The sequence below is a fragment of the Neovison vison genome, chromosome 6, assembly GCF_020171115.1.
Source record: "Neovison vison isolate M4711 chromosome 6, ASM_NN_V1, whole genome shotgun sequence".
Lineage (NCBI taxonomy): Eukaryota > Metazoa > Chordata > Mammalia > Carnivora > Mustelidae > Neogale > Neogale vison.
The window spans coordinates 64,316,471-64,604,828 of NC_058096.1; the positions used below are offsets into that span (position 1 = coordinate 64,316,471).

Here is a 288,358-nt window from a genome sequence, read left to right on the forward strand (position 1 = left end):
GTGAGCTTAATAAGTATTTACTTATTTTTATTATTTTTTTAAAGATTTTATTTATTTATTTGACAGAGAGAGAGAGATCACAAGCAGTCAGAGAATCAGGCAGAGAGAGAGGGGGAAGCAGGCTAGCTGCCAAGCAGAGAGCCTTATGCAGGGCTCGATCCCAGGACTCTGGGATCAGGACCTGAGCCGAAGGCAGAGGCTTAACCCACTGAGCCACGCAGGCGCCCACTTATTTTTATTTTAGATTGGATTGCTAATGTCCCCTTCTACCACCGAACCAGAATAAAGTCTAGTTTTAGCATACTCAGTGTTAAAAGATATGGGTGATAAAGACTTGGAGATGGAAGAAATCAAGGATCACTCTTGCAAGAGTTTCTGAAAAGGAAAACAAAAATGGAAGAAAAAAGTGGGAGAGGAACAGATGGGTCGGCAGAGTTTTGCTTTCTATGCGACACTGTGCACTTATTATTCGCATGAGGACTAATTTATAAACCCAGATAGTGTTTATAAACTCCACCATCCTGATGGAAATGAAAGCATTAATACAACCAGAGGATTCTTTACTTTCCAGGTTTTAATTAAAATCACAGGCGTTAAGAAGCAAAAGTGCCTTCGTGGAATACAACTCTAATGAAGTATTTCCTAGCCTAGCACAGAGCTCTGTGTGCAGTCTCAGCTTTCTGGTGCCAGGCATTGAGAATCCCACTCCCATGTAACCAGGAGGGCTCTCTTTGAAAATTAGAAAAGCAAATTTTACCACTTTCCTCCCCCCAAATAAATATAGTTGCCAAGTTAGAGTCAAGGGGGAAAAAAAAATAGCCAGTCATAAAGTCAAAAAGTCATAACACACACACACACACACACACACACACACAGCCCTAAGACATGATATCTTAATCAACTAGCTAGAGTGCTAGAGGCAAATGTATTTGTTCCATGTGCTGAGTAGAAAATCTAACAGAGAGAGGGAAAAGGTGACAGGTTGAGAAGTGGGAAGTGTGGGATATGGCTAAGGAGACCTAATAGGGAGAGAGGAAAAAAGAAAAAAGAATAATTTAGAGCAACAGAACAGCCGCATGGAAGGACTGAACATTTGTTTTGCTAAAAATGATGGGAAAAAAAATACATTAAGTCCTAGCAAGTGACTTGAACTGAGATGCCCACTATGTTCCTGTAACTTAGCTCACACACGCTTCTTCTCTTCCCCTCTCCAGGGTATCACCTAGTTCACGCACAGCCACATTAGAGCTGTGGTGAAAGAAACTCGCATCCCTGAAAGTGAGGCTGCAAAATACAAAAAAAAAAAAAAAAAAACAAAAACACAATGACAACAATCAGTTGGCAATGTAAACAGTCACAGAGATTTCCAGCTGTTCTGGTCAGTGATGATGACAGCACAAGCCATGACAGTATATGCCATTTATGAAGGACCAGCATTTTGCTAGGCAATGTGCTTGGTGTTTTACAAGGATCATTTCTAATTCATACAACAAATCAGGAAGGTAGGTGTTATTAAGCCCTTAATAGTATATAAATTACTCAAAATTATATAACTTTTGGCTGACAGAGCTGTGCTTAACAGGAGGGCTTTAAAAGAACAGGTTGAAAAAACAAAACAGAAGCAAACAACACAAATAGCATTCTGGTTATCCCTGAAGACTGAAACACACATGCGTGCGCACGCACACAAACACACACATGAGATGGGTGCAAGGAGGAACTAACAATTACTGAATGTTGGCTTTTCTCCAGAAAAATACTGGGTGTCTCTTTTTCTTTTATTTCAATCAATTCTCACAATGTCTTATAAAATATGATTTTATCATCCTTGTCTGGTACATGTGGGAAACTGAAGCTCTCAATTGTTATGAAGTTTTGACTAAACTCACCAGGAAACAGCAGATGCTGTATTTGATCCTAAGCTGGTCTGCCTCTTGGAAAGCACTGACCAAAAGAAATGTTATGCAGGCCAACTATGTAATTTAAAACTTTCGGGCGCCTGGGTGGCTCAGTGGGTTAAGCCGCTGCCTTCGGCTCAGGTCATGATCTCAGGGTCCTGGGATCGAGTCCCGCATCGGGCTCTCTGCTCAGCAGGGAGCCTGCTTCCCTCTCTCTCTCTGCCTGCCTCTCCGTCTACTTGTGATTTCTCTCTGTCAAATAAATAAGTAAAATCTTTAAAAAAAAAAAAAAAACTTTCTAGTGACCACATTTTGAAAGAGTGAGAAGAAAGAGGTTCTATATACACACACAGCCATAACTACCTTGGTCAATTATTGCCTTCTCTGGGTCCTGGGCTGGCCCGGATTTAATTTCTCTAGGTCTCTAGTTATGATACTGCAGGAAAACTCCATGATGGCCCCAAGTCAGTAGACACAGTGGAGTGAAGAGTCAATGGGCCTGTGGCTGCTGCACTTTCTCTGCATGCACACACAACCCCAAGCCTGGCATGGTTTCAGGCAGAACAACTCTATCCAGGGGGACAGACTACTAGCCTAACACTGGGAAGGCATCTCTCTGCCAGCTTATTGTAATGTAGTTTTAACCCTCTAGTGAGAGAATAAAGTTCCTATGAGAAACCAGACTAGAAGAATTTCTATATAGGAATATATATTATATATAATACATATATAATTATATATATAATATATATATTTGTTTGTATATATTTGTACATATATTATATATATATATAATATATAATTATATTTATGTGTATTATATATAATACATATATACATACACATGTATATACATACATATATAATACATATATACATATCCATATTATATATGTACATATATATAATACATATGTAATATAGATAATACACATACATATACATTTAAATTATAGTGCAAGGATTGCAAGTTAGTGCCAAAAATATGCACAGGGATGGCTATTATCATGATGCACTTATTAACACAAGCATTTTTCAAACACTGTGTATTACTAGATGTGTCTTTTTAAAAAAAATACCACAAAAAAGGTATTTTTTTAAATACCATAAATACAAAAAGAAAGGTGCTTTTTAAACACCACCATGGGTCTTTTTAGAATACAAACATTGGTCCCTGATTTATTTGTAAATTTAAAATGTCATACATTGGGTTTTCTCAAACTAAGGTCAATCCTCTAAGGAATATATAGGCAAAGGATGGATTTATCCCAATCACTTGAATGGACTGTACACAAACAGAATATAGAGTAACTAATTACTTGCCCATTAATCCAGGAAGGTTGTCGAAAGGACTGAAATAGCCAGGCATCAAACCCTGGGTAAACACGGTTTCAGATAAATGGCCAGAACAGAAGTTGTATTCAAACGTACCCAAAAGTCAGTTCCACACTGGGCACTGTCCAGAGGAAGAGATAGTCCTTGTCTTAGAGCGTTTTCCATTTGAAAATAGACACACTGTAACACTATATGTTAACTACACTGGAATAAAAATTCTAAAGTTTAAAAATTAAAAACTAGATATGTTGACTATAAAATCATTAAAACGTACAAACTAATAAATAGAATTTTCTTTTCATCCTCATGTTCTTTGCGTATCTGTTCCCAAATATTCCAAGCAATCCCATTCTAAATATATCTAAAGATCATGAAATTAGTGAACTACTCTTTTTTATTGCCCAACCAGCATATGTTTGAGTCTAATTAACTACAAATAATAGAACTGAATTCTTAACCAAGTAGGTATTTTCTTAACCAAGTCAGATCCATTTATATTATGCATGTGTTCTATGCTTCTTTAAAAATCACTTTTCTCTTTTGATGTTGACTAAAAGAAGCTATTATATGTTTTTTAAAAATTTTAGTGATTATAAATGTTTTTTAAGTGAAGAAACTGGCATTTGTGTAACCTCTACTGTATGTCAGATGCTCTGTTAAGTACACAACAAATATTCATCATATCACTTAAATTTTCAAAACATCCTGTTAAGACAGATATCACTATTCCCATTTTATAGCTAAGAAAACTGAGAATTAGAGATATTAACCAACTGATCCAAGAATACCCAACTGGTAAGTGGTCAAGCCAGGATATAAATCTCAGAGTTTTCAGACTTCCATATCTAGAATGTTCTTACGTTAAGAAAAAAAGCAATCTTGAATCAAGCCTTGAATAAGCTGTGAGTGCCCTATCAGGGTAACACCATTTGGGTCAAGATTATATAAAGGGTGACTGTGAAATGATTAGAATGAATTTCCTACACAATTTTTAATAAAATTCCTTCCCTTCCCCCCCCCCCAAAAGAATTTCCATACAGTGAGCATTAACAGCATTATTAGAATAATGACTGGGAAATCTATAAGAGTCATTTCTATGTGTATGTTCTAGTTTACTTGTTTAAGCCTTCATCTCATTATCTTATAGTCCTATCTTCTAATTACCTGAGCTGTGGAGAGGCTGAGAGTTAAACTTAGTTTCTGAATCCGAAGACACTGAATCTAGAAGATACTGGCCCTTGAGAGTCTTCCAAAGGGATGACTAAAGCATTGACATAGTAGGTACACACTACTTGATGAGCTAAAGGGGATGCCGGACAATAAAGACATTGCTGTGTAACATCAGTGGGACAGCTAAGATAGGAAGGAGCCATTTGCTATCTCTTCAGTCCATGTCCAGAGGTCACTTTCCATATGTGTAAGAATACATGTAAGATAAAATAATAATATCCAATTTATAAACACTTTAATGATCAAGTGAAAATATGTAGAAATCCTACTAGTCGTTGTCTACCATACAACGTGAGTGAGTACTGCAAGGCTCACTACTGGAAAAATTCTCCAGGAACACAGATAAAGGCAAAATACACAAACAGCATGCCCAGCCGAGAACTATTATCAGTCTACAAGATTAGGGTATTTATGGTCTCTCATTTCAAGAAAAGTAGAAATGGAACCAAGGACGAGGGTGAAGACAGGACAGCATCTTTATAGACTGGTTCCATCGTTTTAAGTTTACATGATATATTTGCACCATTTTAAGTGTTACAAAGTGATAGGAAGACCCTTCATAGAAGATATAGCCAAAATCAAATGAAAGCATACATCCTCTCTCTCTCATCCATTTCAAAAGTTAAACCAATGGGATTTGGTAACCACTCACACATATGTGCCTGAATGCGAGGCTATTAAACCCCTTGGAGAATAAACAATGTCGACCAAACACTTTGCTACAGAAGCTTTAGTTTTATACAAAGATGCTTCTCTCCTAATAGGTATGCCTCTCCAGAAGTGCTTTCCCAGAAAAATTTCCAAGCCTCAGCAGCGAAGGTGGGAGGAAGGGACTGGACAGAAGACATATTAAGAGTGAGACCCAGAACAGATGACAGATATAAATGGCTTTGGGAACACACTTTCTTCATCTTTCCATTTCACACTCGGATGGCTTCAACATTTTTATGGACCCTCCAAAGCCCTACCCTACCTCCTGTAAATGTTTTATGTAATGTCGGCCTATCAGTTGTGTTGGCACCATGAACATGATGGGCATGCTGTCAAGAGTCGCCCTGAGGAGGGACTGGCAAGGCCACAGCCTGAGAGCCTGGATAGGAATTATGTACACACACTTTCCTAAGGTAAGCTGGAATAGATACATCAGACAGTAAGACACCGACTCACACATTTTGTTCATGGGCTGCATACACCATTGCTGCTGAAAGGAGTACAGACAAGGGACTGCCTGTCACGGTTACAGATTCTCTGGTGGGCGGGACGGAGGAGGGTATGACAGAACCACCTATCAGCCATAGTGGAGATGATTGATGAGCCAGAAAAACCGGGCAGCGAAGCCCAGCCTCTCTCCTGAATCCATTTGTTATTTCCGATCTCTCTATCTCTGTCTCTCCCTCTCTCACACAGCAGCTAATCAGCAGTGATAGATGAGGGCAGATATTCACTCCTTCCGTTAGGCACCCAATTGCATTTTCTCTCGTTTGTCACCAGGTCCATCATCCATTTCTCACGAGTCCTTTATTCAAATAAGAAAAGAGTAGAATCTTCTCCTAAAATGGACTGTTGATGCAAGAGTCCTGAAGTGTTGAGAAAAAAATGCAGGAAGGGAAGGAAAGATCAAAGGGTTTCATTGTTTTACTCATAAAGGGGCTGAGAGAAAGCATTTCCAGGAGAAGTGCACTGAGTAATTAGGGTTGAATGTTGAAAAGGAAGTTCAAATAAAAATGCAGCAAAATTAGAGGGCTGGGAGTAGCGTGATTTGGCAAGAGTCTAGCCCTCAGCCCTGTGCCCCCATTTGAATTGGATGTAGTCTTTCCAACTGATTCATTAAGGCAGGCAATGCACCAGCATGGCTTGTGTTTACCAGACCTTGTCATTTGTACGGCCGCCCTGATGATACACTGAAATAGCAATGGACCACTTTTTGGGTCATATCTCAGTTTTATTTACCATCTTGAGTAAGTATGAGCCAGTGAGTAAAGCTGAAAAATTGAGACAATGGCTGGGTCCATGTAAATATGGTGGGGCCAGAACATTCAGTGCTCCACATTGGCCAGGATTCATCTTCAGAACCAAGCCACATGGTGGATACTCAAAACATTGGACCCAGCAACTGCATGTGAGGCCAAAATAACCTCACAAGAAACAGCCAGACTGGGTATTTTGGTCCTAATAAATTTCACTGTGCACATGGGATCATTTTTAATCAGGACAGTGATAACATCAAAGATCACCATGCGAAGGACAACCATTATAAAGACAGACTTGGAAGACAGCATATATATGGGTCCGTTCTTCCCCCAACTAACACTTCTGAATGGATGTAAACAATTTGGTGGCCACCTCTCCTAAAAAGGACTCTAGTATCGACCTGCAAGCCTTCGAAACAGTAGCTCCTGATAACTAAAATCTATGATACCTTTGCATGATTACCATTTTCATTGACATGAGGACCAGGTGTTGCTGTTGGGAGATAGCCTTCTTACATTAAGAGCAAGTGTTCTCTCATTTACATATAAGCCTTATGGTCACAAATGTGTTGTTTAATTAAACATGGAAAAAAGATCTAGCCATCCTAACTGAGAACACCTCCTAAAGATAATCTCACAAAAGCCATACAGAGATGTTTCTGCTGCATACAGAGGTATTGATATTATTACTAGATTATCAAGATGATCCAATTTTTAGATATTTATATTAGAAAAAATTTAAATCAAGGAAAATGTTATCTGTATGTTTTTGCCTTGCACCAAATTAAAATGTACATTTCCTTTTTTCCAGAGGTTTTATACATTGGCATACAGTTTATAGTTCTATAATCTTAGTATACACCTATTACAAATAGGAAACCTGAGTCTAGATAAGACAGAGTTGCTAAGAGTAGGTGGGAGGTGTCCCATCACACCTAGTACCACTCTGAAACTTAAGTTGATTATCATAGTATATAAGATGCTTAAACTGGTTCCTCTAATAACTGTAATACTTCTCACTTCATCTGTCAATGTGGCAGCATTAATACTGCTTTAAGAATAGAATTTTAAAAAATACACTGATCTTATTAAGAAAGTAATACTGGAAAAAATCAATTCAGTGTCATAAATTAGAAAAATGAATGAAGCCCTTTAGGGACTTAAATCATCACTGCCTGGACCATCCCTTAGCCTCAGGTCAACATCATCTTCTTTACCGTGTTATGAAATAGGAGCTGCAAATAGTAGCTGACAATAGATCTGACTATGCATTTGAAATAACTAGATGACACTCTCTTTGGTACAGTTATTTAAATTGCTTCGGCAGCCATATTTTCAGCCCAAATTATTTTGTAGCAATCAACCTTTATAAATAAAAAAAAACCAACCATGGAGCCAACAATTTGATTACCACATTTTTCTCTCATCCATGTTCACCAGCAACCTGGAACTCTTATATAAATTGACTCTTTAGATTGAGAATTCTATTTTTTCCCCACATTCAAGCCATAAATATACAAAATAATTTAACATCTGGCTCTAGATAATCAAATAATTTTCCAATTTTTTTAATCCCATGGATTATTACACAACCCTAAATGTTACTCCTATTATATAAAACATATTTTGAGAATTATTCCTTTGATGAAAATAATTCTCAGGAATTGCTGCCACACAGTGATTTTCTTTCTCTGTTCTATCAGAGTGGCCCTCTCTCCTGAGAAAAGCAGACAACCTACCCAAGCGGCATTGACCTATGAAGCCACCATCCTTCAGTTGTTGTACCCCGAAGGCACAAATGTTTGGATAAGTATCGACATTTCACCCTTCATCAATGCTAAAATTTAGCACTGAGTTCCTACAATAAAGGCTTATGTCTTCGGCCTTTTTCTTATTAATCCTATTACGCTTGTCTTTATGAGCTCTCCTAGTTCCTTTCACTCCCTCCAGGGCTTAGCTGCAAATGAGATTTCACATCTCAGTGTAAAATAACCCGAACATTTTTCTATAAAATTAAATAAAAGTCCTCCATCCTGGAACTACATGCCTAGAATCCAATTTCTGGAACCAATGTCTTTCCCAATGCCTCATTGTCTTCTTGCCATCAGACTTTTCTCGGCTCTGAGGAGCATTTGTTTTGCTTTTGCATTCGGAGGAAAAACAAGTGCTGGGAACTCTCTGAAAGATCTGGCCCTTTCAAGGAGTCTCAGGAACCAGAAGCTTCTCATCCTGATGCAATGAGGTCCAAACACACTAACCAACCAAACATCAGACATCTCAGGCACCCCTCAAAGCATTCCATCCAGCACACCCAGGTGTGACTGCTGGTAAATATAATTGTTCATTTTCTTTTTCTAATCCCAGGTAGAATTAAATTCTTATAGAGTAATTTTTTTTAAAAGTTAACAAAAGAAAATTATTCAAATATTTCGCATCATCTTCAAAGATCTTGTTTAAATTTAGATCACAGGTGCAATGTTAATAAAATGCTACTTTACGAAGTTTTCCTTATGTATAAATTGGCAATGTATAGCAATGAATTATGCACACGAAAAATATCAAGTAAATCACAGCATGGTAAAGAGTATGTTAGACTGTCATCCTAGCTACTTTCTGAATCAAAGACAGACTCCATATTTTTAGATTTTAGAAATCACTTTGGAGACCGTCTTTCATCCACTCTAAGACTAATATGTTTAATGACATAAATAGGAGCATCTATACAAAGACACAAACAAATGCCTTCAGCAGGTAACATCAGGTAGGAAGCAGGCAAGTGAAAGGTAGCAGGGGATTCAGGACCGAGTAAACGGAGCCATATCTTTACCTCTAACCTAAATATATATGCTCAAACAGAATTACATAAAATTCAAGGCAAACATCTTGTGACTGCTGGCCACCTGTTAGAAAACCTTGGGAGAAATGTAGCCTAAAGCTCCTTTTGACATTCCAGGATTCCACTATAACTTGCACCATTCTTCAGGAATTGAGAAATAACTGCTGAATAGTGACTGGGTGATATAAATTTTAGACATCCCTGAAGTGTTTCAATGCAATTAAAATAATCCCAAGAATATTGGCAGGTTCTTTTTCCTTGGAAAGTTAACCTAAAATTATAAAGGTTTCTGGTGGGATAAAAAGACAATACTTACTGAAAAGAATCTTCTTCTATAGAAAAACAAATTCCATTGGCACAAGTACTATCATTAACTAGGGGAAGTATTCTAGCTATGAAAATTTCATGTGAAGGAAGCTGAAAGTGTGTTTGCATACAAGTATAAAAGAGAGATTGACTGGGTGCATGTATGGAAAGCTCAGAAAGAGTCATTGGAAATGTGAATTTATCTGCTACTGATATCATTTTCTCTATCATTCTTCAAGAAAATACAGCACATTCAGAATCCATTATGGAGAAGAGATTCTAACTGTTTTGTAACTGACTATATTAAACAGCAAATCCACAATATTACATAGTAAATGTATTTTGATGACACAACTTCCAGAGATTATTTTACTTTTTGCTTATGTAAAATTATAAAGCACAGCCCAGGCCAATAGTTGAGTCAAGTTCAATCAATACTGATCATTATCAAAACATCATAGCTAAGGTATTTCTAGGCTTTATTGATGGGATGGCATAATTATATTACTTTGTGGAATTTCAAAAGCTTTGGTAAAAATATTTCATTGTTCTTTTCTTCTGGTATTTCTGATGGAATGAACAAACCTGTAAGATTGCTGATGAATTTACCAATAATCAGCGATTACTGTACCAGCCTACCATGATTCTGTGTCCCCTTCCACAGAAGATGCTCTTAATTATACTGATTTCCCCTCTATACAAAGGAGTTCTTCTAGAAAAGTCACTTGTGCTCTTAAGCCTACAACCTATGTGTCAAGCAGATGTCAACGTAAATTTACATCTCGGAAGCGATACCTTATACTGCTGCTGGGTCAATCCTTTCTATATGCCAATCCTCTGAAGGAATTTTCAGGAGTTCTGATCAAGTGGCATTACATCTAACTGCTGTGCCCAACCTTTTTGTAACTCTTCTATCAGCTGACCTTATCCCACCTACCTTTAAACAAGTCAGGCTCTTCATCTCACCTTCTGTGGCACACACCACATTTCTAGCCCAAAGCTTTTCTTCATATTGTTCCTTTCTTACCTTTCTTATCTTTTCTTATCTTTTATTTCTTATCTTTTCACTGAAGTAATACATCAGCCATGCTCTAGTCCAAGCTCAAATTCAAACTCTTCCAAAATGGCTTAGCTGAAAACCCCAACCTTATCTGATCTCCTCTGAATTTCTAAAGAACACAGATCTTCATAAGATCTCTATACCAAACTTGCTTTAAATTATATTCCATCTCTTTGAATATTTCCATCTTTTCTCCCCAGGTATATTGTTTCTCTCTCTCTCTCTTTTGAGATTTATTTATTTATTTGTCAAAGAGAAAGCACAAGCAGGTTGAGTGGCAGGCAGAGGGAGAAGCAGGCTCCCCACTGAGCAAGGAGCCTGTTAAGGAATTGATCCCAAGATTCCCAGATCACAACCTGAGCCTAACTGCTTAACTGACTAAGCCACCCGGCGTCCCTCCTCAGGTCTGTTGTGATCTCTGCTGCAGAATGGGCTCACACTGTATAATTCCTCCAAATAGCTCACTTCATCTAATACATTTACATCTCTAATTCTATAGTGGGTTTTCAGTATGGACAGAATGGGGGAGGAATGGGTATTCAACATGAAATTATGAATACTCTAGGGAACTAATTTTGCCAAACAATTAGAAGAGAATGTATCTGTTTTTGATAATATCCCCTGAAAACTGAACTGTTCCATGTATTAATGGAACAGGAATTGCTTGGAATGGGTTTGCTTGGAATGGGGTAAGAGTTCAATAGGTGGCATTCTGAGTCATCTTTGGATCTACTGATCACTGGGACCCCTCCTAACTAGAGACGGTCATCTGCTTAGAATGGATGATATAAGCAGTTGGAATCAGAGAGATACAAATATGAGGCAGCAACCAACACCTCAGACAGACTTCGCCCTAAAATAAAAGAAATCCCCTTTCTTAGACTGTAAAACATCTGAAAAATAAAAATAGATACATGAGACAAAGGCCCTTTCCTGACTAAATTAGAAGAACTGGTCCCCTCACATTCCTCAAAGTGAACTGTCACTAAGGTATAGAAACTAACATGACTCCTTTTTCTTTCATAAATATATACAGTTCTGAACAGGGTACTAATGTTTATTTTTTAATACAATATATAGTCATCAAATTTAGCAAGGAACACAAGTACCAGGGGCGCCTGTATGGCTCAGAGGGTTAAGCCTCTTCCTTCAGCTCAGGTCATGGTCTCAGGGTCCTGGGATCAAGCCCCCTCATTCAGCTCTCTCTGCTCAGCAGGGAGCCTGCTTCCCCCTCTCTCTCTGCCTGCTTCTCTGCCTACTTGTGATCTCTGTCTGTCAAATAAATAAATAAAATCTTAAAAAAAAGAAGAAGAAAAACAAGTATCAAAATCAACACATCTTAGAATTTGCAAATAAAAATTCATATATATATATATATATATATATATATATATATATATATATATATTCCTGAACTTCCATCTTGCTTGCCTGGGTGGCTCAGTGGGTTAAGCCGCTGCCTTCGGCTCAGGTCACGATCCCAGGGTCCTGAGGTCGAGTCCCGCATCGGGGGTCCTTGCTCAGCAGGGAGCCTGCTTCTCTCACTGCCTCTGCCTGCCTCTCTGCCTGCTTGTGTGTACTCTCTCTGTCTCTGGCAAATAAATAAAAAATCTTTAAAAAAAAAAAAAGAAAAGAAAAGAAAAAGAAAAAGAACAACACCTTTCTAGATTATGTGACCTCTTGGGTATGTATTCATGGTAATGAGGCCTGAAGCCTCCTCCTTTCAATGGGATGGCTGTTTGCTGCTGAATAAAGATTTTGTCAACTTAATTACCATTTGAAGATGCACTGATACTAAAATGGAGAGGATAAGGTGATATTGGTTAAATCTCCCTGAGCAGGTTTTTTAAAACTTACTACTGCTAACACACAACTGTCTTGAACAGAAGCCAGACCCAGTTTAACTAATTTTACATTTGGGTATTAATAATGCATGATAAGCCATGTCTGATGTGACAAATTGCAATAACTATTAAGCCATTTGCCCATCCAATATATCTGATTAATCATGACATACCATGTGACAAAGACAAACCTCTCAATTTTTTAAAAGAAAGCTAAGTGAATTGAAAAATAGACTAAATTCAATATTTCTCATTGGTATTAATGAACTTGATTCCAGCTTCACGTATTGCCTGGGTAGGGAGAGCAGAACAAATCCCATTCCTTCCTCCTTTCAGTTCTCCTTTGTGCCCAGCTAGCTCCTGATTGAAAAGCAATGCTATCTCACAATCGTGTTTGTGTTGAAGGCACTTTTCTCCATGAATGCAGGGAGCTGAAAAGATTGAGCCTAAAAGGTCCCAGAGGAAAAGCAAGTGTAACCTGTCAATGTTTTCACACTTAAGGCTATTTCCTATGTTGGGTCTCACTAGCAGAACTCCACAGGAACAAATGGAGAACAAATCCTCATTCAAAAGGAGTGTCTGAAATGGTACCCAAGGTTTTCAAAAGTAAAGTGTCCAAATGTTCATGCTGTAGCAAGAGTAAATAGGCCTGACACAATCCCAGAAGTCTGACCTTTTCTTACACTCTGCTGCCACTGCACTAGAATTTGCCACTGAAATATCTACACAGACCAGCACTTGAACACACATGCCCACTTCTGTTCCCAAGTGTCTTCCTGAGCCTTATGTCTATACATATATTTAAAAAAAACAAAACAAAACACAACAAAACAAACAAACAAAAAGAACTGGGGCACCTGGGTGACTCAGCCAGTTAAGTGTCTGCCTTTGGCCTAAGTCATGATCCCAGGGTCCTAGGACTGAGCCCTGCATCAGGCTCCCACCCGGCAGGGAGTCTGCTTCTCCCTGTGCCTCTGTTCCTCCCTCCCATGCTCTGCTTCTCTCCTTCTCTCTCTCTGCATGCTCTCTCAAATGCTGAGGATTTTTAAAAAAGGTATATGCTACTTTCTTGTCTACTTAATATATCTAGGAGAGCTTAGCTCTTGGGACAGTGAAATTGCAATCAAAATGCACTCAGCAGGCTTCCCTGATTGTATATGAAATAGGTGGGAGAATATAAAATTTCCATGGGGCAAGTTTTGGAAACCCAAACATAATTTTTTTTTAAATACCCACTCTGTATAATTTTGGACAAGTTTCTGATCCTCTTTGAGACTCATTTTTCACGTATACAAAATAAAGATATTAAGAGTAGCACATATGTCATCAAGATTAGGAAGGGTTGTCACAAAGTAAAGGTTCATAAATATTTCCCATTACTAATACTATTGCAGTGAATAGACCCAAAGATGACCCCAGTGATCCCGGGCTACTGGTCTTCACAACTTTGTGTAACCCTCTTCCCCTGAGTTTGGGCAGGACCTTCTAACTTACAGAATATGGCAAAAGTAATAATATGTGACTCCTGAGATTCAGTTACATTATAAAGCAAAGGTGAAGAGAAAGGACACCTCTGTAATTATAATATATAAGACTCCATTTAGGAGACTGATGCTAGAGGTCCTTCTTCTGGGCTTGATGAAGAAAATGGTCATACTGGGAAAGCCCACATGGCCAGGAACTCCAGGCAGCCTCCTGGACCTGAAAGTACCTCCAGTCAAGAGTTAGCCAAAAGGCAGGGCGGCCCTCCATCATATAGTTGTAAGGAAATGAGTTTAGGTTAACATAAACCTAAACAAGCTTTCCCAAGTGAGCTTCTGCAAGAGCAGTCTACATGGTGTCATGATTTATATAGCCTGCTGAAATCCAAAGCAGGGGACCCATGCTCAATCTGGTGACCCACAGAACTTTGAGATGATAAATAGGTGTGGTCTTACATGGCTACATCTGTGGTAATTTATTATACATCACAATATAACTAATATAATTGTGTATAGCCAAATGGTAGGTAACATAATGAACATGCTTCTTCAATGAACACAATATAGCTTAAAATTTCTGAGACATCGGGGACACCTGGGTGGCTCAGTTGGTTAAGCGGCTGCCTTCGGCTCAGGTTATGATCCCAGCGTCCTGGGATTGAGTCCCACATCGGGCTCCTTGCTCATCGGGAGCCTGCTTCTCTGTCTGCTCTGCTTGCCAGTCTGTCTGCCTGTGCTCACTCTGACAAATAAATAAAACCTTGAAAAGAAAAAGATTTCTGAGACATCAAAATAGAGTTGAGGAATTTTAAATCTTAAACATTTCACAGAACTTCCAGGTACAATAGATGGACCGTAGAGGGGATTATGTCTAACTTCTCTCTCCCTATCATTTTGCAGGAGAAACCGCCAGACTCAAAACCGGCTTAATAACTGGCTCAAGGTCATGTAACCAGCTAACTGAGGAGCTGTAACTTGAACTCAAGTCTTTCAATCTGCCCATTTTGGTGACACTTTGTTGAATCTGAATTCATAGCATTTAACTCAAACAAAGAGCAAATACCAGTGTTGACTAGATCTCAGATGATCACGTGACCATCTGACATCGGATGATCATAATCACCCAACTGCACCTGCAAGTCACTTGCTATCTTTCTAATACAGCTTGTTTTCAAGGTAATACTGGGTTGATGTGGTACCTGTCAAGCCCTACTATACAAGAAACACAGCAAATCTGGCAAATGCAGAACAACCAAGGTCCTGTCAGAGTATAAAAGCATTGAGATAAAAGAGCGTAAGTTTCAGTTAATCCATGAAAATGTCACCATCCACTTGGGACCTTTGTCTGAAGGTTAAGTGTCACAAACTAAGTGTCAGATGGTGCCAGCAGCCAGAATGGTTGAATCAACCCTGGTGATAAGTAGGGTAACAGATGCTATAATCACATTGTCTGTATGCCCAAGCCAGAAGATGTGACCATATTAAAACCCAAATGTAACTCCAAATAGCATATTTTGTTCCAGGTTTTATAGTGCTTGGTTAACCAGATATTCCCTATTACAATTAAAAATGTCCAATACCCTTCCATTTTCCCTTGATTGAAATCCTCCCAGACAAATAAGTTCTGGAGATGCGATATATAGAAATGTGCCTGTAGTTAGTATTATTGAACTGTATACCAGATATTTGCTAACAAAGTACAACTTAAGTGTTCTCATCACACACACAAAAAAGTAACTATATGAGGTGATGCATGTGTAAATTAGCTTGATTGTGGTGAGTATTTTACTATGTATAGCTATATCAAAACATCAAGTAGCATTCCTTAAATTATATAATTTTTAATTGTCAATTACATCTTAATAAAGCTGGGGGGGAATGTCCAAGAGACAGAATATCCAGGCATTACATGCAAATTTTTATATACAACATATTTTAAAACATATTTGAATATATAGCTTGACAATGGGGCATAATTTTCTAAAACAGGATTATCCCAGGGTGCTTGGGTGGCTCAGTAGGTTAAGCCTCTGCCTTTAGCTCAGGTCATGATCTCTGGGTCCTGGGATCAAGTCCTGCGTCAGGCTCTCTGCTCAGCAGGGAGCCTGCTTCCCCCTCTCTCTCTGCCTGCCTCTCTGCCTACTTGTGATCTCTCTCTGTCAAATAAATAAATAAAATCTTTTAAAAAGGCTTATCCTGGACAACAGTATTATATATCTGATTTTTTCCTTCCCTTCCATTTATTCTCTGTAATAATTTGATCCCAATTATTTTAATATCTGGATAACTTCGAATTATTTAACCACCCTGATTTTACGCTTCTTCATGTATACCTTGCCTGCTAGAAGATGTTTGGTATAAACAGAAGCATATATATTTAAAATGTCTAGCATAGTTTTATTGCATAAATTATCACCATTGTCTTTTTTTCTCATTTACCCATGGGAAGCAGCTTTCTATTTCTCTCAGGTCTTTGGGAACTTTGAAGAAGACAATGACTGACTGTAATACCAAGGTTAACAAGGTATCTTAACCTTTTTTAGGTTGCTTATTTATAGAGAAGCATTTGTTATGGGTGTAAAGCCTCAAGTTCAATACAGCCATGTCTTAAGGTTTACATGGTAGCTATATGAACAGCACCAAGTCAAGTATGGACCCCCAATGTCCGTTTTGTCCAACCATGGCCAAGGGCAAAGATTCATTACATACATTGAGACAGCCAACCTTTTAGCAAATGAAGGGGAAAATTGAACTTAAGTCAGAAAGTGAAAACAAATCCTCCTGTCCAGTAAATTTCTTTAATCAACAAAGTGGTTTTTCAAGACTCAATGTCACAAAGCTTGCTTAGTTTTTTAGACTGGGCATACAACAAGGTCACAGCAAGTTCTTATTTCAGAAAATCTGAAAAAAACTCTCAGGAAAGAACACAGAGAAAATTACACTGGCACAAGAAGTTACCAAGCTGACACAGACACGTTTAGAAATGTTTAATGTACTCTCATTTATCTTTAGATCAAGTTGAGAGCAGAAACACAACCAACACAAAAAAAAACATTATTAGTAGACCTGTCACCTATTAAGGACTTCATATACTATAATTCTCCAGCTTTCTCCCATGGTCCAAATATATGAATATTTTAAAAAACAATAGGGTAAAAGAACATGCAATTTATTCAGTGATGTATCACAGCTTATTCCGCTAGTAGAGGTAAATAAATGTCAGTAAGCCCAGCATGAAACAAGGGTGGGGCTGGGATCACAAAGTGGATATGTCACGTTCAAATCCTTTATGAAAAATACTGGTCATACACAAACTTAAACCTAAGAAATAAAAGTTTCTATTCACACATATTTTTCTTTTTTATACTATTTTTCTTTATACCTTTCCTGATATTCTTAGTTTTTCTACACCGTGTCTATACAATCCTCAGATATCTGAAAGAAGATTACCAAACCATTTAAGCATCTGAATGTTCTACCGACTCAATTTTAGACATGTGAATATTCTGAAATATCTCAATATTAGGAAACATCGAGCTACTTCATGACTTCTAGAGGAAACAGTCATATACTGAATTTTAAGCACCAGTATCATTTACTTAAAGGAATGCTTCTACCTGTACATTTACTTTTGAGATTTTATTTTTCCCTTAGGCACTGAGTGGTCAATTCTGACTTAGAATTTACAATTATTTTTTTGTTTTCATTTTTATAGATTAAAAACTGTCTTCACCAATACACTGATTCTTTTAATTATTTTGGCACTTTTGTTCATTTGTTTGTTTTCTTGCTCTATCTTTTCCTATCTATTCTCTGTTTCCTGTCTTATTCTCTACCTTTATTCACTGAGTATACTATACTGTTCAGTCTCTTTCTCATCTGTATAAACTCCCAGAGAGCATATTTTTCTTTCTGTCATCATTACTGGGAAAGTGGGAAGGAGAAAAAGGCAAAAGAGCTTGTATTTCTCTGCAATCAGTATTGCTGAGCATCCAGGGAGAGGTTTCTCTCTATTCTTCCCAGGAAGAAGGGTGGGGTGGGTGGGTGTGGGATGGGCAACATTTTCACCCATCTACTGAAACTCCAGTATTTCTTATTTCTCTTAAGTGTGGTTGTTAAGAGCTGCCTGAGATGGAAGAGAAGCTTACCTAGCTCATGGAGCAAAAGTGAAGGGTTTGCATCACTTATGTGGCATTTTAATAAACTGGGTGTTTGTTTATAGGCTATATAAACAGGCATAAATCTATATTTTATAATCAATTAAGTAATTAAACACAATTCATGTGTAAATGACCATTTTATATGGAGTGCGATTTCCGTATACTTAATTTTTCGGTGTTTGCCTTCCTCACATTGAACTTTTCCAAATGGATGTTTCAAAATCTCCAGATTTTGAAGCATAAATCAGAAATCTGTTCTTTTAGCCCAATGCTTCAGGAACACTCTGTGACTGTCAGATTTCTCTGTTAGCAGCTTTAGTTACCATAGATTCTCTAGCCATTCATTTTTTTTTAAGATTTTATTTATTTATTTTGACAGACAGAGATTACAAGTAGGTAGAGAGGCAGGCAGAAAGAGAAGGGGAAGCAGGCTCCCCGCTGAGCAGAGAGCCCGATGCAGGGCTCAATCCCAGGAGCCTAGGACCACAACCTAAGCTGAAGGCAGAGGCTTTAACCCACTGAGCCACAAGATGCCCCTCTTTTTTTTTTCATGATCCCCCATAGAGAAATGTACAATAGATCCTCTGTTCTTTTTTCTGCTCTATCAATGATTTAATTGACCTACAAAATGTTAAAAGTTTAATTCTGAGTCAGGTGCTCAGTACGTGTCTTAGGGAGAGGGGAGTTCACTTGCAATGCACGATGGCTGAGTCTACACATGTAAAATGAAATGGAGGAATGAGACAGCATCTGGACATACTAAGCCAAAAACATATGTCTGACGTATCTTGAGGACTGAGCCCAAACTCTCTAAAATGTTACTTTTAGTAGGACTAAAATGCAACCATATGGATTTTCTATTTCACTTTGCATGAATAGAGGAAACCTTTGCTAATGATTTGAATTTATCTAGTATTTTCTTTCTTCACAGACCCAAGGGATTTAACAGTCATTGTTTCTTCTCCTCAGGTATCTCTTTTTTATTTCACTTTTCTTTCATCACTCATACATTTCAAAATAACCGTAAAATTAATCTTTCATTAATTTAATTGCAACACTAGAATTAAAAGAGTAAAATTCCATAGTAGTCACAGAAGTCATGAGAAGGTCCTTGGTATAATCAGAACCAGTCCTGCAGGGTATACTCGTGACTAAATGTAAGAAAGCCTGTATCTCCTTTTTGGCCTTTTACTTGATGACATTTCTTAAGCCCTATCTACTAGTGCATGCAGGTGTCACACACACACACACACACACACACACACACACACACACACACACCCATATCTGGTATTTAAGGTACAGGATTTCTGAAAATTTTTTCTCAATTAAAACAAAGTTCACTGTAAGGTTTTGACAAATGAATACACAAGAAGCAGAATCAGACAGACCTATAAATACAAAGAGCTGATAGTTGCCAGAGGGAAGAGGAGTGAAGGGATGGGCAAAATGGGTGAAAGAGAGTGGGAGATACAGGCTTCCAGTTATGAAATGAGTAAGTCATTTGGGATGAAAGCTACAGCAGAGGGAATACAGCCGATTTTCTTGCAATCGTGCTTCATGGTGACAGATGGTAGCTACACTTGTGAGCGCAGCATAATGTTAGAGAAGTTGAATCACTATGTTGTACACCTGAAACTAATGTAACACTGCATGTCAACTGTACTAAAAAACTGCTACAAAAAAATAAAAGGCTTTGATGAATCCACTTATACTTAGGGGAACTGCGGATGAGCTTAACTCACTCTACTAGGAGAAACTCCCAGGCATCTCTAAATCTAGTTTTGAAAATATTTTTTGGGTGAATGGTAGATAAGGCATTTTTTTTCAGGTGTTTAAAGTAATACCATTTATCTTTTTCCATCCTAGAGCCCTCTTTTTATCCCAGAGTCGAATTTGTATGAAACAAGGTAAAAGTCTTTATGATGTACTTTTTAAAAAGAGATTATGATGACACAATCTCTAAAAAGTAATCAGACACCCTGGTTGACACCTGTAAGTATTAATTCTTAATTATTAAGAGTAACTCATTGCACTCTATACAGTGTCTTCTATTGGACAATAAATTAAAGGTCAATCTATGAATAAGAGAAAAGTTTATAGTGGCTATATGTGGGTTCAGCAGATGCCTTCTCTCTACCCTCTTGTGCTCTCTTGCATAGCAATGAGTTTTTTTGAGAACTTGTCTCCTCTCTCCCATAACACCTCTTATAACCACAGAATCCCCTTCTCATTGTCTTCCTAGGTTCTTCTGTTCTCTCATCTCATGCTAGATATTCACACCTTTCAGTTCCTCCTCTATTCCCCAGCAGACAGGGCAAAACAGAAGACAGAGACAGAAGTTTACAGAGAGGACTTAGAACTATGAAACTCTCAAGTAAATGAAAACAGGGATGATGCCTGGGTGGCTCAATCAGTTAAGCATCTGCCTTTGGCTCTGGTCTCAATCCCAGGGTTCTGGGATCGAGTCCCCCATCAGGCTCCTTCCTCTGCAGGGAACCTACTTCTCCCTCTGCCTGCCACCCTGAACTCCTGCTTGTGCACTCTCATGCTCTCGGACCAATAAATAAAATCTTTTTAAAAAATAAAGTAAATGAGAAGAGCCATTCTGTTCCTCCTCTATCTTGTTTGGTACCTCATACACTATCCCCCCCCCCCCCATACAAGTCTGCTTTCAAAGAGGTATTCAGTGTATTCAATACCATCAGTTATTCATATTACTATCTTGTTAAGTATCAGATACCATATATATTTTATATGTATAAAATTTTCTGGATAAATGATACTGGTTATTACTCTCTAAGGAGAGTAATACCTTGTTCAGTATTTCTATGTTGACTAAATCATGTTGAAAGAGTAAGAGAGACCTTTAATTTTGAGTTCATTCCATTGCTACCATTTTAATGTAATCCAGGGAAAGTAAGAAGTATTTCAAGGTTGAGGCCAAAGGTAGGGGAGAAGCATTCTTTATCTTTGTTATAGAGTCACAATGGGGAAAAGACAAAGTTAGCAAACCAAATAGCTTTATGCCCAAATATTCCATCTGCTTACTTTGTCCTGAAACTCTTATGAGGGTGGAAAAGAGAATCCCAGCCTAACGACTGTTACATCTCAAGAAACAACACATGCTGCCATCCCCATATTTTCTTCTCTCCACCCAGCACCCGATATCAGACCCCTGGCATTTTCTTGTAGCTCATAAATTGTACCCAAGTCTTATTCCTTTTCCACATCTTTCCTGGGCACCTGAATGGCCTCCATGGACTCTCTCCCTAACTACAGCTTTCTGTATGAACACTATGTGAGAAGAGGTGTCCTCTAAATTTTATTCACAAACCATATATTTTTAAGATTTTATTGATTTGAGAGAGACAGAGAGGAAGCATGCACACACGTCAGGGGAAAGGCAGACGGAGAGGGAGAAACCCTGCCAAGTGCAGAACCCAAGGTGGAGCTCCATCCCAGGACCCTGAGATTATGACCTGAGCCCAAGGCAGATGCTTAACTCAATGAGCCAACCAGGGTGCCCCTACAAACCATATTTTAAATGTAATTATCAACGGTTGGACAAAAAAAAGCCAAGTCTCCATCCCACCCCCAAAATACTAACTTTTGGGGGGACTGAGGGAATAATGCAGGTTTCAGGACAAAAAGGGGGAAACATACAGGGAATAATAGATGAGGACATTGGAAGATATCATTCCCTCAGACAGCTGGAGGATAACTGCACAGATTTGGGGGGAAAGTATGGTGAAGCAGACATTCTTTTCATTCTTTCTTTCATTTACTAATTTCTGAGGATCTCTTATGTGCTCAGCATTTTTCTGAACGATGGAGACTCATCGCTGACTCTGAATGGCAAAGACCTTGTTTCCTTTGGAAGAGTCAGACAACAAAATAATGTCAGATGGTGATAAATTCTATGAAGACAATAAGCCAGGATGATACGATAAAAAGCACTGAGGTCATTTTGATTAGTTGGTTAGAGAAGTCTTCTTTGGAAAGGTGGTATTTGAGTTGAAACTAAAATGACAAAAACGTATCAGTCATAAGATCTAGGAAAGGTTTTAGGATAGAGAAAAAAAAACCCTGCAGAAAACAAAGAAGATACAGACAAGATAAAGTCCAAGCACACAGATACTTCATAGAATTGCCCATCCTTGGCAACTAGACAGAATAAGCCAAGTAAAGGTCCCTCAGTAGTTTCTGTATACTAAGATGGACAAAACTGGTTGCACAAACTACATTACCAATTCCAGGAAAAACAAAAACCAAATAAAACAAGTTAAATTATTCTGACTGCCCTTAAAAATGGACTTAACGACTTCAACAGATCAGGACAAGATAAAGACATGGACCAGTTTCGAGGTTATGGTTAACTACAGTAAACGTTAAATACCTGAGTAGCAACAAGAGGCACCATTTCAACTACTCTGCAACAAGAGAGTGTCCATCTCCTTGTCTAGAACCCCAGTTATGACCATCCTTAGGACAACCCCTGGGTTTGCCATCTCCCTTCCTTCTCCTTACCTTTTGCTCCCAGAATTTTTCTGGCCTTTCCATTCTCTGGCACTCTGCTCTATAATTTCGTTCCAGCCCTACTCTTGCCCCTCCCCAACTTGTTTGTCATAAAGGTTTATTACTTCCATGTTTAGAAACTTTTGAATACATCTGTTTTATAGTAGTTTTCTTTTCAAAAGATTGTTTTTATCCATATCAGCAAAATAGAATACTTAAGGGCTGTCAGGAGGCTTTGGAAACAGTCTTGTTATACAGCAGCAGATGTTAAAATGACATTTGCAAAAATGGAATTCTACCTGTGTAGAATTTATTATGCATTCTTTATTCATATAATATTATCTTATTTTTTCATTGTTATATATGTTCTTTTACTGGATGGGCATATTCAAATGTAGCCAACTACATATTACCAAAAGATTTCTTTAATCCATTCAGTACTTTCAAGTTAGACTACTTCATAAAAAGCAATATACTTCTAATTGCTTGCTACCAACATAGCATCATGTATTAGCTCACAGGGATGAAAAGAATGTACTTTTTGTCCTACTTTATGTGGCTGCTTATATGTGGAGATAGTCTTCTTCTCCACTCATTTCAAGACCCAAGGATGAATAAATACTCCCATCTTTCATGACAGAGATAGATTACATTCACATGCCATAAAAATCAATACTTCCTATCAAGGAAATAACAGGCAAAGTTGAGAACTCCCATATCCTGACTCATTACACTGGAAAAGGGAATGTTCTTCGATGCTTATGGAAAGAAGTCATTTGGGCTCTGGAATTTCCTCAGCCTCCCCAGTTTATCAGACAATGTCACATCTGGTAGTTAATTAGAGTCAAATTATTTAAATAGTAAGATATCACTGTTGCTTCTCTGCTTCAGATTCATATTTGTATAAAAGTGATTCTGTGAACAGGCTTGGGAACTTAAATATGGAATATTATTCCAATGGGGAAATGTATTCCAAATTTCAAACCGCCTTCCAAATTAATTTGTGCTGTGAACTGGATTTGCAAATTATAGGCTTACAAGTATAGAATGTGCCTTAGTTCCTATCATTTCAGATGTGTTTTCCTAGCCTTGATTTGTGGAATAACCACCCCCATACTATGGTTAGCCCATTATTAATCCAGTTAGTCCAGATTTTTCTATGCGTATTCAAATGAGTTGTTTGGTACCATTGACCCTTTCTATTTTTAGTCATGTTGAAATTATAAGTTCCTCATTATTTATGGTTTTCAAAGTTCTCATGAGTGACATTTTTCAGTGCTCTATTCTACATAATGGTGTGTCTGCATGGCTCTAAGCTTGATTTTGGCCAAATGTGTTTCTCTCTTTTCCTTCTCTGCCTCTCTCCCACTTACATCCAGATGAGAGGAGAGTTCATGTTTTTTGTGGGTGTGACTCCCTTTCCTCAGTGATCAAATAATGAGCTTTTAGACTAGTTTTGAATGACAGTTTTTCTGCTCATCATGACCTGGGACGAGAGTCAAGAGATGAGAGCACTGCTTTCATTTGCCCTGCCTTTCTATATTTTTTGCCTGGCATTTCCAGCTACCCTGTGTTTAATTCCATGCTCCAAATTCCCACTGTCCTAGCATCCCATCATTTGAACAATGTGCTCCCCTCCTTGTACCCTTATTAAGCTTCAAAGAACTCCCCATTTCTTATATCTACAAGAAAACAGAGCTGTTTGGTTATATAAACTTTCATTTAGAAGACACTGTTTTGTCAAACACAACACAGAATACAGAAGCATATTTTTAAAATTTTATCCAAAAATACATCTCCCCCACAGTTTAGACACAGTTTACTCTGAAAATAAACTGTGGTCCTCCTCCTTCTTAAACCATTTTTGCTATAACGAGGTATTGATAGCCTAATGTTCTTGGATTTTTCCATTTCCCTGAACACCATTCAGGGACATGACTGATCTTTTACTCTGTGATATACTCTTATGTTCTTTCTTTCTATTAATTTCCCTAGTTTAATCTCTCCTAGTTCTTCAAATATCTTATTTTTCCTTCTACTCACTACCGTCATATCCTCTATTTCATAACTCTTTTTTAATGCTTAAAATCCCAAACAAAGCATGTTTATACTTGGCTCTCCCTATATTATTCAGTTAACTATTCCAATCTTTTTCTCCTCCTCACTTTCTGAGAGACAGCAGCATAAACTTTACACACTTATTAAGGGGTCAGTGGGCCCCTATTCTATGTTCTGCATTGTATGAGGTTCTGTAGGAAATAAACAACACAAGACAATGAAGCTCCTGTCCTGACAAAAACTACAACATAATTTAACATAATTAGAGGATAACACAATGCAGTACATAAAGACTAACAAAATTATTGTCCATTCTTAACAGAACTACACTGAAATCGAACTGACCTGTTGTTAGCAAATGGTTAAATGCTCCAAGCTCAAAACACCATTTAGAGTCAACTCATGTCTTTACAAGCTTGGCTAATTTCACTCTGTTTGATTCTCCATGGTTGCCCAAACAATTGCACTGCTGAGACTGGAAAATGACCCAGGTGACTGAATGAAATACTTTTTGCATTCCTGGATAGGATTTAACCACTTAGGATGAGAGGAGTGAAATGTAGTGAGCACGGTTTCAAGCAAAGCTAAGGACACTTTGGAAAATGAAGAACACTTCTCAAGGTACCATGAAGACAGGAAAGCCACTGGCCAACAGCAATGCTTGTGTCCAGTTGTCACATCTTCTCCTCTCTCTTTCTGGCAGAGCACAGAAGGGAGTGGTTTTATGCTCTCTTCCCTTCCCTGTCCTTTAAAGCTCCCCCTGGAACTGGCAATGGGGCAGTCCAGCAGGTGCTCTATACTCGAGGGTAGGTCAAGTTCAGGGTCTCTGTTTTAAATTTTGATAATAGTTTTCTTCTTCACACAAACATGTTTTCAATGATGATGCATCCTGTGGACCATTTTATCCCCAGTGCCATGTGAGAGTGAGCCAAGTGCATTGCTACAAGAGTCCCAAAGCTTTGCTGTCATGCAGATGAAGAAGCACCTGATGGGAACTGGGGATGCATTGTGGAAGTCGCTACGATGTTAGAGAGAGAGCAAAATCTTATTGTCAAAGAGCATAACAAATAGCATGGAGGACAAGGGGTGTTAAAGAGGAGAATGGAGTTGGGAGAAATTGGAAGGGGAGGTGAACCATGAGAGACTATGGACTCCGAAAAACAATCTGAGGGGTTTGAAGTGGCGGGGGGGGGTGGGAGGTTGGGGTACCGGGTAGTGGGTATTATGGAGGGCACGGATTGCATGGAGCACTGGGTGTGGTGAAAAAATAATGAATACTGTTTTTCTGAAAATAAATTAATTAATTTATAAAAAAAGAAGAAGAAGAAGAAGAACCTTTGTCTTCTTGGCCATTATTCAAAAAAATTAAAACACTGAAAATAGCACCTAAGGAAAGCATATCCATGCCACAGATAGAAAAATTTAAGCTACCATTTTTACTCAAATCTTGGTAACATGGCAGCCTTTTCTTATACATATTTAAGGGTATAAGTAGAACATTGACTCACCATAAATTCAAGTCTGTCTCAGTCTAAAAATTTCTGTATTTATTAAAGCTCAACAGGGAAGTGAGACTTTGAGATGATCCCTGTACATTTCTATTCTGTTAGCTAATTATTCTCAAAATGCATTAGGCTTCGTAATCTTCAGAATGGTTTAAATATTTCCTAACTACATCCAACCTCTCTGCTACTACCCTTCTTCAAGTTTAGCCTGTTCTACAATCTAAAATTATAAACTGAAGGCCTGATATGTCTAACTAATCACTGATCAGAACTATAATCTCTTATCTTAGCAAGAGTCCTTAAAACTAGATTAGGGGTGGCATATAAATTTGAGTTAGCATGCCAGTATGTGATGAGCACCCAAAGAGTTGAGAAAAATTCAGAGACCAAGTCTCAAGTATGGAGGATGTGAGTACTAGTGGTACTTCACAGCCAAGGGAATTATAGCAGACTTCCACTGAGCCTCCTCAAAATAAGATTACCAGCTTCATTTAAACAAATAAAACAAGAAAGTTGATCAAATAGTTACTTGTAATTATGAATATGAAAAATAAACCTCAATACTATTTTTTTCACTTAGAAATACTGGCATTTTAAAAAGACTTGGCAAATATCTGGGTAAGAGTAGATCTTGGAGAGGAGTTAGAAGCTGAGTAGACACATTTATCAGATCGTTATATTCTTTGCATAAACTAAGGAATGTAAAAGTCTTAGTGCAAGAATAGGGATTCAAAATTCAGCTTACTAAAAGATAAATATGATAGAGAATGCAGAAGCAAATATCAAAAAACTTTTGTCAAATATCTGAAGTGCTAAATATGAATTTGTGATTTAAATATATTAAAAATTTATTTATGAATATATTACATATAATAAATATAAATATACATATTTTTCCCAGTTCTGTTCATTGGAAGTTTCTGGAAGCAATGACTTCTAGGTAGTAGTCAGTATACCTAACATCCAAATCTTGGCTTCTAAAGATCATTCCTCAATAAATGAAAATTAGGGCTCCTAATGAATAAATAAAGAAATGACTAGTTCCTGGTCTGGGTTAGAAATAATGCAAAGCAAGCCCAGAATCTTGTACTAGAAAGCAAGGGAATTCTTAGAGACCAATGGGGGCAAGTAAAAAGGACACAGGGTTGTTTGAAGAGGCTCTCACTATCCAAATCTCAAACAATTTGGGCATCAAAAAGAATGATGGCCATAATGGAGTATATGGCATAGAATAAAAACTTCATGTCCATTTTGATACTGAAGAGAGAATATAAAATATATGCAAATGGTATAATTAGAGGTGATGTTTACACCAATTTTGTACTTTAAAATTGATACTTGAATGAAAGGAATTAAGCATTTATTCTTCCTTTATAGGAAGAACCAGAGTCTGTTCCTATCATGTTGAAAGAAAAACAGTATTATAGAAGCATGCCAGAAAATAAATGTAGAAGGAATGATTACACTAGAAAATCACCATTCATTGAATGTGAATGAAATGGTTGATTCAAAAAGCCAGGATAATCAACGAGTATGAAGACAACTAGGTCAAAGTTTGATAATGCCAAAGTATCACCCCAGAGTTTGCTTGCTTATATCAAGGGAGAGATCCGGTAGTCACTATTTCAACCAAATTTAGTATCATTCAAAGTGAGATAACCTGACATTAGGCACCTCTTACTTGGATGTAAAAAGAAGTACTCAGCATCATTTATGAAGTACCTTTGCCAAAAATTTCACCTGAATTTGACTAAGCTTTGAGATTGAAAATCCAGTTTACAGGAAATATTGAGGAGAAAGCGACAAGTAAAAACCACAACAAAACAAAACACTACTAGAGAATAGACAAATGAAGAATGTGGTATATATTGCAATAGAAATGATCTAATTTCTTTTAAGAATGATGTCAAGAACAAAACAAACCAAAAAAAAAAAAAAAAAAAGTTGGGAGACTTTCCTACATTAAAAGCCAAAAAACAAATATGATACAGAAAGTTGCTTAGATATTAGTTGTAGAAAGAAATAAAAATATTGACAAGATTTCTAAATTTCAGTGCTGAGGTATACAGGTGATTAGTACTCAATTCTATCAACTATTTTGTATTTTGGAAAAAATTAAAAATAAATTTTTTTAAAAAATCAACATAATATTAATTTCTTAAGAAGGATATAAAAACCTCAAGAAAAAAAGAAGAAAAATGTTTGGGATCAGAGGCCTTTCATTTTTAACCCCCCCCCCCGCCCTTGTGCACAAGGTGTATTTTTCAGCAGAAGACACATGCACATGGCAGGCACTAGGCTTCTTTAGCCATTCCCTATTCCTTGATGACGACTACTTCTATCTATATACCAGTAATAAAATATTAGGGGCTCTGATTCCTGCCTCATTAAATAGAGCATATTCTCACTCTATTCTGACCTGTGCTGGGGCCAGTTTAAGGAGCAATCCGTCATGAGATCATTAATACAGTACGGCTAGCTAAGAAGGTGAAGATATTCATCTAAAATTAATTTCCTGACCTTTTCCACAAAGACCCAGAAAGAAATATTTTAGCGTTCATAACTGGGGGAACAGCTCCACTTACACACTGTGTAACCCGAATGTGGAAATTACAGAAACAAAGCCACGAAGTAGGGATGCACGGTGAAGTCAGGGCTTCTGGAATCTTCTCCCTAAGGGAATATCTCAGGTACCCGGGAAAGACCGGTTTGGAGGGAAGTAAATGTTATTCACCAACAGCTAACATATGGCTTTAGACATTTCCATGAGGCTAGAGAAAGGACGGGTGGAAATAAAGACTAATCAAACACGTTGAGTCTACAAAACATTTCAGAAGACAGAAGACACTGTGAGGCCAATGTCAAATGATTCAACCTTAATTCAGCACAGCAAGTGGCATCTAATAAATGAGACAATGCCTACTTTCATCATGGTTAAAGACAAAGATGAATACAAAGCCAAACATTTAGCAAATGCCAGTAAACTCTGAGTCAGAAAGGCAAATCCTCAGATTCATGAGTAACCTTTACTGGGAACTCAGCAATGCCATTTTGAAGGTGAAATAGATATAAGAAATCCTCTGATCCTCAGAAAAACGCATTTAAAAATGAAAACCAATACTTATCTGCCCTCCCCTCTCATCTCATAATCTCAAAGTGGTAGAGAGCTCTGGGAGTATATTTAGGGGCCAGTGAAGATTCACAGTAATTTCTTTTTTTATTTCTCTCATTGTTTCTAAACCTTAACCTTTCCAGTGATTGCGAGTACGGAATGAGATTCTCACTTAACAACATCTATGACACAGAACCAGCAAAGCACACTTTGGGAAAGGACGAGAAGTCACACAAGTGGGGATATGAATAATCTAAAATGTTTTCTAAAGGATGGCATGGCCTTATCAGCACTCTGCGCTTCTGCAGATCAAATTTAAAACAAAATACAGACTTCCAGATATTGGCTGGTCACCAGGCAAAATATAATCTAAAAAAAGTGAATGTATGTGACTATGACCTGGTGTACAGTAAATGCTCTATAAGTGTTAAATTCATTCAAATTTAACCCAGATTGAAGAAGGGTGCAGGCTAATAGGTCTCTGTTATATTTGGAGATAGAGAAACAAGGGTTGGGTTGCAATGAGGTAATATTCTCCACCATTAGTACCCCAATACCTCTCTCATCACTTTATTGTGAACAATAACAGGTACAGTCAATATAAGTCTTTTAGTTCATATGAATTATGTCTACTAATCCTTACAATAAACAGGTATTGTGTTCTCCATTGTAATTATGAGAAGACTGAGGCTTAGAAAAGACAGAGTCAGCAATTGGCCTAAGGTTAGACAAGTTTGAAGTGGTAGAAGTAGGATGTATTTTATTTATTTATTTATTTATTTATTTATTTATTTTTAGAGAGTAAGAAGGTGAGAGAGAATCTTAAGCAGGCTCCATGCCCAGTGTGGAGTACACTGTAGGGTTCGATCTCACCACCCTGAGATCACGACCTAAGCCAAAACCAAGAGTTGGATGCTTAACTGATGAGGCACCCAGGTGCCCCTAAAGCAGGATTTAGATCCATATGTCTGTAAATTCAAATTTAAAATTTCCCATTTACTAATAAATAAATAAATAAATAAAATTTCCCCAGAGTTCTCTTGTAGTTTCTTAAAGTCCCACCATGATAAAACCCCACGGGACAATATCATCCACTGGAATCAGCTTCTCGTACCAGCTGCCAATGTCCTGGTGAGAGAAGCGATGTGAAGGGCAGTATTGCTCCTTAGTTGAGAAGAATCTTGCAGCTTCATAAGGATAGAAAGATCAGGAAAGTTTTTGCAAATGGAGGCCATTGAGGTTTGAAGATAAATTACTAAGTGAGGGAGACCGCAGTGGTGATGAGGACGGCAGTGCAGGAAATGACTGATGGGAAGAACACACTGTATCCTGAAGAGAATGCTTCACTGCTGCTCAATTCCATGCTGAACCCTGATCAGACTCATGGATCGACAATCAGATCTCTGCTATTGTCACTAACGTGTATCTTTTTATATTGTACAAGTTGGCCACACTCATTTAAAATTTCAGAAAATGCAGCATTTGGAAAAATATGAAAAAACATATATATTCTCTGCCAAAATATGACAACTGTTAACATTTTTGTCTATTTCCTTCCAGGATTTTTTTTCCCCTATGCCTATGATTTGGGACTTTTAAAAAACAGTTGAAATGATAAAATATGCATACACTTAAATCTTGTTTTATGATACATGATAAGAATTTCCCATTTTATTTCTTTATAAGATTTGTCTAAAATCACAGCCAAGTTTTACCCCCCCCAAAAGGAACTTGGTTCTTTTTTACTCATTCTCTGTTGTTTCTCCCCTCATCAACCCCTCATCAACCTCGCCTCCCAAGGCAGTAGTTACAAGACTGGAAATTGCTGAAGAGAAAAAGATTTCCTACATCACAAGGGCTCTGGGAGCTGGGCCATGATTGTATAGGCCTTGACTCTCTTATTCAAGATACCATGTTTGGCTGACCACCTATTTTTCTTTATTTTCCTCTTCTAAAGGCTAAAGAAGGGAGTGAGCCAAAAGGAAGAAAAACATAAATGAAAATTCCTAAGGTCATATCCAGACATACTGCATTTAGCTCCTTCTAGGAAGGGGGTATATTATCCATTCTACAAAAACATGGGATATCCAGGCCATGAACCCTGGAATGTGAATGGTAGGTCAAAATGTTATAACCCCATCATTATTCAATCTTTGGAATAAGAGAGGATTATAAATCCATTTTTATATTAGTACTATATTGCAAAAGTCACCTCCAATAATCTATTTGCCAATTCAATCTGTGCTTCTCATCACAGGTGTATACTGAATAAACAAATAGGTACAATATAACAACAGGGTCTGTGTTTCTTCTGCACAATGAAAAAAGGCAATTTCAATGCTGAGAAAGAGGTTAATTTCTTAGGTTAAACAATAGATTTATCTTAAAATTTAGTATAGGTCTTGCAACATTAACATCGTCAATACGCTTTGTTGTCATTGCTGTTGTTTACCTTTAATTTTATTTTGCTTTTGTTTTTTGGTGGCGACAAAATCCATTCACAATAAATATTTAAGTTTCACTTGTGTCTCTTTAGGATATATGGGAAAGACCTTTTGCCATTTGAATTACGTAACAAGTTGAGAGAAGAAACATTGCCAGATTTTTCTACCAATTAAGATTTGAAGGTTCATTCTCATAAACATAAATGTGGAACAACATATCACTATAACTAGATGCATTATATGAACATGCAGATTTACAGAATAGATGGTTTAGAAATGCTACTCATTTTGTCAAAGTCTATGTTTTTCAAGACAGAATATTTCTTTAAATATCATTCTTCATTGTGAAGTATAAATATATGGAATGTACAGTATGAATTTCAAGAATACGTCTACAATAAAAAGCACCATCAAACCTGCTATAGCCTGGATAGATTTCTGAAATTTTGTCCATATGACCTCAAGACCATACTGTAAACAACCCTAATTTTATCTCTACATTCAAGAATATGCCTATAAATTCCATGATATGACATTAGTGCCCAACACATGGTCCACAGAAAGCAACTTTATGTAAGAATCCCAGGATCTCATGGTCATCAGTTCCCAGGTATATATATTCCCAGAATATATTTGGAGCACCCTTTAGCCCAGAATAGTTGTATGCCAACATCTACTGGCAGCATATTTCCTTGACCCATTAATATCTACAAGAAATCAATAATCTCCGGTCCAATCACCAACACAATAGATGTCAGCTCCTATGTGTTTGAGAGTGGTGGTATGTGATGGTCAAGAGAAAGGAGGGACACATCAGAATCAGTCAAAAACAATTCAAAAAATCTTCCAAGCCCTGCTCCTCTGCTTTGATAGGCAGGTAAAGTAAAAGGGGTCATGAATACACATTGCATTTATATTGTTAAAAGCTTCAGAGACAATTACAATAAATTTTCTACAGTAAGTACCACCAGCTTAACCATATAATAAAATAGCTCTGAATAAGTCTTTAGTATTTAAGATAGAGCTCTCATATTACCAAGTGAGACTTACTAGTTTTAAAACTTTGATCATGTACCTTTTTTTATTAATTTTTTTTTTCATTTTCTTTCATTTCGTTTCAGTGTTTCAGCATGCATCTTTTTTTTTTTTTTTTTTTTTTAAAGAGAAGTGAATTGGGGGAAATCGGAGGGGGAGAAAAACCATGAGAGACCGTAGACTCTGAGAAATAAACTGAGGGTTTTGGAGAGGGGGGTGAGTGAGCCTAATGGTGGGTATTAAGGAGGGCATGTATTGCACGGAGTACTGGGTGTGATGCATAAACAATGAATTTTGGAAACACAGAAAAAAAATTAAATAATTTTTTTTAAAAAGATAGGGTCCATATATACAATGGAATATTACTCAGCCGTCAGAAATGATGAATACCCAACTTTTGCATCAACATGGTTGGGACTGGAGGAGATTATGCTGAGTGAAATAACTCAAGCAGAGAGAGTCAATTATCATATGGTTTCATTTATTTGTGGAACATAAGGAATAGCATGAAGGACATTAACAGAAGGAAGAAAAAAATGAAGGGGAGGAAATCAGAGTGGGAGAAGAACCATGAGAGACTCTGGACTTTGGAAAACAAACTGAGGGTTTTGAGAGGGGAGAGGGTGGGAGGATGGGTGAGCCTGGTGATGAGTATTAAGGACACATAGTGCATGGAGCGAGCACTGGGTGTTATATGCAAACAATGAATCACGGGACACTACATCAAAAACCAATGAAGTACTATATGGTGACTAACAGAACATAATTTAAAAAAAGGAAAAAATGAAAAGATCTAATTAGCTTTATTAAGTGATTCATGAATTGGGCAGCACCCCATCTAGCAAGTAGAGGGGATATCCCCTTGGTCATATATCTTAATTGCTCTAGGTCTTAGTTTCTCATCTGTAAAATAAGTGCCTTTCACTTTTAAGTAAATTCCATGATTAAACATATGTACATACAAACTGATGCTTAGTACATACTCTGCATACCATGAATAGTTTTTATTTTTACCAAAATTTTATTATGTACTAAAAAAAGAAAAGGGCTAAGAATCTTTTGAAAATCTCTCATCTCTCAAATATAAATCTTTAGTTCAAATCTCTCTAAGCAGCTCAAGACCGAAAATTTTCCCAGCTACACAAATGGCCTTAGATGTCTCACTGGCTCCAAAAATTGAACTTAATCCCTGTCTACTCTTAACAGTACTTGCTCTTCCCATTTCTTGAAGGGCCCCACTTCGCTATACTTATCCAAGCAAGAAACCTGAGAACCTTCCAAATGTTCCCTTCTCCCTCTCCATATTAAAATACTTAATATGCCCCCAAGTTCTCCCGATTCTGGATCCTAAAAATCTCTTGAATATATGAACCCCACTTCTTATACTATCATAGTGTTAAGTCATCACTCTTCTCACTTGAATTTCAGTCCTGTCCCTCTGACTGAGATTTTACATAGCCGTAAGACCCCACTGACCAGTATTTGTAAGGGGCCAGCGGAAAGAGTAGGGGTTGACTACAAGGGGTGGCATGAGGACATTTGGGGAGATACTAGAACTGATCTATACCTTGATCATGAGTGTAGTTAACAAGACTGAAAGCCCTTGTCAAACTGTGTTAACAAAAAGTGACTCTGAGGGGCAGCTGGATGGCTCAGTTGCTTAAGAACCTGCCTTCAGCACGGGTCATGATCTCAGGGTCCTAGGATAGAGCCTGGCATCAGACTTCATGGGAGAATCTGCTTCTCCTCTCCCTCCGCACCACATGCCTCCATCCCCGCAGTACTCTCTCTCTCTCAAATAAATAAATAATATATTTTTCTCTAAAAAGTGAATTTTACATTGGTAAAGTTTAAAAAGCAGAAAAGCATACACATGCATACCCCCACAAAATTCTCTTCCCTTACTTCCCAAAGCTTGTATAAGAAGAAGCAACATCTGAGTCTAGCCAAGAGGGCCCCTCATCATTAGGCTCCCATCTACTTCTCCAGATTTGTCTCACACCTGTCCCTGGTCCTCTCTGCACACCAGCCTCACTGGTCTTTGCTCAATGTACTACTCTCAGCCTCGAGGCTTCATGCCTGTTTCCTTCAGCCTTTGATTAGTGAACTACTACAAACCCTTTAGATCTCAGTTCAAAGATCACACTCTCAAGGACGTCATGCAAAGAAATTTCAAAGAACACACACATACAAAATCCTTTATACAGAATATATATCAATATGCAACGTGTTGGAACTTTTTTGCACCACCTTCCCATAATTTTTTTTTAATTCCTGTGGCATTCTGTATTAATCTTCATAGCATTTAATACAACAGATCCATTGTGTGACTTTTTTTCATAGCCTATCTTCAACACTAAATTGCAAGCTTCACGAGGACAGGGGCCATAGTTATTGCTCTATCATTATGTTCTCTCGGTTTCTAGCACAGAAATCAACAAAACACATAATGTATAATGGAAAGAATGGTGAGTAATATTTCCAAAAAAGCAGTGCAGAGCCAATACAATTCAGTGTCTTCTCTCACTGTCTCTCAGTTCCTCGATTCAAATCCTATGCTTGGTGATTGAAGGCCTCCAAATATCTGCTTTGTCTTTCCCTCTTGTTGTTGGGTGAAAAATGACCCTATAACAGATATCCAAGGGATAGCCTGATCTCTGGAAACCACAAATGCCACCTTACAAGGGGCGGTGTGAAAAAAGGGTCTTTGCAGACAGCACTTCCTGGTTCTGGCTCTTACAAGATCCAGACTATTATTTTTTTTAATGAAATTTATTTATTTTCAGCATAACAGTACTCATTATTTTTTCACCACACCCAGTGCTCCATGCAATCCGTGCCCTCTATAATACCCACCACCTGGTACCCCAAACTCCCACCCCCCCGCCACTTCAAACCCCTCAGATTGTTTTCCAGAGTCCATAGTCTCTCATGATTCACCTCCCCTTCCAATTTCCCCCAACTCCCTTCTCCTCTCTAACGCCCCTTGTCCTCCATGCTATTTGTTATGCTCCACAAATAAGTGAAACCATATGATCATTGACTCTCTCTGATTGACTTATTTCACTCAGCATAATCTCTTCCAGTCCTGTCCATGTTGCTACAAAAGTTGGGTATTCATCCTTTCTGATGGAGGCACAATACTCCATAGTGTATATGGACCACATCTTCCTTATCCATTCATCCGTTGAAGGGCATCTTGGTTCTTTCCATAATTTGGCGACCGTGGCCATTGCTGCTATAAACATTGGGGTACAGATGGCCCTTCTTTTCACTACATCTGTATCTTTGGGGTAAATAACCAGGAGTGTAATTGCAGGGTCATAGGGAAGTTCTATTTTTAATTTCTTGAGAAATCTCCACACTGTTCTCCAAAGAGGCTGCACCAACCTGCATTCCCACCAACAGTGTAAGAGCGTTGCCCTTTCTCCACATCCTCTCCAACAGACTATTATTACCTCTGCTAGTGCTGCTCTCCCTTTCTCCTTTTCCCTTTCGAGGCTGCAGTTCCTATCTGTTCCCACAGAGTGCGCTCGGTATAAAAGAAAAGTACATGGTTTCTAAAGTCCAGACAGATCTGAGTTTTTATTCTGACTCACTTAGAAATTCTATGATCTTGGGGAATTAATGAGTCTTTCTAAATATCAGACTTCTCAGCTTTAAAATGAGGGCAAGAATGCTTACATTGCTCTGTTACAACAAATATGGCTTCCGGTATTCTATGAAGAGTAATTCACCAAAATGCTTGATATGTAATAAATGCCCAATAATTTATATCTTTCCCCTCACTTCCTATTAGCTGATGAAATTAATCTTACTTAAAAGATTTACTAAACCTTTACTGAGAAATGGTTTTGACAATACTACCTAAATTAGCATGCCCCTGATTCTTCATTTCCCTGGCACCTCTCATCCCTTAGCCCATTATATTTTCTTTGCTCTTATCTAATCTAATCTATATAATATGTGTGTGTTTTGTGTGTGTGTGTGTGTGTGTGTGTGTTTATAATACACCCCTACCCTTAATTAAATTTATGTTCCATGAGGGCTAGGGTGTTTTGGCCATTTTCATTTCTGTATCCTGAGAGCCTAGAAGAGTACCAAATACATATACGTTGGTCAATAAATGTCTTTGAATGAGTAGATGAATTTTTCTCAACTAGTTGTGCATAGTTCCACTTTACTTTCCTCTGGAGACCCAACTTAATAATCTGAGAGTCTCTAACTGAAAGCTCCCATTGTGCTATTACAGAACTAAGTCCAGAAATGAAAAATGGAAACACAAATTTTATTTTATAAGGTAAATGAAATCAATGGCTTTATACAGGGTAATTAAAAGGTCATGACTATGTCCCCACTATAAATAACTGTAACTATAGACCTTAAAAACAGTTCAGCATCTATAAGCATACTTACATACAAATCACATTACAGTAATCTTTAATAAATCTCTAGATGTCAGCTCATATAAGTCACCATTATTTCCAACCTATGATCATCAAAATAGAATGTACTACTTCATCTTGCCTTTTTCAACAACAGGCTCTGTGTACTTTGAAATTCTTGCATTTGTCCTCTAGGCAGTCAAAAAAATTTTAATACATATTACAATATTGCTACAAACGGATAAAATTTTATTTTATGCCTTAATCATTTCAATCCTTTTGGAATCTCCTACAGATTTTCTTAACAACTATTATCCCCTTAACTTGTAAATATGTCACACAGGGCATTTTGCAGGCAGTAGCTAAATCTTTAGGAACCAAGGTATTTTAAGTTAATAGACATGTAATTTTCCTTAGCCAAATTCTAGAAATTTAAGTTATAGTACATTTATTTTTTCCAAACAAATTCTGACACCATTTTCTCTTTATTATTGTGATTTGTTCTCAGATGCTTTCTTCTCCTTTATGCATGGAAAATACTAGCGAAATACCCTGCTGATTTTGGAAAATAGTTTATCTTATACGCATTTTAGTTTTCTTAAATCCACCTTCAAATGAGGGGAAATGGGAGAAAAAAGGTTTGGAATGGTTTTGTTCAACTCTTAAATTGTCTCATGCATAACGCAAAGGAAGTAAGTTAAGAGAAGGATAGAGATAGGCAGGAGTCAAAGAAGTAGCTCTGAGAGGCAAGGAAGCAGGATCTTGCAGTGTAAATATGGAATCTGTAGCCACAACGAACTATGGTTTTTATCCTGTGTGTGCCTCTTACTAGTCATGTACCTGTAGGCATTTGGCCCTCTGAAGATGAGATTTCTCACCCCAAAGCCTGAATGCTTCAGAGGGAGGCTCTCAGCAATGCTGGCTCTACTCTTCCCAGCCCTTCTTCAGTCACTCTCCTACTTCAGCGCTCTTCCTTCGACCCCCACCACAGGAATCCTACCTAACTTAAAAGGTACATGTTGAGTTTTCCTCCATGATCTTAGTCATCAATCCCCCTGACCCACCACCTCTGGCAGTCTTTGCTTAGCCATCAAGATCTCTCCATTGCTCTCCTTGGGGATCTAGTTCACCAGTCTTCACCACTTTAATTCTCAAGGTATGTCTGATCTCCAACCTCTTCCACACCCTTCCTGTTTCTTGCCCATTTCTTACTGTTTCCTCCGGTAGGAGTTCAACTCATCTGCCGTCTCACAGAAGGCAGACATCTTAGAATTACATTTAGGTCTCATCTTGGAATAAATATTTCCACTCAGCAAATATTTAGTGGACCCTATTATTTACAAATCACTGATCCATGCAGTTGAAACATAAAGATGACAAAACTGATCAAGACCCTGCCCTTAAGAAACTTTACTTACATTTTAATGGTGAAAGATCAACCAAAACCCAACTATTAACATATTGCTGAGTAGTGATGAAGAAAAGAAGCTGCACAAGAGGATGAAGAATGTGAGGGTGGTAATGGTTTAGATCAGTTTGGCTATGAAAGCTTCTCTGGGAGAAGTGGATGATGGGGAGAAGCCCAATGAAAATGGCTGGCAGAAGAGTATTCCAGGACAGGACAGGCAATAGCCACCTCCATCGAGCACACTCTCCATTCCAGAATCCACTGCTTTCTCACTCACCCACACAACTTGTCAATTTTTAGTCAATGCTACAGTTGCCTTTCTCTGTATCTGGGCTTCTGAGTTCTGCTTGAGAAAAATCACAAAGATGAACTGATTGGCCCTACCAAAATTACCATGGGTGTCTGGAAACCCTGACAAAGCCTGGTACAGGCTATGAACTCAATATATTTTTTTTTTGTTGAATGAATGACTTCATAGAGTCCTATGCCTGAACACACTTTTTCCAAAACAACTATTATAAATCTTTTCATAAACTCAAACTAACAGCTTTCACTAAAGATTTAGATGCCCAAGATTTTCTCTGAACTCTAGATTTTCTATTATATAAATTACTTATCTTTATAAACATTAAAGAAGAAAAAAGAAACTTTAAGAGGCAGTTTTCCAAAAACAGGAAGTATTATTAAAAATTATTTAAGTTCAATTTTGAATAAAATCCCCTGAGGTTCCTATAAAATCTCTGCTGAATAAGTTCACAATTCTGAGAGTCCCATTTTTAGTATAATCTTCTCTTGGCTTACTTGGTAATTCAGCACTCTGAAATAGGAGGGTGTGAAGATTAAGCAAAAAAAAAAAAAAAAAAAGTACTACATGAGCAAAGTCTTTAACTTTGGATTTTGAAAAGTCTGATAAAACTTGTTCTTTGTTACAAGTTAAGTTTGGGGAAAAGTATTCTTTTTACGGTTATGAAGTCTGGGCCTACTGAACAGTTCAGGATCATCAACTGCCTGATTGATCCAAAATGCCTCTGAACTGAAGCAGACACTGACAATTCCCTGGGCAAAATGCTTGGTGAGTATTTAGAAAACTGATAGGATAAATGTAAACCATATTCCTACAGAATTTCCTCATGAAGTTCTCAAAGGCAAAATGGGATGCTAAGAAAAATAATTTAAGAGTCCCTTCTTTTCTTCTTCATCAGTTTTACAGAGTCCTGCAATGGGAAATTCACACTCATACTGAATCATGGATCAATTTCACATAGCAGAATGAACCCTCCCCCACTGATAGGATATATGCTTGGAATCGTTTTCCTAGTAACACATTAGAAGGAACAAGAGGCATTCCAGCATGTGGCACCATGCTCACAGCTGAAATAAAGACTTCAGTCCAAATGTTTCGGAATAAAGCTGAGGAAAGTGGAGAAGATATCCTTGACTTCTTCCACATCCTCACATCCACCACAGGCATCAAAACATCCCTACTTTGAATCTGGTTAATTATGGATAAAAGCATGCATTTTCAGGATGGTCAAATAAAATTCAGAGATATGTCTATGGCCCTTAAATAGAGCTTTGTTAGTTCATTCATTTATTCAATAGTGGTTTTTTTCTGTCTCTTTCCTTTTTTTCTGTTTCTTCTACACCAGAAATTGTCCTAAGTATTGCTGATATGGAGCTGGAAACAATTTTACCTCTACCCTTAAGGATCTCATGATCTAAAGGGAAAACAGACTTATGAAAAATGAAAATACTATGATGTTAAATTCCATTTTATATATTTTAACATGGTGTTGAAAGAGCACAGAGGAGAAACTAACTTACTTAGAAGCCACATAATAGTTTTGCTGGGAATTAATATTTGATTCAGATCCAGAAGCTTTGGCCGAGATATGCAGATGAAGAGGTGAGCTTAGTTGGGCAAAATATTAGATTATGCCTGTCCTACTGGTCTAATCCATATAACCTGGACTTCTGTTTTGGCATTCTATGAAACTGAAGATATGGCTGGAGTCCAGCTGACCTATAAGACTCTCTCTCACCCTTAGACATGCCCTACTCTCCCATCAGTTCAATAACTAGATTTCTCCTTGGACATATTTGATCCCCTTGAAAACAATCACACTGTGAAGCTGTCACCATTGTGACTCCAAGTGTTACTACCATATCTGCAATGTTGTTTCCATACCCCACCAACAAGATTGGCCTTCCCAGACATACAAAGAGATGCTGACTCAAAGGCATATACACTGGCTAAAACCTGGCTTGAGTTCATCATCCCCTTTTTTGTATTCTCAATATACTACACTGAATATTCACCCTAATCCTCACCTTGGGAAACATTCCTATATTCCATACAGGTCCCTCCCCTGCCCCACATAGTCTCAGATCCTTCATTCACGTATACTAACTGCACTTGTGAGATCCAGCATCTCTGGTACTATGATGTAAAATATAATGTCATGCAAACATATCAACCTTATCATGTTCAACAAACTGTATTTATAATGGGACTCCATTTCGGATATTGAGGTGGGTCACAGGCTTGAAAACAACAAAAGCTCATGTAGATTAGGCCCTAAAATTGCACACATAATAGGAATAAAAAACTGATCCTCAAGCCCTTATCTTCTAAGTCCCAATTCAGCTGTCTTGCTCTACCACATGATATACATGAGGAGGAGAGGTCTGGCTCATCTCTCTAAGGAAGTAGAGTGGATTTCATCTAGCTGAGGTTATAACCTTAAATTCAAAGAAAATAAAATCTTAACAATAGGAAAGCAACATAATAACCAAGGTCTAAATTAAAAGCAAAGGTAGAAAGCAGAGGCCAGATGAGTAGAATAAACAAGACTAGGACTTAAACATCAAAAGCCCAGCATATTCAAAAGGAATATCGCATCAAGGAATGTCTTAAGTACCCTGGACGATCACCTAACAGTCCCAACTTAGGGTCTCAAATACTAAGCCATACTTAGCCATCCATCCAAAAGCAATAGCTTTAAAACCAAATATGGCTGGGATGAAACAAATAGATATTTTACATACAAGTCTTGACTAAAGATGGCCAAGAAGTCAAGATACATAGTTATTAGAATTTTTAGACAGACCATGAAAGATCATTTTGAATTTTTATTTCAAATTGAGTAAGCAGAGAGAATAGTATATGTTATTTAGGAAACAACAGGGACAAAGATACTTTGTTTTGGAACGGTAAAATAATATGGAGTATAAAGTGTCTTTACAGGTATCTATCCCAATTTGGGCTAAAATCTCCTACCTCAGAAGTAATTATTAGCGTATTTGTGAATTATGCCTCTTGTCAACTAAAAATATCTGTTTTTTTAAAATGAGGTGCTTTTAGTTTATTACAGTCATTACTGGCTATCAAAAAGGAGATAATGCACTTGAGTATCCTGAAGTATATAAATTGTACATTTATTACTTAGCAGGGGTCCACCCTCAATCAATATTTTCTCAGAATGACATTTCTCAGGAAGGAAGAAGATCTTAGTTAAGCTAACAAATTATTATCCTTCATAGGAGAACTTCAGACAGGACCCTAATTAATGAATTGGCTAATAGCAGTTCCTTGTTTACCAGTCATGGCATACACACACTCACAAACAGTGGGAAGCAGGCATGCACGGAGCAGACGGGGAAAGTGGGTGTGAAGAAAAAGGAGCACAGCATAAAAGATGAAACAAGACAAAGGAGAATAGTTATATCAAAGTTATAGCAAGAAAACAACCTAAGAGGCTCTATGTTATACAATTGGACTCTGCCTGCACTGCATAAAAAGAGAGAGACTCAAACAGAAGAAAATCTTATTGTAATCACAAATGCCATTTATGGCTGCTTTGATTCATTTCATGGTCTTAAGAACAATTATTTGGCTTTCATTGCTAAAGGTTCTCCTTAAAACAAAAGACTTTAAGAGTAAAGAATTCATTTATTTCCTAGTAGCACTATACATTCATTTGGAGTGTGCTTTGTTCTATTAGGTGTAATTTCAAATTACTTCTAATCCACTGTAATGCCATTTTGCAATTGATAATGTTAGTTTCAATTCATTTTTTGCTGCTTTGCCAAATAAATACAGAAAAGTTATTTCTCGGTCATATACAACAATGGTGTCATTTGGGAAAAATAATTAAATGATACCATAGTTGTTATTTAATTATACTGGCTCTGCTGGGTTTGTTAAGATTAAGTTACCATTCTTCTTCACAATTTATTTTGTATTTCTGTCATTAATTCCATCAGTTCATTTTAGCTTCTTTCATAGATATTTCTCAATGTTTTGTCCTTTCCTTTTTCTCAGACTCTATAAAGAAAGCATGTGTCCACAACAGCTATCCAGTTTTTGAGGCGTATGGGCTGAAAAAAAGAGATGTATACAATCTGACTCAGACATTTTCATTTAACATCTGATACTAATATTAATAATGATAAATTCTAGAATGGCACCTGTTGTTTACCAAATTTAGAAAGAGCAAAAATAATCTCTTTGTAGATTGGCCAGGTCTCTCAGATATGACCCTTGACTGCATTAAATTACAAGATACCCACTGAACTGGATAGGAAGGTCCTCCCCACACCTTACAAAGGCCAGGACCCAGAAGTCACAATCTCAGACACCAATATCAAACCTCACTCTCCATCCAGCCCCAGTCAAGTATATTCCTAAAGGAATTTTGTGTTTTCTTACGAAGATTGGAAATTAAGAGAGGTCTCTATAATTCTCCAAATCTCTGGGAAATTATATTATGCAACATTAGGCAATTACATGCATTCATTGTGCCTGGCTTGGAACCATCTAATTAACTCAGATAATCCCATAAATCCATGGGTATATACTTTTTATTCTGTATTTTCTGTAATTCACATTTGCCAAGAATGGCTCAGTTAGAGTGGGGTCACCTTAGCCACCAATTCCAGGTGGCAGTGAAAAGTAGACATGAATTGAAGGGTGCCTGGGTGGCGCAGTGGGTTAAGAATCCAACTCTGAGTTTTGGCTCAGGTCGTGATCTCAGGGTCTTGAGACCAAGTCCTTGAAAAAGCTCCATGCTCAGTTGGCTTGAGATTCTCTCTCTTTCTCTCTCTGCCCCTCCCACCTGTGCATGTGTGCTCTCAAAAAAAATTCTTTAAAAGAGAAGTAGACATTAATTGAATGCCTTCTGTACACCTAGCACTAAGTACTTTAGAAGCACATATTACCAAATACACACAGTAATAATATAATCAAATCACTAAAAACATGATTTATCAGATGACTTTATAGAACCATTTTTTTGTGCCAATGGCCCTATATTATTTCAAGATGATCTTAAACAAGAAGGAACAAAATTGTTGTAGGTAGAATCTTATAAGAAATTCTGAAAAGTTAACATGTGTGCACGCACGTGTTGAGGGTGAGGCGGAAGAAAAAAGAAGGTAGTTATCTTTTTGCCTCACCACACTTATAAAACAATTTCTGTTTCTTTCTGGCACCAACATCAAGAGAAAGCCCTACGACAGGAATACTGGTGATGTGTGATATCATCAGTGTAACAATTATTTGGCTGAAATAGTTGCTTCATGTTTTCTGGTGCTTCTCTGAGACCAGCCAAAAAAGTACAGTGCTCTGAAATACACAGAAAGCTGCCTGGAAATGATTCATCTTCTTCATTTCTGCTTAAATGAAATTCATTATCAAATTTTGTAAATGATTCTAATGCAAGGGTATTAGTTTCAACTAGGCTGCTTCAATCCTATTTCAAGCTTCTATGGACCTAAACTATAAGAGATCTGCTATCACGGTTCTTTTTAATTCAGATGAGCTCTCTAGCAGGTTATTGCCAAACATTACTCTAGTTCACTCACTAGAGCTCTTCTTTTATCTTTATAGAACTTTGAAGTTCTTTTTTGGAAATAAAAGTTTATCTTCCTATGAAATTCAGAAAGATTTTCATAGGTGTGAAACAAAGAGCTTGAGATTTTAGCCATTTATTTTAGAGTATCTAAACTTTCTATTCATAAAGCTAACCCTGAGTTTTGAGTAGGAACAGGAATATGGTTCTACAATGAATGGAATAAACACTGAATGGTGGCTAGATAATGGAATGAAAAAATGAAGAAGTTTTAATAGTTAACTGTTAGCATTTTTTCCCCATTGGTTTGCTCAGTTCCTTTCAAGAGCGGTCCACTCACACCATTTATTTCAAATGTATGAAGACTTGATTTATGTTACAGAGTAGTATTTCCTAAATAGTATTCTCCAAAGACTATATACTGGAAAATGGTAATAGGTATGTGAAAAAAATTAAATATCTGGGAAACTGTGCTGCATGTGTTCCTCCATCCTCTTTAACATCAAAGCCTCAGAGAATTTCTGTAATAAAGAAATCTGTTTAATTTTGTTTAACACAGCATTTCTCAAAAATGTCTTACTGTAGAAACCTATTACTATTTCCTAGTACACAGTTATCCATGGAACACTATTTAGGAAAGAATGCTAGAGGGGATTTCTTCCGATTTTCTATACCAAGCTTTCCAAACATCTTCTCTTCAGCCAATTGTTTTAAAACTGTTTTAAGAAAATCATTTTAAGAAAAACTTTGACTCCAGTACTGTTACCTTCTTGTATCTGGGACCTCAGTAGGAACTGTCAAATGATCTCACAGAGCAAAAAATGACACATGAAGTAGTAAAATATTAAGTGGTGAGGCTGGCGATGGTAATGATCCTCACCAGGCTATTTTTATTCCCTGATTTATAGATTGACCCAATGCATTGATTCAAGATTTTCTGTGGCAGGAAGTGTGCTGGGAGATTATTTTATATTAAGTTTATGTATGAACACTGCCAACACAACAGCCATTGCCTGAGATCCTGGCTTGGCTAACTATGCCCCACAGGACAAACTTAGTTGATTGCCTGACTTTGTATACAACGTTTTATTGAAAAACAGCAACAGCACCTGGTTTACCTATTGCCTATGACTGCTTCTGCACTCCAGTGGCAGAGATGGCCAGGTGCAACAGTCTCACTTGTCTACAAAGCGTAGAATATTTACTATCCTGGCCTTTTACAAAAAACATTTACTCCTGTCCTAGATCATCTTCATGTCGTATAACACAATGAACTTTTGAAGAATGCTTCACTCTCCTTATTTTATAAATTATGAAGTTATATTTCAGAATAACAAGGCTCATTTGCCTTGTGCTACTCAGGTAATAAGTAGTGAATCTGGAATTCAACTCCAGCTGGTTGACAAAGAATTACATGAGGTTTTGTTTATTTGTTTGTTTGTTAGTTTGTATACCAGGTATCCTCATGGTACTAAGCACATTTATTTCTTTGGAGAGTTCTCTGCTCAAATGAGCAAAGTAAATTCTATTTTCGAAATCACTTGGGTTTCTATCATTGTGGATCTTAGCACATTCAAAACAATACATTCATACCCACTTTTGAGTACCTGCTGTTCCATCACAGGTAGTGTTCTAGATAAATAGCATCCCTGTCTCATCCCTAATAGCTCTCCCTCCCTGGACTCTTCCTCATGCCATTAACATTTTGAGAACATTGTTCTGTTACACAAAGACAAAATATTCCTATTTTTGACATATGGCTCAATTTTTCATACTTGCTAAAGATCTGAAAAACTGTTTCCCTTTGATGGCTCTCAATTTAACTTAGCTTTTGATTTATTTATTTGATTAAATATCTTGATCTTTAGAGTATTGTTTTTGTTGATTCATCTAAAAAGGGATATTTCACTATTTCATCTCTATAGATCTGGTTCATTTTCATTTAGTTTTGTTTCTATTTTTCAGTATTGGAGGTAGAAAAACAAGTCTTTGTTTTGAAACACTGGGTATATGTTTTGGTCTCTGGAGAACATAAAAGATTTAGCCATTTCTAGAATGAAAGAAAGATGAGAGTCAGTACCAAGAGGTTCAGAGAAACTTCCCAGTTCCAATCAATTCACTTTCACAAGAATCTATTGAACATCTAAGTGCTTTGGAGCTATATATGGAGCACAAGGCAGTACCTGCCCAAAGGAGCCAATACTCTCCTATGGGGGAGACTTGCTATACCCTGAGGAAGTAAACAAAGTCAGTGAAAGTGACTTCTGCATAAATGCTATGGAGAAACACTGGACTATAAACCTATTTATTTTAAATCCTATTTCAGATGGTCTTTCACTTTAATGTGATAGCAATAGCCAATATAAATTAGTGCAAAAATCTACCACCACATTAGTGCCAAGCATCAATGTTCCTGACTCTGATTTCAACACGACCTGATGTCCTACCCACTAGGACCATGAGTCTTCATTCAGTCCTTTTTTTTTTTTTAACTTTTTATTTCCATTTCAATTAGTTAACATACTATTAACTATGATATTAGTTTCAGGTACACAATACAGTTCCATTCATGACAAGTGCACTGCTTAACCAATCCCCCATCTCTCCTTTGGCAACTATCAGTTTGCTCTCTATAGTGAAGAGTTTGTTACCTGGTTTGTCTCTCTCTGTTTTTTCTCTTTGTTGATTTGTTTTCTTTGTTGTATTTGGGAAAATGTCTATTCATGTGTTCTGCCCATTTTTTAATTGATTATTCATTTTTTGGGTGTTGAATTTTGTGAGTTCTTATACATTTTGGATACTAACACTTTATCAGATACGTCATTTACAAATATCCTCTTCCATTCCTTAGGTTGCCTTTTAGTTTTGTTATTTCCCTCACTGTCCAGAAGGGTTTTATTTTGATGAAGTACCAATAGTTAATTTTTGCTTTTGTGTCTCTAGTCTCAGGAGACAGATCTACAATGAAGTTGCTACAGTTGATGTCAAAGAGGTTACTGACTATGTTCTTCTCTAAGATTTTGACAAGTTTCCTGTCTCACATTTAGGCCTTTAATCCACTTTGAATTTATTTTTATGTATGATGTAAGAAAATGGTCCAGTTTCATTTTTTTTTTGCATGTTGCTGTCCAGTTTTCCCAACATCATTTATTGACTAGACAGTCTTTCCTACCGGATATTCTTTCCTGCTTTATTGCAGATTAATTAACCATACAGTTCTGTGCCATTTCTGAGTTTTCTACTCTGTTCTATTGATCAATGTGTCTATTTTTGCACCAATGCCATACTGCCTTGATCATGACAGCCTTGTAATATAACTTGAAGTCTAGAATTGTGATGTCTCCAGCTTTGCTTTTCTTTTTCAAAGATGCTCTGGCTATTCAGAATTTTTTGTGGTTCCATATAAATTTTAGGATTGTTTGTTCTAGCTCTGTGAAAAATGCTGATGGTATTTTGATAGGTATTGTAGTAAATATGTATATTGTTTTGGGTAGTACAAATATTTTAAAAATAATCATTTTTTGAATCCATGAGCACTGAATGTTTTTCCATTTCTTTGTGTCATCTTTAATTTCTTTCATCAGTGTTTTGTAGTTTGCAGAGTATGGGTCTTCGACCTCTTTGGCTAGGTGTATTCTTATGTATCTTAATGGTTTCGGTGCAGTTTTAAATGGATTTGATCCCTTAATTTCTCTTTCTGCTTCATTATTTGTGTATGAGATGCAACTGATTTCTGTGCATTGACTTTGTACCCTATGACTTTATTGAATTGATGTGTCAGTTCTAGCAGTTTTTTGGCAGAGTCTTTCAGTTTTTACACAGAGAATATTAGGTCATCTGCAAATAGTGGAAGTATGACTTCTTTGCCGAGTGGTAAAGAAGTCAAACTTTTTTTTTTGGGGGGGGGGCAACAAACTTTTCTGTTTGTTGTACAAATGCTAGGAGTTCTAACACTATGTTAAATAACAGTGATGAAAGTGGATATCCCCATCTTCTTCCTGACTGTATAAGAAAACCTTCAGTTTTTCCCCATCGAGGACGATATTAGTTGTGACTTCGTCATAAGTGGCCTTTATTGTGTTGAGGTGTGTTTCCTCTAAACCTACTTTGTTGAGGGGTTTTTATCATGAATGATGTTGTACTTTGTCAAATGTATTTTTCTGCATCTATTGAAAGAATTATATGGCCCTTATGCTTTCTTTTGTTAATATGGTGTATAACATTGATTCATTTGTGAATACTGAACCACACTCACAAGCCAAGAATACATCCTACTTGATCATGGTAATGATTCTTTTAATGTATGGTTGGATTCTGTTTGTTAGTATTTTATTGAGAATTTTTCCATCCATGTTCACCAGAGATATAGATCTGTAGTTCTCTTTTTTAGTAGGTCTTTATCTTATTTCGGTAGCAGAGTAATGCTGGCCTCATAGAATGATTTTAGAAGTTTTCCATCAATTTCTATTTTTTAGAATAGTTTCAGAAGAACAGGTATTAACACTTCTATAAATGTTTGGTGGAAAATAAATTTTAAAAGTTAAGAAATGGTATAATTTGGTAGAATTTGCCTGTGATGCCATCTGGGCCTGGACTTCTGTTTTGGGAGTTTTTTAATTATTGACTTAATTTCTTTGCTGGTTATCAATCATTTCAAGTTATCTATTTCTTCCTCTTTCTACTTTGGTCATTTGCAGGCTTCTAGGAATTTTCCCATTTCTTCCAGATTGTCCAAATTGTTGGCATATAGTTTTTCATAGTATCATAACTGTGTTTCTCTGGTGTTAGTTTTTATTTATCCTTGTTCATTTGTGATTTTATTTATTTGGGTCATTTCCCTTTTTCATTCCTTTTTATTATTATTATTTGTTTTTTTGTTAAGTCTGGCTAGGGGTTTATCAATTTTATTAATGCTTTCAAAGAACCAGCTCTTGATTTCTTCTATGGTTTTGTTTTCTTTTGTTTTAGCTTCTATATCATTTATCTCTGCCCTTATCATTATTATTACTTTCCTTCTTCTGGCTTTAGGCTTCATTTGTTGTCCTTTTTCTAGCTCCTTTAGGTGTAAAGTAAGGTGATGATTTTCTTGCTTCTTGAGGTAGGCCTGTATTGCTGTGTACTTCCCTCGTAGGGCTGTTTTTGCTGCCTCCCAAAGGTTTTGGATCATTGTGTTTTCATTTTCATTTGTTTCCAGGTTTTTTATTTCTTCTTTGATTTCCTGGTTGACCCAGAAATACATGGGTCCATGTATCCCCCATGTATTAGTAGTCTTTACACATTTTTCTAATGGTTGACATCTAGTTTCACAGCATTATGTTCAGAAAAGATACATGGTATGACTTCAATCTGTTTGTATTTGTTGAGGCATTTGTGACCTATTATTTGATTCATTCTGGAAAATGTTCCATGTGCACTTGAAAAGCATGGATATTTTGTTGTTTTAGGTTGGGATGTCCTGAATATATCTGCTACGTTCATCCTGTTCAGTGTGTCATTCAAAGCCATTGTTTCCTTGTTTATTTTCTGTGTATTTGATGTTCCCATTGATATAACTAGGGAATTAAAGTCCCCTACTATTATTGTGTTATTATCAATTAGTTCCTTTATGTTATTAACTGCTTTATGTATATGAGTGCTTCCATGTTCGGTGCATAAATATTTACAACAAAAAAATACACACAGCACACACACTGGAGACACTCCCTAAAGGATCAGGCCCTGGGAACTATGTGGCCTGTTCTTCATAAGACCATGACTTTTAGGAGAAGGAGACATAACTGGCTTTTCTAAAAACATAGAAGAAGGCAGAGACTTAGACAAAATGCCAAGACAGAGGAATTTATCCCAAATGAGAAAAGACAAGGCCACAGCCAAAGATCTAAGTGAAACAGATGTAAGTAATATGACTGATTGAGAATTTAAAGCAACAATCATAAGGATACTCACTGGGCTTGAGAAATGAAATCATCAGTGAGACCCTTCCCACAGAGAAAAGTGTTAAAAATGAATCCATCAGAGCTGAAGAAGAAAGTAAACAAGATTGGAAACAAGCCTGATGCAAGAGCAACAGAGAAGAAGCAGCAGAGAAATGATTTACAGACCTAGAAAACAAAATAATGAAAAATAATGAAACTGAAAAAAAGAAAGAAAGAATTATGCAACAGAAGAACAGACTTAGGGAACTCGGTGACTCCATCAAATTTAATATCATCCATAATATTACAGCAGTCTCAGAAGAGAGACAAAAGTGGGAGAAAATTTATTTCAAGAAATAATACCAGAAAATATCCCTAATCTGGGGAAGGAAACAGACATCCAGGACTAGGTGGCACAGAGGACTCCCATTAAAATCAATATAAGCAGACCAATAGCAATAACAAGTTTGTAAAATATAGTGATGAAGAAAAAATAATGAAGTAGCAAGACAAATGAAGTCCTTAACTTAGAAGGGAAAACCTGTGAGGTTAAGTAAAGATTTCTCAACAGAAACTTGGAAAACTAGAAGAGAGTGGCACCATATTTTTGTAGTGCTGAATGGGAGAAGTCTGCAGCCAAGATACTATATCCAGCAAGCTTATCATTCAGAATAGAAGGAGACATAAAGAATTTATCAGGGAAAGAAAAACTAAAGGAATTCATGATGATTAACCTAGCCCTGTTAAAAATATTAAAAGGGACTCTTTGAGTGCAGAGAAGAGACCAGAAGTTACAAAGAAATTATCAGAGAAACTGTCCAGAAAGAACAAAACAATATTACTCTGAATGTAAATGGACTAAATTTTCCAATCAAAAGACACAGGGTGTCAGAATAGATAAAAAACAAGACCCACCCATGTACTGACTACAAGAGACTCATTTTTTATTTAAAGACACCTGCTATTGAAAGTGAGGGGGCAGAGTGGTGCCTGGATGGTTCAGTTAGTTAAACAACTGCCTTCGATTTAGAGTCCTGGGATCAAGCCTCATGTCAGGCTCTGTGCTCAGTGTGGAGTCTGCTGGAAATTATCCACCTCTGCTCTATCCCTGTTGTCTCTCCTTCAAATAAATAAAATCTTGGAAGGAATGAAGGAAGGAAGAAAGGAAGGGAGGAAGGAAAATAAGGAAAAGAAAGTAAGTGTGTGGAGAAATATTTATCACACAAATGGATGTCAAAAGCAAGCTGAAGTAAGAATACTTATATAAGACAAACTAGGATGATCAAACAATTTGGATACATCAAATTGAAAGAATGATATGGCTCTTTAAACAAAGACTGTAAATGAGACAAAGAAGGACATTATATAATCATAAAGGGGACAATCCAACAAGAAGTAGATCATTCATTTCTTTTAAGTCATTCATTTCTTTTAAGTCAATATTTATTCAACAAGCCATTCTATGCCAGTACTTATTACAGGCAAATTCATAACCATTTTTTATGAGTGTAGAATAATATGGACATACAGAAAATACAGAATTTTATACCTGGAAGAAACACTCAATATCAATCATTCACTCATTCAACATATCTGCAATAACTGCTATGTGTTAGGCAATGCACTTCATTCCATGGAACACATAAATAAGATTATTTGTTTCTCTGTTCTTGAGGAATTTACTGCCTAGTAAGAGACAGAAGAGTATTACAAAATAAACAAACAAACAAACAAAAAAACCAAATAAAGTGAAAAAGAAAATCTCAACAGTTGACCCTAGTTACTTTGAGGAAGAGAGCTATTTTTCAAAATGTGCCTTGGTAGGTCACTTTGTGTAGAGGATAAGCCTCAAATCATAGGTACCTTACGAGCCTTCATAATGAAGTTAAACATTAAGCTGCCTTTGAAAAGTAAAATAAGGGAAGCAAGAGGCTTCTTCAGAAGGCAGTAGAATGGCACTTGCTAAATTGTGGAGGAAGGGGTGGATTAGGGGGATTAGTTGGGAACCTTTAGTTGTAGGAAAGCCAACAGAATATTTAAGCATAGGAGTGTCCAACATGCAATCTTAAATTGAGACTGTGTGTTGAGGAAATCAGAATGTCCCTTGTGACCTACCACATGTTCAGTGGGTTATGTTATTGATCAGTTCATTTTTATTTTGATGGATTAACTGATTGATCTTGTGGAAAATGAGAAGGGTCCAAGTTTCACATGTGATTACATGTTGTTTAGAAAAGAGAGCCTTGAAGATTTCAGAGGCGTAAGTGACCAAGGAATATAAGCTACCTAGACATTCATAGATATGTTGGGACATGGGGAAGAGCTTCAGTTTCCTACAAAGCTATAGAACAAAGTTTTCAAGACAGGATGTACCTTATTTGTTTGCTGGGTAATATAAAAACTAAAATTCAACTTAGAAAGCAAGGCCTCCGCCCTCCCCATAAACATACACCTCATTTGGAGATTTCTATTAACATTCTACATACATTATGAAAAATGATGTGTTATTTCCACCTGGAGAATTACGGAAGGCTAAACATGGAAAAGTAGAAGGAATATGGAGATTATCTCAAGAAGAACAATAGAGAGCATTATGCAAAGCAAAAGTGTACATTAAAAAGCAATTCAGTCTTGTTGGATCAGGAAATGCTCAAAAAGATGTTGGAAAAATAGGACTATCAAGAAATGATTATGACTTAATCATGAAGTTCTTCAGATTCTAGACTATGGATCTTGAACTTTATTCTATTGACAAGAGGAGAATGTATCACCACCTATTGGAAAATATGCACTATCAGAGCTGTACATAAAAATTCATTTAACAGGGGTACCTGGGTGGCTTAGTCATTTGGAAGTCTGCTTTTGGCTGAGGTCATGATCCCAGAGTTCTGGGATCAAGACACGCATCAGGGCTCCATGCTCAGTGGGGAGCCTGCTTCTCAATCTGCCCCTCACCCCGCTCATGCTTGCTCACTCACGCTCACTCCCTCTCTCTTAAACAAATAAATAAAATCTTTAAAAAAATCATTTAACAGTTGTGATGCGTAACAGACATTGGCTAGAGGATGGGAAAAATACATGAGATAAAATAGTCAGAATGATGTTAGTTGTATCTGAAATGGGAGATCATACTGGATATGAGACATAATAAAGCAGTAGACATCTCTTAACGTTTTGAGGTACACATCTGAATAACCTGTTTTAATGAGGAGCATCCCCCATTATGTGACTATTATTAGAATTAGGACCACCTCCCATTTTAGAAATTTATCTTCCCTGTCCCTCATTCAGAGCAAGGACAAAGGACTTGGTTCAACTCATATATTGTTTTCTCTAAGATAGGAGATCTTGATCTTATAATACAATGACAAATGATAAAAGACCTGAGCTGGTGGCAGCAGCACCTAGCACCAGTGGTTTAACAATACTTCCTAAAAGGGTCATGTTTCCTTTGTGCCTCCCACATTCTCATCTTGGATTCCCCTCAATCCCCTTCAATTGAGTTCTTATCATTATCACTGGACTGGGAGCAATTATCAAGCTCCCCAGGGGTCACACCTTGTCAAAGACACTAAAAGAGGGAAAGATAAGCATTTGATAACCCTGGGTGCTCCCTAATTCTTAAATCACTTTCTTCCTAAATTTCCATATTTCCTCCAATGCCATGAGAGTCTCATTCTCTCATTTATTTATTTAATCTCATTTATTTCAATGATTCCTCTTATAATATAGCTCTTTAAATATAAGAATACTTTCAGGATTAAGTCCTCTGGCCTCTTTTCAATTTCAGCCCCCAGCTTAGATGACCTTATTTACTTTATGGCTTTAAAATACCACACAATATACTTCTAAAGCTCAAAATTCTATTTTTCGTCCTTTCCTTTTCCCTAAAATCTAGGTATTTCTATGGATTACTTAATTATTTCAAATTCAGAATACCCAAACTAGAATTATTGATTTTCACTCTTCTGTCCGTTCGCCCACCACCACCCCATATTGAGTGTCAATGCAGTCTAATGGAAGCTCTAGGAAAGCAAAGACCTTCTTAGACTAGTTTATTACTGTTACCTAATGCCTAGAATATGGACTAGCACAGAGAAGGTACAAAATAAATATTTGATAAATGATTTATCTGGAGATATCACAAAGGCAGTTAGGAGTCCCCCCCACATTTAATTTATTGAAGATATTGAGGCCAACTTAAATGAAGTGAATTTACCAGGATCATGGCTCCACCACAGCAGCAGACGTAGCCTACCCACTCTGAACTTATCTAATTGTTTCCATTGCTATCATTGCCCCTTGTCCCTATACTTCAAGCAACTCAAAAGTTCTTTGAGATTCAATGGTCTAGTCTATTCTTGCAATGACTATCCTATTCCTCACTTGTCTCTGAGTTTGCTCAACATATAATAGAGGGACAAAAATGAGATTTTAGGGAAACAAAAAGGCTTTCTTTTTTTTTCCCCCAATTTATTTATTTTCAGAAAAACAGTATTCATTATTTTTTTCACCACACCCAGTGCTCCATGCAAGCCGTGCCCTCTATAATACTCACGACTTGGTACCCCAACCTCCCACACCCCCACCACTTCAAACCCCTCAGATTGTTTTTCAGAGTCCATAGTCTCTCATGGTTCACCTCCCCTTCCAATTTACCCAAAAGCACATACCCTCCCCAATGTCCATAACCCTACCCCCTTCTCCCAACGCCCCTCCCCCCAGCAACCCACAGTTTGTTTCATGAGATTAAGAGTCACTTATGGTTTGTCTCCCTCCCTATCCCATCTTGTTTCATGGATTCTTCTCCTACCCACTTAAGCCCCCATGTTGCATCACCACTTCCTCATATCAGGGAGATCATATGATAGTTGTCTTTCTCCGCTTGACTTATTTCGCTAAGCAGGATACACTCTAGTTCCATCCATGTTGTCGCAAATGGCAAGATTTCATTTCTTTTGATGGCTGCATAGTATTCCATTGTGTATATATACCACCGCTTCTTTATCCATTCATCTGTTGATGGACATCTAGGTTCTTTCCATAGTTTGGCTATTGTGGACATTGCTGCTATAAACATTCGGGTGCACGTGCCCCTTTGGATCACTACGTTTGTATCTTTAGGGTAAATACCCAGTAGTGCAATTGCTGGGTCATAGGGCAGTTCTATTTTCAACATTTTGAGGAACCTCCATGCTGTTTTCCAGAGTGGTTGCACCAGCTTGCATTCCCACCAACAGTGTAGGAGGGTTCCCCTTTCTCCGCAGCCTCGCCAGCATCTGTCATTTCCTGACTTGTTGATTTTAGCCATTCTGACTGGTGTGAGGTGATATCTCATTGTGGTTCTGATTTGAATTTCCCTGATGCTGAGTGATATGGAGCACTTTTTCATGTGTCTGTTGGCCATCTGGATGTCTTCTTTGCAGAAATGTCTGTTCATTGGATTATTTGTTCTTTGGGTGTTGAGTTTGTTAAATTCTTTATAGATTTTGGACACTAGTCCTTTATCTGATATGTCGTTTGCAAATATCTTCTCCCATTCTGTCAGTTGTCTTTTGATTTTGTTAACTGTTTCCTTTGCTGTGCAAAAGCTTTTGATCTTCATGAAATCCCAATAGTTCATTTTTGCCTTTGCTTCCCTTGCCTTTGGCGATGTTGCTGAGGCTGAGGTTGAAGAGGTTGCTGCCTGTGTTCTCTTCAAGGATTTTGATGGATTCCTTTCTCACATTGAGGTCCTTAATCCATTTTGAGTCTATTTTTGTGTGTGGTGTAAGGAAATGGTCCAATTTCATTTTCTGCACGTGGCTGTCCAATTTTCCCAACACCATTTATTGAAGAGGCTGTCTTTTTTCCATTGGACATTCTTTCCTGCTTTGTCAAAGATTAGTTGACCATAGAGTTGAGGGTCTATTTCTGGGCTCTCTATTCTGTTCCATTGATTTGTGTGTCTGTTTTTGTGCCAGTACCATGCTGTCTTGATGATGACAGCTTTGTAACAGAGCTTGAAGTCCGGAATTGTGATGCCACCAACTTTGGCTTTCTTTTTCAATATCCCTTTGGCTATTCGAGGTCTTTTCTGGTCCCATATAAATTTTAGAATTATTTGTTCCATTTCTTTGAAAAAGATGGATGGTACTTTGATAGGAATTGCAATAAATGTGTAGATTGCTTTAGGTAGCATAGACATTTTCACAATATTTATTCTTCCAATCCAGGAGCATGGAACATTTTTCCATTTCTTTGTGTCTTCCTCAATTTCTTTCATGAGTACTTATAGTTTTCTGAGTATAGATTCTTAGCCTCTTTGGTTAGGTTATTCCTAGGTATCTTATAGTTTGGGGTGCAATTGTAAATGGGATTGACTCCTTAATTTCTCTTTCTTCTGTCTTGTTGTTGGTGTTGAGAAATGCAACTGATTTCTGTGCATTGATCTTATATCCTGACACTTTACTGAATTCCTGTACAAGTTCTAGCAGTTTTGGAGTGGAGTCTTTTGGGTTTTCCACATATAGTATCATATCATCTGCGAAGAGTGATAATTTGACTTCTTCTTTGCCGATTTGGATGCCTTTAATTTCCTTTTGTTGTCTGATTGCCGAGGCTAGGACTTCTAGTACTATGTTGAATAGCAGTGGTGATAATGGACATCCCTGCCGTGTTCCTGACCTTAATGGAAAAGCTTTCAGTTTTTCTCCATTGAGAATGATATTTGCAGTGGGTTTTTCATAGATGGCTTTGATGATATTGAGGTCTGTGCCCTCTATCCCTACACTTTGAAGAGTTTTGATCAGGAAGGGATGCTGTACTTTGTCAAATGCTTTTTCAGCATCTATTGAGAGTATCATATGGTTCTTGTTCTTTCCTTTATGATGTGTTGTACCACATTGACTGATTTGCGGATGTTGAACCAACCTTGCAGCCCTAGGATAAATCCCACTTGGTCGTAGTGAATAATCCTTTTAATGTACTGTTGAATCCTATTGGCTAGTATTTTGGTGAGAATTTTCGTATCTGTGTTCATCAAGGATATTGATCTATAGCTCTCTTTTTTGATGGGATCCTTGTCTGGTTTTGGGATCAAGGTGATGCTGGCCTCATAAAATGAGTTTGGAAGTTTTCCTTCCATTTCTATTTTTTGGAACAGTTTCAGGAGTATAGGAATTAGTTCTGCTTTAAATGTTTGGTAGAATTCCCCCGGGAAGCCATCTGGCCCTGGGCTTTTGTTTGTTTGGAGATTTTTAATGACTGTTTCAATCTCCTTACTGGTTATGGGTCTGTTTAGGCTTTCTATTTCTTCCTGGTTCAATTTTGGTAGTTTATATGTTTCTAGGAATGCATCCATTTCTTCCAGATTGTCAAATTTGTTGGCGTAGAGTTGCTCATAGTATATTCTTATAATAGTTTGTATTTCTTTGGTGTTAGTTGTGATCTCTCCTCTTTCATTCATGATTTATTTGGGTCCTTTCTCTTTTCTTTTTGATAAGTCTGGCCAGGGGTTTATCAATTTTATTAATTCTTTCAAAGAACCAGCTCCTAGTTTCGTTGATTTGTTCTATTGTTTTTGGGTTTCTATTTCATTGATTTCTGCTCTGATCTTTATGATTTCTCTTCTCCTGCTGGGCTTAGAGTTTCTTTCTTGTTCTTTCTCCAGCTCCTTTAGGTGTAGGGTTAGGTTGGGTACCTGACACCTTTCTTGTTTCTTGAGAAAAGCTTGTACAGCTATATATTTTCCTCTCAGGACTGCCTTTGTTGTGTCCCACAGATTTTGAACCGTTGTATTTTTATTATCATTTGTTTCCATGATTTTTTTCAATTCTTCTTTAATTTCCCAGTTGATCCATTCATTCTTTAGAAGGATGCTGTTTAGTCTCCATGTATTTGGGTTCTTTCCAAATTTCCTCTTGTGGTTGAGTTCTAGCTTCAGAGCATTGTGGTCTGAAAATATGCAGGGAATGATCCCAATCTTTTGATACCGGTTGAGTCCTGATTTAGGACCGAGGATGTGATCTATTCTGGAGAATGTTCCATGTGCACTAGAGAAGAATGTGTATTCTGTTGCTTTGGGATGAAATGTTCTGAATGTATCTGTGATGTCCATCTCATCCAGTGTATCATTTAAGGCCTTAATTTCCCTGTTGATCTTTTGCTTGGATGATCTGTCCATTTCAGTGAGGGGAGTGTTAAAGTCCCCTACTATTATTGTATTATTGTTGATGTGTTTCTTTGATTTTATTATTAATTGGTTTATATAGTTGGCTGCTCCCACGTTGGGGGCATAGATATTTAAAATTGTTAGATCTTCTTGTTGAACAGACCCTTTGAGTATGATATAGTGTCCTTCCTCATCTCTTATTATAGTCTTTGGCTTAAAATCTAATTGATCTGATATAAGGATTGCCACTCCTGCTTTTTTCTCATGTCCATTAGCATGGTAAATTCTTTTCCAACCCCTCACTTTAAATCTGGAGGTGTCTTCGGGCTTAAAATGAGTTTCTTGGAGGCAACATATAGATGGGTTTTGTTTTTTAATCCATTTTGATACCCTATGTCTTTTGATTGGGGCATTTAGCCCATTAACATTCAGGGTAACTATTGAGAGATATGATTTTAGTGCCATTGTATTGCCTGTAAGGTGACTGTTACTGTATATTGTCTCTGTTCCTTTCTGATCTACCACTTGTAGACTCTCTCTTTGCTTAGAGGACCCCTTTCAGTATTTCCTGTAGAGCTGGTTTGGTGTTTGCAAATTCTTTCAGTTTTTGTTTGTCCTGGAAGCTTTTAATCTCTCCTTCTATTTTCAATGATAGCCTAGTTGGATATAGTATTCTTGACTGCATGTTTTTCTCATTTAGTGCTCTGAAAATATCATGCCAGCTCTTTCTGGCCTGACAGGTCTCTGTGGATAAGTCAGCTGCCAATCTAATACTTTTACCATTGTATGTTATAGACTTCTTTTCCCGGACTGCTTTCAGGATTTTCTCTTTGTCACTAAGGCTTGTAAATTTTACTATTAGGTGAAGGGTGTGGGCCTATTCTTATTGATTTTGAGGGGCGTTCTCTGAACCTCCTGAATTTTGATGCTCATTCCCTTTGCCATATTGGGGAAATTCTCTCCAATAATTCTCTCCAGTATACTTTCTGTTCCCCTCTCTCTTTCTTCTTCTTCTGGAATCCCAATTATTCTAATGTTGTTTCGTCTTATGGTGTCACTTATTTCTCGAATTCTCCCCTCATGGTCCAGTAGGTGTTTGTCCCTCTTTTGCTCAGCTTCTTTATTCTCTGTCATTTGGTCTTCTATATCGCTATTTCTTTCTTCTGCCTCATTTATCCTAGCAGTGAGAGCCTCCATTTTTGATTGAACCTCATTAATAGCTTTTTTGATTTCAACTTGGTTAGATTTTAGTTCTTTTTTTCTCCAGAAAGGGCTTTTATATCTCTGGAGAGGGTTTCTCTAATATCTTCCATGCCTTTTTCAAGCCCGGCTAGAACCTTGAGAATTGTCATTTTGAACTCTAGATCTGACATATTACCAATGTCTGTATTGATTAGGTCCCTAGCCTTCGGTACTGCCTCTTATTCTTTTTTTTTGTTGTGAATTTTTCCGCCTTGTCATTTTGTCCAGCTAAGAGTATATGAAGGAGCAAGTAAAATACTAAAGGGTGGCAACAATCCCAGGAAAATATGCTTTAACCAAATCAGAAGAGATCCCAAATCGTGAGGGGGGATTTCTCCCCCCTCACGATTAGGTGAGGGATCTCCTTTGATTGGGATCTCCTCTGATTGGGATCTCCCAATCTCTTCTGATTGGGATCTCTTTTGATTTGGGGATAAAAAGAGGTTCAAAAAGAAAGAAAGAAGAAAAAGAAAAAAAAAGAATTAAAAAAAGAGATTGAATTAAAAATTCAATCAAGAATTAAAAAAAGAATTAAAAAAAGAGATTGAAGAGATTGGGATATCTTCTGATTTGGGGATAAAAAGAGGTTCAAAAATAAAGAAAGAAAAGAAAGAAAAAAAGAATTAAAAAAAGAAAATGAATAAATTATAAAAAAGAATATATATATATATTAAACTAGTTAAAAAACGTTAAAAAAGAAAAGGGTAAAAGTTAAAAAAATTTTTAGCAGAAGAGAAAAAAATGAAAAAGAAAAAAATTAAATTAACTGCAAGACTAAAAAATCACAGGGAGAAAGCCATGAGTTCCGTGGTTTGTTTTCTCCTCCTCTGGAATTCTGCTGCTCTCCTTGGTATTGAAACTGCACTCCTTGGTAGGTGAACTTGGTCTTGCCTGGATTTCTTGTTGATCTTCTGGGGGAGGGGCCTGTTGTAGTGATTCTCAAGTGTCTTTGCCCCAGGCGGAATTGCACCGCCTTTACCAGGGGCTGGGCTGAGTGATCCGCTGGGCTTTGCTTTCAGGAGCTGTTGTTCCCTGAGCGCTTTCCGTAGAGTTCCGGAGGACGGGAATACAAATGGCGGCCTCCTGGTCTCCGGCCCAGAGGAGCCGAGAGCCCGGGGCCCTACTCCCCAGTGCGCCCTCAGCGAACAGCTCCTAGTAACTCGCGTCTCCTAACCTCCGGCCGCGCTCTGAGCTCACCAAGCCTGCGACCGGTTCAAGGCAACACCGAGCTGTGAGCTTTCTGTCAGCTCTGTCTCCACCGCCGGCTTTCCCGTTCCAATATCCGCAAGCTCTGCAACACTCAGACACCCCCAATCCTTCTGTAACCCTGCGAGACCTGAGGCCACGCCTACCCCATGCAGGCTTTGCCCCGGTTTAGCCTCTGGAGCGATTGTCCCTCAGCGGAACAGACTTTTAAAAGTCCTGATTTTGTGCTCCATTGCTCCGCCGCTTGCCGGGAGCCGGCCCTTCCCCCCGGGGTCTATCTTCCCGTCGCTTTGGATTCACTTCTCTGCCAGTCCTACCTTTCAGAAAGTGGCTGTTTTTCTGTTTCTAGAATTGCTGTTCTTCTCTTCGATCTGCCGATGGATTTGCAGGTGTTTGCAATCTTTAGATAAGCTCTCTAGCTGATCTCCTGCTAGCTGAAGTAGTCTCAGCCTGCTACTTCTCCGCCATCTTGACTCCTCCACAAAAAGGCTTTCTAACTGTACTAAACAACTAGAGTGTTTTCCTGACTGACTAGTACCTAAATTCTCCTTTTCTCAAGGATATGCCTTGATGCACACATTTTAGTCAAGACTGGACTCTTCCTCATGCTGCAAAATCTAAAAAGGTTGAAGTATGCCCCTCTTCTTTTCTGGTAGCCACGTCACTCCACCAACCAGAGGCCCTTTCCTAGGGCTTTGAATCTAAAGGTAGTGGCACAAAGACACAGGACTCTTGGAGAAAAGAACTCAAATACTATCTGTGGACAGGGGAAGATGTGCATGCTTTCTAGTGAAGAGTTATCAGTGGCAGCATTCTAAGCAGACTTCTTGGGGCATGACAGCTAAGGCCTGCTACTGCAGTCTCCCTTCATTCCTAGCTGGGGCTGGGTGTCTGCTGATTCTGCTTCAATTAGCCAAAGGTGGGTTTTCTGTTTTTTGTAACCTAAAGCACTCAATGTTTCATCAATGACTTCCAAACCAGTCTTCAGGGTCATCCACTGACTCACCAGCACTGATGCCCTCTCTACACCTGAACCTATCTTGTCATTGTTATCTCAGAACCAGTTTGATGATTGATGTCCTAATCCAAGAATTAGATTCAAACTGAAAGACTAACAACTTGAAAAGTAACTCTTCTATCCATCTTATCTTGTTCCCCCATTAAAACTGCAAGGTAGGGGCACCTGGATGGCTCAGTTGGTTAACTAACTGCCTTTGGCTCAGGTCATGATCCTGGAGTCCCAGGATGGAGTCTTGCATCGGGCTCCCAGCTCCATGGGGAGTCTGCTTCTCCCTCTGACCCTCCCCACCTCATGTTCTCTCTTTCTCTCATTTTCTCTCTCCCAAATAAATAAATAAAATCTTTTTTCACAGTTTTGTTTTTTTGTTTTTTGTTTGTTTGTTTGCTTGTATGTTTGTTTTTCACAGAGAATGTTATGGAGTTCACAGATTAACACTGAAGCACATTCATTAGAAAGAGTCATCACCTGGCTTATACAATTAATACCATACGTGGAACACTGCACTGTTCTTAACTGTTTATATTATTCTTGCTATTAATTTTTGAGGTCCCTGAGGGTAGGATATCTTACTTTTTATCCATAACACCCCAACACTCCCATACTTCAGACATTCAATAAATTCATGTTCAAGGGAAAAGTAACTCAATCCTTTAAATTGCTTTACATAGATATTAGACAGGTGCCTCATTATCCCACCTATGCATATTTAATCACCCAGTACTTCAAAGATCTCACCTGTGATGAGGGTGTACAAATCTCTTATTTACTAGGGAGTTATAAGCACTGCTTCTAATAACAACTACTAAAAGGCACTCTACAAATGTCAAGGGGAACAACTGTGTTGATGAAATAATAACAATTTATGTAATTTAGGTAAATACACATTCACTTGTCTCCCTGGGCATTTCAAGGAAGAGAAAAATAGACAAGGAGGAATTCCAGAATAATCCCATTCCCCCAACAAAGCAAAAACATCATCATCAGTGAAGATAAGCACCATTTCCACTCTCTTTTTCAATAGTATTTCCTTCCACTTCTTCTCCAAATCTTGAGAAATCCACTTAATCCCCTATGCAAATTCTGAGACAAATGAGGTGAACAAGAGTAATGCCTTCACTTCCCTGGGACCTGAGGGTAACTCTAAACCAAAGAAAGACTTGCTACCCCATAACTCCTATTACTGGGCTTATGAAGACCATATACTGTATAAAACTGGATCTCCCAATTTTACATTTTGAGAAACTTTCAAAGTCAAAGAGTGTTTCCTCCACATTCAAAATCTCAGAGTTGGTCCAAGGCACTATGGAAACACACCATCCAGAATGATCATGTCTGCCCCTGATGCAGAACAATGGATTTCCAGAATGACTGGCCTAATGAAACATGATACCAAATCCTTTGAATCAAATACAGCATATGCAAAGGTTACTACTTTGCCTCCACTTTCTCTAGTCCGTGGGGACTTGCCTGACATGTCTGCACCACCCACAGGCTACCAATTTTCTAATCTCAAGAGAACAGCCAGGAAATGGAAAGGGCTCCTAGAATGTACCTGCTCTCTGTGCCTACTAAAACACACCTGGCAGTACTAATTTTAGGTTCTCATCAGCTGTGACAGCAAGCTGCAGCATCAGTTAATTCATAATCAGTGAAAGGTAAGTGTCTTTATAGACTGTATGTTGTGAAGTCAAGAAGAATCTTGTATAGCTTTTAACTTAAGTGTCATCATGGGCTGGGGGGTGGCTTTGACTGAGGTAGTGTTAGGTAGGTATACAATTGTTCTATAAGAAAAAGAAGTATCTAAGCAGGTCCTGGAGGAAATAAAATATTGCCCTAGTATGTATCTGGGGACTTCTGTTATAGACATATAGGAGATCCATGATACTTCCTATTATAAAATTATAGAATCCAAATATATCTAAAAGAAGAAACCTGAATATATTTAAATTGTGAATATAATTTCCACAATTGTTGAAAAACAAATGGAAAAATTATTGAGTACTTTCACTTGTATAAATGTAGGAGAATTACTTGGCCCCCTGAGCTTTAATTGGCTCATCTTCTAAAATGAACATGGAAAATAACTACCTTATAGGATTCCTTTGCTTGGTACATAGTAGGCATGCAAAAATGCTGTGTCTCTGTCTCCACTGCCAAGTCTAATAAAGTGTTAATTTAAAGCTAACACCTTCAGGGGCACCTGGGTGGCTCAGTGGGTTAAAGCCTCTGCCTTCAGCTCAGGTCATGGTCCCAGGGTCCTGGGATCAAGCCCCGCTTCAGGCTCTCTGCTCAGTGGTGAGCCTGATTCCTCCTCTCTCTCTGCCTGCCTGTCTGCCTGCTTATGATCTCTGTCTGTCAAATAAATAAAATCTTTAAAAAACAAAAAAAAACTAACACCTTCACTTCACAACCCGTGACTTTCGGTAGTGTATTTGACTTTTATAAATTCACAAACATTTCATATAATTTACATTTCAACAACTGGGTCTGAGGTGCAGTGAATGTTCTCAATAGTGAACACTGCAATCAAGGCAAGACACCTTACTTAAGCTAACAAATGATTACTCTTTACTGAAGACATATAATTCATCAATTTGTTCCTTACAGAATCAGAGAGGCACAAACTAAAGCAACTGAGGGTGTAAGGATTCAGGAAGCTCTCCTGAGATGCTTCCCCAATACCCAGCAGTTACTCAAAGGGAGACACATTCCCTATCTAATTCTCTAGCTCAATAATAATAAATGGATTTGGGAGTCCATGGAACTGCCTCAAACCTATCCAGATTTCCTGTTAACTGTTTAAGGCATCATATGAGTGGGTCTTTCATGCTAATTATCTCAGTCATTGTTTCACCAGAATTCTTGAATATGTCAGAACTTCTGTTCTTAAAAACAGGAAAATAAGAATGTGCATATTAACACATTCCTCACTGTCTCTACCAGTAAGAAAGCCAAAAAGAGTCCTTCAATGGTAGGAAGATCATGAGACTCATGTGAAAGAAATTTTTAGGTAGGTTGACCAGGGAAATCAGAGATGAGCCAAGATTTCTAGAGTAATTTATGGTAGCTGAGACTGGGAATCTCCTTCATCTCTCCTCAAATTCATTATTAGCTTTTCTCTATCCTTTTTTTTTTTTCTCAATTTATTTATTTTCAGAAAAACATAATTCATTATTTTTTCACCACACCCAGTGCTCCATGCAAGCCGTGCCCTCTATAATACCCACCACCTGGTACCCCAACCTCCCACCCCCCCACCACTTCAAACCCCTCACATTGTTTTTCAGAGTCCATAGTCTCTCATGGTTCACCTCCCCTTCCAATTTACCCAAATTCCCTACTCCTCTCTAACGCCCCTTGTCCTCCATGCTATTTGTTATGCTCCACAAATAAGTGAAACCATATGATAATTGACTCTCTCTGCTTGACTTACTTCACTCAGCATAATCTCTTCCAGTCCCGTCCATGTTGCTACAAAAGTTGGGTATTCATCCTTTCTTTTTTTTTTTCTTTCTTTTTTTTTTTTTTTTTTGGTATTCATCCTTTCTGATGGAGGCATAATACTCCATAGTGTATATGGACCACATCTTCCTTATCCATTCATCTGCTGAAGGGCATCTTGGTTCTTTCCATAGTTTGGTGACTGTGGCCATTGCTGCTATAAACATTGGGGTACAGATGGCCCTTCTTTTCACGACATCTGTGTCTTTGGGGTAAATACCCAGGAGTGCAATTGCAGGGTCATAGGGAAGCTCTATTTTTAATTTCTTGAGGAATCTCCACACTGTTCTCCAAAGAGGCTGCACCAACTTGCATTCCCACCAACAGTGTAAGAGGGTTCCCCTTTCTCCACATCCTCTCCAACACATGTTGTTTCCTGTTTTGTTGATTTTGGCCATTCTAACTGGTGTAAGGTGATATCTCAATGTGGTTTTAATTTGAATCTCCCTGAGGGCTAATGATGATGAGCATTTTTTCATGTGTCTGATAGCCATTTGTATGTCTTGATTGGAGAAGTGTCTGTTCATATCTTCTGCCCATTTTTTGATGTGTTTGCCTGTTTCGTGTGGGCTGAGTTTGAGGAGTTCATTATAGATCCTGGATATCAACCTTTTCTCTTTTCTCTATCCTTAAGCTTTTACGTATAGTCATGCAAAGTCAGAAGCTGGGAAGTAAAGAATTCCAAAGCACTTTAGAGGAGACATGATATACAGGGAAATGTTACCATGGGCACAATACTGAATATCAGTAAAGTACCATTATTCTTCCTCTGAGTTACTTATATCACACAGACAAAATAGCAGTATAAAATATGTATCTTTAATCATTTTGTCCTTATTTTCCAGTAAAGAAATGTGGCAGAAACTGTTCATTCATGTTCTCCAACCCCCTCTCCCATGTCACCTCAACTTCAGAGAATAGAAAACCTAAACAATCATTTTTTGTACCTGGGGGTGACATGCACGAGAAGCAGAACTAAACAATGAATGGTATGAGCAGTGAAATACAAACAGAAGTCTGCTGAGGACTTCTGAGAAGGCTTTTGCTTTTCTTAATAAAAAGCACAGTTGTGTGGCATCACTTCCTCTTCCCTATTTCTTCCTATCTTCTTCTTCTTCTTCTTTTTTTTTTAATGATTCCAGTTATTTATTTGACAGAGAGAGACAGAGATTCAGAGAGCATAAACAGGCAGAGTGGCAGGGAGAGGGAATAGCAGGATCCCCACTGAGCAGAGAGCCCCATGTGGGGCTCGATCCCGGGACCCTGCGATCATGACCTGAGCTGAAGGCAGACACCAAATGACAGAGCCACCTAGGTGACCCTATTTCTTTCTATCTTGAATTTGAACATCATGCTTTGAGCTGAGGCATCCATCTTGGGACCAAGAGAACTGCAGAAACACTGACTCTGATATTATCAAGCTGCTAATGAAAAATAGATACCAACAACTAATCTTAATATGTAAGAGAAACAAGCTTCTATTTATGACTTTTAACACAGATTTTTGTTATTATTGCAAATATGTTACTACACATACACAGTAAATTTGAGTGACTTCTCCCTTGGTTTTTTTATGAGGACTTTAATTCATGTTCACTAAGAGCGTTGACCCTTGTCATCTATACTATCTAGAGCTACACAAGATCACTTGCTATCTTTCACTGGACGTTCTTCTGAAGGCCATAGAAATTATCAGCAAGGAAAGAGTTCCGTAGAGCATAGGAAATTACAAAATAGAGGCAATCTGCTTCAATGTAAGTATCAATGACAAAAAGTAGGGAAAAAAGAAGGAAATTCCAAGACAAAGAAGAAATAGGTTAAGCAAAAGAAAAGAGACAGGATGACAAACATGCAGGAAAAAGCCAAAATGAAAAGCTAATCAGCAAAAACAGAATGAAAGGAGGCACCAACCCAAACTCTTCATTTCCAACCTGGAGGTACTGCAAAAAAAGGCTGGTTAAGGCACTTGTCATTGACTCATTTCTGGGCGATTGCTCTCATCTTACTACTGATTCCTAATGGGCCTGCTCCCACCTCATGTCCTCATTCCTCACTTCCCTTCCACAGTTTCCTCCTGCCTGAGGCCATTCACAGTTTTAGCCTGCTTGTACTGACTGATAAGCCCTCAGGATGTCAATAGGAAGCAGCAATGATAAATAAATGTGACAAGAAAACTACCAATTGCAACAAAGAAAACGAGGTGATGTCTCCCTCACCAAGAGGATGCAGTAAAGGCCATGGATTTGACACAGGTCAAATCCTGCTATTGGGCAGGCAGTGTGTGGAACTGCTCACCTGACCTAAGCTGTGAGGAAACAGGATCTTGACACTGGGCCGGGACTACTAGACAGCTATGATATTCCTAGCCTGCCTCAAAAAAGTAGAACAGAGAATTAACTACCCAGTAAAACAAAAGTACACTCAAATCTGCAGCATTGCATACCTCTCAACAAAAATTGCCAAGAGGCATGGTAGAAAACTCAACCTCTGTATTGAAATTAATTATAACGATTGTGTTTATGTACTCAACATAAAAGGGTTTTCAGCTTTTCTAATTCATAGACTCTCCTTCATTTAAATCTGGTGATAAAAATGATAAAGAGTAAACTATAAAAAATAAAAGCCTTAGATTAATTTTGTAATGAAGCTTTATTTTAGACCAAAAAAAAAGACATCGAAAAAGACACTATTCTATGTTTGAAAGTACTACCCACAAACAGAAAATTAAAAATGCATAGAAACCAGAAGGAAAGCAAATGGGTAACAAAGGACAGAGATGTTTTTGTGTAATGTTTTTGTTTTAAAGAGTGTTAGGCACCACGTTCATTCTATTCTGACTCCTTTTTGCTCTCCTTCCAAAGCTCAAAAACAATTGAGGGAGACACAAAGTGAATTCCCATGACTTTTATTGTCTCTGTTCCACAAATTAACACTGTCATCATAAGAATAATATTTAGAAACCTAATTAATATTTTGTCTTTTGGTAGCAGAACAGGAATATAAGGCATAGATTACTAAGTCCTCATTCTTTGATGTGTGAAGCACAAGTTGTACAGTCTGAAACCGTAATATCAGCATATGCTCTCTCAACATCCCATGGGAACTGGAATGTAACATGGTTAAAAGGAACCTCAGTAGAAATTGTGTAGAAAAGGAAATGAGCAGAATTAATTTATAGTTTTATATAGCTCAGGAGCATACTGTATAGAAAGGGGAAATACACAACAGGTTTTATCTTTTTTGTTGTTGTTTTTTCTAAAGAAGATACTAAGCCCTAATACAATGGTAAGAGAAGAAAAGCATGTCTTTGCTCTAGTTAATAGTGAGAACATGGAGTGTAAAAAAGAATAGATTTGAAAACTAGGTTAATTGGGTTTTAGTCCAGGCTATATTAGTACTTTACTACCCAGGCTAGAGGTCATTAACCTAAAGTTCTATGCAAAAAATATCTATATATTTTTCCTATATACATTTTCTAGGGTAGAAGGCTACAGCTACAATCAAATTCTTAGGAATCTGTGAGCCAGGAAGTGTAAGAACTATTACACAAATTAATCTCTCTCTGCCTTGGTTTTCTCATCTTTATAAAGACAATACCAACATCTATCTACCCTTAATCACCCAAAGGATTTAAAGAGCATACAGAGGAGTAAAACTATTTTAAGTAGTTAATAAGTTATTTAAACATGATAATAAAGATGTTTTATATCTTTCATATATATTAGGAAATTTTAATATCATCATGCGATTTCATATAAATTCATCAAACAGCATAGCTCAAAGCTTTGGCTTCTCCTCAAGCCTATGTGAGATAAAAATAAAATCCATATCATTGAAGAAGAAATATATTCTTACGAGAACTTAGCTTGGTATGCTAACACGTCATTATTAAAGGTTAATAACAGCATTGCCTACTCAGCACAGAACAATTTAAAGGACCCTCTTATTTGATGTAATATATGTATCAACACACATTGTTTACACATAAGGTGACAAATGTAAGCCAAGAAATAAGGTCTTTTTAATGATGTTACCATGTAAAGCAATGCAGCGGATTAGTCTACCCAGAAGTTGTGGTCAAAGGTGATTCTCAGAGTCCTTCAGGCACCACTGTGCCTATTCACACATTCCAAAATCTGATGAGCAAGCCTGTGCTTTTACTTGCTGTGATTTACTAACAATTGATAAGAGAAACATTGATAAAAACTCCTCATTAATAGATTTTGTTTTCCTTTCTTTCTGAGACAAACTCCTAGAAATTTGCTGTAAACATCTCATTAATAGGAATAGAGGAAAGAAAGATAATTAGTTTGTGTCATCCATCAAGAGTTCAACTTCTATACCCCAGTCAATGCTCTCAACACTCTTTCAGTATTTAAATTACAGGAAATCAGAAGGAACTCACTGTTTGTGAAACCTCATAAGTATCAGTTGTAAATTAACGTACTTGGAACCAGCCAACTCTGAGAACATGCCATGGGCAGCAGTAAATTCTGTGCAAATCCTGTGGTAATTGACTGAAAAGATACCATCTCTTCAGAATTTCTAATTATGAAATTCTATGAAAACAGTGACACAAAATAGGAAACCATTTTGGAATTGAGTAAGCTTTATATCTAATATGAAAGTGATACACAGAGCACCTAATTCATTGTATGGCTGATCACAAAATGTTTTAAGTGTCATGATCATTAAACACAATGTTTTTACAGGTACTCCTCTACTACAGTTATAGGTCTGTACGGCAGTCCAGGACGTCAAAGACAAAAGGCAACAGATATAAGAGTGCAGATGTATGACAAAAAGCTCACGTGAGTAACATGCCTTGGCTGCATACCAGATATCTGGGTTAGCATAGAAAAATAAAATTATATATTGCAAGGATTTGTTTTGTAGCATTCTACAGGCAAATATGTGTGTGGTGTTTTTGTTTTTTTTGCTTTGTTTCTTGTTTCTTTTTATTTCTTTTAATTAAAGGGTGAAATACTGAAACCCAACATAAAGCATTAAAAAAAAAAATTAAGCCAATCTCACCAGATGATGGAATCATTGGGGTGAACTGTGTTCCTGAAATTAACAAGGTTAAGTGGCTATCCCTTTCATGTTGGATCTATTTAGCATGGGGTGAGTAAAATCTCCTGAAAGAAAACTAGAAAACTTGGAAATTTTATCACCCTTTCAAATCAGAGCCAAGTTTCTCCAAGAAGCTACAAAGCCTTCATTTCTAATAAAGTATTTTATAACATAACTCATAACAGCAGGCTGAAGATATGCAATGGCTGGGTGCCTAGGCATTAGCTTTCCAAGGTGACTCTTAAAGTATGGATAGTACTGAGCTATAACTATCAGAGACTGATTCACGACCTCTTTAAGGTAAAAATACACCTGAGGGTGAGTATTAGGTATGGACTATTTGAAGGGACATACAATGTCTGGGGTCTATCTGATGGGGTCATTGCCTTTGCTCAATAGTTTTGCTAATTTCCCCCATAGTTTTTGCTTAACGGGATTAAGATCACATTCTATCCTAGATATACAGTCAAAAATAATATATATATATCTATTTCTTCTCTCTCTCTCTATATATATATATATGTATATATATACACACATACATATATTTCTTCATGGGATATCAAGATATGATGACAAGCTAGTTCACAACATGGCTCTGTGGTTCCAAACACGCCTTCTAGGAAAGAAAGAGCTCAAAACAGAAGTTTCTCATTCACAAAACTGGACAAGTACTTGAATTGGGATTTCAAGAATAAGGCTTCACATTTAAGAGAGATTTGAAGAAAACTCAAGTTATGAATTGAACATCCATGATGTTATACTATCATAAAGATTATACCTGAGAAAACTGTAGCTTTCAAAGGCCAAAACAAACTTAATTCCAGTAGGACTACTTAGACTCCATGTTCTTAAGCATAAACATGTCACCTACTAATATTCAATAATCTCTTTAGTTACAAGCTCCTAGAAAACATGTAATTTCATTTCATATGAAATGGCTGAAAACAGTATTAAAAACTAAACACAGAAATCACTAGTTGAATTAGATATAATCAAATATTAAAATGAAGAACAAACAACCCCTGCTCCAGGTCTGTTGGGAATGAATTCAATGAATTTAGCACTTGTTTGGATTTCCAATAAAAAATAATAGACCTACGACTCAGAGTCAGGATGACAGAGGAGTAGCAGACTGAGAGGACATCAGGTCCCAGGAGTTCAGGTAGATAATTATCAAACCATTCCAAACACCCACAAATACAACAGGAGATCAAAGAGAAGAGCAGCAATTCTAGGAACTGAAAATCAACCACTTTCTGAAAGGCAGGACGAGTGGATTAGTGAATCCAAATGACAGGAAGATAGACTCTAGGGGAGAGGTCGGTTTCTGGCAAGTGGTGGAGCAGAGGAGCACAAAATTCGAACTTTTAAAAGTCTGTTCCACTGAGGGACATTTGCTCCAGAGGCTGAACCGGGGGGCTAGAGGGAGGAGCCCTTGCGGGGACAGTGTGGTCTCAGGTCCTGCAGGGTTACAGAAGGATTGGGGGTGTCTGAGTGTAGCAGAGCTTACAGGTATGGAGGAGCTGGCTACAAAGATAGAGCTGAGCAGTCAACTCTCAACTTGGGGTTATCTTAAACTGTGATCTACAGCACAGTCAGACCACTGCTCCTTGAGCAGGGATCTCATAAGTGGCAGATCTAGGGAGACCCACCTTCATCCACCCAAAAAGCAGAGCAGCAGGAATCTGCAGAGTTTGGAGACTCCAAACAGGGCTGTATGCCACAGACAGAAACACTTGGTAACAGGCTGGGTGAGCTCCAAGGGAGGCTGGAGGCCAGGGAGATGGGAGTGATTGAGCGCTTTTCTCCGTAGGCACACTGAGGAGTGGTACCCCAAGCTCTCAGCTGCTTCAGGCCGGAAATGGGGAGGCCACATTTTCATTCCTGTCCTCCAGAGCTCTAGAGAAAGCATTAAAGGAACAAAAGCTCCTCAAGAGTGAACTCAAGCAGATTACTTTGCCCAGCCCCTAGCAAGTGTGGAGCAGCTCCAACTTAGGCAAAGACATTTGAGAATCATAGGCGACAGGCCCCTCCTGCAGATGATAAGCAAGAATATCCAGTCAACACCAAGTTAACTGATCAAAGAGAACAGCAGAATTACAGAGCAAAGCATGGAATTCATGGCTGTCTCCCCGTGACTCTGTAGTCTTCAAAGTTAATTAAACTTTTTAATTTTATTTTTTCTTATTCTAATTTTTTTAACTTTTCCTCTTTCCTCTTTAAACATTTTTTAACTAGTTCATCTTAACACTTTTCTAAAAGAGAAATCTTTTTAAACCTTCATTATTATAGTCATATTTTATCCTTCGTTGAATCTAACTTTATTTTTTGTATACATGCAGGGTTTTTACTTCTAAAAAATTTTGGGATACACTTTCTTCTAATAGGTCAAAATATACCCTAAATCTAGTACACAGCTTTGTTCTAGTCTCCAGCCTGAGAAAATTCTTTTCATTTTCTTTTTCTTTCTTTTCCCAACCAACTTATCTTACAATTCCTTTCTATTAATTCCTTCTTACTTTTCATCTTTACACTCATATTACATCCTTTCATCATGTTTATTTTTGTATACGTGTTTATTTGTGTTTATGTGTGTGCGTGTGTGTGTGTGTGTGTGTATATATATATATATATATATATATATGTTTTTCTATCTTTAAAATTTTGGAAGGTAGTTTCTTCTAACAGATGAAAATACACCCAAAATGAAGTGTGTTGTTCCTTTCTATTCACCACTCTAATATATATATATATATATATATATATATATATATATATACACATTTTTTTTTTTTTAAACTTCTACTTACCCCCATTCCTCCCACCCCGATTTAGGGTCTCTTCTGATTTGGTTAACACACATTTTTCTGCAGGTTTTGCCACCCATTTTGTATTTTATACTCTCGTTCATGTATTCTTATCTGGATAAAATGATAAGGCAGAAAAACTCACCACAAAAATAAAAGAACAAGAGGCAGTACCAAAGGCTAGGGACCTAATCAATACAATCATTAGTAATATGTCAGATCTAGAGTTCAGAATAACGATTCTAAAGGTGCTAGCTGGGCTCGATAAAGGCATGGAATATATTAGAGAAACCCCATTTGGAGAAAAAAAAATCCCTTTCTGGAGGAAAAAAAGAACTAAAATCTAACCAACTTGAAATAAAAAAACCTATTAATGAGTTGCAAGAAAAAAATGGAGGCTCTTACTGCTAGGACAAAGAAGGCAGAAGAGAGAATTAGAGATATATAAGACCAAATGATGGAGAATAAAGAAGCTGAGCAAAAGAGAGACAAACAACTACCGGACCGTGAGGAGAGAATTTGAGAGATAGGTGATACCATAAGATGAAACAATATTAGAATAATTGGGATTCCAGAAGAATAAGAAAGAGAGAGAGAGGGCAGAAGGTATAATGGAGTGAATTACTATAGAGAATTTCCCTAATATGGCAAAGGGAATAAGCATCAGGAGGCACAGAGAATCCCCCTCAAATATTGATAAAAATAGGTCCACACCCATCATCTAATAGCAAAACTTAGAAGTCTTAGTTAAAAAGAGAAAATCCTGAAATCAGCCCAGAACTAGCAGGCTATAACATACAATAGTGAAAATATTAGATTGGCAGCAAACTTATCTACAGAGACCTGGCAGATCAGAAGGAACTGGCATGATATATTCAAAGCACTAAATGATAAAAACATGCAGCCAAGAATACTATATCCAGCTAGGCTGTCATTGAAAATAGAAGGAGAGATAAAAAGATTCCAGGACAAACAAAAACTAAAAGAATTTGCAAACACCACATCAGCCTGACAGGAAATACTGAAAGGGGTCCTCCAAGCAAAGAGAGAATCTAAAAGTAGTAGATCAGAAAGGAACAAAGACAAGATACAGTAACAGTTACCTTGCAGGCAATACAATGGCACCAAATTCATACCTTTCAAATCTTACCTTGAATGTAAATTAAATTGGGCTAAATGCCCAATCAAAAGACACAGGATATCAAAATGATAAAAAAAAAAAACCAAACACCAATATTCTGTCTACAATAAACTCATTTTAGACCTAAAGACACCTCCAGATTTAAAGAGAGGAGGTAGAAAACAATATACCATGCTAATGAACATAAAAAAAAAAGCTGGAGTGGCAATCTTCATATCAGATAAATTATATTTTAAGCCAAATACTATAATAAGAGATGAGAAAGGACACTATATCATAACCAAAGGGTTTTCCAACATGAAGATCTAACAATTTTAAATATCTATGCCCCTAACATGGGAGCAGCCAAATATATAAACCAATTAAAAACAAAATCAAAGAAACACATCAACAATAATACGGTAATAGTAGGGACTTTCACACCACCCTCACCAAACTGGACAGATCATCCAAGCAAAAGATTGACAAGGAAATAAAGGCCTTAAATGACACACTGGAACACATGGACATTACAGATACATTCAGATGTATTCAGAACATTCCATCTGAAAGCAACAGAATACACATTCTTCTCTAGTGCACATGGAACATTCTCCAGAATACATCACATCCTGGGTCACAAATCAGGTCTCAGATACCAAAAGATTCCCGCATTTTCAGACCACAATGTTCTGAAGCTAGAACTCAATCACAGGATTAAAGTTGGAAAGAACTCAAATACATGGAGGCTAAAGAGCATCCTACTAAAGAATGAATGAGTCAACCAGAAAATAAAAGAAGAATTGAAAAAATTCATGGAAACAAATGACGATGAAAACACCACTGTTCAAAATTTGTGGCACACAGCAAAGGCAGTCCTGAGAGGAAAATATATAGTGATACAAGTCTTTCTCAAGAAACAAGAAAGGTCTCATATACACAACCTAACCCAAAACCTAAAGGAGGTGGAGAAAGAACAGCAAAAAAAAGCCTAAACCCAGAAGGAGAAAACAAATAATAAAGATCAGAGCAGAAATTAATGAAAGAGAATTATGATTATATGAATGAGAAATTAATTAAAGGGAAACCAAAAGAATAGTAGAACAATCAACAAAACTAGGAGCTGGATCTTCAAAAGAATTAATAGGATTGATAAACCTCTGGCCAGACTTATCCAAAAGAAAAGAGAAAGGACTCGAATAGATAAAATCATGAACAAAAGAGGACAGACCACAACCAACACTAAAGAAATACAACCAATTATAAGAACATGTTATGAGAAACGATATGCCACCAAATTTGACAATCTAGAAGAAATGGATGCATTCCAAGAGACATATAAAGTACCAAAACTGAACCAGGAAGAAACAGAAAACCTGAACAGACCCATAACCAGTAGAGAGATTGAAGCAATCATCAAAAATCTCCCAAAAAACAAGAACTTAGGGCCAGATAGCTTCCCAGGGGAATTCTACAAAACATTTTAAAGAAGAATTAATACCTAGTCTCCTGAAATTGTTCCAAAAATAGAAATGGAAAACTTCCAAACTCATTTGATGAGACCAGCATTACCTTGATGCCAAAACCCGACAAAGACCTCATCAAAAAAGAAAATTACAGACCAATATCCTTGAGATATTGGATTTTTCTCAAGGTATTTCTTGATATTTCTCAAGGATATTTCTCAATATTGGTATTTTGGTGAGAATTTTCGCATCTATGTTCTTGATGAACATAGATGTGAAAATTCTCACCAAAATACTAGCCAATAGCATCCAACAGTACTTTAAGAGGATTATTCACCATGACCAAGTGGGATTTATTCCTAGGCAGCAAGGTGAGTTCCACATCAACAAATCAATGAATGTAATATAATACATTAATTAAAAAAAAGAACTATATTATACTCTCAATATATGCTGAAAAAGCATTTGAAAAAGTACAGCATCCTTTCTTGATCAAGTCGCTTCAAAGTGTAAGAATAGAGGGTACATACCACAATATCATCAAAGTCATCTATGAAAAACTTACTGCGAATATCATTCTCAATGGGAAAAAACTGACAGCTTTTCCTCTAACATCAGGAACACGGCAGGGATGTCCGTTATCACCACTGCTATTCAACATAGTACTAGAAGTCCTAGCCTCAGCAATGAGAAAACAATAAGAAATTAAAGGCATCCAAATCAGCAAAGAAGAAGTCAAACTATCACTCTTTGAGGATTATATGAAACTTTATGTGAAAAACCCAAAAGACTCCACTCCATATCTGCTAGAACACGTACAGGAATTCAGTAAAGTGTCAGGAAATAAAATCAATGCACAGAAATCAGTTGCATTTCTATACATCAACAACAAGACAGAAGAAAGAGAAGTTAAGGAGTTCACCTCTTTATAATTGCACCCAAAACCATAAGATACTGAGGTATAAACCTAGCCAAAGAGGCAAAGAATCTGTACTCAGAAAAGTACTCATGAAAGAAATTGAGGAAGACAAAAAGAAATGGAAAAACATTCCATGCTCATGGATTGGAAGTACAAATATTGTAAAAATATTGTAAAAATGTCTACACTACCTAAAGCAATCCACATATTTAATTCAATCCCTATCAAAATACCATCAATTTTTTCAAAGAAATGAAACAAATAATCCTAAAATTTTTATGGAACCAGAAAAATAACCAGAGGAATGTTCAGAAAGAAATCCAAAGTTGGTGGCATCACAATCCACCACAATCCACAATCCACAAGCTCTATGACAAAGCTGTCATCATCAAGACAGTACGGTACTGGCCCAAAAACAGACACATAGATCAATGGAACAGAATAGAAAGCCCAGAAATGGACCCTCAACAATATGATCAACTAATCTTTGACAAAGCAGGAAAGGATGGCTAATGAAAAAAAGACAGTCTCTTCAAAAAATGGTGTTGGGAAAATTGGACAGCCACATGCAGAAAAATGAAACTGGACCATTTCCTTACACCACACACAAAAATAGACTCCAGATAGATGAAAGACCTCAATGTGAGATAGGAATCCATCAAAATCCTTGAGGAGAACACAGGCAGCAACCTCTTCGACCTCAGACATAGGAACTTCTTCCTAGAAAAATCGCCAAAGGCAAAGGAAGCACGGTCAAAAATGAACTACTGGGACTTCATCGAGATCAAAAACTTTTGCACAGCAAAGGAAACAGTCCACAAAACCAAAAGACAACTGACAGAATGGGAGAAGATATTTGCAAATGACATATCAGATAAAGGGCTAGTATCCAAAATCTATAAAGAACTTATCAAACTTACCCAAAGAACAAATAATCCAATCAGGAAATGGCCAGAGGACATGAACAGATATTTCTTCAAAGAAGACGCCCAGATGGCCAAAAGATACATGAAAAAGTGCTCAACATCACTTGGCATCACGAAATACAAATCAAAACCACAATGAGATACCACCTCACACCAGTCAGAATGGCTAAAATTAACAAGTCAGGAAATGACAGATGCTGGCAAGGACATGAAGAAAGTGGAACGCTCCTCCACTGTTGGTGGGAATGCAAGCTGGTGAAGCCACTCTGGAAGGCAGAGCATGGAGGAAGCATGGAGGTTCCCCAAAAATTTGAAAATAGAGATACCGTACAGCCCAGCAAACGCACTACTGAGTATTTACCTTAAAAATACAAATGTAGTGATCCGAAGGGGCACGTGTACCTGAATGTTTATAGCAGCAATGTCCACAATAGCTGAACTATCAAAGAACCTAGATATCCATCAACTGGTGAATGGATAAAAGAGAAGTGGTGCATATATATCTCTACACAATGGAATACTATGCAGCCATCAAAAGAAATGATATCTTGGCATTTGCAATGGTGTGGATGGAAATAGAGAGTATTATGCTGAGCAAAATAAGTCAAATCAGAGAAAGACAATTATCATATATCTCCCTGATGTGAGGAATTTGAGAGGCAATGTGGGGGTGGGGGGGGTAGGGATGGAATAAATTAAACAACATGGGATCAGGAAGGAGACAAACCATATGAGACTCTTAATCTCACAAAACAAACTGAGGCTTGCCGGGGGAGGGGGCAGGGAGGTAAGGAGAGGGTGGTTGGGTTATGGACATTGGGTAGGGTATGTGCTGTGATGAGTGATATGAAGTGTGTGAGCCTGACAATTCACAAACCTGTACCCCTGAGGCTAATAATACATTATGTATTAAAAAATAAATAAGTAATAAAATAAAAAAAACAGACCTAAATTATTAGTAACACCTAAAATTTAAGAAAAACCATTTTTCCTTCAGGGTCTGGAATAAGATGAAGAAAAAGAGATGGAAGCCTACTCTTCTTCTGCATTAAAATCAATCTTCCTGTGGCACCAGGGAGGCTTAGTGGGTTAAACATCCATCTCTTTATCTCAGCTCAGGTCTTGATCTCAGGATTGGAGTTCTATCCCAGCAGTGGGCTCCCCACGGGCATGGAGCCTACTTAAAAACAAAACTTAGATGTCCTTCAACAGACGAATGGATAAAGATATGGTCCATATATACAATGGAATATTACTCAGCCATCAGAAAGGATGTATACTCAACTTTTGCATCAACATGGATGGGACTGGAGGAGATTATGCTGAGTGAAATAAGTCAAACAGAGAGAGTCAATTATCATGTGGTTTCACTTACTTGTGGAACATAAGGAATAACATGGAGGACATTAGGAGAAGGAAAGGAAAAGTGAAGGGGGGAAATTGGAGACGAACCATGAGACACTATGGACTCTGAAAACAAACTGAGGGTTTTAGAGGGGAGGGGCAGTGAGGGAATGGGTGAGCCTGGTGGTGGGTATTAAGGAGGGCACTACTGCATGGAGCATTGGGTGTTGTAAATAAACAATGAATCCTGGAACACTATATCAAAAACTAATGATATATTTTATAGTGATTAACATAACACAATAAAAAAAAAAGACAGCAGTCTTCCTACCTGAAAGAATAAAGAGAAAAAAGAACAACACTTACTTTATTAATCCTTTACTTCCTACTTCCTGGTTCAGAAATCCAAGTTCTCTTACAAACAGAAAACAGGGCAACCTACCCTCTCTATGGCACAAATTCATTCTTTAATTTTTTAAAGCAATTATAGTACTGATTAAAATTATGACTTTAATTAGGTTTACCAATTTTTTTCTAATTTCAAAAAATTTTAGAAAATTTAGGAAGAACAAAACTTTTTAATTTTTATTTTCTCTTTTTATATATTCCTTTTTTAAGAGCAAGAAAATAGGCAGAGACCATAAAATTAAATCACTGAAGAAAAATTAGGTAACTGTGTTTTTAAAAGTTTAAGTCTACTAAATATCAAATAAATGAAAATTAAAATCACAGTAAGTTTATCATATTGACAAACATTAAAAAATAATGCTTAGCATTAGGGTGAGTTCAGATAAAATTATTATATTCACTTGATGTGAAGCTGAAAACCATTCATATTATTAGAAACAGTACTTTTGGGGTGCCTAGGTGGCTCAGTCATTAAGTGTTTGCCTTTGACTCAGGTCATGATCCCAGGGTCCTCAGATAGACCTGCATCAGGCTCTCTGCTCAGCAGGGAAGCCTGCTTCTCCCTCTATTTCTCTCTGCTTGTGTTCCCTCTCTTGCTGTGACTCTCTCTGTCAAATAAATAAACAAAATCTTTAAAAAAAAAAAAAAAGAAAGAAAGAAACAGTATTTTTACACTTAAGTTTCCATCCCAAGGACAGAATCAAAGATACAAATATTTGCATAAAAGTGTACCACATGATTCTTAAAATAGGGAAAATTAAGGATTAAACTGTCAAATAACAAATACCCAGGAGTGCAATTGCAGGGTCATAGGGAAGCTCTATTTTTAATTTCTTGAGGAATCTCCACACTGTTCTCCAAAGTGGCTGCACCAACTTGCATTCCCACCAACAGTGTAAGAGGGTTCCCCTTTCTCCACATCCCCTCCAACACATGTTGTTTCTTGTCTTTCTAATTTTGGCCATTCTAACTGGTATAAGGTGATCTCAATGTGGTTTTAATTATGTACATCTTTTTTAATAATTCTTTATAGCTCCCTCTGATTTCCATGTACTAAAAAATTTTTAAAACAACTTTACTCCAACATTTAGTCAGAGTTGGAAAGAAATTTCAAGACAATGGAAACACTTCATCGAAGGTGGGCAGGCGGGGCTGTGCCTTACGAAAAGAAGGAGAATGTGCTTGCAGCAAAGGATATATGTGCTGAGGGAAGGGTTGCAAATGTGACTGGACAGCTAATGCCTGGAAAATACGAATGAGCCCTGGATATTCTCGAATCGAGTAGCAATGATGAATGCCAAATTCTCCTTGGATTAATATATAGCAGTGTAGCAGATGGACGGGGTGGAGTGAAGGAGCAAGGTAGAGAAAAGAGTTATTAATTCAATCTACTAAATGCTTCTGGGAATGAAATGACAATCAGAAACTTTCTGAGTTCCTCTTCTTGACAAAAGACATCATCAGAGAATCCACATATATTCCCCAAAGGAGAGCTCTGGAGAGATTTAATCAAGAGCCAGTCAAGATGGCACAACCAAGAGAGGGTGTCATCCACAAGAGAAATTTAGCAGACTCTTCCTCTAATTTACATTCTTTGGTATTCTGAGAATCAGAGTCCTTCATTCTGCAATGTTGCTCTGATTGTCTCGGATCCTGCCTGTTTGCCTCCTAACAGGACTGACATACTTCCAGTTCAGTTTTTCTTCCTCCATCTAGACTTGGACCATCTACAAAACCTCATCTAAATTAGTTTTCAAATTTCAGACGGACCTGATTTGAAGCCTGGTTCCCTCTTTACTAATTGTATGACCTCAGGAATACTGTGTAGTCCTGGTTTCTTTATCAGTAAAATGGGAATAATTCTACCATTGCTGACAGACAGTTTATGAGCATTAAACTAGAATGAGTTGCAAAACAGATTCAATATTAGGAACCTAATTTTTTTTTGAAGATTTTACTTATTTGACAGAGATCACAAGTAGGCAGAGAGGCAGGCAGAGAGAGAGAGAGAGAGAGAGAGAGAGAAGAAGCAGGCTCCCTGCTGAGCAGAGAGCCTGATGCAGGGCTCGATCCCAGGACCCTGGGATCATTACCTGAGTCAAAGGCAGAGGCTATAACCCACTGAGCCATCCAGATGCCCCGAAACAATTTTTTTATTTTTTTAAGGTTTATTTCTCTTAGAGAGGGGGGGAGGGGCAGCTGGTGAGAGGGAGGGAGAATCCCAGATTCCCCACTGAGCAGGGAGCCTAACAAGGGCTTGAACCTAGGATGCTGAGATCATAACCCCAGCCAAAATCAAGAGTTAGATGCCTCACCCACTGAGCCACTCAGGTGCCCCTAGAAAACCAAATTCTTTTTTTTTTTTTAAAGATTTTATTTATTTACTTGACAGGCAGAGATCCCAAGTAGGCAGAGAGGTAGGCAGATAGAGAGAGAGGGAGAAGCAGGCTTCCGCTGAGCAGAGAGCCCGATGAGGGACTTGATCCCAGGACCCTGAGATCATGACCTGAGCCGAAGGCAGAGGCTTTAACCCACTGAGCCACCCAGGCACCCCTAGAAAACCAATTCTTATAATTTTATGTACTGATTAAAAATAACTTTTAGAAAACTTTACATTTGAATGTGTATAATGTATACTTTGTTCTTCTTAAAAATAAGACTTCATGGCCACCAGGTAAGGTGTCTTCCTTGCTTTTCTTTCTTTGCTTGTTTATTTTGTTATCAATAGGACTGAGTAAACTTGGATCTATCCACCTTGTCTGGCTCCCTCCCTTTTGTGATGGCTAACTTCCATTTTACTTGCTGGATCAGATCAAGAAATCTGTGGCCACAGAACAGAGTGAATCAAATGATAAATGAAGAAATAAAATGCGTGCTTCAGCCTCAGTGGCACTATGTATTAATTGAGTTCAACCGACCACAGTGAAACAAATGAGGGGAAATGTTCTAACTGCCAGGGACAGTTTAAATGTGATGAAGCCTAGAAGTGTGCTTCAGGAAAGCATAGTGTATTTTACCATATTTATTTTTCATGAGTTTTCTCTTGCCTGGCTTTGTAAAACACTCATCCCAATAAATGATTTACATGGCAGAAAAGATGCAAGAAATTGATCTAAGCTTACCTTCAAACATTACGAAGGCCCCCAAGCTTAATCAGGTTCCAGAGAGGACTCTGAGATGGCTGACATTTACAAATAGAAGCGGAGAAAACATGGTGGAAAAACATCACAAAGACTAAACTATCTTTCATTTCATTTTAACATTGCCCATTCTGAATGCTCCTTCTTTGAAGGAAGGCCATTCACTTTACATTTATTTTTAGTTAATGAAGGTAACCTTTTAAACTCCATTAGCAGCTTCTTTCTCTGTGTAAGTGTAGAGATGCCTGTGGGATTTTGGAGACAGACAACTTCTCTCTAGGAAGTGTGTTTTTAAGAATGACCCAGGGCTCTGCTTCCACAAAAGCAAGACTCAGAATACTCCAGAAAGCCAACATTGAACTCCCCAAGTGCAAAAGGCTTATGTTTAGAAAACTGTCTAATCTTTGAGAAATCAAAGTAGACCAGAATCGGATAGTCCCTGACTTTCTGCTCCCTTTACCACCAGGTAGTCCCATCCCAAGAGGGCTCTGTGTTATCTGGGAGAAAGAAGAGTCTATACTCAAAGTAGCTAAATACACTTTAACTAAAGATTCTCTAGCTGTGAAGAGAGAGGGGTAAGCAGGGTCTTAGAATTTGCAATTGGGAGAGAACTGAACTCCTAAGCATAGGGCACAAAACTGGATGTGTTAAAATTGAGTCACACAGTGTAATAGGATCCATGGGTTGGGAAGTCAGATATGGATTTAAATTATAGCTTGTCTGCTTACTTACTAAATAAATTTATATTTGACATCCATTTGGTGTTCTGGCTTTAGTCCTATGCAGAAATTTCTGGGCGTTAGGGAAGGAGAAGTTAAGATAAGGATAATAGAGTGATTAAGCTTAAAAAAAAAAAATCACCCTTAATATTTTCACAAGTTACCTCAAAGACCTTCTATCTAATTCCCAAACTCATGGCTATTATATTATTCTACCCATAAAATGTAAAGTGACCCTTAGTGAGAATTTCAGAGTCCATGGACATAAATGGATTCATGGTGAAGTGGGGTCCCTGGGTGACAGGTAGTAACTGGCCTTCATACACCTAGCTCCAGCATGTGCTTCAAATCCTAAACTTGACAATATTATAAATTATTCCTTGAAATGGGCCTCTGGGTTGTTCACAAATCTTTAAACATGGACCGTTAAGTCCTCCAATTCTAAATATCTACCATACTTCTGAAGGAATGTGCAATATTATAAATCAGTTTTCTTTATATCTCTATCTAGAATTTATCCCTGAATTGCAATCTATTGGGACTCAGGCAACAAAGACTTAATGTCCTTTTGGGACAATAATTTGGGAGAAGGGATAAATAACTCCTCAGGGAGGGATAAACCACTCAGCATTCATTGTGCTGACAGACATTTGGTAGTTTCCATATGTGATTCTAAAGCATTAATTTAGATTATATCAGCAAATGTGGTAATCCTAATAGACATGTTGACCTGTAATGTCATCATTAACGTATGTTTCCTCTGTATCCGTCATGAGTGCAAAATCATAGAGAAGAAATTAGTCTTCAAAAAGTCACCTGATCCATTCATTTACTTGAGAGTTCAAGGCAGAAAAAGAAAAAAACCTGCACTTTCCAAATATGGACCACATTAATTAAAAAAAAATCATTATGTAATTTTATGCAACTGTGGACAAATTTACCCAACAGTTAACTAAATCTAAAGTCCAGTTTCTTTCCAGTTTCATGAAGTGATTTAGCTCTGCTAGTAGGGACGGATATATAGTATTAGTCAAACAACATAGAAAATCCATCCTCCTTCACATCTGTGTCTACCAACACAGCTAGTTAGGTGTGAATTTACTTTAACTCACTGAAATAGATTCTGTGGTGGTCAATGAAATAAGTGAATCATTCTTTTCTTTCCTTCATACCTACATCTTGAAAACAAACAAAATACTTTTATTTCTTTGAAAAGGCCAGCTCTTGGGGGCACCTGGGTGACTCAGTGGGTTAAAGCCTCTGCCTTCAGCTCAGATCCCAGGGTCCTGGGATCGAGCCCCCCATCAGGCTCCCTGCTCAGCAGGGAGCCTGCTTCCCCCCACCTCTCTCCGCCTGCTTCTGATCTCTGTCTGTCAAATAAATAAATAAAATCTTAAAAAAAAAAAGAAAAGAAAAGAAAGAAAAAAGACCAGCTCTTGAGTAGCCAAGTATTTCCTTGCCAAAGTATTCAAACTCTGTTGGCCCTTTTCTTTAGTCTACATGCAATAACTTAGCTGCTAGTAACCAAAAAGGCTCCTCTTTGCAGGGACATATAAATCCAGTACTAGACCAATGCGGTAATAGTAAGCACCATTTGCCAGATTCGTTGAAGGGTAGTGGTGATAACACCATTGGGTGAGCCTGCACTACTTGCAAGGGAGTTATGGCCATGAGAACTGTGAAGCCCGTTTAGATAATGACCTTGAGTCTGTTGTATTCTGCAAGCTAGAGCTTCTAGAAAAATAAGGAACTATTCATTTTGCCATACCATCAACAGGATCCTTGCGAACCTGCATTACCAACAACAGACAATAATAGTCCTTTGGCACAGAAATAGCTAGAATTTAGGCAGAGCAACAGTCCCAATGGATTGGACCTCTTAAAAAGTAAACACTCTCCCCTTGTTTCACTTCGTGCTTCTACTCCCATGCTTCTTTATTTCTATGCCCCTACATGTGACCCTCATTTTCCTGTAGAACCACAGCTTTTGTCCCTTTTACTCCCCTGCATTTTTTTCCCTAAAAAGTCCATGATTTCTCATTTTAGTCTCCCCCCCAATCTATATCTCATTCTCTTCCTCTTTGTATTTTAAAGTAATATCTTGATTTTTTTTCAATTTATGCCTATTTCCAGGCTCATGCATAATGTGTCATAGAATTCAAAGTATTTTATCATACTCTAATGAAGCTGATGCTTAAAATAATACTATGTCATCGGTAGCAAGAGATGCCATTTTTTAAGTTTAGATGAAGACATAGGTTCAAACAGATTAAGTCTGTCCAAGTTTTCCCCATGTGTAATGCTGTGATCAAGAATTAGAACACCAGTCCCCTTAGGTTTCTACCTTATCACAGCTGTCTATCTCCATCCCTGACTGTGATGGCTGTGCATCAAATCTCTTCAAATATAAGAAAATGCACACAATATAGGAAACAGACTATATCTTCAAGACAGTTTGCCCTGTTAACAACAGAGCGACAAGGCAACTATCGACTAATCCTTTGAGCCTTGGAACCTGTGGGCTGTTGCTGCAAAATACATCTTAATTAACCACAGAATCAAGAGATCAATGTGAGCCATTAGAAGCACAGGGCTTCACCAAGTGGGAAAGCAGGTAAAGCCACCGCGGTCACCCAAAAATGCAGATGTGCACCAATATACTTAGACAGCCTGGGGATCATGCCTGTAACAAGCTGAACAGGCACACTGCAACAACAGGAGGCCATGAAGAGAGTTTCTGTTTCTGCTTATAAGGGCCTGACGAAAACACTAATGTCTGTATGCTCTTTGGCACAAATGTATGTGCTATGATAATAAACCGAGATTAAGTCAACAATTACCTGTTTGATCTTTTAAACTCGTTTCCCACACTGAAGTTACTCTTCAATTTTAAGGTTTACCTGATATCTAAGGTTCTCTATAATTTCACCTGATATAAAATTATCTACATAATCTAGTTGTTTCACATATAAAAACTAAATTCACATGCTAATGATTCGTTTCAATATTTCTGATTTATTTTGCAAAAGTAGGTTTGATTAGTGGACCTTCAAAATCACACCCCAAAATCAAGTTGTTAATTTCCTCATTTTCTATGCTTGAGAAGTTGACAAGAAATTCATCAACAAAGCAAAATCTAATGTCCAGATCAGTCCAAAATGAAGTAAAGTGCTATAATCTATTTCACTCAAAAATATGATCATGCTCTTCTAAGTACTGGGCTGTTTTATCTCCTACATGAATCACAACCCATCCTATAAGTGTACTAATCATTCTAGAATGTTCTAAATTTAAAAAAAAAAAAAAAAGAAAGAAAAAATGTTCTAAACTGCATCTGTGCCGATTATTACATTTCATGAAAGTATGTCAACTTAGAAAATCTTTCCCATTAGAATAAATAAATACAGACGAATTTCTTTCTGGCCATAAACATGAAGGAGAATGTCAACATGAGATGCTAAAGCCTAGCTTTAGTTCAACTAAAGCACTATCATCTTATGCACCTTCTAGCTTTTCCAGAAATTTCTAGTGGATTGAAAGACAATTGCACAAAGAAATTTCCCTAAGCATTAAACTGATGTACACATAGATACTTAGTTTAAAAATGTGGAACCCCCTGGAATTAATCAAGCCCTATAAAGAAAATTTTAAAATAATTTTAACACATTTTAGGAAAATGAGGAGGTACAGGGTAATTAGTCATAATGACTTGAGAGTGTGGACTCTTTCTAGAAAAAGCATTGCAAAAGAAAAAATAAACAGGAACAGATAAGAAGCAGAGAAGGTCTTCATTTATTGATTATCTATTCTCTTTTATCACATGGTGGATTTAGTTGTTGACTTATTGATTAGTCACTACATTGCCTTTCAACGCTTACACAAAACTCCTTCATCTATAAAATCAGGTTACAAATCTTCCAAGAATTAATTTATATCTAAATTTGTTTCTAAAAATGTTTGAAGCTAAACTATATTATTTATTACAACACAAAAACAAATATTCAGAAGTAGCTCTTAAGACAAATAAAATAACCCCCATAATAATGGCTACTTTTTATTGATTATTATTATTACTTCCATTTTACAGAAGAGGAAACAGCCTCAGAAATGTTGATTTGCTTTTGATTACACAGCTTTAAGTGACAGAACTGCATTTGAACCCAGACAACCCTGTTCCAACTGCTTTCACCACCAAACAATATGGTTTCTCTTCTACCTAGTTTTTTAAACTGCAGAAGTTAAGGATCAAAAATAACACTATTGCCTCCATTAATTTATCATCTCCAATTTCAGTGGCACCCCTAGAACACTTTGCCATCCTGGTGTGGTCACCCACTTCCATTCTCTATAAGACTATTCTAAACTACCTATTTTCATTGGTCCTTTACCTCGCCTGCCCTAAATCACATATCACAAGAACTTATACTTTTCAGAGAAAATTAATTCTCTCCAGTATGAACCGTCTCAGCTTTCCCCTCATAACTCCTATAACCTACTTCATATTTCTGTAGTAACTCACCTGAGAAGAAAAGGAAAATTTTATCCAAACTTAGAGTAAACATTCTACCTGAATTCTTGCTATCAAAATACTCCTTTCTCCTCTGGGACCATGCTCTTTAAATGACCCTTTCTACTTTCTAAATATTTAGTCTTCCTTTCCCTACATTCTAGAATCTTCCTATCACATACATGACCCTTCCCCCAATTCCTCTGACACAGCCCCTCTTTCTCCTTCTGTCTTAGTCAAATCCCTGAAAGTATAATTACTACTGTCTCTACTTCTTTATTTTCATATTCCATGACATTAAGATTTTTGCTCCTCTCCAGACTCACTGATAAAGGTCATAATTACCTCATTATAACAAATCCAATATATTTTTTTAATCTTTATGTGTACTATGTGAAATTTACCATTTTTAATTTTAGAGCTACCATTTTCTTCTGATTACCATCCTCACTCTCTGATCTCTCTTTCTCAGCGATATATCATTTCCCTCCAACAAACTTTTGAATGAAAATATTCCTAAATTTTTATGTTTTGGCTTCTGTTATTTTTTTTCTACACTGAACTCTCTTGTGTTCCAGACCCATATATCTGACTTGACTCCTTACTATACAATGAACCACTTCCTAACACTTAAACTCAATATGCCTTATGGTACAGCCAGCCTCTAAGAGGATCCTAACGATCCATACCTCCTTGTGTTCGTACCCTTTTGCTGTCCTCTCCTACATTCAACTGTGCTGACCTAAATAACCACTGTAATACTGGAAAAATGATATGTGTGATTTATAAGGCTTCATCATAAATGAAGCCATCATTATGGCTTCTTCCTCAATTCTCTTGGATCCCTTACTCTGGAAGAAGCCAACGACCATGTCATGAGCATGCTCAAGCAGATCAATGAAGAAACCAACATGACAAGAAACTAGTCTCCTGCCAACAGCTACGTGAATGAATCATCTTAGAAAATGCTCAAGCCTTCAGATACCTGCAACACTATGCAACATCTTGATGGTAAACTCATTAAAGGTCCTGAGCCATAACCACTCATCTGAGCTGTGCCCAAATTCCTTACTCAAAGAAAATGTGAGACAATATATGCTTATTATTTTAAGCTCCTAAACTTGAGGATAACTTGTTATGTAGCCATGTAAAATCTACCTCAACACTTCTGCTGTCCCTTATGTATTCCCTTTCTCAGTTATTGGTAATACTCTCCACTGAGTTACCTAAACCACGTAGCCGATGGTGTCACCAACTCATCCCCTTGTACTCCCCCCCACACACCCTATCTCCAGTCAAGACCCAGTTCTCTCTCTCCATTTTAAAACTCTTGAATCCATTCCTCTATCAGTAACCCTGCCTAGTTCCTGCCTTCCACATTTCTCCCCTGGATTATATCATGAGACTATTTCTATAACATCTCTAATTTATCCTTCATCTTCCTTAAGTTTGATCTTTAAATACAAACATCAGATCATATTCTTCAAAATCAGAGCCTTTAATTGTGGCTCATTTAGTTTCAGGCTACTTGTTTGTAGACTTACCTCTTACCACTGCCTACTAAACCTGATATTCCATAACCCAAAACGTTTCAGGCATTTAAAATTTTTTCTGCTATAATGACCTCCCTTTTCCTAGTTTTGAAGGCAAACTTGACTTTGACAAATAGAAAAATCACACCTTTAAAAATATTTCTGTATGTAACTGACAACTTCTTCCTTAAAGCGCTGTGTTCTCCATACAATTCCATCAAGACACGTAAAAATGTTTTGACAAACATTTGTTAGCTATCTGCCTTTCACTATACTAAAAACTCAAAAAAGATGAAGATAGGTCATCTTTATGTCTCCAGGATTTGGGTAAGGGCTTGGTATGCAAAGGATCCTCAATAATTGCTTGAATAAACAAATGATTCTGACCAGTTCATTTCATTTCAGATTAGATGATTAGCATTCTGACAGATATAAAAAAATATGATAAATAAAAAGAAACATCTTCTCACCAGGTATAGGAAGTTTCAGTATAACAACAATAAAAAAAATTTTCTTTCAGGCTAATGTACATAAGAATATGTAGCATAAATCCACATATTTCCATCTAATTTACTACATGCAGAAAATATCCAATGGGGCACCTGGGTGGCTCAGTCGGTTGAGTGAATGACTCTTGATTTAAACTCAGGTCATGATCTCAGGGTTATGAGAAAGAGACCCAAGTTGGGGTCCTCACTCAGCATGGAATCTGCCTAAGAGTCTTTCCCTCTCCCTTTGCGTGTGCTTTCTTTCTTTCTCTCTCTCTCTCACTCCTTCTCAAAAAAAGAAAAAAAAAATCCACAAATGCTGGTTCTCCCTGTGTTCATATCATGAAGACAGGCTGGAAGAAGAAAACATGCTAAATATTTCTCAGGTTTGTCTTTTTTTTGGGGGGGCATTTTGTTTGCTTGTTTGTTTTATACTCAAAAGAGAGAATAGGGAGTATGGAAAAAAAACAGGGTAGACTTGATTCTTTATAATTATAATTCTAATATAGTCCCATATATTTATGCTTGATCATTCACATTCTTTTAAGAAACAGATTACTGCCCGCTAGAGCAGTATTAAATAACTGACCCCTAGAAGTTCCGTCATGTTTTAACATCATCTCTAACACTGATTCTATCTTAGGCCTCATATAAATTTAAAACTAAAACTGTACCTTGTAAGATTTTAAGAGTAATGTGAATCAAATCAATCAAAAACAGTGCAAATATTTGTATTATTTGTGAAAATGCCTTTTTTAAGACAGAACTTGTTATAAATTCTCATATATTAAATGTAAAAATGTTGCAATTGTTACTAAAATATATTGTTCAAAAGGGGACTAGAGATGGTACTCAACACTTTCTAAAAATAGTAACAAGTGCTTGAAGAGCACTACATTGGCCAAAAAGAAGAGACCTGTATAGCTCCTAACTGAGAAAGATTTTGATAATTAGCAGATAATGCAAAATGAAAGAAAGGGGTAACCCAAGTTATGAAGAATTGATAAAGGGGTGGGGGGTTTGTAAAACCACAAGGCTTAGTTAAGGAAAAAAAAAGTGGGGGGGCAGAAAACCAGAATTAGATTATGAGGTAGGAGGGACAAATGTGGCTGAAGAACACAAAAAGCTAGGTGATAGGAGAAGAAAAATAGTACAAGTAGCTATATCCGACTGAGGACTTACTCATTTAATCTTCACTAAGAGACGAGACTAATTCCTAGCTCCATTTTATAGGTGAGGAATCTGAGGTATACATCTAGCAAGTAGCAGATGCAGGACAAAGCACTGATTTTTGACAGTTAATTGCTAACCACAGGTCATACATAAGGATTCTTGCTGCAAGCAGATGTATATTACTGGGTCATGATATCCCCCCAGCTACGCAAACACAGCCACGATAAAGTCTACTTCATCTTCCGAGAACCTCAAAATGAACATAGCAGATGAACATTCCTCAGAATCCAAAAGAAACTTCTCATCTCTCTGATAGAAAGAATCTTTCAGAGGATTAGAAATATGTTTTTTAGCATCTTTGTGGGCTTTTGACACATTCTTCAATATTGGTATTTTTTTTAACTTACTGTCCCTTGGGGGTGCCTGGGTGGCTTGGTAGGTTAAGCATCTGCCTTCTGCTCAGGTCATGATCCCAGCGTCCTGGGAATGAGCCACGCAATGGGCTCTCTGCTCAGTGGAGAGTCAGCTTCTCCCTCTCCTTCTACCCCTCCCCCCTGCTCATGCTCTCTCTCTAAAATAAATCTTTAAAAAAAAAAAAATATTAACTTACTGTCCCAGCAGAGCAACAATATCTTTTGGGAAAGCCAGGAGAGGTCAACTAAAGGAAGGAACTTAGACTGCCTTAAGCCCAACTAGGCAAGCAGAGCCAAGAATCCTGGAGGTCACCAAAAGGAAGGAACGGGATGGTTAATGAGTATGTTGTTAGTGAACAGAGTAGTTGCCTGAGTTGAGACAGTCTGCTCTTTTTCTCTCACAGTATGTGGGCAGCTTTGTGTGAACACATGCTGAATAAGATCAGGGCTTCCTTCACACTGGCAAGTGTATAAAGCCTATGAAGGGGCAAAAAGGAGCCAATCTCTTTCATGCCTGTCAGAGTGGAAGTGGTGTATTTCGGATCTTTTACACTGCATGTGTATTTTTAAGTCCTGTGTATAGCATCTGGTTCGTTGAGAGCTATATGGTCTGTAAATCTCTAATGAATTCTATTCTTTCCACAAATACTTTGATGCTCCCCTTCTCAATGCTCCCACCACATGGTTCTATCCAAAGATAGAGCCCTCTTCTTGGATAAAGGTTTACTTCTAAAAAAAGCCTGGGCATGCCAAGGGCCACAGGTAACTGAAGTCCAAGAAAAGTTGGGAGTTGCAGTTCAACAGACTATTAATCCCAGGTGAAGTTTCCAGGTCTAAAAAGTCACCTAGAATATTCCTTCTAACATGCATATTTCTTTTCCCTCCTCCCACCCCCAAGATCCCTCAGTGATTCTGGAAACTACCACATGAAATACATGTTGGAGAGCAACTTGTCAGAGGGCTGACAATAGGGAACACCAACAGATATTCCCTCGTGGACACCTTAGTGCTGTACTTCTTGTGTTGCGATCTTATTAATCTGCTTTTTAAGGACTCAGGATGCTATTTGGGAGACAGCTGTTAAGGCTAATGATGCCAGGGGAAGTTAAACTCTTCCCTATATGAGCTCTTCTTGTGAAAAGACCCAGGAGAGTGATAACGGATGGTGTTTTCCCTTGGTCCCCAGGAGGCCATGCTACTGAAGTCCTCTCAGCTGTAAAGGGAGAATGAGGGTTGTATTAAGAATCTAAAATCATCCCATGATAGGGCTTCTATCCCCTGGGACAAAAAGGATAGACTGGATTTCTCTAAGCATACCACACTTATCACACCCATGATTTATGCAATAACTACCCCACAGGGCACTCAAAAATGGAAGACATAGAGTCTGCCCTCAGAGAACATATAATCTAGTTAGGTGGTGGTGTGAGGTGTTTCTACAGACACTGAATATCAATCTGTTCAGCGAGGTAAATCAGGGTTCCTGTGCTTGCACGGAATTTGGGACAAATACTCTCTAAATTCCCTTCTAGCACAAAGATTCTATGTTATTTTAGTCCTGAAATTTAAAAAAAAAAATACTTTGCTGTTATCTAATTGCAAAATATCACCCCTGTCTCAATAATAATCCAGGAAAAAAGGACAAAGAAGCTACTTAACATTTTGGCAAACCTCGTTGCACACTTATCATAAGGATCATGCTTCACATAAACTGGGCATTATATTAAAAATTTTATACTCATGATCTCTTTTAATGTTCATAATAACTATGGGGTAGGTTCTATTATTTCCCATTTTTACAAATCAGGAAATTGACACACAGAAAAGTTTAGGCGTTTACTCAGTTATACAGCTAATAGGAGGAACATCTAGATAATATTCTGATCTGTTGCCAAAGTCCACACGCTCACCCAGTGTGCTATATGGCCTCAGGATCACTCAACTAAAAAGAACTATTCGCGTGTTGTTTTCTACTTAGAGAACACAAGTGGAATCTTAATGTCCATTATAACTTGGAATATCCCTTTTTTTACCTAACAGTACACTATGAACATCACTCCAGGTCAATAAATATAGACCTAAAACAATTTTAAATTTATACTAACAAGAGTCTGTAATTTTATACATATCACATAAAATATTTTACTGGCTCTGTTAATTAAATTTAACGCAATCCAACAAACACTTATGGAGAATCTCTTAGGCACGGCACTAGAAGAAATGATCTGACCGCGGCTTTCGGGACAGTTCTGGGCAGAGTTCAAATCCCCCCTGCTCGCTGGATATCGCTCTCCTTTCCCAGGCCTTAAAATCAAGGAGATTTTGTAGATACTGGGTGAATTAAAGATAGCAGAGGCAACCAAATCAGATAATTTTAGTACAAGTTCAGGGATTATCTCTAGCCCAGTTCAGGTCTCCGCTGAGTGAATCATCAATAGTGTGTTTCAGCAGGTCCTAGAGCCATGGTCATTCCCTATCTCGCAGGCCCGCGTAATCCAGCCGCATCAGAAAGAATGACACCAGCCTGACAATGAAAGAGCGGGTGTTTAAGAAATCCCTCACATTTTATTGTTCCATTGAATTATGATGTGCCATCCTGTCCCTCTTTGTAAGGCTTGCACATTGGCGCCTATTAGTCTTTCAGTGTTTCCTCCTTCTATCGTTTAACCCTTTCTACATGTTCTTGATACACGCAGAAAAATAAATACTGTCTGCCAAGAGGAGGGTGCCATGATAATGCATAAATGTTGATGGTTGTTGGAAAGGCCTAATATGAAAAACCTGTTTAAAGCTCGGAAGTAAAACAGTGTAGTGGCTTAAAACTTTGGTCCCATGTCCAATACTGCATTTCTGTGTGAATTAATTTATTTACCTTTCTTGTACTCCATGCCTTTGGTATAATACTGGTATTTATCTCACAGGGCCTTTTCAGGGATTACATGAACTGAAGGCTTTAAAGCTCTCCCAACCATGTGTGACACACAATAAGGACTCACTAACTGCTATTTTATGACCTTAAACAACCTCAAACTGCTCTCTGGCACTGATCGACTATTCATGTTTTGTAACAGTGCCCATCTCCCTTACAAAATGTTAGAAATTGAAAGAAAAATAATCAAAACCCCATTATGAACTGTTTTTAATAATTGCTCTCAAACGCATTCTTCTTCTCACTGGATATTTCTACTTGGATACCGAATAATTGTAACAAAATAATTATATTTAACCTTTTAAAAATTCATTTTCCAATCCCCCTTGCACAACCATTGATCTTAACTCCTATTATTATTTTCACTTTGCATTTTTATTCTCAGCCTATTTAGATCAGCTGATTCTTCCTAGGCTGTCCTTCAAAGGCCAGCTCTGTCTGTGGCCGTTTTTTTAGAATCTATATTCTCCTTTGAACAAACTCCTTCACATTTTTTATGAAGACCATTTCTTCCTCTTGCTAAATACGGTTTAACCAAAATTACCATGGAACATCCAGTCTTTTCCAAATGTGTTACCTCTCACTCCACTGCACCTTACCATCTCCACCAACACAGGGAGCTGGGATGAGAGATCAGCTTATTCTCTGCTCCCTAAGAGGCTTCAAACCCACTCTCTGCTCTTGCTGTCTTTGAGACTTCCTTTCTCCTTTTGCTTCTGGGTGATAGTCTGGCTCCAATTCCTCCACGCCCAAGAGACGCTTTCATGTGATAGCCCTTCACCCTTGGCACGGCCAGTAGCACCAACCTCATCTTTTACCATCATTTGAAATCATTCCATTTGAACATCTCACGTAAGATATTCTCTCACCATCATTAGGCAGATTTTGTTTTCTATCTACTGTGTTCCAGTGACCGTGTTACACAGGGCACAGTGACAAATACATCATTCTCTGCCTGATGGGGCTCCGTTTCCACCCCTCCATCCTTCCTCCTTTCTCTTCCTATAAAATGCAATTTTCATCCTCATCCTGCACTTTCTTAGCCCTCATGACTCTACCGGTCCATTGGCATAATTCTACCTCGTTTGGCTGACCTTGATCTATGGTCAAACATTTCAGAAAAAAATTAATACCAAACAAAGGCCCCCAGCCTTTCAACATACCCACATGCTAACCCACTACCCTGTATTACCCTCATAGAATTGTTATATCCCAAGTGTGGGTGGCAAAGTCTGCAAAAGAATGCTGACTGAATATAAACTACAATTCATTTCTTAGCCTGTCAATTCTATTATACATTCATTGTTTGAATATCAAAGACACAAAAACACAGGAGAACTAGATTAAGTAATCGGCAGCAGAGTATATGACTATGGTTTTGTCCCAGGCACAACACAGGGGCTCAAGCCCTAACTAACACAGGGAACAGGATATAACAGGAGCGGCAGCCAGGCTGATGTCATTCTGGCTCATCTAAATGAATGAAGTTTTATAAATTTCCCCTCCCTAAAGAGAACTGTCTCAAAATCTGGCCTAGGGTAAACTTACAGTTTGTGGCAGGTAATTCTAGGCCTTCTTTATTATCTAATCTCCACTAGCCCACAAAAGTCCACAGTTCTCTCTACTGCTAATTTTGGCCTAAAGTACATGCCACCTCTTATCATTATGCACTGTTTCATATGAATATGACTTGTATTCTTATATAATCTGTGAACTTAGAAGAGACAGGTTGGGTATTTCATATTTCTTTTTCATCCTCTCCATTGCCAGCCACACAGAGTAGAGGAAGTCCATAGATAGCTAACAAGTGACGAAAAGAACCAGATTAACTGGATGAACTAAACTCTAAACATTTCCCCATTGGTTCCATTTCAATGAATCCCTACATTATTTACCTATTGTCAGTGAGTCTATGCATTCCTGCTAAAAACATGTTTGGAAATGAATCATTCCTAGAGAAGGAAAAAAATACCTATGTGTGAGATGTATGTTGAAACAGAATATATATCAATAAAAATCATAAATAACCAAAATTCCTCTTAAGAAAGAGAAATGTTTGAGATATAATTAATGCCATTTTCCATCATACCTATGCAACTTATTTACACTGTGTTGTTTCTGGAGTTCGCTACTTCCCCAGCATTTGAAACTCAAAAAGCACTGTTTTCTCCAAATGCTTCTCTCCCTGCTGTTCATACAAGCCCAGGGACTATTAATTATCTCTCATGGTCCTCTAGAGTATAACACTGTATTTGACTTTTTATGTAGCAGAACACTATATTTACTAGAAGACTTCATTTACCCTTGTACATTTCATCTTGAAAGGAGGTGAAAGTCCTAAACAAATAACATTCTCAAACATGGAGAATGTTTCCTTCTCAGTGGTCTTTCATTACCAGATGTCTCCATCACCTGCACTACAACATAATCATGGAACAAAATCAAGTATTCCTCCCAACCAACATCTCTAACCAAGAGTTCAGTTAGTATGTACAGTGAGTACCTGGAGTGTGTTAGATCATTTCACAATAACATTCAAATGAGCGAAATCTGACCAAATGTGATACTCTACACAAGGAACAGGAAACAACTTAAATTCAATTTTGACTACAACAGCCCATCTGAAAACAAACTGGCAGCCAGTGCATTTTCCATATGGCCAGAGCTTTTAAAATTCCTAACATATTTCAATGAATTTTGGTAGATGAGCACATGCCATGGGAATTCCATACACTCAGAAGTAGTAGGGTCACAGAACCACTAGTTGGTCATATAGACACAGTTGACTATAGGAATGTGTCAGGGATTCATCAGTTGGTACAGTTTGGATACATTTAATTAATAATTGGTATTTAAGAGGAGTCAGTTATTTGGATAACGGGATTAGAGAGTTGATTTCTAATTCTTTGGATTACACAAACCTTAGGAGTAACAGAAAAATAGGATAGAATTCAGTTACCCAAAGAAATTGGAGAAGAGGCCCAGCCCAAATAAGAAGCTCTAGGAATAGAAACGACTATCTATAATTGCAAAGGAAAAAACAAATAATGGAAAAAAAACAAATGTACAAATCCAGAAGTCAAAATTTATTAGCCAAATAGCCACATACTTAAATGTATCCATTGGAGAAATGTGTACTTGACATATAGTATACCATAAATACTCAATATAAATAGTTGATATAGAAAAGGCTGGGATGCATGATTGGAAGGCTAAAGTTTAGGAACCGTGACACTCTTAGCTTTCCATAGCCAGACCAGTATACTGACTAGACTTCTGGCCTCCACAATGAAGGACAGAAGGTGAGGATAGCAAAATAATTTACAAAACCAGAGATAAATACTTTTTTTTTTTAAAGATTTTATTTATTTATTTGTCAGAGAGAGAGCGAGCGAGAGCGAGCACAGGGGACAGAGTGGCAGGCAGAGTCAGAGGGAGAAGCAGGCTCCCTGCGGAGCAAGGAGCCCGATGTGGGACTCGATCCCAGAACGCTGGGATCATGACCTGAGCCGAAGGCAGCTGCTTAACCAACTGAGCCACCCAGGCGTCCCGATAAATACTTTTTGAAAATATTTAAGAAAAATACTTGAGATTAGGATTATTCATCCTTCAGTTAAATACATAAATATCTGGGGATTTTAATTTTGAGTTTTTACAAAAGTGGTGAGGAGCAGTTGTTTTGCATTTCCATAAAGAAAATATGTTCAAATTAAAGCAGGAAAAATTTAAGAGAGATACAACCAGTACTTTTCAGGAAAAAAAAATATATATATTGTTGTACATTAGAAAATCCTGAGGTTTATTTTTCTTCTACAAATATTATTAAGGACAGAGATTTCCATTTCTCTGGAATTTATAAGAATTATCTTGCTCAAATATTCCAGTATTTCTAAATCTCTGGAGGTAGTTAAGGCCTTAGTGAGATTTGTTTTGTTTTGTTTTGTTTTGATTTAAAGATTTTATTTATTTATTTGACAGAGAGAAATCACAAGTAGTCGGAGAGGCAGGCAGAGAGAGAGAGAGGGAAGCAGGCTCCCCGCTGAGCAGAGAGCCCGACGCGGGACTCAATCCCAGGACCCTGAGATCATGACCCGAGCCGAAGGCAGCGGCCCAACCCACTGAGCCACCCAGGCGCCCCTGAGATTTGTTTTAAGTTAGAAAAGTAGTGTGGTCAGAAGAATGGTCAAAAGCTGAATTAGAAGCCTTTAAATACTTTAGTTAGGTAGGGGGCCACCAGGTAAACAAGATGTCTTCTGACACTTTCACCTGTAGATCACTAGGGCATAAAGGAGGTGATGTGCTCAGTGCAAGCAGGTGATTTGCAGGTGCTAGCCATTCAAAAACAGAAGATTTAAGAGCCTTCTGACAATGGGGCAGTAAGTCATTTCCCATCTGCAGAGCCAAATGTGGTACACTGAGGCTGCTACACCCTTCTTAAATAACGGATGGCAGTGGGAAATGGTTGCAACACATAGCTTACAGCTCCTGAGTGAACCAGGATCATGCCTACTACTACTGACAGCTAATTTTCTCTTCAGGGAATCTTTACTAAGGTTGGCAATTACAACTGTTGAAAAGCAATCACACACAAGAAGCATTGTCCCCTAACTCCAACCTTACTTTCTCTCCTTGCCGGGAACCCTACAGAAGAAATACACCATAAACACACATAGTGTATTTGTCAAGAATAAAATTTGAACTGTGCTCATTTCCTGAACATTATTAAAGGTTACATGTCATTGTGTAATGTCTACACTATCCTATAAAGGGGACAGCCCAGGTCGGGGGATGCTCTGTGATAAAAGTTTCTAAAATGGGAGTTGTAACCCACTAATTCTATAGACAGAAGAATTAATATAGAGTTATTTTTCTTAAATAATGGAATGGAATGGAATAGAAAATATAATAATTCATTACATATAGTAAGGTTATGTACTAGCTTGTGAAGCTGTTTATTTCTAGATTTATGTGTGGCAGGGAAACAGATGAAGGTGTGAATATGTACAAATACAGTGGGTCATGATATAAAAGACATTTCTTACTATAAGTTCAGGTATGCTATACGAAACTCACTGTTCTAAGAGATTATTGTGGTCTTTGAATGAAGACGACATATCCATGTAAACAGTCATGGGATTCAACAAAATTGTCAAACACCAGATGTTTCTGCAACATCTGGCCACTTAACAGCATGTTGACAAAATATCTAAATGTCTGACTGTCTTTTCCTATTCTCTTATGGTTGTTTACTTTAATAAAACATCAGCGACTTGTGGCTGGCTCAGAGACGTCAATTCTAGAAACAATTTCATTTTACATTCTGAAATTATGAAGTATACTCATTAAATATTCTAAACTAGGGGCACCTGGGTGGCTCAGTGGGTTAAAGCCACTGCCTTCGGCTCAGGTCATGATCCTGGAGTCCTGGGATCAAGCCCCGCATCAGGCTCTCTGCTCAGCAGAAAACCTGCTTCCTCCTCTCTCTCTGCCTGCCTCTCTGCCCACTTGTAATCTCTGTCTGTCAAATAAATAAATAAAATCTTTTTTAAAAAATATGCTAAACTACTAAACTATGTTCTTTCCTAGAAGACGGAATTAAACACGAGTTTAAAAGAAAATTTTATTTAGCGAGTTTGTTAAAGTCAAAAAGAAGTTCAAAAATGTAAAGTAACCACAAGTTCAACTAATATACACAACAGGATATTGTTTATAAATGAAAATGACACCATAATGTACAATAAATAGAAAGCGAGAAGAAATCCTTCAACTCCCTTCAGTATCTGTTACATTTTAATTAAAGCAAGTGTCTGGTTGTGGTCTTCCCCATATCAAGTTATACGAAATCATGACAATCTAGGATCTGAGATCAGCCTGTGCAAGAAAGAGGACCACACTAAGATGTAGGCTTCTTACTAACAATAATGATTTGACAAATTACTGGCGGATAAATGTTTTCCCGTGAGAAAACTTTATATACATAAGAATTTCAACAAAGAAAAAGGCTATTATCAATGGAAAAATGACATTTTCCCAAAATATCATTGTTTAGATTGTTGTTTTTCATCACAATTCCTGACAAAATCTGGGGGGGGTGGAATAGAACAAGAACTCCCCCCACCCACCCACCACCAATTCCCATGACTTCATCATGTAATCTATTTGTTAATTTTGATGTCATGTAGAATTTCTGAAAAGCGGTTCTATAAAAAAAATAATTTGTTTTGCTCAGGTCTTGAGATACATTTTCATGCTTTTCTTCTCTAGGGGTTCAAGGTGGTGGTGAGTTCAGTTTGTATTGTCTTAGAAATTTCCATGCAGAATCTAGAACAAATTGGTGGAGCAAGTGTGATGCTCAATAAAGAATGAATCAGACTAATCTAAAAGTTTCATCTCGGAGTCTTTTGTTGAGCTGTCCTTACTGGTAAACTGAAATGCCAGAAGTGATTAATAAAAGAATAAGAACGGCAGCCAAAAAAATGGGAGTAGTCATGACTGCTCTAAACCTGACTTGCAGACCCAGATAAAAATAATAATCATTTTTAAAAAGAAAAAAAAAAGGAAGTAGTTTCATTAGCTAAAGAAATGAAGGTGAATCCCTAGACTTCTGCCTGGATTTCCCAGACTAAACATATGGTTGATCTGAAATATGCTAGTTTATTGGGTACTTGTGAAGTTTTACACACTCATTTTGCCAAGATCCAGTCACCTTAGGTATCTTGGAACATAATATGTTGCTCTATTCCTAGTAAATGTTTGACATGAGCAGACTGACTAGTTTTCATACACAAACTGTTCTTGGGCCTCTGGCTGGTCCACTAGTTCCACTCTGGAAGAACTCTGTCATTCACCTGGGAAACATCATGAACCATTCTTTTTCCTTTTTTTTTTTTTTTTTAAAGATTTTATGTTTTTATTTGACAGAGATCACAAGTAGGCAGAGAGGCGGGCAGAGAGCAGAGAGAGGGAAGCAGGCTCACTGCTGAGCAGAGAGTCCGATGCAGGGCCCAATCCCAGGACCCTGAGATCATGACCTGAGCCGAAGGCAGAGGCCATACCCACTGAGCCACCAATGTGCCCCAAACCATTCCTTTTCAACACCAAAGGAAGTATTAGAGTCCCTTTTAAAAAAGGTCATTTTTTTTAAAAGATTTTATTTATTTATTTGACAGAGAGAGATTACAAGTAGGCAGAGAGGCAGGTAGAGAGAGAAGGAGGAGGAAGCAGGCTCCCTGCTGAGCAGAGAGCCCCATGCGGGACTCGATCCCAGGACCCCGAGATCATGACCTGAGCCGAAGGCAGCAGCTTAACCCACTGAGCCACCCAGGCGCCCCTAAAAATGGTCATTTTTGAATAAACTTACTACTAAGTTGAGCAAAGGGGAAAGGCATATAAACAAAAAGAAAGTTTCTGTGTGAGGCGAAGCAAATATAGCAGAAAGATTGTCAGGAAAGGGGCATTAAGCTATAGAGAAACACAGCTCCTCCTGCTCTGTGCTCCGGTCTCTAACCATTTGTCTCTGAGCACTCTCTGGAGTCCAGCCCTGAAGTGCATCCATGTCCTGGGGCTCTTGTATAAAGAAGGTTTTATTGTGGTCTCCATGTAAATAAACCAAGTCTTACAAGAGACTGAGGAAGTTTACGTTCTAATGAGCATTTAGGTCAATTTTTATCCAATCTAGACTAGTTCTATTTCTTTAACCAAAAGAAAAAAGAAAAAAATTAACTGAGTATTAAACCTCTGGGGATAGATAAAGCTTGGCAGTATCCCAAGTGTTGGTGTTTTCTATAGAACAGTTCTACCTCTCGTGATACTCTCCAAGTTATTTTATTATTTGCACCAAAAAGTCAGCAAAGGCAGTTGCTCCTCCTCGGGCCCTGGCACTCTCTGTTTTGCTTCTCATCTCCACATGTCAAGCTGCAGACCACGGGCAGAACTGAGCCTGTCAAGCAATAACCCAGTGACCTGGAACATACTCTGGTCTCAGAAGGCACCTTACTCTCCATGCACAAATGCGACACAGTTCCTAGGTAGAGACCCTCTTTCCTCCTCTAGGGAGATATGTAAAATTACTATCATTTCTTGGCTTGTTTCACCAAATTTGCTCCTACACCAATCTGAAAGTATCTGTATTATAATTTCTTCTCAAAATTTTATTGCTAGTGTACTAATTTTAAAAACCACAGAAATTCTTAAAAAGCTCAGATACCTACAGGGAGAGAAAAATGTTTTAAAACTGAAAAAAAAAAGTTTTAAAACTGAAAAAAAAAACCATTTTTAAAAGCATGTGCACAATGTCACACAAAGGGCTATCTTATTCACAACCTGCAACGTTTTATTACATTGTCTAAAACAGAAACTTGACTTGTCTGATACCACACACCAAGCAAATGATCACCAGCAAGAATATCTACAGAGAAAACTTACGACCTATATTACGTTTCTAAACACAATCCAAAATGACCCGTCTTGAGAACCATTGTCACACACGAAGGCTAACTTCTTTGGGAAATGAAACCGACATTCTGCAGAATGGAAAAAGATAAAGGGACACACTCCTACAGAAGAAAGGCTGGTTACAAATCCCATTGTACCACTGGACTTCTACGAAAGGACAACAGCTTCTACTGCCAGTCTCTTTCCCTATCTCTCCCCCTTCCACCAACATCTTACAGCTGCTGAAGCCCAGAGTCAGTTGTGACAAGAGCAGATGCCAAGAAGAACAACAACAGCAAAAATATGTTAATGACGCTCTCAACACTGCCAGTTCTTCAATTCCATTCAATTATCTGCACCTTTTCTCCTGATTTCCATGACTTCAGGACGTTATTTATCAAGTACTCCATAATTAATCAGGCACCAAGCTTGACTGTGCTAATGAGACTCTATTTACAGCACCCCTCCCCCATGTTCTTCTCCACTCCTAATCCTCACTCCTACTATATATAAAGTCTCCTCCTTTCCCTTCCTCCAGTGGCCCTGGGGCTTTTGAAATGATCCCAACAAGAAAAGCTCCTCCTGACAGTTTTGAGGAAAATTAACATATAAGCGATGCCAGTTCCCCACTAGTTTTCCATCATTACTCACCTAAAGATAGGAATTTGCTCTGTTCGTGGTAAGTGACTCAGAAATCTACTGCCCTTCACTTTTCTCCTTCCAATTTTCTCCATCTTTACCTCACTTTAAGCTCTATCTCTAATTCACAGTCTCCAAGACTATATCCCTTATTTTTGTTCACCCTTAGGCTATTTTTCTCTTCTCTGCTAGTTCCTCATGCTTACACATTTTTAATCATTTACTCCATTTTCCCTTCATTTTAATCCACCCATATTTTTTATTCTATCTAGGTGAAAATCTTGAAAGATTTGTAATTCTTCTTTCTTGGTTTCTTTTAGTGTATTGCATCCCTGCATTTGTTTTTTTAGTAATGTTCTCTCCTAGGTTAAAACAAAAAAGCCTCTCACATTTTTTTTTTTAATTCTCTCTGTAAAGCACTCTTATCTCTAATTCCTTTTCCTGGCGGAGGCAGCCATGAATTCAGAGAACTGTTTTGAACAAAGCTCTTCTCCACATCATTCTCGGGCTCCTCTAGTTAGTCACTGCCTCTGTCCTTTGCCTCTGAAACCAGAATACCTCTCCTGAACATATAACCTTCATAAAGGAAGCGTGAATAGGAATTAAAGCAGGATCCTGCTTTCTAGTTCCCTTTTGCGGGTGCTCCCAGACTGAAATGACGAACTCTTACAGTGGAGAGGAAAGGCTACCCAAATACCGCTTTTTACCTCTCTTTATGGTTGAGTTTTAAAATGTCATTATCCCTCACCATAATCAAATACCTAAAATTCAGAGACTGACTCTGAATAGAATCTCATTATAAGAAAATGAAATTCAGACCAAAAAAGTATTGAGTCCAGGCTAAAATCACCTAGTTTTTAGGTGATTCAGCGAAGACTTCAAACACATCCTCTTGAATCCTATTTCAAGGCTTTTTAATTGCATTCTAGGACTCTGTTATCTGACCCTAAGCCTTATGTCAACCCTTAGCCTTCTCCCTCCTTTGTAAGTTATCAAATGCAGTTCTACTTAGGAAATTAAGCAGGGGTGAAAGAGGTTTCATTCTACAAATATGCATGGGAAAAGAAAAAAGCCCAAAACAATAAACAAACAAACCACATGGCCTTCATCTACTCATTTAACCATGCCTAAGAACAACCAAACATGAAAATTTAATGTGAACCTAATATTTCTGTCTTCCAGAGTTTGTGTAACTCCAATACTGAAACTCTGTTAACAAAATATATACATTGAAAGATAAAGAAAACCATTCCAAACGTTTCATACTTAAATTAGAATATGCTTTGGTTAGAAGTTTAGTGAGGGTCTGGAGGTTGATTATTTTTTACCTCACCATGTAATTTTCTTAAGATTGAGAACTCTCTAAGCATGAGCCCAAAGAAAAAACTAAAAATAAAATAAAGGCTTTATAATTGCATGTCTGTCTGTTTTCTGGATTCATTGAGGCATCTATCCACAGATATAAAGCAATTCACTGAAGCATTAGGGGAAGAGTAAGACACATGTCAAATCACCTGCATGAAAATAAATATAGACTTTAAGAATACAAGTTCTCCATTCTAATGCAGTTCAATTTTTCAATACTTCTTTTAAGATCAGTACTTTTTGTGTCCTATTTAAGGACTCTTTGCCTTAAAGATAGTCTATTGTTTTTCCATCATCACACAGAACTATAATCCATCTAGAAGTAAGTTTTATATACGATGTAAGGTATACCTAGCACAGAACTCATATCTATCACATGTAAATGATTCCAGAAAACTATACAGTCAGATAACTCCGTAAAAAGATAGGCACAAAACTTCAACGGTCACTTTACAAAAGAGGATATCCAGATATTGATAACACATGAAAAAGTGCTCAAATTCTCTTCTTATCAGAGATATTTAAATGAAAACCACAAGGTGACTATAAAACATCCACCAAAATGACTAAAATAATAGATACTTCAGATGTTGGCAAGGATATGGGTCAGTTGATATTCTTATACGTAGCAGTGGGAATATACATTAGTACAATCTCTTTGAAAAGTGTAGTAAATGTCAACATATAAATTCCCAATGGCTCTGAAATGCCAATTTCCAATGGGAATGCATACAGAAATTTAAAAAAATATATGTCCAAGAATATTCATAATATTCTATTCATAATATAAAACTGTAAACAACACAAATGTACATCTGCTCGAGAATAAATAAAATAGGATATACTTAAATAATAAAATATTATAGAGCAATGGTACATGCAATTCCATGGATGAGTTTTACAAACGAAGCACTGAACAAAAGAATCCCAAGATAAAGTGCCTAGCATGTGACCCCATCCATATAAATTTCACAGGTAAGCAAAAGAGTCTATAGTGCTAGACCGTGCTTCCTCTTGGGGGCAGGGAGATGCTGTAGTTGTCTAAGCAGGAGCATGGGATAACATCTGGGGAATGGTAGTACTCTACTTCTTGATCTGTGCGATTAACATCACGGGAGGCAGTTGCAATTTATGACTTTTAAAAAAATTTTCTATAGCAAAACTTTATTTCAAAAATGAGGAGGAGGAGGAAGTTTCCACTCTGATCTTAGCGAAAGTATGTACAGGGGAAAGATATTTAGCCAGAACATCGTTCTAGTATTACTCTTTGAAACTTAAAAAGGAAAGAAAAAGCGAGGAATATAAAAATAAGATCACTGGCCAAAATGTTTTTGAACACTTACTGTGTCTACATCCATGAATAATAAAGTAAAAATAGACACTTGAACTCAAGGGAAAGGAAGGATCTCGCAGGATTCTCAAGTTGTGATACAGGATCTCCAAAAGAACCATGAACAACAGCAGGGAAGTAAAAGTGGAGGTTTGTGACTACAAACCTCTCAAGTGATGTGAAAAATAACACATGCAAGTAGAAATATTTAGGGTAAATTCAACAGTATGAAAATAGAGAAAGCAATGAGGTCAAGAGTTGGATCAGGAGTCTGGAAATCACCTCAAGGCAAGAGGGAGTACTCAGGAAAACAACTGAAGAATAATGGGCTAAGACCCAAAGTTGGATTATGTGGACACATCACAGGTAAAATAGACTGCAGGAAGCAGAGAGTAAAACAATCTGAATGGTAAAGTACATTATCGCAGATGCTCGAGTAAAAGTAGTCAAACAGTTCACAAATAGTCTATCTTTTTGAGTGTAAGATAGTATTTATTGAACTTCCCTGCCACGCTGAAATTAGGAGTGATCAGAGGGGATTTTCTATGTTTGATAAGTGTGAACAGCTTTCATGTGTATCACTTCTGGGTGGAAGCTTTAAGAAGCAGTACGGGAGTTGTCAAAATCCTTCACCCTGCCATGCAGACAGTAGAGATTGTGAAGATCATGAAACAGATCCTCCACCAGCCTGGGTTCTGAAGTTATCACCATGTGCAGAGTGTCCAATCCTCCAACTCACAATGGACACGTACCATGAGTTCAAAGAAAACTAAGGCTTCCTGGCACCCCTGTCTTGTGGACTTCACTTGCCCTATTAAACCTCAGAGACCAATGCTGCAATTAAGTCTCTTCTATTTCCACATTCAAGTAGCTGAGCACTAGGAGGAAAAATCAGGGAGTCACACTGGTACACATTCTCAATCTGGAAAATCAGCACAGTCTAGCAATCCTTTTATCTGAGCTCAAAAAATCCCCTTTCCCATCTCCACAGTTTTTCTAAACCTTAATCATTCTTTTCTAGACTCCACGCAATCTCAGAATATCTGGCCTCCTGAATCATCAAGAACACTAAGAACCTGCTCTTCTGCATATTCCATTTGTTACCTTCTACTAACTCAGGTTCACCCATAATCAACCTTATCCTCTTTCTTTCAGTCTTACAGGATGAGGTGTTCTTATTTCTGATTGAGCATTCCCTTCACCTGCACCATTTAGTACTGACTTCCCTGGGATCTTCCTACACTATGTAGTCCTTTTCTTCCCAATGCATTCAACTTATTCTGATCCCCTCCACTTCGGTTTATAAATATGCCATAAACACTGGCTTGAAATTATATCTCCCCCTACCCATCAGCTAATCTCCCCCTCATTCATAGAGAGAAGGAGGCATACTCCTAAACCTGGTACAATCTTATATCAACCATTCTACTGCAAGCTATCCTTACTAAGATCACTAAAGACCAAATGATGTACATCCTTAAACCTCTATCTCACTGACTGCAGCAGTTAAAACTGCTGACTTCCTCCTTATTGAATATCTCTGGTCTACTGCTGCCTGTGACTCTACACCATCCTTGTTCTCCACACACAACTGTCCATTTTCTCTCTTTCTCTGACATAGGTACCTCTTACTCCTGACATGCTTGAAATGTTGGTGGTCTCTCAAGTTCTCTGCTTAGCCTCTAAGTCTTCTCACTCTGCACAATATCCCTCAGTTTTACTTATCCCATGATTTTCAACATGACCTATATGCTGATAAACTTTAAATCTAAGTCTCCTGCTCCAGATCTTTTCCTTGAGCTTGAAGTCGTCTGTTACCTGATTCTCTTGGACACACTTTTCAAAGATAGTATGTCTAAAAAAATTTAATTTTTTCTTCCTAAACCCATTCCTCTTCTCATATTCTCTAAATTAGTGGAATCATCATCTAGCCATTGGCCCAAAACAAAACCTGGGAGTGAACCCATTTTTTTTAAACTGAGGTTAACAGAAAACACGTTACCCTGCTTTTCCCAAAACAAAACCTGGGAGTGAACCCATTTTTTTAAAACTGAGGTTAACAAAAAACATGTTACCCTGCTTTTATTCATTAGGTCCTTACAATTTCAGTGCATGCTTCCCTGATTTGCTACTGCAGATCTATCCTTCAATTCTGATGGGTAAATTTGCTGGGCAGAATATTCTTGGCTGGCAGTTTTCCTTTCAGCACTCTGGCTGTATCATCCAGCTCCCTTCTGGCCTGCAAGGTTTCTGCTGAAAAATCTACTGAAAGTCTTATGTACAACAGGTTGGTTTTCACTTGTTGCTTTTATGAATTTCTTTTTGTCTTTAATTTTTGAAGATTTAATATAATGTATATCAGAAAGGGTGTCTTTTGATTCATCTTGTATACATTTTGGGCTTCCTGGATTTGGAAGCCAGGTTAGGAAAGTTTTTTCAGTCACTAGTTTTTAACAAGCTTTCTGCCCCTTTTCTCTCTCTTTTCTTCTGAGACCTCTATATTGCGTATATTGTTCCATCTAATGGCATCTGCTCAATCTCTTAAACTATCTTCACTTTTTCTTCATCCTTTTTGCTCATCTAATTGAATGAGTTTTACTGCCCTATCTTCAAATTCATTGACCCTGTCTTCCATTTGATCTAGTCCATCACTGAACCCCTCTACTAATGAAATTTTCAGTTTGGGTATTATTGCAGCTCTAGGATTACCACTTTGCATATTCCGATCACTTTGTTGAAATCCCCACTTTATTTCTGCATTAATCTCCTGACCTTGGTAAACATCTTTACAACCATTATTTTTAACTCTCTACTAGGCAAGTCACTTATTTCCATTTCATCAAGATCAGTTTCTGGAGATTTCTTCTTTTGTTAGAACATACTGTTGGTTTCCCTTGAATCTGTGTTGGTTTCTATGCATGAAATAAAACAGTCACTTCTCCCCGTCTTGATAGACTGATTTCATGTAGGAGATGAACTTTGTCAACCAGTCTGGCCCAGGCTCCTTGTTGCCCCTCAAACCTTTTTCATTGTCTAAGCCACTTTTGTTGTTAGTGGCTCCCAGTAGGTGGGGCTGTTCCAAGACCCATCACTATCCCAAAGGCATATGAAATGCTTATACACCTGTTCATTCTCCAGAGGATCACTAATTACTAGTCCCTTGGTTCCCAATAAAGGCTAATTGGAAGCCCAGTCTTCAGGCAGCAGATGGGAAAAATGGAACATTAGATGTGCAATCTAATACCTACAAGAGATAAATCAGAAGCTGAATGTTTTTGCTTACTCACTCTCTACTAAGCCAAAGGGAACAGTCACTGGGAGAGCTTATGTGCCCAAATAAAACAACCATTTTGTTTCATATGGTCCTAGGAACTGAATGTTGAGTTCCACTGTATTCTCAAGCTAGATTATTTGGAATCCAATTCCTTGGGTGGGACGCATAACAGTTGGATTGCTAGATGTGATAGTAATCTCCTTCTAGGGAGAAGCTAGAAGGTTGTTTTAACTATTGGAGTGAGTCAGGGGGAGACAACAGGTATGCCCATCAAGGTCTCTTAGGCTCCCAAGAGGGTTCCAGCCAGCTACCACAAACAGGCCAATTAGAAGCTGGAACCTTAGACAGCAGCTGGGAAAGTATGTAGTCAAATCCCTTCTGGGAAGAAACTGGAAAATGGAGTTTTTGCCTGTTCCCTATACATGGAACCTAAGATAGGTAGATGTGGGAAGTACTTGCACATCTGTTTGGTAACTGTTTTTTGCTGTTGTTTAATAAGGTACTGTGGGACTCAGGAATGCCATGTCCTCTTGGCTATCAGAGGTAGATGATTTGAAGACCACCCCTTGGACTGCTGCCATAAAATTCAGGGCCCTTGAGTGTGGACAAGTTCCTTCCAGGAAGAAGCTGACAACTTTGTTTTATTATTGGAGTAAGGATATAGCAAAATCACCCAATGGCACTTTCAGGTTCCTAGAAAAATCACAGTCAACACCTAGATGCAGGCTAATTAGAAGCTGCACCCTGAGGCAGAAGCTAGAACATTATTCAATCAGACCCCTTCTAGGGAGAAACTGGGATATGGTGTTTTTGCCTATTCCCTCTGCACTGAGCCTAAGTGTATAGCCACGATGGATGCTACTGCACCCATTTAAAATCTGCTTTGTCTGCTCTAATGAATTTACCAATCCCCATTGACTTACAGAGCTAGCTGATTTGAAGGCCCATCCCTCAGATAGGAGCCCTAAAAGTTGGGCACTACACATGTGGTCCAAATTCTTTGCTCCTCGGGGAGAAGCTGGGAGTTGGAGGGTCTGTCTCAATTATTTGGCACTGTGCCAGGAGTGCATTTATGACAAGATTATGTCTCAAAGGGAGTTTCTCTCTGAGGAAGCTGTTTCATGTATAGCTGTGTATATTCAGTGTATCCACGGGAGAAGGGAAATTTAGGAGCCTCCTATTACCATCGTTGTCTAGAGTCTCACTTGGGTGGGTAATTATGAATCATATCTTCCATAATGCCTTCCAAAGTTCTTCAGCAGGATTAAGCATACCTACCCATAATAGTAATTGCAGTTTTTTGAGACTGTGTCCTTTACTGGCCAAATTTCCTTCCCCATTTTACCATTTCCCTGTTGACTCTTTCTCCCTCTCCAAGCTATACTACTTCCACTTGCATTCTTATTTCAGGTTCTACTTCTAAACAAACCTAAACCAAGACATCAACTCTTATATGACCCCAAAGTCAAAGACTTGATTTGAGTTAGTAACTATGACTAGATTCTATCCGTATTATTTCTATCCTGGTTTGCACTTTCGGCATCTCTTGCCTGGGCTACTCCATAGGACTCCTGGGCATGTCTCTATTTCTAATCCTGCCTACCACAAATCCGTCCTCTATATTGTTGGAAGAGGAAGATCTTTAAAGAGCCGATCTTTCTGTGCTCATTTCCTTGACTGACACCTTTCATTGACTCCCATCACCTACAAGGCAAACTCAAGCTTCAGATCATAGAACATGCAGTGTATTGTGACCAGGTCCCATCGATGTTTTTAGCTTCCCCTCCCCTGCATCTCATATTATACTCAGGTAAGACTAATTAAATTGTGCTCTCAGTCTGTCACCCTCTCCTTTCCTATCTATCTAGATAACTAGACCTCACCTCTGTCCTCTCTTACCTAGAAGACTTTTCTTCTTTTGTCAGCCTACCATCCTATACCTCCCAGCTCAACATCTCATCATCCAAGAAAAATTTTCTAACCTTCTAACACAGGCAAATGTCTACAGGCTTTCATATTACAGTCTACTCATATTTGTTATTTCCACAGACTATTATTTTTTATTTGTGCCTAGTATTGAAATTGCCTCCATATAAAGCCCGATCTCCATATAGATCTCCATGCCTTAAATTTTGCCCTCCTTTGAATCCAAATGACACAGTCTTACTGATGCTAATTTTCTAAAAGAAAGTTAATAGAAAGCCCCAGCCAAACTGCCTATCTAACCCCAATGCTAATCAGCCCATTCTCATCTTCTGTTCAAGTCAGATCAAATTAAATTACTTTCCTCATTCAATGCCACTGTGCAAGGCTCTTTTATGCTTCTATGCCTTTGTGCATGCCTCTGACTGCAGTGGTTCTACCCACCTACTAATCCATCAAGTTTTATCTCAAACATCACTACTCTATGGTACTTTCCTCAATACCTCCCCTCCCCACCTGTTAGTAATTCCTTCTACTGGATTCTTTCAGTACTTGGCAAATATTCCCTTCATAATACCACAGTGTCTTGTAATTATTTGTAAGTGCCTTAAGGGCTGTTCTTTCTTATCCTGGCTCAATATCTGATATCCAGTAAATGTTTAAGAGAGAATCATTGAGAATGAATAAATGAATGAGTAAATTAATGGAGTGGATAGCTCATTTTTAACAAAGGCAATCAGAGAGAAGCAAACAATTTTGCCCACAACGTGGTTGAATCTGAGAAGCATTTTTGTCCTTCCTAGTGACAGCACAATTCTCACCTTCACAACTTGAAACTAAACTTGAAAATAAAAAAAAAAAAAAAAGAAAGAAAGAAACTGATGCTAGAAACGAAAAAGGCAGAAGGAAACAGAGTTAGGGGAAAAGCCATGGAAAACAGAGAAGGGGGGAAAGGAACAGAAAGAATACCACATGGAACACCTTCACCTCTTTACCTTCTAGATCTGAGGACTCAGCTTCCTACAATGATGTCATAATTTAGACCCATACATTAGATCCTCATACTCAGCTTCAGCTCAGGCTATAGGTTATTGCAATTACTCAAGCAATGAGACAGTAAAAGCTTCATTCCCCCTTGGAAGTATTTTCATAACATCACACCTTCCCTATTGCAACAAAGGATTTAAACTCCCAGTCATGAGAAGCTGCATGCTGTGTTAAAATACAGAAAGAGAAACAGGCAGAGGCATTAATGGAATTAAGCCCCCAGGGTCTCTGGTGGAAGGAGTATTATCCAAAATAAAGATAATTATTTAATGGACTATAGCCACTGCTGGTCACTGTAGTGGCCAGATGGATGAAAATGCATCATAGTCCCTCTTTTGGGTGGGGTTTCATGCTCTGAACATCTGTCTGTTACAAGCAAAAATATGTTCTGATTCTATGCAGTCTGAAAAGAGCTCTAACTAAAGCTAGGAATTCATTAAGACAAACCAATGATTCGGGCTTTATAGCAAGGGACACTGGGTTTAGGAACAGATCACTCAGGAGACAGACCTAAGGTAGAGATTTAATTCAAACACATACTCCTGAATCAGATTTCAAGCCAAATGGTGAAACTCTCTAGTATGCTAATAACTGGACCAGAGTGAAATGGTCCTGTTGCTCCTTTTCACTATATACCATCTTTCACTTTACTCTTCTCTCTTGCAATGAGAAATCCAAAATATTTCATTATAGTTAAGCACTGGAGGTACCTACCCCCACTCCCTGGCAAGTCCTGAGGTTCTCTTCTCTCACAGATTTTTCTATTAAACATAGGTCAACAAATGAGAGTCTTGGAGGACATAAGAAAATCTGTCTAGCAACTTTCATTAATCAAATTAATCAGAACAACATTTCTCCACTCCCTTGAGTGACATGATTTTTTGCTCTATCCCCTATCCTACTTCATCTCCCCCCTCCTGCTATCCTTCTATCTCCCTTTAATAAGGACAACAATTTCCTTAGAGCCAGACACATCATACCTTGGTAGCAGCCTGAACAAGGGTGTTTTATAAAAGGCAATGTCTGAATATGACAAATGATATTAGCCCCATGTTTGGCAGGGTCACAGCCAAAGCCGGGCCTGATATTTACAGTATGCTTTATAAAACCACAAACATATTCCTAACTCCCATTGGATGTCATGTCACACAGAACATATGCAATTAATCTCCTGTTGTGACTCTTATCACATTTCTCCTCAGGTAAGCCTCTCCCAGTTATGTTTAAGAAGGCACTGCTGGAGCTGCCACCAACTAGAAGTAGTCACACATGTGTCTACAGGGTTTGGGACCACTATGACACCCTACTAGAAGCAGCAGTGCCATAAAGTAGTGAGCTTTGCCCAAAGGCTCAAATTTAACAGGTCATATAGCAAAATATTTCCCCACTGGAATAAAATATTCAATGGCTGGAAGAGATGCTGACCTTAGGGAACTGACTGCTGTCAGTTTTAAGCATGATATAAGCTTTCCTTAATTTATCTCTAACATGCCATTTCAAGACATGAATAAACTAAAGTTGAGGAGTGAACATTTCAAAACTAGAAGCTGTGAGTATTAATCTCTACAATTACATGAATCAAGAGAGTGCTAACAACTTGAACAGCTAACTCATTAACTGAAAAATAGGAACAGCTAGAACTCAATTAGTTTATATTTAGATGCTATATCCAAGATTCCAATTTCAAATCCTACCTTTCCTCAGTGGCTAGGGCCTGAGCAAAGGCCTAGAGCCATACATCTGAATGTTCCAAGTTTCCAAATCCAGCAACATGAAGACCACTGAGGGCTGACTTGATTTCTCAACCTCGTTACGACACTACAAAATCTTAGACTTGGTAAGCTTGCCAAGTAAAGTTATAAAACCAAGCCTGAGCACTTGCTTAAGCAGTAACTTCTCAAAACCAATGCACATTAAAAATGATATTTGTTTTGGGGGAGTATAGGTGACTCAGTGGGTTAAGCCTCGGCCTTTGGCTCAGGTCATGATCCCAGGGTCCTGGGGTCAAGCCCCACATTGGGCTCTCTGCTGAGCAGGGAGCCGCTTCTTCCTCTCTATCTGCCTGCCTCTCTGCCTACTTCTGCCTACTTGTGATTTCCCTCTCTGTCAAATAAATAAATAAAAAATCTTATGGCAATACCCCTCCATAAACATGTGCAGGGTACTCCATCATATGGTGGCTTTAACTGCACTTTTTCCTCTAATACTCAAAAAAGCATATCAGTGGGTTGGAGCATCCTTATCAGAAATATTATTAAATCTAATGAGTATAAAATTAAATAATTTCACTGTGAATATTTCATTATGAATAAAAAGGTACAACAAAATTCACAACTCATGACCAGACTTCAGAATGTCAAGACCCTGGAGGAGGAGCAAGATGGCAGAGAAGTAGGAGACTGAAATATCATCGGGTCCCAGGAGTTCAGGGAGATCATTATCAAACCATTCTGAACACCTAAAAACTCAACAGGAGATAGAAGAGAAGAAGAGCAATAATTCTAAGGGCAGAAAGTTGACCACTTTCTGAAAGGCAGGATGTACAGGAAAGTGAATCCAAGGTGAAATACAGGAAGAGAGACCTGGGCATAGGAGCCAGCTCCCGGAAAGCAGTAGAGCAATGGGCCACAAAATCGGAACATTTAGAAGTCTGCTCCAAGCTGGCTGGTTAGCTCAGTTGGTTAGAATGTGGTGCTGATAGAAGTCTGCTCCACTGAGGGACCTTGCTCTAGAGGTTACATCAGGGGTGGAGCCCTTGCAGGGATAGCGTGGTCTCAGAACCCACACGGTCACAAAAAGACCAGGCATGTCTGAGCATGGCAGAGCTCCCAGGTATTGGAGTGGAGAAGCCAGCTACAGAGAGTGAGCCAAGGAGTGAGCTCTCAGCTCAGGGTTACCTTAAACAGTGATCCAAGGCACAGTCAGGCTATTGCTCTTCAAGCAGAGACCCCAGGAGTGGCAGGTCTGAGGAGACCCCCTTTTTCCTCCTTGGGAGAAGCAGCACAGGAGCCTGTTGCATGAACCTACTAGGTTTTGAGACTCAAAACGGGGCCATCTGCCAGAGAGAAATGCTTGCTTACAGTTTGGGTGAGCTCGGAGTGTGGCTGGGGACCAGGGAGATGGGAGGGATTGACTGCTTTTCTCTGAGGGGTCACTGAGGAGTGGGGCCCTGAGCTCTCATCTCCTCCGGCCAGAGACTGGGAGGCTGCCATTTTCATTCCCAGCCTACAAAGCTCTACAGAGAGCAGATAGCATTCAGGGAACAAAAGCTACAGAGAGTGAACCAGAGCAGATTACTTAGCCTGGCCCCTGGCAAGGGCAGCACAATTCCACCTCAGGCAAAGACATTTGAGAATCACTATAACAGGCCCCTTCCCCAGAAGATAAGCAAAAATATCCAGGTAAGACCAAGATCAATGAGAACTGTGGAACTCCGGAGAGAGGGAAAAGCAACACACAGAATTTGTGGACGTTTTTTCCCCAAGATTCTTTAGTCCTTCAAAGTTAATTTTTTTAATTTTATTTTTTTCATATTCTTTTTAAAAATTTTTTTCTCTTTCCTATTTTAACGTTTTTTAACTATTTTATCTCACCAATACTTTTCAAAAAATGTTTTGAAAATTTTCATGCTTATACTCATATTCTATTCCTTCAGTGTATTTAGCCTTATTTTTTAGATACTTACATGTTTTTCTTTCTTTAAAATTTTGGGATACAATTTCAACTAATAGATCAAAATTTACCCTAAATCTAGTGAATGTCTTTGTTCTAGTCTACAGTCTCATCACATTCTTTCCTGTTTTTATTCTTCTTTTTCCAACCAAATTTTTATCAATTCCATTTTCAGAATCTTTTTAAAATTTTCATCATTATATTCATATACCATCCCTTCATCATGTTTACCCTTATTTTTTATATTATGCTTTTCTTGCTTTAAAATTTTGGGAGGTAGTTTCTTCTAACATAACAAAATACACCCAAAATCAAGTGTGTGGCTCTGTTCTATTCACCAGTCACATATATATATATATATATATATATATATATATATATATATATATATATATATATAATTTCCTCTTTTCTTCTTCCCCCAGTTTCAGGGCTCCTTTGATTTGAACAGTGTATATCTTTCTGGGGTCATTGCTATCCTTTTAGTGTTTTGTTCTGTCATTCATCTATTCTTATCTGGATAAAATGACAAGGCAGAACAACTCACCTCAAAAAAAAAATTAAATTAAAAAAAAATAAAAAAAACAAGAGGCAGTACCAACAGCTAGGATCTAATCAATATGAACTTGAGCAAGATGTCTGAACTAGACTTCAGAATGACAATTATGAAGTTGCTGGCTGGGTCAAAAAAAGCATGGAAGATACTAGAAAATCCCTTTCTGGAGAAATAAAAGCCCTTTCTGGAGAAATAAAAGAACTAAAATCTAACCAAGCTGGAAAAAAAAGCTATTAATGAGGTACCAAAAAATGGAGGCTCTTACTGCTAAGCTATAGGAGCCAGAAGAGAGAATTAATGATATAGGAGAAGACCAAAGGCTAGAGAATAACGAAGCTGAGAAAAAGAGACACAAACAATGACAGGACCATGAGGGGAGAATTCAAGAGGTAAACGATACCATAAGAAAAAACAACATTAGAATAATTGGGATCCAAGAAGAAGGAAGAGAGAAAGGAGCAGAAGGTATATTGGAGCGAATTATAGCAGAGAATTTCCATAATTTGGTGAATGGAACAAGCATCAAAATCCAGGAGGTATGAAGAATCTCCTTCAAAACAAATAAAAATATGTTCACACCCCATCATCTAATAGTAAAACTTACAAGTCTCAGTGACAAAGAGAAAATCCTGAAAGCAGCTCAGGACAAGAGGTCTGTAACATACAATGGTAAAAATCTTAGCTTGGCAGCAGACCTATGCACTGAGACCTGCCAGGCCAGAAAGAACTGGCGTGATATATTCAAAGCACTAAACAAGAAAAATATGCAGCCAAGAATACTATATCCTGCTAGGCTGCCATTGAAAATAGAAGGAGAGATAAAAAAGATTCCAGTACAGACAAAAACTAAAAGAATTTACAAACACCAAATCAGCCCTACAGTAAATATTGAAAGGGGTCCTCTAAGCAAAGAGAGAACCTAAAAGTAGTAGACCAGAAAGGAACAAAGACAAGAGACAGTAACAGTCACCTTACAGACAATACAATGGCACTAAATTCATATCTTTCAATAGTTACCCGAATGTAAATGGGCTAAATGCTCATATCAAGTGACAAAGGGTACCAGAATGGATTTAAAAAAAATTATCTATTCATATGCTGTCTGCAAGAAACTCATTTTAGACCCAAAAAAACCTCCAGATTTAAAGTGAAGGGACAGAAAACAATTTACCATGCTAATGGACATGAAAATAAAGCTGGAGTGACTTACATCAGATAAATTAGATTTTAAGCAAAAGACTACAATAAGAGATGAGGAAGGACACTACATCATAGTTAAAGGGTCTGTCTGACAAGAAGATCTAACAAGTTTAAATATCTATGCCCCTAACATGTGAATAGCCAATTATATAAACCAATTAAAAACAAAATCAAAGAAACACATTGACAGTAATACAATAATAGTAGGGGACTTTAACACTCCCCTCACTGAAATGGACAGATCATCCAAGCAAAAGATCAACAAGGATATAAAGGCTTTAAAAATGACACACTGGAACAGATGGGCATCACAGATATATTTAGAACATTCCACCCCAAAGCAATATAAGACACATTCTTCTCTAGTGCACATGGAACATATTCCAGAATAGATCACAACCTGTGCCACAAATCAGGTCTCAACCAGTGCCAAAGACTGGGATATTTTCAGACCACAATGCTTTGAAACTGAACTCAACCACAAGAGGAAAGTTGGAAAAAACTCAAATACATGGAGGCTAAAGAGCTTCCTACTAAAAAATGAATGGGTCAACCAGGAAATTAAAGAAGAATTGAAAAAAATTTATGGAAACAAATGATAATGAAAACACAACTGTTCAAAAATCTGTAGGACACAGCAAAGGCAGTCCTGAGAGGAAAGTATATAGCAATACAAGCATTCCTCAAGAAACAAGAGAGGTCTCAGGTACACAACCTAACACTACACCTAAAGGAGCTGGAGAAAGAACAGCAAAGAAAGCTTAAACACAGTAGGAAAAGAGAATTAATAAAGATTAAAGGAGAAATCAATGAAATAGAAACCAAAAGAACAGTAGAACAAATCAATGAAACTAGGAGCTTGTTCTTTGAAAGAATTAATAAGACTGATAAATCCCAGGTCAGACTTATTTAAAAAAAAAAAAAGGATAAAGGACCCAAATTAAAAAATCATGAATGAGAGAAGTGATCACAACCAACATCAAAGAAATGCAAACAACTTTAAGAATATATTATGAGCAGCAATACACCAGTAAATTTGACACTCTGGAAGAAATGGATGTATTCCTAGAGACATACAAACTAACAAAACTGAACCAGGAAGAAACAGAAAACCTGAACAGAACCATAACCAGTAAGGAGATTGAAGCAGTCATCAAAAATCTCCCAACTAACAAGAGCCCATGGCCAGATGGCTTCCCAGGGAATTCTACCAAACGTTTAAAGAAGAATTAATTCCTATTCTCCTGAAATTGTTCCAAAAATAGAAATAGAAGGAAAACTTCCAAACTCATTTGATGAGACCAGCATTACCTTGATGCCAAAACCAGACAAAGACCCCATCAAAAAAGAGAATTACAGACCAATACCCTTGATGAACACAGATGTGAAAATTCTCACCAAAACACTAGCTAATAGAAAACAACAGTAAATTAAAAGGATTATTCACCATGACCAAGTGGGATCTATTCCAGGACTGCAAGTTTGGTTCAACATCAACAAATCAATCAATGTGATACAATACATTAATAGAAGAAAGAACAAGAACCATATGATACTTACAGTAGATGCTGAAAAAGCATTTGACAAAGTACAGCATCCTTTCTTGATCAAAACTCTTCACAATGTTGGGATAGATGGTACATACCTCAATATCATAAAAGCCATCTATGAAAAACCCACAGCGAATATCATTCTCAATGGGGAAAAACTGAGAGCTCTTCCCATAAGGTCAGGAACACAGCAGGATTGTCCACATATTATATGATACTTTATGTTGAAAACCCAAAGGCTCCACTTCTAAAACTGCTAGAACTCATATAGGAATTCAGTAAAGTGTCAGCATATAAAATCCATGCACAGAAATCAGTTGCATTTCTATACACCAACAGCAAGACAGAAGAGAGAAATTAAGGAGTCATCCCCATTTGCAACTGCACACAAAACCATAAGGTACCTAGGAATAAACCTAACTAAAGAGGCAAAGAATCTGTACTCAGAAAACTATAAAGTACTCATGAAAGAAATTGAGGAAGACACAAAGAAATGGAAAAACATTCTATGCTCATGGATTGGAAGAACAAATACTGTGAAAATTTCTATGCTATCCAAAGAAATCTACACATTTAATGCAATCCCTATCAAAATACCATCAATTTTGGGGGCACCTGGGTGGCTCAGTGGGTTAAAGCCTCTGCCTTCGGCTTGGGTCGTGATCCCAGGATCCTAGGATCAAGTCCTGCGTCAGGCTCTCTGCTCAGCAGGGAGCCTGCTTCCCTTCCTCTCTCTCTGCCTGCCTCTCCACCTACCTGTGATCTCTGTCTGTCAAATAAATAAATAAAATCTTAAAAAAAAATACCATCAATTTTTTTCAAAGAAATGGAATAAATAATCCTAAAAATTATTTGGAACCAGAAAAGACCTGGAATAGCCAGAGGAATGTTCAAAAAAAGAGCCCAACTTGGTGGCATCACAATTCCAGACTTCAAGCTCTATTACAAAGCTGTCATCATCAAAACAGTATAGTACTGCCACAAAAACAGACACATAGATCAGTGGAACAGAATAGAGAGCCCAGGATAGACCCTCAACTCTATGATCAACTAATCTTTGACAAAGCAGGAAAGAATGTCCAATGGAAAAAGGACAGTCTCTTCAACAAACAGTGTTAGGAAAATTGGACAGCCACATGCAGAAAAATGAAACTGGACCATTTCCTTACACCACACACAAAAATAGACTCCAGATGGATGAAAAACCTCAATGTGAGACAGGAATCCATCAAAATCCTTGAGGAGAACATAGGCAGCAACCTCTTCGACCTCAGACACAGGAACTTCTTCCTAGAAAAATCGCCAAAGGAAGCAAGGGCAAAAATGAACTATTGGGACTTCATCAAGATCAAAAACTTTTGCACAGCAAAAGAAACAGTCCACAAAACAAAAAGACAACTGACAGAATGGGAGAAGATATTTGCAAATGACATATCAGATAAAGGGCTAGTATCCAAAATCTATAAAGAACTTATCAAACTCAACACCCAAAGAACAAATAATCCAATCAAGAAATGGGCAGAGGACATGAACAGACATTTCTTCAAAGAAGACATCCAGATGGCCAAAGACACATGAAAAAGTGCTCAATATCACTTGGCATCAGGGAAATACAAATCAAAACCACAATGAGATACTACCTCACACCAGTCAGAATGGCTAAAATTAACAAATCAGGAAATGACAGTAGCTGGCGAGGATGTGGAGGAAGGGGAACCCTCCTCCACCGTTGGTGGGAAGGCAAGCTGGTGCAGCCACTCTGGAGAGCAGTATGGAGTTTCCTCAAAAAGTTGAAAATAGAGCTACCCTATGACCCAGCAATCGTACAACTGGGTATTTACCCTAAAGGTGCAAATGTAGTGATCCAAAGAGGCACATGCCTCCGAATGTTTATAACAGCAATGTCCACAATAGCCAAACTATGGAAAGTACCTACATGCCTATCAACAGATGAATGGAAAACAAACAAACAAACAAACAAAATGGATGAATGGATAAAGAAGTGGTACATATATACCATGGAATACTATGCAGCCATCAAAAAATCCTGCCATTTGCAAGGACGTGGATGAAACTAGAGAGTATTATGCTAAACAAAATAAGTAAATCAGAGATAGACAATTATCATATGATCTCTCTGATACAAGGAATTTGAGAGGCAGGGCAGGGGGTTGTAGGGAATAGGGTGGGATAAAATGAAACAAGATGGGACCAGGGAGGGAGACAAAACATATGGGAGACTCTTAATCTCAGGATACAAACTGAGGGTTGCTAGGGGGTGGGAGAGGGGGAAGGGATAGGATGGCTGGATTATGGACATTGGGGAGGATATGTGCTATGGTGAGTGTTGTGAATTGTATAAAACTGATGATTCACAGACCTGTACCCCTAAAGCAAATAATACATTATATGTTAATTAAAAAAAATGTCAAGACCCTGTGGTTGATACATGTGTCACCATGATATTCATTAGTCACCATGATATTCATTCACTATGATATTCATGAGAGGTACATGCCTCTCATGACAGTGCTAAAGACTTTATACATTGCGTTTAATAATCAACATGGGCAGAAACTATTAGATTACTAACCAAGTCACATGCCTACTAATGTGTTGGATCTAGGACTTGAATCCAGTTCTGTCCTACTCCAATAACCATGTCAAACCACTATCTTTACTTACAATAACTTCCCATCTCATTTTCTCCAAACTTGGAGTGCTCCCCGATGGTAAGAGTATCAAGGTCCTGCAAAATAGGACTGCAAACTTTATTTGTAGCTCTACCTAGCCCTAGGTTCCTAGACCTAGGAACCTAGGTCAAATCAAATCTCTTTAAATGAGTCTTCTCTAAAACCGCCCCCCCCAGATGTGACTGCTCTCCACTAGTGCAATGGTTATCAACCAAAGTGAGTTTGATGCTCACAGAAACATTTGGAATCTTACAGACATTTTTGGTTGTCATAACTAGGGGATGCTACTGGGATGTAAAGGGCTAGGGATCTTGTCAAGCACACAAAAAAAATGCACCAGAAACCCCACAAAAACAATTATCCTTCTGTTTCAAAATGTCAACAGTGAAAGTTTGAGAGACCCTGGTGTACATAACAGTTTTTGCAAAGACCTTATGAATATTAACACTTTCTTCTTGCACTACATAAGATGTTAAATATTCCGAGAGGTTAAAGATTACATCTTACAGAATTTTGCATTCTACATCCCTTTCCTCAAGATGTAATAGGCATTCAGCAAGTATTGGGGGAGGGGCTAAATGTTTGATGGTCTCTCTGCTAACACTTAACTCTTTAGGGCAAATCCTGAAATGCTTATTGGAAGAGCTATGTGGAACAATGACTTCTAGATTCCATAAATTTTGAAGGTAGAGAACATGGTAGAGAAACAACTTCTCTTTGAAGCCATGGGTAATAAGAACCAAAAAAGTCAGGTGAATTGTTTAAGGTCACAGAGTAAGCGTGACTTTCTTGGTCCTCAGACTGGGCTATACCTTATAGAAAAGCCGATGTTATATTAGAAAAAAAAAATGGAAAATAAAAGTCACTTCTTTAAAAAGTAAAAATTTATCATTTCCCAGGAGATTAATGTCTTCCTCATGACATGTGTTAAGTGCATGAATTGTTTGTTTTTTTTTTAATCATAAACATGTTATGCATCAGTGCTTCCTCTAATCATACTGACAGTGGCGATCAATGCCTTTTACAAAGATTTGTGGAAACCACAAAGAGTCAAACGTTGCTACTATGGAGATAAATGTCCTTAAAGATTCTCAGCCTTAGCTCACCACTAAATGCCTCCTTGGAGGATGTTTTATTTTATCCCTGCGTTATTACTGGAACAAGCAATGGTTCAGTACTGACTCAGAAAAGTATCCAAGGTGTTATGTCAGAACCTCTGTGCCTGACTCTTATGGAAGACAACTCTATCCAGAATAATTTATCATCTCTTGGCCCAGTCCTGACACTTCTTCATCAAACTAGTTCATGAGCTCTCTTAAGTGACACAACGGGAGTCTTCAATTATTAAGCATGTGCACACACACACACACACACACACATTAATAATGTGAAACTTGATGTAGATTGTGTTCTCTGTAGAATTAAGGTCTATGTCTCCTTTGTCTGACCCAGTTCATCCATCTACTAATAACTAGTTCAAAACTGTGAACATAAACACTTTTGATAGTATGAAACTCTCACCATGACATATGGATATGGGCACCAGTGAAAGAGACCAAAGACCTAAAAGAGGTTCACTTCAAAAGGGACTGGCTGCAGTCTCACAAGGGACACTGCAGTGTCCTCAACAGCTTCTGCTCAGCTGAGAGAAACCAAGCAGAAAAGAATGCCCCACTAGTCCAAGACTAAGTAAGATGCACTCTGTGCCTATAAGTAAACATGGTCATAAATAATGGAGCAATAAGAAACCTGCTGTTTTGCCACTGTTATCCTGAGTCTCCAGATCTGCCTTCAGATAGTGTACCAGGGACCTCCTGAGTTTCATGAAGAGACAGCCTTCCATTACTGGATTTCTCACTTACTTACAAACAAAAAAGAAAAAAAAAAGAAAGAAAGAAAGAAAAAGAAAAAGAAAGAAAAGAGGAGGTATTTTATTTTCTTTATTTTCTTTTATTTTCTTTATTTCTTTATTTTCTGAGGAAGAGCTTTTCCTCTTCACAAAGTGGCTAGTGACCCATGTGTCAGAGTCTTGTACTGCATACCATGTTCTCACTCCTTGAACTCATCACAGAATCTTCTATTTAACCCCCTCCTTCTCCTACAAAATAAAATCCTCACATAAATATTAATGAGTGTTCGACCCATGAGCAGAAAGGTAGGACTATCTCAGCATTTCATAATGATTTCACTTCTCTTTTCCAAAAGCCACAATTCCCACAGGGAAAATTTTCTTTTGTGGATAATGCAAATAGTGGTTTTCTTTAATATATGCACAGATTCATAATGATATTACTATTATTAATAGCAACAATAATGAATAAATTTGCTACTACAAAATAAGTAGGTAGTCCAGATTTTTATACTCCTCTTAAACATCTCTGTATTTTATATGTTGCGTATTATTTTTTCTTTATGAGATGACCTGAGTCACATGTGCGCTTTTATAGCTTCCTAGAGATACAAGAAAATGGAGCTATAACTTTTCATTTTCTATCATGTGTGATGTGTATAATATGCATAAGTATTTATTTTTACTTCTGCTCCTTGATCTGAAGAGTTGAAATTATTTTCCATGTATTTTTAAAAGCCATATTCTCCCAGACATTAAAATTAAAAAGAAATTAGCCACCAAAATCATCCACCAAAATAAAATCCTCCACAAATAGTGGGGTTGTTTTGTTAATGACTTTTGTCATTGATCACTCCAGAGGAGTCTAACAGCAAACAGTATTACAAGACTCCAGAGCAAGGAGTGCCTGGGTGGCTCAGTCTATAACCATCTGCCTTCAGCTCAGGTCAGTATCCAGGAGTACTGGGATAGAGCCCTCTTTGGCAGGGTGGGGGAGAGGACAGGGAGGCTTGGGGAGGGGGCTCTGTCCTTCCCCCTGCTCCTGTTCTCTCTCTCAAGTAAGTAGGTAAAATCTTAAAAAAAAAAAAAAAGACTCCAGAGCTAATATTGAGATCATAATATAAAAATGAGCAGTCAACTTTTGCTACACATGATGAACAGTTCTTGATGTTTTCTATGGCATGAAGATGTGGACTAAAGGAGGATCCAGTACTTAAATGGAACAGTTAGGGGATGCTCAAGGCTGGAAAATCCTTAAGTCCTCCAGTGTTGCCACAGTCACATCTAAACTTCCTAGTTGGTGCTCTGCAAAGTTTATTCCAGAGGGTTTCAAATTTTAACTGTTCATCAGAATCCTCTGGTGGGCTTATTAAAGCACAGATTGCTGGGCCCAACCATCAGATTTTCTGACTTGGTAAGTCCAGAGTGGCCTGATAATTTGCATTTCTAAAGAGTTCCCAGGCAACGTCCATGGTTCTGGTTCAAGAATTACAGTTTGCAAATTACTGTTCTATTCAATTATGTTCAGATTTTGAGGACAATCTTGTCCTGGGTCCTATAATTAAATCCTATCTCTACATTTAAAGAAATAATACCCCTAAAATCTGGGACTGAAAAATCAAACATGTAATGAATCAACTTCTCTCTGCTTTAGATCAAACATTCACATTTATAAAATTATTTCAATCCATTGGTATGGATACCCCCCAACTGGATATGGTCTATTCTACAGTATGGACTTCTGTTGAATATTTAATTCCACTGACAGATTAAAGAAAATATGGGGTATATCCTCATTCTCCATGATGTCAGTTTCTTTTCTATGTTAAAGAAATATTATGACCAGTGTGTAGAAAGAACAGATTATAGACTTGACATCATTTGGTATTTAATTTTTAAAGTTTCATAAAGCCTATCTTCCATGGTTATTTCATCCAAAACTAATTCATTGAACATAAAATTGTAAAGTGCCTACTGTGCACATAATACTGTGTCAGGCCCTTTGGGAGTAATTAAAAAAGAAGAAATGGTGTAAGTCTCTGACAGAAAAATCACACACATACATACACACACACACACACACACACACAGCCTACAATGAGGTGAAAGATAAAATTTTAACTATACAAGACAACTCAGCAATCATAAAATAGAAGCATGATGAAAGTGTTGTGGGGTAGTTTTCCCTTTTTAGGGAAGCTCTGACTCTTTCATTTTACAGAATAGTAAAAAGATCTGTAGTTCAATCGATGAGATGTGTAATTTGTGAATCCTCTCTATGTCCCTCATTCTATTAAGTGTTATTTATCTCTTCTAATGAAATTATCCTGGTTCCTTTGACACTTCACTTAACCAATAAGTAATGAGTAGATTCAGATGACAGGCACTTTGCTAGGCAATAGAGAGGAAACATTGATGATACGTACTATAGGGCATTCCTTAAAGCTACTTATAGTCTACTAGGAAAAATGGACAGAGGCATTCAAACTATGGTGTGGGAAGTACTAAGACCAGAGAAGGATCTTCTTGTCTGAATGCCCTAGTATGAGACAAATTTTGACTTACAAGTAGAAGGGACCAAAAAAAAAAAAAAAAAAGGACAAAAAAAAGTAGAAGGGACAAGAGATCACGGTTAGAGTAGAGCCTTCCAGCAGAAGGGAACATATTGTGTTTAGTAAGAAAATCTGATGGACAGCAGAGTGGCTCAGTTGGTTAAGTATCTGCCTTCAGCTAGAGTCATGATCCCAGGTTCCTGAAATCAGGTCCCACATTGGGCTCCTTGCTCAGCACGGAGCCTGTTTCTGCTCCCTCTGCTCATGCTCTCACTACAAAAAAAATAAATAAATAGCATCTTTAAAATTTTAAGTTTTTTAAAGTTTCATTTATTTATTTATTTGACAGAGAGAGAGAGGGAGTGTGTGTGAGATAGGGAACATAAGCAGGGGGAGTGGGAGAGGGAGAAGCAAGCTTTCCACTGAGCAGGGAGCCAGAAGCGGGATTGGATCCCAGGGATCATGACCTGAGCCAAAGGCAGACACTTAAAATTGAGCCACCCATGTGCTCCTTTAAAAAAAAAAAGTGTTTAAAGAAAATTGGAATTCCTTAATTAGGATTGGAGGAAAGAGCATAAACAAATAAAGAAAAGAATTTCCCACCAGGAAGTCAGGCCCCCCATAGAGGGACTTCTCAAGTCACCCTAACGAACTTAGGTTTCATACGTACTGAGGAAGTCGGAAAGCACTAAAGTATTTTAAGAAAAAAATGGCAGGATCAGTTTTATTTTTGCACAAACAGCCTGGCATTTCCTATACTGCAACCATCATTCTGACTCTGAATATACCATACCTTCTTTGGGTGCCTACATGAAGCAAACTACTGAAAGTGAAGAGAATAATTGAAAACTTAAACTAGTCATCCACATAATATGCTTTTTCACAGTCACATGTGCAGATACTTGATGACCAGTCTTCAGCTAATTTTATTTTTCCATTTCTCTTGAGTTGTTTTGTGAGCCATACCCTCTAGTCAAGAATCCCAGGACCGGATCCATGAGCACAGCCAAGGCCTGGGTCCCTTTGATTATCTCAAAAGCACAGTTCTTATTCATCTCTCACAATCACACATCTACTTTATATCAGTCTAAAGGGGGGAAATAAGCTGACCGGCGGCCCACTTGTTACCCATTATAGTGCCTATAGAATTTTCTATTCCAGCTGCACAAACTGTCTTATAGGCCGAGACTCAATTTCCTCTGCGGGATTACGCTCTCTGTTCTTTCTGCACATTATTCTACCAGGTTCTGACCACTGCCTACATTATCTATCATTTGGAATTTTCACCCTTTGCTTGGGGAGATGACTTCCCCACGGTTTACATACTGCTCCTGCTTCTTTCATTCTCTTCATTTTCTGGCCATTTGAATCCTTCGTTTGCTGTCTTTCTTTTTTACCAAATTAAATTCAATAAATATACTTTCTTAATGTTTGGGACTTTGTGCTAAAAACATGATAAAGGTATTTTGAGCACAAACCTTAAAAGTAAAGCAAGAAAGGAACTAAAATGGTCTGAACTTTAATGCCTTTTCCCTTTTTTTGAAGAAAATTTAGAAATGGATACCTGGACTGTGCTATAATATCTTTGAAAGAGGCAATTTAATAAAAAATCAGAGTGCTTCTAGTTAATTTAATTCCCTCCAGACCCACATTCCTTCCAAATTGCACACTTCAAAACTACAGAGCCAAAGAACTTTAGATGCCCTCTGAGAATGCCTGAAGAGAAGGAGGGAAAGGTCCATGAAAGAAAATGAAAGTGAAAGCTAATTTATGAAGAGAAAAGGGAAAATGGTGAGAAAGTTCCAATTAATCTGCAGTTGATTTAACACTTAAGAACAATTGTTAAGAAAAAAAGCAACATTAGCATTTAATTATTTATTCAGAAGCTACTGAAAAGAACATACCATATAGTGTATCCACCCTTTAGCCCACATGAAGGATGGACTGAAACTTGACAGGAAGTTATTAGCTTGAAAGACTGAAGCATGAAATACCATAGGGATACTCTAATTCCAAGTTTATAGATGTGGGAATAAAAATACATAAAAGAAATGGTTACAGATTGGAAGCTAGACAAATTTTAGGTACTTGCATAGTCCAAAGTCACTGACAACTGCATTCAGAGAAGACTGAAGAGTAGAGAGTGGCCCACTGCTTACCCCCAAACCAGGGGACCTTCCAGGTCTTTGTTGCTAGACACAAAGGCAGTTCCATTCTACACAAACACTGTAGTGTTGAGGCAAGTCTAACCTGGGTGTGGTTTCCCAGGAACAACCAGAGTAATGACAGAAATTATTTCTCAAAGTTATATTCTGTAAAACTGCCAGAGTAACCATCATACCAAATGATGAAATGGGTCCATGTCAGGATGACACCATCCCTTAGAAGAAAATGGGCCATTTTTCTCGCAAGAGTTGCTCTTGTCAGTTTGGGTTTTGATTGGGAAATCTTGCTCTGTGTACATGAAAATGTTAGAGCCTTCTCTGCTTCCTTCTGTTATTTTGTTTTTCCACTTATGTTCAAGACTGAACAAGGAGGAAAGAGGATAAACCTCTTCCTGCCAATCTATGTTTTTGTCAGAGAGTGTTGGGGGGGAAAATACATATCTGTGTGGGCAGCCCCCCAAACATATACAATATCCACAAACATATTCTCTCCCAGCTATCCTCTGTAGCTCCCACTGCTCCCATGACCTACTGTACATGTGCACTGTGTACAGTTCTGTGTATCTGAGAAAATCCATTTCCCAGCTCTATTCTGGCACCATCTCCTACCTCCACTTTGAAGCCCTCACTGTGGCCCTGAAACGTTGTAGAGGACTTTTTCTCTCCTGCTATATTAGGTTCACTGTCCATCCAGCCATCTTTGCTCTTAATAGCAGTCTCCAACCACACAATGAACAAGATTCCATTTTAAGCACTTTTGAAAATGGTACTTATCATAGTTAATTGATATAGATATTATTTCCATTTTTCAGATGAGGGAACAAAAGCTGAAATATATAAAGTAAGTGCCCAAGTCCCACAACTAGATAGTAATTCAAGCCAGGACTTGAATTTAGGTCTCTGCCTCTAGATTCCACCTTCTTGACACTGTGCTAAGAAACTTCTGCTTTCCCTCAAGGGACAGAGAAGCTGCTAGCTTCAGCATTGCCACATCTTAGTGTTAATCCCCCTTATCACTGTTCAGAATTAAACTAAACCCAAACTCAAATTCCCCTGTTGTTGACATGAAACAGTCACTTTCTTTTTTTTTTTTTCCTTTTCTTGCCTATCAATGGGCATTTCATACTATAAAGTATTCACCATGCAAATTAGATAGAGAAGCAGAAGCCATGCTATTAGACCCTAGGGTTATCGTTCTGGAAAAGAATTGAGAAAAAATATGCAAAGAAACATGAAATGCATTCTTTCTTCACATGCCTTTATATAAGGACTTGGATGAATTTTAGACACATATATTAAGATTTTAGGATTGAACACTTAGCTCAAGTTCTATTAAAACTTCAACCAAAAGGCTTCAAATTCACAAGATGAGGGCGAGAGAAAGTTAAAAAGACATTTTGCTGAAGGCTGGTAGAAAGAACAATTCTAACCACAGCTGCTGGTGGTTCTCTTTTCAGGCTGACCTTCTTCTACCTCCTAGGGCATACATTAGCATGTCCAGAAAGTGCATTAACTCGGTGCTCCCATCCCCATGCAATATCTGAAATTTTCAGACTATACAAAGCTTATCAAAAGGTGCACAGAACTACCCCTGCTGCTATCAATTAAAATGCAATCAATGCAAACTACAGGGACGGTTTCTCCCCACACTGAAAACTCCTGTCTTCCAAATAGCTCCAACACTCCTGATGACATTAACATTGTCCTCTCCCTTAGGGGTTTTCTCCTTCACCTTCTTCCCATCCAGTGTCAAGCCATGTCAGTCTCTTAGTTTCAGTTCTCACAGCCTACTGCACAAACCACAGTGTTCTCCAAGAGAAAGGTCATGAACTTTGGAGTCTGGTTCAAATGCCAGTCTCAGGTAGAGCTTTCACCTCCCAGATTTTCAGTTTCCCAATTAGAAAATGGGCACTGTAATAAATCTCTGTGGGTTACTTTGAAGATTACAAGTGTGATAGTACATGGGCTATGCTAATTGCCTTATCTGGTGTATCATGAGCTCTTAAATGGGAGCAAGCATTATTATTATATGCCAAGTCCAAGCAAGAGTAGATATTCAGTTGATTCCCATCTTGCCACTATTAGAACAGCTAGACTCACCTTCCATACAAAAGGCCTATGCATGTACAATTCATTTTGGGTTCTTCTGGTTCTAATACTGTCTATCTTACACAGGAAGTCATTTATCCTGTATACCTCTACATCGCATCTTAATCAAGCACTTACTACTCAAGACCCAAGTGACTCAAGAACGTCTGAAAATTTCCTACGGCCTTTTAAATTAAATGTAAATTTCTCTGCTCTTCACTAAACACCTACCTTACTAAACCCCTTTTATAATCTTTCCTAGACAATATATTTGTAAGAAATATATAGTAAGAAAGCCAAGTCAACCTCACCATCTCAGACACACTTTACCTATTTCACCTACAAGTTGAGGAATTTTTCATTCTGTGTCACTCCACCCAGGGGGAAAAACAAAAGCAAAAAAAACAAACAATTAAACAAAAAAGTTTTCCTGTCAGCTCACTTTTCTTCCCCCCAGCCTTTTCTTTTAACAAGACTAGGTGCCCTTTCCATGAAGGCTTCCAAATGAACACTACTCAATGCTTGGTTCTTGAGTCTATATGCACTCAAAGTATTTGCTTTCAGTTTGCATTTTATCAGCGTGTTGTACATTGCTTTGCTTGGTAAAATTTATTCAGTATTTGTTTGTGCTTTATGTTAATAAGCTCTTTGAAGCAGGTAACAAACGTTTTATATGCTATCTTCCCCAAAGTTAGGAAAGGTACCAGGATATCAGAATAAATATTCATAGATCGTATTATTTAAAAGGGTGACCAGTATCGGAGCAAGAAGGTACATGTGTGACTGTTTTTCTTCCATCCAGGCATCATGCTAGTCTTCTTTCCACCCCCTACTGGAACGATCTGGAATTGAAGAGATTCTGATACTATCTACTGCTCTTACTTAAATAAACCCTGGCACTGACTGCTGAGGACAGACAGCCCATTCACTGGTGTTCAGAACCAAAATCATAGTAGAGTTCCACTTTTCTCCCCTCTTCCGTTCCTTTCTTTCTAAACATGTTGCTATGGAAACTGCACTATGTTTTCATTCTCTGTTTTCGTCACGCTTTTGCTCAAAAGCCAGGGAGAGATAAAGACATTGATCAGAAATGCAATGAGATGGCCTCTGGGGATGGCCAGGGGGTAGCATGTATTCTCAGGACACTAGATCACAACTGCTCTTTCAGCAAAGACAGGTCGATCTGACCATCCTTTAGGGGGATTTAATTAAAACCAGTCTAGGCCAGCCTTTATGGAGTGTGGTGACAACATGGACCAAGGGTGGCATGTCATAGAAGGTGGGAATTACTCAGAAACAGCTCCCCACATATTAAAGGGTTCTGCTGTGTGCTTCTGTCAAGCAACAAATTCACTTTGTGCTCACCCCTTTAGCCAGGGAGATTTACTGACCATTGGCTGAATCCCCTTTTCCTGTTATTAGGTCAATGGGGGCCAGGAAAGTTGCCCCCCCTCCTTTCTGCAGTTCTCTCTGTGGCAGATACTTACACAGTTTCATCAGTGGATTAGAGGAAGCACCGGAACCAAGGAAATTATCAACTGGACTTTCAAGGTACTCTTATTCCGGCTGCAGCAATGACAACTGCCAGTATTTCTGCGGTGATAACCTTTTTACATGGGATTTCGCAGCTTTACAGATACCATTTTACTTGTCTCCATATTTTCAGTTCCTCATATATTAGGGGAAATTGAAGAGCGGTTGGTGCCTGGAGCTAAGCTAAAAAGCCCCTGTGATCACCTGACACAAGGCAGCACTGGGTTTCTAGCTCCAAATTGGAAAGTCCTCCTGTCCATTTCCATGCTAGCTTTCAAGGCATCTGCAAGCGGGGAATGTCCTAAGAATATGATACCTGATGACTGTATGCAATCATCTCTCATCTACATTGTCCAGATCCTTCTTGCTTCCTGCCCTTCCATTCTTTTTTTTTTTTTTAAGATTTATTTATTTATATATTTGACAGAGATCACATGTAGGCAGAGAGGCAGGCAGAAAGAGAGGGAGAAGCAGGCTCCCTGCTGAGCAGAGCCCGATGCAGGGCTCAATCCCAGGACCCTGAGATCATGACCTGAGCCAAAGGCAGAGGCTTAACCCTCTCAGCCACCCAGATGCGCCCTCCCCTTCCATTCTTAATACCTGCCAATAGTTCACATTTGCCTCTTTGCCTCTACCTTCATTTTCCCAGTTCCTCTACCACTTGTTAATCCCTCTATTCAGTGCTCTAAAGGTTTCAGAGCCTGCAATCACACACCCTCCACTGCACTTCTTCCTTTCCATATCCTACACATAGAAACTTGCACAACTTACTAAACTTCCGCAAGCTCTAATTTTCTCATAATACAAGGGAATAGTATACTACTGCATTACTGTAAATTACTGTATGTTTAAAATCTGTCAAAGTGCTAGAAACTCAGCTAACATTAGCTTTTATTGAAATCATTTAGATTCATATAGTTGTAGTTTTCCCTTATTCCTCCCTATCTCTTTAGTCTGTGATCACATAGCAAAACATGGTCTGCTGAAGTTTCATTTAACATGCAGAAGTCATTTAAAACCACCAATAACTTGACATACTAATACAAACACCACAAAAGCTGTAGTCATTCAGATTTACTCCAAGATTTTGTCGGCTCACTGTATCCCCTCTGGGACATATGCAATATGCCACAGTGTGGTGCAGATCTTGATCAAATTTTCAGGGAAGGATTGAAAAGTGAAAGAGTGACTGACTGGCCAGAAATCAGGGGTGGAGCTGTTCCTCTGGCATCACGTGTAGGGCTCACTGTGGAATCCCTGGGAGAACATTCCTGGAAGGTGTAGATTTCCAAGTGCTAAATTCTTTCATAATACCTGAAATAATATTCTTAACTTACCTATGGTGGCCCATTAAATATGTAATTTGAAGCAGAGTGGGCAGGTAGTTTGGGCAAGAGACAAGGAACAGAAAAGGATAGAAATTCAAGTTCTAATGATCTAAGTTCTTGTGGTATGTGGTATCTCTAACACTTATCACACCCTCACAAACCTACCACTTAATTATATGTAGTCCTACCCTATATGGAGTCTATAAATGTGTATGGCACATGAAGCATTACTGGTGTATATGCGGGTTCCTTAATAATATAGGCTTGTTACTATGGTAATTATAAATTTTACCACTTAAAAATATAATAGGCACTATATCATAAGAATGGGAACACAATAGAAAACAAGGTAACAAGGTAGACATGACACCTACCTCTTGGAATTTTCCATGCAAGAGGTACATGTAAGTAAGAAAGAAGTCCAATGAGTGGTATGAAGAGTACAAGGTACCATGGAGCACAAAGAGAAGGAATAAATTAATGGTCTAGAGATGGGAGGGAAGGATGAGCAGACAGGGAAATCTCCTTGGTTAAAGTTAAGTCTAATTCAGAACCCTACTAATGAACAGCAAATAGGAGGTAAATAGGAGAGGAATGAGGAAGGCAAGATGGGAAGAATTTGGCAAGCCAAAAGTACACACAAAATCATAGTAGTAAGACACACCCATGCACAAAGAACTGAAAGAAATTCAAGGTAGCTAAAGTTATGGGAGTCAAAAGATCTTATCTGAGGATTAACTGGTTCTGGATTCTCTAGGAACTTGAAGGTCATATTAAGGATTTAGAGATTTAGCTTGACAATTAGTGCTTTAAGTACAGAAATAATACGATCTTTAAGTACAGAAATAATACAATATTTTTAAAATACAGTCACCCAGGAAGAGTATAATGGCTGCTTGAAATAAGGCTATGGTAGTTAGGATGGACTGAGTGGAGAGATGCAGAAGAGGTAAAGCTAACCTGACAGTAGACTAGATCCCTGCTCACTGTGCTTGTGTTTCTCCGCATCCCTCACAGTGCCTGCCATGGTATTTTAAGTGCAGAAGGGACCCGATAAATATTTGTCGAATGAATGAATAAATGAAGCCTCTAAAACTTCTCTCCCTAGAAGAAATATGAATTACATTCATGTTTCATTTATAAGGAATGTGATGAATGCTGAAAGCAGAAGCAAAGGCCTTTCAGCATCAGTCTTGTTGAAGGAGCTAGTAAGTAGGAATTTCAGAACACTGCTGTGTGAGCCCCAGGGGAGCAGGACTGGTTTGAGGCCAAGGACTTAGGGCTTCCATCACGAAGACAACTGTGCTAATACCAGGCAGTGGAGGAGGTAAAAGGGCAGCAGGAAATCTAATTCCCCAGTTTTGTAACATAATACAGATTCCTGGAAACAAAGCTGGCTTCTTAAGTGCTACAATTGCTCATATCTGAAGATGGAATATGTCACATAAATTCACATGCTGATACCAAAAAAGCTGATTTGGGCTTCAGAGAAGGTGAGCGGATGGCTAGTTAACACCTGGTATTCTGAAAGGCTAACTCTATCCTGGCCATCTTGACTAGGCATAAGCATGTAATTGACACATTATTTCATCCTACTCTACATTCTCTTCCCTTTGTTCCCATTCTTTCTATGCCACTCTCTCTCTAGTGCCTCCCTCTTCCCTACATCACTTTCTTCTCTCTCTCTCTCTCTCCCTCAATCTCTACTTCTCAGCTCCATTTTCCCCATTGCACCCCATGTGTAGCCTGGTGTCACAGAGTCAGGAATTATGTCAGGGATTAATTTAAATTCTATCTAAATTGAGGTGGGGTTGAGATAAAACATATTTGCCTCCAGCCCAAAACTCCTACTAACAACCTGCACAACACATAGGCTTACAGAACCAACAGTAATTGGTAGCAGAACACAGAATAGTTTTATCTGATGTCTCCTCACCAATGTTCAACATTAGAGAAAGTGTTAGAAAATGATACTACTTCTAGACATACTGCTATGCAGCCATCAAAATGCTATTTGTAAAGGGATTTAAAAATATGGGAAATGCTTTTGTTATCATGTTAACATGGAAGAACGTCAGAAAACAAAATTGTATTTCAACATGATTCTAGCTGGTAAAATATGCATTCAGATACTAGAAAGGCATACACTGATGTGTTAGCAGTGATTAACATTGTACTAGGCTTTCATTTTCCTTATCATAAAGTTCTACATTTCTAATCTGTCTGTAATGAGTAAGTGCTAATTCCAATTTAGGAAAAATATTTTAAAAGAAAGGTACAAATAAGATATCATATGTTATGTGTGTTTGGTGATGGGGGTGGGGAGCATTTTCTAAATGAGTTTCCTGAACTTGGTAATAAGATGTGGCTTTAAAAGAGTAAGATTTTTAAGTACTATTGAACAGAAGGTACAATGAAGAATTAAATGACAGTTGGTTGGCCCTAAGGGTGACTTAAATCAAAAGTGGTATGGTAAGCCCAGAATATTGAGCCTAAGAATCATGAGGCCAAATGCTCATTACTCAAAAAATTCCCTGGCCATCCTTTCAATCTAGTTAATTCTATAATCCAAAACTGAGTTCATAGGGCCATACTCAAATTTTTACTGCTTAGGTATTTACAACTAATACATCTAAAAAGAATAATATCTAAAATACATAAAGAACTTACACAATTCTTTTCAGATGGAGGCATAATACTCCATAGTGTATATGGACCACATCTTCCTTATCCATTCATCCGTTGAAGGGCATCTTGGTTCTTTTCACAGTTTGGCAACCGTGGCAATTGCTGCTATGAACATTGGGGTACAGATGGCCCTTCTTTTCACGACATCTGTATCTTTGGGGTAAATATCCAGTAGTGCAATTGCAGGGTCATAGGGAAGCTCTATGTTTAATTTCTTGAGGAATCTCCACACTGTTCTCCAAAGTCGCTGCACCAACTTGCATTCTCACCAACAGTGTAAGAGGGTTCCCCTTTCTCCACATCCTCTCCAACACATGTTGTTTCCTGTCTTGCTAATTTTGGACATTCTAACTGGTGTAAGTTGTTATCTCAATGTGGTTTTAATTTGAATCTCCCTGATGGCTAGTGATGATGAATATTTTTTCATGTGTCTGATAGCCATTTCTATGTCTTCATTGGAGAAGTGTCTGTTCATATCATCTGCCCATTTTTTTATATGATTGTCTGTTTTGCGTGTGTTGAGTTTGAGGAATTCTTTATAGATCCTGGATATCAACCTTTTGTCCAGAAAGGATGAATACCCAACTTTTGTAGCAACATGGACGGAACTGGAAGAGATTATGCTGAGTGAAATAAGTCAAGCAGAGAGAGTCAATTATCGTATGGTTTCACTTATGTGTGAAGCACAACAAATAACATGGAGGACAAGGGGAGATGGAAAGGAGAAGAGAGTTGAGGGAAATTGGAAGGGGAGGTGAACCATGAGAGACTATGGACTCTGAAAAACAATTTGAGGGTTTTGAAGGGGTGGGGGATCGGAGGTTGGGGGAACCAGGTGGTGGGTATTAGGGAGGGCACGGATTGTATGGAGCACTGGGTGTGGTGCAAAAACAATGAATACTGTTACACTGAAAAGAAATAAAAAATTTTAAAAAACAAAACAAAACAAAAAAGAACTTACACAACTCAATACAAAGAAAACAATCCAATTAAATCATGGGCAAAGAACCTGAAAAGACATTTTTCCAGAGAATATATATAGATGGCCAACAAACACATGAAAAGATGCTCGAAGTTACTAATCATCAGAGAAATGTAAATCAAAACCAAAATGAGATATCACCTTACACCTGTCAGAATGGCTAAAATCCAAAAGTTAAGAACTAAGTGTTGGAGAGGATGTGGAGAAAAAGGAACCTTTGCGCAGTGTTGGTGGGAATGTAAACTGGTATAGGCACTATAGAAAATGGTATGGTGGTTCCTCAAAAAATTAAAAATAGAAATACTATATGATCCAATAATTCCACCACTAGATAATGACCCAAAGAAAATGGAAACACTAATTCGAAAAGATATAAGCACTCCTATGATTACTGCAGTATTATTTACAATCGCCAAGATATGGATGCAACCCAACTGTCCATAAATAGATAAACGGACAAAGATGATCAGGTGTGGGTGCACACATGTGTACACACACACACACACACACACACACACAAAATGCAATATTATGCAACCATAAAAACAATGAGATTTTACTATCTGTGACAATATGAATGGACCCAGAAGGTATTATGCTAAGTGAAATTAGTCAGACTAAGACAAATACCATGTGATTTCATGCCTGTATAGAATCTAAAAAAAAGTGATAAAAAGCAGAATCAGACTTACAAATACAGGGAACAAACTGATGGTTGCTGGAGAGAAGGGGGAATGGAGAGAATGGACAAAACCAGTGAAGGGGAGTGGGAAATACAGGATTCCAGCTACAGAATGAGTAAGTCAGAGGAATAAAAGGTATAGCATGGGGAATATAATCAATGATATCACAATACCACTGGATGAAGACAGGTGGAATCTGGTGGAGAGTACAGCATAATCTATAGAAAAGTTGAATCACTGTGTTATACACCTGAAATTAATGCAACATTGTATGTCAACTATACTCAAGTAATTTTTGTTTTATTTTACTTCTTAGATTTTTTATTGGAAGTTAGGAAACTATTAGGAAAACTAGGTGTCAGCTTATTTATGTATTTGTTTTTTCTTTATTTTTTTCTTTTTATGTTTATGTATATTCTGGCATTTCTTTTGTCTATAAACAGCTGTAGCTCTCCCTTTGTTTTATTGTTGGTTTTGTTTTATACCTTTTGACTGTACCTAGTTGTATTGTGTGTGTGTGCCATATTGTTTGTAATGACCAATGTGTCCTTCCTTCTCAGTCCTAACATGTTGAAGGATATAGTTTGACATCATCTTTGAAAACATACGTTTTAAAATTAGATAAACATGAAGTCTCTTGTCTGCCAAGCATCAAGTAAAAATTTGGACAAATTATTTAATTTCATTGAGTAAGATTTGAATAATAGTATTATTGATTTCATAGGTTGTTGGGAATATCATGAATTATATACATAACAAACCTATTGGCATAAAGTGATTGCTCAATGAACATTAGTGTTTATTTTGATTATCTGGGTACCATGGCCATGGACTCTGGCCAAGATACTGTCAATGCTGGAAAATAGTCAATAACACGTGATCATTGTTTTTACTTTCCTTCCTGATGACAAGGAGAATGGGGGCATACTTTAACTTCCCTCATTTCCTCAGGATTCCACATACTGAGGGAACATACAGAGACTTAAGTAAGTTCCATCTTAACCCAGAATGTCTGAAAGCATCAAGAGATAAGACTTGGAACAGTGGCATGATCTCTTCAGTATGTGGAAAACAGATGTAGGTCATCAGTTCATGACAGCTAGTGTTCCGGCCTCCGTATGAACTCATCTGCTTAAATGGAAAAAGAAATATTTTGGTGAATCTTGTTAAAGTGTTGCTGCCATCTTCCCAGGATTCTGACCTGATTTAATAATTACAAGGTAATGAGGAAATCTCTGCTACTTAAAATCTGTAAGAAAAGAAAACACTTTTTTATACTTAAATGTCTTCCTCAGATCCCAGAACTGAGGTACAGATCTTTCCCAATGATGCTAACAGCATCACTCACTCTAACGTATTAGTGCATGAATGTTCAATTTTTTCTGAAGGTAAAATGGGCAAGGTTTACATGAAAAGAAATGCTTTTGGAAAAGCAATCTCAGGCACATTGATACTTGGGTAGAAATGATTTAGGGAGAAAAAAGCTTCCCTGTCATCTTTCAAATCATGCCATCCACGTAATCACCTTCTCTCATCTAAAAGGCCGACTCAGATTGTCCCAGACATCATGTAGAAAGCCAAGAAAGGATCATCAGCAGCGAAGTCCTAGAAAGTCTCCCAGCGTGGAAGTAATTCCTGCTACAAGCCAGCTCCACTCATCTGGACAAGCACAGAGAATGGATGGCAGCTGTACGGCAGGCTGAGTAGAGACAGGGTCAGAGGAAGGAAACCGTGGACTGACATATTAAAACTCAACTTCAATAATGTCACATCTCCATGAAATGTTGGGAAGCCACAGTAGCAACATACAGAATGGCTTGGTTTAAATCAATCCCAGAGAGAATGTGTCTTTTCCTATAAGCACAGCCTGCAACCCAAGCAGAGAGGCCTAACAGTAAAAGTAAAGACTGTCCTACAGGATCTACAGTCACAAAGCGCAGAGTAGCCTATTCGTGTGTTATATAATAACAAAGTCACAAGCTTATCTTTCTCGGTTGAGTTATAAATACTCAGAAACACACACCCATCCAACAGACACATTTTTAAATACAAAGGGCTGCAGAATAAACTTGGAATTCCTTTTTTTTTTTTTGCTTCTTAGGTCCCAGTGCATTTATAAACATGATTCTTTAAAACAGAGTTCACATTTCTCTCTCAGCTCCTGGCATTTTTAAGGCTTTTCAACACTTCCTTTTTGCATTTAATGTGGCATACTATCTTAAGCAGCATCCGTGAACCTGCTCAAAGACATCCCAGTGGCATACCTTGGGTATTCCAGGGATGAGTGAATCTGAAGGATGAGTATATCTTTTAGCGCCTGCTGTCTAGCAAAATGTCATGGCACTCAGTAACAGACAGATCTGGAGAATAAAATTGTCCTGAGTTAAGAATCTGTGAACTGATCTATAGGAGTTTCAATAGGGCCCACAAATCCCCACCTCCACCAGAAAGAAAAAAAAAAGAGTTTTCAAAAGCAATGTTAGAAATAATTTTCTGGGGGAGCATAGGTGTCTCAGTCGGTTAAGCATCTGCCTTCAGCTCAGATCATGATCCCAGGGTCCTGGGGATCAAGCCCTGCATCTGGCCAGCTCCCTGCTCCTTGGGGAGTCTGCTTCTCTCTCTCTCCCTGTACCATCCCCCTGCCCCTGCTCCTACTCCCTTTTTCAAATGAATAAAATCTTTTTTTTTAAAAAAAGCATTAATTTTCTGCATAATAACCAAATTGAAATAGATTCTCCTGGCATAAAGAATATACCTTGTATATTTCAGTCATTTTCAAAATCCTCAAGTTTTCCTGGGAAGTGAAGATAAATGAAACTTAGAGTTTCAGGCTTCTTATTTCACTATCTCCACATTTAATAGTCCTGAGAGAAAGGTGGGAAAAAAGTAGAAAACAATACAAAAATGAGAATGGTTTTATAAAAACAGTATGACCCCATGGCCCCACCCATGTATACTGTAACACTTCATGGGACATTATCACAAGTCCTCCCCAAGCAAGACGGAAAGCAAATGCTGCAGCGTCTCACTCACAGAATTCACCTGGTGAGGGAGGGGAGGGGAGAGGAAGCAGCCGGAAGACCTCAAGGCAAGAGCCGGGGTTCCAGCTACTGAGGATGAAGAGACAGGGGTACAGTAAGTGGTTGACTATTTGAAGCACCCCTCACTGTCTTATCTTCCAGAGGAAAAAAAAATGCAGAGGAGAACTGATGACAACCGAAGGACAGGGTAGAGGTAGAGAAGTATAAAGATAAGCGAGATGCAAAAGAAATGGAAGAGATGGGATTAAATAAACACTCATGGAAACTACTTGACAGTGACAAAGATTTGGATGCCAAACCTTGGCTGAGCTTCTGCACAGATTGGACTATTCCTCAGGATTCCTTTGATATGGCCTCAATAAAACGTTATGGAAATGGTGATGTCAGAACCTAGACATCATTTGAGGTAAGCTGAGCTGCCGGGCACAACATGAGGGATAACAAAATCTAATGATCATCCATAGTAAGTTCATTCTCTCATTCATTCATTCCTGTTCCAGCTATTAATTCAGGCTCTAATAACATGGTAGTGAATAAGATAAAGAAATATATCCTGTTCAGAAACACAAATAATGCACATACTGTTTCAGGAAGTGACGACCACAAAGAAAAAGAAAGCAGGGGGAGAAGAGAGCCTGAGAGGGTCCTAGAGGGGCTGTCGGAAAACGTCTCTGCAGAGGTCACTTCTGAACAGGACTCAGAGCAAGAACCAACCAATGTGCAGTGGGGGAGCACTGCAGGGGGAGGAACAGCAAGGGCAAAAGAACTGATGCGGCTGCACACCTGGCACAGTCCCAAACCATCACAGAGTCTGCAGAACTGTGCAAGAGGGAGACGCGTGGGAGGAAGTGAATTCTGAGAGGCAGCCAAGGGCAAGATCACCAAGGTTCTTCTTGGCCATTCCAGGTCACTTGATTCTATTCTAGATGTCACGGAAAGCAAGGGTGGGGGGCGGGATTTAAAAACTGTGATAGCATCTTATTAACATTGTGATCATTAGTGAAGTACAATTAACTTGAATAATTGCCAAAAGTTTTTAACATCATTATTCAAACATCAAGTCTTTACAGTACCTATTAATGAATCACAACCCATTTTGTTTTAAATATGTTTAAGGTGGCTAGTAACCCCCTATGGGGCTCTTTCTTGGTAACATCAGCAGTTATGGCAGCTCAAGTATGGGCTCTGGGTAGGTTTCAGGAGAGAGCCGGAGGTTCATTTAGTAGGAATTTACATAGATGATGAGAAAACCACAGATAGCTGGAGGCAGGGGAGATTGTGGTGACACTGGGTAGAATATGCATTGTGTACGTGGTACATGACATGTCCAGGAGAATTCGGAACAGCCAGCAGCAATGAAGATGTCCTGGAAAAGTTAAACTACTAAATGAACAAAGATTACCATGAAGAGGAAAGATGGCTTCTGGAGCACAGCAACCTTCCTGTGAGCACAGCAACCTTTCTCAAGAAAGAAAATATCAATCCAAAACAGAGACTGGTCAGCCACAGAACCACAGAAGAAAGAAAAGTCACAGAAGCACATTCTGCTCTGGTCCAGGGCAGGGACATCTTGGCATGCTCAAGCTACTTGGATAATGTCTGTTCTTTCTGGCAGGTAGATGGAGACGGATGCAAGCTGCCATTAGAGTCTGATGAGACAAAGCATCTGAAACAAGCATCCTGCTCACCAAGCAACCTTCTGTTAATGTGGCCCCTATGCAGCTTGCCTACAGGGCAGGAATTCACTGGTCAGACTGATGCAAATGTCTGGTCCAGTTAACAGTAATAGTTTTCATTGTAAATTAATACACTGGCTTTCCAATTTATATGCTTCAGTCTTTTGTGAGTTGGTACAAGCCATCCCCCCTGAATAATCAGCTCTGGGCATTAACCAGACCAAATGCTGGGACCCGCAATGCTGAGGTCTGGACACCAGCTGTGATGAATTCACCCTGGAAATGCTACCCTGCAAGGTCTCTTGGCAGCTGGCCTTCTCCTGGGACACACTGACCTTGCAGTACCTTACATTTGAAACGTCGACATGTGCATTCCAACACTGGCTCTCCTGGGAACAGTCACTGCCCGGGCATATGTGCAGAGAGTTGTAAGATGTGATTAATTGAATATTGAAGAAATGTCTGTGCTGGTGGGAAAAGAATTTTAATTATGTATACTATAGACATACTCTTTAAATATGATAACAATAGCTAATATTCATTGATTTATTGAGCACGTTCTAAATGCCAAACACTGTTCTGAGCATTTTAAATATTATTTAAGTACTATACTTATTCCCATTTGAGGCACGGGAGAAACTGAAGATAAGAATGATTAAGTCATTGGCCCAGGGTCTCATCATTAGTAAAAAAAAAGGACACGAATTTGAACTCAGACCTATTATCCCCAAAGTTAGGAGAATGTTATGTGGAGTTAGACTTGCCCTGGCTGGAAACTTGGCTCCACCACTTACTAGATTTAAGGTCTTGGATTAAAAAAAAAAAAAAAAAAACCTCCCAGTCAGTTTTGTCAGATTTGCTGAAAATGACTATCTGTCTTATTTGCTGAAAACTGGTTCCCACAAAGAACATTTTTTGGTATGTGTTCCCATACATATAGGTTTTGTACTTTAATGTACTGTGGTTATTACAACACACAGGGTTATAATAAAGTACAAAGGAAATTATAAAAATAAAGTGCTTAGCCAGATCAAGTGCTTAGGGCTGCAGTTTTCACACACTGAGCTTAAGAAAGGTTATCTGCTCATATGACAGTGTACTAAACATATATCCTACACGGGAGGTCAGACTACCCACCCAAATCACTGCTGAGTACCTTCTCATGAGTACTCTTGTCACTCCAGACATACACCCCTGATATTGTGTGACTGTTCAATTTATGTATATAAGCTTCAATCTAAATATTTGAGTCAAATTTCTACTATTTATATATGCATAGACAAAAGAGACAGATCAGGTATGACAAGAGAGAGTTGGAAGAGAAAACACAAGGTCGTGTGCCATACACTTCCTTTAACTTTGTCTGAATTAGGCGGCACATTGGCTCTAAAACACCCAGAAGCACAAGCAAATGGGATCACATAGTCGGCTTTAAGTTCTGCACTGCCGGGAAGATTAAAATCAACCCCAGCTCCGAGGTTCTGAGGGCTAGGAGAACCTACCCTCATGGGTCCTCACCAAGGCGGTAATTTGTAAGACAGCAGCATCACCAACAAATCCCTTATAATGCTTCTAACGATAAACCTCAACAGCTTCAACATTCTAAGTGTCAGCTTTCAAGAATCCTAAGTGTCAGCTGGAATGTATGAGTTCCCGATGCACTTAACACGGGACTGCCCGACCGCCCTGCGTCCTCACCCACAGACTGCCCGGACCTCCAGTTTCCCCCAAGCTTGCGAGAGTGTCCTGTCCTTGTATAGACTTCCCTCTCATCAGCTTTTATTCCAAATACCCTGTGCTTTTTTCCATTTCATTTTGGGTTATATTTTCAATTCTCCGGCAATGTAGAGAAGAGGTCAAAGTCATTCATCTGGAACTAGAAGGAAAAAAAAAAAAAATTCCACACACAACAGCAAGCTTACTATTCCAAATAGTAAATGGCTGGGAGAGAACAAGTGCCTCTGGAACTTGAAAAGCTGGCTTCGGACAATAAATCAAAAGCACTTAAGTTAGTACCAAAGCACCTTGGGCTTTCATACCTGACTGGCAAAAAATTGAAATAAAAATAAAAAGGGTAGTGATGAAGAATAAAAATGGCTTCCTCCCTGACGGAGCTGTACAAAGGGCTGGAGTGTGATCTGCCCCACTTCCTGTCTGCTTGCATATGCAGACGGAGCACAGCCGCGCCCACGGCCACGCGGCCCCTCCCCTGGCTGTCACTTCTCAAGTCCACGGCCTTGGACACCGTACCTTCTGTCAGTCTCATCCCTTTGTACAGTCTGGTATCTGGTCCACCTTCAGAGGTTACCTCTACACTGGCACTTGCTTTGGAAAGCACTCATCCCCCTAATCTCCATGTCTTCCTTTTTTCTTTTTCTATCTTCAAAAGTGTGTGCTTATTCATGGCCCTGGAAAGACCAAAAAAGGCCAGGCCCAGGCTAGCACAAAAAGGTCATTTTCATACTGGGTTTTTTTTGCACAGTCTCAAGTGGGAAGTCCCATGGTTCTCATAAAGACGGCCTGTCTTTTTCCATGACATTTACAGATTTAGCTTCAGGAGAATAACGGAAACCCTGCCTTGGACATTTGAAAACAGCATGTTGCCTGATAGGTCTGATTTTGATTGCACATCCTATTTCTGCTCAGCACTCAGCACGTGGCTGACCATCCTGCAGTCGCGGTTTCCTTCCCTTGGCAGGGGAAAGCTAACTGAACTGCATGCTGTGTTGCCTTCCCACAGCTTTCCCCCATCCTGTTCCTCTTCAGCCACCTCACTCTACTCTGGGGAGAACACGTACTGGCCGAGTTGTGGCTTTCACCTTGGCTGGACATTTGTAGAGATAGGAGAAAGAATATTGTCTATTAATGGGATGTACCACTCCTTATTCCTGGAGACAAAGTAGGTGTGAGTCAGCAGCCCACTGGTGGCCAGTGTCTCACCTCCATGGGATGTTCATGAACCCCTACAACTTTCCTTCCACTCTTAAGGTATCACTTCACACAGATAATGGACAATGGATCCTTAAAGGTCTTGCTCAAAGCCCCCTCTCAAGAGCTCTGTGACTCTACGTGTGGGCTAGAAATAAGCCTAGTGCAAGAAGAGCAATGCTGAGGGTGTTTATTTTTCCCCTGACAAATTTATATCCCCTGGTGACTGGGGAAGAATGTGGTTGTTTAATTTTCCTAACACTCACAACAAATACTCTCTTCTTGAGTTTTACCAGTGATAAAACTACAGAGAAGGAAGTAGAAATGTCTTGCTCAAGGCCACGGAAGTGTGCTGAATGTTTATATAAATAATAAAAACAACAAAAAACCAAAACAAATAGTTTCCAGATGCCCAGGGTGGCACGGGATCACTTGGCAACCCTGGTCTCAGATCCCATGTCCTGTCAAAGCTTTGCAAGGAAACAAGTGTCTAAGATAGAGTTGGTACAGTGGGAGACAAGAAGTCCCGGCATTATGAACTCACAGCTCTCACTGTCTCCATCTGCCCCTGATTTAATGTGGACGGCAGTATCTCTGCCACTGACAGGAACAGCATTTCTTGTCGCTTCGTGTACTAAGCTATTTCTGCCATGACATATATCAGCGGGATCGGGATCCTGAGGATTTATTGGGAGTGTTAATAATTGCATGTGAGTAAGGTCCCGGCTCCTCATCTGCAGCCCGGGGAGCCCTGCTAAATGGAGCCGGTGTATATTCTCTTTTGGACAGGGAGCTCATATTTAACGCACAGCTTTGTCTTCTCTGACTGCCCTCTGAAAAATTATGTTTTTAGTAAATAAATATTTAACAGATTTCCTAGTGTCTGCATTTTCTATTAGTATGGCTGGATTCAATATCCAGTACTCTGAAAGCAAAGAGTAAGAATTCTTTTGTACAAAAATAACGTTTTTTTAAAGAGCTCCTTGTTTTTGTTTGTTTTTTTACATGAATTATTTCTTACATTCACATCCCAGTTTTCTTTCCAAAGTACATATAACCACATTTTCTTGTTTAAAAACATATTTAAAAAAACAGGTATGACGGGATAGAAAGCATATGACTATTGTCTGTCAGTATGAGGAAAGAAACCTAAGATCACCAGAATTCTTCATGTCCACTTAGTATTCTCATCTTTTGCTCCTCTGACTTTTTCCCCAAAGCTAGTTTTCCAAAGTGTTAAGAAGACATTGCAAAATTGGATTTGCTCCATCTTATCCAAAATAAAATTGACTACAACTAAATCTATTATGTATTAATTAAATATAACTTGAGAGCATCTATCCACTTGGTCCCCAAACCATTGAATATATCAGATTTAAGTGCCTCTGGGTTTTGTTATAAGCATTTTCAGAAGAAGCCAACTGTGGTTAAAATTCACAACCTGTAGATACTCTTTACATCAGATATTGCAATTGCCTGGAGATATTATTTTTATGGGCATTCAGTTATTTCCAATTTCCACAACATTCTGGGAAACTTCTCTATGAAAGGGAAAATGCAAAAATAAAGTACATAGTGCCAGGTTACATTCTGATATGTATAAATAGATCTCCATCAGTGACATTTATTTCTTGTCCCTTAATGTTTATAAAAGGTAATATGTTCTCCTTTGTCCTCTGATTTTTTTGTGTTTAATTATGTTATTCCTGCAATAAGGGTATGTTTCTTCTTTTTGGTATATTGTATTTGTTAATAGGATCTTCTATTAAATAGGTACAACTAAGAAAAGTGAGTCTATAACAAACATGACAAAACCATCTTATTGTGGCTGAGAGGGAAATGAGATGGGGAAGAAAAGGAGAACATTACTTGAAGGAAAGCAAAATATAAATATACTTGTATTTAAAAACCAGATAGTCTCATGTTAGTATAGACCCAGAAGGGAGTAATCTAAACATTTCCTTTTACAGATGAGGAAACGGAGGCTCAGAGGGGTTTGCCTCATGTCTTAAAAAGAGAGGCACATCTTGCGGCGCCTGGGTGGCTCAGTGGATTAAAGCCTCTGCCTTCGGCTCAGGTCATGATCCCAGAGTCCTGGGATCGAGCCCCGAGTCAGGCTCTCTGCTCCGTAGGAAGCCTGCTCCCCCCCCCCCGCCTGCCTCTCTGCCTACTTGTGATTCCTCTCTCTCCATCAAATAAATAAAATCTTTAAAAAAAAAAGAGAGAGAGAGGCACATCTGTACACCAAAACAACTGGCCAATGTCATGTTCATGCTGCTCACTCAGAAGCACCTGGACCAGAAAGAAGATGCTCCTTTCAAAGGAAGTTCTTACAGGCTCTGGTTACAGGCTCTTGTGTTGCATTTGAAATCTAAATTCATCAATATTCTTCTCTTCCTACCCCGAAAAGGTACCTTGAAGATTTCCTAAGACCCTGCCAGCCTCCTCCTTCTACCATTCCCCCCAAAGTTGCTTCTTCCTGCTTAACATATATATAGCCAACATGAGGAGAATGAGGTAACAATGTCTAGAGAACAGATACCTCGTGCAAACACAGTAGGCAATCAAAAAGGTCTTGGATTTTGAGTAAATGTACAAATTAACAAATTTAAGGGGACGTGAGATCTAAAAATATAAGATTCTTTATATCCTATCCAAACACAGTCTACTTCGACTAGGAACCCAGAGGTTTTTGCCTCACAGATGAGGACCATTAGAGATACAAAGAACAGCAATCTGTCCACACTACACCAACCTCCCCTTGTCCAACACATTTGTCTTATACTCTAAACACCATGTAGAAGCATAAAAGCAATGAATTTATATAGACCATTAGAAAGCAGTTTGAAACAGACCACATAGAGATCACAAAGTCATCATCTGCTGGTGTTGGAATGTCTGGATATGTGTGATGAATGCGTTTACAAATATTGCTGTGAAGTAATTTCCTTCCATTTCTGGAGTACTCCAGATAAATTAGATTTCCCTCTAATCACATCTGCTGCCTGTGTATGAGAAAAGATAGTTTGTCTGCATAAGACACGTAATATGCACTTGGAGGGTAGAGGGCAAAGAGGCTTAGTGGAAAGTTACCACATACAATCACAATGGAGCAGTACAAACAAATAAAAAGTCATAGGACATTTCTCAAGTAGATACTATGCAAAATCACATCCTGAATGATGCTGTGAGAATATTATGGGACATGTACAACTCACCTGTTGGATGTAAGGGAGACTTTCCTCAAATGCAGCACCATGTTGAGAACTGGCTAAGCTAGGCTGAATCCTATAAAGGAACAAATCTGATTTGCCATGATTTTAACCCAATACTTCCACAGTGAAACCAGAAAGGAAGTGTGTATGCATTGGGTTAATATCATGGTAAATCAGAACTCAGAAGAAAATTTAAACTGAAATGTGATTAATACACTGGATTAATAAAGTGATTAATATAGTGGCTACAACTGACCTATATAGCGGCAGCCTATATAGGTCAACATCAGAGCTTGTTCCAACGGTTTAGAAGAATATCTAATCAGAGGCACCTGGGTGGCTCAGTCAGTTAAGACAGGCTCTTGGTTTAGACTCAGATCATGTTCTCGGGGTTGTTGACATCAAGCCCTGCCTCAAGACTCTGCACCAAGTCGGCTTGAGATTCTCTGCCTCTGCCCCTCCTCCTACTCACGCTTTCACATTTTTGCTCTAAAATTTTTTTTTAAAAGTGCTTAAAATATCTAATCTCAAAGAGTGCTAGAATTATAAAAAGAGGTATTAAATATAGTGGTCCCCCATGAAATAAAAAATTCCTGGGCACCTGGGTGGCTCAGTAGGTTAAGCGTCTGCCTTCGGCTCAGGTCATGATCTCAGGGTCCTGGAATCGGGCCCGTATAGGGCTCTCTGCTCAGCAGGGAGCCTGCTTCCCCTCTCTCTCTGCCTTCCTTTCTGCCTACTTGTGATCTCTTTCTCTTCAGTTAAATAAATAAAATCTTTTAAAAAAATTTCTTACTGTAACATGCTGATAGTAGATGCTATTAGTGAACTTCCCAAATTCACTTGGGGGGTATCCCATTCAGAAAATGTCCACCATGTCCTACTGTAAGCTGTTGTGACTCTCTAACCAAGGGCCTTATGTGGCAGGCTAGAGGTACTGGGGAGTCAACATCCAGGAATAGCTCCCAGCTAATGACAGATGGGTAGTTGAAGAACAAATACCTTCTCTCTAGGTGGAAAGTCCTATTCCTCACAATACCCCAACACTTCCCAGTGGGGCTTAGCCACAGAAACACCCTTCATTGGGCTCCCTCCAACCTGATCATATTTCCAAATTCCATTACCTGTTTTTCCTGAAATTATCTGCCAAACAAATTACCTGCACTCAAATCTTACTTCAAGCCCACTTCAAGAGAAACGCAACTGAAACCATGACCTGTTCAAACTCTGACAAAAATAGAAAATTAAACCACAAAAAAGTCTAAGAATGTACAAAACAATCGTTATAAATCCCAAGCACTAAATTTCATGCATTTAACTTAAAAAGAAAATGGCAAGAAATAGTAGGAACATTGAGGAAAGAGGCAGAAAAAACGACCAAAACAATATAACTTATGAAGCATTTAGAATGGAGACCATCAGGCTTCAGGAACCTAATAAGATATGCAAGTGTTAACATAGCATGTGGGAGCACAGTTCCTATCCATAAAGATGGTTTGAGTCCTTGGTCATTAAAAAGATGAATGGCAATTGATGTCCTCTAAGAATATACAGTCCAGTTTATAAAAACATACTAAGTTGTTACAAATTAACAGGTTTTACTTGAAAATTAAATTTCCATTACCTGGAAAACATTTTAACATAGAATATCCCACTTCCCTATAACTGCAGAAAAAGTAGATTACATAATACAGGTGTGGTTTAACTTAACTGAGTTAATAGAGTTCTGCAAATGTAACTCATGCCAACAGTCTACATATAGAGAGTTATCACAGAAGAGGAAAAGTTGAAGCAGAGAGAAAATAAACAGTAGGAAGGATATTCACCTAATATTTGAATTGAGTCCATATTGAACTGATTTTTCATAATTAAAAAATCATATACCATCTACTTCAACATATATGTGTGCTTATATTTTTGTTGAGTTTGGGGGATTTTTAAGATGAAACTTTTTTTATTCATTTGTAATTGGCATACAATATTATATTAGTTTCAGATGTACAACATAGTGATTCAGTGTCTTCCATACATTATAAAACGATCACTAGTAGGTCTAGTTACCATCTATCACTTTACAATGTTATCACAAAATTACTGACTGTATTCCCTATGCTGTACATTATTAAATCCCATGACTTATTTATAATGGGGAGTATATACATCTTAAATCCCTTCACCTGTTCCCCCTGTCTGCCCACCTCCCTCTCCCTGGTAACCACCAGTTTATTCTATGAGTCTGTTTCAGTTTTGTTTTGTTCTTTAGATTCTACATGTAAGTGAAATTATAGTTTTTCTTTCTCTGACTTATTTCACTGGGTATAAGACCCACTACATCCATTCATGTTGTCACAAATGGCAAGATTTATTTCTTTAGGGTTTAGTAATATTCCATTATATATACATACCACATCATCTTTCTCCATTCATCTAACAATGCATACTTTGGTTGCTTGCAGATCTTGACTACTGTAAGTAATACCGCATTGAACATATCTTGACTACTGTAAGTAATACCGCATTGAACATATTACCTTTCTGAATTAGTATTTTTGCTTTCTTTGAATTAAAAACCCATAAGTAGAATTGCTGGGTCATATGGAATTCCATTTTTCATTTTCTAGGGAACCTTCAACACTGTTTTCCATAGTGCCTGCACCAATTACATTCTCACCAATAGAGCATAATTGTTCAATCTCCTTCACATCCTCGCCAACTATTGTTACTGTTTGTCTTTTTTAATCTAGCCTTCTGACAGGTAGAAGGTGTTATCTCACTGTGGTTTTGATTTGCAGTTCCGTGATGATTAATGATGTTCGACATCTTTTCATGGTCTGCTGACCACCTGTAAGTCTTCTTTGGCAAAGGTCTATTCAGATACTCCACCCATTTTTCATAGGTTTTTTGTTGTTACTGAACCAAAGGAATTCTTTATATATTTTGGATATCAACCCCTTACCAGATATACCATTTGCAAGTACCTTCTCCCATTCAGAAGGTTGCCTTTTCATGTTGTTAATGGTTTCCTTCACTGTCCAAAAGCTCTCTAGATGGATGTATTCCATTTGTTTATTTTTGCTCTCATTGCCCTTGCCTGAGGAGGCTGGTCCAAAAAACAAAAAGCATTGCTAAGACCGACATCTAAGAGCTTACTGCCTATGTTTTCTTCCAGAAGCTTTCACAGTTTCAGGTCTTTCATTTAAATCTGTAATCCATCTTGAGTTTATTTCTGTATGTGGTGTAAGAAAGTGGTTCAGTTTCATTCTTTTGCATGTAACTGTCCAATTTCCCCAACATTATTTATTGAAAAGACCATCTTTTCCCTAAGTATGTTGTGCTCCTTTTGTCAGAGATGAATTGAACATGTAAGTGTGGGTATCTTGTCTGTTCCACTGATCTATGCATCCATTTTTGTGCCAGTACCATACTGTTTTGATTAATACAGCTTGGTAATTTGAAATGAGGAAGTGTGCTACCTCCAACTTTGTTCGTTCTCAAGATTGCTTTGACTATTCAGGATCTTTTATGGTTCCTGACAGCACAGAATTGATTTGTTCAGGTTGTGCTCATATCTTTTGTCTTCCATACAAGCTGAGTTTTACTCCTATGTTGGAAGAGTAAACCTAAGTAGTGAGTGTTGATGAGTGTTATGAAAGGACCCAGGCTATAAAAATATCTCCCCATTGATCAGTAGTTGACACATTAATTTCTGCCACTAGCATCCTAGATCTTTGGTTTAATCACTGTTGTATTTCATCTTACTAGATGAAAATATGCCTAAAGGGAGTATTACTTTAGGTCAGTTACACGTTAATGCAAAATACTGAAACCTTTGTTTAGTGTCAAAAGGGACCCCACTGGAGAAATTAGGGCCACAAAAAAAAAAATAGTGATATGGTGATGGGAATTTTTGTAAAACCATTTTTGAAATGGGTTTCCTTACAAAAGCCTAAAATCATAGAAGTCTGTAAATTCTGGCTAAAAATCAGAAGTATAAGGGTGCCTGGGCGGCTCAGTGGGTTAAAGCCTCTGCCTTTGGCTCGGGTCATGATCTCAGGGTCCTGGGATCGAGCTCTGCATCTGGCTCTCTGCTCAGCGGGGAGCCTGCCTCCCCCTTCTCTCTCTGCCTGCCTCTCTGCGTACTTGTGATTTCTGTCTGTCAAATAAATAAATAAAATCTTTTAAAAAATAAAAAATTAAAAATCAGAAGTATAAACACAGACAAACTTCATTAAAATAAAACTAGAGGAAAAAAAAACAGATACTTAAGCATAGAGACTGAAAAGAGTCTAAAACAAAGTAGATCCGCCCATTTCTGTAGCAGAAATTCTAGGATTCCTTTTGGATCTATGTATAGCTGCATGTCTTCTTCTCCATTCTGCTCAATTTCTACATCTTTGTCCACTTTGTCACTCCCACTCCCAGTACCTATATTCTAAAAAATATCCTATACTGATCTATTTCCTCCAGTTCCTCAGAGCTTGGCCTACAACAGCTGACCTTATTCATTCTGTGACTATGACCTCTATGCACAGGAACATATCTGGTGCCACTATACATGACTGGCCTAGCCAGACAGATGGATTGGAATATTACCAATAACCAAGCACGGGTGGGGGGGGGGAGAATGACCAAAAGAGAAACCATCCAAAAATCAAATGGTATAGAGCAGTATGGAGATCAAGTTGGAAAGTAAATCTCAGGTGTCTATCTTAATTTTATTTTTGCAGTGTGAACTCCGTTGTTCCTGATGCAATTTACAGGTTATGGATTTAAAAAAAAAATAAAGTAATTCAAGCAGTTTGGAATATTTACTCTAGGATAAACCCTGCGTCAGGCAAAAAGGACAGAGTCATAAACAGGCCGCAATCTCCACCTCTAAAATGCAGAGGATCCCCTCATACATATTGTAAAAGCAGAAGCGAGTGGCCTATCCCCCACATGGCGGGAAGCGGCGTCGCCTAAGGAACGGCAGCTCCTTCACAGTTCACCCCGTGGCTTTCTCACCGCCACAGTAGTGATCCGAACTGCCAGTCAGTCAGAGTGTTTTCGGACTTGTTTCCACAAACTCTGACCTAAAAGACTAGAAATCTTGCCAATAACTCACTAAGTAGGGAAAAATGTAAGACCTGTCTGTGCTCTTTTAATTAGCTTAGAAATCTGGCAAACCTCTGACACAGGGGAAAAAAATTAATTCTTACTTAAAATACTGTGGGAAACTGACCATGAAGCACCGACCAGTCCCCTGCTGGGACAGGGGAGAGGACTGAGGTCCACGACAGTGAAGAGCAGCTGGGCTTGTGGGTCCCTTTTCAATTCCTCTGTGCACCTTCATCAACCTGAACTCATCTGCACTGATGCCCAAGGCCCAAGAATGGGCAGGCTGACAGCTGCCTGACCACTACCGCATCTTCTGGTCATCTCAGCAGTTCTTCCTTCTTCAGGTGCAACAAACATCACTCCTGAGAGGCTCTGACAGGCTTCTGGGCTGTGTTCTGCGAGCACGTTGAAGGGAGCGGCAGAGATTCCAATAACACACCATGAGAGCACACTTTTGTGACACTGATTTCTATTTAATTTTTATTAATCCAAAATTCTCCCCTCTGTCAAAGTAATGAATGGATTAAATATTGCATAATGTCCCCTCTACGGGCTGCAACTCTTACTCCCCTTTCCTAATCTATTCACCTACCACCAGCCCTAAGACTAAAAACCTTCATTAAAATCTCAGATGTGGATGGGCAGAGGGATCTTCTTCTCATATCCATAATTCAAAGACTCAGGGAGAAAGGACATTAGGGTTTCTTGTCTCACCCTCATAGCCAGCCTTCAAGTTATACAAAATCAGCTACCGGCTAGATATGGATGATAATATAAATAAATAGGTAATACCTCAATGAAGATATTTTTATGTAAGAAGACAAAATAGAAACATTTGCAAAAATAGTGATTTAAGAGAACAATACCCACTTACATAAGTGCCACGCACACATCTACACCCACACCCACACAGTACCAATAGTGTGGCTGGCCATTCGTGAAGACACTGAGGGAACCTTAAAGTTTTTATAGCACTGAGCCGGTCTTTCAGGAAGAGGTAAGCATATACTGAGCAATGAAGAGGAAAAGGGCATTTCAAGTGGGTTGATTTTAGTGAAGAAAATCCTCATGTTTGAAGCCATTCAAAAAATTAGGTAGAATTTTAATTTTTTTTTTTTTTTTTTATTTCTGGAAACCTCACCACTCTTCCGTAGAGATTAGACTGATTACATAGCCCTCTCCACCAGAGCATCCAGACAGAGCTGTCACAGACTCCTCCCTCCCACTCCACCTCCTCCACTTTGGAAAGAACTGCCTGTGTGTTCGCCGGGTGACAGAAAGGATGGCTGAGATGTCACCCGTGACAGGCCTAAGTGGATAGTTTCGGACATCAGTCGCTAATACTGATTTCGGTGCCCCACAATCTGATTGCTTGGATGATTAATGGGATTCTCATGACAGTTTTGTAGCACGTTTCTGCTTTTTTTCTTTCACTTTAATAAAAATGGGATTACCCATTCTTAGCATGCTGGGTCTGAAAAGGTAGTCAAGTTGACCAAAAAAAAAAAAAAAAAAAAAAGGTGAAAGGTATTTCGAGAATGGGGAAGGCAGAGTAGCATAAATCAGCAGCCTTTTTTTTTAAGGTGCCAAAGGATAGGGGATTTCTATTGCTGTGAGTGAGGCCTTTACCTGTGACAGGCCATATACCTGCCTGTGTATGGATACTGAATGTCTCTGTGCATCAGCCTTCTTGTCTACGAAATGAGGCTAATAATACAGATGTAGCCCAGAGCAAAGCTGTAAGGATTAATTAATAAAACATGGCTGCTAAGTCCACTGCAAACACAAAGCATGGTATGAAGACACTTGGTTAGGAAGTAATAAAGAAAGGCTCTGAAGCACTGGGCAGGGCAGCTTGCAGGCTCAGAGTCCTACCCTGTCTCCCTTTGAGCACTTAGGTCAATGCAGTCTTCTTTGTGCCCTCACCATGGGAATCTTTCCCTAATCCCAGACCAGGAGCACCTCCCCTCAGAGGCTCAATACGCTCTCCTGCTTCTCTATTCTTCTACCTGCACCTGCTGTTTCTCTGTATTTTGGTTCATCTCAGTTGCTAGCTTTTATTCCACCTTTCCCATATTGATATTTCTCTCCCAACTGTCTCCAAAGAGAAAATGTTCTTTCCACAGTAGAGAGAATTCTCCAGCATGCTGCATACCCAGCAAAGTGATGGGCCTTGATGCCGTTTCTCTCCTACCTGTGTCTTGTGTGTGTGTGTGTGTGTGGTCTCTCTCTCTCTCTCTCTCTCACACACACACACACACATACATGTGTGTGTTGGGGGGGCAGTGAGATTACAAAGAGTACCGGGGTAATCTGAGAGAGGACAGACCACCTTCCCTGGGTCACAGATTTTGAAATTCTGAAATGCTAATTTGATTGAATCACAAATTAAATTTAATTAAAACAAATCTATCTCATGCAGGTTTTTCTAAAAAGCACTGTGTTAGCCACAGTGCCGTACAAAGTAACAAGTCAAGTCCCTTGCCCTCAAAAGATGAAGAGATATACGCGTAGTAACTGTAACATAAATAGAGCCATAGTGCTTGAAAGAAGATACAAGCAAAGAGAATGAAAGATTTCAGGTTGATAAAAGAAAGGATGGGTAGATGGAAAGAATTGAGGGTGGGGGGGGACTTAGGTCTACAGAGGAACTAGTCTATTATCAACAGGATACTAAATGCTTCCACATAAGTTATCCATTTTAAAACTTCAATTTCTGTATGGGGTAAGTATTATTTTTCCAGATGTTAAAACTGGCAGTCAACAAAACAGGTAACTTTCCCAAGTTGTCATTGTCGATGGTGCGGTACGAGGTGACGATCATATTCATAACATAAAGTCTGGGATCCTCTTGGTAGTTCTAAACGTACTGATCCTTGTATAATTATGCAAGAAATGCCACATTATGAAAACAGCCATGTAGAAGTGTAAACCTTTAGGTAGACTGACGTGAATACCTTTACACGGTCAGCACTGTGTTAATCCATATAGGTAGTTGCATGATCACTAGAGGTTTCTTGGAAACATGCAGTAAGACTAGTGTGACATGAATCAATGCCACTGCTTTTCTAAAACATATCAGATCAAGCCGTTTAGTATGGCAGCATCCATGAACCAAAATAAAGGCAACTGGCAAAGGCTCAATGAAAAACACTGACCCACCATGGAAAACCATTGTCAACATCTAAACGTCAGAACACAACTTTTAAAAAGGAGTTGAAACTAGGATGTGTTTTAAGAATTGGTGACATAGACAATTTATAAGGTAGGACTCAGTGTTAAAGACAATCTTTTACAAGATGTAAGGTCAAGGTGCTTATGTCTATTTTAAAAGTATTGCTTAGTTAGCTTAATTTTCCATTAAATGTCAACTGAGCAGCCTACTATTCTACTTCAGATCAGACAGTGCGTCTGACATTCTTACCAGCTGTGATTTTCCCTAAGGGTTTAATGGGTTTGTATATTTGTACAAAGTAATATTATCATTATCATAAATGTTTTCTAATTATTTCGTGGTATTAATGAAAGCATGTTGTATTATTGATGGATTAAGTACAATATTTATAAAACAGTGATAGGATTAAAGGGAAATAAATATGTATATCTTTCCGCATGTGTAAATAATAAATATTAATTCCCACCATCAATTTTGTGCAAAGTGGCTTAGTAAATACAAACAACTTACTAAATACTTTGGTTATCTCTTGTGGATTTAGGGTTTAGCTATAATGTTTACCTGCAAGCTGAAGGACCAGGGTCAAGTCGTTGAGGACTGCATGAAGGGCAAGGATCTATAAAATGGGACCAAGACTGTTGGATTTCCATTTAAAATATGCAAAATGTACCCAATAAACTTTAAAAGGGAAGTAAAATAAACTTTTATCAAGAACACAAATAAAGGGATGCCTGGGTGGCTCCGTGGGTTAAAGCCTCTGCCTTTGCCTCAGGTCATGATCCCAGGTCCTGGGATCGAGCCCCGCATCAGGCTCCCTGCTCAGCAGGGAGCCTACTTCCTCCTCTCCCTCTGCCTGTCTCCTGTCTCTCTGCCTACTTGTGATCTCTGTCAAATAAATAAATAAATAAATAAGAACACAAATAAAGAACTTTAATTTAAAAAACAAACAAAAATAAGTCCCTCAGGGTGTCATAAATCCACATAGCAAACTTTCCTCGTGTGTGTGTGTGTGTGTGTGTGTGTGTCTATATATATATATAGACACACACATTATTTATACTGTGGTGGCTTTCTAGCACCATTCTGTTGATTTTGGACTTGTGTTTTACTCTCTGCCCCATTTGTTGTATAAGCCCCCGCAGAGAGCAATAAAACATCTACAGGGCAAACTTGAAAGTACCTAGGATTTGAAGACAGAAGACTGGCTTGGAATTTGGACTCTGCAACTTTCTGCTGAGAGGTGTTGGGAGACAGTAATGGTGTGCATCGTTAATTCATTCTCTTGTCATCATTTTCAATGACTTGGTCAGTCCTTTACTGAAAGCTAGGACTTGGTTTTGTTACAAATGCAAGGTAATTTCTCCTCCAAAACTGAAAAGTATAATACATTTTAAGGCTATGATATGAACCATTCAAGAAACATGTGTTTGCTGATGAGATTTTAAAGAAGCTACATCAGTAAACTGATGGAAGTCACTTAAACAAATAGATTCATAAGAGACTACTGAAGTGACAGTGTGGTTTTAAATCACTATACCATCTTCAGTAGATACAGAAAGTTGCTTTTTCTTTGGATTAATGTACTTTAAGTTAAGGGGTAATGGGTTGGGAATTGAGAAAATAGGAAAGCTTTCATCTTTCCATTCTCATCTATGAATAAATAGAAGTCTGAGTAGCATAAATTTCTGAATTTCTCATTTGATCAACTTGATCAATTTAATTTCTATTTTAAATAAGCCTGTTTGTCACATACCACCCCCTTTACCCATGGGCATAGGTATTGTCAATAACCCTCAAGGTTCATTATCTTAGTACTTATAGATTTATAGGAATAACATCACATCAGGAAAAATAATTTACAAAATTAGATTGGGATGTCTAAGCCATGGTATCTAGGTTGATTGTTACCAGGAAGTAATAATCCAAATAGTGTGGACTTTCCAGAAGTTTGCCAGGGTGACAGGTGCTGTGTAATGACATGCACAGATGTTAGGAGTAGAGCAGGCACCTCTGGGTCATCCCCAGGAGACTGAGCCTTCACCTCAGGCCTCGCTAACATGCAAGCAGCCTTTTCAAACCATCACGTGTCCCAGAGGATACAGAATGCCCATGATCTCAAGTTTGCTAAAGCATCTGTTCTTACTGTATTACACCAGAGCTAACTTCATGAAAACTGATACACTGCCAGAACAATATGACAATAAATACTGTTTCTTAATGTAAATGATTTGGAAAAGCTTGTCCAAGCAAGAAGACCACAGACTGACCACAGACTGTATTTTCGTAATCATGTATGTTTTGTGCTGTTTCTGGGAAACATAGTTCAGATTTGTGTCCTATTTCTCTTAAGTAATTTTAGGCCCTGGACAGATTTCCAATCTAATTCGGTCCATGAAAGTTATTTCTAATCAGCTTATTTGTGTTCCATAGGGCCTTTACTCTCAATTTGGGTGACCATCTAGGCACCCAGAATTCCTGTTTAACTGGTACCCAGGCAGCAGGAGTGATGAAAACAGGCACAAATCAAATTCAAGAGGCAGAAAAGAGAGCAATCCAGGCTGCAGAAGATAGTCAGATGATCTCTGCACAAGTTCCCTTTTGAAAACTTCTACTCATCACCAGAGTCAACCTGTAAATTTAAAACGTGATTGGTCGAATTTAGAAAATAACAGGTGGACTTTACTATCTAGAGTCCAGGTCCTTTATGCCCCCAAATTCAATGAAATCTCAACCGCCTGACATTACATGTTAGCTTAACACAGATCAGTATCAGGAAAGGAGTATGAGCCTATAAATGAATGGCTATAAAGATTCGTAAATAGCTCTATAAATATGTTCTATTAAAATAACACGCCCTAAGAGAAAATACCCAAATAGCACCTGCAGAACAGTGGTTCTCCAAGTGGGGTCCTCTAATCGATAGCATCAGCATCACCTGGGAACTCGTTAGAAATGGGGTGGGGGGGGAGGTTGGGGGAACCAGGTGGTGGGTATTGAGGAGGGCACGTATTGCATGGAGCACTGGGTGTGGTGCAAAAACAATGAATACTGTTATGCTGAAAAGAAATTAAAAAACAAAAAACAAACAAACAAAAAAAGAAATGAAAATTCTCAGACTCCACCTCACACTTATTTAATCCAAAACATTAGGGGTGGAGCCTAGCAAACTGTGCTTGAATGAGGAGCATCAGCAAGGAAATTATGTCCCTAAACTCTGAGGCATATTTATATAGTATTCAAATTTAACCTAAGGGTCACTGGAAATTTAAGCCAACTAGAACATTTCAATCCCTGATCATACTTCTTGGTTAAAATATTGTTATTTTCTCTATTATAATATTTAAAACTTTTATGAATATCTAGAAAAGCAGCCAACTTGGAGTCAGTGGTTTAATTGTGGTCACAATAGCAATAAAATATTTTAAATAGCAAGCATGTCAAGCAGAAGCTTTAATGCTTCTCTGTAGCTAAGCTGAAGCCAGTATATCTGTTTTTACATATCTACCCAGTTTCATATCAAAGAACAGAATAAAAAAAGATCATGTCAAGATTTTGCACTATCAGATTAACTATCCAGGAATATTGAGGGTCTGGTGTGACTTGATAATAAAATAGGGTGTCATTGTTTTTATAAGTCTCCAGTGGAGTCGAGGTGGAGAACTGCAAGGCAGAATAATATTCTCACTTCTCCTGGGGGTTTTAATTCTTTGGAGCTGCTGAAAACTAGTGTAGAGGCCTCCTGACACCTTCCCGTTCCCTCCCATCTTTCTCTTCTAATTGCCCTTGGCCAAACGAATAACCACTGGGGCATAAAAAGAAGTCCCACCTCCTCCAACAATGAATGATTTCCAAGTCATAGATAACTGTATTCTGAATTTCACAGTGCCGGAGCAGAAAATTGCAGAAGGTGGAAAGTGCAGGATGAAAAGAGATCATTCAGAAGCTGACAGCTGGTAAAGAGCGGAGATGAGACAATCAGGGACAAGCTAGTCAGATTTGGGAGTGAAGAATGTAGAGAAAAAGTCAAGCAATAACAAGGTAGTCAGGGTTGATGAGGTCAGGAGGCAAGGGAAATGAAAAATGGGAAGGACAAACACTGATTAGGAAGGGAGAACGCTATTATGCCACTTCCTTTAAATCCCATTGTAAGTTCTATTCTCAAGATTCTAAGTTTAGGTCATTTACAAGATGCTGGCAAGTTAATGAACTTCTCCTTTAATTCATATGTTAAGCTTTAAGAATCACAGTACAACCAGGTATGAGATGCTGGGCAACTTTATGCCCCCGACTCTTAGAATACTGGTGTTTATCTTAAGTGACGCATTTTGATTGGATCACCTCTTCCTCCTCCTCTTCAGGAACAAACAGAATATGTCAGCTCACAACATTTGGCCCAGAGGGAAAGCCACATTGGTTTGCTTTGGACCAAATTATGGGTTGCAAAACTGAAGAACCTTAATGGTGAGTTTCTTCTTCTCTTCTTCCTTCCATGGCATATCCCAGATAACACAGGAGGAGCCAAGGCCATCAGGGCTGGCTCTGCTTAGCCCTCTGTCATAATAGTATGGTCCTGTGATAAACAATGGAGAAGATAGATACCCAACAGGCAACCTCATTTGGTTATTTCAGTAACCAAAACAAGGGGCATTTAGTTCTTTTAATCACGAAGATCAAAAAATTAGATCATTCATTTTGGAAGTGATGGGTGGATTCTGTGATTCCCTAAATCTATTTAAAAACAAATAAAAAAGAGAAAAAGCAACATAAAACTTGACGTTTTAACTATTTTTAAGTGGGCCATGCAGTTATAAATATATATGTTTAAAACAAAGCCAAATAGTTACGGCAATGTAGGCCTAATCCAGTCCCAAAACATTCAGACTGAAGGTTGCCTCAGCTATCACCCTGATAGGTCCAGATCCAGAAATAAACAAAAATGCAGTGATGATAGCATTTTGCCCAAAGGTCACTCAAACACTAGTGATAAAAAATATCAAAACTAGACCCAAGGCTCCTCATTCTCGGGCCAACTCTTTCTTTTTTAACCAACCTGAGTCAGGACAGCACAAAATGAAGCTATATGGCAATTATCTGATAAATTTGATGGATGTGTATGGACAAACAGGCATAATTATGGCCAGAAAATCCAATTTAGGTCCTCAATTACCTAGATTGACTGTCTACATTGACCAAATAAGCTGGATAATAGCCAAAACTGTACTCCACATTGTGTTGCATACCCAGAGCCTGAGAAGCATTTCATTGTGCTTTTGTGATTAATAGGAACACCCACACCACTGAGATAACTATGAACTACACATCTAAATGGATGAAACTTCCATCAACAAAACAGATTTGAAAGTTATCCCAGATCTGTTTTATTGGTAAGTGGAGTGAAAATGCTATAGGAACGAAATACATATGCATTATAGAATTTCTCTGAAGAAAGTAATCATGCTGCCTCTGTCCAGGTCCTTTGTTTCAACAAACCTAGTATTCCTCCAAATGAATTAAACAACTAGGCCTAAGTTGTAAGGTGAAAAGATGACAAAGCCCTCATACCAAAAGCCTCGATAAATCTGGGTCATTCTTGACTTCATTTTAAAAAATTATGGAGGTCGCAGTCGTAAACTTAAAATAAACATCAGACTAACTATGGAAAGAACCTAGATGTCCATCAACAGATGAATGGATCAAGAAGATGTGGTATATATACACAATGGAATACTATGCAGCCATCAAAAGAAACGAAATCTTGCCATTTGCGACAACATGGATGGAACTAGAGCGTATCATGCTTAGCGAAATAAGTCAAGCGGAGAAAGACAAATATCATATGATCTCCCTGATATGAGGAAGTGGTGATGCAACATGGGGGCTTAAGTGGGTAGGAGAAGAATCCATGAAACAAGATGGGATAGGGAGGGAGACAAACCATAAGTGACTCTTAATCTCACGAAACAAACTGTGGGTTGCTGGGGGGAGGGGGGTTGGGAGAAGGGGGGTAGGGTTATGGACATTGGGGAGGGTATGTGCTTTTGGGTAAATTGGAAGGGGAGATGAACCATGAGAGACTATGGACTCTGAAAAACAGTCTGAGGGGTTTGAAGTGGCGGGGGGGTGGGAGGTTGGGGTACCAGGTGGTGGGTATTATAGAGGGCACAGCTTGCATGGAGCACTGGGTGTGGTGAAAAAATAATGAATACTGTTTTTCTGAAAATAAATAAATTGGGAAAAAAAATCAGACTAAGGACGTTTGGTAACAAATGGGAAGCATTAGAGGAAAGGAGCTTTCGAGCAATCCTTATAAAACCTTTCTTGCAAGTTTTCATGTTTTAAAGTAAGAGTTCTGTCACTCACATTTAGAGTGGTTTACTTGGGCACTTTCAAAAAGAAAAGCGTATTTCAAAAATGTTTCTCTCTGATTTTAAAAATTAGATTTACAATGTTTTGTACAGATACCAGGATCTCACATGTGCTTAATGATTAGAGGCTGAGATGACAGGCCTGGAGAAAGATGAATCAAAAAGCAAGCTAGAGTGTGGAATGGTGGAGACCCTATTATAAAGGGAGCCACAAAACTGGGTTCCAATTCCCTATTTGGCAGGAAGCAGCTGGATGAGTTGCTTTACCTTCTGTCTGGACTTTAGATCCCTGATCTCTAAAACAAGAAGGTTGACTGGATGAGTTTCCCATTCTACCTATTTTCAACTACACGCCAGGGGTCAGCAAACTAAGGCTGATGGGCAGACTATATTCTGCCATGGGCTTTTGTAAATAAAGTTTAATTAGAACACAGCCATCCTCAATCACTTACATATTGTCTATGGCAGCTCTCGTAATACAAAAGCAGAGTTGGATTCTTGCAGTGGAATCTGTATGGCCCACCAAGCCTCAAAGATTTAATCGTTAGCCCTTTACCTAAAAAGTTGGCTGACCCCTGCTCTAAGCTGCTGACAGGGTTTCTGACAAAAGGGAACATCTTGGCATCACAGCTAAACCAAAGTCCATATTTTAATGGATTATACCAATTTCATAAGGTACTCATAGATTTTTCCACTCTTATTCTTCCCAAGGCCATGCTTAGTAAGAGGTCTTGAGGGATGATCTTTCTTTGCCCTTTTTCAGTAATTCTGGCCATTGATGTTCTGGTCCTTCTCTGTAACTTCAATAAGTGATGTCAATTAATAGAGCACTATTTGGAAACTTCGCTGTCATTGACAGGGCTGGGGAAGCAACTCAAGTCTGTTCAAAACTGGCTGTTCCCCAGTTCCAGGGTCAAGAAGAGCCCTTCTCCATCTCAGAAAGGATAGTGAGTCAGAAAGCGAGCGAGAAAGAAAGAAAGAGGAAGAAAGACAGAGGATCTCAGACAGGATCCAAGTAGCTCACGTAAGTTTCATCTTTTTCAGAAGCACAATTTTTGTTGAAGCTAAAAAACTATATCCAGATTAGTAGGTACAGGATTGCCTCAGACTTTGACATTACCTAAATGCCTTAAAACTCAAGTGATGCAAGGGAAGTAAACTCATACATGCTCCTTATTATCCAATAGGACTTCTCACAAAACCTCCCCTTTAATGTGAAGGCCTCTCAGAGCCACAGCAAAGGCAGCCTCATCTGAATGTTATACTTCTCTGTCATCCAAGAACTCTGCTGGCCATTCATCCATAGAGCCATTTCAGAATTTGCTTCCTCGACAATCTTTCTGCTCGCCAGCATACTAAGATCCTGGAAATACTTCTCCTGGAAAATTCAAGCAGTTGGCATGGATATCCAAGATCCAATTCTCCACTAAATTGTTACTTGTAATTTTTTTTTAACTCAGTAAGTCCTGCATGCAGTCTTCAAACACATCCCATGGCTGGTGTTCTCAAAGCCAACACGACAAAGTAGTTAAAAGTGGTATTTGAGGTCAATCATTTTTGATTTAGACTACTGGTTCTGTCATGTTCTGCTAGTAGGAAATTAGTTATACAGGCCTTCTGAACCTCAATTCCAATCAATTAAATGGTGCCCAAAATGTCTCCCTTTAAACAGTATTCAGCTTAAATTGGATACAGTTGTATTAAATAAGATCTGTTGCTGTCTTTTGACCTATCACTAGTAGCCAGGGACAAATGCATTAGCTCATTTCATCTTCAAAATATCCTTGTTGAAGTTAGAGTCATTAATTCTGTTCTACAGAGAAGGAAACTAAAGGTTGAACAAGTTAAGGGACTTGTCATTTGTCACACAATTACATTAAATGATGCAACATGCATTTGAGTCCAGACCTTTCTGAAACCAGTCTGCATTCTTTCCTCAAATCCACATGGTCTTAAGCTGATGACTTCTTCTGTCTACCAAGGTCTACGCTAGGTCCAGGGCTGTAATGATAACTGGGAATAGGGGTATGGGCTACCTCAGCCTCACCATTCAAGAATCATTTGTACTCATAAAATTTAAAAACCTATGCTCCAAGGCCCTAACCCCAGTACTCCTTATCTGCTACTTGCTTTGGCCCAGGAACTAGGGCTGGACACCTGACTCCACCTCCTACTTAGTTTAGAGCTCTTTCTTGCATCATAGTCCATTCAGTAGGGTGTATAGCTCCTGTTTTTTATCATATTTCCCATGCCAAAAACAAACCATGGGCAAATATCAACATCTCAGTCCTTAGGGGGAATCTAGCTGTAACTAGGAAAATGCTCAAAACTACACAAATGCCGCCTACACAGAGGAATTGCTGGCAGGGCTTCCCCACCCATCAGACCTCAAGGTCAGATAAGCAGCATCTACATCCACTACGTCCATGCTAAGTTTTAAATCTTACATGCACATAAAGGACTTATGAACAGACACCTCATTGTCTTTACTTGCACTCCCCTTGGCCAAGCTGCCCACTTCCCTATCAAGTCTCTCTCTGGTGTCTGATCAGGGTCTGGACTGATCTGTCAGAGCCAGGTGTTCTGAGCAAGAACTAGTTTTGTAAGCTCAGAAACCCAGGAGATGCGAAGGTCTTGGAGAACGAGCTTCTGTACATTTGGTCAGGGGAGGCGTCCACTCCAAACCCAGACTCCTGTGGGACTGTAGGCCCATGCTGCTGAATGCATGTGACTAGAGAGAGAATGGAGAATCAAGGGAAATGCAGAACTGCTGAGTTTGGACCTTTAACAGATTGTGATTTTATATAAGTGCTCTGTTATTTGTCAAAGGGTCTGTTTTCTCTGGCTAAACTGAAATGGGATATGAAAAATCTTTGCTTAAAAAATTTGCATGTTTCCTCTACAAAGCGTATTTCAATACTTCATTCTAGGATGTTTCTTTATAACTTGGTATAATTTGCTACAGCTCATCATAAATGCTTCGAACATCCCACAGGAAGGATGCAAAGGAGATGCTAGAAATTGTGTATGAGCTGTAGGGTGTCTCTCCTCCTTGGTTCCCACCAGACTAACTCTCTTTCCTAGGTCTTTAAGTAAATAGAGCCTCCATAAATCAAAAAATTGCAAAAGATTGCCTATTGTTGGCTGTCAACTCTGCCTGCTCATATTAGGAAAAAAAACTAAATTTGGATTATAAATTATAAATCTCGGTAATAAAACTCTTCAATGAATTAAGAAAATTTCAAGCACGTGGAATATGTGAATCAATTTCCTTAAATATTAATACACTGAATTTTTCAATCATGCTCCTTCAAATATATTTTTCTTCTGAATATACAAATTTTTCCACCCTGCATTAAAGCCATTTGTAAACACAGTGTCTCAACTTATTAGACCATTAGCTCCTTGAGGATAGAATCCATGCCTGATACGGTATTTTCCCCCAGTACCTAGTACAATGTCTGACCCATACTAGGTTCTGAAGGGGATTTTTTTTAAAAAGGATGAATAAGAAAGAGATTCTCAGGCTCATGATATTCACGTTTACCCTTTCATGGTACCAAGATGTTATTTAAGGAATGGCTGTCCATCCAGGTATGTCTCAATAAACCTTTATTGTGTTAAGCCACTGACATAATGAGCGTCTATTTGCAATACCGAGCAGAGTAACCCTAACTAATACAGTGAAGACATAATTTAGTTAACTGGCTAATAGCTAAATGTTAACATCAGCTATTAATAGATTTCTGATTATTTAAGTAAAGGAATGGTGACAGATTTATCATGAAGCCAATAAGGCTTAAATTCAGGGCCCTGCACTAGCACACCATCCTTCCTAAATCCTGTGGAAGTTCCTCACCACATGTTCACAGGTTTTATAAATGTTACAAAAGAAATTTTTTTGGTTTTTTAAGAAAAGACCCTGAAATTATAAAGTCCTCAGGGTCCACAAAGACTGACTCTGCCCTGGTTCAAGAAAAAAGGACATGGTAGTATACAATGCATGAAGTATGAAATTTGTACTTGCAATGCACATAAAGTCGATCTCTCCCACCGAAGTTGACTCTTTTATTATTAAGAATGTCACACAATCTAAAGTAGCCTGCAATTTATTGTCACATGTTCTCTCGTTAGTTTTTCTATGATGCCTTATGCAGAGAGAATTGCCTCATTAATAACTTTGACCAATTGCTTTTCTAAGATGTTGATTATTTTTTCCTTGTGCATTTGACAAAGCTTAGAAATAGGGCAAAAATGTCTTTCTTGGAATAGTGTTAGGTTATTTTTAATAATGAGTCAACTATGGATGTTTTAAACATTTCCAGTAAATTTAACTTGGGCGTAGATAGACACTGTATTCATTCTCTCTCTCTCTCTCTCTCTCTCTCACACACACACACACACACCCCAAGATTATGGAATGCTCAGAAAAGGTAAAAAATAAACAATATTTGAACAAATTCAGCTTTCATGTATATAATATTTTGGTGATTGAGATTATCATCAGAGAGGAGAGATGGCTTGGAAATGAACAACTTGTGCCTACGGGTATGAGTTTGAGTTTTGAAGGTGAACACATACAATGGAATATATTGCCTGAATCTTTGGTCCTAAACATTTGTGTTTGCTATATTAAGAAAAGTTTTCTCCAGCAAATTTCTTGAATTTGTCATTTTTCAATTTTATTTGCTTCTTCCTTTATCTCTGCGTAGCTTCTTAAAATCTACCGGAGAAAGGAAAAAAATACTTTGCTTCATTTAGACATGGGTTTTAGTGATTAATATTTTATTGTATACTCACTTCTGGTATCAGAATTAAAAAATTAGATTACTTTCTAGGGATAAAATTAATCTTGAAATTTTTAAAAGCAATGTTCCCATGATACTTCAGGACAGCAAAATGAAAACAATTCAAGGAACTGAAGAGAAGATTAATTCCTGGGTGCTTCTAAGACAACATTCATGCAAATAGTTAAAGGCATGAAATAAAACTTAAAGATATCTCCATGGTTTCTGAAGTGAAAGAGTTCTCATAAAAACCAGAAAGCATTCATAGACGTATGCAGAGTTCACACTTTAATGAAGATTTTTTTCAGGAATTGCAGTCGTGTTGTGCCCTCCATACATAAGCAACATGGGCAGCAGCTGTAACTTGTTTTCCTCCCAAAGAACTCGTTTTAACAGCTGAACATTAAAACATTGAACTTGGCGCTAAGGAATCCACACTTACCAAGTCTCATTTCCAGGAAATTTCAAGGAAGCTATTACAGAATAATAACTTGAATGTCTACGGGTGCGGTTCTGAGTGAAGGTTTTTAATGCTCATACCCATAAAAGTGCATTTGTATTATAACTCCAGCACCATCATCCAAATAACAGAAAACATTCCCCCTATATCTAATTTAGACTCTCTTTCTTTTAGCATAGGCTGTTTGATTAATAATTAACTTTCATCTCAAAATTGTCTCTTCTTTAATTCTTTGAAAGATACTTTTGACTTACTAAGACTCCCTAATTTCACTGGCACCTTTCAGTTAAGTAAAACATTTAGTTAAGATCCTAAATGCAATTAATATTTTCCCTAACTACTTGTGAACAGAAGCCAGCTGGGGACTGTGAACAGGGACATTTACCAGTGCTGCTAGACTTTCACTGTCCATGGCCTCCCTATATCCCTGTAGCCCAGAGATATATCAATTGAAACAGCCAGACAGTGGTCAAGATTTCTTCATTGGCCCCCTGTCTGCAGCAGACATTTGTTCTCTGTTCATGAACTTGATATATAGCTATGGAATCAAAGACACACATTCATCATCGAAGAAGCCAGTGTTTTATCTAGGAGCTGTACGTTTGCTGATAAGTACAAAGAGAAGAACAGCACCCCAGAGAAGAAGAGAAAAGAAGAAAGATGGGGCGCTAGCAGTGGGTAAAACCGAACAAAGGATTATGGAGTACTACACAGGAGCAATTCATCCAGGAATTGGGCTACGATGGTGTTATGTCTCATTCTCAAACCTCCCTTACCCCTCCTTAGGGGCTTACTGCATGACCTTACAGACAGTAGGTACTCAGTCAATATTACCCACCACCTGGTCACACCAACCACCTGTGTCCTTCTCACTGGGGGAACGTGGTGAGAAGGAATGGAGACAAGTGGTGCACACAGAGAAGGTTCTTCCCTTCCACACCCTTCTGATTAGCTTTCTTGGAGCTCCATCTTCTCTCTGGTCTGGATTTTGGTATTTAGCTCGGGCCCATTCAAGTGTCTCAAAAAATTTATTTCTTTTACAGCCCCTGAACAAAACCAGTATTCATTTTCCAAGATGGAATCACAAGAGAAATATGAAAGCTAACTGCACATAGTATAAATAAACATGGTATGGGAACACGAGAGCGGAACACAACGGTCTGACACAGACGAGAGAGACAATCCAGCATAACAAATAGTAAGTTGTGCTTTGCCCGTGGCATTTTCTGGCTCCATCAATAATTATATAATACAACAGTCACTGATTTCTCAGCCCTGGATCAATAACGGGTTTCACATCCCCTCCAGAGCTGGTTGTTGACCAAGGTGCTTGCTCAGACCCCCACCCCATCCATGGTAAAAATCAATTCTTGCATAACTGCTTGTGTACTCAGAATGCTGGCATCAGAGCAATGTTGAGTTTAAGAGCAAGTGCAGAATTCACAATGACCCCATATCTGCCTCCGTAAGATGGCACGGCTCAACAAGTAGTTTCAAAAGGAAATTCTCAACCCCCAAAACACAAGATAGTGCAACATCCACAAGTACCTAGTGCATTCCTATGTCCAGAGCACCCTGTGGCTGGATGCCGGGAGTCTGATCTGCCTTATGCTGAGCCTATCTCCTATACCCTATCAGAGGAGCTGACAGGGTAGCCTTTTTCTTGCTTAGCACCACGAGATAGTAGTGTCACGGTAAGATGGACACATGCTCTGATTCCTTGCCCCAAAATATTCCAGCACATCCTGAAGGACATCAAAGTCAATGACATCACATCATAAAATGTATTTTTCAAAATGTAAGGAGGCTCCATTCTTTTTTGCCTAGTGATATGTTTTCAGGCACGGGAGGGTCTACACGAAAAGCAATACTGGCTGTACGTAGTGAACACCAAAAAGAGAAGAGATAGAGTAATCATTTTAACCTCATCAAGACAGATGGCCAAACTTGATAATAGAGAAGCCAAAGTAGATTTTAAAAACTGAATTACTCATTTTGGTTGTCTGCCTTGATTTAGTTAACTTGACAATGGCCCTAACTAGGAAAGTCCTGGAATAGTAGCATATGAATGAGGGAGGGCAAAATTATGAAACAGTTTGTTTTAGCTTCTATTGCTCACTTCTCTACAGGGGTTCCTGGCATGAACATGCCAGAGGAATGCATCATAGACATTAAGAGTCTTCTTTAAAAAAAAAAAAGAGAAATAAAGAAAGAAACATAGAATGAGGGAGTTGTCCAAGATCATTAATAGCCTCAGCATCTCATGGGCACAGGGCCTGTGCGCTTTTCACGGTGCCAAACCTCCTAGGGGGACAAATACATTTGTGGGTTCTAGGGCCATGCCCTAAAATTATCAGCCCTCACCCCTCCTCATTTTTTTAAAAAATTTCCCTCTTGGGCTCCTGGGTGGCTCCGTTGGTTAAGCAACTACATTCAGCTCAGGTCCTCATCCCAGAGTCCCAGGATGGAGTCCCGTATAGTCTGTCAACTTTGCAGGGAGTCTGCTTCTCCCTCTGACCTTCTCTCTTCTTATGTTCTCTCTCACTCACTCACTCTCAAATAAATAAATGAAATCTTTCAAAAAATTTCAAAAATCAAAAAAAAAAAATTCCCTCTGTACTTCTGAAAACAACTAAGGAAGAATAAGTCTAATGAACGTATTCACACAATATGGGGTTCTCAGGGAAGTATCTTCAGATCTTTTCCCCTCCTCTCTGACCTCCCTTCTGCAAATACTCTCTACCTATAGGTTTGTCCTACTCTAGTTAATAACAACTCCCTTCTTTGAACTGTTTAGCCCCAAATCCCTGGACTTCTATTTGACTCAGTTTTTGCCTCTATGCCACATCTAATCCATGATGAAACACTGCCGGGCTCCACCTTCAGCAGACGTCCCAAATCGACCACTTCACAGTACTTTCACTCCGCTCCAAGTCAACATCCTATCCCACCTCGATCATGCAACAGCTTCCTGGCTATGTCTGCCAAGGGTGTCGGTGCTTCTACTTCTGGCACGCTCATCCTCACCCCACCCCCGGTTCTTCTCACCACCACAGGCAAACTTACTCCTTTACAGCCCCGAAAATGAACATGCCACTTTTCTGCTTCAAACCTCCCAAAGTCTCAGCCTCTCACTACACAAATTAAGCCCTGACCAGGTCTACGAGACCCTACTCAATCCGTTGCTTGAACATCATCTTCTCTTCTCTCCCTTGCCCACTCTGCACCCACCATGCTGGTTTCCTGCTGTTCCCCGAATACTCCAGGCCTGCTGGGGCCTCAGTGTCTTTATAATAGCTTCCCCTTCCCCATGGACCACTTTGTCTTCCGAGAGATCCATGGTTTTGCCACACCTCCTTTCCCACACGGCCTGAATGTCACTTTCCCTTATCTTCCATTAAAAGAATGAAACCTCCCTTCCTACCCCACTCCATTACTTCCTACCTAGTTTTCTTCAATACAGTTGACTTCTAACATACTGTAGAACATAATTCTCTTTGGTGTAGGTTCTGTTCTCTCTGATCAGGACGTGAGCTCAAATAAGTGGGGAGCAGGAGGTGCAAGGAAGGTTTGCTTCATTGCTATGAACCCAATATCTTATACAGTAGCACACAGTAAGCATTCAATTAATATTGGTTTGCTAAATTAATAAGATGAATACCAGCTTGCAGGGTAGGGAACAAGAAGGGACAATTTGGGACAAAAAAGGCCTGATTTATATCATCTTCATCATCCCCAGAGGCACACTCTTCCTCTGACAGTGCAGGAAGTTAATTCAAGCTATGCAAGTCTTCTAGATTATTTGGCTTCTGTCTTAAATAGATACTGGAGATGACCTGACACTAAATAATGTTTGTAGGCAGGAAAAAAATGAGGAATGGTCATACTAATGTTGTTCCTATATTTGTTGGAAATCTCCCCATTCTTCTTTACTATGTTGTTGCCCCCGCCCCCAGGAAGCCTGACTCAGGAGTCAGGTAGTTAGTTTCCCTCTGCTCTAGAGGCAGGAGCTGGCAAAAGCCAAGGCATGGAGGACTGGGGGAATGAGAACAAAGTCTGAAAACTTCACCGAGAGAGGTAATACCTGATACTTTGACTTCCTGCCTTCTCTTCATGAGTCCCTCAAGGTCTAAGGACTTTACTTTCCTCACTTCTTCACACCTTGCTCTTTGCCATCCTGTGACCATCAGAGAGCAAGAAGTGATGGAAATGGATTAAAGGATATGTTTCCCTGGTAATCAGGATAGGATAAGGCCATTTCAGGGCTTTACCAAAGTGTCCAGAGAAATCTAAAGTTTAAAAAAATGTATTCCAAATGTAAAAAACTCAAAGAATTGATGATACAAGTACAGCATCTGAGCCATAGTCTTCTACAGCGAGACCCATTATACAGTCCAAAGAAGAAGGACCCACCACCACAGATGGTCAACAGGACAAATGATGAGTGAAACCTTAACACTACATCTGCCTGGCCCCAAGTGCTCCCTTTCTAAACACACCCTCAGCTTGTCTGTACAAAGACAGACGGCTAGAATAACTCTATCTGCTTGCTTTCTACTTCAACCATTTCTTCAGAACAACATCAACAAAAGAGTACCAGTAGAAAGAAGCTAGGTACAGTCAGCAAAAATGTTAAGATTCCTGTGTACTTTATACGTGCTTCCTTAGAGAGGCAGAGTCCATGCCATATCTGACCCAACCGACTCCCTGAAAACCTTAATGACAGTGCTTGAAAAAACTCTCAGAGAAAAGGTAATTAAAAAAGGAACTCTTAGGGTGCCTGGTTATCTTAGTCACTGGGGCATGCAACTCTTGATCGAGTTTTGAATTTGAGCCCCATTTTGGGTGTAGAGATTACTTAAAAACAAAGTCTTTATGAGAAAAAGAAAAAAGGAACTGTTTCCTGGGAAAAGGCAGAGAACTTTGTGAACTGAGGACCTTTGTTCCAAGAAAATCCACAAATGAAGTCACTGTCAAGGAACTTGACAAATAATAAATAGTAATACTAATAGACATCAAAATACCTTCTTAATCAGAGTTCATATGCATAATGGAAAACAACTGTGATCATTAGGGAATCTCTATCTCACTGCCAAGGCAAAGAAGCTGCAAGTTGAATGAAGGAATCAAACATAACAGCTTTTGATACAATGTGGCTCAATGTGACTCATCTTGACAAGGTAGAGAGACAACCTCAGAGCTACAAAGAAGCGCCATTATTTTATTTTAGTGGTTTCCCAGGCCAGTAGCCATAACCTAACGTTTTCAAAATACTGCCTTTCTAAAGATCATAGTGCTCAAGCAGATCGCAAGTATACCCTCATTCCTACATTTACTCTGAGAATACAGGTAATATATTTTCAGGGACTTTGGAAGGGCACTTTTTTCCTAGATCTTCTGGGTTAAACAATGCGCCCTGAGTAAAGTTCCAGAGAAGAGAATTCTCCCTTTGCCTTTGGGCTTACATCTGGACAGGTTTTTCACCCTGAATGTTATAAAATCTTGACTCTAGCTTGGACAGGAAGGTATGGTAAAGTCAATTTCCTGCCTTTGAGATGAATGAAAAGACTATATCTGGCACTAGAATAGTCTCAAATTGCATAGCTATGTTCATATATACCTTCCTGAAGCCTAGGGAATGTCCCATTTTATAGAAGTGGCTTTGGCAAACAATTAGAATTAGTCACTGGTCACCTATTCTGATGTTCCCCCAGCTTCACTTTATATCCTTTGATATTTGAAAATGTTCACATTTCCTTCACTGCACTTATCATAATTATAATTTATTACATTAGCTCTGTTTGTTCATGGTTTTAGCCAAGGCACTTAGAAAAATGCCTGACAAATAATACTCATCATAAAAATAATCGACAGATAGATGAATGGATAAATGGAAAGCAGAAGCAGCTTCTCTTCACTCCTTCTCTTATTCCCGATGATAACCAATTTATCATTTTAAGACCTTTAATAAAATAAAAAGTTGCTGAACCCACTTCTAAAGCTGGATTATTGTCACGTAAGTCCTTAAGCATGGAGATAAAAGTTCCTGCCTCTCTCTGTGCTACTCTTTCTCTGGTTACCCAGGTCACACCTAGATTTATGGGTGTCATTATAAAGGTATGTGACATTATGTGCTGGGAATGCTCACAGCAAGTCTCTGATGTTCACATAGAGATTTCAGTATTTGCTATTAAAATCATTTGGGCAGCACAGTGGAATGCAATATGGTGTTCTTGAGACCAGGGATTTATTATTTTTTCAAATTTATTATATGCATTATTTGTTCCAGGGGGTACAAAAATGTGATTCATCAGTCTCACACAACACCCAGAGCTCAACACATACCCTCCCCAGTGTCCATCACCCAGTCATCACATCAACTCTTCCCCATCCCCTCCAGCAGCCCTCAGTTTGTTTCCTAAGATTAAGAGTCTCTTATGGTTTGTGTCTCTCTCCGGTTTCGTCTTGTTTCATTTTTTTTCCTAAAGAGGATTATGCTAAGCGAAATAAGTCAATCAGAGAAAGACAATTATCATATGATCTCAATGATATGCAGAATTTGAGGAACAAGGCAGAGGATCACAGGGGAAGGGAAGGAAAAATGAGACCAGGGATTTAAATGCCAACTTGGTCTTCTACCATTTATTTGTAGTTAGTGGGGATTACTAATTATTTCTAAGCCCAGTTTCTCACGTACAAATAGAAGGACATCACTGCAGGGGAACTGGGCTCTAGATCAACTGAGATTTTTAAGGAAAAGCTTAGCAAATACTATAGATGTCCAACAATTAATCAAGTATCATCAGCAAGCCAAAGTAGGATGCCCTCTCCTTAAACACAGGGGAGATGGCAACAGCTAGTGTGTGGGTTGTATTTTCCACGTGTGTAACTGAGCGCTTATTATATCCCTTTTGTTGTTGTTGTTGTTTAACATTTATTTATTTATTTATTTAATTTGAGAGAAAGAGAGTGCACTAGTTGGGTGAGGGGCAGAGAGAGAAGCAGACTCCCCACTGAGCAGGGAGTCTGATCCGGGGCTAGATCCCAGGACTCCAGAATCATGACCTGAGCCTATGGCAGATGCTTAACCGACTAGCTACCCAGGTGCCCCTATGATATCCTTTTTGAACAGCATGAAAATCAAATATTTCCTGGAGGGCAAAAGCCATTGAAAAAGAAGGTTCAAGAAAGTCAGTTAAATATAGAAACTATGAAGGCCTCGTGGTCATATTGTTGCACAGGAAGAAAGAGGAGGACAGATACATTTAGGCAGTAGGCTCTTTGCAGCACCTACACATGGGTCCAGACATGTCACTAAGTACATCCCAACCTTGATAATCTGAGGCGTCATATCCCAAGACCAGGTCTCATCAGCAGGGAAACCATCCCTTCACCACCAAATAGAAAAAGTAGCTTTGGTGAAAGAAATTCAAAGTCCTACAAACCACACATGCACAAAATTTAACCAAATGATGCATTATTTGAAATGCTTTTGAGTGAAGTCATTCATGCAGGGATCCCTGGCTTAAAAATGATGCTGCTTTATACCAGTTTAATTGGAGAAGAGCTGAATTTTTCTCCCTTCCAAAGCAGAATAGGCTGTGAAGTAAGACATACCAAAAATTAAATCCTCGGGGCACCTGGGTGGCTCAGTGGGTTAAGCCTCTGCCTTTAGCTCAGGTCATGATCTCGGGGTCCTGGGACTGAGCCCCACATCGGGCTCTCTGCTTGGCAGGGAGCTTGCTTCGTCCTCCTTCTCTCTCTGCCTACTTGTGATCCCTAATCTGTCAAATAAATAAATAAAATCTTAAAAAAAAATTAAATTCTAGCTCTACCACTTACTGGTTGGGTAATGTCAGGCAAGTCACATAACTAAGCTAACCCGAATTTCTTCATCTGAAGTAACACAGGGAATAACCATGCTTATTTTGCTGGGCCATGTGAGAATCAGTGATGGGAAGAGTCCCTACTATGTAGAAGGGATACAATAGAGATATGCAGTTATATTTCTTCCTTCTCTGTATTGTGAAGCTTGACCTGAAAGCATGCAGTTGATCAAAATATCAGTTTGCAAAATTGTGTTCATTTAGGGAAGCCTGTTTTTAAAAGTGAAGGTTTGCCTTCACACCCTCACACTGGGCTGTCAGAAACTGACAGAGCAACCCAATAAAGCAAGTTAACTTCGATGATCCAGGTGTCTCCATGAGGGGCCAGGACGTTGACTTCTTGGAAGATATCTAAAAGCACCTATCCATACCCATATGCTACCTTTTACAGGGATGCTTACCAGCCTCTTTCCTGGAAGATGGTTTTGAGGAGAGAGGGATTAATAAATTATGTATATTTAACAGCTAAAAGAGAAAGATGTTATTTTAACAGTTTAACATTGGTCCAAAACTACAAAATCAAACATAAAAATAATGTGCTAAATAACAGTGTTCAGTTGCTCTAATTAAGTTTGACGTAGAGTTCATATTTTTCTTAATTTCTCTCGTTCACACAAATATTAGCTTCAGATTACACAAATGTGATTCACAGAATCTGTAAAGGTAGAGGAGGAACAAAGAAAGTTTTACACATCAAAGTGAGAAACAAAATACAGTAGTGAAAAAGCTGAGAGTGCAAAGCACTGGCACAGATAACCACTGTTACTCATTGCTGCACTTACGCTTACAAATACACTTGTGTTTGTACACTTACGTTTAGTATTTTATATACAAGACTCAATGTTTTAAATTGTGTAATATGTGATCATATTGATTGTATTTGAAATAACAGTCATCAGGGCACCTGAGTGGTGCAGCCCGTGAAGCATCCAACTCTTGGTTTCAGCTCAGGTCATGATCTCAGGGTCGTGGGATAAAGCCCCACATTGGGCTCTGTGCTCCGTGTGGAGTCTTCAGATTCTCTCTCCCTCCGCCTTTCCTTCTCATGCTCGTGCTCTCTAAAATAAATAAATCTTTAAAAACTGTAATCATGTGGTGCCTGGGTGGCTCAGTTGATGAAGTAACTGCCTTCAGCTCAGGTCAAGATCCTGGAGTCCCGAGATTGAGTCCCACATGTGGCTCCTTGTTCAGCGGTGAGTCTGCTTCTCCTTCTGACCCTCCCCCCTCTCATGCTCTCTCTCTCTCTCTCATTCTCTCTCTCAAAAGTCTTAAAGAAACTATAATCACATTGAAATATATGTTCTATGTTAATATGTTGTTGAACTGTAATATTTTAAGTACATTTAATACCTTTTGAACTCACAACCCTTCACTCCTACTAAAAAGGTGCGGCTATCCTTTTTGGTCCCACGTTCATCCCTTCTATCTCCTTATCCTGGAAGCGTCTGAAGAATGCATTTCTCATTTGTGAAGAGCCATCTTATAGCCACGCTTGTTTCTAAACATGCTGTTTCACACCTTCCACAGGACAGGTTAATGATTATTTTTGGTTTTAGACACCATCTGCTACAGCTTCTGCTGGGCCAAAGATCCTGTTTATGTCAACAAATTACTTAATTAAGCAAACTAGGTGACAATGATGAGTTTTTAAAAGTGATGTAGATGTTGATGAAAACTATATAATTCAATATAGTGCTTTGTATGAAATGAGAGCTGAGGAGGGGAGAAGTATAGTGGGAGAAGGGATGCAGGTAAGAGGATGCCAGCGAGCATGGAGCACTGGGTGTGGTGAAAAAATAATGATACTGTTATGCTGAAAATAAATAAATGGAAAAAAAAAAAAAGAGGGTGCCAGCGAGCACTCCCACCCAGAGATGGAGACAGGGATCTAGTTCACTGGATGAGGGACTGCCTTCAGGGGGAAGGACTTATCCCCCTCTTCCTTGGACCACAGAGGAGAGAAGGTCTTTCACAGAGTAAAAAGAAAACTAGTGTAGTTCTCTCTGTGCCCCCAATACAGTATTATCTACTGAGGAACAGACCAAGAGGGAAAAAAGAGTCTCAGCAGCTCCGTATAGCAGCAAAGTGGCTTCCAAAAGTCCATGTTCACTTAACACTAAACTTGATTTCAGAAAACTCTGCCTCACTTCTGGGATAGTCTTTCATTTAATCCATGGTTCCATGTTGCCCTTGCATATTTAATAAAGACAAAACTCCAAATTAGAGCATTCCTCACATATGCCTTTAAAACATATTTTTTCGATTCTGAAATTTTTTAAGGTAGATTTTTTTTTAATTTTTAATTTCTCTATAAACATATAATATATATTTTTTAAAGATTTTATTTATTTATTTGTCAGAGAGAGAGACAGCAAGCACAGGCAGACAGAGCGGCAGGCAGAGTCAGAGGGAGAAGCAGGCTCCCAGCAGAGCAAGGAGCCCGATGTGGGACTCGATCCCAGGACGCTGGGATCATGACCTGAGCCGAAGGCAGCCGCTTAACCAACTGAGCCACCCAGGCGTCCCCATATAATGTATTATTAGCCCCAGGGGTATGGGTCTGTGAATCACCACGTTTAAACACTTCACAGCGCTCAACATAGCACAACCCTCCCCAATGTCCATTACCCCACAACCCTCTCCCAACACCCCGCTCCCCAGCAACCCTCAGTTTGCTTTAAAAGATTTTTTTGTAAAATTGTTCCCAGAAAATATGATCTCATCTCGACTGGTAAAATTTGCTAATTCTGGAAGCTTTTAAAATAATGCTTGTTTGGGGGCACCTGGGTGGCTCAGTGGATTAAAGCCTCTGCCTTCAGCTCAGGTCATGATCCCAGGGTCCTGGGATCAAGCCCCACATCGGGCTCTCGGCAACGTGGGGAGCCTGCTTCCTCCCCTCTCTCTGCCTGCTTCTCTGCCTACTTGTGATCTCTGTCAAATAAATATATAAAATATTTTCAAATAAATAAATAAATAAAATACTGCTTGTTTGTAAACTCACAGCTCTGTTGGATTTTCTGTAATTCTCATAATATGCAGGGATATACTTAAACCACCATTATTATAAAAACCACTGGATTTATTATAATTCTAATAAAATTGAAGGGATAGACTTAAACCACTGTAATTATCAGGTGTTAATCCCTGCTGTTCACAAAAATCATCCTCTCTACATACAGTAAGACTACTCTTGGTTCAAAACAGGCTTCTAAATAAGACTTCTTCCAAAAGTCCAATGTGTTAAATAATGCTCCATTCAATGAAATTATTTGGGTTTAAACACATTTGTGGCTATAACCTTAATTATAATAATTTGGGGGACACTTACAGCTCCATAAAAACTGCCATTGCACCACCAGCCTAGGTAGCCCCTGGGTGTAACATCTCATGGGCATTAACACCAGGTAAATACAAAAACTAAGTGTTTATTTCTCAGTTATGAAGAGGAAGGCTTTCCTCATTGGAAAGTTCAATACAAGTGTGTTGGGTATAAAGTTTATAAGGAAAAGAAAAAAATGGTCCTGTACATAATTATTGGAAAGCACAAATTTTAATACACTGGGGGGAAAATGGAATAAATACCTGTGCTGTCATTCTTCTGGGTGGAAGTCCTAATGTCTGGAATTCCTTACAGCAACCACAAGGCCAGGAGAGAATAAATTAGGACACAAGGAAAAGGAACTAAGTGGTCAGAACGGCCTCCACTCCACCCTCATCACCTGTGACTCCAGAAGGAAATTCTGGGATTCTAATGCATAGGATGATCACACATCTTAGTTCGCCTTGGACAGTCCTAGTTTTTATCTATGGCCCAGTGTAATTATTGATAAGGTTCCCTTTCGTTCTCAGAAGTGCCTGAGCTTGAACGATAAATGATATGGTCAACCCTACCAGTAAGCCATCAGACAAATGACTGAACTCCCCTCAGAGTATTCTGACATTAAAAGGAATGGATCACTTTGCTATCTGTTGGTGTCACCGCTATTATTTATACCAAGTGAACAGCACTGGGTCGTTTGCAGATGGGAATCAATAAAAAGCAATGCTATAAGCCTTCAGGAGGGTCCACAGAACCTCCTTGTGGGGAGAGGATTTTAGAAGTGAGTAGCATTTTATGTTCACCAAGACACAGTTGATTGTCCAGACTCCGTGGTAATTCTGTGGCTTAGGTTGAGCATTTAGCTAGTAAGTAAAATCCGTATGTACAGAATCCGTGAGGGAACGAGAGACACAAGCCGCTGGACTAACTCCTCTCACCTCCACAACCTGTAGGAATTATTGTTCTTCAATTGTTCAATCTACAAACTTTTATTAGAACTCAATTACATGTTAGCCCCCCTGCTTACTGCTGTGGAATGTACAAACAGCTATGGTACTTGCCTTTAAACAGTTCATATTTTAATGGATGACTCAAGACCAGCACAACCACAAAATAACTAAAAAACATGTGGCTGTAACTCTTACCAGTAATTTTTAATAACAGAATACTGATAAAAGGACTATTGAAGAATAAAGGTTCAAACATAGGCCTAAAGAATGCAGAGGGTTCCCCAAGACAGACAGGAAAAATCTAATCATGGCAATGAATATACACATGCAAGGGGCAGTGGCTACAAGTAGGTTTGTTTTGAAAGGAAAGAAAAAATAATAATAATTGAACAGACATGGTGGAGCTAAATGCCAGAGAGTTCAGCCAACTTAGATAGCAGTGTTTAGACTTGATATAATATATATCATTTCACAACTTAATCCAATGTCTATCATCTCCATTTTACTCAAGGTTCTCTCCACTGTAATGTGAGAGCATACGGACATGAACAAAGGCACTAGATAGGAAAAAGATCCAGCCTCTTGTCCTGAAGTCCTGAAGATCAGCATAGGTGAACAAAATACACATGGCCCAACAAACTGTGCAGCAATTGATGATTAAGATATTTCAGGGGTGCCTGGGTGGCTGAGTGGGTTAGAGCCTCTGTCTTCGGCTCAGGTCATGATCTTAGGGTCCTGGGATCGAGCCCCGCATCGGGCTCTCTGCTCAGCAGGGAGCCTGCTTCCCCCTCTCTCTCTGCCTGCTTCTCTGCCGCCTACTTGGGATCTCTCTCTGTCAAATAAATAAACAAAAAATCTTTAAAATACTTCAGAAGATTGCTTTTGTTTCTTTGTATAACCGAAGTAAGATGGGTCCTGAGTCTGGGCTCCAATCTCTACTTCCTTTTCTCTTACCTTCTGAGGTCAAGTAGTTAGGGGGTAACATTGGCATCCAGGAGCTTACACCCTTTCGAATATGCAAAGGTTATCATTCTAATCCTCTGCCTTAGCCTTCATCAAAGTTGCTTCCATCAAGACTCACTTGTTCAATGAAGGTAACTTGGGATCAGACCTCCAGGTCTCCCCTCACCAGAATCACACAACTGAGAGAGCTGCCAAGCCTTCGCCCCCCAGAACCTGGAATACGTGGTGTTTTCTGGATAGCAGTAATTAAATTCCTATTTCAGTCATGTCAATAGGTTTTCGCTTTCCTTTTTTTAGATGGTGTTCACTACAAGGGCAGGAAACCACCTTCTGTTTTCCTTGCGGTACCATCATTATGCATTATTATTTACCATTTAATGAGAAACAATTGTTTACTGTAGAATATGAATCAGTTTTTCACAGCCGAAAGCAGATAATGGCCATAAAAAATAGAAGCGTTAGTACTAGCCAAAGGGATTTAAAATAATAAGAAAAACTGACTATATGTAAAATTTTGATTCCAAAAGACTAAGAAAATAGACTCTCTAAATAAATGGGGCAGACGTGAAATCAAGGACTACTCAACAATGGTTAAAACAGCGAATTCATTTCTTAGCAGTAAACTGAGGAGTGGACGATTAGGAAGTAATGAAGACATATGAAAATAACTATTGATGAAAGGCTGCGATGCAAACACTTAGAATGACTGAACATTTACAAATAAGGAGTCCCCTGCTAGAATTATCAAACACAGGACAATGGGACAACGAAGGGGAATTGGATATATTTTTGAAAGTGAAATTTGAGGGCTGAGAGAAAGCAGAAAGTCATAACATTTTTGCAATAGAATACTAAGCTAGTCTACCAAAGACATAGTGGTGAGTGCAGGCCCTATGCAAAACAAATGTTTTCTAGGACCTTCCTAAATGTTTTCTAGGATCCCTAGCAACATCTGTCCATGGTCATCCTTTGTCTACTGCCCTCTGTCCTGACCCAGCACGCCAATTGACGCATTTTAGCTGTCCCAGCTGATAGGGCTACCAAAGGTAACCTCCCCTCCAGGCTTATTCTTTTCCCAGACTTCTGCTTTCTGCTAAGGTAATAGCTAGGTATGCTGTTAAACTAAACCATAAAGGTTAATTCAGCATTTTTCTGTGGAATGACTATGACACGTCAGGCATTACAAAGAACACATAGCTACATACAATAGAGAGATGCCCCCCCTCAACGTTAAACAGTTGGACAAAGACATGTGCACACAGTTAGCATAGGCCCCTAAGAAAGTGGCTTAAATCCCTTTACCACATTCAAGGTATTTGCTCCAGACTACAGACACTTCCCCCAAATGGCTACTTTTATATAGTCTTGCCTAGTGAGCTTCATTTTTTATTTATTTTTTTATTTTATTTTTTTTCTTTTTGGCTAGATGGTTACGCTCACATCTCGGGTTACACCTACTGTTCTTTCCTTGCTCCTTGCTTTTCACAAACCTCCCTATGTGCTCCATTGCTTGCTGTCCTTGTACTGCAGTCCCCTGTTATTTTTATCATCTGCAATGGCTATGATCCTAGGTAAAAGAGTCAATGACAGAAGTTTCTTGGTTATATACTATAAACAACCAACACCAGGTTTTGTGACACCTGCCTGTCACAACAGGATTTTTCCAGCAAAGAGTCCAAGTTTAGGACCAAAAGAAGCTCTGAATAGGAGTTGGACAAAATGGCAAAGTGAATGCTTAAGAAGGAAGCTTTGAGTGACAAAGTTAGGAAAGCAGCTAAAATAGAAAGATAGTTTTAAGTGGGAAAATCACTTAAATGGTGTAACAGGTACAAATCTCTTTTAGAATTGTAAGCATCATCAGACTGTTGGAAGGCTTTGTTTTTTTGTTGTTGTTTTTGATTTTTTGTTTTTTTGAGAGGGGGTTGTCCTCTGAATTGTGAAATTTCATTTGCAAAGTGAAAGAGGGATTCTTTAGAGAAACAAAATGCATCCTTATTCTATACTTCAAGGCAGATGATATATACGTGTTCTCTATCAAATGACAACTTTAATCTATGAGGCAATCAACCAAGCAAAAGGTTTTACTACATTTCAGCACTATGGACAAGATAGGTAGAGAAAATTAAAAATCATGGTCCCTTCCCTTCAGTAACTTACAATAGATTTGACAAACTTTTACTCTGGCAAACCAACGCACAAATAATCTACTGCAAAATTAAATGAACTATACATAGTATAATAGATGTATGGGGATAGATAAGCACAATTTCATTAATATATCCGATTTTTACTAAATAATTGTCAACTGGACGAATGAACTAATGAATAAATGAATAGATTATGGTGACTGGGTTCAGTCTCAAGGGACAGGTAGGCTCTAATGAACTAGAGTTAGCAGAGGACTCCTTCCATGTGCGTGAATTAACCAGAGCTGGGGCCATCAGCAGGAATGGGAAGGTGAGGAGGTTGTGTTTTAAGTAGCCAGTGTTAACAGAAACAAGCTCAAATGGAGAAAAAGGTCAGAGGGCCTGAAGAACACGCATACATCTCTTATAATTATTTGTTTACTCCCTAGAAAAGAAATCTGGAGTACAAATTTATATTACATAGTAAGAATTAAAATATTCCAGGGTATTAGTTTCCCAAGCTTAAGTATAGGAGTAGCCAGAATGAAGTAGCAGGAAAATTAATAGGACTATGGCAGACAGTCTCAGTCCTATTCTGTTTTATATTAATTTTTACTCATTCACTTTTCTGATCCCACAGTCTCTCCCTTCACTCTTTTCCCCACCCTTTTACTTCCTTTAGTCTCATCAACTTTTATCTCTTTGGGTTATTTAACAGTTCTCTTCCAAGTTTACCTTTGAACTCCAGATTCTTAATCACCATCTGCCTTATCTGCTGAGATTTTCTGTTCTCGTTCTTTTCTCATCTGCAGACCCTTCTTCCATTTTTGGCCAAAATGCGTAGCTTCAAGAATTCTACGCTGCAACAGTCATTCAGAGTGTGAGCTAGGAAACAGGCGAGTATGCCACCATCTAGGGGCACCCTGGGTTGTGTGTTGCTTGTTTCTTTGCTTGTGCCATTATAATTTAGTCCTAAAGAGTTGTGTGACCTAGACATTGTTGGTGATAGCCTGGAATATACCTAGATACACATGATTTTCTGAAGCCACATACTAGAGAAAAATAGAAAAAAAAAAGAAGAAGAAGAATGAATGAAAGAAGAAAAAGAAAAGCAAAGAAAAGACAGACATGGAAAGAGTTTGGGTATGAGTATCTTCATCAGCCTCATCCATGGTTTACAAAATAATCCATTATACATCCAAGCAGAACCTATTTACACTTCCCATCTTTCTACTGTTGGATGTAACAAGTTTCTTCAATTCACTTATTGGCAAGTAAATCTCTGTGGTGCTACAGAAAAGGTACAGAGCTTGGGAGTCAAAACACTCATGCTTGGGTCGCCTGGGTGCCATAGTGGGTTGGGCCTCTACCTTCGGCTCAGGTCATGATCTCAGAGTCCTGGGATCAAGCCCTACATCAGGATCTCTGCTCAATGGGGAGTCTGCCCCCCCCCCGCCTGCCTCTCTGCCTATTTGCAATCTCTCTCTCTCTGTCAAATACATAAATAAAAATCTTAAAAAAAAAAAAATCAATGCTTGAGTCTTGACCTTCCAGTATTTTATGAACTTCGGAAAGCCATTCAAATTACCTTACCCTCTGAGTCCTCATCTGTAAACCTTTTAAAAAAAAAAAAATCCTACACTTTTACCTCATACATAATTATAATATCAAATGAGATAAGGGAAAATTATTAAAACATTCAAAAATTTTTATAAACACATTCATATTTAAGTTTTGATAGTTCTTATCTCATTTGTAGTCTATCGTCATTGGCTTCTTTAAATATTTTATAGATTGTTGTCTCTATTTTGTTTTGAGATGCAACGGCCAAAAAGACTTCCATGCCCAGAAGCAAGCTTGATACATACCAGGCACACAATGAGAACTGTTTGGCAAATGAACTAAATATCCCACATTATGATACATCATTTAATTCAAGATCAATGTTTCTTTGGTTTTATTTTCAATTCCCTTCCTGATTTGTCAATATACTCAAGAGTTACTTCAAAGACTGGTCTATAAGATGTGTCTTTTATGAGACTAACAGATAACTCGATTTATTTTTCTAGAAGCATGGCTTTTATTATTTTTTCCTAAGCGAATTACCTTTCATTGCCCACACTGAATATCATCTACCACTCTTCTGCCCACTCATGCAGGCTGGCAAGTTTTCCCTTTAGTTGATCTCCATCTGCTTGGCATTTCACTACCTGGAAGAGCTCAGTGTCATCTGCAAACTTGGATAATTCACCATGCATTCCCTCTTCCAAATCATTTATGAAAATGTTAAATAAGACAGGTTCCAGGGCCAATCCCTAAGAAACCAAACTGTTTTTTACTTCTCCATTCGGAAGAGCTTTCATGTATCTCTAGATTATGTTTTACTTTTCCCTTGTTAAAATAAGCTTTGTATAATCACTATATATGGAAAGAAGTATGTGTTTCTGATGGGTAATAAAGTTACTTGAGGTTTGAGGATACAAAACTATCCAAAATGTATTTCTTCCACAAACTCTTAAGGGACAGCCAACTTGAATAGTAAAGAAGAAGCTGACCAGATAGAACTCTGGACGCTTCGGACTCCACTTGCAGAAAAAAGCATCTTTGTTGTTATCCCCTTTATATGGCAAGACCTCAATTTATGAAGAAAAAGAAAAATCTGTAAAAAGAAAGAAATTGTAACTTTTAAAAAAATCACTAATCCAGAGAAAAAGCTTTAGAGCCAAGATCCCGAGATGTGTACTTTGCCTTGTACTCTCTATGTACCACCACTGTCTCCTCAGATGAGTAATCTAACCTTACTGATACTCTGGTTCCTAAACCATGGAGCAAGGAAAATAACCTCTACCTTGTCCTTCCTGCATACCTTGTGAGGATGAAGTGATACCATGTATTATGAAGTGAATCGCTGCATTCATAAAGAAGGAAGGTTTTCTAGATGGATACAGTAGAAGGCACAAAAGTACTAGCACTTTTAGAGGTAGAGCAGTTTAGACATTCAAAGGGCATGAGCTGGAGAGAGAGACTACGAATGTCAGGAGGCAGCTGATAATAATGAGAAAGTGAACACAGTGAGCAACTTTGTCTATAAGATGAAATATGAGAGAAAATTGGAGAGTAAAAGAGATGGAAGGAGATTATAGTCACAAGGGAATACTTGGGAGGAAGATTTCTGAGCAAGAGACCTAAAAGTATGGAAGTTGAAGTCCAGGATGCAGGATTGAGGAAATCAAGGTCTTGTCAACTAGTACATTACAGAGGTCATCCAAAATTGCATTTATCTTCTCAATGGAGGTAGAGAAGAAAATAGTGAGTTTGGTCCCAACATTTGCAAAAGTAGGGGGGAGCCCTTAGGAGAGTCATGGTTGGCAGTGCTAAAGAGGGTACAAAGTAACATTGTCAGAGGCAAAGAACCTCAAAGGAAGACCTCAAACAGGAGGATGGAGACAGCTGCCTAAGCCAGAATATCATCCATCCCATCTCATCCATGATGGTTCATGGACTCCTACATAAGGGGGAACAGGGCAAGTTTTGAACTTAAAGGATTACCAAGATTCAAGCATGGAGATTCAGGTATAAAAACATTGTTAAAAGGCTGACCACAGGGATGCCTGGGTGGCTCAAGCTGCCTTCAGTTTAGATTATGATCCCAGGGTCCTGGGATAGAGGCCCATATTGGGCTCCTTGCTCAGCAGAGAGCCTACTTCTCCCTCTGCCTGTGGTTTTCCCTTGCTTCTGTGCACTCGTGCATGCTTTCTCTCTCTGACAAATAAATAAAATCTTGGGGTGGGGTGCGGTGGAGGGGGCTGACCACACAGGAGATTCTGTTCAAAAAAAGTAAGTTTTTTTTGCCTAAGCAGACAAGTTGGGAGGAGTTGCAGTGAGGTAGTGCAGAGAGCTATGTAAAGGCAAAATACAGGGGAGAAGATAAGGGATAAAAAGGGACTCTGACCAAGATTTCAGGGGTTAAAAACAGGTTTTGGTGTAGGAAAAAAAAAGATCCCAGTTCTGGCACAGGATTTTTGTGGCGACTGTGGCAAAGAATGAGGACCCTAGATATCATCTGTCCTTGTCTCAGAAAGTAGAGCCAGCTGCTTCAAAGTTTAAAAAGGGCCCTACTGTTCTAGAAAAAAGTGGTCAACATCTAACCCAGATATATTAAATGCTATTGGACAATGCTGGTATCCGGTTCAGATATATAGGTCTATATAGACCTATAAAGGTGATCCACACACATTTTAATTTAATTCAAAGAAATACAAATCACCCTCAATTTTTTGGTTATCCTGTATACACTAAGTACCAATATCCCAATAAATTCCTCAGCTTTATAGCTTTGATATAAGGTTGTGATAAAATCCCTTTTCTTGATTTTTCAAGACAGAAGCTAATATTTTAAGTTTTCATATTTTCAAAATATCTTTTAAAATCTCTGAAACCCCTATGCCTATTTCCCATCACCTCACAAGCTTCACCCAGAACAAACAGCTCTACAAATAAATGCTCTTTCCCACATTATTTTATAAGAAAGTGTTGACACACCCTGAAAATACATCTAAGACACTAGGACATTTAAAGCTTCTTCAAACAGGAGACATAATTCAATTTAAATGTTATCTCTATCTAAAATTCTGCTTACAGTGAATATTAAAGAAGAAAATCCACCCTCCTAGTACATTTAGGAATAATGCAGCTCAGGATGCCTGGGTGCCTCAGTCAGTTAAGCATCTGACTCTTGATTCTGGCTCAGGTCATGATCCCTGGGTCCTAGGATCAAGACCCCTCCCCCATCGGGCTCTGTGCAGGGAGTCTGCTTGAGGATTCTCACTCTTCCTCTCCCTCTTTCCCTCCTTCCATTCACACTTTCTATCTCTCTAGCTCTCAAATAAAAAAATCCTAAGGCGGGGGGAGAAAGAAAAGATATAACCCAGTTTTATAAACTTAAGTTGTAGAGGCTGATTCATCAAAACCAATCAATAAACTTAATAAAAGGGAAACATAAATGTAGATTGAAGCTGATAAGGCAGTATGTGGCAAAAGATAACAGATACTATTAGTAACCTGCGCTGTATCTATTCCCTTGTCCTCCTAACAAATTCTACATTAGGCTGGGGGCAGCTATCTGCCTACAAAGATGAGTTCTCCTTTCCAACTCCCTTGTGTGGCCATATGACCTCATGCTAGGCACACAGAAGGAAACAGATCTGCTTTGGACTCCAGAAAAACTTCTGGTGATAAAAGGGATAGAAACCATTTGCACTGACATGTCCCATCATACTCCCTTCATCCACCACCACTTCCACCTGCTTTGAATGCAGACACGATGCCTGAAAACACCACAGTCATTTCTGTAAATTTGAAGACAAACAGCATGAAGTAAAGGCTAAAAAGTGCAGAATAGGTTAGCCCCAATATTTTCCAGCACAGGATTCCTGTTTAATATAACTTAAAAATATAGAGCTCCTATTTGCTTTAGCTCTGTATTGTTTCGTGCTTAGAGCTGAAGACATCCCTAACCATACATATATTACATTAACAAAGCAGATACAGTAAAGGTATTTTTAAAGTTGAATTCCAATGAACTCACAAAAAAGGTCTGAGTGAAGGAGGTGGATTATCACTTTGAGGGGATTGTTTATAGCCTTTGGTTGGAAAACAACATGATCCAAAGAGAAAACACTGAACTTTGGAATCTGACACACTTGAATTAACCTTTTATTTCTGCCATGGATGGGGAGGGGAGGAGGGAGTTGTCTTCCTTGTGTATAACTTAAATATAATCATAGGAGTTTTATAGGCTTGTTCTGAAGATCACACAGCAAGTAATCGATGTAGGTTGATTCTCTTCTTTCATTCAAAATTGATAATTTCTGTGGAAAAAGCAGCCCTGGTCAACTTCCCAAGAAATAATACCATTTCACATTCCTCACTGTTTATATGGCAAAGAGGAAGATACAAGAAAACAAGCTGATATCGGACTTTCTCAAATCTAAACTATATATTTCAGGTTGTGGTATGGGGACAACACTGATTCAAACATTCTAGAGCTACAACCCCATAAAATGAAAACTATGCTCATCATGGACCATGAGAAACTTTAAGATCCTCTCCAAAGATTAAACTAGTTTCCCTCTATTGTACTCATCAATGCAGATATAAGAAAAAAAAAGTCAACAGCAATAGTCAACTCTTTATCTAGAATGTTAAATGAGATTACTTTAAGGATGATAACATGGATTTTTTTTTTCAAATGGAGAGATATGACCATTCACACTTCAAAAGGACAAATTCTATAGTTATTTAAGACTGGCAGTTCTAGTAAGTATGTATTTTCTGATTGCTTTACAATTAAAAACAATGTTGATAGTATTTATTTGTTTGGTTAGATTGAGTAAAATGTAACTGGGGGGAAAAAGCAGCAATGAATCCATTAAAATATTTCTTAAAGTGTGTTCTAAGAAACATCAGTCCCTCAGGATGGTTTGGAAAATTTTCTTATGGTTTAATAAGTTTGAGAAATACTGTATAATACATGGTCCTATTGGGAATCTAAGTAACACATTAACATTATTATAGGCTTTAATAACCGTCACCTCTAAGAAGACTAACATTTAGCTTAGCCCAAAGCACAGAGTTGCTCCAATGTCTGACCATGAAAGCTGTCCTCCTAGTAATACCTATTAACCTCCTACACAAAGAGTGTTGTTTGAAACACACTTCAGAAATTGCTGATGTCTGGTATACAGTGTGGCGGCCATATAATATAATTATAGTGATACCTATAAAACCAGAGTGATGTGAAACATATTTTGCTGTCCATTCAGTCTGTCCACACAGTCAGATGGATAATTAAGCTGAGATAGATGGCTCACATACAACCAGATAAAAGGGAAACACACTCATTTTGGAATGTTTTTCAGCCCTACATTTTTACACTCTATTGATTTTACTATGTTACTTGGGGAAAGGTATTAGCATACATATATAGGTACATACATACACAAACAATTTAGAGGTCTAGAAAATAGTCAACGCTGTATTATTTCAAATATCTTTGAGCACCTTCTCTCTGCTAGGAATTCTGTTGATGAGAGAATAGAACATGTGGCTTTGGTGTTTCAGAGTCCAGGGTCAAAAAGGAGGATGGTAAGAAACAAATTTCTCAAACCACCTGCTTCTCCGGAAATTTAATAACCTCTCAAATGAATAAAGAACACCAAGATGGAAACTTTAACATAATCTGAAGTGATTGGGTGTGATTTCAATTATTCTTTGAAGGCTATATTTCATCTGATATTTTGCTGAGAAAGGTATGGTAATGGAAAAGGAGATACACACACAGACATAGACACACACACACACATGCGTGTGCACACACACACGGAGATACTACTCAAATGGTAATTGCTAGGTAAATTTTAGTGGGAAAACCAGCTATAACATTGTTCAACATAAGATTTCATTTTATTATTTTATGTTGTGTAATAATTATATGGGGATTTACTACTACAGGTCAAAAAGCAAGTAAGAATTTAAGGAAAAGATTATCTCACAGGAATTCATAATCTAATTAGAAAAACAAGATATGCATTCACAAAACAGGTAACAACACAAGGGAGATAGGATTAAGTGCCATGATAAATGATGGGTGATACAGATAGCGGGTGCTGTAAGAGGATTAGAGAAACAGAAATCAAGTTTCCCTAGTTTCATGGATATAAAACATCCTAAATTATAAAATCAACCTGATATAAGTGGTTTTAACTTGTCACTTTGATTTTGCATGTTTAATGTTTTATAGAATTGGGACTTCTCACCAGGTAGCCAAATAGAGAACAGAACATGCAGTTCTGTCCCTGCCATCTGCCAGTTACTTCTCCTGCAAAAAGGAGATTGTGTGTGCGTGTGTGTGTGTGTGTGTGTACATGCACACACACATTTATGTATATATACATATATATACACACACTGTCTGATTTGAATTTCTATGAATGCTACCCAACTTGTATTTGCACTGGGGCTGAATATTGTGAGATTCTCAAATGCAAGAAACTGTGAAAATACCTGGCCTCATTACCTAAACTTTCAGTCTGAGGTTTAGCCATCCCTGAACAATCATGGCCCAGCGCTGAAAGTAAAGATGTATCTACATAAGCACAAATTGTAACAATAACACTTTGCATTTCTGAAACATCTTCTATTGAGATAGCTCATTCACAGCGCTGTTTACAAGCATTAATTTAACCTCACAAGAGAAATAATTTGCAAGGAATAGGTTAACTATCTGTTTGAGATAGCACAGTTCCTTTTAAAGTCAGTATCAAGCACAGCCTTTCTCACTGCAATCCAGGGACTTGGCACAACCAAAAACTACTTGAATTCCTTTTGAAAATTTTCAGATACTGTCACTTGACCATAATAAACTATAAAATGTCATCAGTATAGATACAGGAAAAATAATCCACAAAATCCTTTCTTTTTTTTTTTTTTTAAAGATTTTATATTTTTATTTGACAGATAGAGATCACAAGTAGGCAGAGAGGCAGAGGGAGAGAAAGAAGCAGGCTCCCCGCGGAGCAGAGAGCCCGTTCCAGGGCTCAATCCCAGAACCTGGGATCATGACCTGAGCCAGAAGGCAGAGGCTTTAATACACTAAGCCACCCGGGTGCCCCCACAAAATCCTTTCTTATGGGATTGTCTTTGTTGTTACTAGCATTCACAATCTTTCCCAGGCCTGGCAAAGTTTTGTTTTCCCTGTATGTCTGGATCTGCTGACAGAAAAATCATTACACGGAAGAATAATGTCAAATGGGGGTGGGAGGAGTTTCAATTATATGATGAAAACAAAAATGAAGGTCTGAAACCTCACAGGTAAACTTCATTAAGATTTGTCATCCAGCTTATTAATGAAAGTAGTGATCATCAGCATATGGTAGATTAGGATAAGAACAACAGTGGTGGGTCAAAGAAAAGTTTGGTAACATTTTTCCTCACTGGTGCCCCTGCTGGAAGTCAAGGCAATTAAAAATCAGAACTTCCTGAAGTAGAGAAATGTGGTTCTCTGGAAGGGACCGGCAAAGAGGGATTCTGACAATAATCCTCAGCACTTGGAAATCTTCATTATTCACTTCTTTTGTTCAATTACATAAATAGTTGAGCATTTTCCATTATCAAGGTGTACACTAGGTCTAGAAGCAGAAGTCCTCAAAAAAGACAAAGCAAAAAAAAATTAAAAAATAAAAATTAAAAATAAAAACAGAACAATGAGAATATGAATATGTTCACTCATTCAATATATATGGAGCATCTACAATAGGTGTGACCAGAAGTTCTCATAGGTGGTGCCACTTTGGAGGTATCCCAGGAATAGGGATATAACTATATAACTGGAATTTAACTATGGTAGTTTTTGGTTGTCACCATAACTGGCAGAACTCCTAGTACTAAGTCATCAGTATCTGGGAGACACCTGACATACTACAATATACAGGACAGTCTCCTCAAAAAATAACTGTCCCAATCCTGCATGACCATCAAATCTCATTCAAAGGTCAAGAAGGCGAGAAGTTGTTTTATAATTCTTTGAGGTTAGAAGCTATCTCTGTATTATATTCATTGTACAATGAATGATTTACAGTTTTAATAGATACTGAATTCTGAATACAAATATATTAAAGAAATATTTCCATACAATTTGGTTGAGAATTTAATAGGTCGTCACAATTTTGGAAAATCACGTCATTGATGACTATGCCATGGCACTTGAGTCAACAAAATGATGTGCTGTGGTGCCACAGCCAACTGATGCCATGAATACATATATGCATCTGCCCACTTCATTATACCTCCTCAGAAAGTGATTCCTAAGCATTTACATATTGAAAACATGGCCTTTTATTATAATTGCTTTTCCTTTAATTCTTCTATTGTAGCTAATAATTACATGACTTTTTAAAAATTATGTGCGTAGGTAGGTTATATTATGTATTAATTTCAACTCAGGATAATAAAGGTATATTGCATATTAGTGTTATAAATACCACATATTTGTTATAAATAGCACTATGTACTATCTGTTATAAATAGTCTTGAATATTAAAAAGGAAGGGAGCCTGTGCTGTACACTGGTGATGGGGGTGGAGGGAGGATCCTTGTATTCACAACGCCAACCAGCTGGGTTTAAAAAACAGGTGTGAAGCCAGTAAGCATGTAGGTAAATATAAAATCACTAACAGTCCTAACTGTTACAAAGGGAAGAAAGACCATGAATGTTAGGGAATAGAGAATAACAGAATTTGAATGGTACAGGGCCAGGGAAAGCTTGACTAAAAAAAAAGACCTACAAGATGTCTAGGAGTTATCAGACGGAGCAGGAGGAACACATAGGGAGCAGAGGGCAGAGCACATACAAATACATATAATCACAATGCAGAGGAGAAAGGAGTTAAACCAGGGTGAAAGATCAGGACAAACACACAGGAAGAAACAGCTTTTCCATACCTTCCATTTTTCTGTGCAGAATTCTTCCACCTTGTTAAATCATTTTCCTCTAAAAGAGCTTCAGATCTCTGCTCCGAATCTATTTAATGGACCCCAAATTTCTCCGGAGGAGGAAAAAATATGAAGTGTCACTAGAGTATATGTACCCTGCTTAAATGCCTTGAGATAGATTAAAGTATTCCAATATTTTCTCTGGGTGAATGCCATCTGAATTGACAAATTGGGATTTCCAGTCTGTACTCCACATTTAGCATGGTATTGCCTAAATGTTGAAGCAAATGGCTTCTTGCCTAAGGGTCTGAAAATAACAAAGCCAAGCAATACGCACCAGGGGCTCCCTTTGGATCACTCAATCAAAGAAAATATTAAGTAGCACTGTTTTCATAACTACCATTGTGGGGACACTTCCGTGTTGAGAACGAGGCTAATTCCCACTCTCATAATGCAGTATGGTGGAGGAAATTCACTGAAGAGGATTTGTCTGATAAACTACAAAAATACAGTAGGTAACTCCAATCACACACCACTAGGCTTTTTTATAATAAGTGTTTACATAAAACGAAACCATCGACTTTTTGAGGCCAGTAATCTCCCCCTTTCGCAATTTCTCACCCACTCGGGGGTAGAGGCATGAGGAAAGTGCGGTCAAATGAAAATTTGGCTGTGAATTTCCTAACTGCGGAATGATTCAGAAAAACTGGGGGTAGGGCAAATGCCCAAGGTCTCCTCTAAGATCTTCTCTCCCCGCAACCTCCACTGCTTATTTTCTAATTTTAAAACAACCAGAAGGAAATGCATCCTTGTGGGAGTCCGGATTGCAAAGCATCTTTAGGAAAAGATTTGACTGGCTAGGACACCTCTAACACACAGGCTAACTTGGATGTGGGTGGAGAGGCTTTTTCCCATTCATCCACCCCCCACAGCCTTTGCTGTCACTATGCTTCCTTCCATCAGCCAGTTGATCATACCCCTTTTCTCCTAATAGGTCAGAAAACAAGAATTAGGATCTTGACCTATTTTCTGGAAAGGCTAACAAGCTTTGCTTCAAAAATTAATCCTATGATACTTGGAATTGCTATCACACTTTTCAACGTAGAAAGAAGTTTCATGGTTGACTTTTTTTTTTTAATGGTTTTGAGTTGTATATGATAGAGGTCTTGGAAAATCCTTAACTTGACTGAAATTCTAGGTCAGAATTTGTTTTTGAAAGCAAGAATAAAAGCTAAAATTCTTCTGTTTCAATAGAATCTCTGTAAGATAGGTATATTTTCAGAAACAATGTTGCCTTGCATTTAATATTTGTGAAGTGAGAAGTATAAATCCCAAAGTTCTAGTCTATAATCTCAACATGAGATCTAGATATGTCAATAAAATAGCATACATACATCTGCAGATGGGGAGGGAAGAATTAATTACACTAAATTAAAGAGGTTCTATGATCCTCTTTAAATTTAATGTAAAAATAGGTGTATGAATCTATGTGTTGATAGGCCAGGGTCAGCCTATACCTGCTTAAAAAGCCTCCGGACTGGAAAGCTTCTATCCTCTACCTGGATAAAGTTTAAGTCGTAGGTTGCAATGTGCAGAGACTTAGTTGGAAACTCTACACTTAGATTCCAGAAATTAAATCTGGTAACTTGGGTGACAGAATACCCATTTGAGGATTAAGATGAAGATTATGTATTGCATCACTGATAATGAATAAAAGCCAAGAGTGAAGAGAGTCCAAGCTTCAGGGTAAAACCAATGCTTGCCTCCTAACCACTGACCTACAGCATTTCTTTGGGAGGAGTACAGCAGAAAATGAGGCAACCCTCTGCTTTGCCTCCTGATGTGTCTTTTGCCACATACGAATTGGTTACAAGTAAAACCTTATTAACTACCATAAGTAAGAGTCCAAATGTTGGATATCTGCTGTCCCATGAACCTGTAGAAGTCTTGGTCTCTCACACTGAAAATGCATTTTTTCTGAGTCTTAATACTACTCACATTATTGGGGGAGGGTCATCACCTCCAAGAGAGGTTAAAATAAAATGCAACTTCACTTGGCCATTCCATTTCAGGGTTCAGATTAGAAGTCTTCTCGTTAACACTGGCAAAATAAATGTAGATCTCTGTTCCCGTGTATGTTCCACCAGTCACATAATCATGATCATGTACTCATCCAAACACCTGGTCAACCTGAAAACTCAAAGTGGACCCCCATGTACAAGGCCCATCATTACAACTGACAGCATTCTTTGAGAGGCTCTGTTACTTCACATGTCTCTACCTTATTCTTTGTTTGATGATCCCAGGAACTTTCTGCACTACCTCTAGGCAGTTATACCTATACCATTGCCTACAATGCAAGCATATTCTTAAGGCTAAACAAAATTGAAAACCAGCTGCTTAAAATTTTCCAAAACGTCATAAAAAATGCCTATAAAATTTATTTCAAAAACAAGTATGTTAAAACCTATTGTTAATGTTTTCCTAAGAAATCTATCAAAGCACCAACTCTTTGGTCACCTTATACTCTGAATTTTAATGCAAAACCCACAAATTTGCCTTAGATGGATCTATTTTTATAATCTTCACACTGACCTGATACTTAGGAGAGACATTAATAATGCTTAAAGACACCTCCCACAAGGATTAACTTTCTGGCATCTGGACAATGATGAAATATGGCTTTAAAGTCAAAATCTTGCCCAGCACCTCAAATTTGCAGAAATCACTTTTGAGATCAGAGTCAAAAGGCTGAAATTACTTTATCTGCTGGGATACTTAGACATGATAATGTAACATGTAGCATTCCTACATGTTTCTTCTTCAGTGTTTAATAATTTCAAAAGGAGAGAAAAATTAAGTTTGAGTTCCTTAATAAAACTGACATGCGGGCGCCTGGGTGGCTCAGTGGGTTAAGCCGCTGCCTTCGGCTCAGGTCATGGTCTCAGGGTCCTGGGATCGAGTCCTGTATTGGGCTCTCTGCTTCCCTCTCTCTCTGCCTGCCTCTCCATCTACTTGTGATTTCTGTCAAATAAATAAATAAAATCTTTAAAAAAAAAAAACTGACATGCATGCAGTTGCTAGCTAATATATTCTTTTTTTTTTAAGATTTTGTTTATTTATTTGATGGACAGAGACCACAAGTGGGTAGAGAGGCAGGCAGAGAGAGAGGTAAGCAGGCTCCCTGCTGAGCAAAGAGCGGGATGCAATGCGTGGCTCCATCCCAGGACTCTGGGATCATGACCCAAGCTGAAGGCAGAGGCTTTAACCCACTGAGCCACCCAGCCACCCCAGCTAATGAATTCTTAATAAGATATTGTAAAAAAATAAAAACAAACAAACAAAAAACAATAATAATAAGTTAACTCCTTCTGGGACAACAAAACAGTATGATAGGAACAAGTAAGAAAAATAACTATTAAAACCAGATATATCAATTCCTAAATACCAGAGACGTCCACAGAGTGTCCGTTTCTAGTTTCTAAGAATAACGTGGCTTGTTGTCATGGAATTGATAGAGCCCTATCTAGGGACCAATTTTATTCAATATTTTCAGTGATCATCCTGGGAAATCAAGAAAGAACCTTGAAGAAGTTATTAAATACATTCTGATGTCCTGAAATACTATCCCTGTTCAACAGATGGTAAATGTGTTCGAAGGTCCTAGTTGCAGTCATTCAGGAATTGCTGTATGCCAATCATCCTGCTCCAGGAACAACCACACTGTTAAGATATGCAGGAGATCATGGGCCTCAGCTCAGCCTGCACAATCACTTGGACTGACAGCCTAGAGGCACTTAGGTCTGTAGGAAATCCAGCACAAGAAAAACATTATGAGGGGTCCCTTACTGAAAGAATCCTGAATTCAGCATCAGTCTAAATGACAAGAATTATAGTAGAAAACCAAATAAAGTATATATACTTTTTAAAAGGATACAACTATTAGTTTACACCTATGCAGTAGAGCAACAATTTACCCCATAGTGATGTTCCTCTAACTCTGTAACAAGTAGAACACATCTTGCTTCTCGAATATTATTTGTCAGCGTTGTTTCTCAAAGAATTAGGATCAATATTAATGGGTTCCCAGCATAGAAATTCCAAAAGCATCAAAGCTCTTATTCCTGAAGTTCAACTCAGCCTCGGAACAAAGAGGGAAACCTGCAGGCAATTGCTCCATGGCTTTTGTGTTCCTGTGGCAGAAAGAGCAAACATTCGCTACCAGAAGATGGAAAATAAAAAGCAAGAATGAAGCTGAGTAAGGTGGCTCCTGGAGAAACAAGTAACAAAGATTTGCTCCTTTAGAAGCAGTAGCTAAGACAGGATGTAGGACATGGAATAAAAACAAAGCAAGGACAAATGAAGATCTATTCGTCTACTCTTCTTTGCTACTTTTCCATGCCTTCCTCCACACTGTGATGCTGGAGGAAGATGCTGTGGGGAAGGGCCTTCTTACAAAACAGAGGATCTTAGGATTTAAGTGATTTGGTGAAAGAGCACACCTGGAAATGGTTTATCAAAGGACATGCTCTTTAAAGTCAACTCTCCGGGGGCACCTGGGTGGCTCAGTGGTTTAAAACCTCTGCTTTCAGCTCAGGTCATGATCCCAGGGTCCTGGGATCCAGCCCCACATCGGGCTCTCTGCTCGGCAGGGGGCCTGCTTCTCTTCCTCTCTCTCTTCCTGCCTCTCTGCCTACTTGTGATCTCTCTGTCAAATAAATAAATAAAATATTAAAAAAAAAAAAAACTTTAAAAAGAAAAACAAAGTCAACTCTCACATATGCTCCTCTCTTCCCAGCATGCCATGCTTTTATGCACTGGGGAGAGCAACAGTTCTTGTGGGCATTCATCACCCACAGATAAGGCAAATGTTGAAGTCTGGAACACCTTTTTCCAGGCTTCTTCCTTGTGCCCACTCATACCCTCCTAGAGCAGCCACCAAGCCATCACCGATAAACACCCTGGGATGTCCGACATGTATTTGAAAATGATTGACCTAATGCAACCACATGCAAGCCGATCTCATCCAGAGCTGAGAGGTTTTGCCCCCATATTCAACCAGGAAACAGAGGACTAGGATTTCTGGTCAGGTCTCCCAATTAATACTATGTTTTTTCTGCACCTCAAATTAAAGAGGATTAGATACCAAGTTTGGATAGGGGTGTGTGGCAGCACTGAGGAGTAGAGTAGAGAGAGGATTTTGATTTTATATTGTTCACTTTAGGAAGACAATGAAACAAAGTTCAAGGAATTTGTCTAAGTTTATCCAGTGAATAAATGGGTGGCAGATGGCTCCGAAATCCATGCTTGAACTGTTACAGTACTACACTCTGCTATGAGCACTAAATTAAACATTAACTTTAATCTTTACCAATTTGGTAAGTTCATTTATTTTTCTTTAATAGCAAAATTTAAAATTGTAAGACTGCTATTATCGGTCTATATTTCTTATTTTTTAAATCTATCCATCTTTTCCAGCTTCTTATTACAGGAGTTAAATATGTGTGTATAATATTCAGATATTTTATTCTTTTTTAATTCTAAATGATTTAATATTTTATTATCATAATAAATTATTTTCAACCTTAATCTTTTTTCCCTATTTTTAACGCTTTGAAAATCTTTCCATATCATGAAAGCTAAGATTTTTCCCAAATTTTTTTTAAATGTTTATATTCCTGCTCCACTTGAAATGTATTTGCTATAAAAGTGGGGGCTAACATTGTTTTTTTCAAATGGTCACCCAAGATTTGAATGATCTTTTTTTTCTTTTTCTTTTTTTTTTTAAGAGATTTGATTTATTTATTTGATAGAGAGAAAAAGAGGGAACACAAGCAGGGGGAGTGGGAGAACAAGAAGCAGGCTTCCCACTGAGTAATCTTGGGTAAATTATAGAATGCTCAGTCCTGAACTGCAAATGGGGATTAACGAAAGTCTATTTCCATTTCTAGGAGAAGTCAATGAGTTAACACACATAAAGCTTGGAAAATATGCTAAGTAATCTATGAGTGTTAGCTATCATTAGTGTTCATTATTCTCAACCATCTATTTGACGTTAGAAAAACTAGAAAGGTTGAGATATTTGTGAAAGGCATAGGATTTACAAAATAAGTTGTGAAGAATTGATGTTTACAATATTCATGGAATGGGCATGTCTCCAGTTATGAAAAGAGAGATATAAGGGGCCCCTGGATGGCTCAGTCCTTAAGCATCTGCCTTCAGCTCAGGTCATGATCCCAGGGTACTGGGATAGAGCACTGCATGTGGCTCCCTGCTCATCAGGAAGCCTGCTTCTCCCTCTCCAACTCCCCCTGCTTGTGTTCCCTCTCTCACTGTGTGTCTGTCAAATAAATAAAATCTTTAAAAAAGAGGGGGGGTCTTCAATTTGTAGTTCTTTCATGTAAATAATGCTAATCTTCATTAAAGTCTGTTGTCATATGGTCAAAAATATATTTTTCTTTATACTTTTTACCTGTTTTTTATTATGTTTAAAAAGCACTGATTTTTAAATATTCATTTATTTAAGTAGCCAAACAAGTAAAAACTTTTGTTAGTAATTCTAAATATTGTTTTGTTGTTGTTGTTTTGTTTTTTGGAGTTTTTTGGTAATTGTTGATTCTCTTGGGGTTTCTAGGTAGTCATCTCTTATGTAAATACAGATCATTTTGTCTCTCCCTATCCCATAGTTCTTTCATATCCAATTAGCGAAAATTCCCTGGAATACATCCAACAACATTTCTCACAGCAAACATCTTCACCTTGTTTCTCATTAAATAAAAATGGTTCTAGGTTTTTCATTCTTAAGAGTGACATTGTTCATTTATTTTCCTTAACTTACAAGTAAATTTAAGTTTAACATAATGTTTTTTTTTTTTTTTTAACAGAATGTTTTAAATGACATCAATATCATTTTGAGATCTGGTGAGGTCAACATAAAGTTTTTAGTCTTAGCTAACAATGGATTCAAGAAACAAATTTCTATATTAAATTATGCATTCCTAGAATAAATTCCTCTTTGTATATTCTATTTGTATACTGATTATTTGATTTAGTATTGTTTTATTCAGAATTTTTATAACTTTATAGAGTTTCATTATTGTTTTCTCAAGTTTTGGTACCATGATCATGTAGCTTTATAGCATTAGACAGACATTTGTTTTTTTCCAGAATTTTATTCTTCTAGGCCTTTGAAAGGTTAATATCAGAATTAACTCTATCTTACCATTTCCAAACAAACCTCCTTTAAAACCATGTAGATAGAGCAAGGAACTTTTAAGAGATAATACCTTGGTATTTCAGTTTTCATTCTCAATATTCATAAACTTAATCTTTAAGTGTGTTTTGATAATTACAATTTGCTAAGAAACTCATTCTCTGGGATTTTAAATATACACTATCTGCTAGCTCATTAATATTCAAAGGAGCTGGTTATTTGACATTTATTACATAGAGTCCTAAGTTACAAGTTTACATGATCTTAAAAAATAACTCTTTTCAAAGACGGTGGCAGCTAAAAGGTTTCAGAAGACTTTATTTTCTGGAAATACTTCCCTGGATTCACTGGTGGAGCATATAGTCATCTAAAACCTATTTATGTAACATTTTGAATGCTCTAAGACCATTTTTTCAAATACTAAATGAACTAGAAATTGCAATTCATATATAATGGCAATATTGGAACTTTAACATATTCTAAATTAAAATGATTTATATGCATTTTAAAACCAAATTCAATTAAAATGAAATAACTGAGTAATGTTACTTTTATAAAAATGCATTAAATCATATTCTTTCATTAAAACATTTTATACATTTTGAATACAAAGTGAAAAACCAAAGGAAAGATAATAAAATGACAGAAATTAACTGAAAACATAGTATAGAAAATCTTCAGATAAAAATCAACGTAATAGACAAATGTCTAGAATTTTTAATTAAAATAGAAAACAAAATACTTAACATTATGAACAATAAAGGAGCTATAACTGTTGATAAGGAGATTAAAAACTTTGTAAAGCCCATTTGGATACATCTGAAATCATACATTGGATGAGTTTCTGAGAAAATTATAATTATCAAAATTCACTTAAAGATTAAATTGATAAATATTATAGAAACAAAAATTAAAATACCAAAGAATTAGCTCTTAAAATGTTTTTTTAACATGGTTGTTTTGGATGGCTTATTTGAAAATGCTCAAGCTCTGGGGCGCCTGGGTGGCTCAGTGGGTTAAAGCCTCTGCCTTCAGCTCAGGTCATGCCCTCTGCTCAGCAGGGAGCCCGTTTCCCCCTCTGCCTCTGCCTGCCTCTCTGCCTACCTGTGCTCTCTCTCTCTGTCAAATAAATAAATAAAACCTTTAAAAAAAATAAAGAAAATGTTCAAGTTCTAAGATCTTAGCACTCACTTTTTGGATGAACAAGTTGTAGCATAACTAATTAAAATGTATTAACCATTCATTCATCCAGATACATTCAGTGTGGCTAATGTACTGGACACCAGGATGATTTTAGGGCAGGGAGGATGTGAAGGCTACAATGAATAGCACATGACAGTTTCATTCCGAGGGAGTGCAATATGGGGAGTCTAGCAAATCTACAGGCAGAGTCCTATGGGAACACTTATCACTGTTAGACAAAATGAAGAAAATCTGAAATTGTTATTCATTTGCTAATTTGTGTATTGTCAGCTATCTCCCAGCATCTTATGGTGAGCTATACAAGGAATATCAGAGCCTCTTTCACTACCAAATACCCAATGAGTAGAACAATCCTGGCATATAGCAACAGCTCAATGAATGTTCCCTAAATTAACACAGGATATGATTGGTTGGCCTTGAAAGCTACATGGAAGCCAGTTGAATTATTCAGGTAGATCTTGAAGATGAATATTTCACCAAAACAAGATGAGGTTATAAGGACCTTAAGACTGAAATGATGAAGCAGGAGGTCTCATTGGAATGGGAGATCTTCATTACAGCTATAGTGTAAGGGGTCTAAGAAAGAGTGGGGAGTAGAGACTAAAAGGAGAGAAGGGGCCCTTGGTGACAAACCTATGAGTGTTGACTGTACCCTCCCATCTATTCAGGAGAGGGTGAAACAGATGTAAGTTTTAGAAAATCACTTGGGTAGCTGTTGAGGGAAGGAACTGGGGAGAGCTCATAAGGTCACATTGATGGTTACCAGAGGAGCTGCAGCAGGAATAGGTTTTTCGCTGTATATTGTCTCATTTCAGAGAGGCATGCTTTTCAATTTGGATTGAAAGAGAGACAGCCATTCATTTGGTCAATTAAGGACCCAATTCTGTGAGATTCCTGGAGGTTTATCTATCATTTTGTTTGGAAAGGTAAAAGGAAACCACTGTAACTAATAGGTGTCAATGCTCGGATCCCAGATGTTCGGTGTCTTCCAAGATAAAGGGCTTGTTAACAGGAAGTATGGGGGAACCAGAGAACAGGCTGATCAGTCCTATTGTCTCCGCATGGTATGTTTGAGTTAATTTATTTTATTCTGTGTTAAAATAACTGTACTTAATTATGGTTAGGGTTTGTTTGGCAGGAGTTTGGGTGAAAAGAGGAAGGGATATCTTCTAATACACAACAAAAAAATGTATAACCCGCTGAATTGGAGATGGTGTCTTTATAAGCCTCTGCTTTAATTAGTTTTTAATTTATACCCACCCTCATCTGAAAGGATTTACAAAGCTTTAGATGTCAATTAGTTTGGGTAGCTAAAAAATAATCAATATTCATTCAGTTTTCTATTGCAGTTATAAATTTCTTCTGAGAACTTATCAACATCCATATAAAGCAGAAAAATCTTACAACACGAATCTCTATAAATCCTATTTGGGTGTCTTCCAAACTTTGTTTTCTCCTATAGCCTGATTAAAATTAACCCACATGGAGTAGCTGAGCTTTGTTTTAGTTAGCTTAGGATTGTTTTTGTTTGGTTTTCTTTTAACTGGTATTGTAGAATTTCTTCAAGAATTACTGATTAATATACAGTGTTTAAAAAAAGAGCATTGGATTATGCTCTCACATATACTAGTAACTTATTTGAGTGAATCACTTCAGTAATAAAAGGGTTTTTGAAATACAGACAAGAACAAAATTAATTCCAAGATTTACAATAATAGACATCATTTCTTTCCACATCCTGAATTTTATTTTACTGAGTCCATGTATTCATACATACAAATTAACTTGGGTATTACATAATAATCATCTAATGTATTTGTCCTACTCAACAGAGCACCAGGTTCTTGAGGACAGCGGTTTCAAAGAGTGTTTTGTCTGGCATTCAGTACAACATCTTGGATATAGCTGGTACTCAGTTAAGTGATTTCTGAGTATTTCGTCCCTGATGTCTAGAAGTAAGTTTCAGTATGTGATATGTATCAATTCAATTTCATGTTCAGGTATCAAGGACCAGGTATCAGGAATCCAAATTACAGAAGTATAGAGAGAGTTGACCACTGGCACATGTGCTGCTTTTGATAATCACCACTGTGTTTCTGTATGAAACCAGAGCCCCTAAGTCACTTGTAAAATTATGGGGATAATAGAATGAGAACTATACTTCAAACTTCTTATTTAATAACATGACAATAAAGTTTTCCTTTGAATGGAAACAAAGAAGATATATGGAAAATAAATATGTACCTGTGGCAGAGATGGCTATTTACCAAAATGTGTTTCCTCCTCTTCCTGTAGAATACAGCTGGACCACATTCTCCAGTGTTCATTTCTCCAGTGTTCAATTCCTTTCTATATTATTCCTAGACCATTTCCCCCTTTACTTTCACACACTGGTCATATATAACCAATTAGCACCCTCTAAAAGCTACACTGAGGTGCAATGCTGTGACCAGATCTACTGCACAGAATATGTTCAGAAGTGATACAAAATGCTTCCAAGATTCTCCATAAAATAAGTCCTTGCCGGCCCATTCTTTTTTTATGGACAGATGGAACCCCTAGGGCAAACTCCTAAGTCTTATGTTGAGATTGTCAGAAATATCAGTAGACTGAGTCCTGAAAAATTGAAAATTAGACACTGCCTGTTGACCTGAATGCTCTTGGGCTAGGACACAGATTGTCCTATTGTACTCAACCTACAATCCTATTGTACTCAACTCGGGTATATAGGGGGATGGGAGCTCTTCGTTACAGCAACTAGCATTACTTTTATTTCAAATTTCTGTGACAGAGGAAAACACATCATTTCTATTAATTAGCTAGAAAACTTACATCTGGACTATTCAGTAAAAAAAGGCTGACACACTTTCACATTCTTCAGCAGGTATATACAAATCTAGAATAGGACAGTTTCTATTGAGCATTGCTACCATGAGCCCGTTAAGGTTTCACGGTGCCTCATTCCATGGGGCAGTGGTTCTCAAACTTTAGTCTTCAGGTAAGTCAGCTTGAAGGCTTATCAAACCAAGTAAGTGGGACTTCCATCTAGAGTTTTTCATTATTTTTTTAATTAGATCTTAGGTAGAGCCTAATAACTTGGCATAATTTGCAACAGGTTCTCAGGAAAGAACCATAGCCATAGGGCTTCTAGATTATTCCTAGACATATTTTACCCTTTACTTTCACACACTGGTCATATGTAACCAATTAGCACCTCTAAACGTTATATGGCCTGCTTAGCAATACACCTGATGATTTACTGAACTGAAGACAACAGGATCTCAAAACAGCCGCCTAGCTAACAACGGGATGTTTCTCACTGTCAAAATTGTTGAAAATAGCACTTGTTGCCAATAGTACCTTCTGAGGTAGAAAAATTAGGTATATGAAGTTTTGTGGAATGAAAGGTAAGGTGAAAACTCAGTTGAAGATGAGAAGAGAGGAGTTATTGAGAGGAAAAAAGTATTTGTAAACCATAGTCCTGGGATGCTAGTTGGAGAATTAAACATCATTATCAAAGAATCACCATAGGGATACATGAAATCTCACCCTAGCATGAGAGGAAGCAGCCAGCCAATTCCCCAGCAGGAACTCCACAATCTGAGGGTTGTGAAGGGGCGGGGGGTGGAGGGGAGAGGTTGGGGTACCAGGTGGTGGGTATTATAGAGGGCACGGATTGCATGGAGCACTGGGTGTGGTGCAAAAATAATGAATACTGTTATGCTGAAAATAAATAAAAAATAAATTTAAAAAAAAAGTTATTACCCAAAACAAAACAAAAAAAGAACTTCAGCCAAAAGTGAAAGGCACTTCTCTACTATCAAGCATAACTTTGCCTTTTCTCATCTCCCCACCAAAAACAAAATAATAATAAAGAAAAAAAATCACAGAGTTCACTTACTCCACATAGTAGCAACTTTCAGACTGCTTCCATTTGTTGGTAATTTGTCTGCAAGGCAGTACTATCACCGGGAAGGGATGCTCCCAGCCGCACAGGTGTACCTGGCAGGGCAAGCGCACAGAATGCCAGCGAGACTCCAGGGCAGCAGCTAGGCTAAGAGCTGGCGCGGGACCCACACAAGCCAGGAGGATGAAGTCGGCCTTCCAAAATCCACTGAAGCCAAACTTCAAATACAGTGGCCGAGCTGCAGGTTGCAGGAGGACAAAATAGACAGGCAGGCAGGGAGGTCTTGTTTACAAGGATCTAGGAAAGGGAAGCCTTTTAAAGCAGAGGCTTGGGGGAGACATGGATTCTAAGAAACAGAGATGGATCAACTCTGACAGGACTCTAAACAACCAGCACATCTTTATTTGAGAAAGCAAGGAAAGGTTACACGTCGGATTCTTGAGCGGAATTAATGGAGAGGAATCCCTGTCAGCAATAATGCTCAAAGAATCACATATTTTAAGTTTAAAAACAAAAATACTGCTAAATGGATGCTGTACTGAAAGGATGTGTATGTTTAATGTTAAGAGCCTCCATTTATATAGTGTTCCACATTTTTTTAAAAATGATGTTATCTTAGTTAATATTCATAACAACCCTGTGACACAGTATTTGCTCTCTTTCGCATGTGAGAAAACTCTGGCATTAATAACCAGAGTTTCCAACTCCAGTCCTTGTCACTTCTGAAATCTTTACAACCTAATCCAAATACTATGTCTAATTTAATCTCAATTAAACACTGTCCAAGAAAAGTGATTTTGCTACCGCCCTCTTTAATACAGCATATAAAAGAGGGGCAATGCCCCTCCCCACAATATCACCTGAAATCCTTTCTTATTTTATGTTTTATTTCATTCTTTTTAAAGATTTTATTTATTTGACAGACAGAGATCACAAGTAGGCAGAGAGGCAGGCAGAAAGTGAAGGGGGAGCAGGCTCCCTGCTGAGCAGAAAGCCCGATGCGGGACTCGATCCCAGGACCCTGAGATCACGACCTGAGCCGAAGGCAGAGGCTTTAACCCACTGAGCCACCCAGGCACCCCTCCTTTCTTATTTTAGATGGAAAACTTTCAGACAATTCCTTGGCTCAATCAGAAAAAGAATATCTGCTGGGCCAAATGCTGCCTGGAAGACTGACGCTATTTACTCAAAAGATAAATATAGGAGTTTTCACTCTCTCTCTCTCACAATGTCAAATACTCTGTCCGCTATAGCAGGTGGTATTAAAAGCTGAGTCCTTGAATGAAAAAACTAGCCCTGCAGGGCTTTGCTCTGTAAATGTTGCCTGCCTTGCCTCATGGGGACCATACAACCACACTGTACCCCCCTCTGTGGTAGCACCCCACCATCACCACCATCATCCTCACCCACCCATCCTTGCAAACCGCTTTACCTCTAAGGGAGCTCATTTAGGCCGGAGTCGCCCCCAGCACAGGTATGCTGAACAGCCCCATACACAAAAGCCATGAATGAAAATCTAGAAAGTCTGAAGACCCTTTGGGACCCTAATTAGATAATGATGACACACGTAGAAATTGTTGAAAAAATGAACAGGTGATCCTTATTTCCTTACAAAATTATTCCTATAACCATCCTTTATTAAACCTGAAGCAGTGTACCATAATGGTTAAGCAAGTCACTGGGCTCCAGAGTCAACACAAGTTCAAAACCCAGCTCTGCTACTTTTGAGCTGTGTGACATGATGTGTGTGACACCTCTCTATTTCCCACTGTCTTCACCTATAATATGCAAATAATAATAGTATCACTATTAGAATTAAATGAGTTAGGTTTCAACCACTATTATTATTATTACTATAAAATTATGCAGCCCCACTTTGCAGTCTTTCGTGACTTTCAGTTATCATGAAGCCTCTGCCTCCATCTGTTAGTCCATTCCCAGAAACTGTATTCCATGTAGACTGGTCCTGTATTTTTAGAATTCTGTGCTGATTTTAAGAGGCCACTGCCATGAGACCATTCCTAACCCTTTTCTCACATGGGGATGAAGAGTGAATTTCTAAATAGAAATCAAAGATGGTATTTTTTTTAATGGCACCATCTCCTTTCATCTATGAAAAGACAAATTTTGAGCTCTCATTTTTTGTCAGACATCATTTTTGAAATATCCCTCTGTATTACGATGTTCCAGAAGGGAGACCTGATGCTCTGTAATGGGACTTCTGGAGGGGCTTATTTGCATAAGTAACTGAAAAGTTATGCAAGAAGAAATTTACCACTAAGAGAGGATTCAGGTTGCAAAAACTGAGTTAACCTAAATATAAGAATGAGGATTTAAGGGGCAGGATTATTGGTGGGAAAAACTAGGATTTTGATGATGAATGAAATCCTTCTCAACCCAGCTATCTAAACCTATACTAGAGTCTTCTGAGTACAGAGATGTTGGTGGCAGGTTGGGGAGGGAGTGTTGTTGTTTTGCTGTTGTTTAAGCCACTTTACTGAAATATAACTGATGTGCGGCTAGGGTGGGGGGGACACCACCACCACCAAAAACTGCACATGTTTAATGCATACAATGTGGTGAGTTTGGACATATGCATTACACCTCTGCATCAGCACAATCAAGATAATAAACATATCCATCTCCTCCACAAGTTTTCTTGGGCCTCTTTCGTCTTCTCATTTTGTGGTTAGACACCTCACACGAGATCTACCCTCCCAGTGTTTTTTTTGTTTTGTTTTGTTTTTTTTAATTTTATTTATTTATTTGACAGAGAGAGATCACAAGTAGGCAAAGAGGCAGGCAGAGAGAGAGAGGAGGAAGCAGGCTCCCTGCTGAGCAGAGAGCCCGATGCGGGACTCGATCCCAGGACCCTGAGATCATGACCTGAGCCGAAGGCAGCGGCTTAACCCACTGAGCCACCCAGGCGCCCCTTCCCAGTGTTTTTTTAGAAGCCCAATATAGTATTGTTAACTACAGGCACTCGCTTGTATAGGATGTCTCTAGAACCTACTGATTTTGCACAACTGAGATTCTATACCTCCTGAAAAACAACTCCTCATTTGGAAAGGGACTACTTTAATAAGGGAGTGATTTTTTCTGAAAAATTGAACACAATATTGAAAGGCCAAGCCAGCATCTGGTCTAATCATGAAACATGGCTCAAACTGGAGTAGAAGGTATTCTGCCTATTTCCACAAGGTGATAATTTTTAGAACACGTATGGGTCACACACGAATAAGAAGGACCTGCAGAGACATCAACAGGAGTAACCTGGAGACAATGGTTAGGAACTAAGTACAGGAGAATAAATGACAGTGAGAAGGACTCTAGATAGTAAGTAAGATGGAAGATGCACGGAATAGGCTGTGTAAGTTCCTCCCACCATGCTCACGAGCCAATCACAAACTCTGAGTCCACCAACCAATCACAAACTCTGACTGAGTCCATGAACCAATCACAGAACTCCGAGTCCAAAATAAGACGCACAATCCTTAAGACTCAAATCCTTAAGACTTAAGTTCTCCTTGAGTTACAATGACCACTCTGTAATACCATGGAAGATTAAATCAAAAAAGCCATATCTGCTCTAGGGACCTCCTATTATACAGGAGAGGGATTTGAGGAAGGTGACAGATATCCTAAATCTGGGGATAGGACCAGGAAAAAACAAAAACAAACAAAAAATACTGTTTACTACTATTAGGACTACCTCTTAAAAAAGCAATAAAAGGGTGATAGATTTTATAAGACATTCATATTCTCACCTGCTCACACCTTTTGTGAACAGCATACACAGTGAAGGAAGCTTCACTGAAATCACTACAGGAATCAGTGGCAAAGGGACTAGGTTTTCCTGTAAATAACTGTATTGTCCTCATAGGATTTAAAGATTTTATTTATTTGACACAGAGAGAGAGAGAGAGAGAGAGCGCACAAGCAGAGGGAGCAGCAGAGGCAGAGGGAGAAGCAGGCTCCCCACTGAGCAAAGAGCCCAATGTCAGGCCCAGGATCCTGAGATCATGACCTTAGCTGAAGGCAGCCACCTAACCAACTGAGCCACCCAGGTGTCCCTGCCCTTAAAGGATTTAGATGTCACTGTTTAGTGATACCATCAAATCCACCTCAACACCCAGCTGGTTCTTTGAAATTACTTTACTGTATATTATACATTAAAATTTACCTCACTTTCAATGTATATAAGCATTATAGGAAGAATACAGGCAAAAATTCAGCTGTATTTGAAATGTGTGCATACACAAAAGGCATTGGGAAAAAACTGGTTAAAATCTCCTCAAATCCCTTCTCACAGGATTAAATAGTCCAGGTGATGTTAACTGACTTTCCCAAGTAACACGTGTGGCAGAGGAGAAGGCTGATATTCAGTTTCTCCCTAATACCTAATACCACTCCTTAAAAGTTGAGTTAAAGGACCTTAAGGGTCACTCTGACCATAGGTAGGAAATCTAAGGCTAGGAGCCCAGGTAGCAATCCCTTAGAACAGGAGAGAATAAGAGTTTCAGAAGGAGTAGCAGCAAGGAGAATACAGAGAATTAGACATTCTAAAAATATTCGTGGGTGCTTGAGGAAAGAGAACTAATGAACAGAAGATACAGCATGTGAAGTAAGAGACAAGATCAAGTATTCTGGGGTTAAAAACTTGAACATATTGACTTTATTCAATGTTTGCAGCTGAGAATTCTAAACCTAAATAATTAAAATGATGCAAGTGGGAGATACAATAATCCACCTTATTGTGACAATGAAATTGATTTGTAAAACAAAAACCAAAGCAGCTATTAACATTAAGATGGCTTTTTTTTTTTTTGATCATTTAACATAAAGTGTAAGGAAAAGCACAGGATAAAAAAAAAATGAGTGTGGGTGGGTGTTTGATAGTCCACATAACAGTTCCCTAGGACAGGTAGTTCTAGAATGAATAGGAAGGAAGGGGGGTGGGTTGGGGGAGAAGGACTCATTGTACAAAGCAGCTTCAGAAACAGACTCAAGCTAAGCCACTCGTAACAAAACTCAATCCCGCATCCTAGTGGTAGAGGGAAATCCCAAGAAAATCACACTACTTAATTTCAGAAAAGGAAACGGGACAAAATGACATCATTAGCAAAGAAAAAACAAATAAAAATAATCCACAAGATGTCTTAAAAGTTCCTTAGAAACATTATAAAGCCTAGAGTAAATATAGGTCCAGGAGAATAAAAGAAAAGAGCTCGCAAAAGTCCTTTACTACCAACTGGTCAAGTACCAGAGATACTAAAAGGCAGAGGAACAACATAAATATATACAAAATAGAAGTAGATTTAAGAAAAACAAGAAAGGCTGCAAAATGTGGTACTTCAAGTACAACTTAGGAATTACAGGAGAAGAAAAAAAAGAAACTAAGGAACAGTATGAAAGGCTCCCCGTAGAACTAATTTTTCAAGTGAAGCAAAGGGAGGGGATGGAGGGGGGGGGTGATACAAATCACCTGATCAGAGGAGTGAGAAAGCAGACCCAGGGTGATAAGGCAAAAAGCCAGGAGACTGGATCTTCTGCCTCAGTCCATCTCAAGGGTGTTACCAGTTTCACATTTGAAAGGGACAATCAGATCAAAGGATGCCAGAAGGATGTGACCTTTGAAAACAAATTGACAAAGCAGATGTGGATGAGTCATCGTTGCTGGAGAGCATCCAGGTATACATTCTAAAAGTAACTCAAAAGGTGGAAGCTCGAGATTGTAGATCAATGTAGATGGCTTTTAAACTGCCACATTCTAGACAAGTTGAGATTTGCCCAAAGATTTTTTTTCCCCCACAACCAGTCATCAAACAGGAGCCAGGGGGAACTCCCTGTCAGAGTGAAGTGAATCCCAGTGAGGAGTATCCAACAACCGATGCTCTGTCCCCGCCCGAGGAGAAGAGCGCGCGGGGCCCAGGAGAGAAAGAAGCTCATGGCTTGCCATACTGTTGACTACTATTTTATCTCACTGAAGTTACCCAGCTTTCTAATGTCCAGTTTCTTCATCCTTAAAGGAAATAATGCCTAACCAAAAGATAAAAGAAAGGTTATTTTCAAGGAGATAACCGGATGGTGACTATCAAATAACAGCAGCAACGAGTATTTCTCGGGCTTTCGCTACAGGGGCGGGCACCCTGGACTGGATGTCTTCCCTGTGACCCTCCGGTTGTAGGTGCTCAGTTCTCTGGGCTTGCTCTCTCCCCCCACCCAGAGTGTTCTTGGGGCCCAGTCAACTTCACGTAGGGGAAACCACACCACATTGGAGCCATTGTGAGGACACAGGTTCCTATGGAGAATCTAGTAACCAGCATGTGTCACTGAACGAGCAACCGACGAAAAAATACTGGAGGAAAACCAACATGAAAAATGAAATTAACACTGGATTAACTGGCTAGTCCATTTCCTAAGGCTGCTGAAAACTCCTATGTTCATGAAGTCAGAACAAATTAATTGTGGGTGGCATCGTGTAATATCTTCCTATTTTAAAAATAAAAGCACTCACCAAAAAGTATATTTGATAGGGCGCTGATGAATAAATAATGGCATGGGACACTATGCAACCATTAACGAAGATGTTGTAGGTGAATATTTAATAGAGAATAACATTTCATGATATGCTATTAAAAGAAAAGAGTAAATCACAAGGTATATGTAAACCATGATCCTAATTTTGTAACTTGACGATATATGCCAGGGGTGGGAGGGAGTCTGTAATGGTATACACAAATGAAAGCTAATAGAGGTTCCCTAGTATTCAGCTAAGGATTAATTTTTCATTTTCTTCCTGGACTTTTCTAGGTTTTCTCATTTTTCTACAAGGAGTCCATTAATTTGTAATGAGAAACTTTTAAAAACGCAAATGATTCTTTAGGCCGTATCAGGAAAATCTGTAGCTTCACTCATTCTAAGAATACAAAAAAAGCAAGCTTTGCTTTGGAATGCAATGGGAAGTACTTCAAAGTTCCTTCAGTGTTGCCAAGGTTTATTTAACAATATTTTCTCACCATATATTATACAAGAACAGAACTAAACAGATGGTCTACATCGGAAACCCAGCAATCTAGGAAAAGCTATCCTCACTACCTACTCATCATATATTACATACTATATATTACACACACAAGTCCGTATTGCCTTATCAATAACACAGACGCCTATGTCTTACGTAGACCCCATATGTCAAAGTCATCCTACAGGACACACATCTATGTGTAGGTCTTCACAAAATGATGTGAGAGGTTCATACTCATAGGACCCTACTGATTTTTAAATTTTTAAATCCTTGCCTTACATATGTATACAGTTAACACAAGAAAAACTAAAGAGCTAGGAATTTGCAGAGAACAAAAGCAAGGCTTGAATTTGACTCTGTATTATGTATGCAAATGACATCTTGGCATCAGATCAGTCTTCCAGAAGCAACATTTCCCTTATGTTTCTTTCTTCCTGGGCCAATCAATAGCCCTTTATTTCTTTCAGTATCAAGTACAAATGGCTCAGCCTGGCATACAAGGTTCACCCCAAGTCTTCGGGCTTCTTTGTCAATACTTTCCAACATGAACCCTTAACTCCACTCAGGCTGAAGTCCACACTATCACCCAAACACAGAACGAACACTGCTTCCTGGGTTCCTTGGTCTGTATTCTTTGCCTCAGGGTTAAGTTTCCTTCATCTTCTCCCTTGCCCCTAATAAATCCTCCTATCCTTCAATATACCCTGCACTTGAATAAGGCCATGTCAATGATACGTTCTCACCCTCTGGTTTCTCTGATTTTCTGAATCGTTCTGTTTTATACCTTATCCTATTTTGTGTATTACTCTTTAAGAAAGTATTAAAGAATACTAGACCTCCAACAAACACATTGAATTATGCTCAAATATCCAGTGGTATAAAGTTTTATATGTACCCCCCCAAAAAAAGAGCTAGGATTATGACTAGAGGGACATATACAAATAAATGGTGCTACCATCTCTTACAGAACAGTCTGGTTCTTTCATTAATCTGACCATAAAATGAGGTCAGCAAGACCCTCTCCTTGCAGACTCCATTGGAAACCAGTTTTGGTTTTTTGGCTTTTTGTTTTGTTTTTTTTTGTATGTATCCAAATGAAATAAAACTGCGTTCTTTAAAAATTACATTTAATTCAGCTATCTTGCTAATTAAGATTATACTTTCCCCCAATCAGAATAAAATCATAGACTCATCTAATTTTTTGAGCTCAAAGAGAGCTACGAAATTATTTCAAGTTTCTTGTCCAAGAGTAACTTGCCCAAGGTCACACTGATGGTTAGTCAACAAATGTTTAATTCTGTAAGTTAACTCCCAGTTATACCACTATTTAGAGTAATGCAGTGTAAGAGAAAGAACCTGGATTTGGGGACAGAAGGCCAGACTTCTAAATAAAGCCCAGTTGTTCTTGGTTTCTGCTTCTTTCCTCAGCTCTAGAGTGGAAATAATAGCATATGACCTCCCAAGGTTGTTGGTAATAGGTGACAGGTAATATATAAACATGGCCGTTTTCAACTGTCTGCCTTGTATCCTTAGCCTAAACTGTAATGATTTGTTTACACACTTGTGTGCCCGAGAACCTCACTCAACCAAGCCCTGAGGATTCTGCCCAGAGTCTCTCAATGCATGCACTCTCCCAGGCTACCTCCTTAGACCAAACCATGAGCTCCAGGCTTATAGAATAGAGCCTCTGAACTGGCATCTCCCCATGATGCTTTTCCTTCTCCTGTACTGCAGCTGGAATCCTCCTTTAAAAACTCACACCTTGGGGTGTCGGGGTAGCTCAGTCTGTTAAGTGTCTGCCTTCCCCTCGGGTCTTGATCCCAGAGTCCCCGGGTCGAGCCCCGCATCAGGCTCCCTGCTCAGGAGAGAGCCTGCTTCTCCCTCTACCCCTCACTCTGCTCTTGCTCTCTCAAATAAATAAAATCTTTTTTAAAAAGAAAAATAAAAACTCATACCTCATGTGGCACTTTTCTACTTTAAAGCCCTTCATTGCCTTCCCTCAGTTTTACCCCTTTAGACTCAATCCCAGCCCCTTGCAGCTCTCATTAAGGCCCCACAGTGTGAGGCTTAGTTCAGTCATACAGGTTTACCCTCTGTTCTTTTCCTCCTCGGTCTCCGGCACCCCTTCCATTTCTTCCCTTCCTGGAATACGTTCTTTGCCTTCCGAACTCAAACCATGGCAAGCTAGACTCCTCCTTTCTGTGAAAGCTCTATCTCTTGCTCTCCTGCTCCTCATTCCAATCCAATTACTTGTCGGTTTCTTCCAGAAAGCCTTTCTTTGCTCCCCAGAGCAAGGAAAGTCTCCCACATATTCTCCTGGTACCCTAAATTCTCCTTCATTATATATTACACTGATAATTAATGTGTTATCTTTTAAGTACGTGCCTCCTTTGCGGTAGGGCTTTCGAAGAGTGTTTGCTTGGGCTTAATAAATATTTATGGAAGGAAGATAGAGAGGGAGAGATATTAGTTGTTTCTTGCATATCCCCTCCCCTTCTTATACTCTGGACTCTGTATATACTCAAACTAGCAGACTTGCCTACCCATTCTTCATGCTGCACAGAGCTTACAAACAAAAATAACTTTAAACCCACAGAATGCCCACTCTTCTCCTTCCTCCTCCGCTCAAACCACATTATTACCTAATGGGAAAGATAGGAAATTAAAATTTCAGCAACAAAACCATGGTTGTTACCAAGAGCCGTTTTCAAGCCTGCATCTGACACGCTAGCACGGGTTTGGATCAGGTCAGTGGAATTAATCTCACCTCTGCTACAAGAGGCAGAAATCTGTCTCTCTCCATCCTTGTTCAGACAGAGGGTCCCCGGTGGAAAGCCAACCTGGTCACTGGCTGTCTGGACCAGCCTGACCCAGCCAGAATTCCTCTGAGAATTTGTCAAGGACAGCAAATCTGGTTTCCTCCCCAAACCCTGCTGCGTCTCCTTCAGAGCTGAAATCACGAATCTCTTCTCCTGGGACAAGGATACAGCTTCTGGGGCTGCTGGGTTGAAGGAGGGATGACAGCAAGGAAGAGAGGTAAACCGCTCTCTCTGCCACCCCTGGGAGTACACAATTGCCTTCTCAAGGAGAGGAAAGGGGGCAGGTTCCTGAATCATGGAAGACATTTCTATAAATTCTTCTTGCTTCCTCTTAAAACATTTGGCATACACTCCATTTAAAAACTAAGTTGTATTGTTGATTTAAATGTACCTAACTCTGCATTTGAAATACAGCTATAAAAACAGCCCTATAAATGATGTCTGTAGACAATCTCTTAACATCTTTGATATTTCAGTGAAAGACAAATCGTAATATATACATCAACAATGCCAGCGTATTTCCCCACCTAACTTCCTTTTTTCTGACTTTTTTTTCATACTGAAATTGGAAAGGAGGAACATAGAAAAAGAGAAGGGACGGAGGTTATTTGAGCAGCAGAGTTCTGGTCGGCTGACACCCTCAGCAAGATCATTAATCTTGGAGATTCTCACTCTCATTTACTAAACAACAGTGATTCACACAGAGTTACACAGCCACAGTAGCAAAGTTAATTGGAATCTAGATCCCCTAACATTTCTTCCTTCCTTCAGCAATTCCTCAGTACTGCAAGCTGAAATATTAAGTGGGATTGTTGGAGGCTTATGAAAATGGGAAACAAACAAAGGGTGGTTAGCATGGAATTAGAAGTGGACACATGTTTTCCTTCAATTTTTGTTTTGCTTTGTTTTGTGTTTTGGCATAAGCCCTTCGAGCGAAGGGAGAAGAAGGCAGAAGCAGCTTATGCAACCCTCTATCAATACTGGTATCTCCCCTCAGCATTAAATTAGCACTGGGAGCTCAATATGGCTCTCACCCAAGTCCAGAGAAAGAAAGGATGGAGGCAGGGAGAAAGAGATAGCTATGAACACTGGCAAATTCTGTTCAGTCAGTGGCAAGCAGCCAGATCATTCCTTTTAATTTAACTCTTTATCTTCTCTGGCAGAAACAAATAATGCATTTGCTTAAAGCTTTATAACTTTCAAAGCATGCAAATGACATCCCCTGGGCACCATTTCCCCAATTCAATAAACGAGGAAACGGAAACTTAGATCAGATGGTGGTCTACATTTTATCAGGAAATTACTAGTGGATTCAAAGTCAGAATCTAGATTTCCTAACGTGCATCTCAATGTTCTCTTCACTCGACCATCTTCTCTACTAACAATGTCCAGGCTAGCACTGCTTCTGTTGGCAGCATTGAGGTTTTTAAATGATGAAAAATGATAGAGAATGAAAGGGAAGCATTGAGGGGGAGGGGTCATGGTATGAAGGGAAGCATGATGTAAGGAAAATATATATATATATATATATATATATATACACACACACATGATTCTATACACAGGAAAATATATATGTACACATACATTCATTTCAAATTTATCAGACAGGGTAGAAAGGTACACAATGAAGAAAATGTAGGAGAGTAGGATAAACAAGAGAAACAATGAAGAAAATGTAGGAGAGTAGGATAAACAAGATCTTCATGATACAAATAGTGTTATGTGTTCGAAGACATGTTCAGCCTCAGGATCTGACCACAATTCTGTAAAATCAGTTAGTCTTCTGGGGTTGACCCATGAACCGTTCTCAAATGAAATAAGAAAAGAAATCCTAAGACATTCTGGTCAATTGCTTTACTTCTAGACTTTTCTAGATTAATAAGCTACTTGTGAAGAACTCCTACAACTATACATTTTTCATCAGTCATCATGTTAATTTGAGCCAGGGGTTTTGTATTAGAATCATCATCACTGAAAGCTTCGACAAGTTCTGCTCAACCACCTACAAAATCTCAAGGCAACGCTCCATAAAAGGGCAGAGTGTAAGTTCTTCAGAATGTCAATGTTTGTATTATTATTTTTTTTAAATATGTGAGGTCAGACATTTCTTTGGAATGCAAATGTCTTAGAAAGAAAGAACGTTTTCTCCTATCTCAGAGGAACCTCACAGTGGTTCCTCTGAGCCACTCAGAGGACAGCGTATGCTGGGATACTGATGTTGGCAATGATGTGGTTGTTATCTATCAGCGGTCCTGCTCAGCAGAAACTCTAACGGATGGACATGCTTTCACTCTTTTTAAATGTACTTGGGTGAAATGAGAAGCTTTATGTTTTCACTTCCTAATACTTACTACCTAATATTAAAACAACATGTTACTTGGACTCAAAAAAAAAGTCTTCTTGAAGGGTCTTGTTTTTAGTCCTTATCAAAGGGAGCTGTGACATACCACTGGAGAAGTCTGGCCCACATATTTGCATTAGAACTCTTTGGGGAGTACATGGGGAGTGTCGCTGGGAGCAATTTAAGCCTTGCTCCCAAAAGATGTTCTTTAAAGGGAGCCTCGGGGGGCCTGGGTGGCTCAGTGGGTTAAAGCCTCTGCCTTCAGCTTGGGTCATGATCCCAGGATCCTGGGATCAAGCCCCACATCAGGCTCTCGGCTCAGCAGGGAGCCCGCCCCCCCCACCCCCCCCTGCCTACTTGTGATCTCTAATCTGTCAAATAAATACATTCTTTAAAGGGAGCCTCAGAACAATGGAATAGAACTCTCCCCTCCTAGGCATTTCTGCTGCTCCCTCACTGTGCAGCTGCTGCAAGGCTCCCCTCGGGGCTTGGCTATCCTGCCTCTGGTGCAGTGTAACTAGTCTCTTCTCCTGGCCACTCAGCAGCCCAAATTTGGCTGCAGGCAGAAGCCAAGGCGACCTTCATGCCCAGATGAGCTAGAAATGGGGGTGGGGTGGGCCAAGTGGAGTTCATCTCTTCTGCAGTCCCCAAAGGGCATACAGCTACTGCCATTCCAGATGCCAAAGGGAGAGAACAGAGCCAACCTCAGTGAAAAGCAGTGGCTGATCCTGGCTCTGGAGCTTGAGAAGGAAGGGACAGATGCCACATGACAAGGAGACCCAGCCAGATCTGAACCAATGGAAAAGGGGACTCAAATTAAATGAAGCACAAAATGCAGAGTTCTAAGGAGTTTGTGTTCTTGCTTGCTTGCTTGCTTGCTTCCCTTTACCTTTAAAAAAAATTTTTAAAAATCCAATTGAACTCTTTTCTCTCTGCTTGCTCAGGATTACAAGGACAAGTACTTATGCTGTAGTCCTGAACTAGAGAACTTTTTCTGAGAACCTATATCCTTTATCTAAAGAGTTATCATTAACATAAAATACATTTACCAGTGTATCAAGGATAAAACCCAGAAAGGCCACTAACTATGTAAACTCACCATTTTCTCACTGCTCCAAAGTTATATATTGTACAGACCAATATCCGAAAGATAGGACATGAAGGAATATAATCAACTACAGCAAAGTACTCTAGGACATTTGGATAAAAAGTATAAGAAAAATCATAGGTCTTTATTCATATGTAAATATATCTTCTTTTTTTTTTCTTTTAGATTTTATTTATTTATTCGACAGAGAGAGAGAGAGCTCAAGCAGGCAGAGGGGCAGGCAGAGGGTGAGAGAGAAGCTGGCTCCCGCCAAGCAGGGAGCTGGATGCAGGGCTCAATCCCAGGACCCTGGGATCACGACCTGAGCCGAAGGCAGCCACCTAACCAACAGAGCCACTCAGGTGTCCCCATATGTAAATAGATCTTGACCAACTTCTTCTAGCATTTGTTTCAAAATGGTAACAATCCTTACGTCACCAAGGAACAGAACCTCATTATTACTGAGAATACGCCAACCTATGTCTGACCTGCCCATGGCCACAAAGTCTGGGCTTAGACGGCACAACCTCGGTCTCACAAGTCCAGCCCCAGTTATTCAGTAAATATCCATCCACCCAGTCCCACACACTCCTGTTAGAAATTTCTGAACAAAATGAGTCTAATTAAAAACAAACACCAAGAATAGCATCATCTGTGGAACCATCAACATATCCATGAGAAACAACAGAAGTCACTATGCTGCAGGAGGGGGACAGTCGTCAAGAGAAGGAGCTGAATCAAAAGGGCTATGAGCTCTGACACTGAAGAACCTGTGTGAGAGAGAGGGAACGCGTTGTGAGGCATCCAGTCCAACTCACCACGATGAAGACAGAAGAGTCATAATATCTGGGCAACTGTTTGTGAATGATGCCCTCATTTCCTAGCCTCCTCAGACCACACTGCCTTCTCCTTCTACCCCATTAGTCAAAGCTACTGCTTCCCAGTCTGTGCCAAATATCAGGGGCCCCCAAGGCTTAAGAATTGGAACCATTTCCCATTATTCTTTACACTCTATAGAGTAAACTCTTAAAACTCCTCTTTGGAAAGAACGATATTCTCTAAGAAGAAAAACCACTCACTTTGCTCAAATGATACCAGATACTCTATTTCAAAGAGTTGCCACTCTAGTCAACTTTGGTATTTCTAAGACTATAGAGCTTTATTTTTAGGTGAAAGATCTTCTGAAACCTCATGCTCTGCTGTGGTGCCTTATTAGACCTTCCCCAACCTTCAGAAGTGCCATCTGATATCCGCCCAGCACTGTGATACGCCCTTCACTCATGTGACCCCCATGATTGTGTTATGAATATTCTAGTTTTATTCCAACCTAAGAAAAGCCTGTATTAGTGACTTCATTCCCAGTATTTTATCTAAAGAGCTAAGTTCCTAGAGTTAAATGGAATAGGAAGGGATTAACCTCTGCTGCTGGCACAGTATAGTCATGATGCTAATGTCTCTGTATGAAAAAGCTGAATTGCAGTAATATCTGAAATCACAGAGAAAGTCCGGAGAGCTTTGGAGGAAAAAAAAAAATATGGAGGAATAAAATGTTAAAAGCCAAAGCTGGTTTGGGATTCTATTTTTCACGTAGGCATGTTTAGAAGAGGAATTATGTACTACAAGACCTCACAATTTAGATGGTGGAGGAATGGGTCCGTGAGTTCTAAAACGAAGAAGTTTTTAGGACCTGTAACTTGTAATTGTGTTATGGGTGAGTTCGAGCTGCTCCCCTAAGCTTATTTCAAAATTTAACTTCAACACAGTGTTTATTCACTTGCAGTGCTTCAACTAGTAAATAGGCAGGGAGTCTACTCTTTTCATTTGGCAAGAGGGTTCTATAGCTACACAAAATATCCCCCAGCAATGAAAAATGAAACCCACGGATGTAACATTAGCAACCAGCTGTCAGAAGAAAATCAGGAGTAGGATTGTCAGTCTGGTCATTTCAAGCCAGTGTGTTCCTGTGAGGGTGTGTGTGTATGCATGCACATGTATGTATCAATGAATTGATTCACATGTGCAGTAGCATGAGAAACGTGAGCGGGTGCTGGTCTTAATGATGGCAGAATGCCCCAAACATGAAGATGTAGTGGAACCATCAGTGGGAAAGCAATACAGCACAGACTCTCTATGGCTAACTGTGCTGGGCTCCTCTCATGGAAGAGTAGGAGACAGGTGGGTTAAAAGAACATGTTTTCGTGTTAGAATTACTTCTTGTATTGTAAGTACATTCAACATATGTGAGCTCTGAATGCCAGCTTGTAAGTGAAATACACACTGTGTTTTCATTTTTAACCTTCATGAATTCATTTCACAACCTCCCAAAACGTAGGAATCTAAACCCTCTTCAAAGTAAACACCCAGCACCAGCAATTCAGTCCTCCAAGCAGGAAACATATTGACCATTCCGAGTCAGCACAGCTATTAACCCGTAAATTCATATTCTCTCTCTCATTTTCTGACCCCCACCCCCGCCCCGCTACCCCGTATCTTCCCCTCCGCACGCTTCCCTCCCCCACCTCGGGCAGAATCTATTGGGGTTTTTTACATAGAGATACAAGTACCAGGTGCAGAGTGGATACCCAGCCTCCTTCTAAACTTAATGCGAATTCCCTCCTCAAAGAGAAGGAATGCAGTGGTATCAGCACCGGGGACACGGGGACAGCGAACACCACGGCGGCACTTGGAGTTTACAGAGGAGCAACCCCAGCTCCGCCACCGCCACCCCTCGCACCAGCCCCCACCCCCGCCAACACACGCGCGCACACGCGCGCGCGCGCACACACACACTCCCCACTCCAGTTCCCCCCGCCCCCCCCCCGCGCACACACACACACACACACACACACACCGGTTCCAGATCTCCCCACCAACAGCGATAATGCAGCAAGTCTGTCTGCACAGTCCTGCACGCCTCAGGACCCAGCCTGGGCGCAGAGCCGGGAAGGCAGGGAGCGCACCGCAGGACTTGTCAATAAACCGCGTTCCGTCCATATTCCGAGCGCTCCTCACTCCAGCGACCAGCCCGAGCCCGGCGGCGGGAAGGACCGGGCGCGAGGAGCCAAGGAAGCCTCCCCTTACCTTGCAGCGAGAAGAGGGACAGGAAGAAGCCCAGCACCCAGACGCTGTGCAGCCAGTAGGTCCTCATGTCTCCGCCGCGCTCCGTGCTCCGTCGCGCGTCCTGCTCTCGCCTCCTCCGCTCGCGCTCTCTCTAGTAAAACGCGCGGCTCGCTTCCCTCGATTTCCCCCTGGGCTCTCCCGGCTCCGGCAACCGGGACAGACCAGGCTCCTGCCGCACGACGGCCGGACCCAAACAGCTTCGCTCTCTTCCGCGAGAGCGCGAGCCAGGGGCCGGGAGGGACGCTCGAAGCCTGTGCCCGGTGGAAACACAGCGAGCCCCCTTCTCCCTCAAGCTCTCCCGCTGCCTCCCTTCTACCCTCCTCTCCCTCACTCCCCTGCAGCTCCAACTAAATGCGACTGTACTTAAACAAGCAGCGTCTTATAGGACCGCGAACCCAGCCGAAAGGGCCCCGCTACTGCCATCTAGTGCGCACACCTCGATATCGCCGCAGCTCTGCGTTTGCTTGTGTGTGCGAGGTCCATCCAATGCCGCCAATTCCCCTTTGCTCTCAGCAAACACAGGTGAAGCTCCTGCCCTCCTGAGTCCTTGGTTTGACCTTGGTATATCCCATAGGTCCTGATTCTTTCTCTGGCACGGGGAAACTCTTGGCAATTACCACCCACATTCCTTCGTCATCCCATTGCTTCTTCTCTCTCTTTTTGAAATTCCCTTTCTTTCCCCAACAATTCAACGGAGCTGCCCTTCCAAATGTCACCTTGACCTCCACCTCAGAAGTCTAATGACTGTTTGAAGCTTCATCCTAGTCTACGGCCATACCACCCTGAACGCGCCCGATCTCGTCTGAAGCTTCATCCTACCCAATGTAATGCTGTATCTCACAATGTTGCCCATTCTTTTTTTATTTGAGTTTAAAGTCACTGAGTCAAACAGTTCTGGTGTTTCTGACCCTCCCTTCTAAGAGCCCCCTGGGTCCTCTTCAATTCTTTGTTTATATTTTTTATTATATTTTCTTATTTCTTTCCATATTTAAATTATTTGAAAATCAAACACATCTGTACTGGTTACTCCAAGATGGAGATCTCCACCAATAACCTGCGTAGCCCTCAAATCAGACTTTCCCAGATGGGTGGGTACCAAGTATCTCCACCTGAATGGCCCTGGGCCATTGCTTCTCAGCCTTTTGGCTAAGATCAAGTGAATGCCCCTGGCCAGGTATCAGTTGAGTGAGAGGTCAGATAGGTTCTTGCTAAAGAGCACTGGCTGACAGGAGAACTGGATTTCAGTTCCATCCTTGTGGCCCCCCCATTCACTGAAGACCTTAACCCAGTCATTTAATCTCTGAACTTTGTTTTACTCTTTGATGAAACTGAGAAATTGAATTATATGTTCATGATGTCTTTGGCCCTTTCCAACTCAGTCTGTAGTGTCGGTATCAGGTTTCTCAACTTTGGCACTATGGGCATATTGTATCATAATTCCTTGCTGTGGGAGGCTGTCTTGTGCACTATATGGTTTTTAGCAGCATCCCTGGCTTCTACCTACTCAATGACAGTACCCACCCCACCCCCCAACACATACACAAATCATGACAGCCAGAAAGACTCCGGGCAATCCTGAATGCCTTCTAGCGAATTAAATTGCCCCCAGCTGAGAACCTCTGATCCATACCTACTGTCATTTTCCTTCAGGAATCACTCCCTATTCCCAGCTTCCCCATTTCTGTTAGATTCTAATTCCACAGGCTTATACCTTTAGAATATCTTTCATCCCTTCTGGAACTTCAGCTGGTCATCAATCTCACCAATGTGAATATGTCTAACATGGCTCTATCTTTTTCCAGTTCCACTGCCATGATTTTCATAATATATTGAACATGTATTGTGCATTATTCTTCCCAAAATTTCTAATTTTCAATTATCTAATTTGAATCTCATAACAGTGCTATAGTATCTTCAGGGACAATGTTCACTCTTTAGTGTTAGTAAGAAATGCAGACGAAAGTTAAATGACTTCCTATGGCACAAAAAAGGTCAGTGGCAGCAGTAACAGCAGAGCCAAGGGAGGTCCCTTCACTGCTGTTTCTAATGCATCTCCTTAGTCTAGGTCTTTATCTCCACACACCCAGGTTCCCGCACCCAGGTTCCTACAGTAGGGATCACCCAGCTGATCCCCTACGTCCATTCTTCACAGTCTAATCTAGTGTATCTATTACCACCAAATAAATCCTCTTCAACACTTTCTTTAAGACTCTCACCTGTTTCTAAGTTAAAGTGTGGCTCTCTGTGATGTTCTCTGTGGAGCTATTAAAACCTATTGATGCATGACCCCATCCCAGACCAATTAAATCAAAATCTCTGGAGTGGGGCCCTGGCATCAGCATTTTTAAAAATATATCCCAGGTGATTCTAATCTATAACTAGAGCTCTAAATACTGGTCTAACAGATTGAATTTAGATTCCTCATTTTCTAACTCAAGGTCCTTTGAAACTCTCATCTTACCTTTAACAATTCACATTCTCTTTTTCTATTACCAATGGAAATACTCTCTTCCAGACTACCCAATCTTCACCTTCATCAGCAGCTTTTTTGTCTTATGGAGACGACCCTACTCTCAGGAGGAGGAGTTTGCATTGTGACCAGGGTATGGACTTTAGAGCTAGAATTAAGTGGACTCCAGTCCTATCTAGCCTCCAACAAGCTGTGAGACCTTGCATAAGTCTTCAAGTGTGGTTGTGAGTATGATTCATGACTAACTTAATTTAAAAATGTCAACAGTATCTCTTTTCAAGAATCACCCAAGATTTCTTCAATGTCGATGTATATCGTAGTGAGGCTTAGCAAAATATATTTTAAAGACTCATGCAACAGAATCACTTAGTGTGCATGCTAAAATCCAGATTACTTCAGTCACATACCAAACCTAATATATTTGGATGTTGGGATCTAGTTATCTGTTAAACTTATTTCTCTAGGTGACTTGTGCTTTCTAACGATTAAGAAACGTTAGCTAAGAACCACAAAGTATTAAGACCTGAACACTGAACCTGAAGACTTGTGTATGTGTGTGTTTTGTTGGAATTTTCTGCATGCAACAATTGACCCAGATTCTGTTTAGTTCAACTTCCGCAACAGTGTGGATGATGCCCTTCCTAGTATCATGGCGGAAGACACACCTACACGTATGCACATATTTGTATAAATAGGTGGAAATAATGTGACTCTGCATCACCACTATGATCCCAAAAAGCTAATTTTGATTAGAAAGCACGCACAGCATAACAAAAATTAGTCATAGGCATAGAAGCCTTTCCTAACTTTTTACCTAAGGGCATTGTATTCCCTGCAGCGGCCTTCCGCTACAACAAAATCTCCAAGTTTATAAAGCCTGTCAACTTTCATCGCTAATTCTCAGTGATGGGATTGTAATTTGCTCTGAGAAGCTTCCTGGTATTACCGTTAAGTCAAGTCATTTGCATTCCATGAAAAAAACTGGTCTTCTAAATGGGTCCAGGAATTCCTAGAAGTTGGTTCCCCCACCACCATCCCACCCTGGCTTTCATTTGGTTTCCCTCCTTCTGAGTAAGGAAAACAAACAAACAACAACAAGAACAAAAAAAAAAAAAAAAAAAAGAAAGAAGAAAAGAAAGGTAGTAGCACTGATGTCTCCGTCAATTCTCTTCCTTTCAGACCCCAAATTCTCTTACAAGAAAAGAAAGGGTCATCTCCCTCTCAAAAGAGTCCCATAGATAACTGATCTGGCTTTTTGTATTTTGTTTCAAGGGACCCCAGCTACCTTCCCCTACGAGTGGAAGAATATCTAGGTTAGAATATCTGCAGCTAAACTACTATTGTGATGAAGTATTCCTCCACAACTTTACGAATAATCATAAGAAAGATTTCAAAAACAGCTTTTATACCAATGTCCCAAAATAAAATCTCTAGAAGAAAGGAATACCAAACGCATGACATACTGAGTCAGCAAAACTATCTCTAAATAGAATACTTTATAAAGGTTTCTATGAGGTGTTGGCAAATCCTTAAAAAACAAAAACAAACAAACAGACAAGAAATACCTTTCATTGCAGGTATAATTAAGTATATGCGGGCAGAAGTGCATTCTGTCCAAAGACTCCTTAGGATGCTATACTGAGACAATGAACTGGAAAAGGAAAGATTTTTTGTTTTTTGGGTTTTTTAACAGATGGATTGCCTAATTTTACCTTTCCTACATTAGAGCTGTTTGTCCCCCTCTTTCGACAAGAGGGCTACCATCCTGCAGCGGCCTACAACTGCCGTCATGCCTGCCTATATTATACTCCCACTACTTGACTTTAGGCAAGAGAAGGTGATATGCACAATATCTTCCATAATAGACTTTGCAATCTAGCCTGCGGGTTTCTTTTGACTGTTCCAGTGCCTGCCAGAGTGGTTTTCACAGATTGCGCAAATGGCTACATAATTTACGTGGAATCAGAAAATGAAGAACAAAAATGCAGGTTTTTCTGGGCATCTGAAATGAAACAAATCCACCTCCAGACCAGAAAACCCAGAGTGGTAATTGTGCTCATCTAACAATAATACCTTATGGTCATGAAGCTGCTTCACGTGCATGAGCTCATTTAATACAGCAATGAAGGAAATTTCAGAGGGTGGGAGTTCGTCTTATTGCCTTTGACTTATTTCACCCTAAAAGTATACAACTGAAGAAGGAAAAGATGAAATATGATGTGTCAAAAAACCAAAGAGTAGAGAGCTTCAAGAAAAGGAACTTTAGTATTTGAAGGTAGCTTAGATAAGGTAGCGTGGTGTGGTGTAAAACAAAAATCTAGCTGTCACCTCAAACATATATGGGGTTCTCCACTCAGTGGCTTGTGACCCTGGTGTGGATTCACAAAATGGCCTCCATGCATGGAGAGCAAGGTGAGACAAAAGAAAGGGCAGGACACTCCAAGTTGGGGGGTAGCAGGTTTAACAAACAAGGGAATTTACATATGAGGCCAGTCTTGAGCAGCCATAAGACAGAAGACCTCTGTGGCCACCTGCCAGAATCTGAAAAGTTTATATAAAGGCCTGAACTAAGGTTCAGTCACATACTCAATCCAGATGGTCTCAACAATGCCTTGCTCTCTCTCAAGCCTGCGTCCTTGAAAATAGCTTTCACTGTGTGAGCAGTGGCAGAATGTACATCCCAAGGACAGGGGAGGGGGGGTGAGGAGGCTTCAGTTGCTTGGGTCCAGCTCTTAGGTCAGCCAGCGGTCACGTCCTCTTAATGACCTTCTCCAATACCTGGGTAAATAACCCAACTTCTTTGAGCTCTAGTTCTTTTCTTAAGGATATTGTGAGTCTCTATTGAAATAAGATATAAAAAGTTCCTGACATATTAAGTGCTCAGTGGAGGTTGATCCATGACACTGCCTCAAACACCACACCACCCACCGTCTGTCTTTCCCCAAACCCATCCCCCCACCTCCCATTGTGTCAAAAAGACTAAGGCTTCCCAAACTCAAGCAATGTATCCAAAATCATACAGCTAAACAAAAAGCATAGAATGTAGCCATTGTGATTCCTAATATACTACTCTATATTAATACATGACAAAAAAGTAAGGTTTCCCAACAACCCTCTTCCAGAAAATAGCACTTTCTCTCCTTTAGATGGTATAATTTTAAAACTATTTTTATAAACCTGGAGAAAAACACCAAAGTTTATTTTATTTTAGATAAGGACTAGATAATACAGCCTGGGGTCATTTGAGTCGAGAAATTAATTCCTGACCAATAAAGGACTTTTGCTGAGGTGGGAGGTTGACAGTTGTCAGAAATAAGGAGCTATAATATCCCCCTTTGAACCAAAATAACTTCTTTTTCCTTAAAATATCCCCATTTGCAACTGAAAAGAAAATAAACTATTCTGGCTGAAGAAATTGCTTTTGCCATTAGGATGCAAATGGCCAAGCAAATTTGTTGCCCAATAAATCTTTCTGGGCATTATATAGACATAGTCTTAGAATTTGTAAAGCTTAAACTATAAAAGCAAATAACATAAAAGGAGAAGAAGCTATAAATTCCAAATCTAGATGACACTTTTGTATGTAAGACTCAGGGGGGCAAAACACACTCTTAAGAACAAGGAATTACAGGAACCAAATAGAGTTAGAAAGGCTTCTGGTTGTTTCTCTTGCTCCTTCCCATTATATTGTACTTTCAGCAATTAACGGGGTGCCATAGCAGGACCTGACAACCTGTGCTAAGTGATGTGGGTTAGAAATTCCATTTCTTCATCCTCACTCCATGTTAATTCCAGACCAAGATGAAACCCTAAGAACAAATCAAACTCAGAAGGAAGGTTTTTGGCCGTCAGCTATGTTCCAAAGACCACAAAGCAGATTTGAATTCAGAACAGAAAAACATTAGGACCTGTAAAAAGACCTTGATGATGATGGGGGGGCCTGGCCATTGCCTGTATTTTCCTTACCTGAAAAGAGGAGATTGCATACATTTCGTCCTTACCTCTCTCTACCCTTCCACAGATACCTCATCTTCTAGCCAAATTATTCATTAATCCCTCAACAAATCTTGAGATTTTTTTTCCTGATTTTGCTCAAGCTAACCACCCCCCTCATAGTTTATTTCCTTCAAGCCCTGTGTCTGCTTCTGAGACTCCTACCTTACATTCAAGGAGCATCTTCTCTGATCGAACCAGAAGGCAAGCACTTGTCCTTCTTCACCACTCTGTCCTTGGAACTAAGCATAGTTTCTGATACCTAAGAAGTATGTCTAAAAATACCTGCTTAATAAAGAAATAAGTCTTTCATCTCTACTTCTGGAAGTAAACCCTTGTTTTGCTTTCTGCAGCTTATAAGTAACTGTCTATCGTTTTATGTGTAGGTAGCATACTTTGACCATTCAATGGCAAGTCTACTGAGGGAAAAGACCTGCCACTGAATGTAATCACAGTATCACTAAGTATTGTTTTAAACATGTACTCATGAGAAAATGAGCAAGTGTATAAATGAACGAATACATTAAAGTTGAAGTTTTGAGAGAACCTCTTGAAGTATATGAACAAGAAATGAATACTATTTGAAATTGAGCCAATTTAAGGGCCAATAAAGAGTAGAAGCCCTATATCTAGCCATCGTAGAATGGTCAAATTTTAAAGCTATTAAGGAGGATCATTATTTTTCTAAAAATATATACATGCCTTTAACACTTTAACCTAAAGCTTAGAAATGTAGAGTCCTCTACTACAATTTAGTGCCCAGGGGGGTTACCTTTTTTTTTTTTTTTAATAAATTTTTTTTTAAAGATTTTATTTATTTGACAGAGAGAAATCACAAGCAGGCAGAGAGGCAGGCAGAGAGAGAGGAGAAAGCAGGTTCCCCGCGGAGCAGAGAGCGCGACACGGGGCTCGATCCCAGGACCCCGGGATCATGACCCGAGCAGAAGGCAGAGGCTTCAACCCACTGCCTTTGAATAGGCCCATTACTTTAGTCCAAAATTTTATGAAAACTTTGAAAAATCTGAGGATGAAATTTCTTCCAGATTTTTATAATTTTCCCTGAGATTTTTAGTTGTCTCACCTTCACCTAATTAGATGGCTCTTTTTCCAGCTTACCTTTAACAAATATGTCCAAAGCATTCAACAGAGTTTTCATTAAAACACCAACTTTTTCTTTTCATTCCCATTATTTGCTTGTTTTAAATAGTAATCAGTTAACTAATGTAATTACAATAGCATATAAAGCCGGCATAAATATGTTTGGAAAAAAGACTTGTAAACGTGTAATTTAGCTAATGGGAGAAGAAGAGCATGATATGCTAAAGAGGTCTACTAATCAGTGGGCCCCTGTCAGAATAGAGGAACAGAGTGATAGTTCATTGATGAGTTGGGTAAGTGCAGTTGGGTAAGAGAACTTTCTCTGTAACACAAAGAAATCTAGAGATATTTATCACTATATCCATAATACCATAATGCATAAAGAATATTGATATAGAGGAACAAAGAATGTTTACAGTACAAAAAGGGAATCTATATACCGGCCTCAAATGTATTCTCAAATTCGATATATTGTTAACAAGCAGGTATTATAGTTGCCCATCCATAAAATACACCTTAGCTTACTATTGGTCATACAAATAACTAACTCTTACCAACTTGAATGTCATATGTATTCATTTTACTCCTGTTATTTCAGAAATGAAGGAAGACTGGATAAATCAAGACACAAGTAGTCATTGATCATATATCATTCAGAGAACGAGAAAATGAGAATCGTGATAGATGCCAAGAAACAGAGATAGGTGACACAGGACCACTGTCCTCACAGAGCTTTACAGTTTAGTGGGAGGAACAAGAACACAATAAATCAATAAGAGTAATATGAAAAGAGTATACAGAAAATATCATTAGCATACTTGTTTAGATTTTTTAAAAATACACATTTAAATAAAATTCTGGTACTTTTCAGTACACCTGAAAAGTGAAGCTCTGGTGAAGACATTGTGTTTCTGCATGCAACACAACCATAACCCCAGGTATTTTTAATGATAAATGTTTGTATTCTTACACTTTGGCAAGAACTCCCTTGTACACCTTGTGGTTCAGACAGCCAAGATTTCTTCAGGAGATTTTAGAGCAGGGTGGGCATGGGTGTCGGTATCTGCAATTATGCTGAACGCATCAACTGCACAACTGTTATCGCTGACTTGCTGGTAGAAGGAGTATGTCACACATTCATGGGTCCTTCCATGTATGTAGCGATACATTTTTATACGCTGTGTGTGTGTGTGTGTGTGTGTGTTTGCAGTCATAGTGGAGTGGGAGAATTGCATTTCTCTTTGAGAAATCATCATTTATCAAGTTAGACTGACTATCAGTCCGGAACTGCTTTCAAGGTCAAGGACTGCCGAATGTCCAGAAATGAGATTTCTCATGGATGGGTGCTGTAGTCTATCAAGAGCTTGATGAATGTTCTCACACCTGGGCAGGCTGATAGACTGAGCAAACTGGATTTAGACTCCTTATTCGCCTGTTACGTGGTGACTGGAAGATCCCATCCCAATTTTGGCTTCTGACCTTTGCGTAGTGGACTTTTTCTTCCAAATTTTGCTTCAGGGCCACTATTATTTTTATGGTCCACTTCACTAGATTTCTATCTCCTCTGCCATGTTCTTCACTATCCCATGTTTAATGGCTCTCTCTGGCATGTGCTCATTCTTTCTGCTATTTCTAGTATGGGTAGGAGCGTGATGTCTACTGATGCAAACCCAATTTCAATTTAACATGTGTGATGCATATGGTCCAGTTCTTCCTTCACTCTCCTTTAGTAGCACAAGGGTAGAGGTTATGATAATAAGATTAGACCATTCTTTATCTGTTTACAATGTGTCCTTCCCCATGCATTTACTTATTTCTTTCCAGTTTATTTTTTCCTTTGCATCCTTTTTTAAAAAAGATTTTTAAATGCCAAAAGTATGACAGTAGAACATATTAAAATGTTACATCTTACATGGGAAGGATGTACACATGATAGAGTTGATATCCTGCCCCAAATGTTTTCTTCTCTATTCTTTTTTCCTTACTGAAGACCAACTGTTCCAGGCCAAACTTATGTGCATAAGACTCTTTCTTAACACTGACTACCCTTATAGTGACCCCTCCTTTCTGTCACCTCATATTTTTTTTTAAAGATTTTATTTATTCATTTAAGAGTGAGAGAGAGAGCATGAGTTGAGGGGGAGAGGGAGAAACAGGTTCCTCCCTCCTGAGCAGGGAGCCAGACATGGGGCTTGATCCCAGGACCTTGAGATCATGACCTGAGCCAAAGGCAGGACACCTTAACTGACTGAACCACCCAGGCACCCCTGCCAACTCATATTGTCTGAATCATTCATTTGCCTCATAATCATGTATTGCCTTATACTTTCCTTTTTGTTATAATATATTCTTTGCATTTTTCATTTTTTTATTTGAGCAGGATCTCTTAAGTTATCAATCTCATATCATTGAAACTATAAAGAGACGGAGAAACAGGCAAGTCGTAGTCCACCCCTCTTCTTTTTGGGACTTCTCGTGTGGGTTACCTTTTATTACATCTAGACTATATGCTTCATGCTAAGCAAAAACAGGCATTGTATATAATAGTCTTATAGTGACTTGGCACTGTTTTATTCATTAACAAGTATTGACTTCAGTAAAGAACTTCTGTAATGAAGAAACCATAAAAGAGAGATCTATAGTATGTGAAACCTGAAAGGACAGATAATACATACAGGAATAACAAATGTCAGTTCCCTGGTTTAATAAATGGAGCTAACTGTATCCATCTGCCAGCTTCAGAGTGGCATGAGAATCAAATGAATTACTTAACTATAAAAAATTCTAATGACTTCTCCAAAGATGCGTTTTTCTATCACTCACCTTCATTGTTTGAAAAGCTTCTTTACCAAATCAAACTATATATATTTATTAATAAGTAACATATGTCCTTACTTTTGTTAATCAAGTAAATACATACCTTAGCATATAGTAAAAATAATCAATAACTGCAGTATTATCTATATTAGATTATTTTAATATAAATAAAATATAAAAATATAAATAAAATAAAATAATCTATATTATATATTATTATATTATTTTAAAAGACTGTAAACAATTCACTATTACTGACTTCATGAGCTCCCAGTGGGTCTTGAACCTCATATTGGGAATAAATGTTCTGTAGAAATTTAAAGGTACTATTATTTTGTTTATTATTTTTAGCAAAATAATAATAATAAACCAAATTGCTTGCTTAACCAGTTCTCAGTCATTCTGCCAATTATCATTGGCTTCAGGTTTTCCTTTTCTGGGACGATTTATTCATTTATTTATTTATTTTAAAGATTTTATTTATTTATTTGACAGAGATCACAAGTAGGCAGAGAGAGAGAGGAGAAAGCAGGCTCCCTGCTGAGCAGAGAGCCTGATCTGGGGCTCTATCCCAGGACCCTGGGATCATAACCTGAGCCAAAGGCAAAGGCTTTAACCCACTGAGCCACGCAGGCGCCCCTGGACAATCAATTTATAAAATGCTGAATGGTAACCAGAGAGGCAAGAAAGAACCATAAATGTCCCATCCTACTTAACTCCCATGTAACATGTTGTTGGGAGGTCCTCTCTCTTACTTTCTTACTGCAAAATTACAAAGTGATTGTTAGACCATCATCGCTGAACTGCTTTTAGATCAACACAGACAGATGCATCTAAAATAGCACAAACATTTTTTAATAGCATAATCATTTTTAAAAACTATTCCCCAACTATTACAAATTACCCTTAATCTAAACTAGACCCATCTTTATTTTTCTTGGCATTTCACCAGGATGTGTATGTCATTCAAGGCTTAGGAACAGTGACCATCCCCTGTATGAATCTTCCTTCAAATCCAGGGAGTCTGATTCTTTGTCTTTTTGATAGAAATCAGTTCTGGGATAATACGTGTTTGAATCTGAGTTAATTCCAATAAAATGCCAAAAATTGCTAAAGAGGAATTGAAGACAACTTCATCACTAATTAAGGAAAAATTATTTTAAAACTGGAAAAAGTGGGTTGTTTTGGGGGGTATAGTGTGTGTGTGCATGTGTGTGAGAGACAGAGAGAGAAAGAGAAAGAGAGAAAACCTGCACCTCTTTCTAGGTGAAAGCAAAATCTTTTAATAATCCATGTGCACATCATGGGTCAACTTGACGTAACAGTACAAGAAAGTTATGATTTTGTGGCTGTCCATTTCTACACTGGTAACATTCAGATCTGGACCTTTTAATGGACCCCTGGCTAAAGAAGTTGGTCATAAGGAGGAATAAATATGAATTAAATGCCCCCTCCTTAAAATAAGCCAAAAACTGTAAAAGCTGGTGGTAGTAGTTATCCAAATTTTGACTCTAATTTACCCTAATACTTTCAAACACAGAGCACATAAGTAATCTGACTTGAAAGCAGCTTATCTAAGTTAGCACTTTCTAGACACTTCCATATATTAGGCATGTTGGTCAGAGTCTTCCTCTCAAGGACGTGACAGCAGCATTAGAAAAGTGGAAGCAAGAGGGAGCCTGTTTTTAAAGTGTTTGTTAATGCCACATCTCTTTCTGTCTCCTTCATTTTCTAGTGTTTATTTGCATCTCTGGCAAGGATAAGGGTCAGAAAGGCATTTGTATGGTTGTGTAAAGATCAGCTATTTAAACACATCTCATTCCCACTTAATCAAAAATGCCGTTGTAGAGTTGGAATTCAAGGATAGTTTTCAAGGAGACAAGAAAGATGACTTGACTGACTCATTCTGATAGCTGAAGTAGACTACTCAGCTCTCTGTTCTCCTCCGAAGGTATCAGGCTTAAGTTGGCAGGAGTGGCTACAATTGTTGGTATGAGTGCACTAGAGAGTCACTGCCATAGAAACAACATTCCTTGAGTTTGCATCACACCTCGTAGAGGTCCTGGCACCCAGAGTGACTGCCTAAAGCAAGAAAGTAAGGCAAGGAATTATAGAAAGCTACCCAGTAGTAATTAGTCTCTACAATGGGAAGATGCTAATTGCTAGGGCAGACTTGTTGGCATACTGCAATGTAAAAAGGAAGTCATTGTAAAGGTAAATGCATCTACATGAGGATTAAGTACTCTGCTATTGCAGAAAGGAGTCTTGAAAAATATGTATTCCAGTCACTTACTTTCTTCCCAGAAATAAACTATGAGCAGATCAAAATGAAGGCTAATCTATTATCAGATTTAAAAAGAAAACTCATCTAGGACCAACGATATAAAAAATCACAGAATGTGTTTCTCCATGTCGGAAGCAAGAAATTTCAACATGAACATCATTAAGCTCAAGGCTAAGTCTGAAAGAGATACTGAAACTTCATGGTAGGGTCCCTGACCTCTAAATGTAAAAGCTGCATTGTTATAGAAAATATTTCAGCTATTCTTCATCGCACTAGACACACACACACACACACACACACACACACACACACAGAATATCAGTGACTTTCTATTGTAGAAATTTTTTGTTAAGAGTATTTTTTAAGGAATTACAAGTTGAGTAAAAATAAAAGTGGAAAGTACTGAGAAATAAAAAGAATGAAAAAGATTATTTCATAGACTCAACTCTCAAATTCAACCTGTATGCTGTTTTGGTGTATTTTCTCTCTTTCTTTTCACCCTCTGAATATATTTAAGTAACATTTTACATTACTCACCTTTAATTCAACTTAGAAGAAAACAACAACAACAACAAAAACAAAAACAAAAAACAAAAAACAACAACAACAAAAAAAACCTGGGGCTCCAGGGCGGCTCAGTGGTCTGAATCTCAGGGTCCTGGGATTAAGCCACTTGGAGAGGCTTTGGGCTCCACACTCAATGGGGAGTCAGCCTGAGATTCTCTTCTCCCTCTGTCCATCTACCACTTCACCCTTGAGCTTAACACAAAAATTTCTTTTCCCTCAAATCCCACACCCCAAGTTGTCTTCCTTCCATTCCTCCTACCACACATTCTCCCATCCAATTTATATCTTTTTTTTCCTCTTTACCTTCACCCAAACTTCATTTCTTGGCCCAACCAGACTGTTATAACAAAATACTGCTCACTGGGTAGCTTAAAAACAACAGAAAATTCTTTCTCATGGTTCTAGATGCTGGAAATCTGAGTTCAGGGAGCAGCATGGTCAGGTGAGAAAACTTCCAGTCAGACTACTGACTTCTCCTGTCCTCATGAGGTGAAAGAAGAAAAGGACTCTTGTCTCTGGGCATCAGTCTCATTCATGAGCTCTCTATACCCTCATGAGCGCTCTGTACCCTCTATACCCATGCGCTATACCTCTCAAAAACCCACTTTCCAATCTTATCACCTTGGGGATTAGGATTTCAATGTATGAATTTTGGGATCATATACTCAGACCATAGCATTCAGTCTTACCTGATTTCTTGGAGGGGAATACCCATCTGGAAATCTCTTGTAGCTCTTTGCTTCAACTCCAGAGTAAGCTAAGTTAGAGAAAATGGCCACCAGAGTGAAAGAAGAAGGTGGAAATACACAGGAAAAAAAAATTAGTATTTGAGGGGTGCCTGGGTGGCTCAGTGGGTTAAGCCTCTGCCTTCGGCTTGGGTCATGATCTCAGGGTCCTGGGATCGAGTTCCGCATCAGGCTCTCTGCTTGGCTGGGAGCCTGCTTCCTCCTCTCTCTCTGCCTACTTGTGATCTCTCTCTGTCAAATAAATAAATAAAATCTTTTTAAAAAGTTAGTATTTGAGATTAAAGCCTACCACAAGATCATGTTCAACCAAAAGACAGAAAGCTAGGGCAAATAAAACATATTTTTTAAAGATATTTTTTAGATGAGGGACTTGAAGATCAAGTTATTTGTGTTTGTACATGATCACCCAAGAGGATGGTTCTGGACTCAAGACATGAATCCAGGTTGCCAGTGCATCTGTTTCTATAGCTTACTTCATCTAACAAGATGCTGACAATCTCAGTGGCAAGCCAGGTGTCAAAACTTGTTCCATATGAACTCATGTGACTTAAAATAGTCATTACATGTGTTGGTATTCCTGTGTAGGAGCTATTATACTTCTGAAATGCTCAGACTTGTGGCGGGCCTAAGTCAATAACATTTCCTACAGAATTTTGGCTTTTCTTTGCAGTGGTTGGCCAAAGACTTAAATCTCTTAGTCTTCCCAGCTTATCTTTCTATATATCTGCCTGCTTTCAGAGAACAGGTCCTATAGTGCTTTAATAGTAAACTTGAGTCTTCTGAACCCCAGTACTTTTTAGGGAGCTACAATACAAACATTAAGGATTAAGTGTGAAAGGGTAGGCCACAATATGCAAGAGAACACATCCACAATAGTCAAAGAAGGAGGGGGATTCTAAAGACAAGTACTGAAAATACACAAAATTGGTCTTAGGGGTCTTCCTTCCATTTATCTTCCTCTCTGCCATACCTATGGAACTCTTATGATGAATTTGTGCTTATTCCAGTGAAGTAACACATATCCCTAAATATGTGATAATTTACAGTTTCATTAAGGAACACAAGGCCATATGACTGCCTTTACTCTCAGAAGATCATGCCACAGTTGTCAGTTATTTTCAAATGTATCAAGGGTCAGTTTATGGCTGACTCTATACCTAACTCCAGTCGATCCCTTCCTGAGATCAGGATGTTCTTATTTTTCACAGGTACCACTTAAAATACACTTTTATAAAGTCATTTCCAAGGTCTTATCATCACCACATCTTCCTTGTGGATTATGGCAATAGCTCCCTGAACTCCTGTCCTCCGGTCCCCAACAGCTACTCTCTGCACAGTAGCTAGAATGAGCCTTTGAAAACATTAATCTGATCGTGCTACGCCCTTACTGAAAGCACTATAATGACTTTCCATCACTTCAGTGTAAGATCAAAGCCCTTTCCCTGATCTGGTCCCTCTTTATCTCTCTGACCTTATTTGATCGAGACTCATGCCTGTCTCTCTGAACATGCTTGCCTCGGGGCCTTCACTGTTAGGGCTCCTCTCTCTGAAATGTTTTCCCAATGGCTTACTCCTTCAACTGTCTCTAGTCTTTGCACAACTACTACTTCATCAGAGAGGTCCTCCTCCAATACCTTCTCTAAAATAGCAATAGCCTTAGTGGTTTTTCAGCTACCCCATACATAGAGGGTTAGAAGAGACACAAGGAAGAGGCAGGCCATTTCAGATTGGTAAGTGACGGGTTTAACAAACAAGGGAATTTACACATGAGACCTGTCTGTGAGAGGCCACAGGGTGAGTGGATCTCTTTGCCCAGCTACCAGAATCTTAAAAGTTGATGTAGAAGCCTTAACTGGGTTTTGTCACATACACTATCTAGATGGTCCTAACAATACATTGCCTTCTCAAGGCTGCATCTTTCAAAATGGCTCCCACTGTGGGAATGATGGGCAAAATGCACATCCCAAAGACAGGAGAGGAGATTAGGAGCCATGGATTACCCAGGTCCAGCTCTTGGATCCACCAGTAGTCACATCCTACGGATAATGTCCTCCAACCATCTCCTCCTTCACTCTTTTTTTACTTTGCATTTTCTCTCCAACTTTTTACTGCCTGATGTTATATGATATACCTAAATCCTCCTGCTCCACAAGGGAAGACACCTTCTCTGCTGGTCCACTGACAAAAACTCTCAGTGCTTATTAGTTGCTTGGTGCTTATTAGTTCACAAGTATTTGTGAAATGGCCTCATAAAGTATGCTGTTTCTACTGATGTTACACAGATTGTTTTAGAAGTATTTGCACTGGCCGTTTGCTACTCCCATACTTTGAACCAGTAAATTTGTTTTGAATTGTGATGAAAGTAATTCATCACTAAGAGTGTGACATTTAATGCTTAATTTACTTTATGTATATATGAAGGGATTTAAGCAACCTTCCTGTATTTGCATCTCCTTCACATCTTTATATCCTTTAAAGAGCAGGAGAGAAAAGGGTGGGGTTAATGAAGGCACACTGAAAATAGAATCTCAATTTACTACTCTGCTTATCGTTACCAAAATCTAATGCTTAGGAGGCTCATATAGTCCTCCATCAAAAGTGCCTTGATGAGAAAAATAAAAATAGGACGCCTTGGTGGTTCATTTGGTTAAGGGTCTGGCTCTTGATTTCGGCTCAGGTCATGATCCCACAGTTGTGAGATGGAGCTCCACCTGAGGCTCCTTGCTGGGCGTGGACACTGCTTAAGATTCTCTCTCTCCTTTTGCCTCTGCCCCTTCCCTGCCACTCTCTCTCCCTCTCTAAATAAATAAATAAATAAATAAATAATAAATAAAAGTTTAAACACCTTTCTTCCAAGTAGTGATTGCTTGACTTTCTGTTTGGTGTGAACATTGATATGAGGACTCCTTAAAATAAATCCAAAGCCCCCTCAAAATTTTTGGCCCATAAATATGGAGATTAATGCAGTTAACATTTCTAAAGGCCAAATTTCCACTATGTAACGTGATTTATAAACATCATCTAATGTGTTGCTTAATACACTGTAGGTATTCAGAAATGTTACTTCTCCTCTCACCCTTACCTCATTTTCTCAGCTGTGACATGGAAGAAAGAAATGTTAGTAAGTTCTAAGTGTGAGCTATCTTTCCTCCTCCGTGCATCGTCTTTAAGCCAGCCCAGACCTTTTTTTTTTTTTTAAAGATTTTATTTATTTATTTGACAGAGATCAGAAGTAGGCAGAGAAGCAGGCAGAGAGAGAGGAGGAAGCAGGCTCCCTGCTGAGCAGAGAGCCCGATGCGGGACTCGATCCCAGAACCCTGGGATCATGACCTGAGCCGAAGGCAGAGGCTTTAACCCACTGAGCCACCCAGGCGCCCCCCCCAGGCCTTCTTTTATTGGAATATTCTTCTATTGGAAGAAATATTCCAATATTCTTTTATTGGAAAGGATGCAAGTAATGAGTAAAGTGAGGGAAAGTACTAGCAAAATGACTAACATTATCTATATAATAAACCCCAAAGTGCAGGAGGATGCAGAACGCCTGAAGGAGTTTATGGAGACTGTGTAGAAGAAGAGATGTGCTAAGTTGAGAGATGAGGAGATGACACTTGGAAGCTACAGGGAGTGGACAGTTGCCAAAAAAGTGAAGTAATTAGCGAGCCACTGGAAAAGAGCCTTTCTAGAAGTTTGGGAAGCATTGTAATTGGAATGTCCTTTGTAAAATTTTTGGATAAAACTTAGAGTCAAAATTCAAACTGCTCTCAATTAAACTTCTGTTGCCAAATTCTAGGTTTTTGTTTGTTTTAATTGTCATTCTTTCCTGAGGCCATGCTCAAAGTGAGGGCAAGGCAACCTGTCTTCATCTGCCACCTCCACCCGCCAACCCTCCTTCCACTGCTCCCATGAGAAATTTAAATTCTCTAAGTTCATAGACTTTCTAGATGGAACTTGGGTGGGTAATATAAAGCTGAATTTGGAAAGATTCCTAGAATTATCCTCCATGAATGCCACTCAAAGAAGAAAGGAAATGAAAGAAATCGGTTTGTAAAGAGTAAAAGGTATTATAAATACATATCTTGTCTCTCTTTGCAGAGGCTTACAACATGCTGAAAAAAATATGTGTAATACCTCTCTATTTGAGGACCCCTGTGTGGCTCAGTTGGTTAAGCATCCGCCTTCAGCTCCTGGGGTCCTGGGATCAAGTCACTGTATTGGTTCCTTGCTCAGTGGGGAGTCTGCTTCTCTTTCTGCCTGCCACCCTCAGCCACCTTCTCTTTTCTTTTCTTTTCTTTTTTTCTTTTAAAGATTTAATTTATTTATTTGACGGAGAGAGATCACAAGCAGGCAGAGAGGCAGGCAGAGAGAGAGGAGGAAGCAGGCTCCCCGCGGAGCAGAGAGCCGGATATGGGACTCGATCCCAGGACCCCGAGATCATGACCCGAGCCGAAGGCAACGGCTTAACCCACTGGGCCACCCAGGTGCCCCTTCTTTTTTCTTTTTTAAAGATTTTATTTTTTTTATTGACAGAGAGAGACAGAGAGAGAGTGGGAGGGGCAGAGGGAGAAGCAGACTCCCCTCTGGGCAGGGAGACTGATACAGGGCTTGATCCCAGGACCCTGAGATCATGACCTGAGCCAAAAACAGATATTTAAGCGACTGAGCCACCTCCTTATGTGCACACACTCTCTCTCTCTGACAAATAAATAAATAATCTTTAAAAAATACCATACTATTTGATTCACCACCCAAGAAATGAGGAAGCCAGAGTGCATAAGATTAGCCATTCCACAAATAACTGAGGCAGTGAGGGAGGGAAAAGGTATTTAGAATCTGTATATATAGGGGGGAAGAGATGGCTTCTTTTATAAGAGTTAAAGAGTAAAAGAAAATACTCCCAAAAGGTTTTGACATAGAGAACCGAAAAAAGTAAACTTTAGAAATTTTGTGATGTTAAAACTGAAATCTGTCTATTGATATTTTTAAAAGAGACTGCATTAAGCAAACAATTTGTTTTTGGTTACTTTTTATTTTTTTAAGATTTTATTTATTTATATGAGAGAACAAGAGAGAGCATTGCACAAGGAGGGAAGAGGAGCAAAGGGAGAACAGACTCTCCACTGAGCTGGAAGCTCAGTGCAGATGCAGGGCCGGATCCCAGGACCCCAGGATCATGACCCCTGCCAAAGATAGACCTTTAATGGACAGAGCAACCCAGGTGCCCCTGCTTTTGGTTACTTAAAAAAAAAAAATGTCTCTGCTGAGACTGCATTCAAGGCAAGATCCTACTAGGCTGACTCCTTGCTTGTGACAAGCATATTTTTTTTTCTTTTTTAATCCCCTTTTTATCCCTTTTTTACCTACAGGTAAACTTTAGGAGGGTCATTTGTTTATTTATCCACAGAGTCTATGACAATACCAGCACAAAATACATATTTAATTGATTAATTAACGAAAGATTCAATTACTTGGCCTTTTGGCTAAGATCAAGTGTGGTATCTGTTCTTACCTGTTTAATCAAATTTTTAAAGAGGAAAAAAACACAATTGATTGCTATTGTCTATATTCACAAAATTCATTTGTTTTGGACACTTAAGAGATCTAGAACAATTTTATTTCAACTTTAGGACAAAAAAGCGTGTATTGAAAAAGAACCAGGAATTATGAATGATGTTCATGTCAGAAAGTGGTCAACTGAGTGGCTATTCATATATTTATCAGAAATTTGGTTTCTCGCCATTTTATTTCCATCCAGCCACCCATGGAAGCAATACTTATAAATATTTTATTGAATAGCTTTCATTTTAACATAAGCAGTAAGTAGGAGAGCAGATGCTTCTGCATCTACGGGATTGCCTTTGTGATGAAGCCAAATGCCAGGGCTGCTTTGGCAAGAACTTTAATATTGGCTAGGTCTCAGGATCAACTGTCCTCATCAGAATTTATTATTTTTTTCAAGTTATCATATAATAACTTCTAAATATTTTATTAACTGGTTTGAAGAAAGTTCATTTCCCTCAAATTCTCAACTAAAACCAGCATCATTTGGGGATAATTGTTTTTGACAGCTCCCCTTCTGAATGAGCACCTGCCTGTGTTATGTACCCTCTTCTCAGCCTTACTCATAGTGGCCACTTTCTTGCTATCATTCTGCCTTGTCCCACACCTCCTGACATTTAATGATTCCAGACAAATGATAGGGGAAATTCTGGCCCAACTTAAATTCCACACTATTTCCTTTCTCCCTTCTCTGGGTCTTTACTTTCTTCCTTCCATTTAACTTGATACAGCTCAATTAATTCTATCTTGGGCAATTTTTATTTTACACCTGAAAAAGGTATGATTTATCTCTACTGGCTGTATAGAATATTTGGTCACACAGGTTTCTGAGGGAGGGGATACAGGGACATTAAATTTCAATTAAATTCTTCATATTCTATGTTATGTATTTGCCACAAATTCCTGATCTTATCCCAGTGAAATGGATTATATCATAAACCAAATATAGTGGCCTAAACAAATAAGTTTATTTTTGTTATATAAGAAGTCCAGAAGTCGACTGCAGGGTAAATTTAGTAACTCAGCAATCAGGGATGACTTCTCTCAGCCTTTCCATCAGAGTTGCAAGGTGGTTCAGAGGCTCTTGCCATCATATCGTATCCAGCCAAGAAAAATAAAGAAGGAAAAAGCACAACTAACAGATGTCCACTTGCATCTCATTAGACAGAAGTCTGTCACACAGCCAAACCTAACAGGATGCTGACTGGACCAACCTACAATGTCTATCACACTCACCTTACTACTTTCTTTAAAGGTCTTTGCTTAATGCTCCTGCCCTAATATTTTACGTAGCTCTCCAGAACTGAGGGCTTCTCTGAAATGGAAAGAAAAAGAACACAAACGAGAGGGAGGCTATTTGAATCACTTCGTTCCTCCCACCGAGTCTACCACTGCTGAGCACTGCAGAAGCAATTATAATCTTGATGATATCACTTGATTCTTGACATATCAGTGTCTCTCTTCACTAAAGAAGAGGATTTACTTCTGAAAATAGGGAAGGCTCACCTCAAAACTATATTGTGAATGTCCAATTTGTACCTAGAGAATGTTATTTCAAAGCATGAGGGCATCCTTTAGAATTGTAAACATCTCATCTACTTTTTATCTTTATCCCCATTCTCAGTAATATTGAATAATATGCTGATATTATAGAAAAACAATTTGTTTTTCTAAATTTCTTTTTTTAAAAGATTTTATTTATTTATTTGCCAGAGAGAGATCACAAGTAGGCAGAGAGGCAGGCAGAGAGAGAGGGGGAAGCAGACTCCCCCGCTGAACAGAGGGCCCAACGTGGGACTTGATCCCAGGACCCTGAGATTATGACCTGAGCTGAGGGCAGAGGCTTTAACCCAGCAGGCACCCCTGCTTTTCTAAGTGTCAAAAGCAGATTAATATATTGCCTGACTTTCAAAACAAATAAAATCTGTTCAATCTAGGAATTTGTTTGCCTTTGGAGTATAATTTTCCTCCAAATTTCTATTTTAGAAGAGTTACTAAAAGGGAACAAAAAAACACCCTTCTTTCTGTCACTTACATTCACCACATTTTAACATTTTACCACCTCTAAATAAGAAAGCATTTAGCTCCAAAGACTTAAGATGTCTTCTTACATAACCATAATACAATGTTTAAACTAAAGGAATTTAATACTGATTTGTTGGCATTGTTATCATATATTGTACATTCTCTAATTTCTCATATAATCCCAGTATGTTCCATATGTCTTTTCCCTCTCTCCAGGACTCAATCAACAAAATTAATTGCTATCACTCCTTAGTCTACTGTAATCAAGAATAATTCACTGTTTTGTTTTGTTTTTTCTTTCATGGACACTGATGTTTTTCGAGAAATGTGAGACTTTGTTTTCAGAGTGACTCTTAATGGATTTGATTGTTTCCTTAAGATTAGATTCAGATTAAGTTTTTCAGAGTCCATAGTCTCTCATGGTTCACCTCCCCTTCCAATTTCCCCCAACTCCCTTGTCCTCTCTATCTCCCCATGTCCTCCATGCTATTTGTTATGCTCCACAAATAAGTGAAACCATATGATAATTGACTCTCTCTGCTTGACCATCTGAGGGTTTTGAAGGGGCAGGGGGTGGGAGGTCGGGGTTCCAGGTGGTGGGTATTGCATGGAGCACTGGGTGTGGTGAAAAAATAATGAATACTGTTATGCCGAAAATAAATAAAAAATAAATTTAAAAAAAGATTAGATTCAGGTTAAACCTTTTAACAAGAATACTATGTGTAGATGATTTTTGTATCATTCTCAGTACATCCTATCAGGAGAAGTATGATATTGGTTTGTCCTGCTACTGGTGGTATTAAATTTGGTCATTTGGTAAAGGTAGTGTTCACCAAACTTCTATACTACAGTATTATCTTTTCCCTTTCTAATCAATAATTAATCTGTGGAGGTCGTATGTTGAGACTGTGTGATTATCCTGTTCCCCAGTGATCTTTAACCCAATTGTTTAAGCATTTGTTGCCGATTTATTCCTGAATTAATTGCTAAAATGTTGACTGCAAGATAATGATTTTATAATTTTATCAATCCTCCTATATTTATTATTGGTGCTTTTCTGTAAAAAAAGAGATTTCCCTTCATTCCCTTCCTCCTGGGCCCTTTGAAAATTAGTATTACTATGGATTTATTTCTAATTCAATGTGTTATAAACCATTTCTCTCATTATTTCTTTTTGAGGCTCAAATTATCCCAAAATGTGACTGATGGCAGTCTTTCTAAACATGTTTTTCTGTACTCTTGTTATATTTCTATCAATTTTTGAGAACTTCCTATTTTCTGACATAATAAAATGTCCCAGACTCACTTTGTTTCCCTGCCACAGATCCACAGCAGCCATAACCCAAGGAGCTCTGGCTCCTTTTAGAGAATGAGATTTGTAAAATCAAGATTTAGGTGCTAAGTACTATCAGTGCTATTGATGTACTATTGCTACTAGCTTTATCAGTGATCAGAGCTAGGAAATATGTATTTTGGAAATCATTAGCTCATATCAATAACTCCAATTCAAATACCAAGACACAGACTTTTAACTATAGAGAACAAAGTGATAGTTACTAGAAGGAAGGTGGGGAGATGGGTTAGGCGTGATCGGGATTAAGGACTGCACTTGTGATGAGCACCAGGTGTTGTATGTAAGTGCTGAGTTACTAAATTGTATACCTGAAACTAATATTACACAGTATGTTAACTACCTGGAATTCAAATAAAAACTTAAAGAAATAGGGTACACTTATCTTGATGAGCACCGAATAATGTACAGAATTGTGGTATAATTACATTCTACACCTGAAACTAATATACATTTTATGTTAATTATACTGGAAGATAAATAAATAAATAAATATAAGTACAATCCTGTAGTATTCTTTCTTTCCCCCATTCTACACTTGTAACTTCCTTCTTCCACAGTGGGAAACAAATGTGGCTCCATAAATCTCATTTGTTCAGTCATACAACGTACGAGAAAGTTTCAGAGGTACTATACAAAACCCCTACACTCACAAATACATTAATTAAATGTTTAAATTTCCTTTTGTTCCTAGGATAGATCACTCCAGAAATAAAGTCAAAGTATTTTCTATAATAGTTACTTAGATTAATTCTTTTCTTCTTTTCTGTGTTTGTAATCATCAGTTCGATAGCAATTAGGTATTTTCTTATATTTTAGTCAATTTAAGGGTATTTTTGCAATCCTATGTTGAATTAGTATTTCTGAAATATAACAATAAGAACATGGTTCAAAAGTCAAATCTATATAAAAAATTCTCAGCAACTTCTTATTCCTCTCCTATCTTTTCTAATCTAGTTCTACACATCTTCTGAAGGTAAAAATTTAATCATCTGCTAATCTACCTTTCCTGCATTTCTTTTACAAAAATAAGCAGATATACACATCTCCATGAACACAAACAAATACAACCACTTTTGTTTCCCCTTTTCTCTTACACAAAATATAGATCATCTACTTAAACTGTATTATTTTAAAAGATTTTAAAATTCTTTTTGTATTTGTATTCATTTAATTCTGTGAACCTAATTATTGTTGGTATGCCCAACCACCAATTATTGCCCATATAGGAACTTTCCAATAATTTGTTGTTACAATAATATTACAATGAATAAATTATGCATTTTGTATGAGTGTGTTACTACAGGTTTATCTTTAGGGTAAACTTATAGCACTAAGATTGCTGGGTCAAAGGGTATGTGGTTTTGTTTTTTACTGTACCACTAAATTTTCCTCCACAGGGATTATACTATTTTACAGTTCTAGCATCCATATAAAAGAGTACCTTTTTCCACACAGCCTGAGCAACGCAAAGTATGTTATCAAACTAGCAAATTTTTGCCAATAGAATAGATAAAAAATGAAGGTTTGATTCAGTGTAGTTTTAATCACATCTATTGTAGTATGGATGAAGATTCATGTCTTTTCAGGAGTTTAAAGGCCATTTTCTTATATTTTATGCTCCTACATCTTTTTTCCTTATTTCTTTTCTTTTTGTTTCTTAGGTCTTGGTTTTCATGATTTCTTGTGAAATTTTATGTTTCCAGAATTTAATTCTTAGAATAAATGTTAAACAAATATTTCCTCCCAGTTTGTAATTTGTTTTTTTTTAAAGATTTTATTTATTTATTTGACACAGACAGAGATCACAAGTAGGCAGAGAGGCAGGCAGAGATAAGAGGGGGAAGCAGGCTCCCCACTGAACAGAGAGCCCCACGCGGGGCTTGATCCCAGGATCCTGGGATCATGACCTAAGCCAAAGGCAGAGGTTTAACCCACTGAGCCACCCAGGTGCCCTGTAATTTGTTTTTTCATTTTATTATATATTCCTCAATGTACCAGTCTTGTCTTTAATCACATCAGGATTTTGAGAGTCAAGTAAAAAGCTTTTGCCTATTTCTAGATTGGAGGGGAATTTATCTATGTTTTATTCTCTGTATTTTTTTTTTTACATTTAGATTAATTGAAACTTTTGGAGTCCATTTCTGTGTAATCTATAAGGTATAAATTCAATACTCTTTTTAAAATGGCTATGCAATTGGCCAATCCTATGTATTAATAAACCTATATTTTCTACAGTGACTAAGGTTCATCCTTATCCTATACTAAATATCTATACATCTTTGGGATGTTTTTCAGAACTTTTGATTCTATTCTACCACCCTTTCTGTCTATTCATATGCCAACTGTCTCAGTTTCAGAAGCTTTATAGGATGTTTTAGGATCTGGTAAGTATCCACTGTCCTCCCACCCACGGCTCTTCAAGATTTTTTCATTATTCTTGCACATGATTTTTCCATATTAGCTTGTATAACTACAAATTAAAATGCTGAATTTTTATTGAAATTACACTTGACTCCTATATTAACTTAAAGAATATGGACATGCATAAGATATTGAATCCAGAAACAAGAAATATTTTTACATTTGTTCAAATCTATCTTTGTGTCTTTCATGACTGTTTTTCCTACTAATTGTATATATTTTGTTGCAGTTTAAATGGGCTTATTTTTTACAATACATTTTTATTGATTGTGCAGTTGAAGGCCACTGGTTTTTCTATGTTAATTTTTACATACTATTGCATTACAAAATGTTTATTATTTGAGTATGTTTTATAACCTATTCTCATGCATTCTCAGAATATGGTTATATCACTTGCAAATAGATATAGTTTTACTTCTTTTACAATGTGGTCAATAGTCCCCATGATGTTAATCAGTAGTGGGGAAGTAAGCTTTGTTCTTGATCCAAGTAGAAATATTTCTATCATGTATTGTGCGTGCGTGTGTGCACTCTTATTCCATTAAATATTATCAGAAAAAAAAATGGGTATCAGTTGTGTCAGAAACCTTCTGGGTAAACTATGACTTTTCTCCCCAGAAATTAATGTGAATATATTTTCTTCATTAATATGAAAATATATGGAAAAAGATTTCCAAATATTGAGCATCCTTACCTTTCAAGAATAAACTTCACTTTGTCATAGTGCATTATTTTCCTGAGAGACTGTTCAATTCCGTTTGCTAATGTTTTATTTAGGATATTTGCTTCAGCGTTCACAAGTAATATTTATTTTGGTTTTGTTTTCTGTTACACCAGATTCAGCAATTAATGTTATATTCATCTCAGAAGAACTAATTTGGAAGTTTTCCTTCGCTTTTGAAGCTCTGCAACAATTTATGTAGCATTAGAAACATCTAGATGTTAACCATTTCATACAATGTCCCTTTGGATTCATCTAGGTTTGGTGGATTTTTTTGGGTGGGGTTAAATTTTCACTATTTTCCTATGAAACTAGTCTATTTCAGCTCTGTGTACAACAGGATTATTTTTACTTAATTGCACATACCTAGGAAAATTTATCTTACACCTAAGTTTACAATGTATCTGCACAGAGTTACACAAAGTATTGTCATGATTTTTGTTACTTCTCTGTCTGAATAGCTTTTTCTGTTTTGGTTAATTATTTTAATATTTGTGATTCATTGTTTTCTTTCTTTATTAGGCTAAATAGTAATATGTCTACTTTTGCTAATCAGTATTTGGACTTAATATGACTTTTATATTTTATTTCTGCCTCATCAATTTTTGTTTTTATTTTTTTAAGTCATTCCTTACCTGTTTTTTTTTTTAATATTTTTTATTTATTTATTTGACAGAGAGAAATCACAAGTAGTTGGAGAGGCAGGCAGAGAGAGAGAGAGAGAGAGGGAAGCAGGCTCCCTGCTGAGCAGAGAGCCCGATGCGGGACTCGATCCCAGGACCCTGAGATCATGACCTGAGCCGAAGGCAGCGGCTTAACCCACTGAGCCACCCAGGCGCCCATTCCTTACCTGTTTTTTAAAATGTTTTATATACCTTCAGTTTTGAGTTGGGAAATTAAGAAACTCATTTTTAATTTTACACTGGTATTGGTAGAGATATTTAATATTTTGAATATTCCTCTGGAAAGTGCTATAGATATAAGAAATAGATTCTTATATTTCTTGTATATAAGAAATATACAATACATTATATAATATATATTATATAACAAATTATTGTATATAAATATTAATATATAATAAATTATAAATTTATTAAAATAAAATACATTGATATATTATAATTATACAAATATATTAAATATATAAGTATTATATATAATAGATTATTATATAATAAATACAATATATTATATAATAAATATATAATACATACATTATATAAATATATAATACATTCATACATACATACATGATAATACATTGTATAAATATATAAAACATACGTACATACATGATATTACATTAAGAATTGCACTACTGGGGCGCCTAGGTGGCTCAGTTGTTAGGGGTCTGCCTTCAACTCAGGTCATGATCCGGATCATGGGGATAGAGCCCTGCATCAGGCTCCCTGCTCCGTGGGAAGCCTCCGCCTCCCGCTCCCGCTCCCGCTCTCACTGTGTCTCTCTCTGTCAAATAATAAATTAAAAAAAAAAAAAGAATTGCCCTACCAATTTAAAAAAATATTTTACATTTTTGATTTTCATTTCCCCTTTTGTCTAGAAATGTTGAACAAAGTGGTTTTCATTTTTCATAATTTGCAGTGAGAAGATCCTTTTTGGGTTTTCCCCAGCACTTTATTATCAATATTATATGTACAGAAGAATGGAAAGAATTGTATAGTAAACAACCATATATCCACCATTGAAATTTTATTATTCTCAACAATTTTCTGTATAAACTTTACCACATATCTATCCATTTATCTACTCATCCAAAAATTCAATTTATCAATTGATCTCTTTATGAATTTATCTACTCATCCAGAAATTCATTTTACTTTTTGAAGTGTTTCAAAATAAGTTTCAGACATCAGGACACACCAACATTAAACAGTTCAGTGTTTATATCATTAACTAGAATTCAGTATTTGTTGGTAGTTATTTTTGCTTTATTTGAAGTTAATTAACCTATTGTGATACAAACCATCCATGCGTTTTGACAAATGCAGAGATCTGTTATCTAAATACATATCAAGCTATAAAGCACTTCCATTACTTCAAAAGTTCCCTCATATCTCTTTCCAGTCAGTTTCCATTCCCAACACTTCTAGGTAAACACTGTTAATATTTTTTCAATATAATTTTTGCCCATAATAAAAATTTTTACATAAAATTATATAGCACATGGTCTAATGTGTAAAGCTTCTTTTGCTCAACATAAATTTAAAGATTCACCAAAGTTGCTAACTGCAATAGTATTTCTTTTTTTTTATAAAGCACCTAAATCTCCCATTATATAAATATAGTGCAGTTTGTTTGATCTATTCTCCTGTTGATATGTATTTGGCTTTTTTCCAAATTTTGGCTATTATGAAAGAGCAGCTTTGAGCATCTTTGTGCACATATGTTTTTATTTCTCTTGGGTAGATACCTAGGAGTGCAATTGTTGTATCATAGGTTGGCTATGTATTTTATTTTATAAAAAACTCCCATCATACGGAAATCACAAAATAAAATATAGATAAATTAGACATTATCAAAAGTAAAATGTGTGCTTTCAAATGTCACCATTAAGAAGACAAACAGTCAAGTTACAAACTAAGAGAAAATATTTCCAAAATATATGAGGATTGGTTTCCAAGAGATAGATATATTTATATCTATCTAGTATGTATCTACTATATCTATATATCTCTCTACACATGTATATATATGTACAGATACCTGTATAGGTGTACTAATAGAGGTGTATCTATACCTAGATAGATACCTATATAGCTATAATAATATCTAATATATTACACATAATACATGCTTTGTATATACACATATACACATAACAATATATAGTAAACACAGTAAAAATATACACAACGCAATAAAAAATGACAAAAAATTTATTTTTATTTTTATTTTTTTTTATTTTTTATTTATTTTTTATTTTTTTTTTTTTATTTTAAAGATTTTATTTATTTATTTGTCAGAGATAGAGGGAGAGAGAGCGAGTGAGCACAGGCAGACAGAGAGGCAGGCAGAGGCAGAAGCAGGCTCCCTGCCGAGCAAGGAGCCCGATATGGGACTTGATCCCAGGACGCTGGGATCATGACCTGAGCCGAAGGCAGCTGCTTAACCAACTGAGCCACCCAGGCGTCCCAAAAAATGACAAAAAATTTAGACAGACATTGAGAACAATGTGGATGGCAAATAAGTACATGAAAAAGTGTTCAATATTATTAGTCATCAGCAAAAGGCAAATTAAAACCCTAATGGCAGGGACTTTGGTTTCTAGTTCTGCATGTAAGCAGCTTTTCAATTCAGAATGAAAATCAATAACTCTTCTTGGATCCTTAAGAGAGGAGTACACAGGGCAAATCACTGCCCCCATGATTGGAAAGACAGATGGGCAAATGCAGGGAGTCACAGGGAACTAGATTACTGGAGCAGGGACCTAGAAGAAACTACCTCTGGAACAAGTGCCATTAGGAAAACCTGAACTTAATTGATGAATTGCTTGAAGCTCAGTGTGGACCCTTCTGAGAATAAAAACATCCAAGGGAATCCAGTCTTGGGGAGGGGGGGAGGCCCTACAATATTGTGGGATTTATTTCTAGGAACTTGACCAAATTCCTACAGCATCAAACATTAGTAGGAAAATACCCTCCTACTTCTGGGGAGGGAGTGGGGAAAGAGCTATTTTGAAATTTGCCAGGGCACTCAGTTCTTCTAAAGGAGCCTTGCCCTCAGGGGGAAATAGTTTAGCAAATCTAATATCAGCTACAAAGAAGCATATTAAGACTTAGGATTTTATATTCTGCATAAAAGAGGCTTGGAAGTTGCTATTCTGTCCTAATAAAAAATTTTTAAAAAGCTGAACAGCCTGAAAAAATGTGAACAAATCTAATTGGATCCTTAAGAGAGGGGAGGACACAGTGCAAACTTTGTAAGAAGGCAGGCGTACAAAGCAGAGACTCACCAGCTAAACACCACAGGAACCAGGGGTGATTAGGAGAACGGGAACCGGAACTGATGAATTGCTGTGAGGTCAGAACAGACAATTCTGAACTTCAGAACTCCAAGGACCCAGTCATGGGGCGGTCACAACATAACACACTTTACCTCCAGGACCTTAACCAGATTCTCAAAGTAAATACTAGAGAAAAATCCCTTCCAGCTGGGGGTAGGGCTAGGGAAATAGGACCTGCTTTGAAATACTCCAGAGCTCTCTGCTCTTCTTAACAAGGCCTGCTCTCAGGAGAAACTAGTTAAACAGAGCCTTACTGACCCAGGGAGGGGAAATAACCAACCCAGCCCACTCCAGAAAACTGAGAAACACTTGTGAAGTTCACAGGCCAGAGGCATGGGCTCACCAGAAAGCTGAGATCCAATCATAGGTCTATAAAATGTCTCCCTTCCCCCAAACTGCATCACCATATTACCAAAGCCCTATTTAATCAGTTTCTTTTCCTCAGTACTCAGTTATCAAGAAAAAGTTTCAAGACATACCAAAAGACAACACAGTTTGAAGAAATAGAGCCTCCAGAACCAGACACGGTGCATTATTAGAAACATTGGATGGGGATTTTAAAACAACTATAATTCAGTTCCTGAGGACTCTAATAGACAAAGTGGAGAACATGCAAGAACAGACAGCAGTATATGGAGGTAGGAATTCTGAGAAAGATCCAAAAATTACTAGAAATGAAAAAAGCACAACAGAAATGAAGATACCTTTGGCTGACTTAGAGGATGTATCAGTGGCACCTTGAAAAGCAAAGAGAATTGGAATTGATATATAAAACAGGATGTCCAAGGACTATGAAATGACTACAAAAGGTGTAACAAACACACAAGAGGTCTACCGGAAGAAGAAGGAAAGGGCCAGAAAAAATATTGGAGGAAATAATGCTTGAGAATTTGCCCAAATTAATATCAGACACCAAACCACACAGATCAGGAAGCTTGGACAAAGCAGGATAAATACCCAGAAAACAAAACCAGAGAATAGTATTTTCAAATTATAGAAAATCAAAGTCACAGAAAAAGAAAATTCCAAAAGCAGTCAGAGGAGAAAAGTACCTTAAGTGTAGAAGAAAAAGAAAAGAATTACAATTGACTGCTCCTTGGAAACTAGGCAAGAAGGAAGAGAAGCTCAGAATGTAAGTGTTGGTGAGGATGTAGAGAAATTAGAACCCTTGTATATTGTTGGTGGGAAGGTAAAATGATACAACTGTTGAAGAAAACAGTATGGCAGTTCCTCAAAAAGTTAAAAATAAAATTATCATATGATTCAACAGTTCCACTTATGGGCATATACCCCAAAGAATTGAAAGCAGGCTCTCATGGAGATATTTGTATGCCCGTGTTCATAGCAGCATTATTCACAATAGCTAAAACAGTGTCCATCAAGAGATGAATGGATAAATAAAATATGGTATATACATAAAATGGAATATTACTTAGCTTACAAATGAATTAAATTCTGAAATATGCTGTAATATGGTTAAACCTTGAGGATAGTGTTGAATTCAAGTAAAATAAGCCAGTCACAAAAAGACTATTTCCTATATGTCTTCTAGTTATATGAGATACTAGAGTGGTCAAAATCATATTTATGGAAAGTAGAATGGTGGTTGCCGAGAGCTGGGGGAGAGAACTGTGGAGGCATTATAGTTTAATGGGTATAGAGTTTCAATTTTACAAGATGAAACAGCAGTGGACATGGATGGTGGCAATGACCGCACGATATTATTAATGAATTTAATACCTCTAAACTGTACATTTTTTTTAATTTTTGAAAGATTTTACTTATTTATTTGGGAGAGAGAGAGAGCATGAGAGAGGAGAGAGGTCAGAGGGAGAAGCAGACTCCCTGCCGAGCTGACGTGGGACTCGATCCCTGGACTTCGGAATCACGACCTGAGCCGAAGACAATCGCTTAACCAATTGAGCCACCCAGGTGCCCCTAAACTGTACATTTTAAAATGGCTAATATTTGTACATACAAATATTAAATTGTTATGCTAGATACCTGAAACCAATATATTATACTTCAGTTTGATGTCAACTCTTTTATTATGTTCAGTTAGCCAGCATATAGTACATCATAAGTTTTTGTTGTCATGTTCAACGATGCATTAGTTGTGTATAATACCCAGTGCTCATCCAATTTAAAAAAAAAAAGTTAAGATGTTAAATGTAGAGTACATTTTACCACAATAAAAAAATGGGGGAAATGTCATATGTATTTTAGAGAAATTAAGAGAAAAATACAGTATTTTATGTTTATCCATATTTGCCATTTCTGATACTCTTCAATCTTCTTCTGAAATCTGACTTTCTATATATTATCATCTTACTTCAAATGAAGTACTTTCTTTGGTATTCCTTCAGTTCATAACTGTTGGTAACAAAGTCTCTTAGGTTTGTTTTTGTTTTTCTGAAAATACTGGACATAGAATTCTGGATTGACTGGATTTTTTTCTTTTTAGTACTTTAAAAATAATTTTTCATTGTCTTCCTGTCTTCTGTCCTCCACTTTTTGTGATGAGACGTCAGGCATCATTCATACCATTGTTTCCGTGTAGGAATGTTTTGGTTATTTTTCCTTCTAGCTTCTTTAAAGAATTTTTTTCTTTGTTATTTTTTACTTTTCAATTGTTTGATGATTATTCACTTATGTCTTTTTCCTTTGTATTTTTCTTGCTAGGATTTGCTGACTTTCTTCTTTCTTTTCTTTTTTTTAAAGATTTTTTAAAATATATTTATTTGAGAGAGATAGAGTGATATCATAAATGGGGGAGGGGTAAAGGGAGCAGCAGACACCCCACTGAGCAGGGTGTTCTATGTGGGACTAGAGGACTCTGGGATCATAACCTGAGCCAAAGGCATATGCTTAACCAACTCAGCCACCCAGGTGACCGAGTTTCTTCATTTTTTTACATTTATGTCTTTCAACACATTTGGAGAAATCTCAGCCACTTTTTCAAATGTATGTCTGCCTCAATCTTTCTTATTTATGCTTCTCAGACTCCAAATATATGTATATTAACATCTTGATATTTACCCACACCACTGAGGCTCTCTTTATTTTCCAATTGTTTTCTTTCTAATCTTCAGATTAGATCATTTCTGTTGATCTATTTTAAATTCCCTGTTTTTTTTTTTCTTTTGTCACCTTCATAGTACAGTTAAGACAATTTGCTGGATTTTCCTCCAGTTATTCTATTTTTCAGCTCTAGGGTTTTTTGTTTGTTTGCATTATACATTTTTCATTCCTACACTGAGATTCTCAACCTGTTCTATCATTATGAGCATATATTCTTTGTGTCACTGTGCATAATTATAATGACTGCTTTAAAATTCTTGTCTGTTTATTCTAATGTCTTAGTCATTGCAGATTTAGTTTCTATTGATCTTCTTTTCTCTTAAGTATGGTTCTTTTTTTTTTTGCTTTATTTAATCTCATGATTTTGGATGTTACATTTACTGGACATTATAGAAACTGGATTATTATCATCTTCTGAAGAATGACAATTTTTGTTTGTTTTAGCAATTAACTTGGCTGAATTCAAGCTCAGGAATTCTCTATGACAAACAGAAGCTACACGTTTTCTGTTCAGTTCTTTTTAGTCTAACTCGTCTTTTTGGAGTGTGCCCTGTGCGTTCATAGTTCATACATTAACCAGAGATTTGGGCAAAGTTTATAAACAAACATTTGATCCACCTGTTCGAGGTTCTCCTCTTTTCAAATTTTCCTTTGACTTTTAGTTGTGGCAGTAGCCCAGAACCTTGCCCTCTGATCTGCCATGCCAGTAACACATTAGGCTTCAAGCTAAGTTTACACAACTCAGTGCAGCATGAACATGATTGTGACCTGTGTCCAGGCAAAAAGTCATAAAAAGAGACATTCATTCAGTATTTCCTTTGTCTAAGATTTGTTTCTGTCTACTTTTGCCATTTCTCTATGCTTTTAAATAGCTGTTTTAGGGGACCATAGGTGGCTCTGTAGGTTAATTATCCAACTCTTGGTTTCTGCTCAAGGTCATGATCTCCTGGTGGGGAAAGCCACTCAGTAGGGAGTCTGCTTCCCCTCTGCAGTCCCCTCCCCCGCTGACTCTCTCCCTCTCTCTCAGATAAATGAATAAATAGCTGTTTTATCCAGAGTTTATAAGTGGAAAGTTGAATTTTCTTTGTGAGGAAATTTAAAGATCATTTTAAATAAGACTTGTGTGATTTGAGCTCATCTACATTTTAGTGATATGACTGGTATGTTTGGATTTGGTTTTATTAAGTTATCTTAATTATATTAATTTTGCATAATATTTTTATATTACAATGTTACTTTCTTTGGATGGTCTTATTTTGTACTCTCTTTTTCATTCTATCTGGCATTTAAGAGTCTTATTTTTGTTCATATGTTTAGATGATACACATACCTTCTTTAATGTCTAATGTTCCTGACCACCACTCCACTATTTGGCTTTTACTTTTATTTATTTTCACTGGACTCATGTTGCTATGGAATAATCGGTAGGCTGGTTCTGTTTCTTTTTCTTCTCATCTTCCCCATATACTCTTTAGTTGCATTATATCTGCATTGACAGAATATGTACTATTTGTATAACTTCCCTTCTTGTCACTTTGCTTTTAAAGGAAAAATACACATGGGGAAGTACTCTATGTTACATTGTAAATATACATGAAGTGATGGGACAGAACTGAAACCAAACACATCATTTATATCACAGTGTTACAATGATAATGATTAGTTCTTTTTCCATTCTCCCCAGAACTCACTTGGTTTAGATGGAACTTGTCCACTGGTATATTCTTCAGGAAGGGATTTTAAAAATAGTTACCCCCAGATCTTACAGGTTAAATCATATTTATTATCACCTTAACATTTCCTAACAGCTTGACTGCATATAAAATCATTGGGTTCACACTTTCTTTCCTAGAGTTTCTGAAAAATGCCACTGTTTTGTTTGTATATTGTTGTTAAAAAGTATAAAACCAATATTAATGTTATGCAGTTAGTATATGACTTGGTCTTTTTGTCTAGAGCCAGAAATCTTTTTTTTTTCCAATTTATTTATTTTCAGAAAAACAGTATTCATTATTTTTTCACCACACCCAGTGCTCCATGCAAGCTGTGCCCTCTATAATACCCACCACCTGGTACCCCAACCTCCCACCCCCCCGCCACTTCAAACCCCTCAGATTGTTTTTCAGAGTTCATAGTCTCTCATGGTTCATCTCCCCTTCCAATTTACCCAAAAGCACATACCCTCCCCAGAAATCTTATTTGGCTTCCCTTTATTATTAATTTCTAAGAATTATATTATGATACATTTTGTAGTTGTTTCAGGCCAAGTTTTCCTAGAGATAATAGGCCTTTCCAATAAGTGAAGTTAGGTCTTTTATATCCAGAAATTTTTCTGAAAAATACTTTAAAAAATAATTCTATGCCATTGTTATTATTATTTTTTTATTTTCCAGGGACTCCAGTTGTATATATTGTCATTTTCCTGTCTTATCAATCTGATTTTTATATCATTTTGTGTATTGTCTTTATGTTCTCTTGGTTATTTTCATGCTTTTTCTCAATATTATTTTTTATATTATTAATTTAATCTATTATCTTTGGATCACTTTCTAGTCTTTATTTATCATTGAGTTTTATATTTTTCTTCAATTTCATTTGATTATAGTGCTATTTCACAGCTTCCTGATTTTTTTCAATTTTTTCTGAGATTTTAGATTTCTGATTTATGTTGTATTTACATATCTGCCAATGATTATTTAACAACATTTAATTTAGGTTAACACATTATAATTTCCTTCTGCTTCAGGACCATTCTTTTGGGACAATTTTTATGAGCTCAAAATTTTTATTGTTATTTTGTTTTATTGTATAATTTTCTTTGCATGGACATGGATGACCATTTATTCATTCTGTGAAGTCTTATCTTCTGGGACTAGCAAGCCGTGGTATGCTGACATTGCTGGAGGACTTAGGATAGCTTGTACATTTTGCAGGTGAGTTTGTTCTTTCTTCTTGATACAGTGAAATACAGTCTTTTAGGAGGGGGTCATTGAATTTTCTAATTTTGTGTTTGACTTCTTCCTACAGACAAAAGCTATTTTTATATATGCTTGATCTAAAAAAAAAGCTTTGCTGGATACACAGTCCTTAATATACTTTCCTTGAGTTTCTCAATAATACTTTTATATTATTTACCTCTTATTTCTTTTTTCATTTTCACTGCCAAATCTCAAATGGTCAGATCCCCTTTCCAAGTTTTCACCAGGAGCAGTGCCTTCCTGAGCCTCTCACCTTGAATCCTGCATACAGAATTGCTTTCAGTTCTTCAATAATCAGCCTCTGAGTTATAAGTAACAAACATATCTTCAATATTTTCTAACTAAATGTAGTATCCATTTAGGGGGGGATTAATTTTATCTGCATTCCATGCTCTTGGTTTCTTTGTTCTTTCATCTTCTTTCTACCTATATCTCTCCTCACAAGAATGGGTTCTGGAGCTATATCCATGCTATTAGGGTGTTTATTGCCCTACTTATCCATGACTTAAAGGCTTATAGTATTTTTTATGTCTTAGCTATGCTATAGGCATGAGTCACGGATCATTTAGTTTGTTCTTCTTTTTGATCTCTATGAATTTTTTTTTTTTTTGAGGGTGTGTGGAAATCCTGATTTATACTGTTGTTACCATCCTATGAAATACTGGAATTGCTCTCAAGTTGGTTCTGACTAGCTCTCAATGGAAACAGTAAAGTCAGAGTTATAGAGACATGGTAAGTCTCAAAGATATATGAGAAGATTGATAAATGGAAATCTAGAGGGCATCAACATAAAAATTCAAGAATACTCTTCTTAATGGTTTCTATTTTCAAGCATTTTGAATATAAGTAAGCCCTGATTAATATGCATTGGAGAGATAATATGATTTTAGAAGTTGTCTATTGAATCCCTCTTAGCCACAAAACTTTTTTCTGTGCAAATTGAATTATAGCTCTAAATTATTCATGTCCCTCTTATATTGATATACATACATATCACCGCTATACCTCTGTGGTAGGTAGAGTATAATTATTCACCTCTTTTCTTTGAGCTTAGCCAATTGATTTGTTTGACAATCAGATGTTCGCATATGCGATGTAAGCCAATGCTTGAAATGTGTTTACATATTTGGGTTTGCTTTCTTGAACTCTTGTTTTTATTCGTAAGAAAATCATGCCTCAGATAGTGGCTGGTCCATGCATAATGAGAGTCACATTCTGCAGACCTAGACCTAATCTGAAACTGGGAGCTTAACCCAGTCTAGAGCAATAGAATTATAGATAACCTACTGTAGGAAGGATAAGGAAATAAGCTTATTATTGTAAACCACAAGTTTTAGGGTGGTTGGTTATGTAGCAGCATTCTGACAATTGCTACCAAGGAGAGCTGCTATAACAAACACCTAAAATTGGTTGGCAGTGGTTTGGGAACTGGGCAGCAGGTGGCAAGCATGCAGTAATAAGAGGCTAGAAAAATTGTGAGGAAAGTTACAAGAAGTGGGAACAATGTCAACCTGTGGCATGTAGTGGCTAAATATTTGATAAAACTGTCACTCATGATAATGGGGAGAACAGAAAATATATGTAATGAACTCGTCATGTTGATTGAGGAGTTTTTGAGGGAGACTGCTGAAATCCCGAGGTGGCCACAGCAGGCTGCATTTGATAAAGTTCTCTAAGACAGGAACAAACTGGCGAGGGTAAAAATAGAATTGAGAGGAAATATGAAGAATTTAGAAGTGCTAGGATTGCAAAACTGGAAAGTTAAACTGGTTTTTACCATATTAAATAAAAGGTTATTAAGATATAGCTTCAGGGGAAAGAATAATTCCATGGGACTTCCAATAAGACATAGCTTCAGAATATAACAAAAAAAAATATGTGTGGTTATAATACTATCTTTAAAACCTTTGAAAGAATGAAAGGAACATCTAGTAGATCTCCTCAGCTGGAAAAAGGGGGATGGGGTTCGTAGAAAGCTTTAGAGTAATGTCCCCCACCCCAGACATCTCATCCACCCAGGGAAACTATAATTGCAAATAAAATGATGGGCATGCCTCAGAAATAATTGTGGTCATAGCTCTTGAAATATGAAATTGACTAGAATCAAATACATAGAAATTTTACATCTTCTGAGAGAGTTGTATTGGCAAAATCTCTAATCCTGAATAAAGGAGACAAAACGTTTGAGATGTAAAAAGACCTTCAAGCCTCTTAATTTCTCCACGCAGATAACAGATTCAAAAACCCCTCTGCTCTGTAGAAGAGCTGTTCTCCCATGTGTTCTTCAGAAGGGGCAAAGGAGATTTTTGGAAAAGGAAAGACCTCCTCGATGACAGAAAAGGAGCTGTGGAGAGCACATTCTCAGAGAACAGATACACACCAACCAAATAGCACTGTCTGCCCCTAGCATAAGTGGACATGGCAATATTTGTCCAGCACAAGTATGAAACTTCTATGGACCATTGACTGATATGTGCATTCCACTATTACTCTCTTTGAATGGAAATGTTTATGTTTTTTCCCATCCTTGTTATACCATTATACTTTGGATTCTGTAAACTTTTAACTAGTTCATAGGTTTCTTGATCACAAGAAACTACCTCTGGACATAATGTAGATCGTCTGATCCTGATTGAGTCTGCTACCATGATTCGATAAAATTTTGGGGTATCCTTGCACAGGGCTAAGTATATTTTACATGTGAGTAGTTGTTACCAACAAAGAAATTATGAAATATTGAGCCATTATTCTCAATTCCTAACCCTCCTATAGCAATATTATGCATCTATATTTATGTCATGTTGGAAGGACTGGACTAACCAATTCTTGCTCTGGGTCTGATCATGTGATCTGCTTTGACCATAATGTTACTGGATATGACATCAACAAAGGCTTAAAAAATTTCATTACAGTTATATTCTTGTACTCTGGCCTTTCACATATGAAGAATATGCCTTAGGTAGCTTTAGGATCTAGGATGGATAAGATGGAAAACATGGATGGATAAGATGGATAACACTTACAGATGATTTGAACCCAACTGAAGTTGGAAGTTATGCCTAACCAAGCCCATCCAAGCCTAACCAAGACCAGTTGAACTTCAGATCTATGAGCATGAAATACCTATTTCTGCATGCAACTAACTTTGGAAGGTTTTTTATGCAACATTTTTGTGGTGATATTTAAATCATGTACTCTCACTTAACAAAATATTTTGATGAAATTTAGGAAGGAAGAGAGTGTCTACTGCACTGTCTTAAAGGAGCATAAATGAAGAGAAGGTTGAATCTCTTGACATAGAAAATGATATATATTCACAAGGGAAACCAGGAGTCCAAGCAAAAGTGAAGGGATATACCAGAAGAAAGGTATCCTGTAATGAAATAACATCTAAATCTGCATACAAGACTATATTGTTTTCTAACTTAAAAAATTGAATCAAATATCAAATAAGTGTTATCCTGGTGAATTTACTGAACAAAAAACACAATTTCTTTTTATTAAAACAATACTCTGGACACCTAGGTGACTCAGTCAGTTAAGTGTCTGTCTTTGGCTCAGGTCATCAGGTCATGATCCCAGGGTCCTGGGTCCCACACCATTGTCAGGCTCCTTTCTCAGCAGAGAGTCTATTTCTCTCTCTGCCTGCCACTGCCCCTACTTATGTGCACTTTCTTTCTCTCTCTCTCTCTCTCTCTGACAAATAAATAAATAAAACCTTAAAATAAAATAAAATAACACAAACTTTTGAAATATACTTTGCTAAATCAATTATAGTGGAGATTCTCCACTATAGGATCCTATAGTGAGAATAGTGGAGAATCTCCACTATAGGATGCTATATCATAGCATCCTCAGTGCTCAGTGAAGGGAAGATCACTAGTTCATTCAGAGCATGTAACCTTTCTAACTACAGTGACAGAATCATATAGAAGATGACCCAGAGCCCAATCGGAGATCTTGCAATATTTTTCAAGATGGAGGTAGGAGAGAAGCTGCTTACACTCCTGTTCCTAATTTTCCTAAAGACCTCTCTCTCCCACATGTCTTTAGTTGGAAATACTAAAGTCATCCCATGGCACAAAGCACAGAATATAAAGAAATAAGAAAAACCTGACTGTATTTGACTATTAATTCCAGTCATCCTTAATGGTAATGATGTCCCTTCCCTTCTCAGTCTGTGGGAGCTTTCAAATCCCTCTTTTTTTGTTCATGCCAGTTCAAATTTAATTTCTGTTATTCTCAATGAAAATTTCCTGAATAATGCATTAGACTTCAATTAAAAAAAAAAAAACAAAAAAACACAAAACTCCTATGGCAAAAAAGCAGTTCACTTACCATGAGTGAAAAAATTTCCTCAGACTTCTGGACATTTGCATTTACTTCCAAGTAAACATAAAAAATGATAAATATAATTTCCAAATTCTGAGTGGGTAAAGAGAAAAAAATTACAAATCAAGATTTTATACTCATTTAAATCACTTTGAGCATATAGAGGTAAAAATAAACATTCTTAAACAAATCCGAAAATACAGCAAACATAAATTCTTAAGGAAAAATTTGGTAGAGGGAGCTAGCCAAACAAAGTTTGAATCAAGTGAAAAACTTGGGAATAAAGACACCCATAACATAAAAGGACTGGAAGTAAAAACTGAATGTCATGGATTATGGAATTATTCAGTTAGGGCAAAACAAATGTGTGAGTTATGTTTAAAGACAAGAAAGGAAATGACAGATACTGAGAGAAAAAATGTTACCATATGAAAATAATAATATAACTGCAATGAATTAGACCAAACTTCCAGCTCTGCAAAAAAAGTCAAAAGGTAGGAGTAGAGACGAGATGGAAGTACAAATTTATTTCTTCATCTTGTAGAGGAGAAATTTAATATATAATGCTTCATCTTTAAATTGGAATGTATGAAATAAAATATTAGTATATTATTTAAATTATAAACATAACCATCAAAGGAAGTAATACAAAATACACTATATGATTTTCAAGTTGAGAAAAGGGGTGGTAGTGGAATGAGGGAAACATAGGTTATATGGAAGAGTGTAGAAAAAAGAGGGGCACCTGGGTGCTCAGTTGTTAAATGTCTGCCTTCAGCTCAGGTCCTGATCTCAGGGTTCTGGGATCCAGTCCTGCATCAGGCTCACTGCTCGGTGGGGAGCCTGCTTCTCCCTCTCCTACTTCCCCTGGTTGTGCCCCCCCCCCAATTAAATAAATAAATAAAATCTTTTTTTTTAAAAAAGTGTAGAAAAAATAAAGACAATAGGGTGTGTTTAAAAATAAAACCTAAAAGCATAAAATAATTACCAATTAATGTAAAATATAATATTGGTAAATGTAATGATATAAACTTCCCTATAAAAATGTATGAAGCAAAGGCAAAACTATAGGTCATATACAACAAATATATCTAAGATAAATGAATCAAAATATTCAAAGTAAAAAGATGGCAAAGAAAAACCAGGCAAATACTAATGCAAGGAAAGATGACATCTTCATAATAATCTCAAACAAGTTTGATTTAAGGAATTAATGTATTAGATGTGACAAAGAAGAACGTTTTCAATAATAAAGAATATAATTAACAGCTAGCATATTGCTGTCATCATTCTTTAAGCCACAAATTACCATAACATTAAAACACAAAGCCGGGACTACAGGAAATACAAGGAAAATCAAAGAGAGAATTGTAATAGAACATTTTAACTCATTATTTTCAGCTCATAATAAAAAATATGTAATGATCTGAATGATATTTTATTAATATATTACCTACATATAATCTCTAATAGAACATGATATTCTCAACAAAAGTTTACTACATATTAACCTAAAAATACCACCACAAATTCAAATCTAAAATGACAAAACAGTGCAGATGACATTTTCTGACGGTTTTTTTAAAAGATTTATTTATTTATTTATTTGACAGAGACAGAGAGAGACAGTGAGAGAGGCAACACAAGCAAGGGGAGTGGAAGAGGAGAAGCAGGCTTCCTGCCAAGCAGGGAGCCTGATGCAGACCCTGGGATCATGACCTGAGCCAAAGGTAGATGCTTAACTTCCGAGCTACCCAGATGCCCCCTTTTCTGACCATTTTAGTACAATTAGAACAACAGCAACAAAATAAAATTTATCAACTATTTAAAGTTGAAAAATTTGACTCTCAGTTTGGAGAGGAATTCAAGACTGAGATAATGGAATATCTATACAAGAACAAGAATAAAAATATTGGGGGCGCCTGGGTGGCTCAGTGGGTTAAGCCACTGCCTTCGGCTCGGGTCATGATCTCAGGGTCCTGGGATTGAGCCCCGCATCGGGCTCTCTGCTCAGCAGGAAGCCTGCTTCCCTTCCTCTCTCTCTGCCTGCCTCTCTGCCTACTTGTGATCTCTCTCTGTCAAATAAATAAATAAAATCTTAAAAAAGAAAAAAAGAATAAAAATACTGGATATCAAAAACATGGGTTGAAACTCAGTTTGTGCCCACAGGAAAATTTTTATATTTACATATGATATCAGTAAACAAAAATGAAAAGAAATTAAGTATTCAATTCAAGGAGGTAAAAATTACAAACCAGGAATCCAAAAAGACAGGAATGAAAGTTGGACATTGACAAATTAAATACAGAAAACAAACCAGGCAAAAAAGTAAAAAAGAAATCCAAGAGCTAGCTTGTTGAAAGATGAAAATAGATAACAAATAGTCACCATAATTTAAAAATTAATTAATTAATGACATACAAAATAAAACACCATTAGGCATTTACAATACTGATGGTCCATATGTAACATGCTTGGAGGAACAGCTTCATAGACAAAAAGGAAGCTTTCTAGGAGATTTTATAAAACCTATATATCAGTAATCTCCCAAACCTAACAAAAGCAACACATTTAAAAAGAAAACTCAATTTTGCTCAAAAATATGTACGCAGAGCTCTTATATATTAGCACAAAAGACTATACAATAACTAACTGTAACTATATATTGTTTATAAAGCAAGAATGTTTCAAGATTTATTTATTTCAGGGAGAGAGACAGACAGAGTGCAAGCATGAGCTAGGGGGCATAGAGTGGTAGAAGAGGGGTAGAGGGAGAGGAAGACTCCTTGCTGAGCAGGGAGCCTATTGCGGGACTCAATCCCAGGACCCCAGGATCATGACCTGAGCTAAAGGCAGATTCCTAAACAACTGAGTCACTTAGGTGCCCTGAGCAAGAATGTTTTAAAACAAGGAAATTTATTTGATTCCAATATAATAGGTCAAAATTAAAAAAAAAATTAAAAGACCATCTTACCAGCTTATTCAAGAAGATTTAACAAAATTAAACATTTCTTCCTGATGAAAAATTCTCAAACAGATAATCCTTTGACACAATAAATGTAAATCAAGTTGCAAATAGCCATCATTATGTCAAATTTTGGAATACTAGAAAGATTCTTTTTAAAGTTAGAAAAACTATATGAATACCTGTACTCAATACTGTTATTTAACAATACTTCGGGAGTACTACTCTGTACATATATGTTGGAGAATTAAATATACAAAAATACAGAATAGGAAATTTTTGCCTTATAATTTGCGATTAACATGATTTTACAACTGGGAAAATAAAGAGAAGTCACTGAAAAAATCTATAGGAACAATATTAATTTAGGAAGGTGACTTGATCACAAAATTAATGTTAAAATGGCCAATGGCCTCTTTGTTATAGAATATAAATGACTCCATTGGGATGCCTGGGTAGCTCAGTGGGTTAAGCGTCTGCCTTTGGCTCAGGTCATGATCTCAGGGTCTTTGGATCAAGCCTGGCATCTGGCTCTCTGCTCAGCAAGGAGCCTGCTTCCCCCTCTCTCTCTGTCTACTTGTGATCTCTCTCTGTCAAATAAATAGACAAAATCTTAAACAAGAAAAGAAAAGAAATGATTCCATTAAGCTATAGTCACAAGATCATACAACAAGGAATAAACTTGCATTGTACTTATAATGAAAATATAGAAAAATTAAATGACTGAAGGACATAAAGGAAGACTTAAATAAATGTAAAAATATACTGTATTTGTGGAGTGAAAAAAATAGAAAAGCTCAATATTGTAAAACTATCCATCCTTCTAAATATTTACCTTGAAATTCAGAGTAGTCTCAGCCAATTATTAACAGTATTTTTTTCTTAGAACTTAAAAAATGTTGATACTAAATATAGTCTGCATTTTAAAAGATGGAGAGGTAATTAAGAAAATTTTCTAATAAAGGAAAATGAGAGCAGACTATCCTTAAAGTTAGTAAAATTAAAGGTAAGTTAAGACTAGCAAAATCTCTTTCATACTGATACGGGGCTAAACAAATCAATAGACTATATTATGATTTCCATGGGGATGCCTGGGTGGCTCAGTCCATTAAGCGGCTGCCTTTGGGTCAGGTCATGATCTCAGGGTCCTGGGATCGAGTCCCACATCGGGCTCCTTGCTCTGCAGGGAGCCTGCTTCTCCCTCTGCCTCTACCTGCCACTCTGCCTGCCTGTACTCTCTCTATCTCTCTGACAAATAAATAAATAAAATCTTAAAAGAAAAAGAGAATATATTATGATTTCCAGATATAAATTTAAAATAGAAATTTAATATACATTACACTGTATTCCAAAACAGTGGGATTAAAATATATATTATTAACTTTTTTCCTGATACTATTGGCCAGCATTGGTACTAGTAATGTGGTGTCAGATGTATTCTTGGTTCAGTAATTGCATTAAAATAAATTTGAGATGTAGTAAAGGTTTGAATTTTTAAATATAAAACTAAATTAAAAGTACTGAAATAAAACATGGGAGACTTTATGTTTTTTTAATACAGAGTGGGGGAAGAATCCTGAACATGACTTCATAAAGATTAAAAAACTCTGTAAGAAAAAAATAATATGGCAAAATTATTTTCAGGACTTATAATTAAGACAAACTTTTCTTAATATAGAAAAAATGTAAATATAAAAAATGAATAATCAACACTAAAAATGTTCATAGAGCACAAAAGGTAGTTTATAGAAATGTACACATATGAAAAGATGCTCAGCCTCATTCATATTTAAATAAATCATTTTAAGCAACCACTGTTTTATTAGATTGAAATGATTAAAAAATTATAATCATGTTGGCAAAAGTCTGTGCTAGAAATACTCTCCTACACTATTGGGCAGAGTGCTAATTACTACCTTTTTGGAAGGATATTTAGTAATGTCTATCAAAATTCCAAATGCACATACCTTAGGTGAGCATTTCCTCTTCCAGGAACAAAGTTTTCTATAGATTTACTAGCAAAAGTGCCCTAGACAACCTACACAAGAATGTTCATTATTGCATTGTTTACAGGAATGAAAAAAAAAATGGCTAAAGGAAAAGCAGCTTCAGTATTTACTTAGAAATTTCAGGCTAAGTATACGATGCCATGCATTGTTGGAGGAGGTCATTGCAAGGAGGTGGCCCGTGGCTGATCTGAGAGCTGGACTCGGGTAATCAGTCTTTTCATCTTTCTCCTGCCCTTGGAACGTACATTCTGCCCATAGTTCCCACCATTTTCAAGGATGCGGTCCTGAGGGAGCAAGGTGTTGCTGAGGCTCTCTAGATGGTAAATGCAACTAAACCCAGATAAGGCCTCTATATAAATTTTTAAGATATGGTGGGCAGGTGCAGAGATCTCCTCCTCTGGCTGCCACTTAGTCCTCATATGTACGTTTCCTTTGCTATTAAACCCACCACCTACCAATCTGGGATGGTCTATCTCTTTCATCTCTCTTTCCCTGCTCTTCCTTTATGAGGCCCAGTTTCCTTTAGGAGACCCGTGCATGAGCACGGATGCCATGATAACCCAGCTGGTCTAGCGTGCTAGTTTGAGGAGCTGTTCACAATGCCCTGGGCAGAGGAGGAGATAAATATGGCTGCCACAGTGGGCCGGCCTCTACGGTGGGCAGCTTGGCTGGCCACTGGTGTTCAACTAGAGGCTGAAGATGGAGTTAGAAAGTTGGAAGAAGAGCTGAAGTTATAGGAGAATATGTCAGGTCCGCGATTCTGCTAGTTTCAAGGCTGGCAGACAAGACAGGAGAGCAGGAGGATGAATCAGAGACCTTAATGTGCTGTTTTGCAGAACTAGGAGGACACAAGCTGCTTCAGATTAAGATCAGGGTGCGTCTGACAAAGCCTGGCAGAGATGCGAGCGTCTCTGGGAAAATGAGGAGAAAGAGGGGAGGACTTTGCCGTGCCTGAGCATGAAATAAAATGCCCTGTACTGACCCTTCCCTAATACACAGGAAAGCAAAAACCCAGCAACTATGACCCCAGCCATCATGACAGCCCCCAATTCGGGAGACACTCACTGAGAGAATATACTTTCTGCTGAGCTTATTGATATAGCTGCCAAGTTCCACCAAAAGTCCAGCTAAGGTTAGTGCCGCTGTAAGATATGGGAGTGATGTTATTTCTCTGTCCGGACAGGAGGCAGAGAAAATGAGCAACCACACACCCTGCCCTCTGGCAGCACCTGCATATATGGTGTGTGTGTGTGTGTGTGTGTGTTTAAGGTACTCACTCCCTTATAGAGTAGATTATTTTAGTGATGGGCCATCTACAACCCTGTCTTTGAAGGCCCTGATCTGGTCACATTCACTACAGAAATGAAAGCCAGTATAATTCAGTCTGCCCCTAGTACCCGGTACTGAGCTCAGTCATGGGACAAGACTTATATGATGTTGGGCAATCCATTGCTGATCTGGGGGAAACTGACACATCCTAGCAATGGGTATGAGCTGTAGGAAAGATTGGAGAGAGAAGGGGGGGAGTTCAAATAGCCAAAAGCCTATCCTAACTGACTGTGAAGAGGCCAGGAAAGTAACCTGGAAGCAAATGGGACTCCATTTGCTGATGGGACCCCACCTGATAAGATAGACCTGTAACCCCACACTATGTTGGTTAGCCTGTGGGAGGCCCTAAAACCTGAACAACAGTTCAGACATGACCCTCTTGCTCCTACCCTCCCTGAAGCCTCACCTGCTCCAGCAGAGGCCTCAGAGATATAGCCCTACTCAGGGTGGGTTCCTCTTATACCCCAGGTATAGGGTGCAGGCCAAGACTGCCTCCAGGTGAAGGCCTATGGAGATTATTAAAGGCCTCATGTTGAGCTCACTAATCACTGGTCCCCCAGAAATAAGCAAAAGGTAATGGTTTTGCTGGACATCTGAGTTAAATGTACACTAATACATGGTAACCCTCAGAAATTTTCTTGCTCCCTCACTACCATCAATGGCACCATAAAGGTTTTGGGAGTCATTGAGTCAGTTAAGATGCATTTTGTTCCAGAAGCTGTGATGAATAGGGTGCAAAGCTATCCAGCCGCTAATAATGTGAAAAAGGTGCAAGCCTTTGTAGGGATTTGAGGGGTTTGGAAGACTTGATCGAATAGACAGTGATCAAGGGTCACATTTTAAAGGCCATGATGTGCAAGACTGGGCAAAAGAACATGATATTGAATGGATGTTTCATCTCCCCTATAAAATGCAATCAGCAGGCTTGGTAAAAAGAAGGAATGAAATATTAAATCAGCCTACTTAATCACTAACAAGGCGTGCTTGGGTGGCTCAGTCAGTTGAGTGTCTGCCTTTGGCTCAGGTCATGATCCCAGGGTCCTGGGATCAAGCCCCGCATTGGGTTCCATGCTAAGTGGGGAGTCTGCTTCTCCCTCTCTCTCTGCTGCTCCCCCTGCTTGTTCCCACATCCCTCTGGCAAATAGATAAATAAAATCTTTTTTTAAAAATTACTAACAATTAAAACCATCTTGGCCAGGTAGACTTTTATGCATTTGAATATTATGCATTTGAATATCACCCAGTAGGGCCTGTTGCCCCATATGCCAGATTGGGCACCCCTGCCAAGGTAATTAACTCTGTAAAGATACAGAAATCTTGGGAGATAGCCATTGCCCTCACTCTTACCATGGATCCACAAGCCCCATCGCACCTAGGAAAGGCATTATGGAGCTTGCCATGGAACATCTCACCAGGATGGGTGTTATTTTTGCACCCCAGTGTAAATCACCACAGGGATCCTGTTGTCCTATTGAAATCCTGACCTATGGAAATGCACTACACCTGGAATGGAATATGAACCATTAAAAGAGGGGAGAAGGTAGGGTTCCTGGTCTGACAATATGCCACCCCAGTCCATTTCCTCACACCTGATGGCACTGTTTCCCCCAGCCAACATATGTGGTATATTCAACACGGTCAAATTCCTAAAGCCATAGCCACATTGATACCTAAGAATCAGGCCATAAGTATAATTCTTACAGAAGGGGAAGACCTTCCCATTTAAGTTCCTTAGACTTCTGCTGTTCCTGTGGTGTCTGGTCACAGGATGGGCATCCAATACCTGTCTGCAGTGGGCCTACTCATACACCCAAAAAAGGAATCAATCCAACTGTTGGGTATGTCGGCAGCTGTCCCAGGTTTACCATTGTGGGTATCATCACTTCTGGGTGGGGATCAGAAAGCCTTAAAACAATGCATTACAGAGGAACAAGCTAGGACTAGAACTCTTAATTCACCTGATATTACCAATACTGAACTTGGCATATAGTATATGCTGTCAATAACCCTGGGCATGGGCATTCTTTTTCTGTCAATTAAACTGCATAAGCAGCCCATAAGACTGCTGATCAGAAAGGTCTTAAAAATAGAGCTATTGGTGGCTATGTTCAGACTTGGGATAGGTTTGTGTGGCTTACCCTGAGGTTATGGACATTTGAGCACACGGGCATCTCTATAACTTCAAACAGAACCAACCCAATTGTACTAGGAATGTGGAATGGATATCACTAGAACTGTGTGGTCCTTCTATCACATTAAAGGGTAGTTACTAATCTTTAGTAGTAGTAACTACTACTAGTAGTAACTACTACTAGTAGTTACTACCCTTTAGTAGTAAAGGGTAGTAACTACTAGTAGTAGTTACTACTACTACAGTACCTACCATAGGTTTGGCACAAACTGATTCTGCTTCCTAGATGTTTTCTGGATAGCCCTGAATGGGCACCAACAGTTATGTGGCACAAATATTTATCCACGGCTTCCACCTGGATAGTTGAACCACTATACTATGGGTTTCCCTGGGAATAGGGGAGAATTTGCCCCAGAGATACAAAAATTGCCAACCCCCTCTCTCTGAGGCCAGAGGAGCACATTCTGTTTTCCACTGGTTTGATCATTTGGCTGCTGTCTTTGTCCCCACCACTGGCTGGGAGGATATTATAGCATACATAGATACATAGCATACATACATAGAAGCCCTTGCTAAATTCATCCAACGAGCCTCAAATGACAACTGGTGAACTGTGCTTTACTGAATACTGAAATATCTCTAATAAGAAAAGCTGTTCTCCAAAATAGAAAGGGCTTGGATATTATTACTGCCTCACAGCGGGGTACCTATGCCATTATCTGGAGTGTTATTGTTAATACCCTGATGAGCCGCCTAATGGATCATTTTTATTAAATCACATGAAGACACAAGGGAAGGCCCTCAGTGATCAAACCACCAGCCTACAGGACTTAATAAATAAATCAGTGTTTCGGATCATGGGGCTCTTGATGGAAAAAAAATAATGTTTATTTTAGGAATTATTATCTTAATCTTAGTTTTCTCTTGCATGTGCCTACATTGTTGTGGTATCTGCTTCCTTTGCAGTCACCACCAAATGAACCATCTTCTCTACACTAATGAAACCCCTTGCTGACCACTCAAGGCACACTGTGGAAGAGAGGGGCATGGAAGATTATAAGAGCTTGCCATGAAGGGTGGTGTGTTAGAGGTCACTGAGAAGGCATGACTACAAGTTGACCTAGGAGCTGGATGTGGGCCATTGGAGGCTCCTCACTAACTCCCTGTCCCTGGAATCTATATTCTGCCCACATTCCCATTGGGGGAGCCATTTTCAAAGATGCAGACTTGAGAGAACAATGTGTTGTTGAGACCATCTGGATGGTACAACTGACAGAAGCCTGTTAAGGCTACTACATAAACTTAAGATTCTGGCAGGCCAGTGCAGAGATCTACTGATCTTGTAGCTGCCTAAAACAAACCTTGTAGATGAATTCCCTTGCTTGTTAGACCTACCACCTACCACGCTAGGGTGATCTGCCTCTGACCTCGGTCTCTCCCAGGTCTCTGTGTATGGAGGCCAGATTTCACTGGGAAGCTCCAGAGGGTTCAACCCAACACACATTTCAATACTATATTCTGTCAAAGATTTCTGAAAAGAGGTATAGCTACATGTACTGATCAGAAAAAATATCCAAGTATATGAAGTATAGAAATGGAAGTTATAGTATCTTATTTGTAAAATTATTTAATTTGGGTAAAAGTATATGTGGCCTATAATATTTTATGTAATATTATGTAGCACAGTATAATCTGATATAATACAAATAAGTATGTGTAAAATATTTTCAAGATAACTGAAAAAAATTAATAGTAGTCAATAAGTAGTAGGAAGTTGAAACTACATTTTATGATTTTCTACTATTTGATTTTAATTTTTTCATGATTGTGCACTACTTTCAAGAGGCAGTAGAGCATCACATTTGGAATTTACATTATAGACCTGGACCATCTGGGTTTAATTTCTGATTTCATCATTTACTAGTTTTTTGGTCTTGGGCAAATTATTTAATCTCTCGGATCCTCGATTTTTGAATCTGTAACATAGTAATGATAAAAAGTAGCAAAAATAATATAATTTCATAGGGTTGAGCTTAGAATTAGTTAACTCAAAAAAAGTACTTAAAACACAATGAAGGTCACTGAAAAGGCCCAAATACTAGCTGCTACTACTACAACATTATTATCACTACTTTTATGTTTATTTACTTTAAAAACAGATTCCGATTTAGTGATATTTTATATATCCACATACACACACACTGATCTACAATTTAAAAATGTATATCTAGGGGCTCCTGGGTGGCTCAGTGGATTAAAGCCTCTGCCTTCAGCTTGGGTCATGATCTCAGGGTCCTGGGATCAAGCCCCACATCAGGCTCTCTGCTCAGCAGGGAGCCTGCTTCCTCCTCTCTCTCTCTCACTCTCTCTCTCTGTCTGCCTCTCTGCATACTGTGATCTCTATCTGTCAGATAAATAAATAAAATCTTTTTTAAAAATGTGTATCCTCTCTAACGCCCCTTGGCGTTAGAGAGGAGTAGGGAATTTGGGTAAATTGGAAGGGGAGGTGAACCATGAGAGACTATGGACTCTGAAAAACAATCTGAGGGGTTTGAAGTGGCGGGAGGGTGGGAGGTTGGGGTACCAGGTGGTGGGTATTATAGAGGGCACGGCTTGCATGGAGCACTGGGTGTGGTGAAAAAATAATGAATACTGTTTTTCTGAAAATAAATAAATTGGAAAAAAAATGTGTATCTAAAATTTCAAATCTATCCATGTAAATTCACAATAGCTTGTTATTAAAAACATCTTAACTATATCCTATTGCTCTCTTATTTCTTTCCTGATATCCAATTGTCTTTTTTCCCTCTTTTCTTAATTTTTAAGATTTTTTTTAACATTTTTTTATTTTTCTATTTTTTATTCTTTATCTGTGTATGTGTATGCCTTTTCTTTCCTTTCTCTTTTTTTAAACAGGCTTATAATATTTTTTCATTTTTTATTTTTTTAAAATATTTTACTTATTTACTTGTGAGAAAGTGAGAGAGAGAGCACAGAGGGAAAGGGAGAAGGAGGCTCCCCACTGAGCAGGGACCCCCAACAGAGGGTTTGATCCCAGGACTCTGGGATCATGACCTGAGCCAAAAGCAGACACTTAACCGACTGAGCCACCCAGGCACCCATGGCTTAAAACCTTGTTCATTTGTTGGTTCATTTGTTTCCTTCTCTTTGTTTTCTCTTTTCTTGATTTTATATTTGCTAGATTTTTTTTTTTTTAGGATTTAATTTTACTTCCAATACTGACTTATTAGCTATATCTTTTGGTTATTTTTTATAATGCTAAATACTTACAGTGGCATACAAAGAGGCCTTGGTACCTGGAGACATAGATTCTCCCATTAGAGCTGAGAACTTTGACCAAACTCTGGGAATTTAAGATGAAGAAAAATACAATATTTAAGGAGGAGTAAGTTCTGACTTTCACTGGCTAAGTGGTAGCTCTCAATGTTAAATCATAAAATGGAGTGCCTTTCTTGATTTTCTGGCAGACAATACAATGGGACATATACCCATGAAATTCATACTCTTAATTTCTGTTTGATTTTTTTCTGCTGCTTTTATCCTTGGCTATTTCCTAACTCCCTAGACTGGATGGAAGAGAAGACCTAAGGATTCTTTATACCCTTTTTTTTGTTTGTTTTGTTTTCCTTAAGAGAGAAAGTATGAGCAAGCAGGATGGAGAAAGGGCAGAGAGAGAGGGAGAGAGAGAATCTTAAGCAGGCTCTATGCCCAGCATGGAGCCCAACAAAGGGCTCAATCTTAGAATCCTGAGATTATTATTTTTTTAATTTTATTTATTTGACAGACAGAGACCACAAGTAAGCAGAGAAGCAGGCAGAGAGAGGAGGAAGCAGGCTCCCCGCTGAGCAGAGAGCCCAATGCAGGGCTTAATCCCAGGACTCTGAGATCATGACCAGAGCCGAAGGCAGAGGCTTTAACCCACTCAGCCACCCAGGTGCCCCAAATCCTGAGATTATGACCTGAGCCAAAATCTAGAGTCAGAAGCTTAACCAACTGAGCCACAAGGCTCCCCAGAATTCCTTACACTTTTTATTCTTTTTCTTTGGGAGAAGAATATCTGTGACTTACTTTTGTTGTTGTTGTTTCAAGTTTTTATTTAAATTCTAGTTAGTTAACATAGTGTAATATGGGTCTCAGGAGTAGAATTTAGTGATTAATCACTTACGTATAACACCCACTGTTCATCACAAGTACCCTACTTAGTACCCATCTCTCATTTAGCCCATCCCCCTCCCATCTCCCCACCAGCTGCCCTCAGTTTGTTCTCTGTAGTTCAGAGTGTGTCAACTGATGAATTATTGAACACTACATCTGTAACTAATGGTGTACTATATGTTAGCTAATTGAATTTAAATTAAAAAAAAAAAAGCTTCTGTCTTATGGCTTGCCTTACACTTTTTATTCTTAAACCTTCGGGAACATATACTTCTTGTTTCTATTATTCTACTCCCAACATGTTTTCACTTAACACCTTTCCCCCCAACCCAGGCTTAGTGCAACTCTTAAATAGAGAGTATGTCTATGTTAGTCGGGGAAGTCTTCTGAGAAGCAGATGTTAAGATAGAATTAAAAAAAAATAGAGGAAACACTATAAAAGAAAAACGGGGAAGTGCTGTCAGAGTACAATGCAGATCTCAGCCTGACTGAAGGAGAGAGGGAGGGAATGCTGAGTGAAAGCTCCTCTTCTGCTCTGCAGTTAAAAGTAGGTTCAGCAATGCCATCAGAGTCCTCTAGCCAAAGCCAGCTATCAGAACAGAGCTGTTGGATAAATAAATAAAATCTTTAAAAAAAAAAAAAAGAACAGAGCTGTTGCCTGTCTTCCAGGACCATGAGTGCCTTCACTGTGTATGGTCATAAGCTGGGAGTAATGTGTGGGGACCTAAGCCTCAGCACAAATACGTTGGTATATATCTGAGCACAACACTGTGTCCTTTGATCAGTGAGGCCCTATGTAGTTATAGGATCTTCAAAACATAACTCCCAATCCCATCCTCCAAATTCTTTTCTGGAGAGGAAAGAGTTTTTGAATAGGAGGAAGAAAATGTTGATATCATTTCTCCTTTTACTAAAGTCTCTGCCTAAGCCATTAGCTATTGGTCATAAGTCGTAGATGACTATAGGCTAGGGTTAGGGAATCACCTGTATCAGGTAACAATAAGTGATATTTTCACAGTAAAAATAAAAAAAAAAGAAAATCATCATCTAAAGTATTTGAAAACGTCCCTGAAGTCTTTTCAAAACCTAAATAAATTAATGTCACATACCTCCTCTAATTAAACCTGGATTTTCTAAAGTAGCAACATCAAGATAAATAGGAATAATTATTCATTTTTTTCTGTTTTGCTTAATTATGTGTGTTGTGGATTTGAACCTATTTTTCATTTTAAATGTGCAATGCTTCAGACACATTATGCTTAATATAGGTTTATATGAGTAACCTGGGATGCCAACCATCACTTATGACATTTATGACACTGCTTCTAGAAGGAAGTAGTTCCAAGTTCCCAGTGATGAATTTATAAATGAGCTTTTGGGATATAATTTATTTGCAAGTTGGAAGTGTAGCTCTTATATCTTTTGATATTTTATATCTTTCACATATCTTTATGTGATCTCTGCAAAATGTTTCCACCTTTGTTATTTGAGACTTGCCCTGCCACTCTGAAGCAGAAAAGTAGGCAATAATTGTCTATTATTTTTTCTTCCTCCAACTGAGATTCATACCTGAGTAACTAGGAACCTCTGCCGAAGCCTGTCTTCTTCATTTTTCTTAATAATCTATTCTGAGGCAAAACTCATTTTTTTTTGTGATTGAAATCAGAAGAGTGATTAACTTGGAGAGAGGGTACTGACAGGAATGGGACATCAGGGAGTTTCCTGGGATGCTGGAAAGGTTCTATAACTTTATTGGTTACACAGATGATATGAATGCAATGATTGGTTGAACTCTCCATTTAAGGGTTGTGCAGCTTATGTAATTGTAGTTGAATTCATTTTTTTGAAAACTTACCCGTTCCAAATTTCATAAGTAACCCTATAAATTAACTAAAGGTAATGAGTCATTGCTTTTGGTGAATTAAGTTTATCCTAGCTCTATGATACCTGAATTTTAATCAACATCACTGACTTTACCCCAAGGCACATAATACGGAAGTTGTTGAACAGTTCATGTTACCAGCAAAGATACCAGTGGTGATTAGATAGAGAACACAAGGACCTGCCTATAGGAGCCAGGTTTAAGAAAAAAGTATGGTTGAAGAAAGTTTACATTGCTTCAAATTGGAAAGGTTAGGGACGCCTGGGTGGCTCAGTTGGTTGGACGACTGCCTTCGGCTCAGGGCGTGATCCTGGAGTCCCGGGATCGAGTCCCACATCAGGCTCCCAGCTCCATGGGGAGTCTGCTTCGCTCTCTGACCTTCTCCTCGCTCATGCTCTCTCTCACTGTCTCTCTCTCTCAAATAAATAAATAAAATCTTAAAAAAAAACAAATTGGAAAGGTTAAAGAGATTTTAGATAAGGTCTTATCATGTTTGAAGTTAGAGACTCATTTCAGAAGCTGATGATTGTGCTCCCAAAAGACATTATGTATATATATGCTTATATAGGTATATGTGTGCTTATACATACATATGTCTGTGCATATATGTGGCATATATATATATACCAAGAAAGAATAGAAATTATCTTTTTATTTGTCTGTATGAAGAATAAATTTACTACAAAAACTTCTACATTTCAAAAGTATTAATATTAAATTACTTATATAATTATATATAAACCTATCAAAACATTTATGTATAAGTATATATATATAAACTTTCATCTATGAGAAAAATAAATTGGCTTATTCCATAAATTACAGGAGAATAGATCACCAACCGAAAATAATTTGAATTTAATAGCTTAACGATAACCTGAAATTCAATGCTTCTGTGAATGTACTGATCAGAGAAACACTGAGCATTTTAACACCCTGCTTGACCAAGAGATCTCAGTGTGTCTGATCTTTAGGAAATAAAAAAGAGCTTCCTTTTTCTGACTTATGATAAATTTAAAAACATGTGCATATATTTACAATTAATTAAGACATTTTAGACGTAACCCAATAAATTAAACAGAAGTATTATGTTTCTCAGGCAAAAGTGGAAGCAAAACGTAAGGGCCTACACTAACCATGGATGAAGAACAACCACTGAAGTTATTATGTTTCCCAGCCTTTTTCTTTCTCAACACTCACTAAGCACATCATTACTCGTTAATGACATGATATACTTGAATATATGTGTGCATGCATATATAGATACATATTTAGTCCCACCCACTAGAATAAAAGCACAGAAAGGGCAAAGACTATCTATCCTTTGTTCTTCCACCCCTTCCAGCCGCTGGCACAAATACTTGAATATAATGGAAATTTAGTAGTAATGTTCTGCTTGCCTAACTCATCTACTTCCATCTTGCTGCTGTAACAAATTACTCCACACTTAATTGAAACAACACAAATTTATTATTTCACAGTTTCCATAGGTCGGAAGTGCAGACACTATATGGTTACTCAGAGTTGCATAAGGCCAAAATCAAAGTGTTTCTTTCTGGGAATTCTGAAGATGGATCCTTTATAAACTCATTCAAATTGTTGGCTGCATTTGAGGTCCCCATATCCTTGCTATCTTTTGGCCAGGGGTCGTTGTCAGCTTCTAGAGGCTGCTTATAGTTGTTAGTTCATATCCCTCTTTCTCTATCTTCAAAGCCAGCAGCAAAATAATCTTCCTATTTTAAGGTCATCTTGTTGGTAACCTTAATTCCATCTCTAAAGCCCCTTCACAGCAGTACCTAGATTCATATTTTTTAGATAGCTAAGGGGTGGGCTTCTTGGACAGACATCTTTAGAATCTAGCCTACCACAGATGTAAAAAACAAAAATGTACACAGACTACTTAAAGTACTTGGGTCAGTGGAGCAAAGACACAATATAAACAGTACTTGTGATCACTGACACACATAAACTTTGCCTTGTGGTGGGCATGAAAGTGGAAGTGGGCAGGGAGTTAGTTCCACATTCATTATCCAAATAGTTTAAGGTGAGTTCTGGCAAGTTGCCTTGAGCAATGTGGCTTAAAGGAAATGTTCTGAGAATTTTTGCCATATTTTAGAGCAGGTACAACTAAGATCCTAGAGAAAACAGAGGAGTATTAAGGGAAGCAAATTACAGTGGGGGAGAATATGTGGTCCTAGAACTGCATTTCCACTATTCCTTTTTCTACTCCTTTCTATTAATATTTCCAAACTAAATAAACATTCCCTGTTTGGAGGGGAAGTTGCAGTAAGAAAAAATAGTGAGGCAGAGAGATAAGAATGCTTGGTGGTGGGGTGGAGTATAAACTTTGTAAAAAAAAATAAAGAAAACAGATTAAAAAATTGGAACAAAACCTAAAAAAATTGATGAGAAAAGGAAGTTAGGCAATCATGAGTTTAAAACTAGGCACATACTTAAGAGAATTTATGAAACTGAAGTTTGAGATTTTTCTCTATAGGTGAAGAATTATTTTTCTCTATTTTGTGGTCTTGTCCATTAAAAATGTAAAGACTATAAAAAATGGTAACCATATCCTGGTATCAGTTAATATGCTTGTTTTCCTCCAGCTTCATACTCCTCTGTGCAATTAACTCTCATCAGCAGAAGAAACATTAGTGTGGATGCATGAAATCTGGAATGAGTCTACCAAAACTCATGACCAACACAGGGTTATCAGTCTCCTGGATAGGAACCTTGCTCTAGGTATTAGGATAAAGGAAATTATTTTACAGAGACTATGTCATACCAGATACAATAGATTACAGTGCTAACTTTTAATCTCAGATCTGCATGCGCATATTCTCAATCCTTGGTTTACCGAAAGCAATTTCTTTCCAATAGCTGTCATCTAATTTCCCTTGGTAACTCCCCAAATGCCCTACATATTGCCCCACATCTGAAGGTAATATGATACCTGTGCATCCTTAGAATTAGAATCGCTACTCAGACATTCTTTGGAGACAATTCTAATGAGTTTATTATCAATGTTCTTACTGCATATTCCCCTTGTGGGCTTTTACTGACTTCAACCATAAATCTGAATCTCATAAAAAATTCATCTTTGAGAAGATCTCCTATCTGCCCTTTCCACAGATTTCACATTCCTTTTCGCCTTTTCCTTTTCATTTGGTGGATTTTACATTCCTCTTTCTCTTCAGTCACCTTTAAAGGAACAGAGCAAGAAGTGGGACCTGGAGATATAAGGAACATTGCTATCCTCTGGGTCATCACTGAGCGATTTAATGTCGGTCTGTGTGGCTGGGGCTGAGATAACTGATGTCTGTCTCAAAGTCATCCCCGCACTGCTTCTTCTGACAGTCTCAGAGCAGCCCTCTCACTTAACAGTCACCAGAGCAAAGGGTTAATGATGGGTTCCAACCCTAGAAGATAGAAGACTGACTGCAGAATTGAAATGTGAAATCCCTGTAGCTCTCACGTATTTGTCTTTATACAGAAAGTTTGGTTTTCAGTAGAGGGAAGACGCTTCTAGTTGTCTAGCAGTTTCTAGACAACTTAAAACTCATCAGCCTAATTCTCCTTTTTTTATTTGAATTACTCCATTGCCTCTTGATTCATCCATCAGTCATAAATTTAAAGGCAATTATGATCCAGATACAGCTAAATATGCTATAAAATCCATCTTTTTTTGTACTATTTTCCTAATGCTTTAATATAAGAAATCAAAAGGCCATTTTTAAATTGCTTTACAACTTTCCCTTTCATTCTAGTAATGTTTTATTCTTTTGTGTGTGTTTACTGTTGGCCCTTAAATATCATTCTCCTGCTCAAAACATTTGGCTTCCCACTGTACCAAGACAATCACAACCATAATGGCAACTTTCCTCTTTGGTCTAGCTCCCATGACCTTCTAAAACTTCTACCTAACCAGTTCATCCAGGTTTGAAGAAACCATCTTTCTCCAAAATCTTCTGCTCTTACCAATTTGCACCATTTATTGAAGGCCCATTTTATGTTATAATATCTTGAGAGCCAGGGAGGTAGCTTAGGTAAGGTACCATGGATAAATGGCATGGGTTCAGTCTCTCTAACTGGGCTAGCTCTTTTTAAGGACATTCATAATCATTAGCTTTTTAAAATAAACTTCATTTTTAAAAGCAGTTTTAGTCTTATAGAAGAACTGAGCAGAAAGTGTAGGGAGTTCCTATGTACCCGCTCAGATCTTCTGGCCAAATTAAGCCTTCCAGCTTCCAGATTGTTATCCCTGATTCAGATCATTTTTAATCACTCCTTATTCTGTTATCTTAAAAGAAATCTAACTCACATAAACATCTTATAAAAACTGTTCATAATAAACAAGGCCTTAATTTTCATAAAATAAATCACTTGTTTATTTTTATTGCTAGAACAGTGTATATTGTTTGACTCTATATATTTTTTAAGATTTTATTTATTTATTTGACAGAAAGATAGAGAACACAAGTAGGCAGAGCAGCAGGCAGAGAGAGAGGGAGAAGCAGACTTCCTAATGAGCAGGAAGCCCGATATGGGGCTTGATCTCAGGACCCTGGCTCATGACCTGAGCCAAAGGCAGACACTTAAGTGACTAAGCCATCCAGACACCCGTTTGACTCTGTGAGCTTGCAGGGCTAATGAGGGCTCCTTATGTTGGTTAGTTCCTCCTGTTTATAATGCTAAGATTTATGAAAGCCATGTGAGACACTGTCATATCATTTCTAGCCTTGGTAAGCCTAAATGTTAGGCTTTTAAAGGTATGGTTGAGTAAAAACTTTAACCCAACAAATATTCTTATGATATCATTTTTATTTTTTAATTTAAAAAGTTTCCTTATTAATGTAACTGCGTCATTTCCGATGTTCTGAGGAAGAAGACAGGACACCAAATGGTACAAGGCAAGCAAGAGATTTACTGAAGGAAACAGAATGCCTATAAAGAAGAAGGGGTGAAGGAGTACATTGGAAGAGAGTTCAGATCATGAAATAGGTCTGACACCACTGGAGAAAAGAAAGGGAATGTAGGTTTATGGAGGAAAGTCCTCATATCACAACACAGTTCCAAGAAAATTTCAGCCAGGCTGACGGAATTTCCAAGCCAAAGTTGCTTGTTAGAGGAATCTCACATAGGGCAATAAGCTGATTCTGTGCCTTCAGTCACTGGCTGGAAGCCTGTTCTCATGATCCATAGTGGATCTGGAGACAGAGCAGCCTGTCAATAAGCTATGCAACCCACGACGTGTTCACTTGAACTTCAAGATTACCACAGTAATTCAGCAAAAAATTCCAAATAGTACAATTATATAAAGGACATACAAATGCATACTATTTTTGATACATTTTTACCTTCTCAATTGTCATTCGTTTTCCTTTCTATTCTTTAACTCCAGCTTACTTTTCTGTCAAGTTTGATTAGAACTAAATCATCCTAACTCTCCCAAAGATCTATGACTATTATCTTTCTTACATGCATATAGTGAAATCAAATATAACACATCTCAGTAGTAGTAGGAATAGGATATTGCATATATTATGGAATAACTCTATCTGGAAGAGTTTTGTGTAAATAGCTGTTTTAAATTAAAACATTTTAAATATCATTCAACTGAGAAAAAATTTTAAATAGGAAATATAAAATTCATTTTATAAAGTAAGAGCTCTTTTTATAACATGAAGACTTCCCCCCAGCACTTATTTTTCACAATTGGAAGTTGCATTTAGCTCTGTTTTCTTTTCCATATGCCAAATGAATACATATAATGTGTCAGTACTTCGTTTATATAGCCTAAAAAGACAATGGTTAAAAATTTTTTAAAAAGGCAAACAAAAGGGCCTATTATCTTTTTTCCTCTGGCTTATGTCCTTTTTTGCTCTTCACTCCAAATTCATTAGGACTAGATCTGTGGTTACTATCCTCTGCCATTTTTCTTATTCTTTTCACTATTAACATGAACTCCACCTTGAACCCACATCCTATTTAAACAAGAAATATCAAAGAGAATACAATTGATATTTGCCATAATTTCAGGCTGATCAGAATATTTCATGAAATATTAATAAATTTACAGAACTTCTAATATTACAAGTTAAAACTTATCTCACCTGCCTCCTTTGAAGTTAAAGCACAGGCAGGTGATCTGGGCTTTACTCATTAGGCTTAACTTTTTTTTTTTAAGATTTTATTTATTTATTTGACAGAGAGAAAGAAAGATCACAAGTAGGCAGAGAGAGAGAGAGAAGGGGAGGCAGGCTCCTTGCCGAGCAGGGATGTGGGACTCAATCCCTGGGATCATGACTGAGCTAAAGGCAGACACTTAATGACTGAGCCACCCAGGTGCCCCTCATCAGGCTTAACCTTAAGACAGAAGTGAACAGCTTGAGGTAGTAAGCACTTATTGGGGGTGGCAGGCATCAGGGAGACTTTGCTTACAAATGTGGCAGAGATACCTGACTTTGAGTCTGGCAATATTTGTAAGGTTTAATTGCTGGAATAAAAGTGACATTGTGTGATTATGACAGTAATGTCCTAAGAGCTTCATGAGTTAAGAGAACTCAACATTTTTTAAGAGTATTTATTTATTTATTTTTGTGTTATGTTAGTCACTATATAGTAGTACATCAGTAATTTTTGATGTAGTGTTCCATGATTCATTGTTTGCATATAACACCCAGATAGCTCCATGCAACCCTCCGTAATACCCATCACCAGGATCACCCATCCTCCCAAAGTGAAATAAGTAAAAAAGAGAAAGTCAATTATATGTGGTTTCATTTATTTGTGGAACATAAGGAATAGCATGGAGAACTCAGCATTTTTATACTATTCCCACTCTTCAGTTTGTTTGGTGAATTATTATCCCCAGAAACTCTTCTAGAACCTCTTTATCCAGCCCTCCCAAAATACTAGTAGCTAACATGGTTTTATTAAACTATTTTTTAAGTTTAATCAGCCACTATTGAATTGTGTTCACAAAAGGTAGAATTTACTCTAGTTTCTGATTCACTGAAAATGTCTTCAACTTATTGACACCATGTTTCAATTCTCTGGCCATCTCAATTTGTTATTGTTGTGAGCTTTGTGAAGATTCCTTTTTAATACATCCTAAAGCCTAGAACTTCATGAAAATATGTGCACTGAAAGACCACTATGTGAATGCATATATAGCTTATTTTAAATAGTTCTAAATTAGAAAAAAATCCATGTATTCATCAATAAAATAAAATGGATAAACAAACAATAGTACATTAATGTGATGGAATATTACTTAGCAATAAAAAGGAAAATTATTAATATTACTGGCACAAAAGACTACTGTTTGATTCCATTTCTTCTGCGCTCTGGAAAATGTAAATATGTAGAAATATAAAGTAGATGAATGGTTTTCAAGGGTAAAAGATGAAGGCAGGGGATTAACTTCAAAGGAGCCTGAGGGAAATTTTTGTGATGATGGAAATGTTTATCTTGATTATGCTGCTGATTATACAAATGTCTATATTTTTCAAAATGCATAACTGTAAATTAAAGTTTAAACTTTATTATATGTAAATTCTACCTCTATAAACCTAAAGGAGGATATAAAAAGCTGCAATGAGGTACAATTATTAGAAATAGTACATTAAAAACAATAGATATTACCAGAGATAAAGAGGAATATTTTATAACGATAAAAGGACCAATTCATCCAAAAGCCATTATACTTCACTGTATGCACCTAATAATAGATCTTCAAAACACCTGAAGAAAAGACACATGGAAATGATAAAACTGAAAGGAGAAAGAAACAAAGTCACAATTATAGTTGCAATTTCAACACTCCTCTCTCAACATTTAATAGAAAAAGTAGATAAAAATAATAAGTATATAGGATGTTTGAACACCGATATCAACCAAATTATCTAACATTCAAAGAACATTATTATACTCAGAGCAGCAGAATACACTATTTTTCAAGTACACCTGGAAAATTCACTAACATAAATTCTGGCCATAAAACTAGTTAATATATTTAACAGAATAGAAATAATCTGAAGTGCATTCTCTCTCTAGAATTAAACTAAATTAGAAACTCTTAACACAGAAATCTGGAAAATTCCCAAACATTTGGATATTAAATAACAGGCCTCTAATGACATAAGAAGAAGGAAGAAATCACAAGGGAAGTCAGAAAACTTTGGATTTTCTGAGATTAAATTTCTGGGATAAAGGATTTATAATGGAAAAAGAAAAGTGGTTTTACATGAATGACTTGTGCTTCTACTTTCAAAACTAGGAAGGGCAGTGTAAATACAAAGCCAGCATAAAGAAAGAAATATAAAGATGATGGCAGAAATTTATGAAATAGAAAAAAAACCAGAAAAACATAAAACCCACTAAGATTGAATCATAATGAAATAGAAAATATGAACAGACTGATTATTAGGAAGGAGATTTAATTAACAATCAAAACCTCCCAATAAACAGAAGTCTAGGATCAGGTTTCTCTTGTGAATTCCACCAAACATGCAAAGAAGAACAAATACCAATCCTCTCAAAACCTTCCAAAAAATAGTAGAAAAGGAAGCTTCTTCCAAACTCATTTTTTCGGCAAGCATTACCCTGATACCATACAAGGATGTCACAAGAAAAAAAATTACAGGCCAGTATCTCTGATGAATATAGTGCAAAAATTTTCAACAAAATATTAGAAAACTAAATTCAACAATACATGAAGAAGATCATACACCATGATCAAGTGGGATTTATTCAACAGATGCAAGGATGGTTCAACTCTACCTATCAGTCAATATGATATAGTACATTAATAAATGAAAGATAAAAGTTATAATCTAAACAGATACAGAAGAGGCATTTGACAACTTCAACATGTATTTATGATAAAAATTCTCAAAAATTCTCAACAAAGCTGATATAGAGGGAACTTACCTTAACACAACAAAGGCCATATATGACATGCCCACATCTAACATATTCTATTGACAAGCTGAAAACTTTTCCTCTAAGATCAGGAACAAGACAAGAATGTTCACCATCACCACTCTTATTCAACATAGTACTGGAAGTCTTAGCCAGAACAATTCATCAATAAAAATAAATAAAAGGCATCCAAATTGGAAAGGAAGAAGTAAAGCTAACTATTTCCAGTTGACATGGTATCATATACAGAAAAACCTACAGACTCCATCAAAAAACTGTTCAAAGTAATAAACATACTCAGTAAAGTTGAAGGATACAAATTCTATACCCCAAAACCTGTTGTGTTTCTGGACAGTAATAATAAACTATTAGATAGAGAAATTAAAAATTATTAATAATTTAAGATAATCCCATTTACAATTGCATCAAAAAGAATAAAATACCCAGGAATAAACTTAACCAAGGCCTGCATATACCTGTGTATTAAAAATACAAGACATTAATGAAATAAATTATAGAAAATAAACACAAATAGAAAGACATTACATACTCTTGGATTGTAAGAATTAATATTGTTAAAATGTCCATAATATCCAAAGAAATATTCAATGTAAGACTGAATATTGATTCAAGATTCAATGTAATTCTTATCAGAATTCCAATGATATTTTTCACACATACAGAATAGACAATCCTAAAATTTGTATGAAACTACAAAAGACAATAGCCAAAGCAATCTTGAGAAAGAACAAAGCTGAAAGTATGACACTTTCTGATTTCAAATTATATTACAAAGTCATAGTAATTGAAAAAGTATGGTATTGGCATAAAAACAGACAAGTGGATGAATAACAGAGACCCCCAAATAAACCCACACATATATGGTCAATTAATTTATGACAAAGGAGCCAAGAACATATAATGGGGAAAGATCATCTCTTCAATAAATGGTGTAGAGAAAAATGGACAGCCACATGTAAAAGGATGAAACTGGACCACTATTTTAAAGCATACACAAAAATGAACTCAAAATGGATTGAAGACTTGAATGTAAGACCTGAAAACATAAGACTCCTAGAAGAAATCATAGGGGTTAAGATCCTTGACATCCTTGACATAGTTCTTGGCAATGATATTTTTAATCTGACACCAAAAGTAAAGGCAGAAAAAGCAAAAAACAAAACAAAACAAAAAACAAACAATAAAAGCAAGTGGAACTATATCAAACTGAAAGTCTTTGGACAGCATAAGAAACAATCAACAAAAAGACAACCTACTGAATGG

The 288,358-nt window shown here is 38.2% G+C and overlaps 1 pseudogene; it reads left to right on the top strand.

The window, feature by feature from the left end:
* The first annotated feature begins 242,619 nt into the window (after positions 1 to 242,619).
* On the top strand, positions 242,620 to 242,780 carry LOC122910863 (annotated as a pseudogene).
* Positions 242,781 to 288,358: the final 45,578 nt, after the last annotated feature.